At 38.8% G+C, this 279,770-nt stretch overlaps 17 protein-coding genes and 6 long non-coding RNA genes across 43 annotated transcripts; 12 read left to right on the plus strand and 11 right to left on the minus strand.

The window, feature by feature from the left end:
• Positions 1–238: 238 nt before the first annotated feature.
• lmx1al (LIM homeobox transcription factor 1, alpha-like) lies at positions 239–14,889 on the plus strand. Of its 2 annotated transcripts, none has more exons than XM_023957490.2 (9): positions 239–538; positions 1,844–1,932; positions 2,629–2,818; positions 11,774–12,006; positions 12,237–12,400; positions 12,541–12,618; positions 12,723–12,843; positions 12,960–13,115; positions 13,246–14,177. In XM_023957490.2, exons 1-9 carry the CDS (start codon positions 495–497, stop codon positions 13,425–13,427), a joined length of 1,257 nt encoding a protein of 418 aa, XP_023813258.1. In that variant the 5' UTR covers positions 239–494; the 3' UTR covers positions 13,428–14,177. The 2 variants fall into 2 exon arrangements, with proteins under 2 accessions (XP_023813258.1, XP_023813259.1); XM_023957491.2 differs by having other exon boundaries at positions 314–538; positions 13,270–14,889.
• A 2,209-nt stretch (positions 14,890–17,098) lies between these two features.
• atp13a1 (ATPase 13A1) lies at positions 17,099–27,840 on the plus strand. Its single transcript, XM_004071366.3, has 25 exons — positions 17,099–17,779; positions 18,629–18,718; positions 18,910–19,173; positions 19,272–19,427; positions 20,312–20,381; positions 20,470–20,576; positions 20,682–20,811; positions 20,928–20,983; positions 21,117–21,243; positions 21,377–21,514; positions 21,652–21,772; positions 21,907–22,064; positions 22,401–22,576; positions 22,646–22,756; positions 22,850–22,975; positions 23,073–23,181; positions 24,753–24,946; positions 25,295–25,391; positions 25,475–25,659; positions 25,767–25,881; positions 25,987–26,183; positions 26,332–26,474; positions 26,798–26,909; positions 26,999–27,142; positions 27,247–27,840. Exons 1-25 carry the CDS (start codon positions 17,426–17,428, stop codon positions 27,355–27,357), a joined length of 3,591 nt encoding a protein of 1,196 aa, XP_004071414.1. The 5' UTR covers positions 17,099–17,425; the 3' UTR covers positions 27,358–27,840.
• An 864-nt stretch (positions 27,841–28,704) lies between these two features.
• dsn1 (DSN1 component of MIS12 kinetochore complex) lies at positions 28,705–31,686 on the plus strand. The gene is made up of 11 exons (XM_004071365.5): positions 28,705–28,824; positions 29,073–29,109; positions 29,216–29,465; positions 29,579–29,652; positions 30,166–30,238; positions 30,348–30,429; positions 30,543–30,593; positions 30,673–30,744; positions 30,845–30,992; positions 31,070–31,157; positions 31,256–31,686. The coding sequence occupies exons 1-11, from the start codon at positions 28,754–28,756 to the stop codon at positions 31,336–31,338; spliced, it is 1,029 nt and encodes a 342-aa protein (XP_004071413.2). The 5' UTR covers positions 28,705–28,753; the 3' UTR covers positions 31,339–31,686.
• A 1,925-nt stretch (positions 31,687–33,611) lies between these two features.
• Positions 33,612–65,647, plus strand: pbx4 (pre-B-cell leukemia transcription factor 4). 4 transcript variants are annotated; one of them, XM_020705235.3, is made up of 10 exons: positions 33,621–34,358; positions 36,314–36,427; positions 40,426–40,499; positions 55,740–55,984; positions 57,618–57,808; positions 59,145–59,280; positions 59,411–59,567; positions 60,297–60,400; positions 61,328–61,414; positions 62,756–65,647. In XM_020705235.3, the coding sequence occupies exons 1-10, from the start codon at positions 34,174–34,176 to the stop codon at positions 62,843–62,845; spliced, it is 1,383 nt and encodes a 460-aa protein (XP_020560894.1). In that variant the 5' UTR covers positions 33,621–34,173; the 3' UTR covers positions 62,846–65,647. The 4 variants fall into 4 exon arrangements, with proteins under 4 accessions (XP_020560895.1, XP_011476380.1, XP_020560894.1 ...); XM_020705236.3 differs by lacking the exon at positions 36,314–36,427 and having other exon boundaries at positions 33,612–34,358; XM_011478077.4 differs by lacking the exon at positions 60,297–60,400.
• On the minus strand, positions 64,943–70,554 carry lpar2a (lysophosphatidic acid receptor 2a). The gene is made up of 4 exons (XM_004071363.5): positions 70,301–70,554; positions 68,767–69,519; positions 67,619–67,881; positions 64,943–65,857 (listed from the first exon to the last, which is right to left on the minus strand). The coding sequence occupies exons 1-4, from the start codon at positions 70,320–70,322 to the stop codon at positions 65,813–65,815; spliced, it is 1,083 nt and encodes a 360-aa protein (XP_004071411.1). The 5' UTR covers positions 70,323–70,554; the 3' UTR covers positions 64,943–65,812.
• A 2,406-nt stretch (positions 70,555–72,960) lies between these two features.
• brd4 (bromodomain containing 4) lies at positions 72,961–93,995 on the minus strand. 10 transcript variants are annotated; one of them, XM_078951662.1, is made up of 19 exons: positions 88,733–89,465; positions 84,854–85,235; positions 82,965–83,102; positions 82,738–82,873; positions 82,303–82,643; positions 81,804–82,187; positions 81,576–81,704; positions 79,735–79,965; positions 79,430–79,656; positions 78,404–78,726; positions 78,194–78,289; positions 77,725–78,111; positions 76,713–77,453; positions 76,518–76,624; positions 76,286–76,415; positions 76,077–76,201; positions 75,792–75,997; positions 75,404–75,659; positions 72,961–75,242 (listed from the first exon to the last, which is right to left on the minus strand). In XM_078951662.1, the coding sequence occupies exons 1-19, from the start codon at positions 88,828–88,830 to the stop codon at positions 75,174–75,176; spliced, it is 4,506 nt and encodes a 1,501-aa protein (XP_078807788.1). In that variant the 5' UTR covers positions 88,831–89,465; the 3' UTR covers positions 72,961–75,173. The 10 variants fall into 10 exon arrangements, with proteins under 10 accessions (XP_078807788.1, XP_078807787.1, XP_011476374.1 ...); XM_078951661.1 differs by having other exon boundaries at positions 76,071–76,201; XM_011478072.4 differs by having other exon boundaries at positions 76,286–76,418.
• pet100 (PET100 cytochrome c oxidase chaperone) lies at positions 88,323–96,470 on the plus strand. 3 transcript variants are annotated; one of them, XM_020705234.3, is made up of 4 exons: positions 88,323–88,396; positions 95,184–95,270; positions 95,398–95,430; positions 96,070–96,470. In XM_020705234.3, the coding sequence occupies exons 1-4, from the start codon at positions 88,352–88,354 to the stop codon at positions 96,157–96,159; spliced, it is 255 nt and encodes an 84-aa protein (XP_020560893.1). In that variant the 5' UTR covers positions 88,323–88,351; the 3' UTR covers positions 96,160–96,470. The 3 variants fall into 3 exon arrangements, with proteins under 3 accessions (XP_020560893.1, XP_078807802.1, XP_004071409.1); XM_078951676.1 differs by lacking the exon at positions 88,323–88,396 and adding an exon at positions 93,487–93,619; XM_004071361.4 differs by lacking the exon at positions 88,323–88,396 and adding an exon at positions 94,865–95,014.
• A 1,137-nt stretch (positions 96,471–97,607) lies between these two features.
• On the plus strand, positions 97,608–106,646 carry stxbp2 (syntaxin binding protein 2). Its single transcript, XM_004071620.5, has 19 exons — positions 97,608–97,778; positions 99,321–99,370; positions 99,463–99,544; positions 99,690–99,766; positions 99,858–99,933; positions 100,020–100,123; positions 100,410–100,558; positions 100,654–100,738; positions 101,216–101,346; positions 101,467–101,574; positions 102,015–102,072; positions 102,175–102,240; positions 102,363–102,443; positions 103,963–104,104; positions 104,208–104,314; positions 104,418–104,516; positions 104,598–104,683; positions 105,313–105,473; positions 105,571–106,646. Exons 1-19 carry the CDS (start codon positions 97,673–97,675, stop codon positions 105,648–105,650), a joined length of 1,848 nt encoding a protein of 615 aa, XP_004071668.2. The 5' UTR covers positions 97,608–97,672; the 3' UTR covers positions 105,651–106,646.
• A 380-nt stretch (positions 106,647–107,026) lies between these two features.
• On the plus strand, positions 107,027–111,967 carry LOC105354601 (uncharacterized). Of its 2 annotated transcripts, XM_023957488.2 has the most exons (14): positions 107,027–107,282; positions 107,551–107,694; positions 107,790–107,934; positions 108,092–108,246; positions 108,403–108,546; positions 108,684–108,828; positions 108,935–109,101; positions 109,199–109,354; positions 109,521–109,674; positions 109,755–109,894; positions 110,513–110,695; positions 111,040–111,078; positions 111,160–111,384; positions 111,451–111,726. In XM_023957488.2, exons 1-14 carry the CDS (start codon positions 107,247–107,249, stop codon positions 111,598–111,600), a joined length of 1,983 nt encoding a protein of 660 aa, XP_023813256.1. In that variant the 5' UTR covers positions 107,027–107,246; the 3' UTR covers positions 111,601–111,726. The 2 variants fall into 2 exon arrangements, with proteins under 2 accessions (XP_023813256.1, XP_023813255.1); XM_023957487.2 differs by having other exon boundaries at positions 111,160–111,967.
• Positions 111,968–112,250: 283 nt separating this feature from the next.
• Positions 112,251–123,446, minus strand: LOC101164155 (myosin heavy chain, fast skeletal muscle). Its single transcript, XM_078951655.1, has 41 exons — positions 123,350–123,446; positions 123,139–123,184; positions 122,822–123,042; positions 122,538–122,681; positions 122,267–122,423; positions 122,154–122,181; positions 121,959–122,070; positions 121,790–121,882; positions 121,645–121,708; positions 121,461–121,559; positions 121,174–121,277; positions 120,894–121,032; positions 120,296–120,414; positions 120,056–120,205; positions 119,779–119,949; positions 119,326–119,632; positions 119,126–119,202; positions 118,948–119,035; positions 118,697–118,814; positions 118,337–118,460; positions 117,778–117,914; positions 117,426–117,681; positions 117,044–117,286; positions 116,794–116,970; positions 116,562–116,707; positions 116,387–116,477; positions 115,871–116,260; positions 115,657–115,783; positions 115,459–115,577; positions 115,131–115,327; positions 114,864–115,047; positions 114,604–114,769; positions 114,386–114,510; positions 113,982–114,290; positions 113,631–113,834; positions 113,413–113,538; positions 113,143–113,313; positions 112,942–113,046; positions 112,765–112,860; positions 112,545–112,676; positions 112,251–112,367 (listed from the first exon to the last, which is right to left on the minus strand). The coding sequence occupies exons 3-41, from the start codon at positions 123,023–123,025 to the stop codon at positions 112,347–112,349; spliced, it is 5,820 nt and encodes a 1,939-aa protein (XP_078807781.1). The 5' UTR covers positions 123,026–123,042; positions 123,139–123,184; positions 123,350–123,446; the 3' UTR covers positions 112,251–112,346.
• A 2,784-nt stretch (positions 123,447–126,230) lies between these two features.
• Positions 126,231–138,106, minus strand: LOC100125431 (myosin heavy chain, fast skeletal muscle). 2 transcript variants are annotated; one of them, XM_011478068.4, is made up of 41 exons: positions 138,024–138,106; positions 137,821–137,871; positions 137,519–137,744; positions 137,271–137,414; positions 137,026–137,182; positions 136,913–136,940; positions 136,718–136,826; positions 136,540–136,632; positions 136,391–136,454; positions 136,178–136,276; positions 135,988–136,091; positions 135,721–135,859; positions 135,510–135,628; positions 134,627–134,776; positions 134,350–134,520; positions 133,675–133,981; positions 133,335–133,408; positions 133,164–133,251; positions 132,970–133,087; positions 132,764–132,887; positions 132,537–132,673; positions 132,196–132,451; positions 131,838–132,080; positions 131,567–131,743; positions 131,338–131,483; positions 131,163–131,253; positions 130,680–131,069; positions 130,412–130,538; positions 130,218–130,336; positions 129,510–129,706; positions 129,243–129,426; positions 128,983–129,148; positions 128,769–128,893; positions 128,325–128,633; positions 128,034–128,237; positions 127,823–127,948; positions 127,578–127,748; positions 127,359–127,463; positions 127,182–127,277; positions 126,962–127,093; positions 126,231–126,330 (listed from the first exon to the last, which is right to left on the minus strand). In XM_011478068.4, the coding sequence occupies exons 3-41, from the start codon at positions 137,720–137,722 to the stop codon at positions 126,316–126,318; spliced, it is 5,808 nt and encodes a 1,935-aa protein (XP_011476370.1). In that variant the 5' UTR covers positions 137,723–137,744; positions 137,821–137,871; positions 138,024–138,106; the 3' UTR covers positions 126,231–126,315. The 2 variants fall into 2 exon arrangements, with proteins under 2 accessions (XP_011476370.1, XP_078807785.1); XM_078951659.1 differs by having other exon boundaries at positions 137,826–137,871; positions 138,024–138,043.
• Positions 138,107–143,228: 5,122 nt separating this feature from the next.
• Positions 143,229–153,647, minus strand: LOC101163903 (myosin heavy chain, fast skeletal muscle). 2 transcript variants are annotated; one of them, XM_023957481.2, is made up of 41 exons: positions 153,632–153,647; positions 153,326–153,374; positions 153,024–153,247; positions 152,737–152,880; positions 152,481–152,637; positions 152,365–152,392; positions 152,168–152,276; positions 151,990–152,082; positions 151,841–151,904; positions 151,623–151,721; positions 151,443–151,546; positions 151,218–151,356; positions 151,013–151,131; positions 150,783–150,932; positions 150,535–150,705; positions 150,135–150,441; positions 149,614–149,684; positions 149,443–149,530; positions 149,244–149,361; positions 149,052–149,175; positions 148,816–148,952; positions 148,465–148,720; positions 148,102–148,344; positions 147,852–148,028; positions 147,624–147,769; positions 147,313–147,403; positions 146,775–147,164; positions 146,574–146,700; positions 146,376–146,494; positions 146,074–146,270; positions 145,807–145,990; positions 145,547–145,712; positions 145,294–145,418; positions 144,868–145,176; positions 144,577–144,780; positions 144,373–144,498; positions 144,103–144,273; positions 143,900–144,004; positions 143,721–143,816; positions 143,506–143,637; positions 143,229–143,352 (listed from the first exon to the last, which is right to left on the minus strand). In XM_023957481.2, exons 3-41 carry the CDS (start codon positions 153,225–153,227, stop codon positions 143,335–143,337), a joined length of 5,808 nt encoding a protein of 1,935 aa, XP_023813249.1. In that variant the 5' UTR covers positions 153,228–153,247; positions 153,326–153,374; positions 153,632–153,647; the 3' UTR covers positions 143,229–143,334. The 2 variants fall into 2 exon arrangements, with proteins under 2 accessions (XP_023813249.1, XP_078807783.1); XM_078951657.1 differs by having other exon boundaries at positions 148,102–148,340; positions 148,461–148,720.
• An 11,327-nt stretch (positions 153,648–164,974) lies between these two features.
• Positions 164,975–165,644, plus strand: LOC105354541 (uncharacterized). Its single transcript, XR_909137.4, has 2 exons — positions 164,975–165,124; positions 165,506–165,644. It is a non-coding gene; the product is annotated as an uncharacterized LOC105354541 (long non-coding RNA).
• Positions 165,645–166,346: 702 nt separating this feature from the next.
• LOC144994306 (uncharacterized) lies at positions 166,347–168,436 on the minus strand. Its single transcript, XM_078951675.1, has 5 exons — positions 168,289–168,436; positions 167,938–168,193; positions 167,574–167,816; positions 167,324–167,500; positions 166,347–166,515 (listed from the first exon to the last, which is right to left on the minus strand). The coding sequence occupies exons 1-5, from the start codon at positions 168,384–168,386 to the stop codon at positions 166,429–166,431; spliced, it is 861 nt and encodes a 286-aa protein (XP_078807801.1). The 5' UTR covers positions 168,387–168,436; the 3' UTR covers positions 166,347–166,428.
• A 179-nt stretch (positions 168,437–168,615) lies between these two features.
• LOC144994307 (uncharacterized) lies at positions 168,616–169,045 on the minus strand. Its single transcript, XR_013657774.1, has 3 exons — positions 168,931–169,045; positions 168,726–168,843; positions 168,616–168,637 (listed from the first exon to the last, which is right to left on the minus strand). It is a non-coding gene; the product is annotated as an uncharacterized LOC144994307 (long non-coding RNA).
• Positions 169,046–169,844: 799 nt separating this feature from the next.
• On the minus strand, positions 169,845–180,552 carry LOC110015468 (myosin heavy chain, fast skeletal muscle). The gene is made up of 41 exons (XM_023957479.2): positions 180,467–180,552; positions 180,150–180,198; positions 179,848–180,071; positions 179,562–179,705; positions 179,309–179,465; positions 179,192–179,219; positions 178,992–179,103; positions 178,818–178,910; positions 178,669–178,732; positions 178,453–178,551; positions 178,269–178,372; positions 178,033–178,171; positions 177,827–177,945; positions 177,597–177,746; positions 177,349–177,519; positions 176,949–177,255; positions 176,406–176,476; positions 176,236–176,323; positions 176,030–176,147; positions 175,838–175,961; positions 175,602–175,738; positions 175,250–175,505; positions 174,760–175,002; positions 174,487–174,663; positions 174,246–174,391; positions 173,886–173,976; positions 173,386–173,775; positions 173,185–173,311; positions 172,986–173,104; positions 172,684–172,880; positions 172,417–172,600; positions 172,156–172,321; positions 171,903–172,027; positions 171,477–171,785; positions 171,186–171,389; positions 170,982–171,107; positions 170,712–170,882; positions 170,509–170,613; positions 170,332–170,427; positions 170,120–170,251; positions 169,845–169,966 (listed from the first exon to the last, which is right to left on the minus strand). Exons 3-41 carry the CDS (start codon positions 180,049–180,051, stop codon positions 169,949–169,951), a joined length of 5,811 nt encoding a protein of 1,936 aa, XP_023813247.1. The 5' UTR covers positions 180,052–180,071; positions 180,150–180,198; positions 180,467–180,552; the 3' UTR covers positions 169,845–169,948.
• Positions 180,553–184,973: 4,421 nt separating this feature from the next.
• Positions 184,974–185,602, plus strand: LOC105357999 (uncharacterized). Its single transcript, XR_002873678.2, has 2 exons — positions 184,974–185,114; positions 185,465–185,602. It is a non-coding gene; the product is annotated as an uncharacterized LOC105357999 (long non-coding RNA).
• Positions 185,603–185,883: 281 nt separating this feature from the next.
• On the plus strand, positions 185,884–188,738 carry LOC110013941 (uncharacterized). The gene is made up of 2 exons (XR_002289108.3): positions 185,884–186,069; positions 187,106–188,738. It is a non-coding gene; the product is annotated as an uncharacterized LOC110013941 (long non-coding RNA).
• Positions 188,739–190,537: 1,799 nt separating this feature from the next.
• On the minus strand, positions 190,538–201,933 carry LOC101163661 (myosin heavy chain, fast skeletal muscle-like). Its single transcript, XM_023957482.2, has 41 exons — positions 201,897–201,933; positions 201,582–201,630; positions 201,274–201,497; positions 200,988–201,131; positions 200,741–200,897; positions 200,624–200,651; positions 200,424–200,535; positions 200,246–200,338; positions 200,097–200,160; positions 199,880–199,978; positions 199,696–199,799; positions 199,471–199,609; positions 199,266–199,384; positions 199,029–199,178; positions 198,782–198,952; positions 198,382–198,688; positions 197,998–198,065; positions 197,822–197,909; positions 197,616–197,733; positions 197,398–197,521; positions 197,162–197,298; positions 196,812–197,067; positions 195,898–196,140; positions 195,648–195,824; positions 195,414–195,559; positions 194,795–194,885; positions 194,295–194,684; positions 194,095–194,221; positions 193,896–194,014; positions 193,594–193,790; positions 193,327–193,510; positions 193,066–193,231; positions 192,814–192,938; positions 192,388–192,696; positions 192,097–192,300; positions 191,892–192,017; positions 191,622–191,792; positions 191,427–191,531; positions 191,249–191,344; positions 191,022–191,153; positions 190,538–190,659 (listed from the first exon to the last, which is right to left on the minus strand). Exons 3-41 carry the CDS (start codon positions 201,475–201,477, stop codon positions 190,642–190,644), a joined length of 5,808 nt encoding a protein of 1,935 aa, XP_023813250.1. The 5' UTR covers positions 201,478–201,497; positions 201,582–201,630; positions 201,897–201,933; the 3' UTR covers positions 190,538–190,641.
• A 5,454-nt stretch (positions 201,934–207,387) lies between these two features.
• LOC105358485 (uncharacterized) lies at positions 207,388–208,018 on the plus strand. Its single transcript, XR_912120.4, has 2 exons — positions 207,388–207,529; positions 207,878–208,018. It is a non-coding gene; the product is annotated as an uncharacterized LOC105358485 (long non-coding RNA).
• Positions 208,019–231,557: 23,539 nt separating this feature from the next.
• On the minus strand, positions 231,558–242,685 carry LOC101163631 (myosin heavy chain, fast skeletal muscle-like). The gene is made up of 41 exons (XM_023957480.2): positions 242,664–242,685; positions 242,391–242,439; positions 242,088–242,311; positions 241,802–241,945; positions 241,546–241,702; positions 241,429–241,456; positions 241,229–241,340; positions 241,055–241,147; positions 240,906–240,969; positions 240,689–240,787; positions 240,504–240,607; positions 240,269–240,407; positions 240,069–240,187; positions 239,833–239,982; positions 239,585–239,755; positions 239,185–239,491; positions 238,641–238,711; positions 238,470–238,557; positions 238,267–238,384; positions 238,049–238,172; positions 237,813–237,949; positions 237,461–237,716; positions 236,971–237,213; positions 236,696–236,872; positions 236,462–236,607; positions 235,848–235,938; positions 235,348–235,737; positions 235,147–235,273; positions 234,952–235,070; positions 234,650–234,846; positions 234,383–234,566; positions 234,123–234,288; positions 233,843–233,967; positions 233,417–233,725; positions 233,126–233,329; positions 232,922–233,047; positions 232,652–232,822; positions 232,449–232,553; positions 232,270–232,365; positions 232,042–232,173; positions 231,558–231,679 (listed from the first exon to the last, which is right to left on the minus strand). The coding sequence occupies exons 3-41, from the start codon at positions 242,289–242,291 to the stop codon at positions 231,662–231,664; spliced, it is 5,811 nt and encodes a 1,936-aa protein (XP_023813248.1). The 5' UTR covers positions 242,292–242,311; positions 242,391–242,439; positions 242,664–242,685; the 3' UTR covers positions 231,558–231,661.
• A 2,991-nt stretch (positions 242,686–245,676) lies between these two features.
• LOC105358324 (uncharacterized) lies at positions 245,677–269,235 on the plus strand. 3 transcript variants are annotated; one of them, XR_013657775.1, is made up of 3 exons: positions 245,677–245,816; positions 247,573–247,625; positions 247,959–248,098. It is a non-coding gene; the product is annotated as an uncharacterized LOC105358324 (long non-coding RNA). The 3 variants fall into 3 exon arrangements; XR_002873679.2 differs by lacking the exons at positions 245,677–245,816; positions 247,959–248,098 and adding an exon at positions 269,096–269,235 and having other exon boundaries at positions 247,499–247,625; XR_013657776.1 differs by lacking the exons at positions 245,677–245,816; positions 247,573–247,625; positions 247,959–248,098 and adding exons at positions 268,635–268,769; positions 269,096–269,235.
• LOC111947749 (myosin heavy chain, fast skeletal muscle) lies at positions 252,483–263,762 on the minus strand. The gene is made up of 41 exons (XM_023957483.2): positions 263,743–263,762; positions 263,431–263,479; positions 263,122–263,345; positions 262,837–262,980; positions 262,589–262,745; positions 262,472–262,499; positions 262,272–262,383; positions 262,094–262,186; positions 261,945–262,008; positions 261,728–261,826; positions 261,544–261,647; positions 261,319–261,457; positions 261,113–261,231; positions 260,876–261,025; positions 260,628–260,798; positions 260,228–260,534; positions 259,845–259,912; positions 259,668–259,755; positions 259,462–259,579; positions 259,245–259,368; positions 259,009–259,145; positions 258,659–258,914; positions 257,746–257,988; positions 257,496–257,672; positions 257,262–257,407; positions 256,643–256,733; positions 256,037–256,426; positions 255,836–255,962; positions 255,637–255,755; positions 255,336–255,532; positions 255,069–255,252; positions 254,809–254,974; positions 254,556–254,680; positions 254,130–254,438; positions 253,839–254,042; positions 253,635–253,760; positions 253,365–253,535; positions 253,162–253,266; positions 252,985–253,080; positions 252,757–252,888; positions 252,483–252,604 (listed from the first exon to the last, which is right to left on the minus strand). The coding sequence occupies exons 3-41, from the start codon at positions 263,323–263,325 to the stop codon at positions 252,587–252,589; spliced, it is 5,808 nt and encodes a 1,935-aa protein (XP_023813251.1). The 5' UTR covers positions 263,326–263,345; positions 263,431–263,479; positions 263,743–263,762; the 3' UTR covers positions 252,483–252,586.
• Positions 269,236–279,770: the final 10,535 nt, after the last annotated feature.

Genomic DNA, 279,770 nt, shown 5'->3' on the forward strand with positions numbered 1-279,770 from the left:
CCCTCATTATTTACAAAATGGATGCAAGTGATGTAATTTTCAATTTATACTCTTTCCCAGATTGAGGAAGTTTTGTGATTTGATGAGATATTAGGACGGTGATAGGTTTCTTTATTACATGGAGGAAAATCAATATTCACTGTGAGATCGGCTGCGCGCGTCTAAGTCTGTCTTGAACGCAAATGCAGGAAATCCTCCCCACTGGATTTATCAATAAGCTACATTATCGCTCATCTTCTCTCATCATCTTCAGCACCTTCTCCCTCCCTCCATGTCTGTCCATCTCCTCCCTCTGCCCCCTTTTTTGCGCTCAAAACAAGTCGGCGCGCACACACGGCTGTGGCAGAAAAAGAGAGACAATAGAGTGACTTTGGCTCATCATGGTCTTTGGATTTTTACTCTAGACGGCATGCGCGCCGCTCTGTGACGTACAGGTGGACAATCTGTAAACGCGTCTGTTCATTCCTGCGAGCTGAAAGTTTCCGCACGTTTTAATGTTGCCAACTGAGATTTCTGGAGGAGTGTGTTTCACCTCAAGGTAGGACTCCGCAGCTCACGCGCAGGTTGTCAGTGGAAGCAGCCGCGCGCCGCAAACCGCGCGCAAAGGCTTTTCCTTAAAGGATGTTTCTAATCTGGCTCCAGCTGTTGCTTATAGGGAATTGATTTGTGTCGTTTTATAAATGGCAGCAGGTCTTTAAAAGATTTGGGAGAAAAAACGGTGTGAAAATGAGATTGGAGTGACATTTAGTTAGGAAACTTTTTCCCATAAGCATTTTGCTTTGCAGACATTGGTGAAGGATATTTTGGTCCCTGAGAAAAAGACTGACGTGATGCAAGAATCAAACCTTTTAACAGATTGTACGTCAAAAATCTTTACCTTCTTTGAATAAATGTTATTATAAGCATCTTATTGTGCTTTTAAAATAACCTAAAAATCCCAATCCAAGCACATTTAACTTTTTAATGTATAAAAAAGTACTATTTTCTATATTTTTCCTATTTTTGTATTTTCCATTCAAATTCAATGTTCTCATTGTTTATAATTTGCCCATAACAAATTACAATGTCAGTATAACCATGCAGGAAACGTGCCAAATCAGATCATCTGTATTAACATAATAGAAGCTCAATTGATAGATGTGCTAGGATGAGTTAATTTATAGTTATTTTCCATCTCATGCATATAAATATAAATGAAATCAGTTCACAGTTTTAAATTCATGTCATTCATATTAACAATGCGTGAAATGTTCAGCTGTATTACAGCTAACAGATTTAGTGTAGAAAATTAAACAACAATAATGACAAACACATCCCCACACCTGCAGGAGAGTACAAATATTTTTCCTTCATTTGATTGAAACGTTGAAGAATTTATGTTTTATAGTCGTCTTTACAAAATAAAATGCTCGAAATTGGATTAATGCAATTTTAAAATCTATGTAATTCAAATGTCAAATTTGAGAAAATTATTTTCGTTTTTTCTTTAGTTTTTACTTTCAACCCATGTAATAAAATGCTGTATTTTGAAAACGAATTGTGCAATTTCTTTCAATTTAGTGCTAAAATTTAGTTGTTTTGTTGCTAAACTGTGTCTTCCTTTGAAATAATTATACAGTCTTTTCATTTATTTATTTTTTTGCTTTTTGCTTCACATGTTTTAGTTTTAAATATGTCGCCCCCATTAAATTGCGCATTAAAAAACGCACTGGTAGTGTGAGCGCACTGGCCTTCTACATTTTGTCTCACTTGTTCCTTTCTCAGGCCTAAATGCGCAGCAGTGCTTCCTCGGTTTTCATTCATAGGATTTCATTCCACATTTTTACAATGGTTTTTTTTTTAGCGATCACACTGAAGTAATGAGAGAAGGGATGAAAACAGAGGAGAGACAGCAGTCCTGTCTGCAACAGCCTCCATCCTCCACGCCTTTCGGTAAGTATGAGCGCTTACAGCACTCAAACGAGTTTACCTCCTGTTGTTAACACATTTGATCCGGATAGCAAAATATATATATATATATATACATATAAGAACGATAACCGAGCAAATTTACAATTTATTTCATATATTTAAATATTAAACTTGTATTGCAGCATCCATGAAAAAATACATATCAATTCCTGAAAATTTCTATTCCAATAAAATTTTTTCAGCGTGCGTAAGAATAAGAATTCTAGTCAAGAGCTAGAGAAAGCGTTCCAATTTGCAATTCAAAATGTGCTTTTCTTTAGGCTTTTATTGAAACCTTATCTGAATTTAACGCAGAGATCATATGAAGCATTTTTATAGCATACATTTAATCTAATTAACTCTTTCTTTTTATCTTTGCCATTTTTAATATTTTGTGGAAGGGAAAATGACATACTGCTTTACGCAACTGAAGAACTAAAAGTTGTGTCAAATCGGGGTTTTTCATATTTATTTTTATTGTATAAAAGTCATTTGGAACCAGGTGGAATAAATGCATGGCAGAAAACTCCTACATCGTTTTCCCAGCTTTTTACGCGACCTTGAAGCAGGGAATTTTCAGGAGTAAAGGTTCAGGTTCATGCCAAAAACCTCCCATGTAGGCTGACTTTTGTCTGCTCACTTTATCTCCGCGTCCGCGCGCTGCCTTGCTTTCACCAGGTCCAGATTACAGAGGAGGGGGAGAGGTGTGCGCGGGCTGCGAGTCTCCCATCTCGGACCGCTTCTTGCTGCGCGTGAACGAGCGCTCCTGGCACGAGACCTGCGTCAAGTGCGCCGTGTGTCTGAGCACACTCACCGGGACCTGCTACTGCAGAGACCGCCTGCTGTACTGCAAACTGGACTATGAAAAGTAAGAGAAGGAAAGATGGATTTCTGTGATGTGAACATGAAGGAAAAAATCTCACCCTGCAATTGCGCATTGATATTACACTGCAAAACAACAAAACCTCCCACTAAAGAAAAATGATCTCAGAACCTGTTGAACATTTCTAAGTAAACCAATTTTTTGATGATTATTGTGGAGAAAGGTTTTCTTTGTTTCTAAAGAAAGTCTTGCAGCCTCCAGTTTCCAAAAGAAAAAACTACTTTAAAGAGCCAAGACTCTGAAACAAACTATTTATGTTATTTAAATTAAAAAAAAAACTTTCACACTATTTCGCAGTCACACTATTATCTCACTGCGAACATGGTGACATAAAACAAGTCAAATCAAACAGGCATGTCATGAAATGCAAACTCCTTTTTTACAGAGAGGATCAAAATTAGGTTCTCCAACAATGAGGGTAAAAATGAAAGTTTCCTGATATTTGGTGTCTTCACAGTTTATTTTGTTTACCTAATATTTAGAATAAATAACAAATCTGTGTATATGTTTTTTTGAACGCTTAAGACCTTGCAGTCTTTGTTTCACTAATGCAGCGTACACCAGTCAGTGATTCTCTGCAAAGTAAAACAATAACAGAGCAAGCTGTTTCGTGCATCAGAAGAGGCTGTGGGTGTTTGATGATTCAGCTCATCTTTGCGGCCTTTGCATTTGTTTTTCCTTTGGTGCTTCAGTGCACGCTGTGGTCAGCTTGCAGGGGGAGCTTCTCAGATGGACAGCTTGAAGAGCAGCCCGCAGCTTGTTATCAATGTTTTGAACAGTGTCAGACGGCATCCAGCGTCAAGGGCTCCCCCACTGTACCTGACATCTGGATGAGAGATAGAGGGAGAAAAAGGAGCTAAAAGCCCCATTGTGTGATGTTCATCTGGAAAAATGAGTGGGGAAAGCGGAGGCAGAACCGCACTGATGAACGAACAACTGAATACATTTTGAGATTGGAATGAAAAGGGTTATTTGCTCTTCTTGTGCAATGACTGTAATTTCAGATCCAAATCAATAGACAGCAGCTCTTGCACTATGGTGTCGGTTTAGCTTTCTATACATTGCATATGCCGTGTTGCCTTGTTGTGTGAGTTGGTGCCAGACTTGGCACACAGGAATGGCTGTGACCTTCAGCGGATCAGCAACAATGTCTCTTTGTTTTCTCTGCAGTCTGTCCATCAGCGCCCTATACCCCCCCCCCCCCCATCTATAGCAGGTGTGTGCATTGTAACAGATAAGCTGCTCCAAGAATTTGTAAGAATTTTTGAGGAATTCATGCAATCATTAGCACATGCTTATTTCTCTTTTAGGCTTTTTTTTTCCAGGGCTCGTTTACATGTTGGTTCCAACTCTTCCATAAACCAAGAGGGACTACTCACCTGATGTGTGTGATTTAGTCTACAGTGGATTTGAAACAAGAAAATTCTATTTAGATTTAGCAGGAACGTCAACAATATAAACATCTTACAATCTTTTAAACTCACAGAGGTCATCTTTTACTTTTCCATGACTCGTTTGAACAATCACTTAAAGAACAATTTCTTGAGCACTGACACCATGATTTTTATTACATTAAGCCCATTTATAATGTTTTTATTTTGTTTTCTTTTCCTTAAACAGATTTGGTTCAGTGAAAGTGCATTGTTTAAAATATTGGTTGATTTTCAATTCCTTTTGCTTATAAATTGTGTGGATTAACTTATAATTTGGTAAAAATATGAAAGTAAACCAAAAAAATTATAATATGATAGTTCATAATTCCTTTAAACAACTGCTCTTGCATGACAAAAGTCACATTATATTAATCCACAATATGTAAACATTATTAATCGTTTAAAAGAAAAGCATAATTGCATAAAATTCACTGCTTACCTGCAATGGATGGCTAATTAGTTCATATTTTTTATGTTCATACATAAATGTGCGCATATATCTACATATTCATGTATGTTTAGGTGTGTGTAAGAGTACACACGTGTTCAAATAGCTTGTCTCACTCTATGTTGTGAGTTTTTGCCAAGTGACCATGCAGTGATCTCTGTTCAATAATGCAGAGCACAGACAGAGGGAAGAGTGTTAGAGTCTAAAAAATTTGATTTTAAGCCCAGAAGTGGAGCCTCTGCTCTGTGAGAAACAGGTCACCAGGGTAGATATTCACTAAACCGTGGGCTTAATACCTCTCGTTGCAAGGTGGATGGCACACAACATCTAAGTTTACAAATGCTCTTGCCAAAAGGAGAAAGAGGGAGGTCCCACCCCAGAACCACAGTTGTAGACTCATCCTCCACCGTCTGGAGTTAGAAAGAACTTGCCTCTACATCTAAACCCTGTAAGTGCATGTTTCTACGACTAAAGATAGCAAAAATGTAACTTATAAACCTTCTTCACAATGCGCATACACCCCACCAACCATTTCTCTCCCTGTCTCTCGATCGCCCACCTCATTCATCACTGTCTGCTTTGTAATAACATTTCTCCAGACCAAACCTCATTTCCTTCTCGATGAGATTGATAGCAGCGATGACACCAAACAGTTTATCTCCTCGTTTATTCGTTGTTTTCTCTTAATCGCTCCACCACCCGCACCCTGCTTAGTACCTTTGTGTCTCACGAGGGACATGGGTGGAGGTAGGTGGGAGGTTGATTGGAGACGGTGCTAATTGCTGAATTCTCTAGCTGTCCTGCGATGACAGATCTGACACGGGGATGCTTTGAAATGCTATTACAATTATGCAATGACGTGTGTGATTGATCGCAAAGCCTTATGCGTGTCAGAATTTACCTTAACTCATCTACATGACACGTGTTTCTAAATGAGTAACAACGCATAAGTTTTTTGATCATTAAAAAAATTATAGTGTTCATTTTACCTGGTATGTGACAAGAGAAATACTTCAAAATGTTTTTAAGAAAACATTATTGAGAGTTGTAGTGACGATTTATACTAAAGGGTGCTCTTTGACATTTTCAGATAAGAAACTACAGTTTGACCTTCACAGGCTACTATCATTTATTCCTGTTCAACTCCAAGCTCACACGTTCATACACTCCACTAATCATGGCAGCAGCTCTATATATTTGGTATGTTTACGTGGTCGAGATGACCTGCTAACGTTTGGATCAATGACCAGCTGTTGTAGAAATTGGATTTAAGTGGCTCTTGAGGTTGTATGATTGTTGACGCAAGGCAGGATGGATTCATGTGTTCGTGCTGTTTATGCCAAACTTTGACCCTAATATCTGAATGTCACAGCTCAGTCAAAAGTCAGGAGTCATTAGACCAGTCAATGTTTTCCTAGTCATCTATTGTCTATGAACAGGTCAATGCAGCCTCAAGTGCTTTTCTTAGCTGTGTGCTCTTCTGGTTCTTCTTTTGAAGACCCACTCCGATAAAAATGGTGTTTTTGGTGTTTTAGCGTGTTGTTGTGGCATTTTTTACAGACAATTAAGCTTGAATTAAAATTTCTGAGGATTTCTTTATTCAAATTGATGTAAATCAAGCAGACGCAAAAATGATGTTTGAAAAAGAGCTTATTCGTTATATAGAAAATGCACTGGGTGGGCCAAAAGCTCCCTGTTCTTTTCCATTCTGCTGCATCCACATGCAGACAAATAGATCCATGTACGTCTTAATTTTTCTCGTCCGAGTTGGCATCTGGCTCAAAACACTACAGCTGGATAGGTCCGATATTGCTTCCCGTTTTTGTTGCACTGCTAATGTGAGGTTGGGTGTGTGAGGGGCTGTCAGCTAGTGAGAGAGCATAAATAGATAGCTCAGTTATAGGTGACAGGAAAGGTGGGTGGGTGCGCTCTCCGTCAACAGTCCCGTCCACCACTCAGAGCCAAATTTCTAATGAACGACTGCCACTCTGCAGAAACTACGTCCTAGAAAACAACAGTTTTTTTCAATTTTGGCTAAAAATGCCATAATCATGATTAAAAGGCCACTGTAACACTTTTAAAATAGATCAAAAGTTGTGGTGTGGTGTGCTTTCAGAGGTGACTTGTGGTAAACCTGGAATTTAACCAATGCCTATAAATTAGCACAAGAAAAGTAAAGGAATGTAAAATAAGAATACAAGTGACTGCTGTTGCCTCTCTGTCAGCTGGAATCTGGTTATTTTCTTACTTCTGACATCAACAAGGCATTTCCATCCAGAGAAAAGCCATTCCGAGGGCATTTTTTTCCGACTGTTCTCTGTAAACTGCATGATGTTTGCATGGGAAAATCTCAGCTGATCAACAGATCAGTAATCAGACCCGTTCATTTGGCGCCACCAGCAAAGCCACAGTCAAAGTAACCTAAATCACTTTTCCCTCCCATTCTAATGTTCTAACAGGTCCTCTTGACTACATCTACATGACAAAATGTAATGAGATGCTGTCGCCTAATTAACCGAATGGATGCTAGTCTGTGTGCAGACTCAAGAGTCCTTCTTTCAGAAACATTTATTTAATTGGTTTTACTTTTCTAGTTTGTTTTTAATTTGAGTTTTCAATTATTTTCATATTAAACAACAGATAATTGTGAATGAAGCACTTAGAAGTATGTTGGTGTGCCTTAAGATGGCTCTTTTTTGCATGCTGAGATGCCAGAGCTACTGTTTGCTTTTTAATCTCCATTCTGTGGATTTGCATTCAAAATCATACACTGAAGCGTACAATGCAAGCACCATCATACTGAAGAAGCTCACCTAAACTACAACTGCGGCTGCTTTGCTTAAACAGCTGGAAAGAAACTGAGGACACTGACTCAATAGAAAAGCTGAGGAAATCATTGGATCTGATAGTATGAGTCAAAGAGTGTCAGGAAGCAGTCTAAGTCATGAAGAATGGGTTCAGAATGGTGCAAGGGAGGAAAAAGGAGACAGATTTTTAGAAAAAGAACAGTAGGTCTGATTTTTATCTGGGTTTTATCAGTATGTGTTAGTTGGAGGTGGGGTAAAATTGCCACTGTTTTTGCATAATGTGAGATGAGACCCCATCATCTTTCCTCCCCCACAACAATTTTGTAACAGACAGCTAATAAATGTTTCATGGCAGAACAAGCTGCTCGCCTTGGCTTTATTAAATCTGAGATAATAAAAGCAGAGAGGGAGAAGAAGAAAAAAAGAGTCAGAATTGGGGGTCGAACCAGAGACGGAGAGATAGGGAGATCAGCGTAGACTTTTCTCAAACCAGCCGGCTGTATCTCCTGTTTCTGGGGCAACGGGCCCTGCTGTCCCCCGCCACCCCCCTCCCCACCACTTCCCGCTCCACCAAAGTCAGACAGGAAATGAGAAACGGGCAGACAGGATATTGCGTTCTGGTGGCCTGGGGATTAACTGTTTTATCTAGACTAACATACACCCACTCACTCCTGCTCACAAACACACATCTATATCCTGACACATAGCATTCATTCTTGGCACCGTCAGGTGTAAATCATACATTACATGTCGAGAGACACAAATCAAGACCACGAACATCACATAAGCTTATGGTTGCAACTTTGGCCAGTTGAATTATTTCAAGCATCAGCTCTGCTCTCGTGTAGAGCCGATTATTATTACCAGTTTAGCAACTTCCAAATAAAGTTGCAACATAGAACTGTATGTTATTTTGTTGTGGTCATATACAGAAATGTTTTCATGATGTAAGCTAAAATAATTTAGCTACTTCTTTCAATTATGGTAAAAACTTGTTATGCAAAAAGGCAAATGATGTCAAGGTTTAATGTGGAACCCAGATAAGAGCATCTGTCAGGTTTTCACTGATGTTTGCACCTTATCTGTGTCCACTAAGTGTATGTTTGCACTCAAATTAGCTATGGGATGTGGTAATTGTAAATATATACTGTGTCACACTGCGCTTGTGATGGTTTATATACAGACCAACATGTGTGTGCATACAGTACATGGATTATATATACAGATATATTTTATACATGTATGTGTACGTATGCACACGCGTGTGTGTATTTTCTGTATGAGTGAGTGGTGGCAGGGTAGCAAGTATCGTGGGGAATGCTGGGAGATTTTAATAACACAGAAGCAGTGCAGGGAGATTTAATAAAAGGAGATGATGTGATTACTGAACCTTGGCTCTGAGCCATCTTGCTTCACAGAGCAATATCCGCCAAAAGTGTGCACACACATTTAAACATAAGCACAAACACACACACACACATCTGAGAAGCACCAAACAGAATACAACTTAAAATATGAATGATGCTTATCATTTGTTCTCTTTTGCATGCATTTCCTGAATCTTTAGATTCACGTTAATTTTCAAGGAGCATCATTTATCACACGCTGTGGTCATAAATGTGGGGAATTTAAAAACGAGTGTCTCTACCATTTTAGATCACACATTGAGGGCATGAACTGCATTTTAAACTATTTAATGGGTAGCTTTAAGCTTTAAGGTAGTTATGGTCTACATTTTTTTGACAATCTATGGCACAATGTTCCTGAAGGAAGTGAAGCAGTTCGTATAACAACACTGTAATTGCTCTGAGACACATACATATTTATGGAATGATTGTATTCGGGTCCAGACAATGTCAAACTTGTCAAGGCTCAAAGGCAAAACAATGCCACATGACACAGCTTAGAGAGATGGCAATGATTCTATTACTCTGTGTGTCTGGGATTCTAAGGAAAACAAAAAGAAAAGACATAACTGTGGCAATTATATACATTGCAGCATCTCTACTTGCATTTTTTAATTTGATTCCTTAATCGGTGAGCTTGTGTTCTTGCATACTTTCTAACATCACCGAAATCCACTCCTTTAAATTGAACGAGTTGAATTATGTATGGTACATAGTCTTCTGTTGATCTGCATTTGCTTCTTTCTTCTTGTCAGCTGTGAATGAAAGTAGGATTTCCTGTTTATACAAATTAAACAAACAAGAACTTTTTTAAATTCAAGGTATTTTATCACCGACTAATGCACAGATGGTTGGTAATGTCTGCCCATTTCTAATTTTCAATTTTACCAGAAAACAACAAACAGTTGACACATAATAAAAAGACTGATTAAAACAGGTCCACTGCGTTTAATATATTTTTCTTTATCTTTACAGCCAGTATTTTAAATAAACACGTCATAAATACTACCCAATAAATGGGTGCTGGAAACTGCATGGGCAGATCATATCAATTTGAGAGAATAAATAGTCCACTTCAAATAAACGACGGCCATTTATCCTCCACATCCATAGTGATTTTTTGGAAACTGCACCCTGGTCAGGACCATGTGTGAATGATACTTCTATTAGAGGGATTAGACTGATCTACTTACAGACCCCCCTCTGTGGCAGTTGCCCCAAGTTGCCTTCATTTGCCATGTTGAGTAATTCCTACCGTGCTGTGTGCACCCTAATTAGGGATTGTGGGACTTAACCAGTAACATCATCAATCTTATGTCAAGCAGCCCTGACAAGTCAGTTCTGTTGAGTACTGGTAAGAGTCAACGGAAGTATTTAAGGTACTGAAGTAGGTGTACAGAGTTCATCACTGACATCTATAAGATTTACAGGATATCATAAATAACATTTTGGCTTAAACAAACCTTTCAATGCTGCATCACCTCTCTGCAATGCATTGTGGGGTTTCTGCAGGTTTGAAAACACAATGGCCTTTCACAATTTCAAGTATCAAGTTAGCGACACTGTCAATTGGGAAATTCTGTGCACGTTTGGCAGATGGATTGAGTAAGATTAGCTGTAGCAGCTGCGTTTGGGACAGAATCAAAGATTAGGAGCTCTTATGTGCAGACCTGGCTCCTTCTTTACACTCCAGATTTGGGCAGCAACACCTTCCTATCACTCAGTCAGGGAGCGTCAACACTTCGCTTCTCTTTTCCTCCTCCCCCACATTACCTCCCCATTCGTTCTCCCTCCCTTTTCGTAACTTACCAAGGTTTGTGTTTTGTTGTGTAGTTTCCGTATTCATGTACCATTATCAATTTTACACCTACAACCCCAGCTATCGGGGTATTATTTCCTTTGAATTGGATGTTTGATTTAACAGCTATTGCATGTTTGCAGATGTGTGACTTGACATTGTTAGTGATGCCTTGATTAATCACACACATAGATAGTAATACTCTTACGATGCGTGTGAAAATGTCTGTGTGCATGCTTTTGCATGTGCAGGTTTGTATGTGTGTGCAAGCACCTAAGTTTGAGCGAGTGATTTGTGTGCATAAGTGAGAGGAGAGAGATTAACCCCATGCTATCACCAATCCTTGGTTATGAGTTTACAGCGTCTGTCTGGCCATCTCACTGTTTAAACAACAATCTAATTAATCCTGTCTTTATTAGTTTCAGTGAACTGGGGAGGCGGGCTGGGAGGGCATGAGGGAGAATTGGGAATGCTGGCAGAAAATACTAAGGGAGGGGGAGGAAACCAAGTGTAAGAACATGGATTTGAGAGGAATTTAAAGGCAAAGACTTGGGCCAAGTGAATAGAGATAGAGATGAGAAGAAATTGCAAGGTCTAAGAGAAATTGAAGGATTTTTGTATCGCACAGGGAAAAAAATTATGGGACAAAGGGAGAAAAAAATAAAGATGTTAAAACTGTGGAAAGTACATGATAGAGAATTGTTGGCTTTTTTGCATTTTAGGATTTAAAATGCTCTGTTATAATAGGCTAACTACTGCCACCTACTGTTATATAGTGAAAAAAGAACAGAGCTGAAACAACCAGTGCCTCTTAACAATTGTTTACCTTGCTGCTCTGTGCATTGTGTCATGGCTTTTACAGCTTTTAATTAAGAAGCCACATTTGTCTCCAAATTAAATGGAGCCAAGGGTGAATGGTTCTGTGCTTTTACGCCCACCCCATCTGTAGTTAATTCACATTTTCTCTGCTTTTCTTTCCAGTCATTGTTTTTTGTTTCACTATAAACCTTTTTGTTTTTGTGTTTTTCCTACTTGTTTTTTTTCCCAGGCTCTTTGTGAGGAAATGCAGTGCCTGCCTGCAGGTGATCGGCCGATCAGAACTTATAATGCGTGTTCTAGGCCAGGTGTACCACTTGGGGTGCTTCAGCTGCTGCGAGTGTGAGCGCCGGCTGCAGAGAGGTGATGAGTTTGTGCTGAAAGAAGGCCAGCTGCTCTGCCGCATGGATTATGAAAAGGAGAGGGAAATGCTGGCTGCTATTAGCCCAACACCAACTGAATCAGGTGAAAATTCTAACTACAAAAACAGTAACGCAGGTCCAGGTGGTTTTCAGTCTCAGTCATTTTCCTCAGAATCATCAAGCAGCTTCTCTGGAAAATTGTGGTTTTCAATTTAATTTTCGAAGATTGTACTAATTCAAAACATCAGTTCATACATAATAAAAAAATCATTATTTACAAAAAAAAAAACCTGAATCTTATTTAATAGTTTTGTCATCTACTTTCTCACTCAGTGAAAAGTGAAGATGAGGATGGCGGAGGAGGCTCTGGCAGTGGAAAAGGTGGGGATGAAAGCAAGGAGCACAAGCGCTCAAAACGGCCACGCACCATCTTGACCACTCAGCAACGACGAGCTTTCAAGGCCTCCTTTGAAGTGTCAGCCAAGCCTTGTCGGAAAGTGGGTGAATCAACTTTTTATCAGTGAAAGTGACACAAAATATTTTTTTTTACCTTTTTCAAGCAAGCACCATTATTTTTGTTATTGTGTAAAGCTGTAACCAATGCCTGTATAATCAAAGAAAAACCTCTAATCTACAGGTCAGAGAGACACTGGCTGCTGAAACTGGGCTTACAGTCCGTGTTGTGCAGGTGTGGTTCCAAAATCAAAGAGCCAAGGTTTGTCTTAATAGGTTTTTTTTTTTTATCATGAGACATGCTTTCTTTTACCAATCACCTTGCAGAGAAAATCCATCCAAAATCCACTTGGTTTTGTGTCCTAGATGAAAAAGATAGCTCGCAGGCAGCAGCAGCAACAGCAGCAGCAGCAGGAGCAAGAGCAGCTGGGGGGGACCCGAAGAGGACCCAGCAGAGGGGGCCGCCAAAGCAATGATGACAGTGAGGGTGCGGAAAAAGGAATAAAGTTTCAAAAAGGAAAAAGGGAGAAAAAATAAAGCAATGTAGAACAACAAAACACAAGGATATAGTGGAACTGATAATATTGATTTCCACTTTTACAGATGGGTCTAGTACTCATGGCATGGATGGGATACTAGGATATCCATCTCTGCCAAGACAGCAACTACTTTCACTGGATCCCAACATCTATGCTGGAGAGCCATTTCGACATGGGCTCACACCTCCTCAGCTGAGTAGTGAGCAGCTCCACTCCTATGGTGAGGCAGGAATTTAAAGCTTGAAGTTTTCTTTGAATCAGAAATGTATATATAGTCTTCTATTGTCATTATAGTACATTCATATTTATTTCAATTAGTCATATTCTTGTTATTTAATGTTCCATTCCAGATTTCTTTTTTTTTCCTGCTACAGAATCTGAGACGGTCTTCCATGATTTGGATAGCGATGGAAGCCTTGGTCACCTTGGTGACTGTCTCTTAGCAACAGGGGAGGGCGGCCTACTCCCAGGGAGAGTGGGAAACCCCATTGATCGTCTCTACTCCATGCAGAACTCCTACTTTGCCTCTTGACCCTTATAAACTGTAACCCATTCCCCTTCTGGTCCACCGTTTAACTCAGAGATGCAGCTAATCGAATCTGTCAGTCAATCTGCCTGTGGGACCTTTCTCTAATATATGGGCAACATTCAAACACACCTCAGATTTTTTTTAAGTGGTAGTTTACATCATCCTAAATTGGACGTTCATATTGTAAAATATCCCCACTTTCCTTCCTTGGAAAAAAAAATCACATGCTGGAAATTCAGACACTGTAAATGTTTAAGACAACGGACCTCCATTTCTCCAGCTGTATTTAAGTCATATTCTGTGAAACATCTTTCAAGGCACTTTCCAACAGAAAAAGCCTTATCAGTGTAAATCAGAATTACAGATAAGTGAAGCTGTGAGTTAATTCACAAATCATTTAGCACTGATTTAGGAATCCTAGTGGGTCTTATGTGCAGCTAAGATTCTAAATTTTATTGGTAAATTTTACAACTATCTGCGCTTTGTCTGAATTATTTTATTAATGTGTGAATGATTGCAGCATATGCAATACTGCATATGGCTTAGATTACAACTTTGCTCTCAGGTTAGTGTGTATGTTTATGTAACCTGAGCCTAAACTCAGGATTTTGTGCTGGATAGAATGGCAGTTTAATTTTTCCTTGGATTTCAAGAAAAAGATTGCAAAGCATAAAATAACTATTATTTCAAACTACATCCTTAGATTATAATGATGCATGACAGCTATACTGTGGACCAAAAAAAAAAAAAACATTAGCTTTTAGGAAGGTAAATGATGCAACAGGGTAATTTAAAGAGCCTTATGTAGTAACAGGGTGACATAAATCAGGCTCGTTGTAGTTTTCCCTTTTCTTTTCATCCACTCAATTGCAACCAAAATATCTATTATTCTCTAAATTTAGGCTACTGGGTACATGGTGAATTATTCCAAATGTAAATGTGATAAGTGTGTTACAATTTATTGTTGTAATCACTTTCTGCAATGACTTCTTTAAAAAGAAATCATATTAGATGCTGTAGAGTAGATATTTTGTACCATCTGTGATAATCAGCAAATATTTAAACTGTCGCATGATGTTTACGTGCAACACAGTAGATCTGAAGCATCCAAAGTTGGAAAGCAATGGTTCCAGAAAGCATCATTTTAGTCTTATGTGGTGCAGGAAAAATAGGATTATGGTGATACTTGTTTAAATTAAATGCCAGTGATTGGCTACAGCCTGTAATATTTTATGGCATAATATTTGACTGACTCAGTGTTTTTACAGTGATAATATTGTAAATGTAACTTATTTGTGTGGTATTAGATGAGTTCTTATTTTACTTTATGTTCAGTGACAACAAGGTGATGTGCTTTAAATGTAATGTTGCTGTATCTTCAATACAATCTACAGTTTTATTGTTTACATACAGCCGCCTTATTTGTCCCAAACACAATAAATGAATAACACCCATGTGTAAAGAACCAATGAGATGCTTAAAAAAGAATATAATCTATTTCTCCTGAGTTACTCCCTTCAAAAGCTTTAATAATTGAAGCAGAAAATGTCTGTTCTGCTTGGTGGTCACAGGGTTCATTACTCAACATCCTCCCTCTGTCTCTTTCAGTAGTCCTGCTGATTAGAGGTGAACTCTTCTCGTTCCTTTTCTTCCCAGACTCCCTCATTTTTAGTCATCGAATAGGAAGGAGAGATTGCATGGGAGTAATACATTCCAGTTTAATATTTGACTGTGACTCAGACTTGCAGAGGGCAATGGTAGGAGGGACTGACATAAAAACAGAAAACAAAACCAGATCATGACTGCACATGAATAATAGACATCTAATATCAATTAAATGAAAAACGCTTTCCAAAGCGCATTGTTAGTCAAAGTTTTTAATCTAAATCTGAACACTCATTCATGAAAATAGTTAAAGATGACAAAAGCAAAACAATTGGGTTTAAAGTGGAAATCGGCTATTTTAAAACATTGCTTTCAAATGTTTAACCCAATAACAAGTAGGTACATGTTGGGAGATATATTATACCAACTCATCTATGTTGTGGAGCAAACAAAGGTGTTGACATGATGTTCACTGATGGGTCTTATGTTGATGACGATGCTGGATTTGTTTCTATAAGGAGGAGAAGAGAAGATTCATGAAAAAACATCTCTCAAAAATAATAAATAAAGGTTCTTCCCGTTTGTGATCTTGCTAATCATGTCATTTTAAAAAGCAGACCATTCCTATATAGCTCATATAAGATCATGTAACAAATAAACTGTAGTTAATACACCAAAATTGGAAACTGTATATGTTACTACACCATAAACAAGCATTGATATGTTTTAGAGATGTGAACAGACTAGTCAGACAATGTAGTCATCGTCATGACTACATTGACCAGCCTTAAGAAAACCCTGCATGTTCTATTTGTGGTTGTGAAGTCCGTCAGCGACTACTACCACCATAAAGGTATAAATGCCAAAAAAAAAAAAAAAAAACTGCTGCTGCTCAGATATACTCATACTAAAGGCATTTATTTTTGAGAGATCTATAGGTAGACTTTTCTTCTAAATCAGTAAATGTCTTTACTACTGTCATACAGCAGTAATACACAAATGTTAAACATTAACTTTTAAAAAAAATTAAGTTACTTTTTACAGTTACAGACCGGCAGTGTCTATGAGCTTTTCACACCTAAGAAAGTTTGCAGTTGTTATTTAGCATCAGCAGCCAAAAGGAAATTAAATGTGTTGATAATTTTAGTTAATTTTTTTTATTCTTGATTAACAGTAAATCTTTACATTGGTAAAAGTTATACATTGAGCATTTGCATTGCACAACCTGGCAACTTCAAATTCACCAATGTACCCTCACAATAACTCTGTGGCCCATCTTTGCCTCCCCAAGTAAAAATCCTCTCTGTGTATTCTAGTAAGAACTCACCCACTTTGCTGAGGTCCACAGTTTCTGCACAACCCACAAAGCGTGCTACATGTGACGTGCAGGATGTAGGTGTGCTCTGGTTTTCTCTGAGACATTTATCAAATTCCACAAACTCCTTGGAACAGTCCCGCTTGATCTTCTGTATCACTGGGCTTTACACAAGTTGAAAGCAAATATGATTTAACATTAGTTTGAGTTTGCAGAAGTGTCACAGACGTTTAAAACGAAAACAGACTAGTGACTCTTACTGTGATGCTGTACAATGTGCAACTTTCATCTTCAGTTCGTGGCATTTTTGTTGCCATGTGGACGGGTTGGAGGATACACAGGATCCATATGATTCCAGTTCTTTTTGGCAATACTTGGCCGATATATCCATAGCAGCTTGCCTGAAGGGAAACCGGTAATCGCGAATGTCAACAGTAGTAGTGACACAATCTGACTTGCAAATATAAAATATATTAAAAGGTATTTCTTCAGAGAATAACATATTTATTTGCACTTAATCTATCTTATATTTACACAAAACAGATCTATAAATATGTATCTTACATTTTGAAAAATAGCTGGGCAACAGAGGTTACACCAAGAAGGACCCACGTCCAGCAACTACGCTACACACGCCTGTGTCTGATTGGAAGAGCGCACGTGATCAGATTCTTTGATCTTATTGGTTCACGTTCTTCTCTGTCACCGATTTTGGCCACTCCCATTTAGTGACGACACTTATGTTAAAGAACTAGATCCTCGATCACCCAACCTAAGCAGAAAAACATATGCATCACATTGATACAGTATAAATAATTAAGTAGTATTTCATACGTAGGAACGTTATTGTTCATTTTTTGGCGCAAGGAGGTGGAAAAAAAAGAAAAGATGGAGAAAGTATAATTACGTGTCCGTACGTGTTGACGTATGCGGAAGCAACGGTTGGAGAACGGGCGACTCTGTAAACGGAGTCTGAAGGCACTATTGCTTGCTGTTCTGGGTGCAAAATCTATTTTACCGTGTAGGGTAAAACGGCGGTACGGTGGGTGATAGAGGGGGCCAAAGGCGCAAGGAGGGTACAATGAATGACGCGAAGAAGGACGACAGAATGGCCGCAGACGGAATACGAAGACCGGGTGAGCTGCAAATGGCCCCCTCTGTTTACCACAACCAGCATGACAGCGTTACAAGTGACGAGCTGGTGAGCTCAGTGACGCTCTACAGACGGAGACCCAGACTGCTACATGGCACAATTCTACCCTTCCTGGTTCTTCTCTACCCAAGCTGGCTATACGTATGGTTAGGGGTGTATGGAGCCTCTGAATATCCGGAGGCAGGCCTCCTTGCGTTAGCCGCCATCGGGATCGCGCACGTTCTAACGGCACTGTCTGGTTATTGGTCCGTGCATGCGCACTGTTGGCTTACTTGTTCCAAGGTAAACATGGTTAACATACAAAAACTGTATGATATTTCCCAAAAGAGTTGTAACAAGCCTAGTTTATTAGTATTCCATGTTTTTTTTCCTTTTTGCATTAAAGTAAAATGTTGAAGATTTAAGTATTCTGTTAGAGTACTCAAACCAAATGTCTTCTTGCTTCCTTTCTTTGAAAGAAGCAAGAAGACATAAATCTTCTTGCTTCGTCAAAGCATCTTTGACGATTTATGTTCATTGCACTTAAATCTTAGATGTTTATCAATAAATCCATAAAGCTGTCAATACATGGGATCCTGGTACATCACAAAGTTTAAGTCATGGCAGAAACGTACACATATGTTTGTTAGTGCTGGGTATCAAAAACACAAATAAAGCTATACATTTACATTTTCTTTAAAACGTTTAGAGTTATGTAAGTTTTTTTTACATATTTAAAAATTGTAAACTTAGATGAAGGGAAAGTTATGGGATCTCACACTATATCATATCTCAAAAGAGATTTGAATAAATCTCTTTTCAACTAAGTGTAAGCTATAAGAACCTAGTGTTTGTTATTTACAGTTTTTGATTGGAATAGAATTGTTATTTATTCAATTTATTTTATTTTTGTAATTATTGTAAGTTTTCCTAGTTTAGAATATTGTGGAAGGAGGCCATAATGTCCTTTTCTTATGTACAATGACCCATTTACATAAAAAAATGCACCCATCACCCATTCATGTAAACAGACACATTTTGAGGAAAAACATTAACTATTGTATGGTGGATTGGAACATTTAAAACTTCAATAAAAGATTGTATTTTTATAGAATATTTAAAATGGGTATAACTGTGCTTTTGTCATTACAGGAGCCAGATGCTGACAAAGCTACACTGGCAAAGGTTGTTCCCACTCCCAACAATGGTTCTGCGGAACTTGTTGCACTACAGAGAGAGCAGGTTTGGCCGTATATATGTTTACTTTGGAAACATTTCCAAATATATTTGGATTTATAAGAAAGTTGTATGAGATTAACATTTTAAGAACATTGATTTTTATATATTCCTCAAACTTGTGTTTATGTCCATTTGTAATACATTCTTGTTGTTTTTCTTTTTAAATCAACAATCTGTACTTTTCTAACCAACAGGATGAGAATGGAGAAAATCTTTTAGCTTTTGAGTTTCAAAAAATCCGCTACATTTTTGACAGCAAAGAGAAGAAATGCTTCCTACCAATTGCATTTCCCATCTGCAATCCAATGGGTTACTTTCAATCATGGCGTGGGTACCAGGAGGAGGCAGACCTAAGAGCAGCAGAGAAGCAATATGGCACCAATCGAGCAGAGATGGTAGTTCCAGATTTTCTAGAGCTATTTAAGGAGAGGGCAACAGCACCATTTTTTGTTTTCCAGGTATGTGTTCTTGTTTGAATTTTCTTGGCTTTATAGTATATGGTAAGTTTTAAAACTATTTGGATTACATGAACTGTGTTTTATCTACCTTTATTCAGGTGTTCTGCGTTGGGCTTTGGTGTCTGGATGAATACTGGTATTACAGTGTTTTTACACTGTTCATGCTGGTGGCGTTTGAGGCCTCGCTGGTTCAGCAGCAAATGAGGAATATGTCAGAGATCAGACGCATGGGAAACAAACCCTACATGATCCAGGTAGGCTAGATCACATTTCCTACTTATTTTATTAGTTCTTTATTATTTTTGTGGTAAATTGTAAGGGACAATTTGTCAAGGACCTCAAATGCATACAAATTAGTGCAAACATTGCAATGATGATGAGAAGCAAATGTTTTATTTCAACTGCTTCCTGTAGGGGTTGCCTCCTTCTAACTCTATCCTATGCATTTTCCTCACCAACCACCCTCATGTCCTTCTTGACTAAATCCGCAACCTCTCTCTTAAAGCCTCTTTTCTGTTAACTCTAACCTTAGCATCGTTTTACTTCTTTTGGTGACCATTTCAATCTGCGTTTATCTCCAAAACATCCAACATGACGTGTTCATCCCTGATCCTGTTCATCCTCGTCACTCCCAAAGAAAACTTCCACATCTCCAGCCACTGTCTCCAAACCAACAACATGGTTGCTCTCATCACAGTCTTATGCATCTTTCCGTTTGTTTTTGCTGGCACTCTTTTGTCAAACAAAAGTGATCTCTACAAAAGAAATATAAAATGTTGAACGAATATTTTCTATCTAAAAGCTTGAAATGAAATAATGACATGAAGTGAGTCTGATCTGGGTTCAGAGTGCATCCCCAGTTCTCTCTAGGTCAGGAAAAGCAAAAGTATGTCTCAGCCACTCCAGGTCCATCCATCTGTCAGCCATGTTGCTTCAAAGTGACCCATACTCTCCCCTGACAAGTAATCCCAGCAGTCACGAGGAGCCCCACTGCTAACGCCCTTTAGTTTTTGCAATGGTGTAATGCTTGAATTGACACAATAAGGCAGGAATGCTAGGTGATGGTGGTCATATCATATCTTAGTGGTGCATTTCTGTTTTTATTAAGCATGCCATGAAGCTCACATTTCTCTTGCAGGTGTATCGTAACAGGAAGTGGAGACCAATTTCAAGTGATGAATTAGTTCCAGGAGACATTGTCTCAATAGGTACTTGTCCATGTACAGTTTTCATGACCTCTGACACACAAATATCTTCACTTTTGCCATTTTAGTATGCTCTTTCTTATCTTTGTAGGACGATCGCCTCAGGACAATTTGGTACCATGTGATGTGCTGCTGCTTAGAGGTCGTTGTATTGTGGATGAGGCCATGTTGACAGGAGAATCTGTGCCACAAATGAAAGTTAGAAACTAACATAAGTCACATCTGACATTACACTGTATGGTATAGATACAATGTCCCCTTGTTGGCCATTGCAATATTTCATCGACAATATATTTTATGAAGGAGCCCGTGGAAGACTTGGACCCAGAGCGAATTCTGGACCTGCAAGGAGACTCTCGCCTCCATGTCATCTCTGGTGGGACAAAAGTAGTTCAACACAGCCCTCCTTTGAAGACTAGCGCTGGACTGAAACGTGAGGGCCATACGTCTTTTTCTTTTTTAGACATGTTTATTTCCAGACTTTGTTCATGTGCAGCTCATTATTTCACGCCAAGACTAATTCTCCCAAATCCTTTTAATTGTATACAGCTGTAGACAATGGCTGTGTGGCCTATGTGCTACGAACTGGATTTTATACCTCACAGGTAAGAATGTTTTCTAAACATTTAGGATTTTTTCTTATTTGATTATCAAGTATTTAAAATGCTGCTTTTAGTAATAGTAATGAAAGCATATTTGAACAAATTTTCGATGAATGTTTTGAAAATTTGTCCACAGGGTAAATTGTTAAGGACCATTCTATTCGGCGTGAAGAGAGTGACTGCAAACAACCTGGAAACTTTTATCTTTATCCTTTTCCTCCTTGTGTTTGCCATTGCTGCTGCTGGTTACGTGTGGGTAGAAGGTGAGGTGTACAAAATTGATTTATTAAAATGGTCTGCTTTAGTACATTTAATGTAGGAGGAATACTTTGCGTCAAAGAGTTACGAAGTAAGTTCTTAGAATCTTAGAAGGCTGTTTTATGTGAACTCTTTCAGGGACAAAGGACCTCACCAGGAACCGATACAAACTGTTTCTCGAGTGTACACTTATACTCACTTCAGTGGTTCCACCAGAACTTCCTATAGAGCTTTCGTTGGCAGTTAATACATCTCTTATTGCCTTGGCCAAACTTTGTAAGTAGATATATTTCTACAAAGCTCTGTTTCTATCCTGCTCTAATATAAATAATTTTTGTATGAAGATGGCAGCTAATTGTACAGATTTGGTAATGGGATACTTTTTTTTTCATTGTTTTTCCGCCTTTGCTTAGATGTCTTCTGCACAGAACCCTTCAGGATACCATTTGCTGGGAAAGTCGAGATTTGCTGTTTTGACAAAACAGGAACACTGACCAGTGACAGTCTGGTGGTACGAGGTGTAGCAGGCCTCAGGTAAATCCTGCATTGGCTTCTCGCTCTTTCACTATGAATTTGTAAAAAATAAACATGGGATGCTGTTTTATGGTTTAAATTTTGTATTTGTGCAATCTGGACTATATTTGTTGATGTGTGTATATTAATGACAGAGAGGGAAAGGAGGTGATGCCTGTCTCAGATATCCCCGTGGAGACCCATCGGGTTGTGGCCACTTGTCACTCACTGGTTACGTTGGATGATGGACAGCTGGTTGGAGATCCACTTGAAAAGGCCATGCTTACTGCTGCGGACTGGACCCTTACTAAAGGTATATTACAAGCAAACAGAAAATCTATTGATGTTACTTTACGAATCAAATTCCCCAAGTATTTACATGTGCCTAGGCACGACAGATTTATTTGTAAAGACAATTCAAAGTGTATTACATAAAACATTAAATGAGTGATCATTAAAATAAAAAATAGCAGTTATTGTGCTTAATGTAATTATACTTCTGCTATATTACATTAAGCCCAATAATACTTTTGTTATTAGCGCAGCAGTAAAGTACCCGTGCCTTACCTCTTGTGCTATAAATGCTGCATTTTATTTTGAAATGTGCAAAGTTACATTAGCTATTCTGTTAACTCTTGTCTCTAACCAGATGAAAAGGTGTTTCCACGAGGCATCAAAACTCAGGGACTTAAAATCCACCAGCGTTTCCATTTTGCCAGTGCTTTAAAAAGGATGTCTGTCCTGGCCTCGTATGAGAAGCTGGGCTCCACTGAGCTCTGCTATATCTCAACTGTTAAGGGGGCTCCAGAGACACTTAAAGCAATGGTACTGTTTTCAAACACACATTTATGTCTTTTAGCCGATTTTCATAGATGTTAACACATCTGACTGTAGTTTTCAGAATGCCCAGCAAGTTATGATGAAGTTCACAGGGAAATGTCTCGTGAAGGGGCCAGAGTGCTGGCCCTGGGTTACAAAGACATTGGACACCTTAGTCATCAGCAGGTTCATATTTAACTTCTTCAAAGCTGCCAGACATGATATTTTTCTGTGAAAATATGTGCTGGAAGCTGAACTAAATCTTTTTGGATCACGCAGGTCAGGGAGATCAGTCGGGATGCTCTGGAATGCAATCTCCACTTTGCTGGTTTCATGGTTGTTTCTTGTCCTCTTAAGAGTGACAGTAAGGCTGTCATCAAAGAAATCCAAGAAGCGTCTCATCGTGTAAGCTCACAAGTTGAAAATGCAAAATCTTTTAAATATACTCATATACTGCTTAATTATTCTAAAATGTGGGGTTATCTTCATTTTCTACTTTCAGGTCGTTATGATCACAGGAGATAATCCTTTAACCGCCTGCCATGTTGCCAGAGAGCTCCACTTTATCCAGAAAGAGCACACTCTGATCTTGCAGCCAAGCACCAACCATGGTCAGACATTACTTCAGAAAACTGCAATGACTTTAAAAACAAACAAGGCCCTCTCTTAAGACTTAGTTTATATTGTCATTTATCAAAGATTCATGCATCTCTCCAAATTTGCGAGAATCTTCCATCACAACTAGATCTTTGAGAACTAAGGATAAAAGTTTAAAAATGTTAACGTTATGTTAATGTTAAATGTTAATGTTAGTGAGTGGTTTTTCAGCCTTAAAACATCTGTAAGCCTACTTCGCAGATTTAACCTAGAGCGTAACTCCCGTGATAAATGTGGGAAAACTGTAAAGTTTAATCATTTTTTAACAAATGGAGTCCTAATTTATATCTAGCATGTGATAAACTAAATTCTACATTGCTGTTTCTTCTAGTATTTCCAAAATGGTTTGGTGTTTCCAAACAGATGCTCTTAATTACCGTGTAATTAGCACATGTAACCACGTCTGTAAAAGCAGAGCTTTCGTTAGTTTTATACCCCAGAGCTTTTGGAAATATTATTGTTTAATAATGGATAAATTATAATGCAGTGAAATGAGAAAAAATGTAGAACGAGATCTCAAATCCTTCTCAAGTTCATCTGTCTTCAGGAAAAAAGAAATGTGCAAAGATTGAAGTTGATAAAAACAATCGACACCTTCCAGTTTAGGTGGTGTAATGCTCCAAAGAGCTGTGGTTTTCACTTATATACATCGTTGTTAGGGATGTATTAAATTATACGGGCTGAAAGGAAAAAAGTTTTTTTTCATTTTTTGTTAGAATTGCTAAGATTCAAGTATATTTGAATCCACTCTCTCCACAAAAATGGCAGCAAATACTAACCTTCCAGTTTTTCCTCTGCACAAACCACAAGAACTCAAGAACAACGTCCTTCAAACACATGAAGAGGAATGGAAATATTTAGCTTTATTAGAAAGTCCCATTTGATTCAACCAAACACAGTTTGTCAATACAAAGAGCCATATTGAATCCATTAGTGTGAGGCATGCGTGGGTTTTCTCCGGGATCTCCGGCTTCCTCCCACCGTCCAAAAACATGCTACATAGGTTGATTGGCAACTCTAAATTGTCCATAGGTGTGAGTGTGAGAGTGAATGGATGTGTGATTGAGGATATTCTACCCTGCGACAGACTGGCGACCAGTCCAGGGTATCCCTACGCCCAAGTAGCCGGGATAGGCTCCGGCAACCCTGTGACCCCGAAAGGGAATAAACGGTTAAGAAGATGAATGAATGAGTGTGAGGCAGTCTGTGTCATAGCTGACTCCTGGAGTAATTGGGAAAGATAAAATGTTCTGAACATATCCCGAAGTTCACGATTTTAACTGAACTTATTTCTCAACAAATGCTTACATTCTAAAATAAACCAAAGGAACTTTGTAAACTCTAAATTATGTTCTGATTAAATGCATAGTATTGGTTATTCTTATTTAAAGTGATATTTCTTTACTTTGAAAGGTTACCATGAAAACAGTGTACTACCACTAACTCTATGCAAAGTGTTAGGAACTGTTGAAGAGCGCATGGATAAAGACCTGAGTAATGCATCACTTTTATGTATTTTTTGCAGGTGAATGGCAGTGGGAGTCGATCGACGGCACTGTGTGTATACCTCTGCCCCCTCCTTCGGTCTCCTCATTTGTGCATCAGTTTGACTTGTGTGTAACAGGGGAGGGGCTGGTCAGGTTAAGCTGTGACCCCAGGCTTCTCCACAACTTGTTACCACATATACAAGTATTTGCCCGTGTCAGTCCAAAGCAGAAGGTAGGTTCTAGAGATTCAGTTGTATGAAAGAGTTTGATTTGTTTTTTCATCACTAGTTACTTTTCTCAGAGCACATATAATTGGACACCTCTAGCTATAATTTTAACTAGAGTAAAATCTTATTTGTTCATAATGAAATCAGACAAAGTAGATACGGAATGTAAGCTATATATTCTAAAGGTTTAGCCAAGAGGAACATCATTTAATCAGATGGTATTTTGTTTGAGAAGTAATTGGAAAAAACACAGTTGGATGGGTGTTTTGAAGCTGGATATACTTTTGAAAAATGCAACCCCCCTACTTAACTTCAAATCTTTGTGAGGCTAACATTAGTTTGATGTCTTTTAGGAGTTTGTGATCACCAGTCTGAAAGGGATGGGATATGTTACACTTATGTGTGGAGATGGCACAAATGATGTGGGAGCTCTTAAACACGCACACATTGGTAAGACTTGTCGGCTGCTGCAACTGAAAGCATTTAAAGGCTGTGACTGAATTCCAGGGGGGATGGCTTTGTCTTTTCCGCAGGCGTTGCTCTTTTAGCCAATGCCCCAGAACGCATGCCGGAAAGAAAGAAACAGTCCAGAGGCAAAGAGGTCTCTACTTCAGAATCTAGATCTTTACCTGTCATGGGTTCAGGAACCAAACTCAGCTCTAGGGCATCTAAACAAAGAGTGATGGCTCACAGAGAGGAGCAGCTTGCAGCACAAAAGGTAGTACCAGTAATAGTTCTTTTTAAAATTATAAAGCCATAGCAAACAGCATTCTGGTTTCTGTTAAAGTTCTCTCTCTCAGAAAGTTTTTTTTTTTAATTCACCAGGAAAAAATCAACCAAGTCCTACGAGAACTTGAAGAAGATCAAGTACAAGTAGTAAAATTGGGTGATGCCTCCATTGCTGCCCCCTTTACTTCAAAACTTTCCTCCATACAGTGCAGTAAGTCGCACATTTGTCATTTCAGTTTTCAACGTTGTTTGATTTATATATGAAGCCGTTAGCTATTATTGACATTTCTATCTATTCCTTTTCAACTATACCCAGTCTGCCATGTGATAAAGCAAGGCCGATGCACTCTGGTTACAACACTCCAGATGTTCAAGATCCTTGCTCTCAATGCTCTGGTGTTGGCTTACAGTCAGTCTGTTCTCTACCTCGAAGGCGTTAAGTTCAGTGATTTCCAGGCTACTCTTCAAGGTCTGCTCTTGGCGGGATGCTTCCTCTTCATCTCTAGATCAAAGGTGAGACATTACTTTTTAACAGGTCCTCTCTCAAATTGATTTTGTTTTCAGCTTTTTCTCTAAATCTTACATTTATGTCAATCGAAACATTTAGATCTGTGTTGTTGTTGGGAGGAACTTAAAAATCTTCTGTATCTCGTTTATGCAGCCACTCAAAACTCTTTCCCGAGAGCGACCCTTACCAAACATCTTCAATCTGTATACAGTGTTGACTGTGCTGCTGCAGTTTGCCGTTCACTTTTGTAGTCTTGTCTACCTTTACAAAGAGGCACAAAGCAGAAGTCCACCCAGGTAAGCTTAAAGAAGACAGAAAAAGCAACAAAAAAACCCCGATGTCCAACTAGTACTATCAAACCTTTTAATAAGTGGCAGAAAATATTGTCCTTTAATTGTTTACATGAATATATCAAATTATATAAAATGAAAACAGCAACAAATTCTTGAACAATAAACTGGTTCATTTGGATTTTGACGTTTTTGCGGCTTTAATAATGTAAAAAGCATTTGCCGTTTAGTTTGTAAATTACAGTTTACAAGCATAAATAATGTTTTTTTATTTTTATAACCTCATGTGATTTCATTATAACATTTTCTGTCATCTTTCTTTCTTGCAGAGAAGAACAGTTTGTAGATCTGTATAAAGAGTTTGAACCCAGTCTCATTAACAGCACTGTATACATAATGTCAATGGCCATGCAGATGGCCACCTTTGCCATTAACTACAAGGTACTTTTTGCAAAAAACCACTGTTGGATATAATGTGTTCAGTGATTGCAGTATACAGACGAGACTTACAAATCTTTTACATCTGATAGGGTCACCCGTTCATGGAATCTCTCAGTGAAAATCGACCTCTACTGTGGAGTATTGCCTTGTCGGGTTTAGCAATTGTTGCTCTTCTTACTGGTTCATCCCCTGAGTTCAACGAACAATTTGCTCTTGTAGATATTCCAGCTGAGGTGAGATAACATTGTCTAATCATGTGTAACTTTGCTGTAATATTCTTGTCATTGTAAACAATATACGCTAAATTAACTTGCTTTCTTTTTTTCCTTTCCTGCAGTTCAAATTAACTATTGCCCAAGTACTGGTGGTGGACTTTGTTGCAGCTCTCCTTGTAGACCGCATCCTTCAATTCCTGCTGGGCAAAGGAACGCTCAGGCTGCCTTCTTGAACTCAGTGCCAACAGCAAATGCTGCTCTCATCAACCAAACTGTAAAGGGAGAGATAACTTTAGAAGGGGAAAATGATAATGGCTGTTTTTATATACAAGTCAGCTGAGACTGTCATGGCATTTAGTGCTGTTCACTCTGCTTGTCTTTTCCTTCATTCTGCTCTGCTCATCATTAATCCTCTGTGTGTATGTACTTACACTAAATCTCTGTCTGATTTTTCCAAATGTTTCTTTAATAACTTATTTTCTATATTTTGCCATGTTTTGCCCTCTATCTGTTTTTCCCTGTTTCTACAAAAGGCCATGAAGACAGCAGTATTGAATGGGGTGTGAGATTGTGCCAGCCAAGCTATGAAGCAACCGGCACAAAAAAGTGGCATTCTCCAAGAGAATTGCAATAGTGTTTTGGATTTCTTTTTCTCTCCTTAATTTTGTAAAAAGTACAAAAAGATCTATGACAAACTCATAAAGACTTAAACAAAATGTGGTCTTTTGTTGAATGTTTTGTTGCAAGTTCATTTTTAATTTCGTTTTAAGATAAGATTAGGTTTAAATTGAGAGTAATTATGACCCATATAATCTATGTGATGCATGAGGCTTGAAATTGGTTTAAAGAGAGTTGTTAGGCATAATTCAAGTAAAAACAAAGGTTTCAATGTATTGCCAAGACATTAGTTTTACAAAATTTATAATAAAGGAAGATTAAGGATTTAAGCAGATCAACGAAACTACAACATGATATTGAAAATACTTTTCTGTAGATCTGTGAAGGACAACTAAAGTTTTATTGCAAAGCATTTTAATACAATTATTTGAAGTTGCCTACTGAGTACTACACACATAACACATTCAAGATAAACCTGATCATTGAAATGTTTTTTAATTTATTACATTTCACCTTAAAAATCCAAAACTTTGGACTTGGAAAGGGACAGCTCTTAGATTGTTGTATAATTACCCATGGAGATAAAGTTAGAATACAGTTAAGTTGTGTAATTAACTTTTGTTTTTAATCCTATTATGCTACTACAGTTTTAAAAAAACATTTGTATTTAGGATGATTTGTTTAAAAAATTACAGCTAATGTGCAATTTGATGAAGGCTCTTGTTCATTTCTACCCATTTCTTGAGTTTGATTTAGTTGGGAAGTACATGTAGACTTCATCCCAAATGCACTGCTAGGCCTTTATTTTGTCTTGTACTTGTTAAAAAAAATCAATGTATTTTCAACACATATATAAATACTTATATAATTTGAATTTATATGTTGATTTAAAAAATGTATGTAAAAATTGCATTTTTTTTTACACAAAACTTTATACGAACACAATGTGGATGCTTCACTGATCAGACTACATTTCCCGGCGTTCTAAGCAGCATCGAGGGGTTTGGCTTCATGGGCGCGCGCGTTGAGAAACTATTTGAAGTTAAAATGGCGGAAAAGGAAGCCTGTGGCACTCAAGATGGGTCTGTATTCATTTTTTGAAAGATTTCTCCTGCGAACATTTGTGTTAAATATAATAATAACATCAGATAATAGTAGGTAAACATGTTTAACGTAACTGATTTTCTGTTAGCCCGAATATAACCCGAAACATTGACGTGACTAAACACAGATGTGTCTGTGCTCAACTATGCATTTTTATACTTGCACTGTATCTCAAAATCGACACAAGTTACTAATGGTATCTTTATTTTCCAAAAATATGTCACAGTTCTCCAGGTTTTGGAGTAAATTACAGCCCGAAAGAGGTAATATATTTGACATTAAGTAAGCTAGAACAATTTAGGTACTTGGGAGTAGTTCTTTGCCTGACCTAATAAACAATAATCCTTTTATCTTTTTACTGTATACAAGGTCATTAAGCAAACATCAAAAAGATCCTCGGAAAGCTACTGCTCAGCTCCTCCAATCAAATCTCCCCGCGCCGACTCCCCATCACTTACAACGCAAACGACAGATGCCGGAGAGGAACAGTCAGAGAGGAACAAACAAGATGTCCACACAGAAAATGATGGAGAACCATCAGTTCCTAGCCAGAGGAAATCCTGGAGGAGAGCCACCATAAGTCGACGTTCTCTGCCTGCCCCTCCAAACCCACTCCAGGGTGAGATGTTATGATGTTTAGATTTTAAAGTTACCCTGATGTTCTGCAGAAATATTGCATTTCTGAGGAACTTTTTAATCTAAATTAAACCACGCCATTTGATCTTTGTGTAGCTTTGAGCAAAAGCATCAGTACATCCCTGTCCCAAGAAGAGAGGCTTGAGAAACTGTTGGAGGCTGCAGTGAAGGCGAGTGAAGCTTTAACCCTAAAACAAATGGATCAACAACCCAAAAAAACATGAAGAATAAAACTTATTACAGAGGGTTTTTTTAATAGCATGCTTGGTATAAATGGGATTAATGCAGTTTTGAAAATAGTAAATAAATGTAAAGAACTTAACTTTGTGTAAAGAAATGGCAATCGGGTAAGAGTAACAATGACAAGAAATAATCTATTCAGGTTTATCGAGTGAAACACACCAGCAGAGCAGAGTCTCATGCTGTGTCAAAGGCCTAGCTATAAAAACAAGTGAAATTAAATGTTTGAATGCATTTATAAGTTTAAAAATGAGTAAATTATCATTGTCTGACAGAAAATGATAGTTTTATTTGAGGCAACCTTTCTAATGTAAATAAACTTTTAATTTAATTTACAATCATTCTACTGCTGTAATTGAATAAATTGATCATTCAGTGCAATAATGGATGATTAATGCCTGTTTTTGTTAATATTATTATTTTTTTCTTCTTTTTGTTTCCAGTGGGCATTAGACAGAACTCAGAATTCCCTCCAGACAGTACCAAATAGCTCCATTGAAACTTTTCAAAAACAAGGTTAGCCCTTCTTTTTGGCTCATACTTATTGGACTTTTGCATTTCAGAATCCTGGCACCAAAACAATCCATTTAATTCATATCTGCCTTATGTGTTCTGATTTGTATAGTTGAGCACATCCAGAAAGAGTGGAGTGGCTTGGCTAAAAGCGTTTATGATGAATCGCATAGAGTTCCTTCAAGTTCAACAAGGTAAATGATTTATGTGGTTGCGGTTCTGCATTATTATGCCTGTTATGTCTAGGTGTCATGCATGGACTGATGGGTTATTTTACGGTTATGCTTTTATTTGTCTCATTTTCCAGTGAGACTGACGTGAAAAGACTTATAGAAGATGTCCAGAAAGCCACAAACAGGTATCATTTTCTGATGTCTTAGGAGTTATAAAATATACTTTTTCATTTCTTAACCATTTGCTCATGTGTTCTGTTTTAGGCTCAACGAGGAAAATCAGTCTTGGGAGGCATTATTAAGCAAACACCGCAATAAAGCAGAAGAGTTGAATAGGTGAAATGTTCATGCTATGAATGTTATTGTAAGGTTTAAAATCAAACATTGTTTTGAGTGGATATTTTTATCCCCAAATTGTTCTTATTTTTCATTACAGGATGGTGGAGAAGGGGCAAAAAACAGGCATACCACTAGACAGTGCAGCTGTGGCTAAGTCTTCTGTGTATCATGTCATACAAAATAAACCAAACTACTTTGATCTGCTCTGTAGGCAGAGACCTATGCTACATGCTATGGAGATGATTGTATGTTCCAATTAACCTTTGGGTGTATTTGGACACAAAAAAGCTTTTATGTTTACTATTATCATGTTTTTCTTCAGATGGACACTCAGTGTAAGATGGTAAGGGAGCTTCTTTCCATCAAGGAGATGTCTCGCTTATTGCTGAAGGAGACCAGTGGCAGACTGGGTAACAAATCCACCTGCTTTAATCGTTTTTTGTTAACATTTTGGCACTTTGATAATTAGTTTTGATCATTTATTAAAAAATAACTGTTCCTCCACCAGCTGAAGAAGCAGGATTCCAGGCTCTTCCAACAGACATCCTCAAGAATCTCATGTCAGCACCACCGTCGACTGCAAGTACATAACCAGAGAACCTTTTTAACTACCACGTGGGACTCGGATTGGAATCTTGATCTTTGTTCATAATCCTGCTTTTGCAAAATCCAATTTGCGTTTGAAGTTTTATACTTAGGGGGTTCTATTAAATGTAATGCACGGATTTGACCAGCAGGTGGCAGTGACAGATTTTCCACAAATCTGAGTAGCTTGGTGTTGTCTTAAATACATATTTCTTTTAAGCCTTAATTAAGGGGTTTCCCTCCTGTACAAATTGGAAACTGTCTAGACTTGCAGCTATTAACAATAATGTTTCTGAAATGTTATCGTTTAATCTTTTAGATTTTTCTTTATAAAATAAAAAAAATAAAACTAAATGTATCCTCTTGCATCTATGCCCATACCACTTAACCATTGTGAAAATTTAATAGTTTGTTCTTATATTTTGATGGACTTGAAAATAAATTGGATTAAAATGAGAATAGATTTGAATTTTTATAACATCAGATCTCTAATTTCTGAACAGTTCAGAAGAGGCACATCCTTGGTCACATTTACACTTTTGGTGCTGCATCTATTTCACTTTGTAAGTGTCCCCTGACCATTCTGGAGGAGGCCCCTCCCCCCTCAGTGACTCACCCCCATCTCTTTCTTGGCTTGTCCAGTGATGCAGAACGAAGCGTTGACATTGTACCAGTCAGTCAAAGCTTTGTTGCCTTCATTTCTATGTTCGACCTATCCACTCATTAAAGTTCACGCTTAATTTGGGCCCTGTGTGATAACAGCGATAACATCCCACTTTACTTCATTTATGTGTAATAGCTGAGTAAATACAATTTATTCTTGCTTTTTTTTATCACCAGCAAGAAGTCTGGTGGATTCTTTTTAAGGTTGTTTTCAGAGGAGTGACTAGAGAGAAAAGGGATAAGCAAAGAGAAGACAAGTGGGGTTGTGACCGTGAGAGTTGCTAGTAAGTGAGGATGGCGCACAGCAGGAAAGATCGATTCTTATTTAGATGAAAATGAGGCTTGATGCTCGTGGGGTGAGAGGAGGGCAGCTTTGGCATCCAAATGAGTAGCAGTTTCACAGAAAAAGCCTCTAAACGAATTGCTAAAAATATATAAAGATATATATCTTCTTTTTTCAAAGCCTCTCAGTCTTAAAATTCAAGGACAATTGATTATGGAAAGGACAAACTTACAAGTTGTTACTAGATGTTGCTCTGACTAATTAGGCCTACTTAACAACTTTGTTTCAAGATTCATACATAAAATGTGTAAAGATAGTTTAGATTTGTAAACAATTTTCAAATATTTTGTGTTACATAAACATTTTTATACTGCTTAAAGTTGGACCAATAGAGTAAAATGTCTGTGGTTGGATTTTCCCTCAGTAAGCATTTCCAATAACTACCTATGAACCTGAAGTATGACTTGTGCTTTTGCCTACACACATGACACATGAACATTTACTGTTTAGGCTCCCTTTAGTTCATTCACTTCTTCTTGTCACTAACTTTAGATCGATTAGCTACAGATTGTAGCAGATAGATCTTCAGAGAGTCAGCATAAACCCCAGCCCGTTTGATCTGCTCCTTCATGCACACTCATCATCTCTTTTCTGTATAGCAGGGCTGTCTGCTGCTCTCCTCCACATCCATTCAGTCAACCATTCGTCTTAAAACCCTGTCCCTCTGATCTGAGTGATTAACTACAGCAGAACTGTCCAGTTTGCAAAAAACAAGGACACTTGTTTTCAGCCTGCTGTCAACATTTTAGTTCTGCAAAGTGGATGTGTGATTCATGAAGGGGTTTGGGACACAAAGATATTCCAAGCATGAAATGTTCAGCTTTGGTAATGGGATGTGGCAATCCAAAAATGGCCCACTTTGTTATTTAAGCATCTCTTAATTCAGTTCAACTTCAATAAAGCCTATTTGTGTCATAAATAGCTTGTAAACTAATAAGCAGAGGTGGTTTATGGCTATGCATTCACATTTTTTGTATTACACAGACTCAAATTAGCATATTAGAGTTGTACAATGTTTTACAACTGCATAGTACATTCCCTTCTTTTGTACTAAAAAATATGATTAAGGACCATCAGTTCTTCTAAAGGAGAATTTTGCTCACCTTTAAAAGATGTTGTAGCATGTAATAAATTTTATGTACTATGCGTGGCTGCAAATTTTGCACTGGTGAATTTAAAATTAATATATTAAAGCAATTATCCCGTAACCATAGTAGTTGGCTGGTTTACCCACCCACTAGCTTGTGCTGCTGTGAGTTTAATGGTAAACGCCACTCTCGCAGTAGAACATCCCATATGCTCGCGTGACATCAACAACAATGGCAAACCGTTTGGGGTTTTCATAGCGCTCCGGCATTAGGTGCGATCTGAATTTACATAGTTGCGGCCACAAATCGGTCCGTTTAGCTTGAGAACGTGTTTGTTTTCCATGTGTTTGTAATTTCCAGTTTCCCTTTTTTCTCTCTCTCTCTCCCAAAATGTGCGAGGCGCTGTTGGCAAGCTCCCACAGTCCGTGCATGTGTGTCCCTGCTGCTCGTCTGCTGGGCTATTGCTACTAACCTAGCTGCTTTTCAGTCGGTGGATAGCCAACGCTAGCCTGGCCGCGTTCATTGACTTGGGGGGGGGAAAAAAGGAGAAACGCGTGAATGTAAAGCGTATGCGTGCGACCAGTTTTATGAAAACTCTCCTAGCTAAACTAACCGTTCATTTTCGCTGTCGGGTAAGCTAATAGGTGTTGTATGATTTGTCGTGGAAAATACTTTGTTGGCTAGCTAACAGGCTAGCTATTTGTGTGTATTCTTCGACTGAGAAAAACGGCGAGTTTTCTTGAAAGTATGGATGATCAGACCAGGATGTTAACTGGTCTCACCGGACTCGGTGGACTACCGCAACCCGATGTTGGTGACCCAGACTCGGTCAGAAAACAGCAGTCCCTTGGTCAACCGCAACAAGACATTGGGGATATTCTACAGCAAATAATGGCCATCACCGACGAAAGCCTGGACGAAGCACAGGCCAGGTAAGTCAGGCGAAGGGCCATTTTCCACGCATTGTAACTGTCTTTTATTTTTAGCTCAAGTTACTGCACGAAACATCGAATTAAAAGTAAAATCAAGTGTAAATTCACATGATAGTAATAACGTGCACCAGAACTTAAAACGTCTACGTACATTTTGTTCCATAACACCTTAGGGTCCACTTGAATGTTTCAGTTCGTAAATGTAACTATTTTGATTTTACTAATGTATATTCTTGGTTTATCACTGATTTCGTTTCAAAGCTATATGTTGGTCTTATTTGAGCATTAACCAGTTACATGCTAAACAATTTCACTATTTCTTAGGCTGCTTCTATAAAATAGTAAATATTCCTCACTACTAACCCAAGTGACATCAATTTAAATGTTATTTAGAGGCCGTCTAAAATTCTTCTCTCAGCTCTTAAACTTTTCGTGAGGCGTCATTTTGTTTTGAGTCCTTGAACACATCACACCGTGGTTGTTTATCTTTAATCCTTTTATGATCAAAGTTATGCAAAAGTTTTGCTGTTGAAGCTAAGTCAACTTCACAAGTTGGATTCCTAATGATGTTAAAGATCTCAAATTAAAGAGGGACTAACCAGTTGTGTTCACTCCTAGCTCCTCCTGGCAGATGAAATTGGGTCAGTATAAACGTGCAAATGAGTTTTAAATTAAGGTTAGCTTAGGGAGCACTCGGTCCCTTAATTGGAGTGCTATAGTTCCAGTACTGGAATAAAACTGGTTGTGAGTTCTTGTATATTTGTATGTTTTCCTATGGCACATCCCTGCGAGGGATGAACTCTGTATTTGTTTGCCATGTGGCTCCAGGAGTATGAGATCAGTTTCAAATGAAGTGTCAGGATTTCCAACAATAGACAACCGTCCACCAACAATACTGTGGCCACAGTCCGATGTGTCATTAGCTGGTGATTTTCCACCCAACATTTGACCACCTGGTTCTCTTAATTAATTCACTCCTCTTTCACTCCCTCCCTCCCTGGTGTTCATCCTTTTCATTGTGTGTTGGGTGCAATCAATTCTTCTATAATGTGTAAGCGAATGCAGCTGTCCGCAAATCGAGTTTCTATTAATGAGGTGGTGGTGAGGGGGAGGGATGATGCTTCACTGGCAGCCTATGAAGATTGGGATATTACTTTTTTTCACCTCATTAGTACTTTGAAGACTTAATCAGGCTCAGTTTTCAAAATGCAATTAGTTTTGTTTTGAATGTGTCTTGCTGCTAATTTCAATTAATTTAAAAGATTACCTTTTATTTTTGTTTACTTTGATTTATCTGTTTCCTGACCCTTTCTAAAAGGTGGGGTTGTCATGAAAAAAATGAGATTTTTTTTAATCTAAAAAGTCAGTGGTATCCCACTAAGAGATCAAGTTTCTTTTGTTTAGATGTAAATAATGACAAAAGTGTCACCAAATAAGGCCGAAAGGAATGCTCTTTATTGACTTGAAATAAATTCTGGGATACACAGTTTGTGTTGCTTGGTATGTCTAATTTGTAAACAGAAAAGTTGTGATTGAAAACACATTCCTGACAGTTTTCGTGTAAAAAATAAATGCCAGATTAGATGGCAATAAGTGTGCATTTGTTTCTAACTGACTTCTTTTAGCCTCAGGTAAAATTCCGTGAGTACAGAAGCAGTTGCTACAGATATATTTACCTTTAAATGGCATCTGACAGAATTTATATTTGATTGTCTTCGCAGTTATTGTTTACTGGAACATTTGAAACGTATGCATAAATCTTTCATTAGAATTTGAAGATCTAAACATTTGTTTTGAAGTGATCTGCTTCCATGTTTGAAGGGATTCCTGTCACGCAGGCTGACAGTGTGTTGGGATGGGAAGCGGTCAGGGCAGCGCAAGAATTTCGTGTTTTAAGAGTGAGCTTCGTAGGCGCAATGCACGCTCATCCTCTCACCCTGTCGCCGTATGTTCAGATGCTGGCCAGAGGAATCGCCGGCGCATAGGGGTGGATCAGACGACCCCACAGAGGGAGGGAGAGCAGGGGGGGGCATGGCAGGGGGTGGCCTGCCACTCAACTTCCAGCACAGGTCAGTAAAGGACCGCATGCGCACCCCCATCTCCCCCCCTCCTGCTCATTCCCTCCATGCTGAAGGCAGCCCTCCCCCAGTTCAAGTCCAGCAAGGATGGAACTGGTGGATAAACCCACAATTTGTGCTAGACACAATTCATACAACTTTACTACATGCTCAGAGGGGGGTCTGTCATGAGTTATGAATTGTCATTAGTGCATCAGCAATGTTCTAGTGAAGTTCAGTCACCTGAGGTTTTCTGTCAGTAGTCTGTCATGGTGCTTTAAATTTTTGTCTGGATTAATTTTATTGCTTTGTTTGTCTTGTATACTTTCTTTAAATCTTTCAAATTCAAAATTCCCATTCCTTGGGTTTCTGAGCATGACTTTGCAGCTATTGCTTAATCCTAACTCTTCTTCAATTATTTTTATTTTTTAATTTTTTATTGGCACTTTTCTTCTGGTGGACATTCCATAAATTTTAAGTCTTCAAAACTTATTGTCAAAAGGAATGTCTTAAATTGCAATTAAACTACTTTTTAAACAACTTGTGGGGACACAATAACAGGCAGTTGTTGTTTCTGCATTCCCAGTGCTAAGGCATTGTAAAGAGAGCTTTTATTTTTAGAACTGACAGCTATGTCCCCGGGCTAAAGAATAAGAATACCCAAATGAACATGCTTGACAAGCCTCTGGATGTGAGACTTAGGTATGACTCAAGTCTGAGTTTCAAGTCCAAGTCCCTGTCTCAGTGACTTTCTGAATGACTGGTGTCAGCATACTTGGACTGTGAGAAGCAGAGCAGGCCGCAGAGGGCGGTACAACACGCAGCAGGAGTGGTTGTCTTTGGGATTCGAACAAAGCAAAATTCATGTTGTCTGCTGTTCTTTTTATAAGAAGTAACACCACAGCTTGCTTTAGTAGTGTGTTTTTTTCTTTTTTCTTTTTAGTTGTGAAGTGCAGTCCTATTTGCTCCCCAAGAATAAAGAATTTTACTCAGCCTTTAAAATGATTGGAAAAAGACTGCATCGCTTCATTGGAGTATGCTATGGCGTCTTTGTAGCAAAGATGACATTTTTTGTCTTTGTGATACTAACGCCTCTTATTGTTCTGAAAATCAGCTGTCACTTATTTTAGAGTTATACAACAATTATTTCTCATTGCTCCTTGGTTCCTTTTAAGTGTGGCCTTTTGTGTGAACAATACATGTTTTCTAGAGGGCCTATAGTTGTTTATTGCTGTCTAGCAATAAGTTGGTTGGAGGACAGATTTCCAGACTTAATAGTTGGTTAAGACACTTCACAACTTCAAACCGCCTCAAATTGTTAGAGAGCCCCCCCCCCCCCCCCCCCCCCCCAAGATTCTGCAAATCACTAAGTATTATAACGTTTTGCAAATCACTTTCAACTATTTATAGTTTATTATAACAAATTCTGATTGTGTTAAAAACAATTTTAAAACCAAAACATGCAATATAGAATAATCATGAGCTATTTTAAGTCTTGCATGGTTGGTAAGAAAAAATGTCAAATAAGTACTCAAGTTCTAATTTAAGTTGATCTGCTTTTTGTTCTAATTGAACAGTGTAATTATTATTTATTACACAGTTTCCTTAAGATTTTTTTTTTAATTAATTAACACAAATCTTATTCCAGAAGTGCTTATGCAAGTGAGAATCAATCAGTCAAAAACATATGATCATCTCCTTCATTTACTGAACCAATATTGTGTTAAATATACTGATTTTTGTTAAGTAGTCATTGTTTCCTTGGTTGGTTAGTTATATATGCAAATGTCTAGAACCCTTAATAATCCTAAACAGTCGGGCTGCACGATATGAGGAAAACTTGTGATGTGCAATATCAGTGCATAACATATAGCAAAACAACCAAAAACATAATTTCCATTTTACTTCAACAGTTTAAAAATTACATTCCAAATGACTCACATTTACATAAGAGATGAACATCTAACTTAAAAGGGCCCCATCCGATTGGTCTATGATGAAAAGAAGTCCATTCGATTGGTCAAATGCATAAAGGGATTTGTTTGTTTTGTTAAATACTTCAAGCTGCCAAAACCAAGCAAAACTAATAAACAAAAAACATGGCTAACAATGCAAATGCTCATGTTACTCTTATGCTAACATCAAGTCTGCAGTCTTCTCCAACAGAGATGGGCAGCTATCTTTTAATGTTTTTTAGTTGAATATTGACACAGTCATTAGAAGTCAAATAGTTTTCATGACTATCATACTTTGATTGACTGTCCTGTGGTAATGGGCCTCTGTTAGTAAGGCATAAATGCAACCATAAGGAAGCGGTAATGTGCAAAGCTATTTGCCTGCTGTCATGAAACAATAAAATAATAAGATGTTACTGCATCCATTATCTTCTACAAAATATTTGTTGTCGTAAGATGAGATGTTAATGGGTACAAAGATCAAAGATATGCAAAGCCTTGAATCAACCACATTTGTTCATAAAAGCAACTTTAAAGCAACAACGGAACACAAATAGCATTACAAACTCTGCTAAGTACAGTAAAGTACCTCAAATGTCTTAGTTGTGGAGGCTATTTAAGCATTTCTGGCATCTAAAACAGAAACAGTTGGTGAAGTAAGTCTTGCTGTGTTCTGTAGTGAAAATGGAATTCCCTCTATAGCAGTTTTAGTCTTTGTTTTTTGATTACAAATTTTGCTGACTTTAAAATGTGACTCAATGATTCATTGAATCAAAAGCATTGTGGCATTCTGTAGTTTATATAGACAGTTTCTAAACGTGGACACACACCCAATTGTCTCATATGTAGATTATTTTAACTGGATGTATACACCTAAATAGATCATAAGATGTCTTTGTTTACGTGACATGCAAAGATTAAGGGATCAAAATACATACGTAATAATTGCAGCTTTTCTCTTTATTGTGCATACTTTATAGCATCTTGAGTTTGTCAGCAGAAATTAGTTTCTATACAAAGTGACACATTTGTGGTCTTCTGTTCTCAGTCTCCTGTTCACATCTGCAACAGTTATACCCGTTATTCTTAACTGCCATTCTTGTAAATGTGCATCAAGAGTTGTTGTGTAGCCCATATTGAGATGATCTTTTGCATACCTGTAGAGTATCAAGTGTGGCTTTGAATTACTCGTCTTTCTGTCGCCTCAAACTACTTTGATTGTTCTCCATCCACTTCTAGCATTTGTAAATAGTTTTACTGTGGGGGGTGTGAATACTGGGTTGTTGGACTGTTGTACAAAATCATTTTAGACCCTAGAAAAAATTGGAAAAGTTTGCTCTTATTCATACATTTCAAAAAAAATAAGAGAAATCGGATCATGGTGCACATCTGCACTCAAAACCGGGCTCCATGAGCTTCTACTTACCAACTAGATAATATGTTCTGAAATTTTCAGAACATGCTAACTTTACAAGCAAGTTTTGTTTGTGATTTAGGTTGGACTATAACTAAATGACATTTGATCAAATTTAATAACTATTTAAATCTGAGAATTGAAAGAAGGCAGATTTGTTTCTGCTGTTGGTAGTTAATTTGTGTGAAATGGAGCATTTTAGCCAATGGCAGTAAAGCCTGGAAGCGATATAATTGATATTATAATTTGGGTCGTCTTGTATTTTACTTTCAATATAAAAATAGTTCTCTAAGTTATTAATCATGCATAGTATGTTGCCCATAAAGTTCTGTGCTTAGTATTGATGAGCTTTGGCATCATTACCTGTCCTCCAGTGGGAAGTATTCAATCCTCTTGGTGTTATGGTTCAATGTGTTAGTATTTTTTCTGTGGCAAAAAAGAAGCACAGATTCCAAGCATTTTTGAACAAAGATGATCATTTAGGCTGTGCCGCTGCCCTGAAATGCCATGTGGATACAAACGTTCAACTTCTCTACCAAATTCATAACGAAAGGAGGCAAAACAAATGCTTTGAGATGGAGGTCTGTTTATTGATGTTCTTTTTGCTCTCTCCCACTTCTTTACCCTCTTGTCTCTCTTAGGAAGCATGCCCTGAATTGTCACAGAATGAAGCCGGCGCTTTTCAGCGTTCTCTGTGAAATCAAAGAGAAGACTGGTGAGTTTCTCCTTTTATGATGATTTACTCCACTCTGAAAACTGTTACATTGTGTTGAGTTGCTTTTGCTTCATTTTCTTTGGACCAAATTGCTTCTTTAAATTTGTATCCATTAGGCCTGCACAATATACCGCAAATTTATCGTTATCGCAATATCAAGCTGTGCAATATGCATATCGCAAAAGACAGCAAATTTGCAATAAATGGTTACCTTAGATGTGGCCAAACAATCTTATGGCAGCTTGAAGTGTTTAATGGATTGAAAGAATCCCTTTCTGCATTTGACCAATCAGATGGACCCCTTCACGTTGTTAACTAATCGGATGGCGCCCTATTATGTTGTATGTTCGCCTCCTATGTCAACAAGGGTCATTTGTAGTATAATTTTTAAGCTGTTGTAATGGAATGGGAATAATATTTTTGGTTATTTTGCTAATTGTTTATATACTGCAAATTATATTGTTATCGCAATATTAATTACTAATATCGCATATCGCGAGTTTTCTTCATATCGTGCAGCCCTAGTATCCATCTAAATCCTCTCCATAGATTAGATCTATAGGTTTAATTTATTATTGAACCAACTCTTTGTTGTGTTTTGGTTTAAGGTCGCTGTGAATATTCAGTAACTTGTTTTGAGCAAATATTACTCTTAGATTCTTTTAAAGCCTCACACAGATCAGCTCAAAATAAACTGTTCTGAAAAAGTCAGGTGGTAAAGCTCTCTGTTTTTTATTTTGTAGTTTAAGCTACTAAATGAAAAACTGTATTATTCAGCATATTTATTTCTTGTTTTATACTGCCCCATAATTTTTTGGGGAAAAATAACTAACTTGTGTATGGAAAAAATGTGGATATCAGTGATAACTTGCTTTATGAGGACTTGAGAGGAGAAGAAAAACCAACTCCAGCACGGCTAGAAATTAGCATAATTTATTAGACTAAAAGTGAAAATATAAAATAGGCCAAAAAGTTTATGTGTAGTCAGTCGATAGCCGGCAGATATATCTCAAAGGGCTTTATTGCGTTACAGTCAAATTGTTGAGCTATTTCAGGACAGCATATTGTTGTCTGCTTGATGACTATAAGACAGCATTACCACACTAGCCTTTTTAGTGTAGGAATAAATTACTATGCATACCAGTGCAGCGTGCTTACCCCAACACAACAGGAGAAGCTTCTTAGTGACACATCATGAACTTGATAGCACAAAGTATTTTACATAAATTAAGGACTAAACTGATATTAATATTCAGGCAAAAACCTTTCCCATTTAAGCACACTGTACGGATAGTTCTCATGTTGTAGCTTGGCATGGATGGCAGATAGATTGTTATTGTGGCGTAAATGTGTTGGTTTTAAATCATTTTACCTTGTCAGCTTCTCTCCCCTCTGATGTTATGTGCTTTTCTCTCGATCTCATTCTGCATCTTTTAACCGTAAGCTTCTGTTGTTCCAATACAATTTGAAAACGCTGCACTGCTGCCAATTGTGGCCCTCTGTCAATAATGTATTATTGCTCTCCAGTGATTGGAGAAAAGTAAAGGCTAGGCATGAGTGAGTGGGGCAGGGTACCCAGTTTCCCAGGCAACCAGTGGTCTTATTTACCCTAATGCCATTCACTTTGATTTTTACATTTAGACTCCCAGCAAACTAGAGAGGGGATCAGTAAATACGTGTACAGTAAGCTCAGCAGAAAATCTGATAAAGAATAGATTTAGATGATTATTATATTTGATCTTGGAGATATGCAGATATTTGCTTTCAAATGCCGGTCCTTTTATCAAGTACTTTTCCAAACTGCACTGTGTACCTGCTTTAGAATTTCTCTACTACTCTTGCTCCCCATAGACACCATTGTCTGTCTGTGGAATGCAAAATTACTTGTCTTCACTGCAGCATGAGGAAGACCCAGTCAGTGCTTCATCAGTATCTGCACCAATTTTCTACAGTACTTTTTCAATAACAGACATGCATTTTGTGTGGGCACAAAACCTTACACTTTTTCTCTCCCCTTTTTTTTGCATACACACCCACACACACGCCAAACAGAGATAAAAGCAAACTCAGTCTTGGGTCTACTCGTACTGCTTCGGTCTTGTCCTCTCCCCCTCCTCTCTTACTGCTTCCATTCTTGAAAGAGAAGACTTGCTCTGAACTCGGGGCTTTGATATGGTAATGTGATGGTGGTGGAGAAGGGGGTGGGGCATGGGGGAAGGGAGGTGAATTCCTCTGAGTGGTTCAGTTGGTTAGATTGTTTTCATTGTAAAGGAAATGTTCTGTGCGAATGCCAGTTTACCCCCCCCCCCCATGCCATCCTACCAAAACACCTCAATTATACTATTGAGTTTTTGCTTTTGTTAGCTCACATTAAGCATGACTTTGTGTGAGGTTTGATTTTTGCCTTTAGTTTGTTGAAGTTGCAAAAGAAAATCAAAGATAAGAGACCTTGGCTTTACTTCAATGTCTTCTTCCTCTGCTCTCATGCATTTGTTGTAAAAATAGCTTGTGGTGCATTGGGACATCTTATGCCAGATTTTCTCTCAAGCCGCTAGAGTTCATTCTTATACCTTTTCATTTAGTGAGGGCATATTTCTCTTATTGTTCTTTCCTTTTAATATGCCAAGCGTGAATTTGTCACTATATTTTGTCAACATTATTAACAGAAAGCAGTCTTTTTCAAGCTTAACCATTTCCAGCTGATTATTTTTGGTAATGCCCCAAATAGATGCAAAAAAGTTCAAAAGGTAAAACTTTGAACCAGAATTATTATTTTTTATTGCGGAAATGTCACTGTCGTCTGTAAACTCTTAACTTTTCCTATTCATCTCCAACCTAATGACATTCACACAACTATCATTAAAGCAGTTGCCTTGATTTATAACTATTTTATGTATGACTTTTGTCTTGGTTTTTTACAAAAATGTGTCTTTGATAATGCATATAAACACATGAAACTGGACAATTGCCTAAAATCTGTCACACTGAGAACCCCTCAACACTTCATCATAATGTTAAAGCGGACATCTAGGTTTTCTGTGCACATTTTATAGCTTGCAAACCAGGGTTTAATCCAGAAGTAATGGAAAAAATATTTTTAAATTTGTATGAACTACTGGCAAAGATGGCGTTTAAAAAAACAAAACTATAACAATTTTTTTTACATCTGATCATGTTTATCTTAAAGTGTAAAATAGTTTGTGGATGTCTACAAGCGTGGTGATTAGTTAATATTTTTCTTATTTCTTTCTTGAATCTAGGATCTTTTTCTTTTAAGCTTTCCTTCAATGTTTCTCTCTGTTGCACCCAAATAACATTGTGCATGTTCTGTTTTGATATGTGCTCAGGACATCATTAAAAAAAAGTAATTATTGAGAGACTGACTTTAACCATGCACAACTAATTTTTTGGTTAATCCAAGTTGTTGATCTGACAGAAATAAAATGTCCCCAGTTTTATTTTTTCATCACAAGTAGCTTAAAACTGTAAATTAAAACAGAAAAGACAATAACAGCTGGCACGCTGAATCAACTATTCATATCTGATGCTACTGAAACCGGTTGTTTTGGGTGACTACTGTTACAAATACCATTAAGTAGTAATAATAAGAGGGAAATTTGGCAGAAAAAAATTATTTCTCTGTCTGTGTTGCAAAGTAACATAAAAGCAATAGAGGGACTTGGTACTAGTAAACAAGAAGATCCTTACACAAGGCCAGTTTACATAAATAATGACGTGTGTCCTTTTCTATTAGTGCCATCTCTGTAAATCTTCTAAGTGTGTTTGACTTTTCACATTCTTTGAATAGTATTTTTTACAAAACTCAACTGTGGTAGGAATTTTTTGATATGACTTCACATTCATGATATCAGTGAAAACACTTAGCATTTCAAACAGAAAAACTGCAGCTTTTTACTTGGATTTATTGATCAAAACCATAGCTAATCTATCAACATGGGAATGGATTATCTACAATCAGGCAGTGCTAACTAATGAAGGAAGTGGTGAGAGATTTACAGCAGCGACTTTTAAACGTGGACATCAGTAGCTTTTAGTGTAGCTGTAAAGTAATCTGCAGCCATCTATCTTACATTTTATTTAGCGAAAAATTATTGCATTGGATACCATGCTTGTTTTGGTGAAATCTTTTATTGAAATGTTCTTTTCGATGAGACTCAATAAGAGCAGAGCTGGGGAGGCAAACATAAAAACTGAACAAAGAAAAACAGTCATAGGTTAAAACTGGATTTGAGGGAATCTCTATATACATTTATCAGACAAACTATGCCCGATTTGAAGATTTGGCTTTGCTCTGCCCCCTCATATTTTGTTTAGAGTTTAAAAAAAGTTTAGCAGTGTATGTTTACACTAGTTTACCTCTTGTAGTCCCGGACATGTGTACTTCTTGGCCAGTAGCTGATAAAATGTAATATTTGCCTTTTGGCTTTTTACTTTTTTCTGTCCATTTGTCCCAGAATGGTCTTCTTTGAGTATGCCAACCCTGTAGCTTAATCTTTTTATAATTATTTGTCTATTTTTTTCATGTTGTCTGACACCTTGTTTGTTCATTCTCTCAAATGATTTTTAGTGCCTAATCTGAAGTAGTATTTTTAGGGATTGGTGTTGCGTTGGATTTGTCCAATTATTTTATAGTTCATATTAAAATTGAACAAACTTTAAAAACACCATAAATTAATTATCTCTTTTCTTTTAGCTGGTTTTAGAATTTGACAGATTTGTAAGTTTGGTTAGATATGAGCCAAGACGCATCCCATTGTTTCCAGCAGTGCTGTTGTCACTCGGCTGTTGCTGTAAAGTTAACTTGTATGCAAACACAATCTGTGTGGCTGAGTCACCTGTGATTTAGTTTGTTGTGGGGAAAGCTACAGTTTCCTCTCATCACGTCTGTCAACAGCACAAGTACGAGAATGCATTTCACTAATGCTGATTGTTGGCACGTCATTGTATCTTATCAGTGGTTTTACAAGATAGTTTGATGGAAAGTCTTACAAATTACATCAGGTTCCCATTATCTTTATGCTTTCCTGTTATGTATTATTAAGGATGTTTTTTCGTATTATTAATTTTTTTCACTTTTTCAGATATGACTCTGCATTTAACTTGAGAAATAAAATGTAAAAATGTAAAATTTTAAAGTAATTACTCAAATAGTTGTATTTTACTGATTGAAAATGCTTAATATAAAATCCAGACACGACAACTGAGATCAGCAGATTTCCATCTAGTCTGAAATTTTTATTTTTATTTTTTTAATGATGATTGAAGAAATTTATGTGGTACAGACTTTGGCTGAGAAGACTACAAAAAGTCTTTTGAATCACTTGCCTCATTAAAGCAACTTAATTATTATTAGTTTCCAAAGAGCCCAATTTGGAACTGAGCCATAAAATGTTATGAGTAGTTGAGAACCTGAGGGGAAGTATTTCATTATATTTTATGATGGGATCATAAAAATATTTTTAAGCCAAAAGCCATGACAAAATAAAAATGGTTAGTTAAAGAAATGGTGTACAGTAAATGCAATCTCCATTAAGATTATAAATCTTTGTGTGGAATTTTAACATCATAGATTTTTCCCTGTTTAAGTCAAACAACTACTTTTATTACTTTGTATAATGTCATTTACCATGTTATCATACAACATTGTCATTTGGGTTTTTGAAGATTTTCAGTATTTAAGTTTTTTAACGTTAGCTTCTCTCTGCTCCTTTGTAAAAGATGATGGAAGAAAGGGAGGAAAAAAGAGTCATTTGGGCTGGGTGAAAGCGTGATACGGAGAGATTGATGAGGCAGTAAGAGCAGGAGTAATTACTTGGTGTCCATTCCCCAAGTCAGATTGGCAGACGGCTAATATCACACAGACCCCTGGCCCTGACAGAACCCTCACACCACCCCAACCACCCCACCCCAACCTTCGGCGTGGGCTTAATGGTGTGTGGGCCAACTGATTTCCCCATGTGGTATTTTTCCTGAAGGAACTGGACTTCTGTATATTGAAAAGAGATATTTCATTAAGTGCAGTGGCTTTAAAATTAGAATAGCATTTCAGCTCAACTTTGTCATGAGATTGATCAGCACTAGTATTAGTTGTCATCTCACAGTATTTGTTATTTAGTTTTGTTGCACCATATTGAAAGATTTGATTAAATTTAAGTGGAACAAAACAGCCAGTAGCATCTTAAGCTGTATTTTAGCTTTGCCGATTAGTTCAGCTGCTACGGCTGTTAGGATCCAAGAGATGCATAAGCTAATACAATAAGTCTTATATAATGATATAAATAACTATATAAATTATTTAAATAATAGCAACAAAACAGCTTTTTTTACTTTAAATCTCTGTAGCTTTAAAAATTGCAGTAGATTACAGTAGATTGCTAAAAGACTTGAACACTAGAGTTAAATGCTATTGTATGAATATAAATATGTAAAATCTATTTTGAAATTTCTAGAACAGCATTAGTCATTGTACCCACTCATGTTATTTCACACAGACAACAAAAGTAGCTCTCCTGTGGTGTATAATAAGTGAATAATAATACATAGCATAGCAGTATATCAGAATGAGCTGGGTGACCGCAGCATTTTTGTGAAGAGCAACATGGTCCTCAATTTTTGAAAAATAACTTTTCTGTACTCTTTTCACCTCTGCTTCAACCAGTCAAGACAGCACAAAAGTGGAGAAAAATGTTTTTTCAATCTGCGATGATGCATTTTACACAAGAAAGCAGAAGATTACTAAGCTTCTGTGAATGGAATCTTTCTATATTCTTATTATATTTGTTGTTGTTTAACACCTCTATCCATTTTCTTAATCTTTAATATTTATTACAGAAAGAAATTTTAAAGAAACTTTGGCCACTGAACCTAACATTTATAAAGATGCGAATTGTGTTGTGGAAATGTCTTTAGTTGTTAAATGTCATTAGCTGCGGTTACATGGACAAAAGGAATCGGACTCCAGAATAAATGATCAGAAAAAAAATGTCATGTAAGCACACCGTTCAGATTACTTTAACCAGATCAGACTCATTTGGATCCAAATTTCCTTCTGGTCGAGATAGGTTGGTGATGCCAATTATTGATCTGATCATGGTGCATGTAAACAATTTATTCTGATCTTGGGTCACTACTGCCGTGGTTTTATGTCATGCGTAGGCAGTGTGGCGCTTCAGAGAAAGCTTTGGAGTTGTGTATCAGTAGCCGCGGTTACATGGGCAGAATATCTTGATCGGATCAATGGTCGGGTTAAAATTCACCCGTGCACATGGGCACAGAAAACCTTTTTCCGATTAGAATAAACGTTCCCATGGCTCACACTCTCGTTCGGAATGAATCATTTGGGCATGCGCAGTAGTGTAAAAATCACCCGGATGCGGATATAGGTCCCGTTGTAAACAAACCGCTTCCACAGACATTTATGCAGCAGCTCGGTAACATACGAGACGATCTTCCAAACGTGCTTTTATTAATGTCATGAATATTATGAATTGCCTGTTCGCTCATCGTTATATTTAATCTGTGTGGTCAGTGCTTTTTTTGTGGAAGAATTAAGCTGGACGAAAGCTTAGGACAGACTAACACGGGCTAACATCATTAGCCTGATGGATGGACACAAAATCCAGGACCGTGCAAGAAACGCAGCAATCTGCAGCTTTCTAAGGACTGAGCGACATTTATTTCTGCTCTGAAAGTTCACACAGACCGCCCCAAAGCCACTCTGTGAGCTAGCGGCCCGAGCTCTGTTCGAACACGGTTCCTCCTGAGTCCTGCAACCCAGAGCGGCGGGACGGCTCGCAGTCTGAATTCTCCCACACATAACAAAACAACAAAATGCACACGTAAAAAAGCCCCCCCCCCCCCCCCCCCCCCCCCCCCCCCGACACAAAATTATTAATCCAGCTGCTCTGCTCACTCGAGTGCCAGTGGACCGAGTGAGCGTCAGGGGGCACGAAGCGCTCCTCCTCCGAATCTCCCCCGTGAGGGGTGTAAGAGAGGGGAGAGCCAGCGGGGCGAGAGCGGAGCGGCGCTTTTCACGGGGCGTCCGCAGAGCTGGTCGGTCCCGTATGCGCTCCAAAGCTTTCTCTCAGCGAAACACCGTCTATGCGTGACGTAAACCAGAGCAGCAGTGACACACGATCGGAATGACCGTTTACATGCTCCACGATCGGATAAACGATCGGTATAACCCACCTATCTCGATCGGAAAGAAATTCTGATCCGAATGAGTCTGACCGGGGCAGAGTATTCCGAACGGCGCGTTTACATGACGCATTTTCTTTCCGATCAGGCGTTCATTCCGATTACTTTTGCCCATGTAAACGCGGCTATTAATAAAGAGAGCTATTGTTTATATGTGACCTTTGTCTATTCATATATGGAACTGTGTTCAAAAACTTGATCTTAAAGGAAGTTAGCATCTCTTTAATTAAGCACATGCAAATGAGGTCTCAGCTGGATTGCAGTAGCTTGGTGGTGGTGTGGTGGGAGAGTCTCCCAGCCCAGCTCTTAATCCTGACTAATTAAGGATTAATTACAATTGATGGGTGTCTTCCACCCCTTAGCAGTAATGCACATAGCTGTCTCTAACAATATGTTTGTCTATCTCACATCATGTCATAAATGCAAGGGAGAAATAGAAACATCAGGGCTGGTGGTGGGAGGGGTAATTACAACTACCACATAATCAGCCAAATGCATTAGTCAGTAAAGGGGTATGACTTATGCTGTTAACATTTTTTTTGAATATGGGTTAAAGTATTAGAGGGTATAATGTGGACTATTAAACTTTATGTGGGGGGGTTTGCGTGTTTAAAAACTCATGTCTATTTACCGGTAATATTTTTGTATTCTATCAAGAAATAGTGAGTACTTATACCTACTGTAGGCTTCCTGGATTTGTCCTTAATTGATCTGCTACGTTGGAACTGTGCATATGAAGCATGTAACCTCAGTGAGCTTTTACACCATCTGACTGTGTCATAATGCTTGTTCACTTATTATAAATGGGCACTGCTCTTCTGATCTATCGCTTAATTGCCACCTAATTTGCATAACAGTGCAAATTAACGACCTCTCAAATGAGCGTTCATTTTTCACAAAGTCTTTAGGAGCTCCTTAAGAGTCTGCGCTAATGAGCACAGGAGGCAGCTGGGCTGATGAAAGTTGACTTGGGGAAAAGCTTTGCGGTGCTGTAACAAGCCTCCTGCTTAGGTGCTCGTCATCATGTTAACATTTTTTCCTCTCTCTTTCATGCCTTTATTGTTCTGGATGGAAAATATCACGTTACAGATAACCTTAGTTCACTGCTAAGACTCACTCAAATATTACTAATATGATAGTTTAGTATGAGCTGTGGAGAAGGGCCAGTGTTTTGTGTCCTGGTGTTATGGTAGGACTCTGACATTTATAAATAGTTTAGAACAAACTTATCTTAGTCAGACTACCACTACAGGAAATGTATTTACATCCATGAGCCAAAGTATTTCCTCATGTAAACATCAAGCTGGGGTCACTCTGGATGACAGTCATTGTCATAACTCATGTATAACTGGTGGAAGCTTTTTCTTCTTTTCTGTGTCTGCACAACAAGAATAAGTACAGAGATCTTTTCACAGCAATGATTAGATTAATTTGGAATAGTAAAACACAGGAATTAGTAAAGGAATCACAGCTGGCTGTTGCTTAATTTACCCTAGCTTTGCTTTTTAAATGCAATTCAATGAAAAGGCATCCCCAAAAAATCTTTAAATCAGTTTCAGATGGCCCTAAAATATTTTATTAAGAATTTAAACATGAAAATGATCCTTACAGTTGACACAAATTAAAGAGCAGCATTTGCAGCAAAAAAATGATAAAATAACAACAAACATCTTTATATAATTTGAAAATTCCTACTGTTTTCCATCAAAAAGCATAATCTTAAGATAATAAAAATTATATTAATAATTTCATAAAATAAAGGGGGAGCATCTGTGTCCCTGAGCTAGTGAAATTTTAATTTGATCAATACATTGATCCCTTTTCAATACTGCATATGTGTAGGGTACATGGGGTTTTACAAGGTAGGTTTTATATGGTAGGTAGATATTAAATGTGAACACAATGTCAAACAATTATATGACAGTTTTGTGACTATAGTAAATTAATACATGTTCTAAAAGTGTAATCTTCTTACAATGCAGCTACATGTAGGTTGATCTATTTTTGAGGACGGCCTTGCCTTTTTGTCTTTTTTTTTGAGTACATCAAAAGTTGTCTTAGATTTCTTTTACATTTTGTTCAAAGTCATGAATTTCTTGAAATATTTTTTTATATTGCTGTTAGCAACCACCATCTGCCAAGTGCAAATATTCTACCCTTTCTTCCAGTTAATTAACGTCTAATTAATGAATTGTTGAAGTGTTGTTTGCTAAAGGTGTGAATGAGAGAATTCACACTTCTGGTCATAGCAAAAGGCCTTGACAATGAATGCTTACCTCTCAGTGTGTCGTTGGGGGTAGAGTGGGGGGCTGTGTGCAACAGGACTAGGGAAGTGCCCAAGCAGATGCTGATTAGCGTGATCTGCTTTAAGTAGGAATAGACAAACGGATTGAGCTCATTATGTTGACTGGACTCTGAAATGGTGTGGTCATTCTTATCAAAATAAAATAGTCAAGTTTCAAAAGTGACTGTTTTATTTTAGCAAAAAAGTCTACTATTAATGATTTTTAGGGTCAAACTAAGTAAACTATAAAGATGCAACAAAAAGGTCAAGTTACCACACATGCGGTTTGTAATGAAATTCAATAAAATGAACGCAATTCATGATCAGCGTATTCTATATTAAATCAGTCTTTGTGTTTGTGTTTATAGGCTGCCAACAGCTTAACCTGTAATTATTTAATATTTTAGCTCTGAACAATATTTTTCTGATACATAAAAAACCCAACTTTTATTGTTGAGAGACCAGGAAAACGAAGACATACATGGATCTTTTTGTCCACAAATTGAAATGGAGCGGAGCCGGGAGCTTGTGGCCCGCCACCTTTTAGCACTTACGTCACCGCTACAGGCTTTTTCAAATTGCTTTTTTTCTGTCTGCTCCTGATTCACAACTACTTAAATGAAAGCATTCTCAGAATTTTAAACTTAATTTTCTTTATATCATGAGAAAAATGCTACAAAGACATGATAAAAAACACCATTTTTTAAAGTTGGTCTGCAAATCTGCACTTTTGCTTGCATGTTTATAAATTGCCAACACGTTAGATGTGTTTTTTTTAATTGTGGCTCAGAATTTTTTTAATCTGAAATTTAAAAACATCAAACATTTCATTTAGAGTTGCTCTTTGGTAATTGTTTTGCCTATTTTTTCTTTTTTGACTAAAGTTTCGATCTGTGTTTTCAGTAATGTGATCAATTATATTTTCTGTGTTTTTCGGTGGATAATCATATTTTTTCACATATTTTGTGATTTAAAATCAAGTGGAATTTTGCTTGATGTTTGTATTTGCTGTGGCTGTCTTTGATCTCTGGGACTCCTGTAATCTGGATTCTGTTTATTTCTTTGGCCCCTTTCTGTGTCTGTCCCTTTATTTCTTGCACACATATCTTCTCCTGTGACTTCTTTTTTTTTTCTTTTTTCAATTCTCCTTGGTTCTTCTCCTACACTCGCTCTCTCGCTCCTTACCTTTTTTCTCCCCTTTTTTCTCCTCTCTCCTTCGCTCCTTTGCTCTCTCCCAGTGAAAGGCTGAGAATACCCAAGGGAGCTGATGCAATTAAAATGCTAATCCTGTCTGTCTACAGAGAGAGGGAGAGGGGGGGCTGACAGCATGAGGGATTGCGGCTCACATGGAGAACTCGACTGAAATGGAGAACAGGGGGGCACTGGGAGAGATGTGAGGAGGTGGAGGGGTGTGCTGAAAGGGAGAGGGGGGAGGGGATGTGTGTTGGGGAGACGGGAGTGAAAAAGGGGATGCTAGCAAGGAAAAAGACAGACAAGGATAAAGCTTGTGCTCTGAGCTGAGCAATGATATACTGACTGTGTTTAAGCCTCATCTATGCCTATGTGTGGAAGGCATTGCAGTTAATGTACAGCACTACACCACTGGTTGGGTTGTTCACCCTTACCTGCACCACTTAATATATCGCGTGTTGTGCCTGCACAGCACATTTCCACCATGGTTGTACAAAAATGAGAATGATTATGTATGCAGTGGATACAGAGCACGCTGGATAGCCTGAATATTTCATGGTATGCGTTGCTCACTTAGTCTTTCATTGCCACACCACCCAGCAAGGCCTCTAAAGTATGCACAATGGTGATTTCTAAAAGATAGAGATGTCGACTGTGGGGGCTAAAAACAACTTTTTTATTTTAAAGGGAATTAAAGTATCAGTGTTTAAGCTTTATATTGAAAGGTTTTAGCTAATTACGTTCATCACCATGTGTGAAGATTCGATACATGACAAGGAAACACTCTGAAGTAATCATTTCCTTAAGCTGCTCTCAACTCATTTCCAGGTTTTTCTGAATAACGTGGTTTTCTTTTCAGGGCCTTTTTGTCGGATTTTGGCATATGTCTTCAGATCCTTCTGTGTGTCGTATCTGAACTTATTTCAACAGCTGCTATAATATCACTGAGGCACTAGACTGTTCATGAGTTCAATTCTGGGTAATCACAGCTTAATTGGAGTAATTAGGGGAATGTAGGGGCATTAGGCTACAGCTGGGGGCTATAATGAGTCCCAGCAAAGGGGAGGGGCATGAGGTGAGAAGCTTCAAGAGCTACAGTTGCCCTCTATATTGTAGGTCAAGTAAACGAGCAACTTAGATGAAAATATAACTAGGTGAATTAAAATACACAGCTTGTGGTTTAACTTTGAGGTTAGTTAAAGCTGTACTATATAGTGTTTAATAAAAATCGATAAGACAACACTTCTGAAGGTTTTATAAGTTAAGGAGTCATGCTGTGCTGTTGTAAAAGTGACACAATATCTTGTGAAATTCTTAAGAGAAATAGGAGGGAAAGAGATAGGCGAATCAGGGTCATTAGTTCAGGCGGTGGGTCTGCTGCATTCCTGAGCCCTGAGATGGGGGAGCAGCCGAGCAGGAATGTGCCTTCCACAGAGAAGTAACCTAAGCAGAGGGGGGAGGCAAGAAGGAACAAGAAAAATAGAGAAGAAATGAGAGAACTTACTTCATTCTGAAAAGGTCTTGTGGATTTTTTTTTTACATAAATGAGCTTACTCTATAAAGAAGAAAGTACTTTTTTCTTTACCTATTCTACACTAAAGCATTTGTTAACTTTGATAGCTTTGGTGATGCAGGCCTGTTTTCACTGGCTGAACTTGGAAAAGTAGCTTTAGGTGCTAATGGGTAAACATTTATAAAACTAACACCTATATAGATTAACTAATTCTACTCTAAAATTTCCTGTACAAGCAATCAAATCCTTAATTAGGACAACTTTGTTTCTTCGCTTAGATTCCTGGGGGATTAATCTCATTATCCATAATGTTGATGTCTGTCTCGTGCAGGATCATAATGGGTTTCCTTTAGTTCAATTTGACTGTTGCCTTCTTAATTTGGTGTAGAAAGTTCACTGGAGTGTGAGAACAGTGATGTTAAACAATATTTCCATGTATAATTCTAATAGATTCATCAACCCTATTTAATAGGTTCCAAAGGGAAATTAAGGAATTATTGCACTGTGCAGAAAACGTAAGACTGTAGTATTTTATTAACAGACGTATCAAGTACTGTGATAGTTCTAGCTTTCCTAAATGAGACCCACTAAAATACTTCTTCAAATAATAGGGTCATATCTTTTATATTTTTTTATTAAAGTAGTCAAAAGATACTTTACACTGTTGTAAAACCCTTATGGAGGAGTTAGTATTTTCAAAAGTAATTAATAACACCAATTACTAACTCAGTAATAAAATGTAGTAATTGGGGCAAGCACACACTCACATCCCATAAATTACACCTTAGAGACCAAGATACATGTAATTAGTCCATCTGTTGTCAGTATTTGCTGCAGATCTTTTTCCTCTAACAATCTATCCCCAACTCATACTTTTCTTCTTCAATACTTGTGTTTCAGAAACCTAAAGTTGGCATGATAAAGCGAAACTTTGATCACAATACTGATTCACGAGAAAATATTTTTGTCTAATTTGTTTTGGTATTGATTGAAAGAAAAGGGAAAAATGAAAAAAGGAGTAAATAAAAAACATATTTGTCTAAAGTCAGAAGTTTTCCGTATGGGAGTGTTGTTTTTAAGGGTGAGTGTTGGTACGTGTGGGTGTGTGAGTTCATGTGTGAAAGGGAGAGAGATGAGGGCAAAGCTGGAGGCTGACAGAGGTCCTGGTATAATACAGTGGTGGAAAGCAGCGACTGATAACTATACTTATGGCCACTGGGGCTCATAGTGACAGCACATGCACTTCCATTACTGGTCTCATGCCTCATGCCTTTATCTCTGGCAGCCTGCCATGGAGGAGTCACACTGCCCTCTGCTGTTAGTTTGGAGGAACTTTGGCTTTATTGACAATTCAATGAATTTTTGCTGTAAATCACTGTTGTTTTGGGACTGTTGCTGGGCAACACAGACTTTCAACTCCCTTCAAAGATTTTCCATGGGGTTGAGATCTGGAGACTGGCTAGGCCACTTCAGGACCTTGAAATGCTTCTTTCAAAGCCACTCTTATGTTACCTGGGCAGTGTGTTCTGTCTGCAGGTCATTCACTAGTTCCCCCCATGTGGTTCTGAGAGTTTTGCTCCCCGTTTTTGTGATCATTTTGACCCCACAGGGTGAGATCTTGCGGGGAGCCCCAGACAGAGGTGAGATTGTCAGTGGTCGTGTATGTCTTCCATTTAAATGCTTCCACCGTTGATTTCTTCACATCAAGCTGCTTACCTATTGCAGATTCAGTCTTCCCATTCTGCAGGTCAGCAATTTGGTTTCTGGTGTCCTTAGACAGCTCTTTGGTCTTGGCCATAGTGGAGTTTGGAGTGTGACTGTTAGAGGTTGTGGACAGTTCAATTCAATTTTATTTATATAGCCCTGACCTTAGACCCTCCTTTTCGGTAAGGATAAACTCCTAAAAGTTAAAACAGGGGCTTTTTAACAAACTTGGCTTTGTTGATCGATTGAACTGTTGCAAATATTGGACAGGTTTTACTCCAGGGATTGATAATTAACTCTTTGCTTCTGATTTATCTCCTTTATCCAGTGCTGAGTATACGTGGTGTGCAGGAGGAAGATCCCCCAGATCCTCAAATCATGCGCTTGGACAACATGCTACTAGCAGAAGGTGTGTCAGGACCAGAGAAGGGTGGAGGATCAGCTGCGGCGGCAGCAGCAGCGGCTGCAGCAGGGGGCTCACCAACCGACAGCAGCATCGAGCACTCCGACTACCGAGCCAAGCTCGCCCAGATCCGTCAAATCTATCACTCTGAGCTGGAGAAATATGAACAGGTTTGTGCTAAGCAGACCTGAATGCCTGAATGTAATGTTATCCATTTCCTTTGGTATCTGTGCTTGAATAGATATTTTACAGAGGAGGAAGTTTCAGATCATTTTTCTAGCTCATTTAAAGTCAATGCCCCTGTTTTGTGGAATAAACAGTAAAGAAAGCTGAAGGTAAAAAAGCCAAATGTAAAAAGTCAAAGAATGCCCCCATGTGTTTGAAGTCATTTGTTTAAATAAAAGAAAACACTAATCCCTCTAAAGTTTTGCTAGTATTAATCTTCAAATTTTCTCTTGTGTATCCACCAAGAGGTTTATGTCACAAGATGCTAAGAGTTTTTCAGCACCATTTAAGAAAATGTCATTGCAAGGAACTAAATTTTTTCCAGTTAGTATTTAGTCTGAGATAGAGCCGGTTTAGCTCGTGCTGGTTTGCGGCGCCTTCCGTCCGTGCAACCAGGGTTCGACTCCGGGCTGCTCCCTATTCCCTTCTCCACCTCCGTGCCGGTTCCAAGCCCGGTTTGAGAAGGTTGCGTCGGGAAGGGCATCCGGCGTAAAACACTGCCAGGTTTACCATGCGACTTGTTCGCTGTGGCGACCCCTGATGGGAGAAGCCGAAAGAGGAAAAAAAAAATTTAGTCTGAGATAAAAGAATACCAGCAAATGTGGAAAAAAAAAACTATGGTGGGATTTTAAATTCCCTCTCTATATTCACTTTTATTTTATCAGCACACTGTGTCCTGCGTCCTGGTTGGCTTTTAAACTTGTCTTTAAAACTCTTCTGTGCCGTGTCTTCTGTACACGTGCAGCTTGACAGAGTGACATAAATCTTTGATCACGATCAGATATTTGTTTTCATGCTATATTCATTCTATGGGCGGCAGTTTAGCTCAGGCGGTAGAGCAGGTCGTCCAACAACCAAAGGGTTGGCGGAGTGATCCCTGCTCTCCCCAGCCAGCTGTCGCCCCCCGAGTGCGGCCAGTCTGCTGCTCACCGCTCCCCCCAGGGGATGGTTCAAAATGCAGAGAAGAATTTCCCCATTGTGGGATAAAGAAAGTATCAATTATTATTATGATTATTACGATTATTATGATTATTATGATTATTATACTAGACTTATTTTCTATGAAAGTTTTAACTTTGAAAGCTTGAACATAACTGTTAAAATGTTCACGTATGCCTGAGAAAGAGTTTTACAGCCGTAACCTTACTTTGCGGATTTCACCTATTGTCCCCTGCAATATAAATGAGGGAACACTGTATTTATTATGATTTATTTATTTTTGATTCTTAATTTATTTTGGCATTTCATATGTAAAGCAGATGTCATCAATTCATTTAGAAAATAAGATAAATTATCCTGTTGCATGTGTGTTATCACCAAAACAAAAAAGTTGCAATTCTTGTAGAATAAGAAATTGACTGTATTTTGTGTGACCTAATTTAACAATTTTTATGATGAAGATGTTAGTAGTAACTTGCAAAATGCATATACCGATATTTTTGTGTTTTTGTCAGCATGATGAAGCCATCTAACCAGTAGAGTAGCCAGCTGGGGTCGCCTCAGAACAGTGCAGTGGACAGAACCTGTGTCTTCTCTTTTGACTGTAGCCTTGAACTTCTTTCTCTCTCTTTATTCCAGGCCTGCAGCGAGTTCACCAACCATGTAATGAACCTGCTGAGGGAGCAGTCTCGCACACGGCCCATCTCTCCCAAGGAGATTGAGCGCATGGTGGCCATAATCCACCGCAAATTCAGTTCCATTCAGATGCAGCTCAAACAGAGCACCTGTGAAGCCGTCATGATTTTACGCTCACGCTTCCTTGATGCCAGGTCTGTCTGTGTGTGTCTGGCTATATATTTACTGTGAAGACATAAAGCTCTAATGGCACTCTTCCAAATACTAAAAAAACAACATATAATATCCCCTGAAGAACACAAATACCAAATGATTTGAATTCAAAGTTGGAAAAGCCTCATTTAAAACAAAACAAACCAGTGGAAACTATAAGAAACTGTATGAACTACTATGGACGAGAAAGTGGTTTTCTTTATGCTAAAAACTGTATGCATTTATTGCCAAAGTGTAATCTCTGCAGTTCTCAATAGGACTTTTTATCTTCCAATATATACCGGAATATTAGTACATTGACCAAAACAAAGCATAAAGGTATTTAGAGTTTTTGGGACTTTAAAAATCCTGATTTACACTGGACTGTTTGCAGCGTGTCTCCCTTTCGTTGTGTAGTAGTCCGTTTTACAACCATCAATTCATTTACAATGTCGCAGTTGCGTCTCCGGTCCGTCCCCCCCACCTTAGGCTTCGGGAGGAGTGGTTTGTGCTGCCTCTCCCGTGTTGAGCAGTTCGTCCGGCTCTCTTTGCTTGTTACCGTCCTCACATGTTTGTCATAAATGATGTTATGTTTTTGTACTTCCAAAATTAAACATTTGTCATTCATGGCGAAAATGGACAACGGTGTTAACTGATCAATGGACTTTCTATGTTTGTGAAAGCGCAACAAGCGAACAAATACTCCAAAATGAACTTTTAAACTAATATTATTTAATGTATCCCACATCATAAGAAAAATGCTACAAGAACAAGTTAAAAGCACCAAAAACAAATTTCATTGGAGTGGGCCTTTAAAATACTTATTATTACAGGGGTTTGTTTTACTAGTTTACCTGTCTTAACTATTTAACTGTATCGGTGATTTATCATATATAATTAATTTACTTTTAATGTAGCAGCTGGGTGCCTCTGTTGGTTAAATGTAGGACAATGATGGGAAATTAGGGTTTGATACCTAGGGGGTGCAATGAGGTTCATCCAGTGTGGGTCCATGGCAAGACCCTTCTCGCTGCTTGTTCCCCCTGTGCTGGTGCCCACCCCGCATTAAATACAGAGTTGTGTCAGGAAGGACATCCGACATAAAAACCTCTACCAAACCGCTGAGCGGATCAGTGAAAAGCTGATTCGCTGTGGCGGCCCCTGAAGGGATGTGCCGAAATTTACTAAACCCTTTTACTCTTTTATTTTTGTACAAGCTGTATGGATGGCAACACATTTGTTTATAGCTTTGTCTTTTACCCCTCTGTCCAAATTCAGTTTTGCAGCATTATTACATACAGAGCATCTTGTTTCTTATCTCTTTCCTGTGTTTGACAGACGCAAGAGGCGCAACTTCAACAAGCAAGCTACAGAGGTGTTGAACGAATATTTCTACTCCCACTTGTCTAACCCCTACCCTAGTGAAGAAGCAAAGGAAGAACTGGCCAAAAAGTGCGGGATCACAGTGTCTCAGGTGAGTTTGTTGATCAGATACTTCTGATACCCAAAATGCACTTGGTTTTGGTCAATATTTTTAAAGTACTTATATCTCGGTTAGTTAAAAATGGGTTTTTAGATGAACTAAAGTACAAACTGTCTCCCAGGTCTCTAATTGGTTTGGCAATAAGAGAATACGCTATAAGAAGAACATTGGAAAGTTCCAGGAAGAAGCAAATCTGTACGCAGTTAAAACGGCGGTGGACGCTGCCAATGTTTCAGCGCAGGCCAGCCAGGCCAACTCTCCAGCAACGCCCAACTCAGGTAACGCTAGAATGCTGCCCCCATTCAGCATTAAAGGCAGTGTGCATCTCATAACATACAGTTCTTTTTTGCTTTTTTCACCAAACTTGGCTTCTCATTGTCATCTATTCTCTGTCCGTTTTATATTTTTAATTGTTTTTTTTCTGTTTTTCTCTGATAGTCAGCATAGGTGTTCTTGGAGGTGTATCTTTAGTGCATTTTCAAAGGAGAAATATATCCATCTTTAATTACCGTCACAAGGATTTTACATGGTTTTACTGCAGGAGTATTACCGTGAAAGGATTGTTTTGGACCACACAAAGAGCTACGACCTTTTCCTAATGAATTCATTATTTCTGTTCGCAGCCCACAAAGTACTTTTTCCCACTTTCACACACCAATTAACACACTAACACGCAGTAGTGGCAGAGTGGGTTTCACAGCCTCCAAGACATAAAATGTCTACCGTGGCTGCAAATTGAACCACCCACGTTTTTAACAGGCAGACAGCTTTGAAACAAGCTTGTAGACACAAGTCTTTGTAAACAGACCGCTTTGTAAAGCAGCTTTGTGAAGCAGCTCAAATGCGCACATTCTGGGAATCTTTTGTATGCAGAATAAGATGGCTGATGACGGTGACCCTCAGACAGTTTTCAATGAGATATTCCTTTTATTGGGCGCAACCCCCCCCCTACCTTTTAACTCTATTCCACCATGTAGGGCTGATTTCATTATACATAATGCCTGCAGGGTCACCGGGGTCATACAGCATGTCTCACACAGGGGACACCTACCTTGGCCTGCATTCCCTTAATGGTGAGGGTCTCAGCATCGGCCCCTCTCTACAGCCTCAGGTATGCAGTGAGGTCAACCTCCAAGTTGATAGAGTTGACCTCCGTGGTGTTAGTGTAGCCTCCAAGCATTGGCGTTTACTCTCCTGTTGTTTAGCTCCTATTTACTTCTCCTCAGATCCCGTTCCTGCTGTATTGTCGATCCCACCAGCCTCAGACCCCCACAGCACAAACTGACCATTCTATGCTGTCATAGTCTTCTAGATGTTTCTCATGATCAACACCTATTTTGAAGCTACTCAGTCGCATCTATTTACTTCTCTAAAACCCATTCCCTATTCACATATGTGCTGTTTAGACTGGCAAAAAAACAAACTATCAATAAAAAAACAAAACATATTTACAGGCTGCAGATTTGTCATTTTCATCTCATGTAAAATGCTCTCTGATCAGATTTGGGGATCAAGCCAGTTGTTTAATGGTCAGTTTCTTTGCCTCTAGATTGTCTGTCTCTCTCCTCCAGCAGTACCCTTCCCCTTCTGTCAATCCATGTTTTCCTAAATGTATACAAGTAATCCCACATTTAATGTACCCCCCCCCCCCCCCCCCCATCCCAAGAGTGTGCTATAAGTAAAAAATATTCAGGTCCACTTGTACTTGTTTGGTAACAATTTATTTTTGATGTTCTGCAAGAATCCAAACATTTTTTTCAACTAGATTCATTAAAAACTAGAAACATTCTTGTTGCTTTTATTTTTTTTAATTGATGTCAGTTGGAGCATAAATTAAATAGGTAAGCCAAAAACTGAAAACCCCACTTCTATTTAAATGTGTAGATTAGCTGAATGAGTAATACAAGCCTATTCTGGTACATCTAAAGGTCTGTGGTTACTGCAAGTCTGTTGTCCACTTACATTTATAGAGGTGGATACATAAGTTTTCTTTAAACGTGCCAATAAGTTTTGTCCTAAAGCGTCTCATCTGCAACAGGTGGATACCCTGCACCGTGCTACACACCTGACGGGCGGCTATGAGGAGTTGTCGGGCAGTGACTTGTTCACGCCTCATCGCCTGGATGTGAGTTCCAAAGCTCAGTTGGGCTATTCTTGTCTTACAGTTTCTATAAAGTTTATTTATTTATAAATGCAGAGACATTTCTTATATTCTACATTTTTGGCAGACAGCACCAGTAAAGTTTGAAACAAAAATTCCCTGGAAAGGTTTTCCAGTTTGATTTTAGTGTTTGCAGTTGTCGTAAAGGTCGTGTGTATAAAAGGTTATGTAAAGCCTGTGTCGTAATACTGCTGAACTCTTGAACTGATCCATGTCCAATTTATCGATTCTTTTTTTTCTGTGCAAATGAAAGTAATTAGAGAAAGAAAACCAATTATTGGGCTTTTTTTAGTCCCAAAATGTGATATTTTATGATAAAATAAATTTTCTGAAACTTTCATGTTGGTTTTCAAACAAAGTGTACTCTGTTTGCGACCTGTGAGGTGCATTAAAGCTGTACCGTTTCATTAATAGGCTCCTAAACTCCCTCCTTAAAAGCATGGGACTTGTTCAAACTTGTTTACTAACTGAAGGTACACTTCAGAACGCATTAAGCTGCAATGAAGCTTTTGATCCATGGTCTACAGTTCTGTTTGTTTCAGGGAACCAAGCGGTGATTCAGTGTTTATGTTGCTGTAAGTTCAGTTCAACTGTTCTGTTTTTTTGCCAGCACCCTCAAGAAGCAGAGATGCACATTCTGGGGCTCCATGTGACCCAAAACGGATAAATGCTAAAGAGAAATTTGAGTAAAGACTGTGTTTGACCCACTCTGATCATCTTTGAAAGATCTATTTTCTAAGCGTTCCCAGGGGTCTTTTAACAATGATTGACGTTTTTTAGCCCAAATAAAATAAAAAAAGTGTAATTTTTGAAGACAGTTTATGTAGAGCAGCATTTGTTGTGGGCCTGTTGCTGGGAGCTCTCTGTTTACAAGTTCTGCCAGTAGCTTACATCCCCTCACACCCCAATAGGAATAAAAATAGCAAGCAATACTGAACTTATCCAGCCGTACAGTTCTAAACCGCTCGGACGAGGAAAACAAAGACGTACATGGATCTGCTTGTCTGGATTCACCCGCTTGGAGTGGAGCAGGGAGCATGTGGCCTGCCCACCATATTCTCCACGTCACAGATACGATCCTTTTCAACTAGCAGGCATTTTTTGTTTGCTTCTGATTCATAATGAAAAAAGATACTCAGAAACGCAGTTTTAAGCTTATTTTTTAAAATAGATTTCCTCCATCAGAAAAATGCCACAAGAACATGATAAAACCAAGTTTTCATAAAATGGGTCTTTAAGTGGATGTCCTGGCTTTAACTATAAACTCCCTCCTTAGATATTACTTCTCTGTTTCTCTGTTTACAGGCCAACAGCTGGCAGGACACCACCAACCCCTCCTCAGTTACCTCCCCTCCTGATCCCCCCAACAGTGTCCACTCTGACACTTCCAACTGATTTGGTGGCTCCCCCTGCCCTCATTTTAATCCCAATCCAGTCTGCCAAGACATCCACGCTCTGCTCATCTTCTGTTCACCCCCCCCCCCCCCCCCCCCCCCCCCCCCGAGTCAACAAACCACACGAGGCTGGATTCACACTTCAGATGCTTCAGCTGTGCTGGAACAGGACAGCTGCACAGTAACACGAAGGCTCTAGTCTAACGCTTTTTTTTTTTTAAGCCACGATGAAAAGGGGAAAGGAGCTCACGGATACGAAGAAGAAATCCTAACGTCCAGGATTTTTTTTAAACCACTGACCCAGCTGTGTAGATGATCATGATGTCTGTACATTATGTGTATATGCACGTTAACTTTACTCTCACAGCTTGTTCATGTGCTGTCGACCTCTACATTCGACTCTTTGCTTGGGGAAGCTGTGCGATTCCCTGTATGGACTGAAGCCTCGGCGTCTGACAGCCGACCTGTGGATAACCGATCACCAGGGAGCTCTGCTCACCCTGCTTGTACCAAAGTGCTGCCCCCCCATGTTCCTCCGAGATCACCCTCTGCCAACTTAATACAAGACTCTTGCAGCTTCTCGTCCTTTCAGCTTGACGTTTCCCTCTGTTGGGATTTCAAACGGAACGACTGAAATGCACAAAGGTGCATGCAGAAAGCGGCCACATCACCCAACATTAAACTTTTCAGCTTTTTGTAAGAGCGAGCTGACATAAAAAGTGTGTCAAGCACAAATGTTGGCATCCTTAATATAGGTTTTGTACAAAGGTAGTGACGGGGAACACTATTCGAAACCAAGTGGGACAAGTGAGATTGGGGCTGATGAGACGAGGCCATCTTTGACTGGATGTAACTAACGGCCCCTTCTGTTGCTAACCAATAGAGGGTGTTAATAGTTTGCTTGTATACTTTACTTCTTGCTTTCTGTCGACTAGTTTGTTTGATTGTAGGCGATTTTCTAATGCTGTTTCACCAAGAATGCACCAGCCACCACCAAAAAGTAGCTCAACATAGCATCTAAATGAAGAAAGTTTAAGCTTGTGGGGCGCCGATGTGTTACTGGGGCAACACGACATGAGTTTAGAAATGTAACGGTCTTCCATGCATGTAGGACTTTTTAGGTGTGCTATCGTTTTCATTTAACCCTCCGAGTTTTTAAGCTTCATTTTGAACAAAAAGCAAAGGGTATAATTATCAGTCAGACCAAAAAATGAAAACGTGCATCATGTATTGCTATAATGTGTGTGTCTCTGTGTGAGTGTGTCTACAGTGTTCTCGGGATGTCTTAGTCAAAGTCGCTGGTGCCTCTGTGGACTTTCTGAGCATTATTAAGACTGGGGGTCTCCACCGGCCAGCGACGGAGCTGGGGGTTCAACTGAGATTTTCCTCGTCATCTTGGTACATTTTTTAAGTTTGTTCGCCCGAGGCAACACACGACAACCTATTGTTGTACCAAAAACCAAAAATACCAAGTTCAGCGACATAATGCTACTCCTCCTCTCCCGAAAGTTGGTGCACAGCCATCGTTTTAAGTCTGAGGAGAGAATTGTATTTGTATGCGTGTCTCTCTTTGTAGTGTTGTCGTGCCTCAAGTTAGTCATTTTGAGGCGTTTTGTTATGGAGCTTCATCGGGGGGTGGAGTGAACGCTTTCATCACACCCATGTTTATATTGGGAGTATGGACAGATTGCTCTCATCTACTCATTTAATACCTTCTAGTACAATTTTTTTTTCTTTTTTTAGTTATTCGGCCAATCGGGCAAGGGCTTCTTCCTCCACCAAAAGAATAAAAGAGGCAGCACTGGGAAATCTGGTGTTTCTGATGAACCCTTCCAATCATTTTATACATTAACTTATGTGAATAACAAACCATTTTGATAGTAAGGTAAGCCTTATCCAGATAATGTCATTTAAGACTTTATTGAACTATGTTACAGAACAAAACCTGATCTTTAAACATCAGGTGTGATATCCCTCATCTGTTTTGTTACTCATTGCATTTCATATCTTACATTATTGCCACACTAAACTGTCAAGCCCCGCCCCTTTTTCTACCTGTTGTAATGGATGTCACTGTACAGTTTGTGTAATGTTAGTATTTTCTTTTTTCATTTTATAAACATTGTTTGGAGATGCCAGTTTTATTTTGGCCTTTATCTAACAGATTCACAAGAATTGATTTTTGATGTTATTTAGATCTTTGGTTGCAATGAAAGATTTACAAAAACAGGATTTGATGCTGTGGAACCGCACTAGTTCATTCTTTTGTGTGTTCCTCACCTTTACTGGTTTACGGAGCTGTTCTTTTTCAGTTTTTGTGTTTTATGAGGAATCGTCTAATTTCTAAACCTGAAGATCTTTTTGGGAAATGTAAACCGCAGAGCTGTACTTCAACACTGAACAGCGTTTGGATACTTTGAGTAACTTCCACAGCATCAAATGGGGTTGTAAACCTTTACTTTCTTTTTTTCTATTCGTATATTTGTATCGCTCCTCTTTTCCTTGTATTTACCCCTCTACCTCTGTCTTTCCATTTCTCTTGTATATAACCCCACTGTTTTCAGACTTGTGAGTCTGTATGAACTCCTTTTATACCTCAACTTTAGAATTGTTCTAGAAAGAGTAAAACAAAAGGAACAATATAAAAAATTGTAGTGTTCTTATTAGAAAAATTAATAAAAAAAATATTTAGTGTGACCTTTCAGTATTTGATTTCAGACTTTAGGAGTGTTTCACTTTTTTAAGTTTGTCACAAATGCTCTTGTGATAGTCAAATGTAATAAAAAGAGAGATTGCACCATCATGAGGAGTGAACGCTTTTCTCCAGCCCTGAAATCAGCTCCAAACAGGAAATACAAAAAGAATACTCTGCAGTCACTGACAAGTGTTCAGCAAAAAGAAAAAGAAAAAATCTTGAGTGACGTGAGATTTTCCTCATGGCAGGAACTGTCCTTCTGCTCCTGAAGCTTCACAAGGCCTGATCCTGGAACTTCTGATCCCAATTAAGAGGAAACTGCAAACAAATTCAATAAAACATCCCATGAGAAACAGATTTCAGTGTACTACCGGTCCTTTCTGTCAATAGGATGAATAAAGTATTTCCTGACACTTGAATTTCCACTCTGATCATCTTTGATCTATTTTAACCCTTGTGCCGCTATGGGGTCAAGATGACCATTGACGTGTTCTCCCTACCATGCTAAAGGTGGAAAGATTTCATGTAATCCATGGACACCAGTGAAGATCACAAATCATTGAAGAAAAAGGTTCAGTGCACTGTCTAGTGGGTCTAGATGACCCAACTCCCAATGTCAAAGTTCCTAGGATAGCACAAGGGTTACAATGGTCTTTTAATTCCTAATATGGTGTTTAATATTATTATTTTTCTAGGACAGTTTCTGCAGAGCGGCAGTAGTTCATTAGAAATTCAGATCAGAGCTTGGAGTAGGGAACTTGTGCTCAGTGCGGCACAAATACATTTTTTTTCCATCTACTGAGTCACAACAAAATGCTTCTCTTTTGGCTTTTTCCCATCAGGGGCCGCCACAGCGAACAAGTCGCATGGTAAACTTGGCAATGTTTTACGCCGGATGCCCTTCCTGACGCAACCTTCTCAAAGCAACCGGGCTTGGGACTGGCACAGAAGTAGAGAAGGGAACAGGGAGCAGCCCGGATTCGAACCCTGGTGTCACGGACGGAAGGCGCCGCAAACCAGCACGAGCTAAACCGGCTCCTACTGAGTCACAACAAAATAAAAACCTAAAAATGCTCTTTATACATATAACTTCCATAATGAGAAAAATGGCACAAGAAGGTGTTACGAAACACCAAAAACATGATTTTCATCAGAGTGGGTTGTTAAAAACCTAAAGCACAAGTTTTATCATATAGAATAAAGCTCAATTGATCTAAATGGATCCCTGTTAATGAATGGAAAAAGGCCAACTTCTTATTTCATCATTAATCTAAAACAGAGTCAAAAGGACTTTTCATAAAAGCCACTGACAAATTCTCATCTTGAGCTGGGTAAGTATGTTGGTTCCCTTTGGGGTGGATGTGTTTGAGATCACAGTTCTGCCATCCGTCCGTGTGTGTGGTGGGTATTGATGGGACTTTAGCCCCCCTGACATGTCAAACTACATTCTGTACAGCTGACCTCATAATCAAATATTTATTTTTCAAAGTTTCTTCAAATTATTTGGAATTTATTGCAGTCAATGTAACTTTTTTTAAAACTCATTTTCTGCCATTTAAACAAGTTGGACTTCCTCACACATCAGATAAGAATATGTTTTTTGAAAATCCTCTCAATCAATAATCCAGATTATATTCTTACTTTTTAAATGCACAGTCAGTGTAATCCTTATTAATTTTGCTCGTTTATCAGGACAGTAAAGGGTTAAAGGGCTGGGGAGAGTCATAACACTGTCCTTACGTCAGGCAGTGCAGTCGATAAGATGTGACCTCTGACCTGGTTAAAACAAGTCACCTGTGCCTCTAAACGGGGAAACTCAGAATTCCTTCCAGACACCACTGCTGGCAGGAAGCAGAAAGAATGCTGTCCAGTTGGATACTACTGGGAAGAAATTCCAGGGCATGAAAATAGTGAAAAAAATAAATAAATCGTGCCTGCAGATGGAGCCCACAGGGCAAATTACTAGAAACTGATCGGAAATGTTTGCCAAGGGAGTAAAATCCGGACTCGATAACAAGAATAAGGAGTGGGCGACATAAAATGAAGGTTTGAAGTCTGAATAACTGTAAATGGATTTACCTCCTGCAGTGAAGCCTTGATGTCAATGGGGCAATTCTCCTCCCTCTGATCTGCGGTTCTCCCACACAGACAGCACAGGATGGACTTGAACGTCCTCCGCATCTCATCGTCCCGCAGCGAATATATGATGGGATTGACCAGGGAGTTGCACTCCGCTATTGCCAGGCAGTACTTCTCAATGCGGTTGGCGTCGCTTTTTGTGCCCATCACACCGTCCACGAGCAGAACCATGAGCCCAGGAGTCCAGCAGATCACGAAGGCGCCTGCGGCGACATCCAGATGAGAGCAAGAATAATTCGAACAGATTAGGCCCAAAACTTTCTCTGAAATGTGAACGCAACAGAACCATTATACCGGTAATTGCTTCATAGCAAGAATTAAAATCTACAATATCTCATAGCAAGGGTTAAAATCTACAATGTATTTTCTTGTGAAGCGTGAAAACATTTGAAGCCCAGACAGAAACTGGATTGTCTCAGACCTCCATGAAAAAACAAAAGTGACAAAACGGTCCATAAAGTCACAATCTAAACGAGCTTTTATTAAACCTGCCGAAGGACTGAAACTAAAGTCGACAAATTAGTTTGGTTTCATTTTACGGGAAGTGGTCTGAGCCAGAGTCTCACTCTAATCATATTTGCATCTATTTTAAAAGTGTTCCCAGTGGTTTTTCAACTATGATTATGCACTTTTTAGCCAAAATGATAATAATAATAATAAAAACCTGATGGTGTCGGTGCAGGGCAAACCTGCCCTAATTTCCCATCATCCCTTCGTCTACCTTGTTCTGCAGCCCCTCACAACCCCAACCTAACATCAAGGTGCAACAAAAATGGTGAGCAACATCGGAGCTATCCAGCCGTATACTTCCTAGCCAGATTCCAGCTCAGACGAGGAAAACAAAGACGTTCATGGATTTATTTGTCAGCAAGTGAATGCATCACAATGGAGCGGAGCAGGGAGCTTATAACACTGGGATTGTGGCTTCTGCAGAACAACAAAGTTTTTTCAAACGTCATTTTATTGTCTGCTCCTGATTTGAATAAAGAAATACTCTGAAATGCAATTTTAAGTTTAATTTTCTTTATACATGTCCTCCACATGTTTATGGAGTGAGTCTTTAAAAGTCTGAGAAAAAAGGTTCTCACCTAGAACCATGGATATTGTTTTCATCAGGTTGACCACAGTCTGGTTGTGTCGCACCTCAGAGGAATGCTGGGAGATGTAGCTCCAGTGGCGTTTCACATGAATGAAGATATGAGCGTATATGAACACCATAATCAAGAAAGTGAGCAGATTGAGAATCGCCCAGAAGATGAGGAAGCGGCGGTGGTAGAGAGGAGCAACAGACGAGCAGTTGCTAACGTCGCATTCACAGTTCCAGAACAGAGAGGGCACCAGACCCATGAGGATCGCCGCTGCCCAGATGCAGACTATGAGCAGCACCACACGCCGCTTGGTCATGTTGCTGTGCAGCTGCATAGTGAGGATGGTCTGGTGGCGCTCCACAGCCACCGCTAGAAGGTTGGCTACAGAAGCAGTCAGGCTGATGTCGATCAAAGCTCCACGAATATACCACTGCTTCTTGGAGAGCTCCGCGGTCCAGGGACCCGTGTTCAACATCAGATTGGCATAAGCCATGCCGGCAAAAAGGTCTGCTGCGGCCATGTTCCCCAGGAGATAGTAGATGGGGAAGTGGAAACGTTGGTTCTTGAAGATGGCCACCATCACCATCAGGTTGGCCAGGAGTACAATGACGCATACGGTCAAGCCCAGGGCGATGACTGTAATGTCCCGCGGCGTCCAGTTTTCATTGATGGTCTTGTTGACGTTGGCATAAAAGAAGGTGATACTTTCATTGTGGTAGCATTGATTTGACTCACTGCTCTCAGAAGCCATAACTGCAAAAAGAAAAAAAAAATCTTTGAACTCTACAAAAGAGACAGAATGTTTTAAATCATCATTCAATGATCAAAATCTGAAGTGTTCCGTTAAACATGGCAAAGAAACCACCAAAACAAATTAATAACTAAAAAAACATCCACATAGATTATACTCCAAATGAAAAACATACACATGGGAGGCAGGAATCCAACATGAAAGGTCTCCATCCGCTTGGTCAAATGCATAAAGAGCGTCATTTGATTCATTAAATACTTCAAGCTGCCATGATTGTTTCAGCATGTGTGTAAACATTTACGGTATCCCAATGTACGGCCACTGTTGTGATAGATAAGCTGATGTCGCAATGAGAAAAAGCGTGATCTTTTTTCATTACTCAATTTACTTTGAATTAACATGATGCAGAAATCCCACACCACCATGCTCCCACCACCATGTTTATTCACTTATGCTTCCCTTTCTCCTTAGCAACAAAAACAAAATAAATAAAAACAAAAAACTGGTAAGTACAGAGTTGACTATGACTAAATGAGTTGTAAAGAAGCTTAGGAGTAACTTTTAGAGCTTTACTATAACTTTTACACAGATTAAAGCTGAAATTTCAACATTTAACAAGCTCTAATTAATAGTAATTATCACCAGTTCAGGAGTAATTTTTTTTAGAGGAATCCTTTGATGGCAGAAAAAACCCTTCATTACTTTATCTTCCCCGTTAAAATGTGCTCCTCTTTCCAGTGAGCTGCGTGCTTCCAAAAGTTGAAAACAATGAAGATTACTCACCGTTTAATTTAGGCTCCACCATCCAAACATGTCCTCAGCGAAAACAGTCGAATCACGATTCCGTCAAAACGAGACGAAATTGCTTTCAATTTTGACAAACATTGAAGCGGAAGTTTTCATGTCGACATTTTTGAATTACTCTCACTCCGATCAGCTGCACCTGGCCGACAGGTAGCGGTGTAACCTTCGCATGTTGCTTCAAAAATCGGACAAAACAGTAACACGACTTGTCAAGCTGTTTGTGAAACTGCCGTGATCATTGGGGGCGGCGCGTGAAAATGTGAAGAAACAGGTTATACGTCTGTGATTCTTTTGTTTGTATGTAATCAGTCTCATGTTAACGCGGAGTTCTGTTCTTCAGAGCTATTGGTTTTTGATGTTTTACTGCAAAAGAAAATGACTCATCAGGATTCTTTGAGGATTTTTTTAAATTAATGATTTAACTTAAATACAAATTTAAAACTGTAACCTCAATATAACCTGAATATGTTTAATTGTGTTCTTTTCCTTGTGACCACAAGAGGGCGACGTTGAGTTCGTTGAGTTCGTTTGAATCAATGTTTTAGCCGGTCGGGTGTTGCAGTTCAGACTGGTAATCCCTGCTGCCCTCTTGTGGTCACATTGAGAAGACATCATGAATGGACTGGTGATGTTTTCTGTAAAAAAAAAAAAAAACAACAAAAACCTCTAAAGTGAAACAAAGTATTATTGCTTTCAGAATTAATGTTGATCTCACGTTAGTCAAACTTTTGGGCCGTTCGCCAATAACATTAGAACTTTTCCAGAAACTGTCATGGGTGTAACAACAATGGGTATAAAAAAATGTTACAACACTATGTTTGTCTCTTTGTAAACCAGACAAGTTTACAGAAGTGACAATAAGGGACCCTTTTTTTGGTCTTGATGAGTATTAATGACTCTAGAAAAACAAGCTTTTATCTTATGTTATATGATCGAAAAATTAAACAAGTATCTATAAATCCACCGCTTTGGGTTAGCTTATGTTCAAACTACTGTTATGTTAACGCAAGGTTCTGTTCTTCAGGACAATTCTTTTTTGTTTATTAATGTTTTGCTGCAAAAGAAAGTAACCAAAACATATCCTTATTTATTTAAAACAAAAATGTAAAAAGATTGAATGTATGATAACAGGTACTTTTTAGTGACATTTTAGGAGATTTGTTTTGTGTTTGTTTTCTTGATATATTCATAAATTGTAGTTTTTAATGTGACCACAAGAGGGAGATAAGTCTTTATGACTCTAGAAAACTAGTACACGTCTTTTACTTTAAAGGCTGAGGAAGAATGTTAATAAAAAAATGGAAACAAGTTACTATAAATCTACCACTTTGGGATACCATATGTGTAAATTACCATTATTAAATCAGGGTTCTATACTTCAGGACAATTGTTTTTTATTTTCTTTTAACGTTTTGCTGCAAAAGAAAGTAACCAAAGCTTTTAAACAAATGCCTGGAGTAAGACACTCATTTGAAACTGCAACTTTAATATATTTTTTATATGTTTTTGTATTCCTTGAAACGACGGGAGGGCGACACTGAATTGTGATTCTGATGAATCCACATAAGTTCAACTTTTAGCTAGTCAGTGATGCGGTTCAGCCGTTCAGACCAGTAACCACTGCTGCCCTCTTGCGGTCACATTGTGAAAACACAGATTCGTAAAGTTTCCGTCAAACCAGTGTGAAACACAGTAGCATTTCCGGTTATTACTTTCAGAATAAAATCAGAAGAAAAGTTTGCTCGACTTTGACGTCAATTAAACTTACATTAAATTGACCGTAAATTAGAACTTTTGCACAAACTGTAATGGGTGTATTAACAATTAATTCACGAAAATACTATGGCACTATGTGTGCCACGTAGTAAACCAGACAAGTTAATGGTTTTTTTTTTAAAAAAAAGAGACATACCTGTACATGTGATGGTATTGAATACTTTTACACAAAACAAATAATGGCATATCCTTGTTTATTTAAAAAAAAGTCAGAAGAATGAATGCATTGTTAACAGGTACTTTGTACTCTATTTGTTTTCTTAATAATTTCATAAACTGTAGATAAGTCTTCATGACTCAATAAAACAAGTACTTATCTCGTGCTTTAAACGCTGAGGAAGAATATTTGTTTAAAAAAAGCAAACAAGTAACTATGAATCCACCATATAATTGTTAAATTACCAACAACATTATGTATCCTGTGTTAATTATAAAACATCTGTTCGGTTATATTAGCACAAAATAAATTTGAATTGAATCGATCAGAAATAGTAATCACTATTCATTAACAATTTTTAAAGGATGACAGAATATAATTATAACGGGTTGCACTGATTTGACTTTTAAACCACTGTAAAACATAGTAAATTGTTTTACAGATAAAAAAAAAGTATTGTAGCATGGCTGCAATTAAAACCATCTTTGTCCTGACTGGAGTATGACTGCAGTTAAAGGTTATAACCGCTAGAGGGCACACTATTCTACCAATCTCGTTTTTTAGGCTTTAAAACCTAAGGGGAAATAGATTTTTTGTGGTAGAAAAATCTACTACAGTAGGATTTTTTTTGTCTGTTCATAAATGTTTAAATAACAAAGCATAACCTGAGTGATAACAGACATTTAGCACAAAAAAGACAGCACCATTTCTTTCTTTTGACTTTCTAAAAAAAAGAGATGAGTTTATTCAATGATCATATAACAGACTTAATCAACAACCTCAAGGGACCATTCGCAAACCAAACAAACATTGAGGAACATGTTCAAAAAACAAACCCCCTGAAACAACAAATGTAACACAAAATAAAATACCTGAATAAAGCAAACTCCGGGCTGAGATCAGCACATTCTCTGAAGAACCATGGCACGGCAGGACCAACAGTTATGAGAAAAAAAAAGGCTTAAAAGGAATGAAGGTCTTTTTTTTTTTTAAACCGCTTCCATATCAGTCTAATCATAAAATTACATACTCAAACATGGTAGACATCATAAAAGTTATAAAGGTGAATTAGGCAATAAATGAGTCGTTTTGAAGTACTGTTTGTTTCTTTACTTTCTGCATCAACAGAAGGCTTATCTACACTAGGAACATGCCTCCCAGCACCAAATGCTGAGAAAGGATGAACAAAACCAACACAGTCATCCAACTTTACAGTCACGCTGACCAGACTCAAACACTAGTGTGGCAAAGCGGAAACATTTCTAGCTAAAACCTGTTCAGAGAAAAGGGGAAAGTAGTTGTCAGATGTGTACACCCATTGAATTCCAGCTAAAACTAAATTTAAAACCCCCCGAAACTTGACAATGGTTGTATTATAAAATGCTGGATTTTCTTTTTTTAACCACTTTTTTTTCTTTAAACAAACTCTTCTGACAGGCCTTTCCTCCCCCTGCATCCCACCCCCCCAAACTCCTTAAAGGTTTTTGTCTATAACCTCTCAAAGTGGTAAATAAGCCAACAAAAAACTGCAACACAATACAGGCACTGGAGAAACACTAGAATAGACGAGAGCAGAGGACGAGATATGTCCAGATTCCAGCCCATCTCCACTCCGACAATGTCTGAGAATAGAATTAGAATTCACATCCACTATTATCAAACAAGAACAAAGATATAAATTAAGTTTTTTTCAGAGTTTTCTGCTTGAACTTTTGTCATTTTTTTGCTTTTCTATTTTGTACTGTTACAGTGTGCCTCCTGGGAATTTATGGATCCGATGCTAAAACTAATTACGGTAAGATCTCAGTCTGGTCCCAGTAACGTTTGTTTCTTTATATTTAAACCAACCTATTTCAGGTAGCAGTGTGACTCCTTCCAACTTCAGGAACAATTCTTCATTTGAAGCACAGAGTGCGTCACCGATGGTCGGCCTGATTGTTGTAAACAGGACTGGAATTTCTCCACCATGACTTCCATCCCTGTGCCGTGTAGTGAAAGACTCAAACCACCAGCTCTCCCTTTTCTCACCAAACTCTTTCTGATGGATTTTCCAATGACAAAAACAAAGAGAGATGAAAACCAATCCCGTTTTCCAGAACGACTGGAGCAATCACAATGCATATATTTATATTCACATTTCTCCCCAACTGCGTTTTAAAGGAAGGCTTTTCCAAGAATGTCTGGTAATTTGGCATAAATCTCAGTGGTGGAGTGTCGGTGTGACGGCTCAAAGAGCCACGGTGGAAAAGAAGAGACCCAAAATAAACAATTACTGTAGCATTAGAAAATACTTTTTACAGTGGATACTATAAGATGGAAAACCTGTCTGCACTTTTCTATTTCTGTATGCAAATGTTATTGTTTTGTGCAGATCATAGAACATACTTGTCTGTTTAAGAAAAAGGTGTAAGGCAAACTAACTTCTCTGCCGAGAAATATACATGATTTACAGTATGCAAACTGACCTCCCCCTTAAAACTTTTATGTTGACTTAAAACAAGCAAATCCTCAAATAAAAGTCTTTTTCCTTACTTTCAGACATCTGGCAGTGCCAAAAGACATCTGCACAGGCCGTCAGAACATCAGAGCATTTTCCTCTTCATTGGGATGTTTCTTCTCCCACCCATGCACACATAGGAAATCAGGCAATGACTAAGGCAGCTGTGCCAACAGGGGTCCTTCTCTTGCTTTTTGGATTTCAGGCTAGCGGTACTAAATCCGTAAGAAAAGATCCAAAATGACGAGAATCCCTCCACGAGAGTTCATGAGGTCAAAGCGAGTCTGGACCACCAGAGTCCACAGCCCTTTGCGGTGAGTGGTCACCGGATCTGACCAAAAAGGAGCTTCACATCATCCGTCGCTTGAGTTTTTTTCCTAATTTTTTTAGTTTTTGCAGTTGTGTTTCATTTTTTCTGTTCTTCAAAACAGGTTCTCCTCAAAGATGGCCATCAAGTCACTTTGAAAATTCATGTCAATGGTTGCCGCCATCTGAAAAACAAAACAAATCAGTCTCTAATGAGCCCAAAATTTTAAGATGTTAGAGTCTAACCTAACTTTTTGTAACTGTTCATACACTTCTAAAGTTGTGTATGAAAGAAACAACTATTTCATATTTTCCATCTTACTGCAAACTTGACAGAATTTCTCACCGCTTCACGCCTCCTTCTCTCCTGCTCTTTTCGCCGCGCTAGCTCCCTCTGTTGGTCAAGAGAGTTCTGTGAGGAGGGTTGGGGTGGCGTGGGGGGCTGTGTGGATTGCTGGACCACAGTTGGCTGGGTCTCCTGCTGCACCTGCAGCTGCTGTGGTTGATGTAAAGGCGCCTGGACATGCGTCTGCTCCAGACGCCTGCGGGGCTCCTCGTGCACCCTTCTGCTCGGCTCCATCACATCCTCTTCATCTCGACCTCTGAAAAGCATTCAGATCAATTGAGCTGCTTGTTTGTAGCTTGACACAAATGACCAAATCAGAACATTTTATTGTTTGAAATCAGAAAAGATTTCTTGGTGATGCGGTAAACTGGTTTGTGGTTCCTCTTACCGCAGTTTGTCCTGCTCCCTGCGTAGTCTGTCCTTCTCCGCCTGCTCGGCCTGAGCCTTCAGCGCCTTTTCCCGCTCCTCTTTCTCCCGAGCGACTCGGCGGAACTGCTCAAAGCTGTCGCTGGAGGACTTCACCGCTGATGACGTAGTGGACGTTGACTTTTGTGCCAGGCTGGCCCACGAGCCCATATTCTTCAGTTTCACGTCCTGATGACACAGAAACATTACGGAATATATTCAAGAACATCATTAATAATAGTAAAAAAAAACTGTTACCCACCTGTACCTTTTTAGGGGCAGATGATGTCTTGGACTCATGCTTGAATTTGTCTTTGTCCTGAAGGGAGGCCGGGGGTCCACTCGGCTCAGATGTGCGGATGACAGGCCTTGAACTGTCTATGGACTTCACATCTGACCAAAGCAAACAGGTTTTTAATTTCCTCCGTGTTTCTGAATGGTTTTTGACAGACATGCTGAATGAGAGGAACCTCTTACTTTGCTGACTGGGCTTGCTTTCAGGATGTTTGTGGTGCTCTGGTCTCATTGCAGGGTTAAACTGTTCTCTAACCATTGGTGATGGAGGAAGTTTCTCCTCCTTGACTCCACCTTGGCTTCCAGAGGACCTCTGCTGGATATCAAGCGCACGTATTTAGAGTCAACACACAGTGACGGCCTTACTTTCAACCCTCGCCACAACATTTTTGAGCCAGCTTATGGAGGAACTAACCTTTTTGGGCTGCATGTTGTGAGGTGGAGACAGATGAGACACGGGTGGATACTGAGACATCTGCGGAGAATGCATCATGAGAGGGGATGGGTTGTCCCTTATGTGAGCTGTCAAGAAAGAGCAGGGAGTCAGGAACGTCCAAACATTAACGTGTTTGTTTGTACTAACAGGTCAACAGAATATCCTCAAACGGACCTGCGCTGTACGGGTCAGCTTTGATTGGTCGAGGGGAAGGCTGCTGATGCTGAATGATCTGCTGGGTTTTGCTGGGGGGCATGGAGGACTTGTTTTGGGACACTTGGGACAGAACAGAGTGTCCAGAACCCTGCTGGAAGTTGACTTGATGTGGTTGTGACGGCGGTTGTTGCTGCTGCGTGTGTTGTAGGTGGCGGCCTTGGTGTAAAGACATTTGTGGGGGAAGAGCCTGATGTAAGGATGTGGGCGGGGCCTGGGACTGAACGGGGAGCTGTGGGGGAGGCAGCGAAGTCTGAGAGGAGATTGGAGTTTGTCCCGGGCCGGACTGCAAAAGAGACGTCTGCCCTGGCTGCTGTTTCTGCGTCTGTCGAACCTGCGCCTGCAGCGACTGCAAAGTCTGCGGGGCCTGATGAGCCTGCTGCAACTGCTGCAGGTACAACTGCACTTGGTTAATAGGCGTAGTCGACCCGGGTTCTTCGTCGTCCTCCAACAGCAGCTGGGGAGGCTGAGAAGACAGCAAGCCTTGTGGTGTTAGTGTTGGGGGGGACAGGGGTCGTTGATGCATGGGCTGAGAGGGGTGTAAGAGTTGAGCTGGGAGCTGGTGCTGGGGGGGCGGCGCTGACTGGGGCTGGAGCTGCTGCTGTTGTGGTGCTGCAGGCTGCTGCTGGGGGGGCTTGGGATGAAGAGGGGCTGCCTTGTTACTCGGTCGAGAGGGCTGCTGAGGTAAGGAGCTGTGGAGGGCTAGCAGATCCAGAAAACACAAAACATGTTGATCTCATCCAATTCAGAAAGGAAACAGGAATAAAATTATAATAGAAAGGTAAAGTGAAAAAATCTAATGTGTTTATGGGGAACACATACATAAACACATCTGAGATATTGTGACCATGAAATAAAATGTTAGGTGTGCTTTACAAATATAATCTTTGTCCTGCAACAGCAGTAAAAACAAACAAACAACAAAAACAGGGTTAAACCAGTAAAAAACCAACATCTGCACCACTGCTCTTACCTGGGGAGGGAAGGATGGGATGCTGGTTAAGGAAAGGATGTGTCTCAGGGGAAACTGGCTCAGCTGAATGAGGATTTAAATGTGGTGGGGCGGGCGATGAAGAGTTTCCTGTGTTGTTCATCAGCAGGAGGGGCTGGTTGAACTGTGGAAGGGTCTCAAAGTTAGTTTCTAGTAGTTGGGAAGACTCTAGAGGAGCGACGGGTGGGGGCGCCATGAAGCCCTCTGGAGATGGCTGACGTTGCTGCTGCTGCTTCATCTGACTGCTGGGCTGAGGGGGCGGGACTTGAGGCGGGAGCCCAGGCTGAGCAGGGCCCATCTGAGCGTGAGGATGAGGCTTTTTCCCCTCCTTCATAGACGGAGTTTTCTTTTTCTGCTGTTTTATTGTTCCTGTAACAAAGACAATGGAGTTTTGTTTTAAAAAGGACGGTGACAAATCGACAGAGTTAAAGAGGAACGGGAACAGGCTCACCTGTCCCCTCAGCTTCGCTGTCTGAGCTGGAGCCACTACTATCTGAAGAAGAGCCAGCCTTCTTTGAAGTAGCCATGGATTCTACTGCCTTTTCAACTAAAAACAACAACAACATTCTGTTAATGGAATATCTATAACTCCATAATAAATGTCAAATTTTGTTAACTTGTTGATCATAAACAACCATCGTCACTTCAGTTGATGTCTAACCTGTTGTCTTTTTCTTCTTTTTGAGGCACGTAGACACATATCTCTCCAGTTCCCGCAGAGTGGAGGGCTTCAGTGTCTCAAAGTCGATCTCAATCTCATCTGGGTTTGAGTTTTTAAGCGAGGGCTCTCTGGATTGGATAATATGCACTACACGGCCAAGCTTGTCACCAGGGAGCTTGTTGATGTCCAGGCTTAGCTGCCTCTTCTCTTCATAAGTCATGGGTTTGCACTTTTCCCCAGTAACTAAAGACCCAAGTTCCTCCTCTAGGCTAGGAACTGGTTGAAGGCTGGAAGGATGATTGCTTTTCATCACCTCCTTTTTACTGCAGGGACCAAAAAAAAAGTTTTGTAATCACTTTCTAAACAAGGTTACCAATAATTTTTAATAGACGTTCAGAAATAGCTTTTAAAAAACAGAAATAGGTGAAAAGTTCCAGAAGTAGACGTCCAAAAGAAACACAGCTGTATTTCTAAACATGTAACATGCCTTATAGTCTGGTCTTTAAGTCACTTTTGCATTTGTTCCTAGAAATGCGAATACAACCACTTCCCCGTTCTGCTGGAAGTTCTCTTGTTTTAGCAGATGGACTATGTTGAGTTCAACAAATGTTGAGTTCTGTATAAACACGGCGGTCGGGCTAAACGCCGTCTCCTCCCTCCTTGCATGTTTGAAAGCTTGCCTGTGTGTAAACCAGCTCAGAGATGCACAAACACATTCAAGCTCTGCAGGCTTTGACCTTTGAACTCCCTGCTCTCCACCTGGTGGTGTGCAGGTGTCAATGATCTTACTAAAATTCAACGTTTTCAAATGTCTTTTATTGTTTATGGTGGTTGAGCTCTGGTGACTTTTGATTGCCTAAATTAAATAAAGAATAGAAGTTGAATTTTCTTTTAAATTCTAACTGACTAAACAGGTTTTCGCCAGGAAATAATTCTAATTGATATTCTAAAATGGTTTTAAAGTCAGTTCAGTGATTTTTTAAAGCAACACTACGATAGCAATAAGATCAAACGTTTTCAACTCACCTTGGTTTTTTCTTGGAAACAATTTCTTTGTTAATGTTAATCGTCTTTGTTTTCTTTGACAGCTGTGAAACAGGCGGAGGATCCTGGATCTCATCCACAAGACCCAGCATGCTGCTCTTTTTCTTATGCTTTTCTTTTTTCTTCTCTTTCTTCTCCTTTTCTTTTCTCTTTGGTTTGCTGGCTTGTGGTTGCGACAGGGCAGCCAACTGCTCATGGACAGCTTTCAGCTGTTTGGAGAGACGGCAACAAATCTCAGCAAAGTTTCAGAGAAGAACCAGGATCCTGAAACTACTTTGAGCACTTACCTGCTCCTGAAGCTCTGCCAACCTTTGAGCTCTCTCTTCTTCAGGGTCATCTGTAGAAGACTCAGACTCTGAGGAGGAGTCACTTGAGCTGTCTGAAGAAGAGGCAATATGGGCCATAGGGGGTTGAGGTTTTACAGGAGCGGGGTGGTGAAGACTAGGTGGTGGGACTGAAACTACATGTTTGCTCTCAGGCTCATCTGGCATCTTGGCAAAACGCATCTCAAAAACATCCTGGAAAACAACAATCACATCACATTTGATTTAATAAGGTCCCAAAGAGAGAAAAACAAAAAACAAGACACATTTAGAAAATAAAAGCTGATGAAAATTACAAGATACTGTGCTTGAAGCAAAATAACGTTTTAAAATACTACAATTAGACCTTTTTTAAAAATTAGCAATCATTTTCAAACTATCCAAAGACAGATTTTTGTTTTAGATTTTGTTGATTATTCATTTGACTTGAATTGTCACAAATATATTTAAAAAATAATCTATATTCTGACTAAAAGCCTCTACTAATATTGTTTTCTGATTCTAGTTTATTATTTCATAAAGGGATTTGTCTGATTTTGGCCATTTTAATGAGACTACATGGCATGAAATGTTATTTTTGTAAACAAAACTTTGTGAAACCTAAATTCTGGATTTCAAAATTAATTGGACTTTTTCTTAATGGCTTACAAGGCATCTTTGTTAGCATTAAAGCAAATATTTCTGCTGACCTAGAACCAAACCTGTCTCCAGCACAATAGAGGTGAGTAGCAAACTTTAATCCCAATTGTTCTAAAATGCAGAACAATGTCCTTTTCTTCACATAGATATAGTTAAGTAAACGTCTCGATGTTGGACAGCATCTTTTTTTCCCTTTTTCTGATTTCTTCAAATGTGTACATGTTTATTGCCAACTATGTGGGCATTAATGCTTGTATACATTTGTTGCAAAGATTTTAGTTTTTAAGGTGAGCTGTGTGCAATATTTATTTAAGAGAAGTGCCGTTTGAAATGAGCAGCAAGATGGGGATGTGAAAGGAAAAACTTTGCTAAATCTCTGCTGGTGCAAAAAGAGTTCATCAACTTCTGTCTTTTTGTTTTATAGGACAATCAAAAGGAAAAGGGAAGAAGAACCATCCATAAACAGAACAGACCAACATCTCTTCTTTGAGGTTTTAACGGTTAAAGTCACACACTACAGTGGATACATTTTCCGGTTTATCAGTTCACATTTGTGGCAAATCCGTAAGAATATTGTTGATCTCTACCACAAACAGCATGTTCAAGATGATTTGCTGAGTGTTAAGGTGATGGGAGGCCATTACATCGCCACTACCAACTTCTGGATAAAGTTCCTAAAAAGACAAACACTCGAGTTTGGGAGTTTTGTTACACAGTTTGGCTACTACGTTATAGAAGTGAAGGTTTGCGATTCACTGCAGCATCTAATCTCAATTTTTCTCTTTGTTTATATCGTCTCAGACAAACCTCGTTTTTCTTAAATGAGATTGATGCCATCTCCCGTCATCATACAACCAAAAATGTGACTTGGTGTAGCCAGAAGGATAATGCTCGTTTTCCCAGATGTACTGTCATTATTTCAGCACAAGTTCAGCAGCAACAGCTGCTTTGCTGCTCATCCCACGAGTGCTTTCCAACTACAGATCCATCTTCAGGGAAGAACACTGAACATCCTCCAAACCAGTACAGATATCTACTTTTACTGCAATGTATTTCCCTTTTCTACATCATTATCCAGGTCAAACAAATGACAAAATCAAAAATCTATATTTTGTATGGCTCTGTAGATCTTTAACCTCAAAGAAAAACAGATGTATTCGACTTACCTGTAGTTTGCGTGCCATGGCTACTACTTCATGGTCTGGTGGATTGTATTTGTAGCAGTTAGAAAACATTAACCGTACATCAGCTGCAAACTCCTGGGGATCCCGGTATTGCCTGTTCTCCAACTTGGCCTAATTGACAAACAAGGTTATAGATCACTTTGCATTATGCAAAAATACTTTTCCCGACATCTGTTTAACTCCTGAATAGAAATGCTGTTTTGGACACACCTTGATGGTGCTGAGGTCCATTGGATGTTTAATGATGTCATGATAATCATGTAAACCAAGTGCATCCACATCAACAGGTTTGTAGAATGGCCAGGCATAGGCAGCATGCTTCTTGGAAAGCATCTCCCTAACCAGAGCAGCGCAGTAACCAAGCTGATCCTGTGGTCTAGGACTAAGACCTCCACTAGAACTACCCAGTCCTGTCCCCATGCCTATGTGATGCTGAGAGTCTGGAGCATCCTTCTTCATCAGTTTTGTGGGCCTGGTACTTTCCCGCCTTGGTAGCGTCTTCCCGGACTTTGATTCTGCTGGTGAGGATTCATTCAGTTGGTCATTTGCCGTAGGTGTTGTCGTATCTGCTTTCCTTTTTTGGCTCTTTCTTTGCTGGTAAGCAGGAAATTCATCAACAGGAGGGAAACGACCAGAAAAGAAAACAAATCAGTGTTTGATTAATATGTGCTAGCTTCCACAAACAGTTTAGTACATAAATCACACTCACTTTGGTCATAGTTACAGGAGTTTGCAATATTGGAGCAGGCCCCTGGATGGAGGCAGGGGGAAGAGAGGTTTGACCAGCGAGAGGCACAGAAAGTAGGTTAGGAAGCTGGGGAGCACAGTCCAGTTGACTCATTGAGTACGGAGCTCCGAGCTGTGGTGCGTGGCTCGGCAACGTTGAGGGCACATGGGGTGGCAGGGCCTGCAATAAAGGCTGGGGAGGTAGTGAAGGCGGGCCCTGCAGTGGTCCTCGAGACTGCGGAGGTGTAGGCAGACTCGACAGACCACGTGTTTGAGGGGTTGTAGATGGAGAGTCGATGATGCCCCCTGGTTTCAAGTTTAGACCTTAATGTTACAACAGTAGAATGTAATTTGGACATCTCCCAGAGACATTTGAAGAAAAAATATCTGAAATAGCAAAAGTTGGCACGCTGCTTACCACCGTCTCTCCGGCCCCGTCCACGTCCTTTTCCTGTCATGACAACGATTTCTATTTCTTCTTGAGGCATTTCGGAAACTTTCTGCAGGAACACCTTCTCCAGAGCCTCAGCCATTAAAACTATGTCATCTCCAGGCTGCAAGAGGAGACCATATTTTTTTACCGAAATGCGCTCATCTAGAACTAACATTTTATAGCAACTGCTTCTTTAGTGTGTGACCCCTTACCTTGTTGTATATATAGCAGTTGGTAAACATTGTGTTAAAGTCTTGGATACATTCTTGAGCATTCCAGTAGTAACTGTTCTCGAGTCGTTTCTTGATAGTTCCCAAGTCCATAGGAGTATGGATTATTGTATAATAGTCCTGAAACATCAAAGGCAAACGTAGACCTTATAGAAAGTGAATCTATATGACAAAATGGTTTTTATTCATTTTAAACATTAACTGGGTTAAAAAAAACTAATCCTGGACTTTTGCATTTAAAATAAAATAAGGAATTAAGACTTTTCTTCTTAAGCGTGCAAATATTGAAGAATTCTTAAAATTTCACAGTAAAAAATATGATCCAATGTTATAAATCAATGACTACTAAGCAGTGAGCCAATAATCTGGACTACCAATTTTTGTGTCCACCATGTGATTAATCTCATTTTTTACAGTTGGTCCTTGTTGTTTAAGAAAACTGTCAATGTTTATACTGGTATAACAACTTTTTAAACAAACACTAAGATTAATTTTTCACTGTTTATCGATTACATAATGTTTAGTAAAACATTATGCTCCATTAAAGCAAAACAACACAACACTGCATTGCTGTGATATTAACATTAATACTAAACCTACAACTTAGGTCATATGGCTTGCCACTTCATAGTAAATGATTCCTATAAAATCAACAATGATCTAGACTAGTGAGTTGTCCACAACCTTTTTCAACCTTTTGCACTGGTTTAATGTCAGGCGAACTTTTCTTGGACCAGCCTGTATGAGGCTGAAGCGGATGTCCAGTTGGTTTATATTTCAGCCTCCAGTTTCTCTTAACTTTAGAAGGTGAAGTTTGTCTTCATCTGTCAAATTTCTGCAACTGGTTTAAACTGCATTTGTAAACTAGATTTTGTGTAAAAATCATTATATTGTGATATAGATTTTCCCATAACCCATAACTGTCAGAGCAATAAAAAAAAAAACAAGAAAGAAATAGACGCCAACTTCAGCCACGTCCGACTTTAAAAGTGAGACGGAAAAATGCGGAGAGAAAAAAGGGTCACTAAAACTAGTCTTTTCTAAATATAATGAACAAATGTAAATCCACGGTTTGCACAACTTTATTAGCAGCATCCTCGTGACATTATACATCCGGTTGCTGAATATCATGCATAGAGGGCTTGGTGCGTAGGACCAACTTTGTTAATAAATCCATATTTAGAGTAAAGGCTCCTGGTTATTGTCTGTTAAATACAGCTTTTTTTCTTCGACGTCAAAGGCTCTTCTTCTGTTTCCTCACTGTCTCTTTTCTGTGAAAATAAACTTTCCAAAAATGTGCGTTTTTTTGTTAACTTTACTCCCTTGGGGGTTTCAATTTAGTGGTCGGTAGCCAATGTATTACCGGCACGTGACCGAGCGACTTGACATGCGTCAAGAATGAGTCACATTTGGAGGGGAGAATCCATTGTTTTTTTTAAATAAAACTCCTATCAGATTCAGATTATAAATTAAACAGAAAAATTGTAGGCGGTGTTTTGCTCTCTGCAGCCCGGTATCAACTGACCCATAGGCCGGTACTGGTCCATTACCCCAGAGTTGGGGACCACTGATCTAGACTATTGTAAATTGATTTTATGTCCATCAGGGTGTCTGGAAAATCTATCAAATGTTGAGTTTTGCCTTTCATGTGACATTTATAAGATAACTACTGATTTGTGAAACTCTCTTTTGGATGACCAAATAAAGTAGTTTCAAGTACCCCGTGGGCAGTTTGAGAGGTGAGGCTTTCAGTGCAAAAGCTCCAGATTCAATGACCACAATTGATAGATTTTAACTAAATAATAGTTAAAAGTTTAACAATGTAAACATGATCATGTTTTTAATGCAGTTCACATACTGACAGTACTTACAGGCAAGTTGAGTTTAATTGCATCCACTGGTGCTTGAAAAGGCCAGGAAAAATGGTGTTTCCACAGAGCTTTCACCACCACTTTAAGGAGGTACTGCAGCTGATTAGTCTGGCGCTTTGGCCTGTTGGGGTTGATGCACTCTGGAGGTGGGGGGTTGCCTCCCTGCTGGGCCTGCCCCTGACCGCTGCCCGACATCTGTGCTGTTTCCAGGCCGTCCCCCATTCTGAAAGGTAGGGGTGTGGGTTCGGGCCCTGGAGAAGAAGCTGGAGCTGGAGCAGAAGCAGGGGCAGTGGTGTTGGCAGGACACCAGTTTAGTCTTGGCCCCGACACAGACTCCACTGACAGAGCACCACTGATCCCATTGCACTCCTCACTGGACTCTCTGGACAGAGGAAACAGTGGCCCATCAATCACATGACATTAAACACATCACAGACTAACTCCAGGACATGATAGCAAAGTCACTAAATTCTTCTGTTCAAATACCAGCTTTATCTGACATGCTTTCCAATGAAATGTGTTTCTGTAAAAGAAAACAAAAATTCAGAACAACCCTAGTGTGAAGTGATTTAGAATCGCAGGATTAAACCACGATAAGATTACATCATGTGGAAAAGTGGTACAATGTTTAACTTAGGAACATTTGAATTCAATCCTTTAGTTATGATGGTTTTAGATCTTATACATTTTTTTACTAAGTCAGAAAACAAAGCTAATTCCTAAACGATAAAATATCTTGCCTGAAGTCAATTGGACACATTTAGTGTCTAAGTATTTTTAACACAGCTTTGAGGTACAGGTCTATACATATTTTACATTTGTTTTCAGGCATGTAGATGGACAAACTCAGGAAAATAAATGGCAAAAAAGGGCATGAACTCTCATGTCTTTGATGCTTAAGAAAGACGCAAAGACATGGAAAAAAATCCCTAATAAAGTTGATCAACAAACCAATGCAGAAAACAAGTTAGTCTTGTATCACCGATACAGGAAAGCAAACAATAAGCATGCATCTGTGACTAATCAGAATGCTGATGAGTCACGTTTCACCTCATGATCAATCCCTCAAAGTCTAGAAAGCTACGAAATCTATTGCATGAATAGGGAAAAAATGTAGAAAAAGAAAGCATTAGTCCAATTCAAATACTTTTGGGTGAAAGCAAAACATACCCAATAGGATCGTTCTTATGTAATGAGTCGGTGTCCTGTCAGGCCAAATTTTTTTTGATATATTCTGGTGTGCTTTCTAAGGGGGGCCTGAAGTGCAAATCATAAATCAATCACTAGACGTAAAAATATTCAAAAGTTCACAACGGCAATTAAAAAACAAATACAAAAAAAAAGCATTACATTTTATAAAACAAAATGAAATTCCAGAAAATAAAACCTAAAATATAAAAACATTTAAAAAAACAAAAGTAATTTCCAGAAAACAAAATGAAATGTTTAAAAAAAAAAAAACACAACGAGAAACGGGAAACTGTACAATGGGACATTTCTGATTGGATGATGATCTGTAGTATTGCTTCATGTCAAATACCTTTGGTTTGAAATGATGTTTTAATGTCATCATCCAATCAGCGATGTCCCGTATGTCGTTTTTTAAAATTTCATTTAGATTTCTGTAAATTACTTTTGCCTTCCGAAATGTATTGTTCTTTTTTACTGAAAACTGGAAAAGGTATGTACTATGGGACATCACTGATTAGATGACGACATTAGTCCATCATTTCATCTGAAAGGTTATTTGGCATGAAGTGATATCATCATCCAGTCAGCTATGTCCTATAGTACCTTTTCCGGTATCTCATTGAGGTACCGGAAAAGGTAAGTTTTCTGGGAAGTCAGTGTTTTTTGGCTAATACACTGGCAGTGCACATTGAATACTAGTGGGATTTGACTGAGACTGAACTGTAGCAGTCGCATTAAGTGCGGAAAACCCCATGTGGAAATGAATCGGCTGTTCAGGAGCCCAACTTTGTTCTTTAACAAGAACAAAAGAAATCAACTTGCTTACTTTTCTGCACAGCTTTTTTCCTTGCCTTGCTCAGCCACTAGTTTACGCCAGTTTACTTTTCTAACGCAAGTGGAATGCATCTGACTCATATCTGCAATCTGCTGTTTGCAGCCCCAATTCAGTGGCCAACTGCACCACAGTTTGGGGTAAACAGCTTTTTACCTAAGACCATGGTTTAAAGCATTTAAACAACAAAAACAATAAAAACTATTTACAGGTGTCTAAGTTGCAACCAAAGGGTTTATGTCTAAAAATATGCAGTCACAAACATAAGAGGTCAAACTATTTGAAGAAAAGACTAAATATTTTTTTCACATGTCAAACAGCAGTGGTTTGAAATCGTTTCTGTAGTTCTTTTTTTTCTTACAACTTAATGATCAAAATAGGCTTTTCTTTCTTTGCTTTTTGATTTCCATCTTCCAGATTTTAAAACAAAGGCAAAAAACACTATGTTGAAGCTACTGGATAAAACACATTTTTTTCACACTAGCTAAATTTGTTTTGTTTTCTCTTTAATAAAAACATTGAATGAAAAAAAGTCCATGAGAGCCTTTTAAAACACATAAATAAAAAAGAAAAAAACGAAACTGTGCTTTCTCCATTTGCACTGCTTGCTGTTTATATATTTACTACTGAGGCCTGTAGAGTATGACAAAGTTTTGTTATAGATGGGATAACCCTCATCAGGATGACCAAAAACTTTGAAGGAGTTGAGCTTAGCATGAAATGCTCAACTCAAAGGTTTTAACAAATTGATCATATTTCAGACAAACATTTGAGTTTTTTAACTTTAGCGTAATATTTGGCAAAGATTAGTGCTACCAATTGTAGTTTTGTAATTGTCAACCTTGGTGTTGCAGAGTGTCAAACTTTGATTTAAACAGTTCTGCTCCATGTCAAGTCAACTTTCAGGTTAGCTTTATAGCTGTAGAAAAAAGCTCCAAGGAAATTAGGCAGATAAGGTAGTTTGTAGATGACCTGAGGGCATAAAAGTTGCCTTGTGTCAAATAATCCCAACAATTATTTGTCCATAGAATGTTCCTTTTAAATCCTCAAATAATAAAATTCTAGTTTTGCAAGAGTGACAAAAATCAAAAGTAACCACCTAAAAGGAAGGCCAATTGTGCGTATAACCTAGTATCAAGAAAAACCAAACAAATAAATGAAATGGGGTCATAACTCAGATCTTTGTTTTCATGTTTCACATAGTTTTTTTTTAAATACACAAAAAACAAAAAGTGATTTCTAAATGTTTGTTTCCGTAACTCAGTTTAAACTTGCAAACAGAGTTTCTCTTGTACTGAAATATAAACTTGACACAAGAAAGCATGTGAGCTCAAAAGCTGACTCAAATAGACGAACCATGAGTCAGGCATATACAGGAAAAAAACAATCACATCCGCTCCTAACAGTTCCAACCAGTTAGAGTAAACCCAACCCTCCCAACAGACATTTCTAAGGCTGCCACACGCACAGTACCAATGTTTTTTTGGAACCCTCCCACCAACATCAGTTCTTCCCAGAAGGTAAGTCTGTGGCTTCAGGCTTCAAATATGGAATTTTACTATTCCCACGCTAACAGAACTTTTATCCAATACAACATAATATACAGAATTATTCTTAAAGTACTGAAGAAGTACAATAAACTGAGATGAACCAAGTTAAAACACAACATTGTGCTAACCACATGATGGTCTCAAGAATCATGACCGCAGGCTGTCCTAAACTTTTTTTTCTCATGGATTATTGAATAAGGGCTCACATTAACTTTACACGTTTTATAGAATAGGTAAGATTATAGAAGATTCTTTTTTTTTTAATTAAATGTATGCAGGTGAGGCTGCTTCACTTCGCAGTATTACCTTTTCACAGAGACTGAATGGGCAATTTTCTCCAGAAGGGCATCCAGTTTTTGAAAATCCAACAAATCGTTCGACTTGGCGTGCATCTTGTAATCCATTCAAGAACTCCAATAAATCAGAAACCAACCACAGGGGACGAAAGCTCAGAAAAGTGAAAGAAAAATCACACAGAAGTTTCTGTTTCCTCCAAAACACCCAAGATTTTTCCACAAGCTTCAGTGTTTGCGCTAAAATCCCACGGAAACTGGTGTGTAATCCATGAAAGACAAAGTAGAGTTTGAGCGTCGCCGTTTCATGAAAGAAAAAACTCCCTAAAAATGGGGTGTCCAGACAGGGAGGAAAGGCTGTCGGACCTACAGCAGGCAGGCTGTTAGCTGTGTGAACCGGTCTTCTCTCTACCCCATCCCCCTCTCAGCAGTACAACAGCCCAGTTGCCACAGGCTCTTCGTTCCATTGTGCTTCCTCTTCAGGGCCTCTCCAGACAAAGTGGACACAAGGCGCAAGCAAGAGGTAGAAGAAAAAACGAGATCAAATTGAAAGTAGGGAGTAGATTCCGATATGGTCCTAGAGAAGAACTTTATTTTTCTAGCTCATAGTCTGGCTCTTACTCTAGCGCAGGCAAACCAGCATGCAGTTACTCAACAGTAAAATATGGCTCTGCCGCTTCCTCATTCAGCAAGCCTCTGCCCACACACCCCTCCCTCCCTCCTCCAGGGCTTGCTCACTACTCCCTCCTCTCCTTTCCCATCCAAGCTTGAGTTTCTTGCTCTTTATGGCTCTATGTTACACCTACAATACCACACCCCCTTTCTGAGTCCATTTCATTATGCTCCACCCCCACACTCTCCTCTTTTAAAGTTATCCTCCCATCGGTTTCAGGAAAACTCTCTCTCACTCACCTTATTATGTATGGTGGCTTAAACCCTCCAAAATGAGAACATTTCAATGGTATCAATTAAATAATTTTTCACAAACTAATTTTGAAGCTTGAAGAAACAAAACAAAAACTCAAAAAACTGCATCACATATTGATTAAAACAATTTATTGAAGAAATTATTGAACAGATGTAAATATTTACAATGATAGCAATAAGCAAGAAAAAAGAGCTAACAGGTAAAAACATAAAACAGAGAAAAAAAGGTTAATATTTAACTCGCAAATTGTATATTTAATAAATTTTGACTAAAGGTTTTGTTCAATTTAATTCATTTGAACAAGATTTATCTTTATTCATTTCCACAAAGTGAATCTCCACTAATTAAATCAACTATATTTTAATCAACTTTTGTATACTCTTTTTACCATTGGAAACAAAAATAGATTAGATATTAGAATTTCAAATATTATCAAGGACGTCCTAATTTCTTTGTGTAAGAGTGCAAAACTGAACTACCAAACCATGTAAAGGCATCACTTTGCTTTCCATAAAGAAATGAACTGAATAAAGTTCAGTTGACCATTTAGTCCTCCTCTATTTTACACAACATTAGTTTACATTTATATTTTTTGTTTATTGCTAATCACTTTACAATGTTAATTTTTCCATGTTGGGAAAAAGTTCTGCTAAAGTTCTGCTGAAGCAACTTAGTCTGAAGTTAGGGGACGATGAGAACCTTATTAAAGTGTAAAATACGTGTGCATGTACATAGATTGACTAGATTTTGTGGGTACAAAGCTGAAAGTGACTGTACAGAGAGAACAGCAGGATTAAAATAAGGCATTAGTCCACCCTAAAGACATTAAATGAATGAAATGTAAAGCAAAGAATGAGCACAAGGAATGTGGTGCTCTTTGAGCAAATAAAACAGGCTACAAGTCTTAAAGATGCTCTATCATTTACTATGCATAAAGTGTTAGCTGTTTTCTATGGTACGAGCGCTAAAGCTTTGGCCTTTGCAGCGCAAACCCAACAACTGATCAGCCTATTTCTGGACTGATGATAGCCGACAATGCCCTTGCAAGAGGGATCGACGATGGCATACAGACAGTGGTGATGGCTGTCAATGTCAGCTGCCCCAGAGTGCAGCAGCCTGGATGTGGAGAGGAAAAGAAGCGCCAAAGAGATGTGAACAAAGAAATGTCCGACATAAAAATTTTTACTTCAGTAAAAAGGGAAAAGAACTGGATTAATATAGATGTTTAACAACAGCTTCTATTTTAGTCTAAAAAAAGCTGCTTATGCAAAATGTCTCAATTTTCTTTGCCTTAGGTTCTCCAAAGCACTCACATGAGTGAATAAGATGTGCTCTAAGATTTTATGTTCTAAGTATTGTTTAGGCCTGTTGTTTAACTTGATATGTCACCAAAAACTATTTCTGAAGTCTAGCAGAACAACTTATTTTTGCTTGGTAGAGCCAATAATGCTTGTACAGAGGTAAAATATGTTATTTTCATCTGTGATGCTCTCTTGAGAAAAACATCCACAGAAAGTAATGTAAACTTTATGGGGGTCCTGGCTTTCTAATAAGAAAAGCTTGAAAAAAAAACAAAAACTAAACAGTGGCCTGCAATGACACCAGGCGTTGTTGCTGAATGTTGCAGCACCAAAATGTTTGTGAATTTTGTCATGCGTACTTGCTCAGATGTCTTAAGAAACTATTTAAACCATTTTATAGGTAGACAGAGTTAACAGTTAGCTTTTTGGCATCAATTTGCATTTTGGTTCACTTTACAATTACTGGTACAAAGCCCATTGAGATGATAGTTGCTGTGAATGTGGGCTATACAAATAAAACTGAATTGAATTAAGCTTTTGACTGATAGCTTTTTAAAAATGAAATTATTGTCTTTAAATTATGTTTGATAAGCATTACATTTATAAGATATTTCATATGGTGTATTATGTCTTTGCATTGCATTTTTTCTCTGTTTTTTTTATCGTTTTCCTTTTATCATATGTATGCTTGTATATGTAAGCACACTTTATGGTATAATGCTGAGATTCACTTTTATATTGTATCATTTATGGTTTCTTACCATTTGGACTGTACATCTCATGTATTTGTTCTTAATAATAAAGTGATAATGTTAATGAATAATAATAAGCAATACTGAAAAATGTACTAGGAGGATTCTGTTTAAAATTTACAGTTGTATATAAAACATTTCTCTACAACACTAATCTGCCACGATTCTCAATGAAAAATCCTATTCTGAAAAGAAGTAAAGCATTACTACAAAGAAATGATTTAGTTGTTAAGACTAAACTCTGATACCTAATTCAAGCCTTAATAAAAAGTAACATGTCTTGGAAGACAACACATAACATCATAAAAAATTTAAAAAAAAAGTCACCAATAAGCCTTATAATCGAAAAGCTAACTAAGATCAAATTGATATAAAAAAAAGAACAAGCATCATTGTGTACATTTTTTTAATTACATAAAATGCCATAAAATGTCAATTTCTGCCATCCTACAAAGTAGATGACATTTTAAAATATAAATATAGAAGCTATGCCTGTTAAGAAGAAAAATGTTTATATTATATGTTTATATTATTTCCATAATATTATATATAATGCACAGAATAAAAGATGAAAACTATGTAGTAGTTTATTTTGTTTGTCTGAGGTGACCTAATGTTATCAGATGAATCACAGTGCATTTGTGAAAGCTACTGTGGGCAGCACATGTAACAACACCACCATGTGTGACAGAGGAAACTATTTTTAAATGTTGCATTACTTTTTTATGTTTAAGACAAGTTGTATTTTTTTAAGACAGCAGGCAAAGCAATTTAAAGTGCAACCAATTGCCTTGTTGAAAAGGGACCACTCAAAACCAGGCCAAAGATGTTGTTACCATAGCAACAAACCCAGAAAATTAAAAAAAGGGACACTGCCATTCTAGAATCTTAAAGAATGAGTCTTTTTTTTTTTTAAAATTAAGGTGCATTGGTTCAAAATATAATTGTATTTTGTGTAGTTGCTTAGATCTAGCGAAGTCTTGTGCACATATATCAGTTTTGGTTTGATGTTTTACCCACCGTATGGTTATCCCACACTATTTGAATGTATACATATGATCATGCATGAATATTTTGTCATATAAACACAATCAAAGCTATGAAAAAACACCAAACTGCATACATTTGCAGTTTTAAGAGTTTTATTTAGGAATTTGCTATAAAACAATGCAGGACATATCTTTTCTGTGGTGTGTTCTAAGTAAATCACAAACAGGCAGATGAATTTAGAAGCACCATTTGTCTTCATGAAACACTTTGTATGACTGCATTAGTCGGACTTTCACTACATTCATGCTTAAAGCTTAAAGAAACAATGGCTGAAGTCTGTCAACAGGGAAAACAGAGAGCCTGGGACAGTTGTGAGCCTTGGCAAAAAAATATCTGACAATGCTGGATGTCAATGCTTTGTAGAAGTGAAACTGTCTCATTCTTGAAGCAAACAGAACATACTCAAAACTATTTTACTTGAAAATACGGCATTCTTTTTGCTGGGGGAGAAAACGCTGAACTGATGACTGCGGGCTATCGACCATCTTCTAGGAGGCAAGACCCTAATATTAGGCCACCTGGTAGTCTGCTGCCTTGGTTTAGCACAGTAGACGTGCAGTGGTTAGCGAAACAGAAATGTAACAAAAACATATTCTGAAACGCCGTAACGTAAAAAGGCCGAGCCACACTGATATAATCAGACATTCAGACATATACTCTTAGTTAAACACTAAACTGACTGCATTCTTACCGACACAGGCTCAGTCTGAGTGTGTGTACGCCATCATCCCCGTGACGGCGTCACCGTCTCTCACAACAACACCAGACCAGCAAACAAGGAAAATGCGCTCAATGTGTGGCCATTTTATCATTTGATGGCTAATATATTCCTGAAATAGTCATTTCGGCAGATGAGACAACCAATCAAGGTCGACCAAATACTCACTGTATGTGACGTTATTGTGTTTTTGATAGACAACTGCAAACTAGCTGTAGCTAGCAAGCTAGTTATCCAGATAGGCCGCCGCACTACTAGAGAACGGTCTCCGTGGGCATCGGGCATTTGTACTACCGTCGATGTTTTTACGTTAGTGATACTTTGTCATCGGCACTACATTATCTTGGTGTACCCAGGCAACACAACTGGCAGAATAATGCTGGAAACAACGGCGTTTACCTGAGTTTATTAGACTGCCAGGGCGCGCGGGATCTTTCTCTCCGACGATCCTGAACACCTCTTGATGTCACGATGACGTCAAGCGCAAATTCTGACTTCAGTACACCAGCTGCGTCTCAAATGACTACAAATTCTAGGTAGATCTTTTGGGCTTTAAAAAATAATATCCTTCCCATATGAAAAAAGAGATGAAAAGTAATTGCAGCTTTCTTAAAATTTATTTTTCTCTTTCTTTTCTTATTTGAAATATACCATTTGTAAGAAACAAATGACTCAAAACCTCTTTTCGTGTTCATGTTTTGATTAACATTGGGTATAAAAGTAAATGTGATATATTTTTTCCATCGACTTCTTGTTGCAATCAATTTTAGGTGTCCTTGTAATAATATAGCCATTATTGTATTTGTAAGTGTATAAATGAAATCTAAAACTCTGTTTGGTGTAAACATGCTTGTAAAACTATTAGAATTTGTTCTTTGCACTTTTAAAAAAAATAATCTAAAAATAATTTAACCGTTGATTTGTTTTATTATTTGTGAATTTGTTTGATTACATGAGGTATTATATTGTTCAATTTTTGTGGGCGTTGCATCATTTATTTTTTGTTTGTTTACTTTGTGTTGCGTATAGAAAACACATAAAAAGATAAATGTTCCGACTTAAATCTAAACCAGTTTGTTTGCCATATGTAACTTCAGGGGGGAAAAAAACAAATACACGAAAATATAACGTTATACGGTCATCGTCTATGCTAACAGACCGATTGCTTATATTACACATGTATATACAGAATTATATAGATATAGATGCATTTACATATATGCTGCTACAAAGCCCCCTCAGTGGATAGCGGCGGAATTTCAGGGTCGTAAAGTAAAAAAGAAAAAGAAAAAAATGACATGTTGCCTTAAAAAAATCAGAATAAAATTGGATCAAAACGATAAGCAATAAAGGACAAAATACGCAAATTTCTAACTAAAAAGCTGTTTCATGGATATCCTCATTTGCGCATGTGTCAGGACTTGTAAATGATTGGATACCCAGAAACCCGGAAGTAGTCTGAAGGTCTTTGGTTATGTCAGGGTAACATTTACTGCTGCTGCGAATCAGTTTTCAAAAGATGGGTGTTAAAATTGAGGTTTTCCGAGTAAGTATTAATTAAAACACAGATGTAATTGTTTGTGTTTTTAGGAAGCCTAAATGTGTAAAATGGCAACATTCGTTTTTGAAATCCATTTAGCCAGTTTCAGAAATTTTACCTTTCGCGTTTTGTTTTCAGCTAATATCATGATGATCTGTTGTTGTTGTTTGAGCAGATGATGCTGTATTTGTCTTTTCCTGTGGCCATGTTTTGGATCTCAAATCAAGCAGAGTACTTTGAGGAGTACATAGTAAAGAGAAAAGTAAGTCTGTTTTATTTAGCTATAAAAATTTAGGAATATATTCTCGTTGAATGAATTCTCGTTTTTTGTCTTTATTAATAATTCTTAATTGTCCTCTTTTACTGAATGTTTTTTTTATTGTATCCAGAGAGAAATCTTCCCCCCTGGTGAGGAGTTAAAGGTATGTGTAAAATAAAGAGCATAGATACCGTTTTTTCCCCTCTGTTTATATTTTTCTCATTAAGGCAAGAAAGCGTGATCATATAGATTATTTTTTACACATAAACTATTAACAGTCCTTGCATAGATGCCAAAGCTTTTGCAGCACACACAAAGTGAAATGAAAGTTAAATAAAGTTGAAAACATTTTTTTAATAAAACAATGAAAAGTTGGACTTTAACATTAAAAAAAGCAACGTTTTAAACATTGACTTTAATGGAAGTCTGAGCTCATTGCAGCAACAAAACAGAAATAAGCTTCATTCGGTTTAGTTCTAAGTGTTGTTCTCCCAGTTGATTGCTTCTGCAGATCTTAGAGCCTTGTTTATTTTGTGGAGAGTGTCTAGTTCCTACTCAATTTATTGTTTTATAAACTTTAAAATCAACTATCTGTTTATCTGGTAGCCAGATAAACATTTGTGAGGAGTCATGCTGTCAATATTGCTTCAAATGATCATACTTTGAAATATTATTTTTAAGTGTTCTTAGCTTATCGAGTAAGAGGTAGCATCTTAACAGGTAGCATCTAAAGTGCATTATGTTTGAAAACAGATTAATATCACATTGGATGATCGAAATGTTTTTGTTTTTTTTATTTCAGAGGAAAGAGCTGGAAGACTTCAAGGAGCGAATGCGTGTCAGAAAGGAGCAGCGAATGTTAAAGACTTTTGCTGTGGACTCTGAGAATTGATGATTGCGAAAATTGTAAAAATACAGGGATTTCTCATAACAATAAGGTTACAGGGCAATAATAAGGCATGGTCAAAACGGGAAAATCAACACAGACATCCATGTTCTAAAGAAGTTCTGGACATTTTCATACTTCACCCAATATTAAGGATGTATTTCAATTATATATATTTTTTGCAAGATTTCTTTTAAGTGACTAATATTTTGTTTCTTTAAGATTAACTGATATAGTTTGCTGTCATGAAAAAATTAGCTGCTTGTGATGTAACAATGTCTTGTTTTTTAATGGGAGTAAAGTAAAACACAGCAATATTGTTGGATTCTTATTTTATTTTTATTAGTTTCAATAACTAAATATTTGTTACTCAAGTAACCTACCTGGTACTATTGACATGTTTGTTGTCAAAATAGGAAAAAAAGTTTTATGCCAGCTTGGGGTAGTATTATTCTATTATACATACAGAGGCTAATATAGATTAATTCATTGCTGCAATGCTACCCAAAGGTCAAAACATATAATCTTCAGAGACACTTCAAAGTATCTTAAGAAGTTAAAACCATTATCAAATAATTTATTTTTCTAAAGTCATTCATATTTCACAATTTCAATGCATTATTGAATTAATTTATTTATGGAAAATTAAAAATGCAGCTGGATGGCTTAGTTGGCTGCGTGTAGGACTGGTGCGTGGGAAACAAGGGTTCATGTCCCTGGAGGGACTATGAGCTTCATCCAGTGTGGGTCCTTGGGCAAGACCCTTCTCTCTACTGCCTAACTATGTAGCCACTAGGGGGCCCAAGTCTGGGTGATTCGCTGTTGTGAAGGGATCTGCTAAAAGGTGAACAAGTGTGGTAATTGTATAAAAAAATGTTTTTTGCAGCAAAGCCCTGAATTTGGCAGAAACCAAACAGTGTATAGGAGAAGCACCAAACTACTAATGGTTAAATGCTGCAAAAATGAATTGTTTTGTAGCCTTGTGATAACGAGTTGAATCAAAAACTGCTTATTCTTGTCAAACTTTGGGCCATCAGTTTGACAAAGTATGGCTACAATGGTATGTATGTTGAAAGAATGATTCTAAACAAATGATGAAAAGAGTGAATGAACAATTATTTAGGAATATGAGGCTTCACAAAAGCCCAAGGTTTTGAGTTGAATACACTTTTTTAAAATTTTTATTTACAGAATATAACACCAGAGATTCTGTTTTTTTATTAAACAATGATAAAGACATGTAGGCTATCAGAAGTGGCCATTTAAATGGTTACTAATTTCTCAGTAAAGGGTCACCTGCCTCCCCCTTCCTTCCCCTCTTTTAAGAGTTTTTTTAAACAAATGCTAATTTTTTGCAGATTTGATTTTTACTAAATAATTTCCTTTTGTATGATAAGAATTTTTTTTACATTTATTTATTTATTTTTTAAAATTTGCTTGCATGTTTACAGACTAGGATCATTAGGCATGGAGTTAAGGAATAGTTTGGGTGATTGCCCAGATCTGACGTTAGGGGGCGATGTTGCACTTTCAAAAACTGCGCTTTAAACATAAGGAAGTGACTGACTTCTACCAGTCTCCTGCCAAGATGGCACCGAGTGGGCTGAAAGCGGTAGTCGGAGAAAGTAAGTATCAAATTCCTTAAAATATAAACATTTTCCAAATACTTAAACAGTTGAAATGGTGGATGGTTTGGTTGGATTTCAGTTGTTGTAATGATAGGAACTGACGAATAAGACACACCCGTGTTTTCTTATTATGATTGATACACTGAGTTTTTCTTCCTGTTTCACCCAACATCAACGTAACTAATAAAGAAGAGTTTTTACTCATTAAACTACGAATAAATACATATCTCAGACATGTTTATTTTCAGATACTAGTGGCTAGGAGAAAGTTGTCGACCGGTTTATTGTCATTTTCTAAATTGAAAGCATTAAAAACTGCGACAAAAATGGTCATGGTCTGGCAAGTTGGGAGCTAACAGTAACAGTTGCTAACTCAGTGTCTGATGATGTAAAAAGGAAGTTTAGCAACTTTGTTCGAGATGCAACCATCCAACACATGTAAAAGGTCTGACCAAAGATCATGTTAAAGTTTCTGTCATTTTAATTTCAAACATTTTAACGTGTACGTAATACGGTCATAGTTTTATGAGAAATTACGTAATGGCTGCCTGAAAACATTTGCATGACATTATAATACAACACACCCCACTGAAAGAAATGCTGTGTGTGTAAAAATATCAACGTTTAAATACATTTCTTTTGAAAATATTTGACTAGTTGAAGATAATAATAAAGAGGGTGATATAGTATTGAGGCCATACATCTGAAAAATAGACATGGAATCCTCAGATATTTACTAAAAACAAATGTTTTCTTTTAGTTTTGGATTTGCTATTTCATACGAAAATTTACAATCCAAGCAGATCGTTTATTTATTTATTTTTTAATTATTTATTTTTAACATCAAATTGCGAATAAAAAATGTGTTTCTCTCTTGCTGCTGATTGCAAAACTAGGTCAAAATATACCAAAAATTGAGACTGTCCAATGAATTTTGTTGAATTAATAAAACCTAATTAATTCATATAGAATTAAAATTTCAAAAACACAGACATAATTATTAATTTTTTCAAATAGAAAAATATAAAACTATTCCACAGCAGCACTACAGGACATTTTACTGCTTTTAAAATAGTCGTGTCATGAATTTCTTGTGTTAAAAGAACATCTTTTTGCTCATTTGCCAAGATCAAGTAATTCTGTTAAATTTTGAATATTCAAGTGATTGTAGTAGTAAAGGAAATAGTCTAAAGCACATTGTTGATCAACAGGCTTATCATCACATTTTTATGTCTGAAACATTATTCCGTTCCTTCTTGTAAAATATTAAAAACCAGCAGGTAAGGCAAACCATGCAGGTGATTTACTATTTGATATTCCCTTTTATTGTTTTTTTTCTTAAGCTTGAATAAAAACACAAGTCATGCATATTTTTCCAGAAATGAAATATCTGGCTTTTGTTTTTTTTTGTTTACAGTGCTCAGGATTTTTTTAAACTGAAGTCAGTGCAAAAATGCCACAACGTTTACTTTGCCTTGTGCAGCTAGATTGCTCATATAGTTTTAATAACGTACAATTTTTCTTCTGCGCCTTTTTCAGAAATCCTTAATGGAGTCATCAAGAGTGTAAAGAAGGACGGAGAATGGAAGGTAAAACTGCTCAAATAGAAAAATCTTCCTGTTTTGTCTTTCCTTTTCACTTTCAATGTGATCACGTCTTTTGTTTACTCCGTCTTGTTTAGGTTTTAATTGTGGATCACATGAGCATGAGGATTCTGTCCTCTTGTTGCAAGATGTCTGATATTCTCGCCGAGGGAGTGACGAGTAAGTCCACAGATAATCTGATTTCATTAAATGTAGACCATAATACCACTTATTTTTGGAAGATTTATATTTGTTGAAATTTTATTTTAGAAAAAAGTTGAATGTTTGGGGAGAAAATGTCTCATCTGCCGTTTTCATTTTCTAGTTGTGGAGGACATTAATAAGTGCAGGGAGCCAATCTCAAGTTTGGAAGCCATTTATTTGATATCACCAATGGAGAAGGTTAAATGTTTCTGATTTTCTTTTACAAGAGTTGATGACATATTTTTCTCTCATTTGCAATCCCCTGAATAAACAAATATTTATTTTACAGTCAGTTAAAGCTCTCATCAATGACTTCAAGGACACAGTCTTTACTTACAAAGCAGCCCACATCTTCTTTACCGATGGTAAGAAATGAAAGCTTTTATAAATTAACAAAGACAAAAACATTTGGAATAAAACAAACATTTTTCTTGCTGTCTGTTTTTTTAAGCTTGTTCAGATAGTCTCTTTGCTGAGATTGGAAGATCCAGAGTGGCCAAAGTTATCAAGACACTGAAAGAAATCAATGTTGCATTCCTGCCGTATGAGTCTCAGGTAAACCATTAGCTCTTAAATGCCTAATTATTGTACTTTTAGTTGCAGTATTTTTATTCCCAAAGTTTCTGTCTGCTGTAACTAATGAAAACCTTTTGTGTTCCAATGTTGTTTAATGCTCAAATGTAAGGGGGAAATAAAGTAGCAGGTTTTAAAATGAAAGTTGAAAATGAAACGGCAGACTTTTGGTTGTTATTGCTGGACTGCAGGCATTTCTTTTTATTTAACCTTTTGTTTGTGTTAGTATCTTTGAACATTTGACCTCAATTGTTATAACTTCCTGTAGGTATTTTCTTTGGACAGTCCCTCTTCTTTTAAATCATTCTACGGCTCCAGACCATGTGAAAGCAAAGACAGAATGATAGAAAATATGGCGGAACAGATTGCAACTCTGTGTGACACACTCAAAGAGTTTCCTGCAGTCCGATACCGCAAGTACAGAAGCTTAACTTGAAAGTTGTTTTGAATTTTTTTGTTTTTTGCAACTTAATGTACTTAGTTATTCAGGATGTTTTAATTCTTTGTCTTAGGGGACCTGAAGAAAATGCTAAACTTGCTGAGGAGGTCAGCAGGCGCCTAACTGCTCACAAAGCTGACAACCCGAGCATGGGAGAGGTAAGGAAATTTGAAGAACACCCGACAACCATGTCTCCCTTGCTCTGCTGTGTCACTGTTTCTAAAACAAACTTCCTCTTTATTAGATTACACTTCTATTTAGATTCTGCACTTCTTTATTTTCATAAATTGTTAATTATTCTATGGGTTCTGGGTTTAATTTCTTAATTTTTTCTCTTGACCTTTCCCTTTCACCTTCATCTTTTCTGTCTTTCTTAGCTGACATTTCCTTGCTATCAAGATATCTTAACAGGCAGGTATACCTATTTCTATTTCTATTTTTTCCCAACACATGACAAAAGCATGAGGCATTTTTACATACTTTCATGTATCCAAAACTCTGTCTTAAAAGTTTTAAGGTAGAGCCTTGACATGACAAGGCATCATCTGAGTGTAAATCCTTCTTTATGAGAACAAACAACAAAATAAATCTGAGATGATGATCATTTATTTATTTCTTTGTTTTGTTATACAAAGGGTGCAGATAAAGCACGATCCCAGCTGCTTATCGTTGATCGCGGGTTTGATCCCATCTCACCTGTTCTACATGAGTTGACCTTCCAAGCGATGGCTTACGACTTGCTGGATATCAAACAGGACATTTACACGTAAGTTAGCTTTGCCTTCCTTTGTTTTGTTTTTTTTTTACTTCTGTACCTTGCAATACCTCTGTACTGTCAGTGATGCATTGATGCCCCAAAATGATGGATTTCTGTCTTTATGTTAAGCTACCAGACAACCGGTGTTGGGAATTCAAAACAAAGAGAAGTGCTACTGGATGAAGATGATGAGCTCTGGGTTCAGCTCAGGCATCAACACATTGCAGATGTCACAAAGTAAGTCTCTCGCAGCTACATCTACATCTACATTATTTAGTTCATTAGGGGCATTCATTTGATTGTTTTGATTTATTACAAGACACTTATTTTGTGGTTTATTCTTAAAAGTGTATAAATTGATTGAAAAATTTAAGCTTGCAGTGTATTAAGAGAAAGTCAAATTATTTTATCTTTAAAACCTTTTATGTTCGCTTAGTTATGACATTTGTTTGGAAGGAAACAATTGTAGATATGTAAAAAAGGATCTCACCAACTTTGTATACATTATGTTGTATAGATAGATAAATGTGTTTTATTTTTATTTTTCTAGTACAAATATGTTTACATAAAAATGCTTTATTAAATACTTAAAATATTATTAGATTGCAGTTTATTCTAGAGTCTGGTCATTTAAACAGCCTGCAGTTGATGACTGGATCTTTTCTTTTTGCTTTCAGAAAAGTGACCGAGCTTCTCCGCAGCTTTTGTGAGAGCAAAAGGATGTGCACAGACAATGTAAGAACTATGTAGTGTCACTTTTCTGAAATATCAGATATTTCTTTTGGCAGCTCAAAACTAATATGATTGGTTAAAAAAAATCTGAATTACGGTTTTCAGGCCAACATTAAAGACCTTGCTCAAATGCTCAAGAAAATGCCGCAGTACCAGAAGGAACTGACCATGGTAAGAATATAGTTCCCTTCTTCTGTTTTTAATCATTGCTGTGAAACCTTTTTAAATGTTTTTTTATGTAAATAATGTTAAATCAAGAAAACCTTATCCAATGTGGTTATTATTTGTTACAGTACTCTACTCATTTGCACCTTGCTGAAGCTTGTATGAAGACGTTCAAGGCAACTCTTGACAAAATCTGTGAGGTGGAGCAGGTTGGTATTGAATTACTCATGGAAACTGATTATCTACGTCCATTTTTGAACATTTTTCCTAAAGGAATTTTGAATTAAAAGTATTTCCAGCATAGAAACAAAAGAATAATAAACAAACATAAAGGATATTTTACATTACTATACCATTTTTTTTTTAAATTTTCATTCCTAATATTCTATATTGTGAATATTTTAAATTGTGTAAACGCAATTAAAAAATTAGAATAGTGGAAAGTCAATTCTAATTTTGTAATGTGTACATCTGCACTATTTACATAACACAACACCATTGTCTCCAGACATAAATAGAAAAAAATGTTCATCATGCACTGAGTGCAAAGAACCGGTATGTATTAACAGTGTCTTTGTCCCAGAAGAGCAGCTTATGCGTTCCTCTGTGAGGCAGAATAGCTTAAATCCAACCACTCTGTAACTTTTATTTGACATCTTCATTTAAAGCTCATGTAAGCTATACTAAAATGTTCCTAGTGCTGTCTGATGATATTTCATAATGATAATAAATCATAACCCGAATGTTGCATAACAGGCTTGGTTACAGAAATCATTTATTTGTTTATAGAAGTGCTAAAGAGGTTGTTATGTCATTATTTTGACCTTACAGGCATGCCATAGACATGTACAACATGGAAGTATTTAATTCATCCATCAGCAAAAGCTCAGGGTAGAGCTGCAGTGCAGAGTACTGCCAAATCCCATTGTGTTGTGTGCATAGTGCCAGACAGGTCACCAGAGGTGATCTATTCTACTGGGTTCAGTTCAGTGCTGGATGACTGAGAAGCACATGCAAAATGATGAGCTTGGCATGCATGCGGCATTATGAGATGCATGTGTTAATGGGACCTTTTTGTATGAGTGAATCACTCAACTGCACTAATGGTTTATCAGCATGCCTGAAAGCTACCTCTTTAATCCAGCAGGCATGCCTTGGCTCCGATCAGGATTGCGTGATGGTTCCCTTTGCTGCCGTTTGTTTCACTGTTTAACCATTTTGGCAGCACCTACCCAGTTATATGTAAACAATGTGAATCATGATGTCTTGCTGCTTATAAAGTGGTCCTGGCTGACCAGAACAATGCTTTGTTTAAGTTAGTGGTTGTTAGGAATGTTATCTAGGTTTAAATGCAGCATCTTTGCAAGTTTAGGGTGGCCTAGGTAAAACATTACTAATGAGTTAAAGTTTTACCTTGTAGGTTTCATTTCAACTATGTTTGTTTTATAGGATCAAAAGAACAAAACAAAACATAAAACTAAGTATTATTTGATGGTTGACTGAAAAGGTTTGTCTAAAATACAGGAGACTTGCTGTGTTTTAAAAGAACGAGTTAAATTATGGATGTTACAATTCTTTTAGTAGTTTTTGTCCTGGAGTAGAAAAAAAAGTAATCTGTGAACAAGTCTTTATGCTTGTCACCTGCTCTGGTAGTAACCTGTCAGCTGACTTGAGCTCAGGATTACTATATTTATTCCAGATAGTTACTCACTAGTGTGCCTTCCACAGGACCTTGCGATGGGAACTAATGCAGATGGGGAGCCTATAAAAGATCCCATGAAGAGCATTGTTCCGGTTCTCCTCAACAATGACATTGGGCCCTTTGAAAAGATCCGCATCATTCTGCTCTTCATTTTCCACAAGAAGAAAGGTGGGGCTGCGTTACAGATATATGACAGTCACAGAGTAAACGGCAATGCATTAGGCATTGTTACAGCCTTTATCAGTGTTTACATTTGAGTTTATCCACAAAGGCATTGGGGAGGAGAACCTTACCAAGCTGATAGAGCATGCAAACATAAAGAACCACAGCACCATCATCACCAACCTCCAGAACCTGGGCTGCAACATTATAGCTGGGGTAAGTTTATTTGAGGATAACTTTATGCACTAATAAAGATTTACTACCCCTGTTCTAATTCAAGTCCCTTTCTGTTTTTTACCTGCATAATGTTTGTGGTTAGGGCCGCAATACTGGAAACACACTACCAGTACGCAAAGAGCGGACAGAGAGTACATACCAGCTTTCAAGATGGACTCCCATTATCAAGGACATCATGGAGGTATTATTGGATATAAGGGGTTTATGATTTGTGGTTAAGCTGATCAGTTTTGTTTTCATTCTAAAAGAAATGTTTTCACAGGATGCCATAGAGGACAAGCTGGACACAAAGCAGTGGCCATTCTTTGGAGATCGTGCACAAATCAACACTACTCAGACCACAGTCAAGTAGGTTCTGGAAATGAACTATTAAAATGTTTTTAAAAACAGCTTTTATGTGAGTTTAAATCAATAATTTATCTGGAATCTTTTTTGTTAATAAAAAAGACAAAGCACATAAATAACCTCCAGTAGATGGCTAAAAAAACAAATGAAAGGGCCCAAACAAATGGTACAAAATTTTCCCATTAAAGCTTTCATTGCTTCAGCTGTGTTGGAAATTTCAAAGGTCATTTTAAGTCACATTTACTTAGAGTTCAGCTCTGTACTTTCAAGGGAATCTCTATCCTGGTGGTGGGGCTTCCACAAACTAAAAACCTCATTTTGCTCATAATCTGCTTAATACTCGATGTCTGCCAACTTCCTTTTAAGCAAAGAGCAAAGTTAAAAACGTGTATTCATTAAGGATAAAGCTATGATTCAAGAGACATGTAAATCCAGACAAAAGTGGAATAATGTTAAATTCAACCTGTGGATTATTCAAAAAAATATTAACATAACAGAAATTGTGCAACATGTCGCTAATGACTGCAGTGGAAACAATTACTAAAAAGCGCAGCTGCTTATGGAATGGATTCAATATCAAACACCATCTGGAGCACCTCTAATCCTTCTTTTACCCTCCTGACTCTCTGCAGTAGTGCTCGTTTTGGACATTGGCACAAAAACAAGTCTCCGACGGAGTATCGCTCTGGCCCTCGACTCATTATCTTTGTGATTGGGGGAGTGTCCCACTCTGAGATGCGCTCTGCTTATGAAGTCACTCGTTCCACTGATGGGAAATGGGAAGTGCTCATTGGTAAGCAATTGCTGTACCGAGAGGTACAGTAGAAGTTCTACCCCTTTCAGTCAATATGAAAATGTATATAAAAAAAGTTTCCATTTCTCTTTGACAGGGTCATCTCACATTTTGACACCAAACGGCTTCCTCAACGACTTAAAGAGTCTGGACCAGGATTCCGAGTCTACTTCTTAGACGGGAAGACCACACAATAAGGGGCTGTGTTCTTTGATTGAACGCTGATATTCTATTTGAAATTTATGTGCTCCAAAGTAAATTATGAAGTTATGAACTTTTAAATATAACCATGGAAGGAAGTTAATTTGATATTATTTTAGGTTCTTTTTATTGTTTGATCTAAATTGGTTTCTGTATTCTCCTGATAGAAATTGTGTACAAATATTTAAGTTAACAGTAGTACGCTAATTACTGAACCACTATCCACATTCCTATTTCTTTACAATGGAGTAGAACTTTAAGGTTTTACTTTACAACATCTAACAACCTTTCAAAAACTAAAAGAATCTATGCTTTATTGTCTGCATAATGGCAAAAAAAAAAAAAACGGACACTGAATCAGATTATTTTGTTAAATGTATATTTTGCTGCATTAAGGTTATTTAATAAGAGTTATGAGGTGAAAATATGGCACGTGTTGATTTGATGTTTAATGCATAGAAAAATAGACCCAACAGCAGCTGAGTTGTACCAACAGGTAATTTTTTTATGCAATTATGGATTATTCTAAAAATGTTTGGACAAAATTAAGAGCTGAAGTGAGGAGCAGTCAAGAACTATTGTAAGACTTTAGAACTTTACAAATCTCAAGGAGACATTTGTTAAGATTTCTCTAAAACCTTACTAGAGTCTGTCTAAAGTCATTTTTTTAGGATTGTACCCTTATGTTTAGAATAACTAGTTTGGTATCAGGTATTATAAAAATAAAGTAGTGGGATCACAATGAAGAGTTGCAATCATCAGAAGTTTGTTTAAAGTCTTTTCTTTGGGTACCTTTTGTGCACTTTCTGAAAATGTCATACCTGCTGTGGTTAAAAGTAATTGAAAAGTTGAAATGAACTGCTGGAGGCTAGCTTCTCATGTATGTTAATATATTGGTGGGAGTTTCTGTATTGGGTGCTTTGTTTCCTCTCTTGTAAATGATGAATAAAAATGTACTTGTTTCAAACCAGATTTTGGACTGTTGTTTTGTTTAATGTCCTTTTTAAAAGACACAGTGTCATAGACATACATTACATAGAACTGACAACTGTTTCTTTAGTCTTTTCTCACCCTCCTACATGTTTTTTGGCTGGACTTTTCCTAGCTTGGAAATGAAACCGGCTGAAGTAAAAATACCCAAAAAGCATTTTCCAATTCTGGCACACACTGCATTCATCTCAATGATCATTTTGGACCTTTAGATAATATGTGGAGTGTTGTGCCTAAAGCAAAAACATGCCATATAGCAGTTAAAGAGATCATGGCTCTGATGCTGAGGATTATGTTTTTATCTGACGTGACAGATGGTATTAAGACCAAAGCACTATCTTGGATCTTAACAGCAGCAGGGTAATACTCTGGCTCTGATCTCTGTTTAAAATCATCTACAGTGTCATTTCAACAGACATTTTCAGTAACATCAGTTGGAGTCATTTCCTTTTCCAGCACACGGAAACTTTCAAAAGGAATTCCTAAATCACAAGTTATTTTTATGTAAACCTTTTGCTGCTGTCTTCAGTTTGGGATTTTTTTTGGTGGCAAATACACATTTTTGTCCCCTTATTTTTAAAGATGGCATCTGGTGGAAAGGACAACCCTATTCTAAATGTAAGATTTCTATAACATTCCGTTTACTGATGTGTAATTTATCAAACGCTTGTTTTCAATTGAAATATAATTTGAGGATTTTGTTGAAATTTATAGGTTTGAAAATAAAGTCATAGGGATAAAATTTGTTTATAGGAAATAACACTGGAACTGGAACTATGTTTAAATCTACATATATTTGAACTTCTGGTATAAAAGCTTTTGTGGCTACGTGTGCAGAGAATGGATTACCTAAATAACTGAACTCTCCCTCCTTTTCTACTCTCAGGAACGTGACTGTAGTAAACATAAATGTCCTGCACAGGAGAATTCTTCTGGACAGAGCACCTCAGAGAGAAGTAAAGAGCATCTGCTGGTACCAGCCAGTCAGTTGCTGATGCCACCACAGCGCATACGCTCCAACTCTTTAAGGGTCTGTTTAGTCCATCTATATTACACTGATGTTTTTAAATATTGCGAATTCCTGCTTATCCCCATTTATTTCCTTAAAATTCTATTTAAAATAAGGAGGAATCCCCAGAGGAACAACATAAATTTATGAATCTAATTACTCATGGCCAACGTGGACGCATGGAGGACCAGTGCTGCATCTTGGATCCTAGCAGAAGTACTCCATGTTCACCCCTGCATGCAGATGGGCAGCAGGTTGAAAGTAGATATTTTTCTGTTTTAATTTTCTAAATAAATGTCAGTATTCATATATATATTTTTTTACTTTTTATTTTATTTTATGGTACATCTGCAGACAAATTCAAAATCAGTTAAACTGCACTTTAACTTTGAAAGATGTGTGTCTTCTGTACTTTTAGATCCTGAGACCTTTTTTGACCTTTTGGCCCACACTCAGAGTCACCGGCTTGATGACCAGCGTGTGTCTCTTCCATCATTACCAGGATTACAGAAGGAAAGTAACACTTCTAATGGAGACTCGAACTACTTGTGTTATATGGTCTCGAAAGTTCAGGTTTGTATGATTCTTTAAATGTGGTTTCAACAAAAAACAAACTAAAAAACAACTTATTGAATTGTATACTTCTAACACTCCTTATTATGAATAAACTTGTATTTTAATGCTTGTTCTGTGGAAAACTGTGCTAAGAAAAATGTTGCTCCAAAATAGGATTCCAGATTGAATGATCAAAGGTGTTCCCTGCCAGAGATTCAGAAATCTACTTCAAGTCTAAAGCCTTCTTGTTCAACCTCCTACATTCCGAGCTCAGACAAGCAACACCTGAATGATAAAGATAAAGCACCTGCAAAACAGGTTTGACTTCTCTACCTTACACGTTGAACAAATATCATCCACCTTGTTAGAGTAAGTTTAGGTTTCTCCTTTTTTGTGCCTGTGGACCATTGGCACACACAGCCCTTTTAAATGTGTTTTATTTTTGTCCTGCTTAGGCCTTGTCTGAAGCTGACCTTGAGGATTTTTTCAGTTTAGTGAGTCACTCGCAAGGCGGTCGATTGGATGAACAGCGATGTGTGTTAAATGTTAGCCCCCAAACCACCACAAAACACCAACTTGGTCAGAGCAAAGTCCCCCAAGGTTGGAAGCATGTAAACATGTTTGGCATTTTGTGTGTGATTTTAGTGCTCATATTAATCTGATTGATCTGTTTTATGATAATGAAACCTACCATATATACCCCCAGACAGTGAGCAGTTCTTTAGCCTGCTGTCCAATGTTCAAAGCAGACGGCTTGATGACCAGCGGATATCTCTTCCTTCATTACCTGGGATACAGAATGGTGGCAGCACATCACTAACTTCTGCTGAAACAGATGCAAATTACTTGTGTTACCTTGTTTCAAAAGTCCAGGTTAGCTCCCCTCGTAGAATGGCGGATCCACACTTTGAAATTGTGTTCATTTTCCTTTACACAGCTAACATTAGGACAACCACTTTTCTTCTCACAGGGCGGAAGAATGGATGAACAGAGATGTTCTGCACCTCAAATTCTCAAGAATCTGGGTACTCCCTCTCCTCAATGCAAAGATGTTACCTCAGAAACAACTGTCAAGCCTCTTCAGAGACAGAGGTCTGGCTCCTTTAAAAGTGACTGTTATTGGCAGGTCAGTTGTTCTGTTTAACAGTTTATTTTTTATTATTATTAGTATGTTCTCAATTCCACAATTCTTTTTTTAGGTCAATAAAAAAATAATTACATTCATTTTATGGCGCTATCAGTATTATGTCATATCTGAATAATTGTTTCCTCTTTTTGTATTACTCATGTAGGACTTATGCCCAGTTGAACAGGAACAGTTGTTAAAAATGCTTAAACATGCTCAGAGTGGACGCATGGAGGAACAACGGTGTTCTTTACAACCCAGCCAAAGCAACCCTGTCTCACCAACATATAATGGAAACGCTTTAAATTATGTATCAATAGGTCAGAAACCACCTGATGTGCCAAATATGCGTTTGTTGTTTCCTATAGTGTTAGAAATAATCCTTAATTTTCTTCAACAGATGAACAAACGGATGCATTCAGGAAGACGGCTTCTTCTAGAAAACCAGATGATCAACACATTGATCATTCTGCCCCAGCACACAAAAGTGAAAAGTCTAAAACAAAAGATAAAGTTAGAAACTCAAAGACTGACATCCTTGTAAGTAAGATTTTATATGTGATAAAGATAAGCAAACATTATATGCATGTTTTCAGTTAGTTCTGAATAAATCTTTGTAAATTGTGTGACTTTCCTTTTTATTGCATTTACATGAAGGGTTTATGTAAGAAAGGTGGAAGTATTTCTTTGATTATTTTCTTGCAAGCCGCTAAATAAAGAACTGTTGAATGCCATTTAATTATAAATTAGGTTTCTTCAGAATTTAAGCCATAATTACTCTGACAATACAAATATTTTATAAGATGATGCAAAATTCAGCTAGTTCATGTGTATCACTCAGAAGAGAGAGGTACACACACTGACCACTTAACCTAACCCACTTTATTTACACATAAAAAAATATTTACTGTTAAAAAAAATATAATAATATGTTATATATTTTCAGATTGAATACCTGTATTTGAACAAGTGAAGCAATATCTATAACAAATCTTGGTGTATATCATGCATTATCTGTATTTTGCCAAAAAGAGAATCCTCTTGACACTGTTTTTGGTGCATAGTAAAAAGCCTTGTGTTATTTAATTAATAGATTACTATTTTAAGAAATAATTTTTTCTACAAATAAAATACACTGAATAATTTGTTCTTTTGTAGGTCTCTCCACCACAAATTACTGTGGATAAAGGTACACCGGACACATCCAGAAAGTACTGTCCCAGGAGTACCTCTGAGACCCAGTGGCCTCATCTAGACTCCAGCTCTGCTTTGGCTCTCCCCAAATCTGCATCATTTACCCCAGAAACAGAATTTCAACAGGATCCTCCTTCATCAGCACAGGTACACTTAATTTGGCAATTCCATTTATTTTTAAAAGAAGGGTTTTACTAGAAAAACAACAACTGAGCAACAGCACAAATCTTTGTGATCACTAATGCTCAATAGCAGAAAAAAATCATTAAAGTTCCAACATATAAATTTCCAATTTGATGATGTTGTTAAACTGGGCATTTTAGACTTCTGTTATGCAGGTTGTATTAGAAATTCATGTGTGTGGTTGTATACAAGGTTCCAGAATTCTTTGTTTTCCTTAATTGAATTTAATATTTAACCTAGCAACAGATTAAAAACTCATGATAAATGTTTCAGCGCATCCCTATTTCTTTTTTTATCTTTTTGTACAGCTGACCTTAAAGGTGTCCATGAGCATCACCCCACCACCAGTAAGCTTTTCAACAGAAGATTCATTGTTTGCAGTTTTTAAGTTTCTTTAACTCTTACTTGAATATTCTTGTCTTTTGAAGGGTCCGAATTATAACTATCAGATTCCAGAAGTTTTTCTCACTCTTGGTTCCCCAGGAGAAAGTGTAAATATACCTTTGAGTCCAGTATTTGGCAGACCCCTGTCCCTAGACTTAAATCTCACTCCAAAAAAGGATGGTAAATCCAAGCACTGCTCTCCAAGCCGTGCAAGTCCCAGGAAAGCCCGTTCACGGCCATCATCTCCCTACCGTGAAGCACCTACCAAAGTAAATCTTGTCACCTCATGCCCAAATATACAGGAACAACTTTTAACCAGCGTTATCATTCCAAAGGAGGACACTTCACTGACTGAGAAGCTACCTACAGTCCAGCTGCAAAAAGGAAAGGCTCAAGGGAGACAACAAGCTGCAGCCACTCTGGGAAAGGAAAAGGCTGAGCAAAAAAAGGGAAAGGGAGGTGGAAAGAAAGATAAGAAAAAATAGCTGCAATTGACAATTGTGAAAGTGTGCATTATAAACAGAGGCAAGCTAACCTAAGTAAAACATGAAAGTTATTGTATTGGTGTAAAAAAATACTTAATTTTTTACGAGTTAAAATGACCTAACAGTAGTTTAGTTCAATTATTTTAATTACATAGAATTTAGAACGTGTTTTAGTTTGTTGCTTAAAATGTAGACTGGGGGAAGAACTTACTTTCTGTTTTCTGAAAATTCCAGATCAAACTGATGTTTTGTGTTTATCTGTTTTACTGTTGTCATCATGTGTAAGTAAGCCCAGTGCTCTTGTGACTCGTGTTAAGGTAGGATAATGAAGATGTATAATAATAAAAGCAAAATACCAAACAGAAAAGGTCTTAATTTCGTTTGAATGTTTGATTTAAATTTGTAACCAGCCTCCCCACGCTGCAGCCTCAAATGAAAGAGCATTAATACATGTTACAACTTGAATTACAGCAATGATATGACTGATTATTTATCTTTGTCTTATATTAACTCTCATACAGTTTTATGAGATGAGGTGATTTGTGATAGACTGACAAGCACTCAAAGAATATACAGCATCTTGCCTGAAGACATCTTCAGCTATTATTGACTCTGACCACAATAAAGAAGTAAATGAACAATACACGGAATTTGTTTCAAGTATAGTTCATTTATTTATAAGCTAAAGATGAACAGAGGGGGTTCATATTATATGAATCTGTCTCTGTCCCAGGGGATCTTGACTGTTACTCAGCTGAGTCTGTACCCTGAAAGAAGAAGACATTTTGTTGGGTAAGAGGTTGTGAGAGAAACCTGTTGTTCGCAATATAATTTTGGGAATTCTTTGTAACACAATTCTTTTTGTTTACATTTGAACTGTAATAAATTACACATGTGCTTATCATTAATTAGATATATGAAAATATCACAGAGTGAAAAGTTACCTTTCCAATATCACGACTTTTGGCTCTCAGCTTGTTGACTTGGGTCTCTGCGATGTCGGCACGTTCCTGAGCTTCCTCAAGTTCATGCTGGACTTTTCTAAGTCTGGCCATATGGGTGTTGGCCTGCTCCTCCTATAAAATGAAAAGAGTGAAATAATGTGGTTGTTAAACTAGTTACATTTTTATTTTCCTAACCAAATCCTAATAGAATGTTACTTACAGCCTCTTCAGCCTGTCTCTTATAGGCCTTTACTTTGAGCTGTAACTTATCCACCAGATCCTGGAGTCTGCTTACATTTTTCTTGTCCTCCTCAGTCTACACAGATTAAAAAGTTTTGACTTAAAATTAAATCTATTCAAAATTAAGACGGAAATCTGTAAAAAGAGTTTGAATTGCCTGGTATGTGAGCTCCTTCACTCTTCTTTCATATTTGCGAACGCCTTTAACCGCATCAGCTCCACGTCTTTGCTCAGTTTCAACTTCAGCCTCTAATTCACGCACCTATAATAGGATGTTAAAGAGCAGAGTTAGTACACTACAGACAGAACAAACCCACACAATATAAATATTGCAAAATTAGGGACACTATGTATCTACCCTGGACTCCAGTTTCTGGAGCTGCTTCTTTCCACCCTTCATAGCCAGGTTCTCAGCTTCATCCAGACGGTGCTGCAGGTCCTTCACTGTGACCTCCAGGTTCTTCTTCATCCTCTCCAGATGAGAGCTGGTGTCCTGCTCCTTCTTTAGCTCCTCAGCCATCATGGCAGCCTGAAAGGGATAACAGGTGTCTGATTTAATTTAAACTGAAAAGAAATCAGTGGTAAACACGAGCATCCAATGTTTGAAATGTACCAAGAATAAACTTACATCAGTAATGGCCTTCTTGGCTTTCTCCTCTGCATTTCTTGCTTCTTGAACAGCATCATCCACTTCACCCTGAACCTGAACAAAGTCAGCCTCCAGCTTCTTCTTGGTGTTCAGAAGACTGGTGTTCTGAAAATAAATGTAATTATTGCCTGATTGCCTGTGAACGTTTCTCAAATCTTGAGTTGTGCACAGTTTTTCAGTTTTTGTTAAATATCAACCTGGGAGTGAAGCAATGCAACACGTTCACTGGCATCCACCAGCTCCTGTTCAGCCACTTTACGTCCTCTCTCTGTCTGTTCCAGAGCGGCTCTCAACTCCTCAATCTCAGCCAACATCAGACCATTCCTACGCTCCACCATGGCAACCTGTTCTTTCATGTCTTCTTGTCCTCTCAGAGCGTCATCAAGGTGCAGTTGGGCATCCTGACAACAACAATAAGAGCATGCGTGACGCTGATAAAACTTTCTAGAAGTTCTTTTAGAAGTCTGCTACTTTGAAACAATTTTTTTTTCATAAAGTTGTGTAAAGATGTTCATAAGTTAGTAGCTTTAATTGAAGATAAATCTCACCTTGAGTTGTCCCTGAACATTCCTGAGTTGTTTCTGGGCCTCAGCAGCCTGCCTGTTGGCATGGCTGAGCTGAATCTCCATCTCATTCAGGTCTCCCTCCATCTTCTTCTTGACTCTCAGGGCATCATTTCTGCTCCTGACCTCAGCATCAAGAGTGCTCTGCATGGATTCAATCACCCTCTGGCTGTTCCTCTTGATCTGTTCCATCTCCTCGTCCTTCTCTGCCAGCTTCCTGTCAATCTCACCTTTGACCTGGTTGAGCTCAAGCTGTACTCTAAGAATCTTGGATTCCTCATGTTCTAGAGTGCCCTGAAGGAAAAGGCCAAAGTTAATTAACAAGACAACTGTGAAAAAAATTGTGAAGTGTAAACTTAATACACAATATCTTGTTTACAAAATTTTACCTCTGCCTCCTCAAGAGCTGTCTGAAGTTCAATCTTTTCATTTTCAACAGTCTTTTTGGCTTTCTCCAACTCATGGATGCTTTTTCCATTCTCACCAATCTGTTCAGTCAAGTCTGAGATCTCCTCTGTCATGTTAATTCAAGAAAAGTTAGCAAAATTTGTATCTTTCCAATTGGTTATAAATAATTCTTTGTTATCAATATAGATTGTTGACATACGCTGCAGGTTCTTGTTCTCCCTCTTCATGGTCTCCAGCTGATCCAGGGCCTCCTCGTAGGAGTTCTTCATCTTGAACAGTTCTGTGCTGAGAGAGCGAGCCTCTTTTTGAGCTCCTTCAAGCTCTGCCTGGCTCTCCTCATACTTCTGCTTCCATTCTGCCAGGACCTAGAGGTTAACCATTGGTTGCAGGTTTGTTACTAAAGTAAGTGTATCTTCCCAACATGTTTTACTTTTTTTAACTGTCAGATGAACATGGTACCTTGTCAAAGTTTCTCTGTTTCTTGTCCAGGTTTGCAGCAAGAGCATTAGCTCTCTCCACATCAATCATGAGGTCCTCCACTTCACCCTGCAGCCTCTGCTTGGTCTTCTCCAGAGAGGCACACTTGGAGTTCACAGCCTCAATGGACTCCTCAGCCTCCTGCAGGCGCTGGGCAAGCTTTTTCCTGCAGCAAATGGATGGAGTGAATGTTTTAAAAGAAGTGAGAGACAGAATAGTTTGATGAAATGATGAACTGCTTTGACTAACTTGGACTCCTCCAGTTCCTCAGTGCGCTGGATGGCATCAGTTTCATATTTGGTTCTCCACTGAGCCACCTCACTGTTGGCCTTGGACATTCCTCTCTGCAGCTCAGCCTTGGCCTCCTGCTCCTCCTCAAACTGCTCTCTGAGCAGATCACAGTCATGACGGGCTGACTGGACAGCATGAGCCAGAGCGTTCTTGGCCTGGAGAAATCACAGAACTCTTCAGTGACTTGATTGTTTTAAAATGATTTATTAAAATTTATTTAGGGGGCCCAGAATTTTTACAGCCTCCAAGAAGCTTGAGATTAATAGAATGCATAAGGTTTTCATGCCTTCACTTCCTCCTCCACATGTCTCTTCAGCTCCTCAATCTGCTGAGTGAAGGCCTGTTTGCCTCTGGTCAGCTGAGAAACTAGAGCTTCTTTTTCCTCAAGCTGGCGAGCAAATTCACCTGATAATAACAAGCAAAAACAGTTTACTTAATTTTAATTGTAATCTTAAAAAATACCTTTTTGTTTCAAGTTACTCACCATTTTCCGTTTGAAGTCTTGCCTTTTGTACATTGATGTCATTCAGTTGGCGAACATTTTCATCATTTTTGGCCTTGAGCTCACTCAGCTGGTCCTCAAGAGTTCTGCACATCTTCTCCAGGTTACCCTTAAAAGAAATAGACAAAAATAAAAGCAAACGTTATAAGGTTATATTTATCAGAGTTCTCAAAAGAAAATCAATGACAATTCTCACTTTTGATTTAGCAACTGCCTCCATGTTGCTGCTGAGATCATCAATCTCCATCTTGTACTCGCTCTTCTCCTTCTCCAGCTTCTGCTTGACACGCTGCAGGTTGTCGATCTGTTCTCCCAGCTCTGCAACGCTGTCGGCCTGCTTCTTGCGGAGAGCTGCTGCAGTAGCTTCATGCTGCAGTGTGGACTCCTCAAGATCTCTCCTCAGCTTCTGGAACTCAGCTTCCCGCTTCTTGTTCATCTCAATCTGAGCAGCTGTTGCCCCTCCAGCTTCTTCAAGCCTCTCACTGATCTCCTCAAGCTCCCTGGAGAGATCAGCTCTCTGCTTCTCTACTTTGGCCCGGGCAGCTCTCTCAGCCTCAATTTCCTCTTCCAGCTCCTCAATACGAGCCTAAATTAAATTTTTTAAAGTTTTGTATTATAAGTAGAGTATTATATACAATACTCTTAATATATATAAGTAGTGTATTACAACAACCCACAATAATCTAGCCAATAATGGCTGCAAAAATTGTACCTGGAGTTCCTTGATCTTTTTCTGAAGCTGAGCACCAAGGGATTGTTCATCTTCAATCTTGCTGAGGAGCTGACTGATTTCAAAGTCCTTTCTGGATTTCAAAAAGGAATGTCCCCGTTTACTTTAAAACCACAAAAAACCCTTTAATTTTGCATCAAAACACATTTTTTCTTACTTCTTGATCTTCTCATCAGACTGCTGCTTGTCATTTTCCAGATCCATTATGGATTCCTGGGCTAGTTTCAGATCTCCTTCCAGCTTCCTCTTGGCTCTCTCAAGATCCATGCGGATCTTCTTCTCTTGCTCCAATGAACCTTCAAGCTGTCAGATAAAAATATTTCATTGTTAAATAACTTCTTCAGATCATCTATTTCAGTCAAATTTGTCAAAACATTAATTTTTCTTACATCATCCACTTGCTGTTCCAGCTTGGTCTTGGCTTTGGTCAGAGTGTTGACTTTGTCTTCCTCTGCCTGGAGATCATCCAGTGTTTGTTGATGGGCCTCTTGGAGGGCTTTCTTCTCCTTGGTCAGCTTTGCAATGGACTCATCTTGAGAAGCCATTTCCTCAGTCAGGTTTTTCACCTTAGAGTACCATAAAAGGTCAAATTTTATAATTTGAATTTATATAAAATGTGTACAATAGTTTGACATTAACCTTGTTTTCAGTGGCATGTTTCTCCTTCTCCACTTTAGCCAGGGTGAGCTCCAAGTCATCAATGTCCTTCTTCAGTTCAGAACATTCATCCTCCAGCTTCCTCTTCTTAGCAGTCAGCTCAGCATTGATTTCCTCTTCATCCTCCAGTCTCTCAGTGGTCTCTTTGAGTTTGGCCTCCAGCTGGATTTTACTCTTAATGAGTCCCTCACACCTTTCCTCAGCATCGGAGAGATTCTCTGTTTCCTGTAGTTTAGACACATTTCTACATTTCTGACATCTAATATCAAACATATTTTGTCACATTATTTTTATTCCTAAATATTGATATAAGACATTATTTTATGAGCTTTGTTCATGATATGTCTTCATATTTTTTACTTACAGCAGCTACTTGAAGCTGCAGGTCATTCTTTTCCTGCAGCAGAGAAACCATTTTCTCCTCCAGTTCCTTCTTCTTGGCCAAAGCAGCAGCCAGGTCTGTTTTCATCTTCTCATAGTTTCCTTTCATCTCCTGCAGCTCCTTTTCAGTCTCAGCGCTCTTCAGAAGAGGCTTGATCTTGAAGTAGAGTTTAAGCCATGGCCAGTTCTTTACATTCATGAATGAACGGACGTTGTACTGGATGGTGAAGATTGCATCTCTAAAGAGCAACACAGATAAGTTGACATTATGCTTCCTGAACAGCCTTTTAATTTGAACAGTGATTCCTGTGTAAGCTAATATGTGGGAGTCTTACCTCCTTTCCATCATCTTAACAAACTCTTTCCGCATAAGGAACCCTCTGCAGAGAGCCTGAGTCATGGTCACCAGCTCAGCCAGCTTCTCATCTCTCATCTCCTCAAGTGTACCCAGCAGACCAGCTTTGAAGAACACCTGTGTTGAAATATTGACATGATAGGTTACACCTCGTCCAAAAGCCAATTCATTCATTCATTCATTCATTCATTCATTCATTCATTCATTCATTCATTCATTCATTCATTCATTCATTCATTCATTCATTCATTCATTCATTCATTCATTAAGCCATTTTGTCCCTTTCGGGGTCACAGGGCTGCTGGAGCCTATCCCAGTCACTTGTGGCCTGGATAGGCCCAAGCACACTCACATTCACACCTAGGGACAATTCAGAGTAATCTGCTAACCTATGAAGCACGTTTTTGAATGGAGGAGAAAACCCAAACATGGACAGGAAGAACATGCAATCTCCACACAGGGTCCCACATTGGTGTTCTGTTTCAGGTTCCCCAGCTGGGACTTGAGCCAATTTACATAACTATTTTATAGAAACCTACCTTAGTGTGTCCAAACTTGTACTGACTGTGGTCAACATCAATGGAACCAAGCAGCTTCTCTGAAGCTTTCTTGTTGTCGATGAACTGTCCCTCAGGGATGACACTGGCATTCAATACTTTGTATCTGTAAGATAAAAGTAGATTTATCCACATTTTCCTTTCTAATTAATATTATTTAGCAAAGTTATATATTTATATATATATACACACACACACACATATATATATATATATATATATATATATATATATATATATATATATATATATATATATATATATTTATATATATACACACACACATATATATATATATATATATTTTTTTTTTAAATTACATCCAGTAAATCTGCCATTTACCTCTGCTTGAAGTCACCATAGAGGATTCTGCTGGGGAAACCCTTTCTGCAGATTCTGATGCCCTCCAGCACACCATTACACCTCAGCTGGTGGATGACCAAGAAGTTCTCCATAAGACCTAATCATTCAGAATGGATGAAGTTTTAAAATACAAGGAATTGTAAAAGAAAGGGTAGCCCCTTTTTATTGTTTCTGGGAATTTTTCAAATCATATATTGACTTTGACGTAGTTATAAGGTACCACAACAGACCTGGGGTTTTAGATTCATTTGGAATCAAGCAGCGGACAAAATGTGGATGAGTGCTTCTCAAATTGGTCATCAGCTTGCCAAGATTTTCCTGATGAATGAAGCACATAATTTTTTTCAGTGCCAGTTGTAAAAAAATAAAATCTACAGATCTTAAATATGTCTTAATAAATAAACTTACCCTGAAAAGTGCTGACACAGTTTGGAAGGAACCACCCTTCTTCTTTCCACCACCCTTTTTGGCACCACCAGAGGCTTCTAATTTTGTTTTGTTTTTGATATATATAACACAATTAGTCATACTACACATGAATTTTAATGATGTGCATTTATCTAGATATAAACAAACTATCATTTAACAGCTTTTTGTTAAAGTCTTACCTTCAGCTCCTGCATGGGCTGCATAGAGGTAGCACAGCAGTTTGTTTGAAGACTTCTGGTAGAGCTGCACCACTGAGTCGTTCAGTGGGTCCTTGTTTTTGTCCAGCCAGCCAGTTATGTTGTAATCCACTGTTCCAGCATAATGAACCAGGGCAAAGTGAGCTTCAGCTTTTCCTTTTGCAGGTTTAGGCTTCTCAAAGGCCTTGGTCTTGCCAAGATGCTGATCATGCAGTTTGTTCTTAAATGAGGTGTCTGTAGCCTTGGGGAACATGCACTCCTCTTCAAGGATGGAGAAGATGCCCATTGGCTTGGAAAAAGTATAATTTGGCATTAAAATAGCAGACCAAGATGAAAAAACTTTTTTTTCCTAATCATAAAAAGTAATTACACAAGGATAAATAGGTAGAACGTTACTAATCTCACAACGGGAACATTTCTGAACAGAATGTATACCTTCTCAATAAGCTCAATGCAGGCAGCCAAGTCCATGCCAAAGTCAATGAACTCCCATTCAATGCCTTCTTTCTTGTACTCCTCTTGCTCCAGGACAAACATGTGGTGATTGAAAAACTGTTGCAGTTTCTCATTGGTGAAGTTGATGCAGAGCTGCTCCAAGCTGTTGTACTGCAGGTTAAAAAAAAGGATTATTTGGTTGAAAACAAAACAGGTTTAACTCCTTAAAATATAGGAAAATGACTGATAGCCTAATTTGTTACCCACTGCAACTCACATCAAAGATTTCAAATCCAGCAATGTCCAGCACTCCAATGAAGAACTGTCTTGGCTGCTTTGTGTCCAACATCTCATTGATGCGGATGACCATCCACAAGAACATTTTCTCATAGACAGACTTGCACAGAGCACTGACAGCATTGTTAACCTAAAAAAAAGTTTAGCACTTTAATGAAATTATTTCAAATCAATATTTCTTTTAAGTAAACAATCCCCATAAACTGTTTGAGTGAGTCACCTGTGGGACAGTCTGACCTTTGGTGACCATCTCATTTCCAACCTTGACTCTTGGGTAGCACAGAGCTTTCAGCATGTCAGCTGAGTTTAGGCCCATCAGGTAGGCGATTTTATCAGCCACTGATGGAAAAAACAATTCTGGATTTAACAAAGCATTTTCCTCTGTGTTGAGTAAAACTGTACTGGATGTACTGGATGGTCAGAGGAGCTCCTTCTCCAACAGGCTAAGGCAGCTTCGCTGGCACACAAACCGCTTCAGGAGATCTTTCATACCTCACTCCATTGGACTCTATAACTTGTCATCCATGGGCACTAGATAAAGTCATTTATGGTCTGTCTGTTTTTCTCTCCTGATGTGGCACGCAATGCAAATGTTCTAATTCACTGATGTTCCTTTCCGATTGATTGTTCTGGTTCTCTGTTGTCGTCTATTGAGTGTATGTTTGTATCTTGAGCCTATAATGCCGACGCTGCAACAACTGAATTTCCCAAGCTGGGATCAATAAAGTATCTTTATCTTATCTTATCTTATCTTATAAAATGTAAAACAAACTGAGACTAAGTCATTATTGATCTATCATTATTAACAGTTAATTTACCCTCTGTGCCGTCAGGTTCTGCCTGCTCCTCTCGCTGCTTCTGCTTAAACTTCATGTTACCATGATGCATCACAGCACCAGTTAGCTTGTAGATGCCCATTTTTTCCTCAGCACTGAATCCCAATATGTCAATGGCAGTCTGCAAACATACAGAGACAATTGTTTTAAAAAATCCCATAACATAAATTGATATGTACAGACCTAAAAATTAAAATAGTTCAATTATTAATGATTACAATTTTGCAAATTATAATTTACAAGTATTAAGTATTTCTTTTACATCAGTTGCAATGAACTCCTCAACGTCATTGATGCTCTTGACAGTGATTTCACCCTGGCTGATCATTGGATAATCATACGGGTTGGTGGTGATAAGAAGAGCCTCTAAAGGGGAAAAAATGGAATATCAGAAATGGGAACATTCTCTTTTGCATGTACATTTTTGGTAACAGATTTGCTCTAGAAGGAAAAGTAGTTTTCTCTTTATGTACCTTGAAAATAACACAAGTAAAGAGGATTTTTTTTACCTATTCCATCCTAAGTGTAATTATTTGTCTTGTATCATACCAAGGAGCTCAGGTTTGTGGCCCGTCATCAGCTGGTAAAAGATATGGTAGCTCCTCTCAGCAGACAACTGGAAGGTGACACGAGACTTCTCCAGCAGATCTGAAATTTATTGCATGTTGTTAATGTTAGTCCTGCACCGATGCAGGCCAAGGAGTTACAATTATAGAAATGCTGTCTAACTTACATGTTTCAATATCAGCTGAAGCAAGTTTACCAGTAGAACCAAAGTGGATTCTGATAAATTTACCCTGAAAATTTTCAAGACAATGTCAGACAAATTCTAAGTAATAAGAACATTAACAATATTTGAGGACTTTTTTTAAACTCACAAAGCGAGAAGAGTTATCATTCCTCACAGTCTTGGCATTACCATAGGCCTCCAGCAGAGGGTTGGCTGCAATGATTTGATCTTCCAGTGAACCCTGCAGAAAGAACAAACTAATGTGTTTTAACTAAACAACAACCTACTATTGTGAGAAGTTTTGCATTCTTCTGTACCTGCATTTTTCCTGAGCTTCCCTCAGACTTCTTTCCTCCAGCCACTGCAATTGTTGCAAAGTACTGGATGACACGCTTGGTGTTGACAGTCTTTCCTGCACCAGATTCTCCACTGAGAATGTAAGACACAGCCTTTATGTGGCACATTAATCCTAAAATTTCATAGGGACTCTTGGCATGTTGCCTTATACTCACGTGATAAGGATAGACTGATTCTCACGATCTGAAATGCAAGCATGCGCACAGTGAACCACACCTGTGGAGTTTTATTTGTGTGTGCTGCTTTCTCTGTTGTGCAACTATCTTACCAGTGAGCATGAACTGATAGGCATTGTCAGAGATGGAAAAGATATGAGGGGGAGCCTCAATTCTCTTCTTGCCTCTGTAGGCATTGACAACCTGAGCATCGTACACCGGAAGCCACTTGTATGGGTTCACGACAACACAAAACAGCCCAGAGTAAGTCTGTAAAGACAGTAGAGTTATTGCTAAACCAAATAGTAAACTTTTGAAACGTTACGTTACACCAATATAAAATAAAACATTTTTTCTCTGTGCTTGTCTAAGTCATTTACATACATAGATCATCCATGATGCAAAACGTTCTTTGAGGTTGTACAGCACAGCGGGTTCATTAAGGTGGGTCATCATGGCCATGTCCTCAATTTTATCAAACTTGGGAGGGTTCATTGGATGGATGTCCTCCTCTTTCACAGTTAAAGTCTAAACAAGAGTTAGAATAAATAAGAACATTTTTAACCAGTGTTTCACATGATTTATGGTTTACTTAAATGACATAGAGTTGATTACATTTTACTTGGTAAGTGAAATGTAAGAGTAAACAAAAGCCTTAGTTTACCAACCTTTCCTGTTACTGTCTCAACAGTGGCTTTGCCACCCTCCCTTTTGATAAGTTTTCCCTTCAGATACATCTCCTCTGGCTCTGCCACAAAGTAGGCCGTTTTGGCATCAAAAGGAGCTGCCTGAGCCTCAATCCTCTCCTTCTCTGGTTTCCGGAGGTAGATGGCCGCAGGGCCATAGGCCTCCATCTCTGCGTCAGTGCTCATGGTAGCACTTGAGATGTCTAAAAATGAGGGGTGACAATCATTGATTTATTTATTTTTTGTTCACTTGCTCAAAACAAGAAACATGGTAAAGAATTTGGAAAAAAAATGTCTACCTGTTTGGCTCTCAGCAGATTATCTTACGGTGTTATGTTGTTTCCACTATTAAATTGTAAAGCACAAGCATCTTAATACAATACAATGACTTAAAACAAATCTAAATGCATCCCATTTGTTTATAGATTTCCTTTGGGAACAATTATATTCCAAATAGCATTTGAACAACAGAAATTTGCAAAATAAGGCTTAATACATTTTTGCACTCACCTGAGTTGGAAGCCCACCAGTTATTCCCAGAGCATTAAGTGCTCTCTTTTATAGAGGGAGGACTGACTGTGTGGTAGGTGTGCCCTGCTCAATTTGGTAATGTATTCTAGTCATGTTGTCTCTAATCCTGTGACATTGATATTTACAGTGCTTATATTGCCTACTAAGCATGTTTGTGGCAGTGTATATATATTTAAATTTATCTGTGAATCCTTTTTGTTCCAAAGGAATAGTTACAAAGTATAAGGCTTATGACAATGTTTGAAAATGACTTAAAACCAAAAACCTTGACTTTCACACAATCAGTAAGGATTTTTCTTACAGATATGCTCATGTACTCAGATACTTTATTCCTTTTGTGAACAGTTAAAGGAGGAGCAAAGGTTTATAAAAAATAAGACTTGTTAAGGATTTTTTTTCTCTTATTTGTCATTGGCATACATTTGAAGTACACGCATGTACTTCAACTCTGAAGGTCAAGGAGTTCAGGGTCTTGGACATGCTGTTTAGGACCAAATATATTAACTAAGAAACACATTCTACTTTCATCCAAGCTTTATCATTAACATTCATGACTGTCATGATTCAATAAAAAGGCTAACTTTGTCATCCTTCTGTAATTCATGTGGAAAAAGATCAATGGACTGAAGCATTGTTCAGACTGTGGTTTTGGAGGAGCGTGTAAATGTCACTGGTGTACTGTTGCAGGCCTGGCACACACAACTCAGCTGTCTAAAACTGAGGCTGAGCACCATTCCATAAAAGCTCAGGAAGGATTGTATATCATCTTGGAATCGGCTGGAAGAACAGTTGCCATCTAGTTTGGGATCAGACCAAAAATAAGTTCTGTACCAATGTTAAAGGTTTCAGAAACGCATTTCTCAAGAAAATGACTGTCTTCAAGATATGCTTCTTTAAAAGAAGATTTAATTACAAAAAAATCCAATCAGTATTACTTTGCACCTGTTGTAAATTAGGAAAGGATGTTTTGATAAAGCTTTAACTTATGTTTTTATCTTTACATAAGTTAGATCTAACTTTAATTAGACACAATATGTTAAAACATTTGTTTTTACTTCTCAGGTCCAGGCTTTTGTTTGAAGTGGTTTTGTATTCTATTTTAGAAGGGGAAAAATGTTTCCACATTGTCCTGTGCCCACATTTGCACAAAAGGTCACTGGAGGTTAAGGTAAGGATAACCCTTGTGCTATCCAAGGCACTTCAACATTGGGAGTGAGGTCATTTAGACCCCATAAGACAGTGCGCTGAACATTTTTCTTTAATTATTTCCCTGGTTTCCATGGATTACATGAAATCCTCTCCACCTTAATCCATTATTGTCATGGAAGGGATAACACGTCAATAGTCATCTTGGCACCATTGGATAGCACAAGGGCTAAGGTCACACAAGCATGACTTTATTTTTTAAATTAGCCCTTTGCATTAGTAAAGTTACCTTTTTTGTGACAACCTGCCTAATAGTGAATGGTTATAATTTGCAACCCTTACAATAGCTTACTTACTTTTTTAAACTTTTATTAAAGGAAAAAAGTATTAAACTGATAAAACACAGAAAAAACACAATTACAGAATTCTTGCAAAAAAGTTGAATGAACAAGAGGTAACAAGTGTGTTCCATATTAGGCTCACTTAACTGGGCTCCCCCCCCCCCCCCCCCCCAAAAAAAACAAAACAAAACACTGTTAACTTTCCTAGCTTGTTAACTTGCAGACTATTTGTTTTTAATTCACTTGACACATATCACATGTGAGATTTTTAAAAAAAATGTAGATAACAAAAATAGGACGGTATTTTCCTAAGTGCCTTTGCAAGTGACCTTGCTGCTATTTAACAAGTCTGTTGGTAATTAGACTGTTGAATGGAACAAGAAGATGTTTTTAGAAGGCCAAGATGTGCTTGGATGCTAACAGATGGTCATGAGACCTGCTCCTTACATGGCTCTAAGGCTGTAGTTTTTTATAGCTCACAAAGCCATCAAAGTGAAGAAAACATGACAAACACGTCTTGTGCGAAAGAGACTCAGATGTTTTTAAGAGTGTTAGGTTTCCTTCAGGACACACAGGAACAAATGGTGGTTTAGTTTGCTGTAGAGATGTTAAGAGGCTCATTTAAATAAAATCATTGATTATTTTTATTTTAACTTAGCAAATTAAACCGTTACTCCCTTTCATCAAACACTCAAAATATAGACAGTTGTGTTGAAAGGACAATGGTTGAATTGTTACACGATTAAGGCAGTTTCTCTCTCTAAACCTCGGAAACCTCTTTGCTGGAGTCTTTCCTAAAGAACCCTGATAAGTAAACTGTCAGGCTCTGTGTCAAAGTGAAGCAACTTGTTATTACTACAATCTACACAGGGGGCTTCCATTTTGTTATGCTCAATTAATTTCCTTTTTTTTTTAAATGTGTCTGTTTCACTAATTGGTTTGATCCATTATTATGTGTGACATTTTCTTTGTGGTTGCAAAGACTTTAATAAGCTCCAGTTGTTAAATTCCTTTTTTTTTTAAATATCCAAAGTGTGGTTCTGATGCATAATTGAGTCAGTTGAGTCAGTTAAAGGTCAGGCTAAAAAATTTTTCTTGACAGTGTACGGTCAACTAAATTAAGTTAATTCTTTGAATTTAATAGATTATTCTATTAATTTAACTCAATCAGTTTTTAAAGCATTCTTTATGTTTGTGGTATGAATATGATAAGTCTGATATAAGTGTATTTTAGTTTTATTTTTGAGTCCTTTTTTACATGTCCACTAAAAACAAAGTTTATTTACTTTATTTACTTATTTTTAAGTCAATGTAAAGTGTTGTGTGTATCTGTGTGTCTAAAATGTTAACAAATAAAAAAGAAGAGTCCAAAGTTTCATTTAAAATATTTATTGTGTACAAATAACAGATGTTTCATATTTTATTAACACTGTTGAATAGCCCATCAGATGTTTTCTTTTACTCTGCATCCATCTAAAGAGAAAAGAAGACAAAAAACATTAATAAAAAATGGTTTTGCTTTACTGAATGGCACTTTTTCAGGAAACCGGCTGCTTTAGCTGGACTTCATTCCTTCCTGTGGATATGGCTGGCTTTCAAATAAACCGATCAACACAATGTTTACTAATGGACTCTCTTGGCAATGGGAAGAACTGGCCATAAATTTAGATGGGATGAGATTCTCATAACTTTTACTGGCACTCACATTGCTGAACTCTCTGGGCACTTAGCTAGCTCAGAGCCAACAAGTAGCCACAAGAGAGTGGCTGAATTCCTGCAATGGTTATTGGCTTATGTGAATCCAATTGTAATTCCATAACACTAACTGTCTCACTATTTCAGGGATCAGCATCACGCCTGCAATACCCAACACAATGCAAAGTAGCTTGTCAATTGTTGTAATTCACTGAGATGAATTCGGAGGCTGAAAGTGACATTAATTTGAAAAGACTTTTTTTTTAAATTAAAGGTGTGATGAATATAAAAAGCCCAATTATGTCACATCCTCCACATAAGCAGAATTATTTAACAGGTTGATTTTATTAGGACTTGGTATTGATACTAATACCTGTCCATACTGGACTGTCTGCATTTGCAAAATTACCTTTCCAACTTCGCGACTCTTGGCTCTCAGCTTGTTGACCTGAGACTCAGCAATGTCAGCACGCTCCTGAGCTTCTTCCAGTTCATGCTGGACCTTTCTGAATCTGGACATGTGGGTGTTGGCCTGCTCCTCCTAGAGGGGAGAGTTCTAAATGTTAATCTTGAGACAAACATTTATTTGATTAACAAATGAAACATGTCGTAAACAATAATTCACTCACAGCTTCCTCAGCCTGTCTTTTGTAAACCTTGACTTTAAGCTGAAGCTTGTCCACCAGATCCTGAAGCCTGTTCATGTTTTTCTTGTCCTCCTCAGTCTACACATGGGTAAAGATTTCACAAACCACAATCACAATACCAACAATAGCAACATATTATTAAACGTTGACACACTGTACCTGGTATGTGAGCTCCTTCATTCTTCTCTCATATTTACGGACTCCTTTAATGGCTTCAGCTCCACGTTTCTGCTCAGCTTCAACCTCTGCCTCAAGTTCATGAACCTACAATCCAATTGTATAAAGGAAAATTGTAAAACGAAGCATACTTAGAATGGATATGTTTTGTTTTTTTAAATCATATAAAAGTATTTATCATTAGAGCTGTAAAGAAAATACCCTAATCTCCAGTTTCTGGAGCTGCTTCTTTCCACCCTTCATAGCCAGGTTCTCAGCTTCATCCAGACGATGCTGCAGGTCCTTCACTGTGACCTCCAGGTTCTTCTTCATCCTCTCCACATGAGCGCTGGTGTCCTGCTCCTTCTTTAGCTCCTCAGCCATCATGGCAGCCTGAAAAGAATCAAAGGTCTTGAAAGATGCAAAACACTAACACAAAATATTTAATTTTTTAGAGGTTAATTTACATCAGTAATGGCCTTCTTGGCTTTCTCCTCTGCATTTCTTGCTTCTTGAATAGCTTCTTCTACCTCACCCTGTACCTGGACAAGGTCAGCCTCCAACTTTTTCTTGGTGTTCAGAAGACTGGTGTTCTAAAAAGATGCATGGGTATTTTTTAAAATTTTATGTGTTTTAATACGTATTTTATTTAGTTTTTATAAGTTGTTAAATATCAACCTGGGAATGAAGCAGAGCAACACGTTCACTGATATCGACCAGCTCCTGTTCAGCCACTTTACGTCCTCTCTCTGTCTGTTCCAGAGCGGCTCTCAGCTCCTCAATCTCAGCCAACATCAGACCATTCCTACGCTCCACCATGGCAACCTGTTCCTTCATGTCTTCTTGTGCTCTCAGAGCATCATCAAGGTGCAGCTGGGCATCCTGAAAACAACAATGAAGGTTAGAGAGACACAACTCCTTTTCTATTCTATGAACACTTGAATGCACTTAAAGTGTCTTCAAACTCACCTTGAGTTGTCCCTGAACATTCCTGAGTTGTTTCTGGGCCTCAGCAGCCTGCCTGTTGGCATGGCTGAGCTGAATCTCCATCTCATTCAGGTCTCCCTCCATCTTCTTCTTGACTCTCAGGGCATCATTTCTGCTCCTGACCTCAGCATCAAGAGTGCTCTGCATGGATTCAATCACCCTCTGACTGTTCCTCTTGATCTGTTCCATCTCCTCGTCTTTCTCTGCCAGCTTCCTGTCGATCTCACCTTTGACCTGGTTGAGCTCAAGCTGAACTCTGAGAATCTTGGATTCCTCATGTTCTAGAGTGCCCTTAATATGTAAAATTATAAATTAGAAAATGAATGAAGATGAGTTAAATAGACATGAGCCTGTATCATTTCACGCAGCTACAAAACTGCTTGAAGGGACATAAAATGACAATTACTTAAACAAAACAGGAATTACCTCAGCTTCCTCCAGGGCTGTTTGGATTTCTGCTTTTTCTGTCTCCACAGACTTTTTGGCTTTCTCCAGCTCATGGATACTCTTTCCTGTCTCACCAAGCTGTTCAGTCAGGTCTGAGATTTCCTCTAAGATACATTGGAAATGAAGTTTCTTTAGTTTGCTAAATTAAAATCTGTGTCCAAAAAAATGGTGTAAAGAAGGTATAGGAGCATACGTTGCAGGTTCTTGTTCTCCCTCTTCATGGTCTCCAGCTGATCCAGGGCCTCCTCGTAGGAGTTCTTCATCTTGAACAGTTCTGTGCTGAGAGAGCGAGCCTCTTTTTGAGCTCCTTCAAGCTCTGCCTGGCTCTCCTCATACTTCTGCTTCCATTCTGCCAGGACCTAGAGGTTATACATTGGTTGCAGGTTTGTTATTAAAGTAAGTGTATCTTCCTAACATGTTTTACTTTTTTCAACTGTCAGATGAACATGGTACCTTGTCAAAGTTTCTCTGTTTCTTGTCCAGGTTTGCAGCAAGAGAATTAGCTCTCTCCACATCAATCATGAGGTCCTCCACTTCACCCTGCAGCCTCTGCTTGGTCTTCTCCAGAGAGGCACACTTGGAGTTCACAGCCTCAATGGACTCCTCAGCCTCCTGCAGGCGCTGGGCAAGCTTTTTCCTGCAGCAAATGGATGGTGTGAGTGTTTTAAAAGAAGTGAGAGACAGAATAGTTTGATGAAATGATGAACTGCATTGACTAACTTGGACTCCTCCAGTTCCTCAGTGCGCTGGATGGCATCAGTTTCATATTTGGTTCTCCACTGAGCCACCTCACTGTTGGCCTTGGACATTCCTCTCTGCAGCTCAGCCTTGGCCTCCTGCTCCTCCTCAAACTGCTCTCTGAGCAGATCACAGTCATGGCGGGCTGACTGGACAGCATGAGCCAGAGCGTTCTTGGCCTAAAAATTAAATTTCAGTGTAAGGAATAAAATATGTGTACTGCATAATAATACCACACTCATGCATACAGACAGCTAAAGGAAGTTAATCCATAATTTTAAAGGAGAGCAGCAGGTAACTTTTTTATGTAACATAGTGAGTAATTGTCAAGTTCCTCAAAAGTTAAATTGAAAGAATTTTTTTCCATTTCCATCTAATAATGTTGCTCCTATGGCTATATTTATGAGCTGATGTTTTAGTTATGCCTTATCTAAATGGTGTCTAGAATAGATGGTATATTTTATATTGGTTGCCCATGTCAAATTAAGGTGCAAATATTGACTTATGTAAAAATAAACTTCATTCGAATATTTACACTGGTTTTAAAAGTTAGAAAAACATTTAGATTATTTTTGTCATTGTATACAGTATCACAAATTGTCACTCATAAAAACAAAATGATTTCACATTATCTCTCAAATGTGTTTTAAGGATTTTGACAATCATGAAAACCTTTTTGAAGGTCCTTACCTTTACTTCCTCCTCAATGTGTCTCTTAAGCTCCTCAATTTGCTGAGTGAAGGCCTGTTTTCCTCTGGTCAGCTGGGAGACGAGAGCTTCTTTTTCTTCCAACTGACGTGTGATCTCACCTGGAAAAATTACACGTTTTTACATTGAAAATGTTTGCACAAAGTGATGTCATAATTTGATGTAAGGTCACACACCATTTTCGGTTTGAAGTCTTGCCTTAAGTGCATTAGCGTCATTTAGTTGGCGAACATTTTCATCATTTTTGGCTTTGAGTTCACTCAGTTGGTCTTCAAGGGTTCTGCACATTTTCTCCAAGTTACCCTATAACCATGACATGACAAACTAGAAAAATTTAATCATCATCATCTTGGCATGTATATGTCATAGTGCTTCTCTTGTTCACACATTTAAAGGTCTGGATACTGCAAACATCTCCTTTCAACACTACTAGAGTTATCTTACCTTCATTTTAGCAACAGCCTCCATGTTGCTGCAGAGATCATCAATCTCCATCTTGTACTCGCTCTTCTCCTTCTCCAGCTTCTGCTTGACACGCTGCAGGTTGTCGATCTGTTCTCCCAGCTCTGCAACGCTGTCGGCCTGCTTCTTGCGGAGAGCTGCTGCAGTAGCTTCATGCTGCAGTGTGGACTCTTCAAGATCTCTCCTCAGCTTCTGGAACTCAGCTTCCCGCTTCTTGTTCATCTCAATCTGAGCAGATGTTGCCCCTCCAGCTTCTTCAAGCCTCTCACTGATCTCCTCAAGCTCCCTGGAGAGATCAGCTCTCTGCTTCTCTACTTTGGCCCGAGCAGCTCTCTCAGCCTCAATCTCCTCTTCCAGCTCCTCAATACGAGCCTAAAATAAAATTTTAAAAGTTTTGTATTATAAGTAGATGTGTATTACAATGAGCCACAATAATCTAGCCAATAATGGCTGCAAAAATCAAACCTGGAGTTCCTTGATCTTTTTCTGAAGCTGAGCACCAAGGGATTGTTCATCTTCAATCTTGCTGAGGAGCTGACTGATTTCAAAGTCCTTTCTGGATTTCAAAAAGGAATGTCCCCTTTTACTTTAAAACCACACAAAATCCTTTAATTTTGCATTAAAACACATTTTTTCTTACTTCTTGATCTTCTCATCAGACTGCTGCTTGTCATTTTCCAGATCCATTATGGATTCCTGGGCTAGTTTCAGATCTCCTTCCAGCTTCCTCTTGGCTCTCTCAAGATCCATGCGGAGCTTCTTCTCTTGTTCCAATGAACCTTCAAGCTACCGGATAAAGATATTTCATTGTTATACTTTTTTTACACATTGTCCTTTGGGAAAATTCAAAAATGTGTTTTTTTTCTTACATCATCCACTTGCTGTTCCAGCTTGGTCTTGGCTTTGGTCAGAGTGTTGACTTTGTCTTCCTCTGCCTGGAGATCATCCAGTGTTTGTTGATGGGCCTCTTGGAGGGCTTTCTTCTCCTTGGTCAGCTTTGCAATGGACTCATCTTGAGAAGCCATTTCCTCAGTCAGGTTTTTCACCTTTGTTTACCATAAAAGGTTAAAATTTATATTTTTAATATATATATAAAATTACAAAACATTTGTTTGTGCTGTATACTAGTTCAATATTAACCTTGTTTTCAGTGGCATGTTTCTCTTTCTCCACTTTAGCCAGGGTGAGCTCCAAGTCATCAATGTCCTTCTTCAGTTCAGAACATTCATCCTCCAGCTTCCTCTTCTTAGCAGTCAGCTCAGCATTGATTTCCTCTTCATCCTCCAGTCTCTCAGTGGTCTCTTTGAGTTTGGCCTCCAGCTGGATTTTACTCTTAATGAGTCCCTCACACCTTTCCTCGGCATCTGAGAGATTTTCAACTTCCTATGGTTACAACAGGTGAAGTGTATGCAAACCACACCATTAGAAAGCAGTAATATTTCATTTTCAATTGTCAACTATGTTTAAAATATTGTGTACACAACTACTTCTAACTTACAGCAGACACTTGAAGCTGCAGGTCATTCTTCTCCTGCAGCAGAGAAACCATTTTCTCCTCCAGTTCCTTCTTCTTGGCCAAAGCAGCAGCCAGGTCTGTTTTCATCTTCTCATAGTTTTCTTTCATCTCCTGCAGCTCCTTCTCAGTCTCAGCGCTCTTCAGAAGAGGTTTGATCTTGAAGTAGAGTTTGAGCCATGGCCAGTTCTTCACATTCATGAAGGAACGGATGTTGTACTGAATGGAGTAGATGGCCTCTCTGCACAAATTAAATTTCCATATCAAAGATATTGATATGACTAAGACATATAAGAGATTTAAATGAAATACTTTTTAATTCTAACCTCCTCTTCATCATCTTAACAAACTCCTTCCTCATAACATATGCTCTGCAGAGAGCCTGAGTCATGGTCACCAGTGAAGCCAGTTTCTCATCTCTCATCTCCTCCAACTGGCCCAGTAGACCAGCTTTGAAGAACACCTGTGTCATCACACAAGTAAAAGTGATAATTAGGTTATACTAATGCAACTGGATCCCTAAAATCTTTCTTTAAAATCTGTTGAAATATACCTTAGTGTGTCCAAACTTGTACTGAGTGTGGTCAACATCAATGGAGCCAAGCAGCTTCTCTGAAGCTTTCTTGTTGTCGATGAACTGTCCCTCAGGGATGACACTGGCATTCAATACTTTATACCTGAAAAGCAGACATCAGGGTTTTAGTTAAAAAAAAAAAACTGTCTTTTTTTGATCATTTAATAAAATGAGACGTTACTGACCTCTGCTTGAAGTCACCATAGAGGATTCTGCTGGGGAAACCCTTTCTGCAGATTCTGATGCCCTCCAGCACACCATTACACCTCAGCTGGTGGATGACCAAGTGGTTCTCCATAAGACCTATAAGATGAAAAGTTTTTAAATGGACCTTCTTCTCCTTTGTTGAATGCAAACACTAAATACACAGCCAGTTTACCCGGAGTCTTTGTTTCGTTGGGAATCAGACAACGCACAAAATGAGGATGAGTGCTTTTCAGGTTAGTCATCAGCTTGGCCAAGTTTTCCTACAGGGACGCAAAGTTTTGTGACTTAAGTTTTTAAAATAGATTTCAGAATTAAAAACAACAAGAACACAAAGCATTCATACCCTGAAAAGAGCAGACACAGTCTGGAAGGAACCACCCTTCTTCTTACCGCCCTTCTTAGCACCTCCAGAGGCTTCTAATTTCAAAGGAGATTGAAATTGAAAGATTTTAACTTTTCATTTTGTAAACGAAGCGTTCTAAAGTAACCACAGAATTTTTTTTCATTCACACATTTGAGGTCTAATTACAAAATCACTTCATTCTTAATTGACACCTTTTTTTTAAAAACTTAGAGAGTATTATATCGATGCTGTAGACCAGAAAAAATTAAACCAGTGCTTTGGGTTAAAAAAAACGCCTGTCACCTGTTCATTATTTTAAAAAATATGTTGCTTCTTTCACCTTCAGTTGAAGAATGGGCTGCATACAGATGGGTTAACAGTTTGTTTGAAGACTTCTGGTAGAGCTGCACCACTGAGTCGTTCAGTGGGTCCTTGTTTTTGTCCAGCCAGCCAGTGATGTTGTAATCCACTGTTCCAGCATAGTGAACCAAGGCGAAGTGAGCTTCAGCTTTTCCTTTTGCAGGTTTAGGCTTCTCAAAGCCTTTGCTCTTGCCAAGATGCTGATCATGCAGCTTGTTTTTGAAAGTTGTATCAGAAGCCTTGGGGAACATGCACTCCTCTTCAAGAATGGAGAAGATGCCTAATGGCTAAAAAGGACATGTTATAAGAGGTTAAACAAATTTAAATATATATAAAAATCTTTCTGGATTCATTAAGTCAAATTAGTTTTCTCAATTAGGATAAATCTAATAATAAAACAGTAAAGCCCACAACAGTCGTTGAAATTTTTCATGGTCTGCATTGAAGTGAATCTCAAAATTTTTTAATACTGTTTCATGTTTATCAGTTTACGGTGTAAGATTGCACTGAATTTTTGTGCAACATTGAGTTCTCATAAATTATCTTTAGGATTTTCAAATTTAAAAGTTATACATCTGTCTTCATGTATTCAAAGAAACATACATACAGTACATATTTTCTGGAGTTTTTTACAATTCTGCAATAGAGCAGATACCTTCTCAATAAGCTCAATGCAGGCAGCCAAGTCCATGCCAAAGTCAATGAACTCCCATTCTATGCCTTCTTTCTTGTACTCCTCTTGCTCCAGGACAAACATGTGGTGGTTGAAAAACTGTTGCAGTTTCTCATTGGTGAAGTTGATGCAGAGCTGCTCCAAGCTGTTGTACTGCAGGTAAAAAAAAAGGAATATTTGGTTGAAAACAAAACAGATTTAACTCCATAAAATATAGGAAAATGACTGATAGCCTAATTTGTTACCCACTTCAACTCACATCAAAGATTTCAAATCCAGCAATGTCCAGCACTCCAATGAAGAACTGTCTTGGCTGCTTTGTGTCCAACATCTCATTGATGCGGAGGACCATCCACAAGAACATTTTCTCATAGACAGACTTGCACAGAGCCATGACAGAGTTATGGACCTGCAAGAAGTTTCAGGGATGAGTGTGTGAAAAAGAGTTAATGTGTCAATGAAAGGGAGAGTGGTTTTGCTGGCGGCAGTTTAGCTAAGGCGGTGGAGCAGGTTGTCCAACGACCAAAGGGTTGGCAGATTAATCCCCGCTCTCCCCAGCCAGCTGTCGCCCCCCAGGAATCTCCCACAAATGTCATTGGTCCACGCAGACCAGTGACAACAGATCCTGGCTACATAAAAGAACCCTCATTGCCCTGCACAAAGGGGCGTCTTTTGTAACACAATTTAGTGATTAACCTGCTCATCCTCTTTGTTGTGAGCCTTGATCAAGGCACTTGAGGCTTTTATCTGTAGTTTTTGTAACTGATGTTATTGAGTGTAAACTGACCATCAACTCCTTTGTCTTACACCTCAAAGTTTATTCAAGCTGCACCTTAACACTGCCCCTCTGCTTCGGGACATTTTTTATCTTGTCATGTTCACTTCTGGAGCATAAGTTTACCGTGTTCATTCATTCATTCATTCATTCATTCATTCATTCATTCATTCATTCATTCATTCATTCATTCATTCACCCCTTTTGGGGTCACGGGGCTGCCGGAGCCTTTCCAGGCCACTTGGGGGCTAAGGTTTGGGACACCCTGGACAGGTCGCCAGACTGTCGCAGGGCCACAATCACACACCCATGCACACTCACATTCACACCTTACTGTGTTCATATAAATATAATATGGTTTATTTACCTGTGGGACGGTCTGACCTTTGGTGACCATCTCATTTCCGACTTTGACTCTTGGGTAGCAAACAGCTTTAAGCATGTCAGCTGAGTTTAGGCCCATCAGGTAGGCGATTTTATCAGCCACTGATAGAAAGAGAGACATTAAATACAAAACTTAAATATATCATATGTTAAAAAAAAAAGTATAGTTAGCAAAGAAAGATTTAAACTTTTACCCTCAGTGCCGTCAGGTTCTGCCTGCTCCTCTCGCTGCTTCTGCTTAAATTTCATGTTACCATGATGCATCACAGCACCAGTCAGCTTGTAGATGTTTATCTTCTCATCACCAGTAAATCCCAAAATGTCAATGGCAGTCTGCACAAAAGCAAGCTCTATTTTATGTCTCTTGTGTATAAGTGCCAAAAAAGTCTTGTACATCCGTTGCAGTTTATGTAAGCATTTAAGTTCTATATTTTTAGATAAAATAGGAAGTAATGAATTACATCAGTTGCAATGAACTCCTCCACATCATTTATGCTCTTGACAGTGATTTCACCCATGCTGATCATGGGATAATCATATGGATTTGTGGTTATTAGAAGAGCCTCTGAAAGAATAACACCAGATAAATGAAAAGGAAAAATCATATTTTACTTTTCTGATGGTTTTTTTCTACTTTTTTCTGCAACCTACCCAGGAGCTCAGGTTTGTGGCCCGTCATCAGCTGGTAGAAGATATGGTAGCTCCTCTCAGCAGACAACTGGAAGGTGACACGAGATTTCTCCAGCAGATCTGCAATCAACCAGTTAAAAGAAAGTATTTCTGAAATACAATTTAATTACAGAAGTACATGTTAAAGACCAATAGAGACTGTTTTTCATGCCACTTGTTTGGCTGTTAACTTACAAGTTTCAATATCAGCTGAAGCCAATTTTCCACTGGAACCAAAGTGAATCCTGATGAATTTACCCTGAACAACATAATGATAAACATTATTGCATGTAAGAAGAAAGTGACTTCTATTCTCAAACTATTAGATTGATTCCAACACTTACAAAACGGGAGGAGTTGTCATTCCTCACAGTCTTGGCATTACCATAGGCCTCCAGCAGAGGGTTGGCAGCAACAATCTGGTCCTCAAGCGAGCCCTGCAAGGATACAATATCTTTTTACATTACGTGCGTATTCAATCACATTTTTTATAGGAATCTTAGACCAATTCAGTGACTTTACCTGCATTTTTCCGGAGCTTTGCTCCTTCTTTCCACCAAGAGCAGCAATTGTTGCAAAGTACTGGATGACACGCTTGGTGTTGACAGTCTTCCCTGCACCAGATTCTCCACTGGGGTACACATTTCACATTTTCTACTTAGCTTCATTATCATAACATTTTGATAGATATACCAATCGTGTTTGGATTATACTCACGTAATCAGGATAGACTGGTTCTCACGATCTAAAATATGAAGACCCAAGGTTCACATGAGTTTTGATGCAATGATGTTTATTTTCCAATAGTAGCTCTTAGGCTCTAGCCTTACCTGTGAGCATGAACTGATAGGCATTGTCAGAAATGGAGAAGATGTGCGGTGGAGCTTCAATCCTCTTTTTGCCTCTGTATGCTGCTACAACTACAGAGTCATATACAGGAAGCCACTTGTAGGGATTCACGACCACGCAAAACAACCCAGAGTAAGTCTGTTAAGGTAATTAGAAACAAGTAAATTACTAAATTTTGTTATTTTGTGCATAGTTTAAGAGTAACACAAGTTAATGAGAAACTGACGTAAATCATCCATGATGCAAAACGGTCTTTGAGGTTGTACAACACACAAGGCTCATTGAGGTGGGTCATCATGGCCATGTCTTCAATTTTATCAAACTTGGGAGGGTTCCTGGGGTGGATATCATCCTCTTTCACAGTGACTGTCTAAAAACAGAATAACACTTGTGATAGTAAAAAAGTGAACTTTTATTTGTTAAAGTTAAAATCAAAAGAAAAACCAAATATATAAAAGATGCATTTCTTCCTACCTTTCCTCCATCTGTCTCGACTGTAGCTTTGCCAGCTTCTTTTTTGACAAGTTTACATTTAACATAAAGCTCATCAGGATCAACCACAAAGTAGGCTGTTTTGGCATCAAATGGGGTGTTTTGGGCCTCAATCCTCTCCCTCTCTGGCTTCCGGAGGAATATGGACGCTGGGCCATACTGCTCCATCTCTGCGTCTGTACTCATGATGGCACTGTTGTGTGGGAGTCTGTAAGTAAAAATTGAAAAATTTAGTTAAAATTTACTTATTGCTTCATTGTATTTGTTCATGGAAAACTTTTTACCTTACAGAATTGTATATTAAAGAGTTGTCTTCTGGAAAAACACCCTAGATGCTGCAAATGACACAAACATATTTTAATTTGAAAATAATATTTTACAAATGTAAATTCTTCTTTTTTTTATTCAGTGAAGAAATGTCAATACATTTGACCTCAAATTTTCAAATTGCAAATCAAAAATGTGACGTATAACAGCATGCTCCTACCTGAGTCAGATGTCTGTCGGTCAAAGCAGGGTGTGGAGCTGCTGCAGCTTTTATATTCTCAGATGTGCTTACTGAGCAAAAGTAGACTGCTTAGTTTGGTCAAGTGCAGAATGCTTGACCAAATTGAACAAATGCTTGACCATCTGTTTGACAAGAATGCCACCATACCATATGTAGAAACAGGCATGGTTCTTTTTGGACCCGTGTCATGTTCTCTAGGGGTCAAAAGGTCAAATAAAATAAAATATCAGTGAGTTACTTATAGGGAACCAGTTGTTCTAATTGTGACAAATATAAATTACCCTGTTGCAACATGTATCATGATATAATTCATTTAATACGGCTCTTCATAAATAAAATTATACATTTAAAAACATACTTGGTAGATTGTTTTATGCTGCTAAATTGTGTTCCTAAATTGTAAGCCAAAAAGTAGCCTTTGGAATCAAAAAAGCATATCCTTTATATTCTATTGTGAGCAGAGATTGTTTGTTTCCTTATGAATAATTCTTAAGGACTGTTACATTTGAGCTGACCCCTTGATAGTCACAGGGCCCCGGTTTGGCAGAATGAACTACTGTGGCAACATAACCCCAAATGTGTCCACGCACAAGGTCTTGAGAGGTTAACAGCCTCACATGAATGGAAACCACGTAATTTCAAGTATTAATAAGACTACACGAAGAGATTTAGTATCTTGGCATAGGGACAAACGTTTAAATTTGCATACTTATGATAAACGCATTTACTAGAATTTAGCATCACAGCCAATATGGAGTCTTCATTTTGGAGAAGATTCAGATTGTAGCTGGTGTCACATGGCAGAGTAAACATGCCTCAGAGCTCTTATAGTAATTCCAGACCCGTCTTCTCCTTGATAACGGGAAAGCCATGAGACAGCCTGAAAGGGGGTTGAAAACTTCATGAAAACTACACTCATGAAAAGTGGCCGGTTTTCAGAGGTAAAATTTGTTATTTAAAATAGCCAAAATGTGACTTGTTTAAAAAGAAATCGGTTTAAACAGTCACTTTCTGTGATAAAAATATGCAAAAGACAACTTGTGTTCATCATAAATCTACTTTTTTCTCTGAATAAAACCCCTTCTTCCTTTTTTTCTTGCTGCAAATGATATACAAATGAAAACTTGGACAATGTTATGTTTACATTTACTCTTTTAACTCTCCATTAATCTAGTTAAAATCATAAAAAAGAAAAATGATTAGTGACGTGTTAAATATCATGTTATGCCACCTGTCCCTAATTTTAATTTTCAAACGCTTTAATGCTAAAAACAGACCTCTCTCTAGTTGCCTTCTTTAGCTGGCTTCCCAAGAGCCTATTGGAGCTTTCCACTTGATAAAGACGCTGCAACAAGCAAAGAGGTAGTCCTGCTGACTGATCTAAAAAATGTTGGTTCCCTGGCTATCCTTAAAAGTTCTCTCTATAAAAAGAAATGTGTTTTACAGGGCAAAAATGACTGTCCTTCTAAAGTCTTACTCACTGCCAGCACTGCTAATAAGGTCGTTCTTTCAAACTCCCACATAAACTTAAATTTTAATTTCAATTTCTTTAAATCTTAATCCTTTTATTTCCAAACAACATATAAACACACAAACATCCAGAGAATTTGCTTGTTAATTGAAGGAAGAAACAATCTGTTGTCTTTTGTCTGCAAAATCCAAGCTTCTACATGTGAAAACAGAAGAATACAAGTCTTACTCTCCAGGTTCCTTTTCAAAATTTAACCACGCTGCAAGGTTATGACAGATTAAGCACATCTAGCAGTAATTCAAACACACACAGGCTCAGTCATTCTGTTTCCTTATAAACTCCTTCTCAGGCCAACATGCTGCTCCACAAAAGAAAAAGACAAATGGAATGCAGCGAATCTTTTAATCTAAAACAGCTACTTATATGTATTTACATGATCTGGCTCAAAAACCTTTCTATACCATGCAGTGTCACAACAAACATTTGTTTTGCTCTGTATTTTTAGATTTACTTGGAACACAGAAAAACTCATTTTACCGAAAAAAGAATCGTTGATTAGGGCTGTAAAAGTAATTTACACTTTGCCTCAGCTGCAGGTCATTCATCTCCTACAGCTGCGGTTACATCGACAACAGTTATCGGAATAACAATTGATCAGAATAAAAATGGACAGAAGTAATCTTAATAAAATGCGTCATGTAAACACGCTATTCGGAACACTCTTTCCCGATCAGACTCATTTGGATCAAAATTTCTTTCCGATCGAGATGGGTGGGTTATTCCGATTGCTGGTCCAATCTTTGTGCATATAAACAGTTTATTCCAATCGTGGGTTACTACTGCGCTGGCTTTGCGTCATGCAAAGACGGTGTGGCGCTCCAGAGAAGGCTTTGGAGCGCGAACAGGACCGGTCGACTGCTCCACCCGAGCAAAGAATGTCTCTGTGCAGAGCAGCCGGACTCCTTGCTTCGTGTTTGCGGGCAGGGGAGGGTGCTTTGTTACGGCATGCGCTCCAAGGAGGCTTCGGGCCCCAGTCTGTCCAGCTGCTCTGCGTGAGGGAGCTGCCGAACTCAGGAGAACAATGTCTCTCGGGGAGGACCGTGTCTCCAAGCAGAGGAGCAGTTTAAAGACGGTGAGCTAACAGAGAGGGTTTTGAATGGAGAAATGCTTCACAGTCCTAAGAAACCGTGTAAACATTCATGTGAATTCATGCTTCCAATTATGTCCAGACAAAATAAAGCCTGATGTTATTCCCACAAATTTACTAAAACTAATCTTTTGACCAATGATTTCATCAAGAAAATTTAAAAATTGATGTGCGTTCGTTGTGGTTTCAAGACATTTAACAGGGAAGACTCATTGTGCGCTGAGATGCTGTCACTTTAAATTTTTTTTTTTAACTTGTTCTGTCCTACAGCTGATCAAACAGATTAGAGCTGAAGGCTATTTGCGTGGGCAAGAATGTAAGGGGGGGGTGGTGGAAGAGAGTAAAGGGAAGAGAGGTGAGAAAGTGGGGGATACAATTACTGTTTTGAATAAGTTATTGTTTTAAGTTGTAACAATTATACCAGATCTGCTGGAAAGACAAATATTACATCAAAGGTGAAATTCTGATACGAAGATGAGTGGAAAATGTCTGTCCATCTGTGGGTTAGGAGAAGGGATGAAGCAGACAGGGAGCAGTGTGGCAGTGTGCACGTGCACATGGTGGTGGAGATACATGCATGCTGCCGAACTGAACCGTGTGTTCATAAGGGGAACCAGATCCTCGCAAGCCCGACCAGCCAGACCAGGAGAGGGAAGGAGCGCCCTCGGCCCCCAGGCCACAGGACACCGAGGGCGAGGCCTGGGCCCCGAGAACCCATGAGCCGCCCACCACCCGACCGGCGCCCCGTATCCGCAAGCCAGCCCCGGCACCCGACCAGAGCAACCCAGAGATCGCCGCGTACCCACAGCCCCCCCCCATAACCCTACCCTCTACAACCCTCCTCACCCGAGATGCTGTCACTTTAACCCAATGCATCATGGGAGATGTGGTGCAAAACTGCGGTCAGACTGATGACGTAAGATTAAGCCTCCAAGAATGATTGGTGGAGACAGTTAAAGGGACGGGGCTTTTCCAAAAACGTCTGAAGCTGCGGCTAAATCGCGGTACCGTCATTCTTATCAAGGTGTCTTTAATAGAATCAAATAAACACAAAGAAAGACGTCTTTAACGATCTTACATTTTCCTAACCCCTCAGTGTTTTATCAGGGCCTGTTTGGATGAACAAAGAGCTGATATCCTGAAGATAGTTAATGTTTTTAGATCAGTGAAAGAGGTTAATTTCCTGTGGCACACCTGACCATGGGGCTGCACGGTGGCACAGTGGTTAGTGCTCTTGTCTCACTGCGAGAAGGCCCCTGGTTCAAGTCCCAGAACTTCAATCATGTTCTCCCTGTGCATGCATGGGTTTTCTCAGGGGACTCCGGCTTCCTCCCACCATCCAAATACTTGCTTCATAGGTTAATAGGTCACTCCAAATTGTCCATAGGTGTGCATGGGTGTGTGATATGTGTGACTCTGCAACAGACTGACTACCTGTCCTGGGTGTCCCCTGCCTTCGCCCATAAGTGGCCGGGATAGGCTCCGGCAGCCCTCGTGACCTCGAAAGGTATAAATGGAAGATGAATGAATGAATGATTGAACACCTGACCATCTCCCACAGCATACTAGTGTGACGCGGCACATTGGTTGAAAAACACTGTTTTAGATAGTGTTGTGGATCTCCAAATGATTTATTCCGACTGACATTGTGGCATATGTAAAAGTTTGTTATAATCGGATAAGGTTTTGCTGGGCCCATGTACACAGTTTGATTTTAATCCGATCAAAGATATTTTACACTTGTAATCGCAATTGTTAGAAGGACCCAGTTCGAATTCCATTTGGGTCAATTGCATGTTCTGCCCAAGCATGTCAGGGGTTTCTATGGCCACAGAAGCTTCCTCTCACAGTCCAAAAACATCTTTCATAGGTTAGATAGTGACTCTTAATTGTTCCTTTGGTCATTTGTCTCTGTGGGGACAAGTGATAGACTGGCAGTTCTATATGTACCCTACCTCTGGATCAAAGTAGCTTGAGTAGGCTGCAAAGACCCCTGACCAAGACAAAACTGGTTTAAAAAATGAATGGACTAAAAAACAGGTGAAAGATAAAATAAAATAAAAAGACTGTGCAAAGACTGATTGAATAGCTTTTGAGCAGAATCATTTAGGCGATACTCCCTCCACCCACAGACCAAAAAACAACAACAAAAAACAACCTATTTTATTATTATCAGGGGTTCTTTTTAAGTTCTTCAGGTACCAGACTGGAAAGAAACAATTAATTTCACTCATATTTAACTAAACTTCAGTAAACTGTTGAGATACAGCCGAGATATTATAACAGGTAAAATATAGTCCTCTTATTCTGATCCATATGAATTATAAAGTATTACAAAATGCTAGCCATTTTCCCGCAATGTTAAATTTTGACAAATTGACAGCCAGGGTTTACTTTGAATGCACCAGTAAGCCTGCTACAACTCCTTTGCACCTGTTTGTGTGTGTCTTAGAATGCCCTCTCAGCTATTTTATTTTGTGGCTTGGCTGTCTTTTGACAACTCACAACAATGAACTAAATATTTGGAAACCAATTAAGAAGTAAATAATGAAAAGAAGAACTTAGATTATGATCAAATGCAAACTTTATTCACATTTTATGGAAAATCTGTTCAACAGCTGTTTCATGTTTCAGAAATACTGTTATAATGTTCCCTCTGGATCTTCTTGACCTTATTCTGCACTTTCAGACTGTAAAGAAAAATCACAAAAATTACCAGTCACACATGAAGTTGAATTAGATGTTAATGCTAAAAGGTTAAACAACAAAGAATGTGCAGATTATAAACAGGTGAAAAATCAATGTTTTGGAGGGTTTGTATTGCATAATGCATTATCATTTACCTTTCCAGTATCACGACTCTTGACTCTCAGCTTGTTAACCTGGGACTCTGCAATGTCAGCACGTTCTTGAGCTTCCTCCAGTTCATGCTGGACTTTTCTGAGCTTTGACATATGTGTGTTGGCCTGCTCCTCCTGTGTAAAATTACATTAAAATAAGTTTTTTTTTCATGTCTGTCACTGCAAAATTGTCATTCTTTTAAAACTATTTTACTCACAGCTTCCTCAGCCTGTCTTTTGTAAGCCTTGACTTTGAGCTGCAGCTTGTCAACCAGATCCTGAAGCCTGGCCACATTCTTCTTGTCCTCCTCAGTCTGGGTAAATAAATAAAAATAAAACAGATACTTACACACAAAATCTTTTTTTTTAGTTGTTAGAAGTGAAATTAGGTATGTACCTGATAAGTGAGCTCCTTCACTCTCCTCTCATATTTGCGAACTCCTTTGATTGCATCAGCTCCACGTCTCTGCTCAGATTCAACTTCACTCTCCAGCTCACGCACCTGTGTAAAGATAATTAAAAAAATGTTTTGCTTTTATTTAGGGTACAATCCTTTCTACAGTTTATTTAACACAAATGCAAAGCATATTAATCTCATACCCTAGACTCCAGTTTCTGGAGCTGCTTCTTTCCACCCTTCATAGCCAGGTTCTCAGCTTCATCCAGACGGTGCTGCAGGTCCTTCACTGTGACCTCTAGGTTCTTCTTCATCCTCTCCAGATGAGCGCTGGTGTCCTGCTCCTTCTTTAGCTCCTCAGACATCATGGCAGCCTGAATTAAATGTCATTTTAAATTATAGATTGAAGGGAGCATAAACAAGACCTGTGCAAATCTATATCAATGTATTATGAGAAACAATGAAGAACCTACATCAGTAATGGCCTTCTTGGCTTTCTCTTCTGCATTTCTTGCTTCTTGAATAGCATCATCCACTTCACCCTGAACCTGGACAAGATCAGACTCCAACTTCTTCTTGGTATTCAGAAGACTGGTGTTCTGAAAAGAGGAATTGATAACAGAGTTTAGTGATTCTCTAGTTGTAGCCAGCTTTTAACTGTTTCGTTAAATATCAACCTGGGAGTGAAGCAGTCCGACACGTTCACTGGCATCCACCAGCTCCTGTTCAGCCACTTTACGTCCTCTCTCTGTCTGTTCCAGAGCGGCTCTCAGCTCCTCAATCTCAGCCAACATCAGACCATTCCTGCGCTCCACCATGGCAACCTGTTCCTTCATGTCCTCCTGTGCTCTCAGAGCATCATCAAGGTGCAGCTGGGCATCCTGAAAACATCAATAAAGGTTAGAGAGACACAACTCCTTTTCTATACTATGAACACTTGAATGCACTTAAAGTGTCTTCAAACTCACCTTGAGTTGTCCCTGAACATTCCTGAGTTGTTTCTGGGCCTCAGCAGCCTGCCTGTTGGCATGGCTGAGCTGAATCTCCATCTCATTCAGGTCTCCCTCCATCTTCTTCTTGACTCTCAGGGCATCATTTCTGCTCCTGACCTCAGCATCAAGAGTACTCTGCATGGAGTCAATCACTCTCTGGCTGTTCCTCTTGATCTGTTCCAACTCCTCGTCCTTCTCTGCCAGCTTCCTGTCGATCTCACCTTTGACCTGGTTGAGCTCAAGCTGAACTCTGAGAATCTTTGATTCCTCATGTTCTAGAGTGCCCTTAATAATTTCAAACAGACATCAAAATAAGTCATTTCCAATAATCATATCAGGCAGTTAACCAAAATGTGTGCTGGCATTTTAGTGGTTGTCAGTACTCAGATGAAGACGTTTTACCTCAGCTTCCTCCAAAGCTGTCTGAATTTCACTCTTTTCAGTCTCCACAGACTTTTTGGCTTTCTCCAGCTCATGGATGCTCTTTCCAGTCTCACCAATCTGTTCCGTCAGGTCTGAGATCTCCTCTACAAAGAAAAAGGTGAATAAAGCAGAAAGTTCATCTATTTTTAGAGCTTCAGATGAAGTCCACTTTTTGTTAAAAGTTCCCTTGTAGCCACATCTCCATGTATGGGTTTTTTAGGGGACTACATACGCTGCAGGTTCTTGTTCTCCCTCTTCATGGTCTCCAGCTGATCCAGGGCCTCCTCGTAGGAGTTCTTCATCTTGAACAGTTCTGTGCTGAGAGAGCGAGCCTCTTTTTGAGCTCCTTCAAGCTCTGCCTGGCTCTCCTCATACTTCTGCTTCCATTCTGCCAGGACCTACAGGTTATCCATTGGTTGCAGGTTTGTTACTAAAGTAAGTGTATCTTCCCAACATGTTTTACTTTTTTTAACTGTCAGATGAACATGGTACCTTGTCAAAGTTTCTCTGTTTCTTGTCCAGGTTTGCAGCAAGAGCATTAGCTCTCTCCACATCAATCATGAGGTCCTCCACTTCACCCTGCAGCCTCTGCTTGGTCTTCTCCAGAGAGGCACACTTGGAGTTCACAGCCTCAATGGACTCCTCAGCCTCCTGCAGGCGCTGGGCAAGCTTTTTCCTGCAGCAAATGGTTGGTGTTTATGTTTTCAAAGAAGTGAGAGACAGAATAGTTTGATGAAATGATGAACTGCTTTGACTAACTTGGACTCCTCCAGTTCCTCAGTGCGCTGGATGGCATCAGTTTCATATTTGGTTCTCCACTGAGCCACCTCACTGTTGGCCTTGGACATTCCTCTCTGCAGCTCAGCCTTGGCCTCCTGCTCCTCCTCAAACTGCTCTCTGAGCAGATCACAGTCATGACGGGCTGACTGAACACCATGAGCCAGAGCGTTCTTGGCCTGACAGAATCAGAGAAATTATTTCTAAGTAGTTGACCAGCCAGTCTCACCATTCTGTAAAATACCACAACTAAGAATATAATCAGTAGTCAAAGGTTCCCGTGCCTTCACTTCCTCCTCCACAAGTCTCTTCAGCTCCTCAATCTGCTGAGTGAAGGCCTGTTTGCCTCTGGTCAGCTGAGAAACTAGAGCTTCTTTCTCTTCGAGCTGGCGAGCAAATTCACCTAGGAATTTAAAATTAAAAGAGGTTAGGTTAATTGAAATTCTCCAAAAAGGGACTTTTTTCTGTTACAAGTGACTGACCATTCTCGGTCTGAAGTCTTGCCCTCTGTGCATTCAGGTCATTCAGTTGCCGAATGTTTTCATCATTTTTGGCCTTGAGCTCACTCAGCTGATCCTCCAGAGTTCTGCACATTTTCTCCAAGTTGCTCTTGAAAAATTACATGTTTAATTTAGAAATTATATGTTGAGAAAGCACATTTAAAAGAATGAACAAAGAAAAACCTTTGATTTAGCAACACCCTCCATGTTGCTGCTGAGATCATCAATCTCCATCTTGTACTCGCTCTTCTCCTTCTCCAGCTTCTGCTTGACACGCTGCAGGTTGTCGATCTGTTCTCCCAGCTCTGCAACGCTGTCGGCCTGCTTCTTGCGGAGAGCTGCTGCAGTAGCTTCATGCTGCAGCGTGGACTCTTCAAGATCTCTCCTCAGCTTCTGGAACTCAGCTTCCCGCTTCTTGTTCATCTCAATCTGAGCAGCTGTTGCCCCTCCAGCTTCTTCAAGCCTCTCACTGATCTCCTCAAGCTCCCTGGAGAGATCAGCTCTCTGCTTCTCTACTTTGGCCCGAGCAGCTCTCTCAGCCTCAATCTCCTCTTCCAGCTCCTCAATACGAGCCTAAAATTAAAGTCCACATAAATATGTTCAAGGTGTCTTTCAAAACAACAATTAAAACTTTGAGAACAAAAGTATTCATATTTTTCACAAGTAGAAAGTCTGTTATAATGACCCACATAAAAGCCAAGATTGGCTGCAGAAACCGTACCTGGAGTTCCTTGATCTTCTTCTGAAGCTGAGCACCAAGGGATTGTTCGTCCTCAATCTTGCTAAGAAGCTGACTGATTTCAAAGTCCTTCCTGTTCACAATGAAATTAAAAATGGACTTTATTGACAGTCTTGAAGTATTTCCTAATGTGTTTGTTTAAAATGCAATGCATGAAAGTAACATTGTAGTTTTATGAAGAATGTCTCTTTATATTTTCTTCAAAAGATATATGGACAAACTTTTACAAACTTTTCAGAGCGGATAAAAACTGTTTTTAGGTTTTTCTAAGTAATTAAAATGTATTATCATACTTCTTGATCTTTTCATCAGACTGCTGCTTGTCATTTTCCAGATCCATTATGGATTCCTGGGCTAGTTTCAGATCTCCTTCCAGCTTCCTCTTGGCTCTCTCAAGATCCATGCGGAGCTTCTTCTCTTGTTCCAATGAACCTTCAAGCTACCGGATAAAGATATTTCATTGTTATATGTTTTATACACATTGTCCTTTGGGAAAATTCAAAATGTGTTTTTTTTCTTACATCATCCACTTGCTGTTCCAGCTTGGTCTTGGCTTTGGTCAGAGTGTTGACTTTGTCTTCCTCTGCCTGGAGATCATCCAGTGTTTGTTGATGGGCCTCTTGGAGGGCTTTCTTCTCCTTGGTCAGCTTTGCAATGGACTCATCTTGAGAAGCCATTTCCTCAGTCAGGTTTTTCACCTTAGAATACCATAAAAGGTCAAATTTTATAATTTGAATTTATATAAAATGTGTACATTAGTTTGACATTAACCTTGTTTTCAGTGGCATGTTTCTCCTTCTCCACTTTAGCCAGGGTGAGCTCCAAGTCATCAATGTCCTTCTTCAGTTCAGAACATTCATCCTCCAGCTTCCTCTTCTTAGCAGTCAGCTCAGCATTGATTTCCTCTTCATCCTCCAGTCTTTCAGTGGTTTCTTTGAGTTTGGCCTCCAGCTGGATTTTACTCTTAATGAGTCCCTCACACCTTTCCTCAGCATCGGAGAGATTCTCAACTTCCTATGGTTACAGACAGGTGAAGTGCATGTTACTACAACAACATTAAAAAGCATTAATGGTTCTTTTGGATTTGTTATGTTTATGTTTAGCATCCTGCACACACAACTACTTCTAACTTACTGCAGCCACTTGAAGCTGCAGGTCATTTTTCTCCTGCAGCAGAGAAACCATTTTCTCCTCCAGTTCCTTCTTCTTGGCCAAAGCAGCAGCCAGGTCTGTTTGCATCTTCTCATAGTTTCCTTTCATCTCCTGCAGCTCCTTCTCAGTCTCAGCGCTTTGCAGAAGAGGCTTGATCTTGAAGTAGAGTTTGAGCCATGGCCAGTTCTTCACATTCATGAATGAACGGACGTTGTACTGGATGGTGTAGATAGACTCTCTGTTTGCACAAATACACAGTGTACATTATAATACAAACATTTTCCGCTGTAAACTTGCCATTAAATATATTTTAAAAATTCTAATTTTTTTTACCTCCTCTCCATCATCTTAACAAACTCCTTCCTCATAACGTATCCTCTGCAGAGAGCCTGAGTCATGGTCACCAGTGAAGCCAGTTTCTCATCTCTCATCTCCTCAAGTGTACCCAGCAGACCAGCTTTGAAGAACACCTGAGATTGACATCGGACAATAAATTCAGTAAGTATGCACATGAATTACTTATTGTATTTGCAAAGTTAGCTTGTTAACAACATTTCTTTAAATGATACCTTAGTGTGTCCAAACTTGTACTGACTGTGGTCAACATCAATGGAGCCAAGCAGCTTCTCTGAAGCTTTCTTGTTGTCAATGAACTGTCCCTCAGGGATGACACTGGCATTCAAAACTTTGTATCTGATGGACAACAGTAGATTTGTTTATTCATTTACACTGATTCCCTTTTACATAAATCCAGGTTTTACCTCTGCTTGAAGTCACCGTAGAGGATTCTGCCAGGAAAACCTTTTGTGCAGATTCTGATGCCCTCCAGCACACCATTACACCTCAGCTGGTGGATGACCAAGAAGTTCTCCATAAGACCTGAAAAAAAATTAAGTTCACAATATATGTACTGAAATTTTAAAAGAATTAGGTCAAACATTAGCACTGTAGGGTTCTAACCTGGGGTCTTTGATTCATTTGGAATCAGGCAACGCACAAAGTGGGGATGAGTGCTCCTCAAGTTTGTCATCAGTTTGGCCAAGTTCTCCTGTGGGTCCATATTATGACATAAGAGGTCTTTTTTTCACCACTGCTATATTGTTTCAAATAAAAATATTTCGGAAGACTTACCCTGAAAAGAGCAGACACAGTCTGGAAGGAGCCACCCTTCTTCTTACCACCCTTCTTGGCACCACCAGCGTCTGTTAAAAAAAACAAAGATCTGAATGAAAAATGGCAGAACTGTTTGTGTTTAATCTTGTCTCGCATGAATGTGTTAAGGTAATCAGAGATGAGCAGGCTGAATACCCACACTTTTTGGGTGACAACATTACCCAAGTCATATAAAAATAATTGCTAATTTGGAAGGAAACGGTGCAAACTTGACATGATAATTGTATCACATTTTTTTATTTCCTCATTATGTGATTAATTAAGTATGAAATGAATGAATTCGTTTAAACTTATACGTCCTCTCTGAACTTCAGTACCTCTCAAAAATGAACATAGACAACATAAATCACATGTTCATACAATATTTTGTGAAAAATAAAAATAAAGGTTATTTCTCAGTATTAAGACAAAAGTATTTACATAAAGCGCTTACAAATCATTTTGTAAGTCAGTTTTTATCTGGTGACTTCCATTCTTACCTTCAGCTGATGCATGGGCTGCATAGAGGTAGCACAGCAGTTTGTTTGAAGACTTCTGGTAGAGCTGCACCACTGAGTCGTTCAGTGGGTCCTTGTTTTTGTCCAGCCAGCCAGTGATGTTGTAATCCACTGTTCCAGCATAATGAACCAGCGAGAAGTGAGCTTCAGCTTTTCCCTTTGCAGGTTTAGGCTTCTCAAATGCCTTGTTCTTGCCAAGATGTTGATCATGCAGCTTGTTCTTGAAAGTTGTATCAGAAGCCTTGGGGAACATGCACTCCTCTTCAAGGATGGAGAAGATGCCCATTGGCTTGGAAAAAGTAATAGTTCATGTTAAAATAGCTGAACACCTCCCCCTCAACTTTGTTGATCTAAAAACACAAGTAATTAAATGGTTCATCACCTTCTCAATAAGCTCAATGCAGGCAGCCAAGTCCATGCCAAAGTCAATGAACTCCCATTCAATGCCTTCTTTCTTGTACTCCTCTTGCTCCAGGACAAACATGGTGTGGTTGAAAAACTGTTGCAGTTTCTCATTGGTGTAGTTGATGCAGAGCTGCTCCAAGCTGTTGAACTGTAAGTAAATGTAGGGGAACATTTCAATCAGCTTGAATTCCTTCATTTTCTATAATCTTCTCAGCTGCAACTCACATCAAAGATCTCAAATCCAGCAATGTCCAGCACTCCAATGAAGAACTGTCTTGGCTGCTTTGTGTCCAACATCTCGTTGATGCGGATGACCATCCACAAGAACATTTTCTCATAGACAGACTTGCACAGAGCACTGACAGAATTGTTGACCTGGAAAATAAAGAGTTTATTTGAACATTCAATATGAGCTGTATTTAATGTCAATGGCCACGTTATATTCTCAAATTTACCTGTGGGACGGTCTGACCTTTGGTGACCATCTCATTTCCAACCTTGACTCTTGGGTAGCACAGAGCTTTCAGCATGTCAGCTGAGTTTAGGCCCATCAGGTAGGCAATTTTATCAGCCACTGAAGAAAAGAGAAATAAATGTGCTAATGTATGAAATTTTATTTTATCTCTGACATTATGAGAACTGTGGTAAATTGGCAGTTACCCTCAGTGCCGTCAGGTTCTGCCTGCTCCTCTCGCTGCTTCTGCTTAAACTTCATGTTACCATGATGCATCACAGCACCAGTCAGCTTGTAGATGCCTAACTTTTCCTCAGCAGTAAAGCCCAAAATATCAATGGCCAACTGCATTGCACATCACAAGTACAAATTAATCTTTCTGGTCTTTTTCAAAATATAATTTATGAACAAGTATAAAGTATTTGTTTTACATCAGTTGCAATGAACTCCTCAACGTCATTGATGCTCTTGACAGTGATTTCACCCATGCTGATCATTGGGAAGTCATATGGGTTGGTGGTGATGAGAAGAGCCTCTAAAAGAGAAAAATCAATGTTTATGCGGTTGATAAATGTTGAGTTTCTATATATACAAGTTTTATAATATCATACCCAGGAGCTCAGGTTTGTGGCCCGTCATCAGCTGGTAGAAGATATGGTAGCTCCTCTCAGCAGACAACTGGAAGGTGACACGAGATTTCTCCAGCAGATCTGCAATCAACCAGTTAAAAAAAAAGTCAGTATTTCTGAAATACAAATTAGCTACAGAAGTACATGTTAAAGACCAATAGAGACTGTTTTTCATGCCACTTGTTTCTCTGTTAACTTACAAGTTTCAATATCAGCTGAAGCCAGTTTTCCACTGGAACCAAAGTGAATCCTGATGAATTTACCCTGAACAGCATAATGATAAACATTATTGCATGTAAGAAGAAAGTGACTCATATTTTCAAACCATTAGATTAATTCAAACACTTACAAAACGGGAGGAGTTGTCATTCCTCACAGTCTTGGCATTACCATAGGCCTCCAGCAGAGGGTTGGCAGCAACAATCTGGTCCTCAAGCGAGCCCTGCAAGGATACAGGATACTTTTACATTACATGCCTATGCAATCACATTTTTTAAAGCAAACATAGACTAATTCGGTGACTTCACCTGCATTTTTCCAGGGGTTTGCTCCTTCTTTCCACCAAGAGCAGCAATTGTTGCAAAGTACTGGATGACACGCTTGGTGTTGACAGTCTTCCCTGCACCAGATTCTCCACTGGGGTACACATTTCACATTTTATGCCTTTACGGTAAGTTTCCTTAAGTTGACAAATATTTTGTATTTAAATATGTCTAATACTCACGTAATCAGGACAGACTGATTCTCACGATCTAAACAAGCAAACACACAATGGTCACATAAGTTTTCCCATATTATGACAAACACAAACTTGTTATTATGTTTGTTGTTCAGTTTCACCTGTGAGCATAAATTGATAGGCATTGTCAGAGATGGAAAAGATATGGGGCGGAGCCTCAATCCTCTTCTTTCCTCTGTATCCTGACACACATTGAGCATCATACACAGGAAGCCACTTGTATGGATTCACGACCACGCAGAACAACCCAGAATAGGTCTATAAGAGAAAACAAAACATTATTTTGTTTTTTTTCTAAAATGGAAAATTGCAATTGCAATTGTAAATTAAAGTAAAACCAAATAAACTAAAACTCACATAGATCATCCATGATGCATAACGCTCTTTGAGGTTAAACAGCACAGAGGGCTCATTAAGGTGGGTCATCATGGCCATGTCCTCCATCTTATCAAACTTTGGAGGGTTTCTGGGATGGATATCATCCTCTTTCACAGTGACAGTCTGTAGAATAATAGTTTAAGTTGTATATTCAAAAGATTTCACATAATATCACATCATGAAAGCCCTTTCATATTAAAGAAGTGATAAACTAAGTTGACCCACATTGTGCATTTAATATTAATCTCTGTTTTTCTTTTTCTTACCTTCCCTCCTTCAGTCTCCACAGTGGCTTTTCCACCCTCCCTTTTGATTAGTTTACATTTGACATACATCTCATCTGCATCAACAACGAAAAAAGCCGTTTTGGCATCAAATGGTGCCGTCTGGGCCTCAATCCTCTCCCTTTCTGGCTTCCGGAGGTAGATGGCCGCCGGGCCATACTGCTCCATTTCAGCATCCGTACTCATGATGGCACTTTTAGTGGGGCCTACAGATTAGGAAAAAATATTCTTTGAGAGCTTCTTCAAAGCAGGAAAAAAACAACATTCTGTCTGATATAGTGTACCTCAGCAGATGGAAACCCTTGGTATGATGAGTATCAGTATATCAAAATGCTGCAAAAAAAAAAAAAAAGAATGAAGAAGTTCAGTTTTGTATTTTTTGCCTAAATTTTATATGATCCCTTAAATTATAAATTGCAAAATAAACACATTTCAAAACCAACATTTTTACCTCTTAATGCTAACATTTATATAACATGATCAAAAAATTTATAATTTTAGTTTGAACACAATTATTTTTTTAAATGAACAACCAGATGATGTCATACCATATAGAATTACGGAAAAATTGGAGAGTTTATTGCACTGACCTGTCTGAAATGCCTTTCAATTAGAGCACATGCCCCATGACTGCCGTTCTTATATGCTGCATCTCTGCTTTATCAGCAAAAGCCCCCTACTAGATTTGGTCATGCAAGCTTGACACCTTGCTGCTTGATATCAAAGGAGTCAAAAATAAACAAATATTTCTGCTTCATGTTTCATATAATATAATACACTTAAGTGCTTGTTTATTTTAAGAATGTTTAATAAACATCATAATAATAATGTCACAGCTTTTTACGTTTTCTTTTCAAATTATTGCATTTCAGTTTTTGAATAATTTACCAGTTTAAAAAAAGTCATAAATCTCCCATGATTTTGATTAATATTAGTAGAAAAAGTTGTACACTTTTAATTTTTTTCTTTAATATAAAAATGCATAATTATTATTATTGATTTATGTTCCTTTTTTTAGATTCACATTACCTTACTTTTTTGCAGTATCTTTCTTATGTGAATCCTGTTAGGAAAAAAATGTTTAAAGATTCTTTATTTTATGTCCTATTGATTTTAATACAACAGGGAAAATTAAAGATCTACATTCAAAAAAAGATTGGGATACCAGTGGTGTTTAGTTACTGGACATTAAAGGCCATGGCATCTGAAATAATATTCCAGTTGATGGTCTTTCCATTTGCACTGGATAAGTGTTGTATATCTCTGTGGAATGAAATTCATGCAGAATTGGCAGCTGACATAATTTCACACCAACCAAAAGTAGCAAAATAAAGACAAAGTAATAAACTGTGTCTAATTGTTATTTTTCAAAATGCGGACAGTAATACAATTTCTAAGAATTAGGCAACCTGGAAACATGTCCAGGATTGTCTATGGCTGCCAAGTTTAGTGTGGGCTTGGCTTATAATTCTCTTTCTGGCAGGTAACGATGATGGCGTTACTGTGCTCTGAAATAAATCCAGCTTTGGCAGGGAGCACTGAGTCCTGTTTGTCATAGAAAGAACTGTTTATTTATAGGACAGATTTAGAAATGTTGTTAACACCACAGCCTAACTTTACAGAGGCTTGCAATATGAATTTGACATTTAAAATATTATTTGTCTTTAGTTTGTCTTCCAAATACAATCAGTTTTATGTATTTTTTCTCAGAAATCCAGAATTTGTGCTACTCTTAATTGAAGTCTAAGGAGAAATGAATAGGACACTCAAATAACGACCAAAAGGGCAAAATAACAGAACCGTTCAATTACTTTTGAACTGTCTTGCAAATATTGCTCCAAAAAGTTTTTTGCTTTAAAAAATGCACCACAATTAAAAGTTTTTTACGATCATTATGGCTTTTTGGGTTTTTTATTGTCTTCATCCGTTTTGGGGTTCTACTTCAATTTTAAAACCAAATGGCTACCCTTTAATCAATGATATTTTGGTTGTATGTCAGTGGTGTAAAATCTTTAGGTCTGTTTTTTATTATACAGTATGTATTTATATATATTCCCTACTAGCTTTTAATTGACCAGTAATGTGAGAGTGTTAGTAACTCTAATAGAATGCTTTACTGTTTGAGGGTGTAGTTTGTCCGTCGCTGCAGGAAAAGACTCTGACTCACTGCTAATTACAAGATGATAAATACTGGACAGCCTGTGTGACTATCGATGGTGTTTCACTTTAGATAATCCTTTTTTTGCATTTATGTTTTGTTTTTAAACCCCTTCTAAGTGTGGTTGGGTGGTGATTTTATAGTGATTTTTTACTTGTACCTGTGCTTTTTTATGTTTTCTTTTCAACATTTTGTTCAAAAACATTTATTAGCTAACTCAATTGCTGCAAAACCATCTCTGGGAACTTATAGATAAAAATCACCTTACTGTTCGTTTAGATCTTTTGGAGGAAAATCTTTCCGGTCAAGCAGTTATGATGCAAAAGCTAGCAACGCCTTCCATACCGGTCATAGGTGGTCACTTATTTGATTTTCACACTTTAGCTTCTTAAAGTTTCTGGGTTGTGTTATAAATAAAAGATTAATCTTGACTTTTGTGCACTTTGACCTCCAATGGGTCAAAGGGTCGAGGGCTTTCTTGCTTTCTCTTCATTGACGCCACAGGGCTGAAATGTTGCTTAGTTTAGTATTTCACAGCCCTGGTTCACTGGCCATCTGAACTTTTTTTTTTTTAACCAGCTTTTTACAAAGTTCTCCAGAAACCAGATAATGTACATACATACATGAATACAGTAAAAACATTTTAAAAAACATCACGATTGTTTAAAAATAAATAATAAACAAGAGCGATACCCTCTGAGGGTCACAAAGTAACTTCTTTATGTTTGCATTTATGTGGGTAAACCCACAAATACCACCTTAATTCTCCAGATTTAACAAAACTTAATGTTTTTAAGTTACATTTTTAGCTTATGAATGAAAAAACACAGGAAACTAGGATTGGTGAAATGCCGTCGGTTTTCTACTTGGAATGATAACATAATGAAAAAAAAAAGTATTTTTAATTCTAAAATTAATTATAGCCACAGCAGAGCTGTGACGGTGTCGAATTTTTGATCACCGCGGCGATGAACCACCAGGGGGCGCGGTGTCGCAGTTAACCACAGCCCCCCCCAAAACACAAAATCCCCCGGCGGCCACATCGGAAATAAATACAATTACAACGTACTATTCTTTGTTAACAAATAACAGTAACAACTAACAACTACATATCTAACTTGTGAACTAACTATAGGTGTTGTAGATTGACTGTGTGTGTGAGCGCGGAGCGCCTTGTGTAGGTGTAGGAGAAAGGTGTGCACACGTGTGTTGGGGGTGTGTGTTGATTCTTATGCAGCGGACCGCTCTGGAGCTGCACGCAAGTTTCACCTGTGCTGTCTGATACAGACATCTTCTCAGAATATTATGTATTTCCCAGTATTAAGCGGACTGCAGACACTTTCACCTTTCCGGTAGCCATGAAGCCTGACACCCATGAAGAACAAGGGGCAGGAGGCTCCGCCTTTGTTTATACAGACACGTAACGTTACGCTGCAAAAAATAGTTCCCAAACAAAACATGTAGTGCTATTCATGGAAATCTAACTGCGCGCGTTCATGTTTGGTGTTACGAGTGAAGGAGAACAGTAATACCCCCCCCCCCCCCCCAACACAAAATCCTACAGTGGGCGGCCGTGTCGCGCACTTACGAACGCACGAAGCTTGTAATGGAAATGAATACAATGGAAATTAAATTATTAAATTAATATGGAAATTATTAGAAAACAGTAAATTTGTCGTATTTCCTTGCGAGATGGAAACTTCTGTAGTAGAATGAGGATGTGTGCTTCTGAAAGCGCGCCTGTTTGTGTAACTGTAAAGGGAGCCGCGTGTCACGTGCAGCGCAGAGGTAGAGAGCGCGCGCCTACGAGAGAGAGTGACAGGCGCGGTGGGAGAAAAGGAGAGAAAAGTCTGAAATAAAGAAGGAAAGTCTGAACACAGGACTAGCAGAAAAAGGAAATTATCAGCAAAGATGAATGCGTTTAATGTGTTTATTATAGTTCCAATCACGCACCATATGCAAAACGTAAAAAAAAAAATGTGCGTAAAAAAAGTGCTGTGATGCGGTGATGAGGTCATCCCCGCCGCGTTGATGCGGTGATGCGGTTATGGTCACAGCCCTAGCCACGAGCGGCATTTTTTGGCCCGCCGTACTACCCACTCCGCCACCCCTAAAAGTATGGTAATCAGCGTCGTCAACCAACTTTGAATAACACGTCTGGCTCTAAAGCAGTGACTACCATTGACTACAAAACATTGCATTATGGGAAACGGTGTCCCGATGGTTTCTGTAGTTGAGTGACCAATTAAAATCGTTTCAGATATCTATTGATTAAAAAAAGGCTACCGGTACATACATTCAAATAATTATAAAAGATGTAATAACACAGGGGGAGAGGCATATTAAAACTAAATTGAATATAAAGGACAACTTCCTGTTCTCCTTCAGGCTCGCTACAGCTCAGCGTTCACCTTCATCTCTCACCAGCCCCCCCCTCCCCGCCTGGTCTCCCCAACGATCCAGGTGGGGCGCTGGTTCATCTCAAACTCGCCTATCGTTGCATTTTCCACACGTATTTTTTAGTGTGTCTAAGACTAAAACTTGTTGTTGCTCACACGTATTTAATGTTAAAACCCTGTTAGCTGTCACGCATGTAGGTGTGTGGCATTTATTCTCCGCAGCGACCCATCTCCGGCGTGAGCGGTGGGCTGCAGTCACAGCCGCGCACTAGAACCGTTTGGTTGGGGTTAATACATCACTGTGCGTAACTGTAACCATAGCCTCAACCTTCTTCCGCATCCGAGCAACCCAGAAACAAGTTCAGCACTGACTGGATGTATTTAGAAAATTACATATGAATAATATATACGTTCTAAAAAGGAAAGTAGGAAAGTCTTAAATGCGGTCCGGGTAGGGGGCTGTCAGGTTTCCCTAAATGTTCCCCTGCTTTCAAGCCCGGTCATTGTCACGCCCCCAGGAGTCATATACCCAACTGTGATTGGTTGGTTCGTCAGGACCGCGCACAACACTGTAGAAGTTTCATTCATTCAAACAGGAGGGACGCATTAACATTAAACTTTCATAATAAGTCGGGGGCCGCAAAATATCATCTTGGGGGCCGCAAATAGCCCCCAAATATAATAGTCATTATTACACGTTCATTCACAGAGGCCAATGGATCTCAAAGTAAATGAATGCATTTCACTTAAAAAAAAACGGTTTATTCAATTTTACACAGACTGAATATTTTACATCTGACACTGAAGCAATCCCGATAATAAACTCTAGAGGGGCTACGGACAAAAAGGAAACACCTGCCATAATAATGCAAATTTGCAAACCTGAATTTTGTGGCAACACCTGCCTCCTTCCTGACCTTTTTATGGGGCGCCATCAGTGACCAGACTAACATCACATGACCAGTTCACTCCAACATCGTCTGGTGCAGTAACAAGAGAGCTGATTATGTCATCAGCTGTTGTGTCCATCGACTCAAAAAACTCCGCTGTAACGCTTCTTTAAAACCTCTAAAAAATATCCACAGTTTTGCAATATCTGTATATGCGCTTTCATCAATAGCGACCAAAAATGCAATAAATGACTGGATTCCTTCATTTGGCGCCCAAGTCTCCTCCGAGATGTTGAATCTGCAGTCGTAATCCATGACAGACTCATGTTGGCAAAGGTCATCTGCTTTTTTGGGCGCAAGACTTCTGCAGCCTTCAGCATTTTACAATCAGTTCACCATCCGAAATTAGTTTGGATGTTTGCTTCAACTTGTTTGCAATAAGGTGTCTATCACTGCTCTATCACTGCTCCATCAGCAATGTCACGGCTGCAGTAAATGCAGACGGTTGTTTATCAATCTTCTCTTTTCTTAACTCCCCTTGCAAATGGTGAAACTTTTCTTCATGGTCAGTCTCATAGTGGTGCTGATGTTATATTTGTTGAGCACTGCGACCCGTTGATAACATACCAAGTATGCCGATTTTGCATTCAGCTGTGTGAACAAATAAAACTTTGTCCATTTTTCCTTGAAGCTCTAACCTCCACTTCAACCTTTTTTTCTTTTTGGCAAGCTATGTAGCAGTGGTGAGGCTCACGCGGAACCAAACTGCATCTTACCCAGACACAGAGCGGTTAGGTTTCGCTTTTGACATGTGCAGAGATATGCTGTTTCACCTGTTTTGCTTTTCCTTTGCTCCCCCATAGTGGTGGAATTGCGCATTTCGGTTATTTCTTTAAAAAATCATCTCGCCACAGGAATGGACCAGAAACATCCTTATTGTAGCAGGACAATGCTGCAAAGCTGCAGGCAATCCCCCTAATTACCTGGGAGCAGGATAAAAATGGTTTGGCCCAGCACTTGATCACTTGTGTGTGTGTGATGCTCAAACCCCACCCATTTCCTGGTGGCTAACCCTCTGTGCTTCTTGCTGGGAAAAGAGCTCTAGCATCCGCCCCAGTGAGTTTAAGGCGTGAGTTTCTCCTTGCTGCTCAGGGACAGCAGAAGCACAGTGCTGCTTTTGTTTGGCTTTCCTGATTTTTAATCACACAGCAGTTACACTTTGCTTCAGCCAGTGGCTGCTAGCTCTAGGCCTCGGTGCTCCAGCTCCTGCCAGTAGGCTTCAGGCAGCACTCCGAACCCAGACATTCAACTTCTTGGCCTCTGCTGCAGCCAACAGAGCGGTGTCAACCCTTCTTTGCTCCATTGAACTTAAGACCTGCTAAGAGTTGTCACGCCCTTCCCAAGGATCTGTGCTGTGCTGTGTTGTTTTTTTTCCTTTATTCACCTGTTGGCTTTATGGTGTTATTCTGTTTTTACCAGTTTTTTTTATTTTTAGTGTGTTGGTGTGAGGGTAGGCATTGTTTGTGTTTTTGTTTTTCTTTTTAAACAATATTGCTGACCCTTGTTTATCATATATATATTTTTTCCCTTCTTTCCTTAGGACCGAGTGCAGAGACAGAGCATCGGGCGACAACAGTGGGGGCTCAATTGGGGCGTGTTTGGATTTAGTTTATATGTATATATATTTTTCCACGTGTGTATGCCGCAGAGTGGGGTGTTTTTCTGTCTTATTTTGGTTACAGTCTCCTCCACGTGGGTCGGACCAGCGCTCGAAGGGTTTCCTCCCATTTCTCCCTCCCCAGTGAGATTGAGTTCCTTGTTTTTAATACATTTTACTGTAAATAAAATTAAATTTAACTGGTACCACGTCTTGGCCTCATTTTAAACAATAATCTGCATGCCTGTGTTGCAGCGCTTTGGGTTCCCTGGACCCTGTTTTTTTTCTTAATCTGCCACAACCACTTGCCACAAGGTGGCATCGTTGGTTGGATCTCTTAAAGTGTCTGGCCAAAACGTGTGTTCAAAGTTGTTATTTTAGATTTATTTGTATTGTTCGTGTATTTATATTTTATTCTTTTACTTAAGCCAAACAAAGCAGCAGTGGGCTTATTTTAAGGGTTGCCCAGTCATTTTTAGTGTTTTACTTTGAAGGTCTCTGGTTGCTGTTTCACACTGTGTTTGTATGATGGAGGAACAGCTTTAACAATTAAGGGATTTGGTGGCCCAATTAACTGCTGAAAATGAGAGGTTGCGGCAGGAGCCAGATGTAGTTTTGCCTGGTCCTAGCAATAGTAGTAGTGGAGCGGTTGATATGTTTCCAGAGACAGGAAATGCCTCATGTTTAGGGGGAGAACAGGCATAGGCCTAGCGTAATGGCTCAAAAAAGTGCAGGCTTGTATGAGGGCTTGACACTTTAACTTATCTGGCCAAGCATTTTTATTTATTTGATTACCTAGAATGAGAAGCACGTGAGGAGATAAAGTTCCGCCTGTGAGCAAGAGGATCCTGCTAGAATTATAGCTGTCTTGCAGGAACTCTATGGATTCACAGAGTCATATGTGGCTTTACAGGAAGCTTTCTCCTCACAACGGTAACAGGAGGGTGCAGGAATTTTCCTTGAAATTTCCTTTTCCTAATGAGCCTGATGGCTTCTGTTAAGGCACGCGCACCTAATGAATTTCATAATGAAGAGGTTTTGTTGAGTGACCAATTTATCGAACATGTTTTGGATGGTAACTTGCGTTGGGAACTGAAGCAGTTCGCTCGGAGACAGCCCACTACTACAATGCTGGAGGTCAGGGGGGAGGCAATCAGGTGGGAGCGCAAGGGGCTGCCAGGTGACGGACGAAACCGAAGTCATTCTGTCCCCTCAGCGCTGGGTATCCAAAATGGTGTCAGGAGTACCCAGATGGTGCCAGACCAGCCCCAGGAGTCCGCATTAAGTGACATTATGGGGATGTTGAAACTGCAACAACAGCAGATCAGTCAGCTCGCCCAAAACCTCTCACTCTTGCAGAACTCCAATAACACCCGTCCTTCAACCTCTAGTCGGGTAAGATGCAGACGGTGTCAACAGCTTGGTCACTATGCACAGGACTGTGATGGTGTCCGGGTGGTCAAGTCAGTCCAGAAGCTTGATAGCCCGACCCAATCTGGTCCCTCAGCGGAAAAGTAGTGCCCAACGAGTTGCAGAGCCAAAACCCATGCTCTGTGGCTTCAGGTGACCATGTAGAGGTGCCAAAACTAATCTCGTCCTGCCCCTACCTGAATGTAACCATGGGGGGTAGTTGTGTGCCCTGTTTAGTGGATACTGGTTCTATGGTGTCCACCATCACTGAAGGTTTTTTCCAGGAACATTTTGGTTCTTGGGGGCTTGAAAGGCTCCAATCTTGCAATTAGTTGCAGTTACGAGCTGCCAATGCACTCTCAATCCCCTATATTGCCTATTTAAAGCTGGAGGTTAAGCTCTGTGGCAAGTCCATGCCACAATGTGGGGTATTGGTAGTGAAGGACCTCCCTGGGGATGGTGGTTCCCAAGCTCCAGGCATTCTTGGGATTAATATAATTCGTCGGTGCTACAGTGGCATTGCAGCAGTGTCACCAGGAGGACGAACCGGGCCCTCCAAAAACCTTTACGGTCAGGGTGCGTGGCCGGAGGGCTCATTGGATTCCTGGTGGGGCAATGAAATATATAAATCTCAGTAGTGTGCAGTACCCACCATGTTACTCGAACCTCTGGACTCTGCCCTGCCTGCTGGCCCTATTGGTGTCCTCTTCATGGTTCCCCGGACCCTGTACCCGGGGTGGCGTTGTTGCTTTTTTTTTTGATCTGCTACGACCACTTGCCACATTATAATTTGTACTCTTCATGACTGGGCCGGGTTGAACCATCTGTCGGGGCGGATGCGGGCCGCATGTTTGACACCCCTGACTTAAGCTATTGGCATGTGTGGAAAATTTCGGGGAAATTGCTTGAAAAAAACGTTAATTTTCCCATTTCAGTCAGACAACTCATGCAGTAAAATAATATTTGACATCTTTTATTTTTCCTGTCACATACTTTCTTTTGCTTTCAAAAACTTTGTTTGGATTTCACATTCTCTTAAGTTAGCATTTCACATTCCTTTAACTTTGCATTTCACATTCCTTTAACTTTGGATTTCACATTCCTTTAACTTTGCATTTCACATTCCTTTAACTTTGGATTTCACATTCCTTTAACTTTGCATTTCACATTCCTTTAACTTTGCATTTCACATTCCTTTAACTTTGCATTTCACATTCGTCTAGTCAGGATTTCACATTCCTTTAGTTTGGCATAAGATTCTGTACAATTCCATGAGACAAATTTCCATAAACTTTTGGGTAATAATTACCCTAACGGAGCTCGCAGGTGGAAGCCGGGGAGGAGGGTGGGGCGATAAACACAGCGCTTCAGTAAAGAAGGATGAACACCTGGACTTAAATAGGATGCTGAACAGGTGAGTTGATTAACAATGCTGGAGGTCAATTAAAAAAAATAATCGTTTTCCAATAACTCGAAAATCACCAATTCTAAGATTTCGTCTCAAAAGTTCTGTTTATTTTGCTCTACTTTCGCTACTTCAGGTTTGTTTTTAGCATTGATCCAAGTCGGTGTCCATTCCAAGCCTTCACAGTCTATTCCTGAAATCAAGGCCACCCTGGAAGGATTAAATGTCGCAATTCCACAGGTAGGTGGACCCTGGGTTGACTTATTAAACTATCATTTTATACTGTCCTGCCCAATCGTCCATTTGAGAAAATTGTTGACTTTGGTGGCGGTGACATCCCCAAACCACTTTAGGCTTCATTTGTACCATTCAGAATTCTGTGGGTGATGTCATATACCATCAGTCCAGTGTGCTCACTGAGAGTGTCACTGTCTTTATTTCTGGCACCAAAAAAAATAAGATAAATTAAAGAATTATGATATGGTTTTACAGTCTTTATATTACATCTTATTTTGACAAAGACTACTGAATATAGGACAGGGGCCATCATACCACTGTAAATTTTTGTTCATAACTCATGCCAGACCCTGGCGATATGTCCAGGGTGTCCCCTTCATTCAGCCTGCAAGTGGCCGGGATAGGCTCCGGCAGCCCAGTGACCCCAAAAGGGACAAACGGATTAGAAGATGAATGAATGAATGAACTCATGCCACAGATGCTTAATATAGGACAGGGGCCATCATACAAATGCAATTTTTATGTTCATAACTCATGCCACAGATGCTTATCTCGGTGAACCCATATTCTGTTCTTCCTTTATTTCAGAATGCTGACCTGTAACTCAGGATGAGAATTTTATTGACAAACAAGCACAATGTAATTGATGACATTGTTGCGATGGCACATTAACTATTGATATTACTCTTAAATGTAGAATATATTTACAATCTTGTTAATATTGGACAGAGGGTTAAGGTATATAAGATATTCTTGAAATATTTTTAAGATTTACATAATTTTATAACTGGAATTTAAAAGTTGACATAAAACACACCTTTGAATTAAACATATTGTTTTAAGTGATATGGTAAACAGCAAATACTTGTACAGCGCTTTTCTACCTTCCTCGAAGGTCAAAAGCGCTTTACAGTCACAGTCCCATTCACCCATTCACACACACGTTCACACACTGGTGCCAACCTTCCACCAGAGGCAAGTTATATGTATACAGTACAGACACACCTCCCCATTCATTTGAATGAGAAGGTGTGTCCAAACGTTTGGTCTGTACTGTATATGTCATTAGCCATATGAAAATGAGCTTTTATGACTCCCCAACATCACTTAACAATGTACATTTGGTGTACCTCAAGTACAAAAACGTTTGGATACACGATCAAAATGGTCTATGTTAAAATATGCTTATTTGGCAACCCCCTAAACTGAATACTTGTTGACTTCAAACCTAAGATATAGAGAAAAAAATGAAAGTGCAGCTCTTCAAAAGGAGAGATGAAAGAGAACAGTGTATTAAAAAAAAGATCTAAAAATCACACACTTTTAATGTTTTTTTTAAAACTTTGTTTTGCAACAGCATTTGTGAAAATTATTCTTTATGTTTATTTATAGGCTATATATATAGAAAGAGAGTGAAAAAGCAGTGGAAAGTAGAGTGCTTCAAATATGTCTGTAATGTTGTTTACTAGAAGAATTGGCTGGCATTTACAGAAACAGGACACCAGTCCTCCTAAACTCTGTCTACAAATTAGGAATGAGCAGTGCTGTGTGTGTGTGTGTGTGTGTGTGTGCGTGTTGGTGTGTGCGTGTGTGTGTGTGTGTGTGTGGGGGGGGGGGGGGGGGTCATGTTTTGCAGCTGCCTGTCTAATTTATTTGATGACCATCTACATTTTCAGATAGGGACAGAGTAGACTGCATAACCAAAATAGGACAGTGTCAGCAAGTGTTGTTTCATGTTTCAGGGGTATAAAATGATGACAGATGATCTTCCACAGCATTTGCAAGGGTCTGTGAGCCCTCGTAGTTGGCCCATTTCTTCAGTAATGTGTTGACCTCGTTTTAAACACGACTTTATATCTTCTTGTATTCCATGGCAGATGCAGTCCTGTAACAACTTCATGAATTTGAGGTCTTTAGTGCCTGAAAAGTAAGTGTTTAAAGACTTTATGTGACCCTAAATTGTTTTTTTTTTTGGTGCAGTTTGTCCTGTAGTAAAATTGTTGCCTGCTGACAGCTCTGAAATGTTTTTCACCTTGGGAGATGTAATGTGGCATGCTTAGTTAATTGTGACACAGCGTGACACAAAAACCTCTTTAAAATATCTGCCTCATCTGTTGTAACTCTAACAGTTTATTTGAATGTTAAATAAAAAATTGCAGGCTACACTTTAAAAAAAACATTAATTAACAAAAGTCTTTACTGTTGGCTTGCACATTATTCCAACCTAAAATAAGTATCTTGCCAAAATATGCTGTTTGGGAAATTGTTAACAATATATTCTGAAAATACTTTTGTCTTTTGTTCACAGGAAACTATCCCAGGGTATTTTCTCCACAGTTTTTAAATTTTTGGGAACTGGTCTAATGGATAGAAAAACGTGTGGAAAACATCTGATACATTCCTGATTTATATTTCCTATTTTACTGATTAAAACTTGTTAAGGTAAATGTCTCTGTGTATTGTTTTGATTAAAATCACATATGTCTGAGATAAACTGTTGATTTTTGTGATGCTACATTAAATATAAGTGTCTGATTAAAGCAGATACAACCAGCAGCATGAGAAGTAAAATTGTAAACATTTTCATGCAGACATTTTTATATTACCGTAAATGATTTCAGATGCAAGGTGTGGCTGAAAAGAGAACAATACTTACATAAATACAGTGTAATATACATGTTGACTACATTTAATAGGTTCATACTGTAGAGAAGCACACCAATTGTTTAATAAATGAAAATGGTCCAAGATATGAGGTGTGAAACAGTTTCAGCCAAAAAGGTTTTGCCGAAGTTGATAATTTTTGTCCAGAGGGGACCTTGTCCTGAAGCTGGAAGTCATGTGTTTTTTTTAGTAAAGAATATAACCTTAACCAAAGTTCTATTTTCTTTTTTTTTTTTAGAAAGAAAAGAATTTAAAATTCACGAACAAACCAACAACATGAGGCAGAAAGAATTTTTAGTCAGCTGTTTATTAAAAGACAATATTTGAGGACAAATCAAAAGTTGTTTCATATTTTTTGACCTCTGCCAAAGTGTTCCAAACAGATGATGTCTCTCACTTAAAAAGAATTAACCTAATTATTAAGTAACTATGTAAAATCTCAAAGTTTAATAAATTAAATTACATTTTACATAATTGTGATGTACAAGTGAGCCATGATATAAAACCTTTGTTAATAACAACAAATTACCTTTCCAGTGTCGCAGCTCTTGACCCTCAGCTTGTTGACTAAGCAAGGTCAGCCTGGTCCTGAGCTTCTTCCAGCTCATGCTGGATCTTTCTGAGCCTGGACATGTGGGTGTTGGCCTGCTCTGCCTGTGTAGTTTAAACAAACAAAATATTAACCTTAATATTATGTCTCATTCTACAACTTAAGTTTGTGCCTGTATCAATCCTTCAAATGGGTTAAAACAGTATTTAACTTACAGCCTCCTCAGCCTGTCTCTTATAACCCTTGACTTTAAGCTGCAGCTCGTCCACCAGAGCATGAATGCATAAATATAAGAGTTACATCAACATTTATCTTTCCCTATAAATTTATACAGATGATATCTTCATAAATATTTGAATAACATAAAACAATGTTTGGACGAAAACTAGTCAATACACTTATTACCATATAACGTATTATACTTCTTCCACTTTCGGCTTCTCCCATCAGGGGTCGCCACAGCGAACGAGTCGCATGGTAAATTTTGGCAATGTTTTTACGCCGGATGCCCTTCCTGACGCAACCTTCTCAAGCCGGGCTTGGAACCGGCAGAGGTAGAGAAGGGAACAGGGAGGAGCCTGGAGTCGAACCCGGGTTTCACGGACGGAAGGTGCCGCCAACCAGCACGAGCTAAACTGGCTCATATATAACGTATTATACTAAATTCTACAAACTATAGTAATTTTTTAAATTTTTCATCAGACTGCTGCTTGTCATTTTCCAGATCCATTATGGATTCCTGGGCTAGTTTCAGATCTTCTAGCTTCCTCTTGGCTCTCTCAAGATCCATGCGGAGCTTCTTCTTTTGCTCCAATGAACCTTCAAGCTGTCAGATACAAATATTTCATTCTTATACAATTTCCACAACGTTGTCATTTGGGGAAAATTTAAAAAAAGTGTTTTTTTTCTTACATCATCCACTTGCTGCTCCAGCTTGGTCTTGGCTTTGGTCAGAGTGTTGACTTTGTCTTCCTCTGCTTGGAGATCATCCAGTGTTTGTTGATGGGCCTCTTGGAGGGCTTTCTTCTCCTTGGTCAGCTTTGCAATGGACTCATCTTGAGAAGCCATTTCCTCAGTCAGGTTTTTCACCTTAGAGTACCATAAAAGGTCAAATTTTATAATTTGAATTTATATAAAATTGGTACATTAGTTTGACATTAACCTTGTTTTCAGTGGCATGTTTCTCCTTCTCCACTTTAGCCAGGGTGAGCTCCAAGTCATCAATGTCCTTCTTCAGTTCAGAACATTCATCCTCCAGCTTCCTCTTCTTAGCAGTCAGCTCAGCATTGATTTCCTCTTCATCCTCCAGTCTCACAGTGGTCTCTTTGAGTTTGGCCTCCAGCTGGATTTTACTCTTAATGAGTCCCTCACACCTTTCCTCAGCATCGGAGAGATTCTTAACTTCCTAGGGCTACAGACAAGTGAAGTGCATGTTTCTATAACAACAGTAAAAAGCATTAATGGTTCTTTTGGATTTCTTTAACTATGTTTAGAATCCTGCAAACACACAACTACTTCTAACTCACAGCAGACACTTGAAGGTACAGATTATTCTTCTCTTGAAGCAGAGAAACCATTTTCTCCTCCAGTTCCTTCTTCTTGGCCAAAGCAGCAGCCAGATCTGTTTTCATCTTCTCATAGTTTCCTTTCATCTCCTGCAGCTCCTTCTCAGTCTCAGCGCTTTGCAGAAGAGGCTTGATCTTGAAGTAGAGTTTGAGCCATGGCCAGTTCTTCACATTCATGAATGAACGGATGTTGTATTGGATGGTGAGGATAGATTCTCTGTTTGCACAAATACACTTTGTACGTTATAATACAAATGTTTTCTGTTATAGACTTGTCATTACATATAAAAACATTATCCTCAAATGATTTACCTTCTCTCCGTCATCTTAACATACTCCTTCCTCATAACGTATCCTCTGCAGAGAGCCTGAGTCATGGACACCAGTGAAGACAGTTTCTCATCTCTCATCTCCTCAAGTGTACCCAGCAGACCAGCTTTGAAATTGACATCGGACAATAAATTTAGTAAATCTGCAAATGAATTGCTCGTTTTATTTCCAAAATTAGCTTGTTAATAACATTTCTTTAAATGATACCTGAGTGTATCCAAACTTGTACTGACTGTGGTCAACATCAATGGAGCCAAGCAGCTTCTCTGAAGCTTTCTTGTTGTCCATGAACTGTCCCTCAGGGATGACAGCAGCATTCAATACTTTGTATCTAAACAATAAAATACATTTTTTTTCTTTTTTGTTTATACTGTTCAGTCATTTACACTGATTCCCTTTTACAAAAATCCAGGTTTTACCTCTACTTGAAGTCACCATAGAGGATTCTGCCAGGAAAACCCTTTGTGCAGATTCTGATGCCCTCCAGCACACCATTACACCTCAGCTGGTGGAGGACCAAGAAGTTCTCCATAAGACCTGAAAAAAAGAATGGATTGAGTTCACAATAAATGTAATGAAATCACAAAATAATTATGTCAAACATTAGCACTGTAGCTTTTTAACCTTGAGTCTTTGATTCGTTTGGAATCAGGCAACGCACAAAGTGGGGATGAGTGCTCTTCAAGTTTGTCATCAGTTTGGCCAAGTTCTCCTGTGGGTCCATATTAAGACATAACAGGTCTTTTTTTTCACCAATACCCTTCCTTCCAAGAAATACAAGTGGAATAGGCTGCAAAGACCCATGACCAGCAAAAAACAAGATTAAAAAATGAACAGACTGAAAAACCCAGTGAAAGATAAAAAGTGTTAAAAGCAACAGTGCAAAGACTGATTGTAACAATTTTCACTTGAATAGCTTTGGAGCAGTATCATTTAGGGTAATCCCCCCCCCCCCCTACACACACACACACACACACACACACACACACACATTTCACTCACATTTAAAAACAGTCAAGTAACCTGTTAAAATACAGCCGACATATTTTAAGAAATAAAATAAGTCCTCTTATTCGGATCCATGCGAATTTTAAAATATTACAAACTGCTTGCAATTTTCCAGGATTGTAAAATTTTGACAAATGACAGGTCTATGTCTATCTATTAGAGTGTCGGCAAACTTGACAGCCAAGTTTACTCCGAATGCTCCAGTAAAGCTGCTGCCTGAACTCCTTTCCACCTGTTTGTGTGTGTCTTAGTTTGCACTGTCAGCTATTTTAGTTGGTGGCTTAGCAGGGATTTGACAATTCACAACAATTAATTAAAATGGCTGCTGTCAGCTTGTTATTATAAAAAAAGATTCCAAAGTCTTCTAACTTGAACTTCAGTGGTATTGTTTTTGTGTAGATCAAAAATACATAAAAAATTTAGTTTTTTTATGTTTATCCTGAGGTTTTGAACTAATGGTGAAAATGGAAAAACTGAACTAAATATTTGGAAACCAATTAAGAAGTAAATAATGAAAAGAAGAACTTAGATTATGATAAAATGCAAACTTTATTCACATTTTATGGAAAATCTGTTCAACAGCTGTTTCATGTTTCAGAAATACTGTTACAATGTTCCATCTGGATCTTCTCCCTTATTCTGCACTTTCAGACTGTGAAGAAAAATCACAAAAATTACCAGTCACACATGAAGTTGAATTAGATGTTAATGCTAAAAGGTTAAACAACAAAGAATGTGCAGATTATATACAGGTGAAAAATCAATGTTTTGGAGGGTTTGTATTGCATAATGCATTATCATTTACCTTTCCAGCATCACGACTCTTGACTCTCAGCTTGTTAACCTGGGACTCTGCAATGTCAGCACGTTCTTGAGCTTCCTCCAGTTCATGCTGGACTTTTCTGAGCTTTGACATATGTGTGTTGGCCTGCTCCTCCTGTGTAAAATTACATTAAAATAATTTTTTTTATGTCTGTCACTGCAAAATTGTCATTCTTTAAAAACTATTTTACTTACAGCTTCCTCAGCCTGTCTTTTGTAAGCCTTGACTTTGAGCTGCAGCTTGTCAACCAGATCCTGAAGCCTGGCCACATTCTTCTTGTCCTCCTCAGTCTGGGTAAATAAATAAAAATAAAACAGATACTTACACACAAAATCCTTTTTTAGTTGTTAGAGGTAAAATTATGTATGTACCTGATAAGTGAGCTCCTTCACTCTCCTCTCATATTTGCGAACTCCTTTGATTGCATCAGCTCCACGTCTCTGCTCAGATTCAACTTCACTCTCCAGCTCACGCACCTGTGTAAAAATAATGAAACAAATGTTTTGCTTTTATTTAGGGTACAATCCTTTTTACAGTTTACTTAACACAAATGCAAAGCATATTAATCTCATACCCTCGACTCCAGTTTCTGGAGCTGCTTCTTTCCACCCTTCATAGCCAGGTTCTCAGCTTCATCCAGACGGTGCTGCAGGTCCTTCACTGTGACCTCCAGGTTCTTCTTCATCCTCTCCAGATGAGAGCTGGTGTCCTGCTCCTTCTTTAGCTCCTCAGACATCATGGCAGCCTGAATTAAATGTCATTTTAAATTATAGATTGAAGGGAGCATAAACAAGACCTGTGCAAATCTATATCAATGTATTATGAGAAACAATGAAGAACCTACATCAGTAATGGCCTTCTTGGCTTTCTCCTCTGCATTTCTTGCTTCTTGAATAGCATCATCCACTTCACCCTGAACCTGGACAAGATCAGACTCCAACTTCTTCTTGGTGTTCAGAAGACTGGTGTTCTGAAAAGAGGAATTGATAACAGAGTTTAGTGATTCTCTAGTTGATGACAGCTTTTAACTGTTTCGTGAAATATCAACCTGGGAGTGAAGCAGTCCGACACGTTCACTGGCATCGACCAGCTCCTGTTCAGCCACTTTACGTCCTCTCTCTGTCTGTTCCAGAGCGGCTCTCAGCTCCTCAATCTCAGCCAACATCAGACCATTCCTGCGCTCCACCATGGCAACCTGTTCCTTCATGTCTTCTTGTGCTCTCAGAGCATCATCAAGGTGCAGTTGGGCATCCTGAAAACAACAATAAAGGTTAGAGAGACACAACTCCTTTTCTATTTTATGAACATTTGAATGCACTTAAAGTGTCTTCAAACTCACCTTGAGTTGTCCCTGAACATTCCTGAGTTGTTTCTGGGCCTCAGCAGCCTGCCTGTTGGCATGGCTGAGCTGAATCTCCATCTCATTCAGGTCTCCCTCCATCTTCTTCTTGACTCTCAGGGCATCATTTCTGCTCCTGACCTCAGCATCAAGAGTACTCTGCATGGAGTCAATCACTCTCTGGCTGTTCCTCTTGATCTGTTCCAACTCCTCGTCCTTCTCTGCCAGCTTCCTGTCGATCTCACCTTTGACCTGGTTGAGCTCAAGCTGAACTCTGAGAATCTTTGATTCCTCATGTTCTAGAGTGCCCTTAATAATTTCAAACAGACATCAAAATAAGTCATTTCCAATAATCATATCAGGCAGTTAACCAAAATGTGTGCTGGCATTTTAGTGGTTGTCAGTACTCAGATGAAGACGTTTTACCTCAGCTTCCTCCAAAGCTGTCTGAATTTCACTCTTTTCAGTCTCCACAGTCTTTTTGGCTTTCTCCAGCTCATGGATGCTCTTTCCAGTCTCACCAATCTGTTCCGTCAGGTCTGAGATCTCCTCTACAAAGAAAAAGGTGAATAAAGCAGAAAGTTCATCTATTTTTAGAGCTTCAGATGAAGTCCACTTTATGTTAAAAGTTCCCTTGTAGCCACATCTCCATGTATGGGTTTTTTAGGGGACTACATACGCTGCAGGTTCTTGTTCTCCCTCTTCATGGTCTCCAGCTGATCCAGGGCCTCCTCGTAGGAGTTCTTCATCTTGAACAGTTCTGTGCTGAGAGAGCGAGCCTCTTTTTGAGCTCCTTCAAGCTCTGCCTGGCTCTCCTCATACTTCTGCTTCCATTCTGCCAGGACCTACAGGTTATCCATTGGTTGCAGGTTTGTTACTAAAGTAAGTGTATCTTCCTAACATGTTTTATTTTTTTTTAACTGTCAGATGAACATGGTACCTTGTCAAAGTTTCTCTGTTTCTTGTCCAGGTTTGCAGCAAGAGAATTAGCTCTCTCCACATCAATCATGAGGTCCTCCACTTCACCCTGCAGCCTCTGCTTGGTCTTCTCCAGAGAGGCACACTTGGAGTTCACAGCCTCAATGGACTCCTCAGCCTCCTGCAGGCGCTGGGCAAGCTTTTTCCTGCAGCAAATGGATGGTGTGAATGTTTTAAAAGAAGCGAGAGACAGAATAGTTTGATGAAATGATGAACTGCTTTGACTAACTTGGACTCCTCCAGTTCCTCAGTGCGCTGGATGGCATCAGTTTCATATTTGGTTCTCCACTGAGCCACCTCACTGTTGGCCTTGGACATTCCTCTCTGCAGCTCAGCCTTGGCCTCCTGCTCCTCCTCAAACTGCTCTCTGAGCAGATCACAGTCATGGCGGGCTGATTGAACACCATGAGCCAGAGCGTTCTTGGCCTGACAGAATCAAAGACATTAGATCCAAGTAGTGGTCTCACCAGTCACACCATTCTGTAAAACACCATAACTAAGAATATAAACAGTAGTTGAAGATTCCCATGCCTTCACTTCCTCCTCCACAAGTCTTTTAAGCTCCTCAATCTGCTGAGTGAAGGCCTGTTTGCCTCTGGTCAGCTGAGAAACTAGAGCTTCTTTTTCTTCAAGCTGGCGAGCAAATTCACCTAGAAATTTAAAAGTAAAAGAGGTTAGGTTAATTGAAATTCTCCAAAAAGGGACTTTTTTTCTGTTACAAGTGACTGACCATTCTCTGTCTGAAGTCTTGCCCTCTGTGCATTCAGGTCATTCAGTTGCCGAACGTTTTCATCATTTTTGGCCTTGAGCTCACTCAGCTGGTCCTCAAGAGTTCTGCACATTTTCTCCAAGTTGCCCTTAAAAAATGACATGTTTAATTTAGAAATTATATGTTGACAAAGAACATTTAAAAGACTGAACAAAGAAAAACCTTTGATTTAGCAACACCCTCCATGTTGCTGCTGAGATCATCAATCTCCATCTTGTACTCGCTCTTCTCCTTCTCCAGCTTCTGCTTGACACGCTGCAGGTTGTCGATCTGTTCTCCCAGCTCTGCAACGCTGTCGGCCTGCTTCTTGCGGAGAGCTGCTGCAGTAGCTTCATGCTGCAGAGTGGACTCTTCAAGATCTCTCCTCAGCTTCTGGAACTCAGCTTCCCGCTTCTTGTTCATCTCAATCTGAGCAGCTGTTGCCCCTCCAGCTTCTTCAAGCCTCTCACTGATCTCCTCAAGCTCTCTGGAGAGATCAGCTCTCTGCTTCTCTACTTTGGCCCGAGCAGCTCTCTCAGCCTCAATCTCCTCTTCCAGCTCCTCAATACGAGCCTAAAATAAAAGTCCACACGAATATTTTCAAGGTGTCTTTCAAAATACCTTTTGACAATTTCAAAGATAAAAGCACACATAGAGATATATATTTATATTTATAAAATTACCTGAAGTTCCTTAATCTTCTTTTGAAGCTGAGCACCAAGGGATTGTTCATCCTCAATCTTGCTAAGAAGCTGACTGATTTCAAAGTCCTTCCTGTTTACAAAGTGATTAAAAAGTAGAAATACATATTTAAAATCTAAATACACAGCAGATTTAATCAAACAATGTTTCTTAGAAACAAATTGTGTTTGGTTATATCAAAAATCAGGTATATCAACAATTTTGTATGTCCCTATAAGATTATTCAAATTAATTTTTATAAATATTAAAAGAACAAATAACAATGTTTGGACGGACAAAAGTCACACTTATACACCTATTACCATGTAACCTATGATACTCAATTCTACAAACTATCATACTTCTTGATCTTTTCATCAGACTGCTGCTTGTCATTTTCCAGATCCATTATGGATTCCTGGGCTAGTTTCAGATCTCCTTCCAGCTTCCTCTTGGCTCTCTCAAGATCCATGCGGAGCTTCTTCTCTTGCTCCAATGAACCTTCAAGCTGTCAGATAAAAATATTTCATTGTTAAATAACTTCTTCAGATCATCTATTTCTGTCTAATTTGAAAAAAACAGAAGTGGTTTTTTTTTTCTTACATCATCCACTTGCTGTTCCAGCTTGGTCTTGGATTTGGTCAGAGTGTTGACTTTGTCTTCCTCTGCCTGGAGATCATCCAGTGTTTGTTGATGGGCCTCTTGGAGGGCTTTCTTCTCCTTGGTCAGCTTTGCAATGGACTCATCTTGAGAAGCCATTTCCTCAGTCAGGTTTTTCACCTTTGTTTACCATAAAAGGTTAAAATTTATATTTTTAATATATATATAAAATTACAAAATATTTGTTTTTTCTCTATACATTAGTTTGACATTAACCTTGTTTTCAGTGGCATGTTTCTCCTTCTCCACTTTAGCCAGGGTGAGCTCCAAGTCATCAATGTCCTTCTTCAGTTCAGAACATTCATCCTCCAGCTTCCTCTTCTTAGCAGTCAGCTCAGCATTGATTTCCTCTTCATCCTCCAGTCTCTCAGTGGTCTCTTTGAGTTTGGCCTCCAGCTGGATTTTACTCTTAATGAGTCCCTCACACCTTTCCTCAGCATCGGAGAGATTCTCAGTTTCCTGTAGTTTAAACAAATTCAACAGCTAACAGTCTGCAATTTATTGTGGTCGTTAAAAACAAAATATGGTTTAATGCAATTTTAGTTGTTACCAATGTCCTCCTAAATGGACACAATAGAAAAATGAAAGCATTTTTATTTATTTATGTAAATGTTTTACTTATAATTTCATCTACACTTTCAACAGATTAATGACATTAATGTTTTAGCTAATTTTCCTTTCATGTCTGCAGCTACTTCTAACTTACAGCAGCTACTTGAAGCTGCAGATCATTCTTTTCCTGCATCAGAGAAACCATTTTCTCCTCCAGTTCCTTCTTCTTGGCCAAAGCAGCAGCCAGGTCTGTTTTCATCTTCTCATAGTTTCCTTTCATCTCCTGCAGCTCCTTCTCAGTCTCAGCGCTTTGCAGAAGAGGCTTGATCTTGAAGTAGAGTTTGAGCCATGGCCAGTTCTTCACATTCATGAATGAACGGACGTTGTACTGGATGGTGTAGATAGACTCTCTGTTTGCACAAATACACAGTGTACATTATAATACAAACATTTTCCGCTGTAAACTTGCCATTAAATACGTTTGAAAAAAATCTCAATTAGTTTACCTCCTCTCCATCATCTTAACAAACTCCTTCCTCATAACGTATCCTCTGCAGAGAGCCTGAGTCATGGTCACCAGTGAAGCCAGTTTCTCATCTCTCATCTCCTCAAGTGTACCCAGCAGACCAGCTTTGAAGAACACCTGAGATTGACATCGGACAATAAATTCAGTAAGTGTGCACATGAATTACTCATTGTAATTGCAATATTAGCTTGTTAACAACATTTCTTTAAATGATACCTTAGTGTGTCCAAACTTGTACTGACTGTGGTCAACATCAATGGAGCCAAGCAGCTTCTCTGAAGCTTTCTTGTTGTCAATGAACTGTCCCTCAGGGATGACACTGGCATTCAAAACTTTGTATCTGCAGGACAAAGGTAGATTTGTTTAGTCATTTACACTGATTCCCTTTTACATAAATCCAGGTTTTACCTCTGCTTGAAGTCACCATAGAGGATTCTGCCAGGAAAACCCTTTGTGCAGATTCTGATGCCCTCCAGCACACCATTACACCTCAGCTGGTGGATGACCAAGAAGTTCTCCATCAGACCTGAAAAAAAAGAATGCATTAAGTTCACAATAAATTTACTGAAATCTCAAAATAATTAGGTCAAACATTAGCACTGTAGGGTTCTAACCTGGAGTCTTTGATTCATTTGGAATCAGGCAACGCACAAAGTGGGGATGAGTGCTCCTCAAGTTTGTCATCAGTTTGGCCAAGTTCTCCTGCGGGTCCATATTAGGACATAAGAGGTCTTTTTTTCCCCACTGCTATATTGTTTCAAATAAAATATTTCGGAAGACTTACCCTGAAAAGAGCAGACACAGTCTGGAAAGAGCCACCCTTCTTCTTACCACCCTTCTTGGCACCACCAGCGTCTGTTAAAAAAAACAAAGATCTGAATGAAAAATGGCAGAACTGTGTTTGTGTTTAATCTTGTCTTGCATGAATGTGTTAAGGTAATCAGAGAAGAGCAGGCTGAATACCCACACTTTTTGGGTGACAACATTACGCAAGTCATTTAAAAATAATTGCTAATTTGGGAGGAAATGAAACAAACTTGACTTGATAATTGTATCACATTTTCTTTTTTTCCTCATAGTGTGATATATTAAGCATGAAATTAATGAATTAGTTTTTAACTTATATGGCCCCTCTGAACTTCAATACCTTTCAAACATTAACATAGACAACATAAATCACATGTTCATACAATATTTTGTGAAAAATAAAAATAAAACTTATATCTCAGTTTTAAGACAAAAGTATTTACATAAAGCAATTACGCATTATTTTGATCACTATTCCTCGAACATTTGCAAGTTTTTATGTGGTGACTTCCATTCTTACCTTCAGCTCCTGCATGGGCTGCATAGAGGTAGCACAGCAGTTTGTTTGAAGACTTCTGGTAGAGCTGCACCACTGAGTCGTTCAGTGGGTCCTTGTTTTTGTCCAGCCAGCCAGTGATGTTGTAATCCACTGTTCCAGCATAGTGAACCATGGCAAAGTGAGCTTCAGCTTTTCCCTTTCCAGGTTTAGGCTTCTCAAAAGCCTTGTTCTTGCCGAGATGCTGGTCATACAGCTTGTTCTTAAAAGTTGTATCAGAAGCCTTGGGGAACATGCACTCCTCTTCAAGGATGGAGAAGATGCCCATTGGCTTGGAAGAAGTAATATTTCATGTTAAAATAGCTGAACACCTCCCCTTCAACTTTGTTGATCTAAAAACACAAGTAATTATATGGTTCATCACCTTCTCAATAAGCTCAATGCAGGCAGCCAAGTCCATGCCAAAGTCAATGAACTCCCATTCAATGCCTTCTTTCTTGTACTCCTCTTGCTCCAGGACAAACATAGTGTGGTTGAAAAACTGTTGCAGTTTCTCATTGGTGTAGTTGATGCAGAGCTGCTCCAAGCTGTTGTACTGTAAGTAAATGTAGGGGAACATTTCAATCAGCTTGAATTCTTGCATTTTTTAAAATCTTCTCAGCTGCAACTCACATCAAAGATCTCAAATCCAGCAATGTCCAGCACACCAATGAAGAACTGTCTTGGCTGCTTTGTGTCCAACATCTCGTTGATGCGGATGACCATCCACAAGAACATTTTCTCATAGACAGACTTGCACAGAGCACTGACAGAATTGTTGACCTGGAAAATAAAGAGTTTATTTGAACATTCAATATGAGCTGTATTTAATGTCAATGGCCACGTTATATTCTCAATTTTACCTGTGGGACAGTCTGACCTTTGGTGACCATCTCATTTCCAACCTTGACTCTTGGGTAGCACAGAGCTTTCAGCATGTCAGCTGAGTTTAGGCCCATCAGGTAGGCAATTTTATCAGGCACTGAAGAAAAGAGAAATAAATGCGTTAACAAATAAAAAAAACATTTTATCTTTGACACTATGAGAACTGTGGTAATTTGGCAGTTACCCTCAGTGCCGTCAGGTTCTGCCTGCTCCTCTCGCTGCTTCTGCTTAAACTTCATGTTACCATGATGCATCACAGCACCAGTCAGCTTGTAGATGCCTAACTTTTCCTCACCGTTAAAGCCCAAAATATCAATGGCAGTCTGCATTGCAGATCACAAGTACAAATTAATGTATCTTGTCTTCTCTCTCGATTTTTCAAAATATAATTTAAGAAAAAGTATAAAGTATTTGTTTTACATCAGTTGCAATGAACTCTTCAACATCATTGATGCTCTTGACAGTGATTTCACCCATGCTGATCAATGGGAAGTCATAGGGGTTGGTGGTGATAAGAAGAGCCTCTAAAAGAGAAAAATCAATGTTTACGGGTTTATAAGATAAATGTTGAGTTTCCATATATTCAAATTTTATAATCTCATACCGAGGAGCTCAGGTTTGTGGCCCGTCATCAGCTGGTAGAAGATATGGTAGCTCCTCTCAGCAGACAACTGGTAAGTGACACGAGACTTCTCCAACAGATCTGCAATCAACCAGTTAAAAGAAAGTTAGTATTTCTGAAATACAATTTAGCTACAGAAGTACATGTTAAAGACCAATAGAGGCTGTTTTCATGCCACTTGTTTGGCTCTTAACTTACAAGTTTCAATATCAGCTGAAGCCAGTTTTCCACTGGAACCAAAGTGAATCCTGATGAATTTACCCTGAACAACATAATGATAAACATTATTGCATGTAAGAAGAAAGTGACTCATATTCTCAAACCATTAGATTGATTCAAACACTTACAAAACGGGAGGAGTTGTCATTCCTCACAGTCTTGGCATTACCATAGGCCTCCAGCAGAGGGTTGGCAGCAACAATCTGGTCCTCAAGCGAGCCCTGCAAGGAAACAGTATATTTTTACATTACATGCATATGCAATCACATTACAGCAATCTCAGACCAATTCAGTGACTTTACCTGAATTTTTCCAGAGCTTTGCTGCTCCTTCTTTCCACCAAGAGCAGCAATTGTTGCAAAGTACTGGATGACACGCTTGGTGTTGACAGTCTTTCCTGCACCAGATTCTCCACTGGGGTACACATTTCACATTTTATGCCTTTAGGGTAAGTTTCCTCAAGTTGAAAAATATTTTGTATTCAAATTTGTCTAATACTCACGTAATCAGGATAGACTGGTTCTCACGATCTAAACAAGCAAACATCCAAGGGTTACATAAGTTTCCCCATAACATAACAAACATAAACTTGTTATTATGTTTGAAAATTCAGGGTTACCTGTGAGCATAAATTGATAGGCATTGTCAGAGATGGAAAAGATATGGGGCGGAGCCTCAATCCTCTTCTTTCCTCTGTATCCTGACACACATTGAGCATCATACACAGGAAGCCACTTGTATGGATTCACGACCACGCAGAACAACCCAGAATAGGTCTATAAGAGAAAAAAAACATTGTTTTGTTTTTTCTAAAATGGAAAATTGCAATTGCAACTGAAAATTAAAGTAAAACCAAATAAACTAAAACTCACATAGATCATCCATGATGCATAACGCTCTTTGAGGTTAAACAGCACAGAGGGCTCATTAAGGTGGGTCATCATGGCCATGTCCTCCATCTTATCAAACTTTGGAGGGTTTCTGGGATGGATATCATCCTCTTTCACAGTGACAGTCTGTAGAATAATAGTTTAAGTTGTATTTTCAAAAGATTTCACATAATATCACATCATGAAAGCCCTTTCATATTAAAGAAGTGATAAACTAAGTTGAGCCACATTATAAAGTTAATATGATCTCCTTTTTTCTTTTTCTTACCTTCCCTCCTTCAGTCTCCACAGTGGCTTTGCCACCCTCCCTTTTGATTAGTTTACACTTGAGATACATCTCATCTGGATCAACAACGAAAAAAGCCGTTTTGGCATCAAATGGTGACGTCTGGGCCTCAATCCTCTCCCTTTCTGGCTTCCGGAGGTAGATGGCCGCCGGGCCATACTGCTCCATTTCAGCATCCGTACTCATGATGGCACTTTTAGTGGGGCCTACAGATTAGGAAAAAATATTCTTTGAGATCTTTTTCACAGCAGGAAAAAAACAAAGATCCGTCTGATATAGTGTACCTCAGCAGATGGAAACCCTTGGTATGATGAGTATCAGGATATCAAAATGCTGCAAAACAAGTAAGAAAAAGTTCATTTTTAAATTTTTGAAGTTTTTTCCTAAATTTTTCAGCATATAACATGATTACTTAAATTGTAAATTGCAAAATAAACACCTTTCAAAACCAAAATTGTTACCTCTCAATGCTAACATTTATACAATATGATTAAAAAATTACAAGTTTTAGTTTGAAAACAATTCTTTTTTTAAAAAAAACAACCAGATGATGTCATATCGTATAGAATTACAGAAAAATTGGAGAGTTTATTGCACTGACCTGTCTGAATTGCCTTTCAATTAGAGCACATGCCCCATGACTGCCGTTCTTATATACTGCATCTCTGCTTTATCAGCAAAAGCCCCCCACTAGATTTGGTCATGCAAGCTTGACACCTTGCTGCTTGATATCAAAGGAGTCAAAAATAAACAAATATTTCTGCTTCATGTTTCATGTTTCATGATATAATAAATACACATAAGTGCATATTTATTTCAAGAATATTTAATTAACAATACAATAACACTGTCACAGCTTTTTACAGATGTATTAAAATGATTGGATTTCAGTTTTTGAATAATTTAGAAGTTAAAAAAAAATCAGAAATCTCCCATGATTTTGATCAATCGTATAAAAAAAGTTTAAAATTATATATTTATTTGTTTAATAAAAAAGACATTATTGTTGTTAAGTCTCACCTTTTTTGTTTTAGATTAAAAATACCCCTCCATTGTTAAGTACCTTTATGATGTGAATCCTTTTTGGGAAAAAATGTTTAAAGATTCTTTTTCTATGTCCTCCTAATTTTAATACAACAGGAAAAAAATAAAGTTTTAGATTCAGAGAAGGATTGGGAGACCAGTGGTGTTTAGTTACTGGACATAAAAGGTCATGACATCTATAATAATATTCCAGTTGGTCTTTCCATTTGCACTGGATAAGTATTGCATGTCCATGTGTAATGAGATTAATGCAGAATTGGCAGCTGACAGTTCACACCCAGCAAAAAATGACAAAATAATTTGTGACAGTTAAAGACAAAGTAATAAACTGTGTCTAATTGTTTTTTTCTCATTTCTAGTGAGCAGGTAACCTGGGAAAAAGTCAAGAATTGTCTATGGTTGCCAAGTTCAGTGTGGACTGGTCTTATAATTCTCTTTCTGGCAGGTAACGATGATGGTGTTACTGTGCTAGAAATAAATCCACCTTTAGAAGAGAGCGCTGAGTCATGTTTGTCATCGAGAGAACTGTTTATTTATAGAACAGATTTAGAAATTTTGTTAACCCATTGCCTAACTTTACTGAGGCTTGTAATATGAGTTTTAAATATAAAAAAATATTTCTTATCTTTAAGAATAGAATACTTTATCTTTGTTTTTCTCAGAAATCCAGAATTTGTTGTAATCTTAATCTAGGTCTAAGTAGAAATGTTAGCACAGACTGTAACACTTAAATTACGACCAAAAGGACAACATGATAGAACCATTTTATTACTGCGAAACTGTCTTGCAAATATTGCTTTAAAAGGCTTTTTGTTTTAGAAAAAAATGCACCACAAGTAAAAAACATTTTTGATCGTGATGTTTTTATTCTCATGAGTTTTGGGGTTGAAGCACAAATCAAAACCAAACGGCTGACCTTAAATCAATGATACTTTGGTCGAATGTCAGTTGTGTAAAATATTTACGTCCTGCTTTTTATTAAATGTTTTTGTTGTGGTTAGCTAGGGAGGGTAAACGCAGGAGCAGGAAGACTCTAACACATCCAGACGTTTTCAAAGATTCAATCAAATGCCAAGCATAAGCGACAGCATACAAGATGCTCCAACACCAAACACAGAATGAACAGTCCTTCAAATAAGGAAGCTAGATCAGATAAGTGGAGGCAGCTGTGACCAATTCGGGAGAGGCCACAGCCAACCAGCAAAGAAACAGGACCTAGCAGCAACACTAGGGGGCAACCCATCACATGACCCCTCTAACAAAATCTGGCTCCTAGACATGTGAGGTTGGTCAGAGTGGTCCCGGCGGTAGCGTTCGATGCAGCTTCCCCTTTTTCAGCGGCACATCGGGCGAAGAGAGACACACTCTGTCTCTCACCCTGTATTCAGGAGCAGCTGACTGATGACGGTATGACACAGCAGTGAATCTCTCCTGATTTTGTAGAAGCTGGTGTCGATATCTGCTCCATGTATGCCAACAATGGCTCACAAATGCAGCGGGACCAGAGGTAGAAGGTGATTGTTCCTGATGGGGAAAAAGGGGTGCCTGATAACTGCAGGCTGCTTGAACAGGGGAATATCACGAAGAATTTTGGAGGGTGTAATGTGAATATACAGCCCAGGGCAGAGAAGACCAAGTTCTTGCATAATTCTCTCCAAAAGGTGGCAACAAAATGCAGTCCTCGATCCAAAGTTATGTTTTGTGGAAGGCCATGTTAACAAAACACATGCTTAGTGACTGAAACAGCCAACTGTTTGGCTGATGCAAAGGCACAGCATCAACCAGTTTGGAAAACCTATCTACAATGGATAGGATAACAGTGTTACCTTCTGAGATGGGTAACCCAGTTAAGAGTTCTATCAGAGAATTCCACCGAAGAGAAGGTCCGAAGAGAAGAGGTAGAGGTTGTAGGTATCCAGCGGGTGGCTTTCTGGATACCTTCACACTTGGACACACAGGGCACGAGGACAAAAAAGCCCTAACGTCAGAGGACATGATGGGCTACCAAAACGTTTGAGCCACTATCAACGCAGTCCTCACCACTCCAGGATGGCAAGCTAACAGAGAAGAGTGACCCCACTTGAAAACTGCAGGACAAAGAGAGGGAGGAACAAACAGGCAGTCAGAAGGACATCCTACAAGAATGGTAGTCACATCAGGAACAGAAGCTTTGACCATGCAATGCAAGGCCCATCAAGAAGCTCCCAGCACAAGATAAGGAGGAACAATGGTGGCAGCTGCAGTAGAATCAGATTCGTCCTCTCACTGAAACTGGTGTGAAAGAGCGCCCGGCTTGAAATCTTTACTGCCCGGCCAGTAGGAGAGGGAGAAATTGAACCTGTCGAAAAACAGGGCCCATCTGGCCTGGTGTGGGTTAAGGCTTTTGGCTGTTTGAATGTATTCCAGCTTTTAATGATTATTCCAAATCATAAATGCTTAGTTAGCCCCCTCCAACCAGTGACGCCACTCCTCCAAGGCTAATTTTACTGCCAACAGCTTTCTGTTTCCTATGTTGTAGTTTCTCTCAGCAGGAGTGATCTTGCAGGATGAACTTTATTGTCAGACGCTCTCTGACACAAAACTGCCCCCACTCCAGACTCAGACGCATCCACCTCCACAGTGAAATGTTTGGAGAAAATGTCTTTCCAGATCGGTAAACGCCTTATTTGCTCCCTCATCCCAGACAAAACGTACCTTAGCCAAGGTGAGTCTGTAAAAAGCCTTGCATGAAATGCCTGTGGAAATTTGCAAACCCCAGGATGCGCTTTAACTGTTAACATCCAGAAGGGACAGGCCAAGCGAGAACGGCTTTAACCTTGACCATTTGCATAGTCCCAGGGGTAATCACATGGGCAAGAAACTTGGTCTGAGTGGCAAATGTTTTAAAAGATGTATGAATGAACTCATGCCACATATGCTTAATATAGGACAGGGGCCTATATTATCTGTGTACTCTTTATTCTGTTCATCCTCCATTTCAGAATGCTGAAATATAACTCAGGATGAGAATTTTATTGACAAACAAGCACAATGTAAATGAATACATTGTTGTGATGGTACATTAAATATAGACATTACTCTTAAATGTAGAATATATTTACACTCTTGTTAATATTGGACAGAGGGATAAGGTATATAAGGTATTCTTGAAACATTTTTAAGATTTAAAACACATCTTTCAATAAAACAATGCTTTCTGTGAAATGGTAAATGGTAGACAGCAAATAATTGTAAATTGTATAGGGCTTTTCTACCTTTCTTGAAGGCTGAAAGCGCTTTACAGTCACAGTCCCATTCACCCATTCACACACGTTCACACACTGATTGTGGCTCTGCTGCTGCCGAACACTGCCGCCAACCTTCCACCAGAGGCAAGTTATATATATGTCATTAACCATATGAAAATAATATTTTATGACTCCCCAACATCTCCTAATGATGTATATTTGGTGTAAGTACAAAAACTTTTGGATACATGATCAAAATAGTCTACATTAAAATATGCATATTTGGCTACCCTCCAAACTGAATACTTGTTGACTCCAAAGCTAAGATATAGAGTAAAATATGAAAGTGCAGCTCTTTAAAATAATAGGTGAAATAGTAAAGTCTGTCAAAAAAAGAGCTAAAAATCATAGATTTTTAATTGTTTTCTTTAAAAATTAGTTTTGCAACAACATTTGTAATTTTTATATTTTGTAAACTAATATACTTTATATAAATATGTAAACTATATGTATATATACATATATATATGGATATAGAAAGAGAGAGAAAAAGTAGTGGAAAGTAGTCCTTCAAATATGTCTGTAATGTTGTTTACTAGAAGAATTGGCTTGCATTTACAGAAACAAGACACCAGTCCTCTTAACCTTCTGAGCAGGAATAAGCAGTGCTGTGGGGGAGATATCATGTTATGCAGCTGCCTGTTGAATTTATTTGATGACCATCTACATTTTTCAGACTGGGGCAGGGTAGACTCCATAATCAAAAATAGGACAGTATCAGCAAGTGTTTTTTTTGTATCAGGAATATAAAATGATGACGGATGATCTTCCACAGCATATGAAAGGGGTCTGTGAGCCCTCGTAGTTGGCTCATTTTTGTTGACTCAGTTTTTAACACAACTCTACATCTTTTTTTACTTCATAGCAGATGCAGTCCTGTAACAACTTCATGAATTTGAGGTCTTTAGTGCCTGAAAAGTAAGTGTTTGAAGACTTTAAGTGACCCTACATTGTTTTGTTGTTTTTTGGTGCAGTTTGTCTTGTAGTAAAATTGTTGCCTGCTGACAGCTCTGAAATGATTTTCACCTTGGGAGATGGAATGTGGCGTGCTCAGTTAACTGTGACACAGCATGACACACAAACTTGTTTAAAATATTTGCCTCACCTGTAGTAACTTTAACTGTTTACATAGATGTTAAATGAAAAACTGCCTGCTAATCTCTTTTAAAAAACATTATGACAACTTAAATTAAGGATCTTGGTCAAATCTGCAGTTTGGAAAATTGTAAACAATATATTTTAATGACATTTTCATCTTTTTTCCTCAGAAACTATCCCAGGGTATTTCTCCAAAGTTTTAGAATTTTTTGGGAACTGGTCTAATGGAAGGAAAAACGTGTGGAAAACATCTGTCACATTCCTGATTCTTATTTGCTATTATACTGAATAAAACTTGTTGAGGAAAACATCTCTGTCTTTTTTTTAATTACATATTTCTGGGTTCAAATGTTGATTTTTGTGATGCAACATTAAATATACATGTCTGGTAAAGCAGTCACTAAACCAGTATGATAAGTAAAATTGCAAAGATTTTCATGCAGACATTACTTTATTAAATTATTTAAGATGCAATGTGTGACTAAAATACATACATAAATGCAGCGTATTATAATCTACATGTTGACTAAATTTAATAAGTTTTAATGTTTATAGGCACACCAGTTATCTCTTCTTCTTCCTCTTTCAGCTTCTCCCATCAGGGGTCGCCACAGCGAACAAGTCGCATGGTAAACTTGGCAAAGTTTTATGCCGGATGCCCTTCCTGACGCAACCTTCTCAAACCGGGCTTGGAACCAGCACAGGGGTAGAGAAGGGAACAGGGAGCAGGCCGGAGTCGAACCCTAGTTTCACGGACGGAAGGTGCCGCAAACCAGTACGAGCTAAACCGGCTCCTGGCACACCAGTTATCTAATAATTGATAATAGTCAACTATCAGGCAGCAACATGTCCGGATGGGGCGGTAAAAATTTCTTAAGGGATTATTAAAGACTCCATCCATCCATCCATCCATCCATTCATCCATCCATCCATCCATCCAAGATATTAGGTGTGAAATTGTTTCAGCCAAATAATTTGTGCAGGAGTCGATTTTTGTCAAGGGGGAGCTGGAAGCTAGCTGGAAGTCGGGTTTTTTAATGAAAAAACATAATCTTGACTAAAGTTCTATTTTTTTTTAAGAAACAGAATGTTTAAAATTCATAAAAAAAACAACAAAATGATTCAAAAATAACTTTTAGTTACCTGTTTATTAGAAAGACAATGTTTGAGGACAAATCAATAGTTGGTTCATATTTTATGACCAGTGGTGGTTCTGGATGAAATGACGCCCTGGGCGAGCCACACCAGTTGCTCCCCTGGGTGCTCCCCAATCACGACACAGAAATGAACAATTGCTTATTATGGTTACTTTATTGTTCAAATATTTACAAATGAAAATGATCAAAAGTGCAACTAGGTGCTTGTAAATTCCTACAACTTGTAGGACTTTTCTGTTCTAAAAGTAACAATAACTCTTTTAAGGATAACATCACGCATGTTTAATTGAGGTTAAAAAAGAAGTCATTATAAGATTAAAAAAACACAATATACAACTAGTCCAACTTAAAGCTTGAAGCCCATTGAGAAAACTTTAGTTGGAATATTGGGTTATATAAATAAAATTGAATTGACTTGAAGATTCACAATCCACTTAAATCCTTAAACAATCCACACAACTGGGCCAGTAAGGGTATTACACATCTTAAACATAATTTTTATTTCAGTGGTCTAATCCCATTTTCCTATTTTATCCAGGAATACAACAATTTAGTAGACCTTTTCTTTTTTTTCTGTGTTGTGTATTTTCTTTTTGTATCAGAGTGGGACTTTGTTTTTTTTATCTTTGTGTTTGTTTATCTGTTAACTTTCAGGTGTGATGCTGGAAAAGGTGTGGCTCCCACTGGACCCAAACTGATGGAAGCAGCCTTTAAAAGCACCATGTGGACCTCCAGCCTGTGAGAAGGGAGCTTTGCTGCAACCTGTCTCCCCTGCAAGGTGGTGCTCTTCCTCACATGTTTTGTAGTTTGTGTTGCACTGTGTAATTGTTGTAGTTTTGTGTTCAGGCCCACTCTGAGTAATCTTTTGTTTGTAGTTATGTTTAAGAGAAGCTATGGGGGGAACTGTCATTTTCTTTCACGTATGTTTTATTCTGTTTATGTTAGTCTTGGGAGGTTAGTGTTTTGTCAGTGATTTTCCTTCTTTTTTTTACAGGTTAGGTTTCATATTTCAGTTAGGTGGGGTTTTGTTTGTGATTTTGGCCTTGGTTTATCCTGAGGCCTTTTTCCTTCACCTTTTAGTTATTGTTCTTCAGTATTTATTATTGATTATGCTCCTCTAGGTCCCTCTAGATATAAAAAGTGGCATAATAACACCCCTTAAACACTTTCAAGAAGAAATTACCCAAACTCTATCTACCTTCTTGGGCTGCTTCATCTCATTATCACCCTCACTGGAGATCTATTAGGAGACCTTTTAGAACTATCACTATTGAAAGTTGAACAGTCTAAGAATATAATTATTCTTGTTGTAGCAATAACCATTGCAAAAAAATAAATAAATAAAAATAAATAAATAAAAAACTATCTTTATGAACTGGAAATCAAAAAAACACCACAAACTTGTCTATATTTAAAAACTTGTTTCTTGAATACATTTGTTTAGCCAATTTATTACCTTCTTCCACTGGTATGACTGAACTACAATCTGTCATTTAGGAACGGCTTGTCTCTTAACTTTGTGCTTGTAAGGATTGTATGCGCGCCACCGCCCCTGCACTGTCCTTTGGTGCGGGCCGTGCCCTCCTGTCCTTTTTTATTCCTATGCCGGTTCCAGGTGGGCAGTGAGGGGGGGGGGACTGTCTCAGCCTCTCTGGTATTGGGTGTGTTGACCTTGCTCTCCCGTTTCTCCCCCGACTCTCTCTACTGTACCCCATTCATGTCATCTGATTAGGGTCTGAATATGGCATCTGATGGTTGGGGGTAACTACTCGATATTTTTTGTAATAATGACAAGATGATTTTTAATTCTATTGTTGGTTTTATGCTTGACTTTTCTATTATCCTATACTTTCCTTTCTATCTATATGAATCTCTATTAATGTATCCCTCGATTTGTATAGCTATCAGAATGCATGATTGTCGGTTCAAGATTGTGTGTATATAATCGAATGGAATTCTCTCTCTTGTTGTCTTATTCTCACATGCACATGCATACACACCCACACACACAGAAACTTTTCCTCTTTTCCCCCTTTTTTCTTGCGTTTGTGATGGTTGTTATCTTTGTTTATCAGATCTGTTTGTCCAGTGTATTTTCTTTTGTTGTTGTTGTCTCACTTAAATAAAAATTTGGGGGGAAATGAACAAATAGTTTCTAATAAAAAATATTTTGGAATACATACTCAGAAGACAGCAGACACAGTCTGGAAGTCCAAAAACATAGGTTAGATAGTGACTCTGAATTGTTCCTTTGGTTAGTTCAATAAAGTTCATAGTGTCTGTATTATTACTGGCTTTTTAGTTTTTTTCTATTAGTAGACACAGTTGTGTTTTTTTCACATACCTGACATGTTTTGACTGATGTCTTCCGTCTTTATCAGAGTCGTCATCAGATGGTAGTGATTTGACGTATATAAAAGCAGATGATTGTGACCGATGCGGAGTCACCTGTCAAACTTTGACAGGTGAATCCGCCCCTTGATGTCCGTTTTCTACTGGAGGATGTTACTCCATGTTTGAGAGATCAGGAAGGCCCCCTCATCCCGGTTCATGGTGTTTGGGCTCGCTTTTGGATCTCCACCGCCTCCATGATCCATCTGTGTGGAGGACTTTGGGCTTTTCCCAGTCCACAATATGGTTTTCTTGTTTGCAGTGGTCCGTTATGACTGATTTCATGTTTTCTTGAGCTGCCTGTTGTCGTCTTGCTCTTGTTAGTCTTTTCTTTGTTTCCTTTTTGCACTCTTTTTGATGTTCAGTTTTTCTTGTGATGAAGGTGCGTTCTGTTTCTCCGATGTATGTTGTGTTGCAGGTGTGACATGGTATTTCGTAGATGACGTTGCATTCATTGTTTTGTTCAATCTTGTCTTTTGGCTGTACCAGTAGTAGCCTGAGTTTTTTATAATATTTGACAAGGGTGCTGATATAATGTTTTTTCATGGCCCTTTGGATGCATTCTGTTACTCCTCTGATGTATGGTAGTCTGACCATTCCTTTATTTTCTGTCTTCTTTGTCTATTTTTTCTTCTCTGTTTCCTTGTATTTCCTCTGTGTGGTCAAATAAGGTTCTTACAACAGATATCTTGTGAGTGGTAGGGTGTTCTGATATCCATGATAAATATTGGTCAGTATGAGTTGGTTTCCTGCATACTTTGATTTTTATATCCCTATTTCCTGTGTGAGTGATGTTTATATCCAAGAAATTGATGGAGTTGTCCTTTTCCTCTTCATGTGTGAATTGGATCTGTCCCGTGTCGTCCATGGTGTTAAAGTTGTCTGTGATCTGCTGTGTGTGTCCATTTTTGATATTTCCAGAACGTTATCAACGTAGCGTTTCCATTGGTTTGGCTGGCAGTGCTCAAGTGCAGATGTTAGTGCGTTCTTCTCCAGATATTCCATGAAGAAGCTGGACATTGTGGCTGACCCACTGTCAGCCATAATGGTCATACACACACACACACTCAGACAAAAAAAACGTATTATCAGTGGTTATTTTTAGCTTCCTCATGTACCAGACTGGATAAAATTTATTAATTTCACTCATATTTAAAAAATGTCAAGTAATCTGTTAAAATACAGCCGTCATGTTTTGAGAAGTAAAATAAAGTCCACTTATTCGGATCCATGCGAATTTTAAAATATTAGAAACTGCTTGCCATTTTCCAGCATTTTTAAATTTTGACAAATGACAGGTCTGTGTCTATCTATTAGAGTGTCGGCAAACTTGACAGCCAAGTTTACTCCGAATGCTCCAGTAAAGCTGCTGCCTGAACTCCTTTCCACCTGTTTGTGTGTGTCTTAGTTTGCACTGTCAGCTATTTTAGTTGGTGGCTTGGCAGTGGTTTGACAATTCACAACAATTAATTAAAATAGCTGTTGTCATTTTGTTATTATTAAAAAAGATTCCAAAGTCTTCTAATTTAAGCTTTACTGGTATTGTAAGTGTTTGTGTAGATCGTAAATACATAGAAATTTTAGGTTTTGTATGTTTATCCTGAGGTTTTGAACTAGTGATGAAAATGAAAAAAAAAACAGAATTAAATGTTTTAAGACTAATTAGTGAGTAAATAATGAAAAGAAGAACTTAGATTACGATAAAATGCAAACTTTATTCACATTTTATAAAAAATCTTTTTAACAGCTGTTTCATATTTCAGAAATACTGTTAAAATGTTAAATCTGAATCTTCTCCCTTATTCTGCACTTTCAGACTGTAAAGAAAAATCACAAAAATTACCAGTCACACATGAAGTTGATTTAGATTTTAACCCTTGTGCTATCTTAGATGACCCCACCCTTGCATTGACGTGTTCTCCCTACCATGACAAAGGTGGATAAAGGTGGAAAAATTTCATGTAATCCAAGGACACCGGTGAGGTTCACAAATCATTGAAGAAAAAAGGTTCAGTGCACTGTCTAGTGGGTCTAAATGACCCAACTCCCAATGTTAAAGTGCCTAGGATAGCACAAGGATTAATACTAAAAGATTAAACAATAAAGAATGTGTAGATTATAAACAGGTGAAAAATCAATGTTTTGGAGGGTTTGTATTGCATAATGCATTATCATTTACCTTTCCAGTATCACGACTCTTGACTCTCAGCTTGTTAACCTGGGACTCTGCAATGTCAGCACGTTCTTGAGCTTCCTCAAATTCATTCTGGACTTTTCTGAGCTTTGACATATGTGTGTTGGCCATCTCCTCCTGTGTAAAATTACATTAAAATAAGTTTTTATGTTTGTTTTTCTTTTCTTGTCTGTCACTGCAAAATTGTCATTCTTTAAAAACAATTTACTCACAGCTTCCTCAGCCTGTCTTTTGTAAGCCTTGACTTTGAGCTGCAGCTTGTCAACCAGATCCTGAAGCCTGGCCACATTCTTCTTGTCCTCCTCAGTCTGGGTAAATAAATAAAAATAAAACAGATACTTACACACAAAATCTTTTTTTTAGTTGTTAGAAGTGAAATTAGGTATGTACCTGATAAGTGAGCTCCTTCACTCTCCTCTCATATTTGCGAACTCCTTTGATTGCATCAACTCCACGTCTCTGCTCAGATTCAACTTCACTCTCCAGCTCACGCACCTGTATAAAGACAAATAAAACAATGATTTGCTTTTATTTAGGGTACAATCCTTTCTACAGACACAAATGCAAAGCATATTAATCTCATACCCTCGACTCCAGTTTCTGGAGCTGCTTCTTTCCACCCTTCATAGCCAGGTTCTCAGCTTCATCCAGACGGTGCTGCAGGTCCTTCACTGTGACCTCCAGGTTCTTCTTCATCCTCTCCAGATGAGAGCTGGTGTCCTGCTCCTTCTTTAGCTCCTCAGCCATCATGGCAGCCTGAATTAAATGTAATTTTAAATTATAGATTGAAGGGAGCATAAACAAGACCTGTGCAAATCTATATCAATGTATTATGAGAAACAATGAAGAACCTACATCAGTAATGGCCTTCTTGGCTTTCTCTTCTGCATTTCTTGCTTCTTGAATAGCATCATCCACTTCACCCTGAACCTGGACAAGATCAGACTCCAACTTCTTCTTGGTGTTCAGAAGACTGGTGTTCTGAAAAAAGGAATTGATAACAGAGTTTAGTGATTCTCTAGTTGTGGACAGCTTTTAACGTGTTTCGTTAAATATCAACCTGGGAGTGAAGCAGTCCGACACGTTCACTGGCATCGACCAGCTCCTGTTCAGCCACTTTACGTCCTCTCTCTGTCTGTTCCAGAGCGGCTCTCAGCTCCTCAATCTCAGCCAACATCAGACCATTCCTGCGCTCCACCATGGCAACCTGTTCCTTCATGTCCTCCTGTGCTCTCAGAGCATCATCAAGGTGCAGTTGGGCATCCTGAAAACATCAATAAAGGTTAGAGAGACACAACTCATTTTCTATCCTATGAACGCTTCAATGAACTTAAAGTGTCTTCAAACTCACCTTGAGTTGTCCCTGAACATTCCTGAGTTGTTTCTGGGCCTCAGCAGCCTGCCTGTTGGCATGGCTGAGCTGAATCTCCATCTCATTCAGGTCTCCCTCCATCTTCTTCTTGACTCTCAGGGCATCATTTCTGCTCCTGACCTCAGCCTCAAGAGTGCTCTGCATGGATTCAATCACCCTCTGACTGTTCCTCTTGATCTGTTCCAACTCCTCGTCCTTCTCTGCCAGCTTCCTGTCAATCTCACCTTTGACCTGGTTGAGCTCAAGCTGTACTCTGAGAATCTTTGATTCCTCATGTTCTAGAGTGCCCTTAATAATTTCAAACAGACATCAAAATAAGTCATTTCCAATAATCATATCAGGCAGTTAACCAAAATGTGTGCTGTCATGTCAGTAGTAGTAAATTCTCAGATGAAGACGTTTTACCTCAGCTTCCTCCAAAGCTGTCTGAATTTCACTCTTTTCAGTCTCCACAGACTTTTTGGCTTTCTCCAGCTCATGGATGCTCTTTCCAGTCTCACCAATCTGTTCCGTCAGGTCTGAGATCTCCTCTACAAAGAAAAAGGTGAATAAAGCAGAAAGTTCATCTATTTTTAGAGCTTCAGATGAAGTCCACTTTATGTTAAAAGTTCTATAGCAGCCACATCTCCATGTATGGGTTATCTAGGGACAACATACGTTGCAGGTTCTTGTTCTCCCTCTTCATGGTCTCCAGCTGATCCAGGGCCTCCTCGTAGGAGTTCTTCATCTTGAACAGTTCTGTGCTGAGAGAGCGAGCCTCTTTTTGAGCTCCTTCAAGCTCTGCCTGGCTCTCCTCATACTTCTGCTTCCATTCTGCCAGGACCTAGAGGTTATCCATTGGTTGCAGATTTGTTACTAAAGTAAGTGTATCTTCCTAACATGTTTTATTTTTTTTTAACTGTCAGATGAACATGGTACCTTGTCAAAGTTTCTCTGTTTCTTGTCCAGGTTTGCAGCAAGAGAATTAGCTCTCTCCACATCAATCATGAGGTCCTCCACTTCACCCTGCAGCCTCTGCTTGGTCTTCTCCAGAGAGGCACACTTGGAGTTCACAGCCTCAATGGACTCCTCAGCCTCCTGCAGGCGCTGGGCAAGCTTTTTCCTGCAGCAAATGGATGGAGTGAATGTTTTAAAAGAAGCGAGAGACAGAATAGTTTGATGAAATGATGAACTGCTTTGACTAACTTGGACTCCTCCAGTTCCTCAGTGCGCTGGATGGCATCAGTTTCATATTTGGTTCTCCACTGAGCCACCTCACTGTTGGCCTTGGACATTCCTCTCTGCAGCTCAGCCTTGGCCTCCTGCTCCTCCTCAAACTGCTCTCTGAGCAGATCACAGTCATGGCGGGCTGACTGAACACCATGAGCCAGAGCGTTCTTGGCCTGACAGAATCAAAAAAATTAAATCTAAGTAGTGGTCTCACCAGTCACACCATTCTGTAAAACACCACAACTAAGAATAAAAACAGTAGTTAAAGGTTCCCATGCCTTCACTTCCTCCTCCACATGTCTTTTCAGCTCCTCAATCTGCTGAGTGAAGGCCTGTTTGCCTCTGGTCAGCTGAGAAACTAGAGCTTCTTTCTCTTCAAGCTGGCGAGAAAATTCACCTAAAAATTTAAAAGTAAAAGAGGTTAGGTTAATTGAAATTCTCCAAAAAGGGCCTTTTTTTCTGTTACAAGTGACTGACCATTCTCTGTCTGAAGTCTTGCCCTCTGTGCATTCAGGTCATTCAGTTGCCGAACGTTTTCATCATTTTTGGCCTTGAGCTCACTCAGCTGATCCTCCAGAGTTCTGCACATTTTCTCCAAGTTGCCCTTAAAAAATGACATGTTTAATTTAGAAATTATATGTTGACAAAGAACATTTAAAAGACTGAACAAAGAAAACCTTTGATTTAGCAACACCCTCCATGTTGCTGCTGAGATCATCAATCTCCATCTTGTACTCGCTCTTCTCCTTCTCCAGCTTCTGCTTGACACGCTGCAGGTTGTCGATCTGTTCTCCCAGCTCTGCAACGCTGTCGGCCTGCTTCTTGCGGAGAGCTGCTGCAGTAGCTTCATGCTGCAGCGTGGACTCTTCAAGATCTCTCCTCAGCTTCTGGAACTCAGCTTCCCGCTTCTTGTTCATCTCAATCTGAGCAGATGTTGCCCCTCCAGCTTCTTCAAGCCTCTCACTGATCTCCTCAAGCTCCCTGGAGAGATCAGCTCTCTGCTTCTCTACTTTGGCCCGAGCAGCTCTCTCAGCCTCAATCTCCTCTTCCAGCTCCTCAATACGAGCCTAAAATCAAAGTCCACACAAATATTTTCAAGGTATCTTTCAAAAGAACTTTTGACAATTTCAAAGTCAAAAGTACACATAGAGATATATATTTATATTTATAAAATTACCTGAAGTTCCTTAATCTTTTTCTGAAGCTGAGCACCAAGGGATTGTTCATCCTCAATTTTGCTAAGAAGCTGACTGATTTCAAAGTCCTTCCTGTTTACAAAATGATTAAAAGTAGAAATATTTTTAAAATCTATATACACAGCAGATTTAATTGAAAAAAAAATTCAAAGGAACAAATTGTGTTTGGTCATATCAAAAATGAGGTTTACCAAGATTTTTGTCTTTCACTATAAAATGATTCAAATTAATTTTTATAAATACTGAAAGAACATCAACCAATGTTTGGACAGAAATGAATATGGTTTTAAATACCATTTAACATATCATACTCAATACTACAATCAAAATATGATTTTGTGGATCACTGTACACTCATTAAAATGCATGTATGTTTCTTGATTAGCAGGTTTCATCAAATTATTTTTCTTCGAAAAAAGTTTTTTTAAATTGTGTTTAGTTATATCAGAGTCAGGTATATCAAGATTTTTTTTTTCCCCTATACAAATATTACATGGGTTTTATAAAAATTGACATAACAAAAAAACAAAGTTTGGACAGAAATTAGTCAATACTGTTAAAATACTATTTAATATATTACTCTCAAATTTAAAATCATACTTCTTGATCTTCTCATCAGACTGCTGCTTGTCATTTTCCAGATCCATTATGGATTCCTGGGCTAGTTTCAGATCTCCTTCCAGCTTCCTCTTGGCTCTCTCAAGATCCATGCGGAGCTTCTTCTCTTGCTCCAATGAACCTTCAAGCTGTCAGATAAAAATATTCTATTGTTAAATAACTTCTTCAGATCATCTATTTCTGTCTAATTTGACAGAAGTTTTTTTCTTTTCTTACATCATCCACTTGCTGTTCCAGCTTGGTCTTGGATTTGGTCAGAGTGTTGACTTTGTCTTCCTCTGCCTGGAGATCATCCAGTGTCTGTTGATGGGCCTCTTGGAGGGCTTTCTTCTCCTTGGTCAGCTTTGCAATGGACTCATCTTGAGAAGCCATTTCCTCAGTCAGGTTTTTCACCTTAGAGTACCATAAAAGGTCAAATTTTATAATTTGAAATTATATAAAATGTGTACATTAGTTTGACATTAACCTTGTTTTCAGTGGCATGTTTCTCCTTCTCCACTTTAGCCAGGGTGAGCTCCAAGTCATCAATGTCCTTCTTCAGTTCAGAACATTCATCCTCCAGCTTCCTCTTCTTAGCAGTCAGCTCAGCATTGATTTCCTCTTCATCCTCCAGTCTCTCAGTGGTCTCTTTGAGTTTGGCCTCCAGCTGGATTTTGCTTTTAATGAGTCCTTCACACCTTTCTTCAGCATCGGAGAGGTTATCTGTTTCCTGTAGTTTAAAAAAATGCATCAGCTAATGGTCTGCAACTTATTGTGGTCGTTAAAAACAAAAAATGGTTTAATGCAATTTTAGTTTTTATCAATGTCCTCCTAAATGGATACAAAGAAAAACATGAAAACATTTCTTTTTAGTCATTAATCAGCTCCATGGTACTGAAAAATATCACAAAATGATTGACTAAAAAAAACAAGTCACTACCAGTCACAATCACACATTAGTAAGACAAAATCCTACAGTGTCACTCAGTTCAAAGTGTTGTGTGGGTAAAAAATATGTATATTAATTGACATACATCAAATAAAATATTTCATAGATGCACAAAGGCCAAGGTGTGTTTTGAAATCCAAGTTATATGTGTGTTGAACTAGATCTGCTGTTCAGGCCTTAGCAAGGAAACTCTTTTTGACCTAATCCAGAGTAAATGTAAGACTATAAAGGGTTTGCTGAAACTGCATATTTTACATCGTCTCTGTCTGCACATTTTTACCTAATTCCCATTTTACTTTATTTGAATCACCTAAAAACTACAGCTGGTCAATTGTTTATTTATCCCAGCCACGTTGAGCTATTATACTTTCTTTATCTACCCTATTAACAGATTAATGACATCAATGTTTTAGGTAGTTTTTATTTCATGTTTGCAGCTACTTCTAACTTACAGAAGCCACTTGAAGCTGCAGATCATTCTTTTCCTGCATCAGAGAAACCATTTTCTCCTCCAGTTCCTTCTTCTTGGCCAAAGCAGCAGCCAGGTCTGTTTTCATCTTCTCATAGTTTCCTTTCATCTCCTGCAGCTCCTTCTCAGTCTCAGCGCTTTGCAGAAGAGGCTTGATCTTGAAGTAGAGTTTGAGCCATGGCCAGTTCTTCACATTCATGAATGAACGGACGTTGTACTGGATGGTGAAGACAGATTCTCTGTTTGCACAAAACACAGTGTACATTTTAATACAAATGTTTTCTGTTATAGATTTGTCATTACATATAAAAAAAGGATCCTCAAATAATTTACCTTCTCTCCGTCATCTTAACATACTCCTTCCTCATAACGTATCCTCTGCAGAGAGCCTGAGTCATGGACACCAGTGAAGACAGTTTCTCATCTCTCATCTCCTCAAGTGTACCCAGCAGACCAGCTTTGAAGAACACCTGAGATTGACATCGGACAATAAATTCACTAAGTCTGCACATGAATTACTTATTGTATTTGCAATGTTAGCTTGTTAACAACATTTCTTTAAATGATACCTTAGTGTGTCCAAACTTGTACTGTTCGTGGTCTACATCAATGGAGCCAAGCAGCTTCTCTGAAGCTTTCTTGTTGTCCATGAACTGTCCCTCAGGGATGACAGCAGCATTCAATACTTTGTATCTAAACAAATAAAATAACATTATTTTTTTTTTTGTTTTGATTATATTGTTAAGTCATTTACACTGATTCCCTTTTACATAAATCCAGGTTTTACCTCTGCTTGAAGTCACCGTAGAGGATTCTGCCAGGAAAACCCTTTGTGCAGATTCTGATGCCCTCCAGCACACCATTACACCTCAGCTGGTGGATGACCAAGAAGTTCTCCATAAGACCTGAAAAAAACAAATGCATTAAGTTCACAATAAATTTACTGAAATCTTAAAAGAATTAGGTCAAATATTAGCACTGTAGGTTTTTAACCTTGAGTCTTTGATTCGTTTGGAATCAGGCAACGCACAAAGTGGGGATGAGTGCTCTTCAAGTTTGTCATCAGTTTGGCCAAGTTCTCCTGTGGGTCCATATTAAGACATAAGAGGTCTTTTTTGTCCACCAACGCTTTAGATTGTTTTTAACAAAAAATATTTCGGAAGACTTACCCTGAAAAGAGCAGACACAGTCTGGAAGGAGCCACCCTTCTTCTTACCACCCTTCTTGGCAGCAGCTTCTGCTCAAAAAAACAAAGATCTGATTGAACAATGATAATTGTATCACAATTTCTTTTTTTTCTTCCTAGAGTGACATATTAAGCATGAAATGAATGATTTAGTTTAAACTTATACGGCCTCTCTGAACTTCAGTACCTCTCAAAAATTAACATAGACAACATAAATCACATATTCATACAATATTTTGTGAAAAAGAACAAAAAAGCTTATATCTCAGTATTAAGACAAAAGTATCAACATAAAGCACTTACACATCATTTTGATCACTATTCCTCGAACATTTGCAAGTTTTTATGGGGTGACTTCCATTCTTACCTTCAGCTCCTGCTTGGGCTGCATAGAGGTAGCACAGCAGTTTGTTTGAAGACTTCTGGTAGAGCTGCACCACTGAGTCGTTCAGTGGGTCCTTGTTCTTGTCCAGCCAGCCAGTGATGTTGTAATCCACTGTTCCAGCATAGTGAACCATGGCAAAGTGAGCTTCAGCTTTTCCCTTTCCAGGTTTAGGCTTCTCAAAGGCCTTGTTCTTGCCAAGATGCTGATCGTACAGTTTGCCCTTGAAAGTTGTATCAGAAGCCTTGGGGAACATGCACTCCTCTTCAAGGATGGAGAAGATGCCCATTGGCTTAGAAAAAGTAATAGTTCATGTTAAAATAGCTGAACACCTCCCCCGCAACTTTGTTGATCTAAAAACACAAGTAATTAAATGGTTCATCACCTTCTCAATAAGCTCAATGCAGGCAGCCAAGTCCATGCCAAAGTCAATGAACACCCATTCAATGCCTTCTTTCTTGTACTCCTCTTGCTCCAGGACAAACATAGTGTGGTTGAAAAACTGTTGCAGTTTCTCATTGGTGTAGTTGATGCAGAGCTGCTCCAAGCTGTTGTACTGTAAGTAAATGTAGGGGAACATTTCAATCAGCTTGAATTCTTGCATTTTTAAAATCTTCTCAGCTGCAACTCACATCAAAGATCTCAAATCCAGCAATGTCCAGCACTCCAATGAAGTACTGTCTTGACTGCTTTGTGTCCAACATCTCGTTGATGCGGATGACCATCCACAAGAACATTTTCTCATAGACAGACTTGCACAGAGCACTGACAGAATTGTTGACCTAGACAAGAAAAAGTTTAGTATCATTTGCATATTCAGTATGTGCTCTGTTTATTGTCCATGGCCATGTTTTAATTTTCATATGTACCTGTGGGACGGTCTGACCTTTGGTGACCATCTCATTTCCAACCTTGACTCTTGGGTAGCACAGAGCTTTCAGCATGTCAGCTGAGTTTAGGCCCATCAGGTAGGCGATTTTATCAGGCACTAATGAAAAGAGAAATAAATGTGTTAATGATCAAAAAAACATTTTATCTTTGACACTATGAGAACTGTGGTAAATTGGCAGTTACCCTCAGTGCCGTCAGGTTCTGCCTGCTCCTCTCGCTGCTTCTGCTTAAACTTCATGTTACCATGATGCATCACAGCACCAGTCAGCTTGTAGATGCCTAACTTTTCCTCACCGTTAAAGCCCAAAATATCAATGGCCAACTGCATTGCACATCACAAGTACAAATTAATCTCTCTGGTCTTTTTCAAAATATAATTTAAGAACAAGTATAAAGTATTTGTTTTACATCAGTTGCAATGAACTCCTCAACGTCATTGATGCTCTTTACTGTGATTTCACCCATGCTGATCAATGGGAAGTCATAGGGGTTGGTGGTGATAAGAAGAGCCTCTAAAAGAGAAAAATCAATGTTTATGGGTTTATAAGATAAATGTTGAGTTTCCATACATTCGAGTTTTACAATATCATACCCAGGAGCTCAGGTTTGTGGCCCGTCATCAGCTGGTAGAAGATATGGTAGCTCCTCTCAGCAGACAACTGGTAAGTGACACGAGACTTCTCCAACAGATCTGCAATCAACCAGTTAAAAGAAAGTTAGTATTTCTGAAATAGAAATTAACTACAGAAGCACATGTTAAAGACCAATAGAGGCTGTTTTTCATGCCACTTGTTTGGCTCTTAACTTACAAGTTTCAATATCAGCTGAAGCCAGTTTTCCACTGGAACCAAAGTGAATCCTGATGAATTTACCCTGAACAACATAATGATAAACATTATTGCATGTAAGAAGAAAGTGACTCATATTCTCAAACCATTAGAATGATTCCAACACTTACAAAACGGGAGGAGTTGTCATTCCTCACAGTCTTGGCATTACCATAGGACTCCAGCAGAGGGTTGGCAGCAACAATCTGATCCTCAAGCGAGCCCTGCAAGGACACAGTATATTTTTACATTACATGCATATGCAATCACATTTTGTAAAACAATCTGAGACCAATTCAGTGACTTTACCTGAATTTTTCCAGCGCTTTGCTGCTCCTTCTTTCCACCAAGAGCAGCAATTGTTGCAAAGTACTGGATGACACGCTTGGTGTTGACAGTCTTCCCTGCACCAGATTCTCCACTGGGATACACATTTCACATTTTATGCCTTTACGGTAAGTTTCCTTAAGTTGACAAATCTTTTGTATTTAAATATGTCTAATACTCACGTAATCAGGATAGACTGGTTCTCACGATCTAAACAAGCAAACATCCAAGGGTTACATAAGTTTCCCCATAACATAACAAACATAAACTTGTTATTATGTTTGAAAATTCAGCATCACCTGTATGCATAAATTGATAGGCATTGTCAGAGATGGAAAAGATATGGGGCGGAGCCTCAATCCTCTTCTTTCCTCTGTATCCTGACACACATTGAGCATCATACACAGGAAGCCACTTGTATGGATTCACGACCACGCAGAACAACCCAGAATAGGTCTATAAGAGAAAACAATTTTCTTTTTCTGATATGGAACAAAAGCAATCGCAATTATAAAATAAAGTAGAACCAAATAAACTAAAACTCACATAGATCATCCATGATGCAAAACGCTCTTTGAGGTTAAACAGCACAGAGGGCTCATTAAGGTGGGTCATCATGGCCATGTCCTCCATCTTATCAAACTTTGGAGGGTTTCTGGGATAGATATCATCCTCTTTCACAGTGACAGTCTGTAGAATAATAGTTTAAGTTATTTATTTATTTTTTTTGAAAAGATGTCACATCATAAAACTCCTTTAATAACAAAAAAGTGCTAAACTAAGTTGAGCCACATTATAAAGTTAATATGATCTCCTTTTTTCTTTTTCTTACCTTCCCTCCTTCAGTCTCCACAGTGGCTTTGCCACCCTCTCTTTTGATGAGTTTACCCTTGAGATACATCTCATCTGCATCAACAACGAAAAAGGCCGTTTTGGCATCAAATGGTGCTGTTTGGGCCTCAATCCTCTCCCTTTCTGGTTTCCGGAGGTAGATGGCCGCCGGGCCATACTGCTCCATTTCAGCATCCGTACTCATGATGGCACTTTTAGTGGGGCCTAAAGATTAGGAAAAAATATTCTTTGAGAGCTTTTTCACAACTCAAAGCAGAAAAAAAAAACATTTTGTCTGATATAGTGTACCTCAGCAGATGGAAATCCTTGGTTTGATGAGTCCCGGTATATCAAAATGCTGCAAAAAAAAGTAAGAAAAAGTTCAGTTTTAAATTTTTGAAGTGGTATTTTTGCCTGAAGTTCTCAGCATATGACATGATTACTTAAATAATAAACTGCAAAATAAAAAAAAATTCATAACCAAAACATTGACCTATTAATGCCAATATTTATACAATGTGATTAAAATAAATTATTTTGAATACAAATTTTTTTTGTAATTAACAACTAGATCATTCATACCATATAGAAGCACAGAAAATCTGGAGAGTTTATTGCACTGACCTGTCTGAAATGCCTTTCAATTAGAGCACAAGCCCCATGACTGCCGTTCTTATATACTGCATCTCTGCTTTATCAGCAAAAGCCCCCCACTAGATTTGGTCATGCAAGCTTGACACCTTGCTGCTTGATATCAAAGGAGTCAAAAATAAACAAATATTTCGGTTTCATGTTTCATCAGATAATATAATACACCTAAGTGCATATTTATTTTAAGAATATTTAATTAACATTATAACAATATTTTCACAGCTTTTTACAGAGTTACTCAAATGATTAGATTTCAATTTTTGAACAATTTGGAAATTTAAAAAATAATACATCTCCCATGATGTTGATAAATCTTAGTATGAAAAAGTTTAACATGATTTATTTATCTGTTTAATATAAATAGTCATTATTATTATTGTTGATAATTGTCACCATTTTTTTTTTCGATTCACATTATCCCCCTTTGTGAAGTACCTTTATTTTGTGAATCGTGTTGGGGAAAAATGTTTATGTATCTTTTTCAATGTCCTATCACTTTTAATACAACAGTAAAAACTAAAGTGTCAGATTCAAAGAAGATTTGGTATACCCGTGGTTTATAGTTACTGGACATAAAGGTCATGACATCTAAAATAATATTCCAGTTGATGGTCTTGTATGTGTTGTATGTGTTACATGTCTCTGTGGAATGAGGTTAATGCAGAATTGGCAGCTGACAGTTTTACACCCAGCAAAAAAAATGACAAAATAATTTGTGACAGTGAAAAACAAAGTAATAAACTGTGTCTAATTGTTATTTTTTCAAATGCTGACAGGATAACAATTTCTAGTGAGCAGGCAACCTGGGAAAAGGTCAAGAATTGTCTGTGACTGCCAAGTTTAGCGTGGACTATAATTCAGGTAACGATGATGGTGTTCCTGTGCTTGAAATACATCCACCTTTAGCAGAGAGAGCTGAGTCATGTTTGTCATAGAGAGAACTGCTTATTTATAGGACATATTTAGAAATGTTGTTAACCCATTACCTAACTTTACAGAGGCTGGCAATATGAATTTGAATTTTAAAATATAGATTAGAAATCCTTTTTCTTTCTATTTGTTTGAAATCCTGAATTTTCAGTGCTCTTAATCTAGGTCTAAGTAGAAATGTCAGCACAGAATATAACAATAAAATAATGACCAAAAGGGCAAAATGACAAAACTACTCCATTACCTTGGAACTGTTTAGCAAATACTGCTTTAAAAGGCTTTTTGTTTTAGAGAAAAAATGCACCATAAGTAAAAAAATGTTTTTGCATAATTTATTTGTTTTTTTTATTTTTTTCATCAGTTTCGGGGATGAAAGACCGGGTGGATCTTCAAGTTTTTCTGAAGTTCCAATTTGACAGCCGTGGGGTTGATGATCCAGGTGATTGAGAATGGACGAAAAAAAAAAAAAGAATGGACCACTATGACAGGGATGCAGCTTCCTTGTTCCCCCTTTCAGCGGCACATCGGAGGAAGAGAGCCACACTCGTCTCTCACCTTGTATTCAGGAACAGCTGACCTATGATGGTTTGCCACTGAATCTCTCCTGGTTTTCCAGAAGCAGTGTAGATATCTGCTCCACGTACGCCAACAATGCCTCACAAATGCAGCGGGACCAGAGGTACAAGGTGATTGTTCCTGGTGGGAAAAAAAGGAGTGGCTGATCACCATAGCTCCTTGAAAAAGGGAATATCCTGAAGAATTTTGGAGGGTGTTATGTGAATTCTCAGCCCAGGGCTGCTGAAAAGACCAAGTGCTTGCAGAATTCTCTCGAACAGGTGGCATGTGCACACATAGGGCATGAGAGCCCAAAAGCCCTAATGTCCGAGGACATGATGGGCCACCAAAACCTTTGAGCCACTAGGAGCGCAGTCCTCGGCACTACAGGATGGCAAGCTAACAGAGAAGAGTGACCCCACTTGAAAAGTGCAGGACAAAGAGAGGGAGGAACAAACAGGCAGTCAGAAGGACATCCTACAAGAATGGTAGTCACATCAGGAACAGAAGCTTTGACCTTGCGTTCCAAGGCCCATCAAGAAGCTCCCAGCACAAGATGAGGAGTAACAATGGTGACAGCTGCAGTAGAATCTTTAGATTCCTTCTCTCACTGAAATTGTCATGAAAAGCGGCCGGCTTGAAATTTTTACTGCCCGGCCAGTAGGAGAGGGAGAAATTGAACCTGTGGAAAAACAGGGCCCATCTTGCCTGGCGTGGGTTAAGTCTATTGGCTGTTTGAAAGTATTCCAGCTTTTAATGATTATTCCAAATCATAAATGCTTAGTTAGCCCCCTCCAACCAGTGACGCCACTCCTCCAAGGCTAATTTTACTGCCAACAGCTTTCTGTTTCCTATGTTGTAGTTTCTCTCAGCAGGAGTGATCTTGCAGGATGAACTTTATTGTCAGACGCTCTCTGACACAAAACTGCCCCCACTCCAGACTCAGACGCATCCACCTCCACAATGAACTGTTTGGAGAAGTCAGGCCGAGTCAGGATAGGAGCTGCAGAGAAACGTCTTTTCAGCTCAGTAAACGCCTTATTTGCTCCCTCATCCCAGACAAAATGTACCTTAGCCAAGGTGAGTCTGTGAAAGGGTGCAACCATGCCATTGAAGCCTCGCATGAAATGCCTGTCGAAATTTGCAAACCCCAGGATGCGCTTTAACTGCTAACATCCAGAAGGAACAGGCCACACAAGAACGGCTTTAACCTTAACCATTTGCATAGTCCCAGGGGGAATCACGTGGACAAGAAACTTGGTCTGAGTGGCGTGGAACTTGCATTTTTTGGGTAGTACAGCTGGTCTTGAGAAGGCTGTGTAAAATGGCTCTTATGTGCTGCACGTGGGTGTCGAGATCTGGGTAGAATATCAAAATGTCATCAAGGTACAAAAACACAAATTTTCTTTCATACATCATATAAGGAAGGTCATTGATTAGACTCTGAAACATTGCAGCAGCATTTGTGAGACCAAAAGGCCAGAAACCAGATACTCGAAATGACCACTTGGATGTTAAATGTGGTCTTCCAGTCATACCCCTCCAGTATGTGAACCAGATGGTATACACTCCGCAGGTCCATTTTGGTGAAGATCAGGGTCCCTAGGGAGGAGATAAGTGTTCTGGACAGTGATGTTATTCAACCCCCCTGTAATCAATACAAGGCAGTAGACCCCTATCCTGCTTGCCCACGAAGAAGCTTGCCCTGCTTGCCCCTGCGGAGAGGAAGAGAAATAGATTATTCCAGCCAGTAGACTCTCCTGCAGGTACTCCTCCATGGCCTCCCATTCAGGAAGAGAAAAAGGGTAGATTTGACCTTTAGGTGGTTAAGTCCCTGGTAGGAGATCTATAGCACAGTCATAGGGGTGGTGAGGGGGCAGAAACTTAGCTCAAAGCTTACTGAATACCGCACTCAGATCATGATACGCAGAGGGGACATTGTTGAGGTCCAGTGGTTCAGGAGGAGGTTGTCTATTAACAGTGGAACATTCAGCCGCAGCAACCAGACAATTCATCATACAAAAAAAACTCCAGGACAATACACGTCCGGAAACCCAGTCAATGTAAGGAGGATGTTTACACAACCAAGGAAAACCTAATATTACAAGTGGTTTCATAGATTCCATTATATAAAACCATATGAGTTGATTGTGGTTACCTGACACAGTCACATTCATATTTACAATGTGTGCAGAAAACCAGTGTGTGACTGAACCGTTAAAAGCATGAATTAGCAAAATTGTAGTTAAAGGCTCAACAGAAATGGAGAGTTTGTTCACCACGTCTTGTGAAATCAGGTTGTCATCAGAACCAGAATCAATCAGGGTATCAAAGTCCAGAAGGTTTCAAGGATTTAATCAAAATGCCAAACAAAGCAACAGCATAGAAGACGCTTCAACACCAAACACAAAATAAGCAACCCTTAAAAAACAAAGTTAGACAAGATAATTGCAGGCAAATGGGACCATTTTGGGAGAGACCACAGCTAAACCTGCAAAAACAGAACTTTAAAACGTCTCCAAGGGGCAACCCATAACAGCATTTGTATACATTTCCTACTAGCTTCTTATTGACCAATGAAGTGAGACTTTAGTAACTCTAATAGTATGCTTTACTGTTTCATGGTGTAGTTTGTCTGTTGCAGCAGGGAAAGACTCTGACGTCGGTGCACTTTGACCTCCATTGGGGCAAAGAAACTCAGTGCTATTGGTTAGTCAATGTAATTTCCTTTCTTATTAGTTTTCAGTTTATTTAGCTCTACTTTTGTTAGTTCTAGTTTGTTTTTGGCCTTGATCCCGGTCGGTGTCCATACCAAGCATCCACAGTCTATTCCTGATATCAAGGCCACCCCGGAAGGACCAAAAATCGCAGTTCCCCAGGACCCGTGGGTTTACTCATTAAAACTATAATTTTACCCTGTCCTGTCCATTTTCTGAAGGTACTTGAGTTTGGCGGCGGTGACATGCCGAAACCACTTTAGGCTTCATTTTCACCACATAGAATTCTGTGGGTGATGTCAGATGCTTTCGGTTCAGTGTGCTGACTGAGAGTGTCAATGTGTTTTTTTCTGGCACCAAAAAAATCAGATAAACTGGTTTTACAGTTTTTACAGTACATCTAATCCTGACAAAGACTACTAAATGAAGGACAGGGGCCATCGCGCAACTGTAACTTTATGTTTATAACTCATGCTTATCTCTGTGAAACCTATCATCTGTTCTTCCTCCATTTCAGAATGGTGAAACATAACTCAGAATGACAATTTTTTGACAAACAAGAACAATGTAATTCATGACATTGTTGTGATGGAACATTAAATACAGACATTACTCTTAAATGTAGAATATATTTACAGTCTTGATACTATTGGAGAGAGGGCTATGGTTTGGAAAATCATGTTGAAATATTTACAAGATTTACATAATTTTATAATTGGAATTCAAAAGTTGACATAAAACACACCTTTGAATAAAACCTATTATTATCAGTGATTTGGTAAATGGTAAACAGCAAATACTTGTATAGGGCCTTTCTACTTTCCTCGAAGGCCCAAAGTGCTTTGTTTTCTTCAAAAATTTGTTTTGCAAAAACATTTGTAAAACATTTTGTTATGTTTTTATGTAGGCTATATGTTTATGTGTATATGTATACTTATACTTATATATAGAAAGAGAGAGAAAAAGCAGTGGAAAGTAGAGTGCCTCAAATATGTCTGTAATGTTGTTTACTAGAAGAATTAGCTTGCATTTACAGAAACAAGACACCAGTCCTCTTAACCTTTTGAGCAGGAATGAGCAGTGCTGTGGGGGAGATATCATGTTTTGCAGCTGCCTGTTGAATTTATTTGATGACCATCTACATTTTTCAGACTGGGGGAGGGAAGACTCCATAATCAAAAATAGGACAGTATCAGCAAGTGTTGCTTTATGTGTCAGGAATATAAAATGATGACGGATGATCTTCCACAGCATTTGAAAGGGGTCTGTGAGCCCTCGTAGTTGGCTCATTTTTTAAGGACTATGTTGACTCAGTTTTTAATACGACTCTACATCTTCTTTTACTCCATGGCAGATGCAGTCCTGTAACAACTTCATGAATTTGAGGTCTTTAGTGCCTGAAAAGTAAGTGTTTGAAGACTTTAATTGACCCTACATTGTTGTGACGTTTTTTGGTGCAGTTTGTCTTGTAGTAAAATTGTTGCCTGCTGACAGCTCTGAAATGATTTTCACCTTGGGAGATGTAATGTGGCGTGCTCAGTTAACTGTGACACAGCATGACACACAAACGTATTTAAAACATCTGCCTCATCTGTTGTCATTTTAACAATTAATATTGATGTTAAATGAAAAATTGCATGGTACTCTTTTAAAAAACATTATGACAACTTAAATTAAGGATCTTGGACAGATATGCAGTTTGGAAAATTGTAAACAATATATTTTAATGACATTTTCATATTTTTTCCTCAGAAACTATTCCAGGGTTTTTCTCCAAAGTTTTAGAAGTTTTTTGGGAACTGGTCTAATGGAAGGAAAAACGTGTGGAAAACATCTGTCACATTCCTTATTTTTATTAGCTATTTTACTGAATAAAACTTGTTGAGGAAAACATCTCTGTGTTTTTTTTTATTAGATATTTCTGAGTTCAAATGTTGATTTTTGTGATGCAACATTAAATATACATATCTGGTTAACCCTTGTGCTATCTTAGATGACCCCACCCTTGCACTGACGTGTTCTCCCTACCATGACAAAGGTGGATAAAGGTGGAAAGATTTCATGTAATCCATGGACACCAGTGAGGTTCACAAATCATTGAAGAAAAAAGATTCACCGCACTGTCTAGTGGGTCTAAATGACCCAACTCCCAATGTTAAAGTGCCTACGATAGCACAAGGGTTAATACTAAAAGGTTAAACAATAAAGAATGTGCAGATTATAAACAGGTGAAAAATCAATGTTTTGGAGGCTTTGTATTGCATAATGCATTATCATTTACCTTTCCAGTATCACGACTCTTGACTCTCAGCTTGTTAATGGGACTCTGCAATGTCAGCACGTTCTTGAGATATATATATATATATATATTAAAATTATTCCATCCATCCATCCATGCATCCATCCATCCATCCATCCATCCATCCAAGATATTAGGTGAGTAATAGTTTCAGCCAAAAAAGTTCTGCAAAAGTCAATTTTTGTCAAGGGGGGACCGTGTCCTGGAGCTGGAAGTCGTGTTTTTTAATGAAGGAACATAATTTTGACTAAAGTTATATTTTTTTAAGAAAGAGAATGTTTAAAAATCATGAACAAACCAACATGACAAAGAAATAATTTTTAGTTCGCTCTCACCCTACTGGGCGATCCACACCAGTTGCGCCCCTCGATGCTCCCCAATTACGACACTGAAATGTACAATTGCTTATTATGGTTACTTTATTGTTCAAATATTTAAAAATTAAAATGCTCAAAAGTAAAACTAGATGCTTGTAAATTATTACAGCTTGTAGGACTGCTATATTCTAAAAGTAACAATAACTCTTTCAAGGATAACATCACGCATGTTTACTTGAGGTTTAAAATTCCCTCATTATAAAATTAAAAAAAATTATATACAACTAGTCCAACTTAAAGTTTGAAGCCCATTGAGACAATTTTTGTTGTAAAATTGGGTTATATAAAATAAAATTGAATTAAACTTGGTCTGCTTCTCTTAGTAGAAATATGGACTGTCATGCATTTTATGAAATTATGTACACACTGTGACTGACTATGAAAATATATACCATATCAACTAATTTACAATGATGTGCAAACTCGATGTTTCTTGCTGTTGTGGAGAAGATGCAAATGGCCCTTCAGTACAAATGTTTGGCTCTGTATCCTACTCTAAAACAGGTTCTGAAGTGGTATCCGTCTCCTTCTAAATGACTGAGGTAGATGGCTGTGGGACATCATTATCAACTTGGACCACAGCAGGTGCTTCCAAATGTTTTATCTAATATGACTGGCAAAATAGAACATTCTTACAAAATATTTAGACAAATATACCAAGGTACAAGGTATTGAAACTGTACATTTTTAATGCAATTTTGACAAGCTGAGAAACCACCACAAAGTATTTCTAATAATACAAAGAATAAGAGACAAAGTACTGAATATATGTAAGGACAAATATCTAAATAAAGTGTCAGCAGGTCATCATGTCGTATTATGCTTTTTCAATAAAGGTATGAGTGAAGGAATTAATAAAAATTGGTTGGATATGAGTGAATATAAAATTGAGATCTAAGTATTCATCACTAACTGGTTGAATTTCTGGTTCAGATTCATAATCTTTTCTTTTTTTTTCTACCATCTAGTCAATCTGATATCTGACTTCTATGGCAATCTCTCACCCAATGAACTCTCTGTCCACATATCTAACATCCATCATCATCCTGCTCTGACCCTCTGTTGCCACTTCCTATAAACCTTCCTCTAAAATGTCCCCTTCCTCGGCCACGCCCCTAGGCCACATCCACAAATTCTTCCTCTGTTCATGTTCTGTTCAAAACATACATCATGCTTTCATCCTGCCAAAATGTATCTGCACATTGAGTCTTACATTTATTTTTATTCACCATCGCTTTTCTTCCTTGAACAGCAAAATTCATAAATATGGTGCTTCTTTATCCAGTCTGCAATCTCTGGTCTTATAGTTTGCAGTAAGGCTTGTTTCAGCTGCTGTCTATAGGGACCATCCAATGAGTTATAGTGCTAGAGGAGACACGCCCGCTTGGGAAGCCTGGCCAACGGTGGCGCACGCGACGCTGTCTCAGTGAGGTCGGCAGCGCCCACATGACAATGCTTTCAAAAGCCTTCGGTGGCATATAAGTAGCTTTTATATCATTTATATATATATATATATATATATATATATATATATATATATATATATATATATATATATATATATATATATATATATATATATATATATATACTGTATATAAATAATTTTTTGTTGTTAAATAAGAGAAACATTCAGCCTTAAAATATCAAACTTTAATGAAAAATGTATAGTAGCAGGACTTCTTACAAATAAAAAAAATATCACAAAGAATTAAAAAAAAAATTCTAAACATTTGTAGATCTCTTTGACATGTAATTTAAATTATTTAGAAAAGCCCAACAAGAAGTCAACAATAATATTAATAATAAATTATAATAATAAATCAATGGTAAATCAATCATAATAAATAATAACCACAAATCAATAATAAGTCAATAATAATAAATAACAACAATAAATAAATATTAATAATAATAATGCATCAATAATAATTCAATTAAATAATAGTAATAAATCAATAATACGTCAACAATAAGTCCAAAAGTTACTAATAGATTTACCCTAAAAAAAAACAAAGAAAAACAATAGATTTACTCTACTAAATCATGTGAGTGATCAATTTGGTGTAACACAGTTGGTATGGTGCCGGGTTTCAAGCAAACAGTCTGGCCAGTCTTATCAAAACTCTGGCTATGTTTTGAACAAAGCCAGAGTGTTTTTCAAGTTGGTAACCACAGTCATCCATCTGGGTTAGCTCTTGTGATGGCTAAGGCCCACTTTTTCCTTAAGTCTGAATCCATTGGAAAGCTGCAAGAAAAGTTCAGTCACTGAGTCAGAAATGTATAAATCTATATTTCTATAGTGGCCTAGTCTTGGTATATTGTATATAGTCTTAAAAAAATAAAATTTACATTAATATCGACAGCAAATAATACGTACATCATGCAGCATGTTGATAATAGCCCTGCAGCATCATGCATGTCAACATGTATACTATTAATGAAACCCCTGCAGCATTAAAAGAAAAAAAATAAAGTATATGGCCTTTGAAATGTTATGCCTTCCTCCTTAGTGGACTCATTTCTTTGATTTTGGTAGTTGAAACCCGCACAATGAATTGGCAATTTGCAAAAATGTGTTCACATGCATGCACTGCAGCAGTGACTTGACCTCACCAAGATGGCGGTACTCTCCTCCCATGGGGAATCACGTGATGTCTTCTCTAGCGATATAAATCATTGGGACCATCATCATTATCATCATCTCTGAGTCCACTATTAGCTTTGAACACTTTTTTAAATCTTACTCTAATATCATACACTGACTTTCCATCTTTTTGCTTTATTTTCCCCATTTTTCCATCAGCAGTTCTTTACAATTGGAAAGGCTTCTATAAGTCTTTGTCCTAAAAGTGTAAGCCTTTGGATCAACTCAAGACTATTATGCAGAAGAGGTATGGGAGGATCGTCATCATCCTATGGTTCCATTTTCCCTTTACTTTTACCCAGTCTGCTTTTATAGCAGTCAATCCACGCTTGTTGACATTCAATGCCATTCAGATGGTAAGCTCTCTGAACTTCCATCATTTGTTCATGAAAATCCTCTGGATTTTCTCGGTGAGGGATAACTCCCTCCACTGCATTCCTAACATCCTCTACTGTCCAGATCCTAAACACAAGATGTGTAGGTCTCTGGCCATCTTCTCCAGCTCTAGGATTGGGCACTTCAGTCATTGGATATGTCTCTTTCAATCCAACCCCAATAGTTTTGCTCCATTCAGGTTTTGTCCTTTTCCTCTTAAATGTATTTTTTTTTCTTTTTCTGATTTGTTTAATTCAGTCAATGGTGGGTAATGACCCGTCAACAGAGAAGCAGTTGGATCCTGATAAGGAGGTGGTGAGAAATCGTCTGGATTCTGTTACCCCATTCTCTTAACTTGTTCATCCTCAGGCTGCAGTTCTGCTGCAGGCTTCTGCAGGAGTCTGGGTTTTGTCACAACTGACTCATCATCTTCTCTCTTTGCCACCAGACATGCTTCTCATGTTTAACTTTTCTAAATGGCATTCTTTCTTTTTGTTGCTTCATTTAACCACAGCTTTGCACAAGTTAATTCTTCTCTATTTTTGTTTATTTTTTATTGAATTTTTAATTTGTAACCGTTGAACTAATTAAAATTGTAGTTTTTATCCCATTTTCTCAACAATTTACTTGAACCTGGATAAGCCCTTTCCATGTACTTTGGATCCCCTGTTAATTCTAGGTTTGTATCCAAATTCCCCATTTTGTATTTATTTATTTTAGTCACAGAGTGATCAGAACCAACAGAGAATGCCTCTCTGGACCGAATTTCACTCTCCGTGCAACAAGATTCTAGGACAGGCCGATTGTTTTTTTGCAACTTTTAAGTTTCTTTAAGAATTCTAGGCCTTTTTGGGACTCTAACCCTTAGCTGTCTCAACCATTCAACTATTAAAATGTTCAGACAATTATTATCCTTTAAGTTTCATTTTCATTCAGCAATATTGCATTCAACCCTGCATTTTCTTCTGGAAATGCAGCTCCTTCTAGTTAGTATTATGTTTACATGTCCCATCTTATTTTGTTTCCTGCTCTTTTTGTTACAGTGGGTTTATAATTGTTAGTCTTTCATTGTTTGTTATTTCTCTCATTTATACTCATATAGTCTTTAACAGATATATAACAGGGAAAGGCCGATCCCAGCCCCAGGTGTAGATGGACAGCCCATCCGGCGCCGCTGCCCCCCCCCCCCCGAGCAGGGCCCCCCGCCAACCCCCCCAGCACAGGCAAAGGGACCACCCCCCCAAGCCAAGCCAGACCACCACCCCACCCCCCCACCACGCACCCCCACACCCAAGCCCAGAGGACAACGCAGCACCCCAGCCCGCCCCACCCAGGCGCCGGACCCGACCCCCCGACCAACAGAGCCCCCACCACCCCCCGCCAGGCACCGGAGGCCCCGACCCCCACCCCGGCCCACGGCAGAAGGGCAAGGAGCAACGACGACCAGGCCCCCCCACCCCCTAAGTCATGGAGTTAGCTATGGGAGACCAGAGAGACCGAATTCTTTCAAAGTTACTTGAACCTTGGGCTGACATTTTTTCCAAGCTGATATGATCAAGCAGCAGATTTCTGTGTTGACTTATATTTATATTTTTCTTGCTTTTCCAATTTATTAAAATAGTTTTTTTAGCAATGCAAAGAGTTATGAAAATGATAGAGCCTAATCCTCCTTCTACATCGATGGCACTCATGTCACCAAGCACACAAAGTGACGGTGAAGCTGTGATTGAAACCTTAAGCCAGACTGATAGATCGGGACATACCTGCTGCCAGAGAGCCTGGACAGGCGTGCAGAACCATAGTGCATTCATGTAATTGTCAGGCAGATTACCGTCACAGTGCTGACAAATGTCTGAGTTGCTGAGACCCATCTTGAACATCCTCTGTCCAGTGTAGTAAATTCTGTGTAGAGTTTTGAAATGGATTAGCTGCAGATTTGGACTTTTTGTCAGTTTAAAGGTGTTTAGACAAAGTTCTGACCAAAAGCTTTCATCTGTGCTGATGCTCAAATCCGCATCCCATTTTGTTGTCGGAAGTGAAATATTGTTATCTAAATTACATAAAAGTTTGTATATTTTGGAGAGAGTTTTATTCATTGAGAAATTGATCAGAGTGGTAACTACATCTGGTAGCTTTAAATCGTTGTCTCTGTATTTAAACTTTTTAGTAATAATTGATTTAAGTTGCTGAAATTCCAAGAAGTTATTTATTCCATGTTTGTCTTGAAGTTCCTGGGGAGTTATGAATCTTCTATCAATAATTATGTGCTCTAGTTGTTTTATGCCCCCTGCTTGCCAAGCTGGGAGGTGGATAATTTTTTTGTTTATGAGGATGTCTGGGTTGTTCCAGATGGGTGTCATTTTGCAGGGTTGAATTGATGATTTTGATATTTTGAAAAATTCCCACCAGGCTGTTAAAGTGGCATTTATATTAATACTTTTGAAACAATCCTGTTTTTTAACTGTTTGGCTAATAAATGGAAGATCTGATAAGTTGATCTTTCCACATAACGCCTGTTCCAAGTCTAACCATGAGTTGGTTTCTGGATTATTTTTTAACCATTTTAAGATGTATTGTAATCTATTTGCAAGAAAGTAATTGTGGAAGTTAGGTAATTCTAATCCTCCACAGCTTTTTGCAGATTTTAAAGTTTTTAGACTAATTCTTGCAGGTTTATTGTTCCATAAAAAGCTTGATATGGATGAGTCTAATGTTTTGAACCATTTTAATGGCGGTTGTGTGGGAATCATTGAGAAGAGATAATTAACTTTGGGTACGATTTTCATTTTTACTGTGGCTACCTTGCCCATAAGGGACGGAGGCAGGTTGGTCCAGCGTGTTAGATCGTCCTGTATGTTTTTCAGTAATGGGGTGTAGTTTAGCTGCACCAGTTCTGATAGTTTGGGGGAAAAATTGATACCTAGATATTTGATATTTCCTGATTTAAATGGTATTGTGAGTCTTTGCTCCGCATTATTGTTCAGTGGTAATAAAACAGACTTATTCCAATTAATGGAATAGTCTGATATAGAGGAGAATTCATTAATGATTGTTGCCGTTTCATTTACAGAATGTAAATTACTTAAAAACAGTAATATGTAATCGGCATAGAGACTAATTTTATGATGGCTGTGTTTGGTTTTAATTCCTTTAATGCTCTCATTCTGTCTTATTGCTGCAGCTAGAGGCTCAATAAATATAGCAAAAAGAGAAGGAGAGAGTGGGCAACCCTGTCTGGTTCCTCTTCCAAGAAAAAACCTGTTGGAAGTCTGTTTATTAGTTCTAACTGATGCATTGGGGTTGTGGTATAATATTTTGATCCAATTGATGAATGATTCTCCAAACCCAAACTTATGGAGGGCAGCAATAAGGAACTTCCAATTTACTCTATCAAAGGCTTTTTCAGCATCCAGTGATAGTATAGTCATTTCCTGTTTTTTGAAGGTGACAAAGTCTATTATGTTAACGAGTCTGCGGACATTGTCATCCGAGTGTCTGCCTTTGATGAATCCAGTTTGATCAAAGTCAATTATGTGAGGAGTGACTTTTTCTATTCTCTGTGCTAGTGCTTTGCAGATAATTTTTACATCAGTCATTGGATATGTCTCTTTCAATCCAACCCCAATAGTTTTGCTCCATTCAAGTTTTGTCCTTTTCCTCTTAAATGTATTTTTTTTTTCTTTTTCTGATTTGTTTAATTCAGTCAATGGTGGGTAATGACCCGTCAACAGAGAAGCAGTTGGATCCTGATAAGGAGGTGGTGAGAAATCGTCTGGATTCTGCTACCCCATTCTCTTAACTTGTTCATCCTCAGGCTGCAGTTCTGCTGCAGGCTTCTGCAGGAGTCTGGGTTTTGTCACAACTGACTCATCATCTTCTCTCTTTGCCACCAGACATGCTTCTCATGTTTAACTTTTCTAAATGGCATTCTTTCTTTTTGTTGCTTCATTTAACCACAGCTTTGCACAAGTTAATTCTTCACTATTTTTGTTTATTTTTTATTGAATTTTTAATTTGTAACCGTTGAACTAATTAAAATTGTAGTTTTTATCCCATTTTCTCAACAATTTACTAGAACCTGGATAAGCCCTTTCCATGTACTTTGGATCCCCTGTTAATTCTAGGTTTGTATCCAAATTCCCCATTTTGTATTTATTTATTTTAGTCACAGAGTGATCAGAACCAACAGAGAATGCCTCTCTGGACCGAATTTCACTCTCCGTGCAACAAGATTCTAGGACAGGCCGATTGTTTTTTTGCAACTTTTAAGTTTCTTTAAGAATTCTAGGCCTTTTTGGGACTCTAACCCTTAGCTGTCTCAACCATTCAACTATTAAAATGTTCAGACAATTATTATCCTTTAAGTTTCATTTTCATTCAGCAATATTGCATTCAACCCTGCATTTTCTTCTGGAAATGCAGCTCCTTCTAGTTAGTATTATGTTTACATGTCCCATCTTATTTTGTTTCCTGCTCTTTTTGTTACAGTGGGTTTATAATTGTTAGTCTTTCATTGTTTGTTATTTCTCTCATTTATACTCATATAGTCTTTAACAGATATATAACAGGGAAAGGCCGATCCCAGCACGTGATGCTGTAGTATCGCGAGAGCCGACGAGAGGAGTGTGGTGAGTTTACTTGGCGGCGCGTAAGTTGTGAACAAACATTTTTGATTTATTTAATTACACCGCCATATTTAAATAATCCAGAAAGTTTAAAAAATAAAAATCTGAAAAAGTTTGTCAAGCATTTGCCAGCCTGGATGACCTGGAGGACCTGGAGGATCTGGAGAATTACATCGACGAGTGTTTCAATACCTGCCTCATGAAGAAATCCAACACCGCCACTCCGTCCACCAAACGCAACCGTCCCGAAGACTCCCCGGGGGCTGCCTCCTCCCCAGGCAGCAACATGAGTGATATCCTGGATTCAATTGATAAAAGGCTCTCCAGCCTTGATTGCCGTTTAAATCTGCTGGAGATCCTCCATAAGGAATTCCAAGGTCTGCGAGAGTCTCTGGAGTTCAGCCAACAGCAGGTACAGGAGCTCGCAGCGGAGAACCAGGCCCTCAGAGAGACCGTGAAGATCTTGGGCCACGACACCGCCCGTCTCTCTGAGGAAAACCGATCCATCAAGGAAACCCTCCTGGATCTTCAGGCGAGGAGCATGAGGGACAATCTAGTGTTCGCAGGGATTCCAGAAGAGGCAGGGGAAGTCCCGGAGAACATTGTTAAGTCCTTTATAGAGGTCCACCTGAAACTCCCCAAGGAAGAAGTCCAGAAGATCTCCTTCCACAGGGTTCACCGGCTCGGAGGAAAAAGGCCGGACAATCAGCGTCCCCGTCCTATTGTTGCTAAATTTGAACATTATAAACAAAAGATGCAGGTAAAAAGCAGAGGGCGCGAGCTGAAAGACACACAATACAGCGTGAATGATCAGTTTCCAGGCGAGATCCTCCGCCGTCGGAAAATCCTCTTCCCGCTGAGGAGGAAGCACCTGTCTGCTGGAGCACGCGCGGTGGTTGCTGTTGATAAACTTTTTGTGAATGGCAAGCTGTTCCGGGACCCCGAGGTAACACCCTGGCTGTGCTGAAGGCTTTCAGAGGCGCACTGACATCTGCGCTGCCCAGAAGAAACCCGCAAACTTATTTAACTAGGAAATAATCGGATCATCAATAATCCACACCTCTCAGGAAAAGTGTTTTTTCTTTCTCTCACATTCATGTTTCTGTTGTTGTTTCGTTGTTTTTGTTTTTTGTTCTTTCTCTTTCCCTCTCTCTTTTCTCTTGTCCCCCCCCCTTCCCATGTCCTCATATGTGAATCAGGTAAAGTCAACGCAACCATGGTGAGTATTTATTTATGCACGGAACGGGCGCGCGCGCATACTAGCGCGCATAAGAGCATGCACACGCGATCCCGCACACACACGTTGATAAACTGCAAAAACCTCACTTAGGCTCACACAGGACGCACATAACATGCAGCTCATAGCCAAGACACGTTCACCCACAACGCATAGCGCTTGTCAGTGTAGCAGGCACGCACAGCGGGCACGCGCACACGGACGGGCACACGCACTATTTAGCCTTGCACTCTCCCGGTTAGAACAGCTATGAGCAGTCTTAACATCGTTAGCTGGAATGTGCGTGGACTTGGTTCTGGGCCAAAGAGATTGAAAGTGTTAAATAACCTGAATGATCTTAAAGCAGATATAGCTCTGCTGCAGGAGACCCATTTATCTTTATCAGCTGGTCATCTCCTGTGCTGTTCCCAGTATCCAGCTATGTATTCTGCCAGTTTCAACTCCAAACAAAGAGGGGTTGCAGTTTTGATTAATAAAAATGTTACATTTACTCATAAGGATACAGTTACTGACCCAGAAGGCAGATTTGTAATCATTAATATATCCATTCAGAATAAAGACTTTTGCATCGCCAGCATCTATGGCCCGAATGTTGACGACTCTTCCTTCTTTCACAGATTCTTCACCTCACTCTCAGTTCACTCTGACTCCACAATCATTATAGGAGGAGACGTCAACCTTGTTTTGGACCCTGAACTTGACAGACTCAGCACAGCAGCAAACCAGCGTACATGGCAGTCTGCAAGTATTCTAAAGCAGTACATGAATGATCTGGGTCTCTGCGACGCTTGGCGCTCATGTCATCCAAGCACTAAGGGGTTCACCTTTTTTTCTCCAGTTCACCATTCACAATCTCGTTTAGATTATTTATTAGTCAGTAACTCCCTTTTGAAAGAAATTAAAAGTTCCAACATTCATCCAATTATTATCAGTGACCATGCACCAGTTTCTGTTACTATTTCAAGGGAAGTACCCAGACCCTCGGGTTCAACCTGGAGGTTTAATACGTCTCTGTTAAAAGACCAGGAATTTATTGAATTCTTTAAAAAAGAGTGGGCAACCTTCTTAGAATTCAACGATACTTCTGAAATATCACCAAGTATTCTTTGGGAAGCAGCAAAAGCAGTCATGAGAGGGAAAATCATCTCTTATTCAACGCATAAAAAACGCAAGGAGAAAGCAGATTTATTAGAATTAGGAAATAAAATAAAAACTCTGGAGACTGCTTATGCTGCTTCTGCACAGGAACACATACTGGGCGACCTGAAAAATTTAAAACTGCAGTTAAATGACATCATCAATAAACAAACACAATTCCAGATACAAAGGCTTCGACTGGAAAGATATGAAAACTCAAATAAATCTGGCAAATTTCTAGCTAATCAGCTTAAAATTAATAAAGAAAAATCAACAATCACTTCGATTATGGACCAAACAGGGAATGTCACCCATGACCCGGTAAAAATTAATAATGCGTTTAAAGACTTTTATCAAAACTTATACACTCCACAGATCAATCCATCAGAACAAAGCATCAACTCATTTCTCAACAATATAAACCTGCCCAAGTTAAACGAAGATCAAATCACAAATTTAGACTCTCCGCTCTCGTTGTCTGAGCTTCATGAAGCTCTGTTACTTATGCCTAATGGTAAAGCACCAGGGCCTGACGGCTTTCCTGCAGAGTTTTATAAGGACTTCTGGGAACAACTGGCACCAACGTTTTATAAAACGGTAAAATTTATCAATGAAAGCCAATCTCTACCACCTAACATGAACTCTGCCAACATTATCCTTCTTCTAAAACCAGACAAAGACCCCACGAGTCCTTCAAGCTATCGCCCCATTTCTTTAATTAATGCAGATGTAAAAATTATCTGCAAAGCACTAGCACAGAGAATAGAAAAAGTCACTCCTCACATAATTGACTTTGATCAAACTGGATTCATCAAAGGCAGACACTCGGATGACAATGTCCGCAGACTCGTTAACATAATAGACTTTGCCACCATCAAAAACCAGGAAATGACTATACTATCACTGGATGCTGAAAAAGCCTTTGATAGAGTAAATTGGAAGTGCCTCATTGCTGCCCTCCATAAGTTTGGGTTTGGAGAATCATTCATCAATTGGATCAAAATATTATATCACAACCCCAATGCATCAGTTAGAACTAATAAACAGACTTCCAACAGGTTTTTTCTTGGAAGAGGAACTAGACAGGGTTGCCCACTCTCCCCCTCTCTTTTTGCAATATTTATCGAGCCTCTAGCTGCAGCAATAAGACAGAATGAGAGTATTAAAGGAATTAAAACCAAACACAGCCATCATAAAATTAGTCTCTATGCAGATGACATATTACTGTTTTTAAGTAATATACATTCTGTAAATGAAACGGCAACAATCATTAATGAATTCTCTTCTATATCAGACTATTCCATTAATTGGAATAAATCTGTTTTATTACCACTGAACAGTAATGCGGAGCAAGGACTCACAATACCAGTTAAATCAGGCAATATAAAATATCTAGGTATTTATTTTTCCCCCAAAATATCAGAACTGGTGCTGCTAAACTACACCCCATTACCTGGACCAACCTGCCTTTGTCCCTTATGGGCAAGGTAGCCACGGTTAAAATGAAAATCTTACCCAAAGTTAATTATCTCTTCTCAATGATTCCCACACAACCGCCATTAAAATGGTTCAAAACATTAGACTCATCCATATCAAGCTTTCTATGGAACAATAAACCTGCAAGAATTAGTCTAAAAACTTTAAAATCTGCAAAAAGCTGTGGAGGATTAGAATTACCTAACTTCCACAATTACTTTCTTGCAAATAGATTACAATACATCTTAAAATGGTTAAAAAATAATCCAGAAACCAACTCATGGTTAGACTTGGAACAGGCGTTATGTGGAAAGATCAACCTGTCAGATCTTCCATTTATTAGTCAAATAGTTAAAAAACAGGATTGTTTCAAAAGTATTAATATAAATGCCACTTTAACAGCCTGGTGGGAATTTCTCAAAATATCAAAATCATCAATTCAACCGTGCAAAATGACACCCATCTGGAACAACCCAGACATCCTCATAAACAAAAAAATTATCCACTTCCCAGCTTGGCAAGCAGGGGGCATAAAACAACTAGAGCACATAATTATTGATAGAAGATTCATAACTCCCCAGGAACTTCAAGACAAACATGGAATATATAACTTCTTGGAATATCAGCAACTTAAATCAATTATTACTAAAAAGTTTAAATACAGAGACAACGATTTAAAGCTACCAGATGTAGTTACCACTCTGATCAATTTCTCAATGAATAAAACACTCTCCAAAATATACAAACTTTTATGTAATTTAGATAACAATATTTCACTTCCGACAACAAAATGGGATGCGGATTTGAGCATCAGCACAGATGAAAGTTTTTGGTCAGAACTTTGTCTAAACACCTTTAAAATGACAAAAAATCCAAATCTGCAGCTAATCCATTTCAAAACTCTTCACAGAATTTACTACACTGGACAGAGGATGTTCAAGATGGGTCTCAGTAACTCAGACATTTGTCAGCACTGTGACAGTAATCTACCCGACAATTACATGCATGCACTATGGTTCTGCACGCCTGTCCAGGCTCTCTGGCAGCAGGTATGTGCCGATCTATCAGTCTGGCTTAAGGTTTCAATCACAGCTTCACCGTCACTTTGTGTGCTTGGTGACATGAGTGCCATCGATGTAGAAGGAGGATTAGGCTCTATCATTTTCATAACTCTTTGCATTGCTAAAAAAACTATTTTAATAAATTGGAAAAGCAAACAAAATATAAATATAAGTCAACACAGAAATCTGCTGCTTGATCATATCAGCTTGGAAAAAATGTCAGCCCAAAGTTCAAGTAACTTTGAAAGAATTCGGTCTCTCTGGTCTCCCATAGCTAACTCCGTGACTTAGGGGGTGGGGGGGGCATGGTCGTCGCTGCTCCTTGCCCTTCTGCCGTGGGCCGGGGTGGGGGTCGGGGCCTCCGGTGCCTGGCCGGGGGTGGTGGGGGCTCCGTTGGTCGGGGGGTCGGGTCCGGCGCCTGGGTGGGGCGGCCTGGGGCGCTGCGTGGTCCTCTGGGCTTGGGTGTGGGGGTGCGTGGTGGGGGGGGTGGGGTGGTGGTCTGGCTTGGCTTGGGGGGGTGGTCCCTTTGCCTGTGCTGGGGGGGTTGGCGGGGGGCGCTGCTCGGGGGGGGGGGCCCAGCGGCGCTGGATGGGCTTCCCGTCTACACCTGGGGCTGGGATCGGCCCTTCCCTGGCTCTGGGGCGGGACGGGACAACCCTCTTGGGGCCCCCGGTCGCTCTGGGTGTCATCCGCTTCGGCTGCGGGGTCTGGGGGTGGGGTGGGGTGGGGGTCTTGTCGGCCCTGTCCTGTGGGGGGGCATTCTGGGGGAGGGGGGGGGCCACTATTGGTACGGGGCAGGGGGGGTTGACGGGTCGGGGTCTCCGCTGAGGCCATCGGCGGTTTCCCCGGCCGGTTGGCTGCCTCGGTCCCGTCGAGGCCTGACCAGAGCTCTTCTAGGGCCGGCGTTTGGGGGTGGGGGCCTGGGCTTGCTCCGGGGGGGGCCGGCGCTTTCTGGCTCCCCTCTCTCTGTGTGGGGGTGGTGGTGCTGGGCCTGGGGTGTCTGCGCCTCTGGGGGTGGGGCCCCGGGGCTGGGTGGGCCTGGCCCCCTTGCTGGGGGGGGGGGCGGGGGACGGCTGTTTGACCACCGGGGGACAGTCTATCATCTGTCCCCAACTTACCCCCTTCCTCATATAACCTCATAATAGGGTGAGGGGGTGGGGGGCTTAGCCTGCGATGAGCCTTGGGGGGGGGGGTTTACTAGGCAGTGACCCCCCTCCTGTGGTTGCCGTATGGAGTGGGCCCCCCCTCTTTCGGTTTTATTTGCACCTTAGACATGTAGGGCCCTTGGTAGGGGGGGTGCTTGGACATCACTGCCAGCAAGCAGCGGATGTCCTCCTAGCACCCTACCCGCCAATTTTAACCGCACCTTAGACATTTAGGGCCCCTTGGTGGGGAGGGTGAGGGGACGTCACTGTGAGTAATCAGGAGACGTCCCCTTAGTGCCCTACCCGCCAATTTTAACCGCACCCCCCTTAGTACACACACCCCTCCCCCCTCAATATATACATCCCAACATAAACACACACACATGCACACACACACTCTCTCAAACACACATACACATTTTGCAAGGAAGGTGGGACCTAGGACCATCTGTCCCCTGCCTCTTCCCTGGTGGGGGGTACGGGCCCCTTTGCAAACGGCGGCTGTGTCCCCGGGGTGCTGGCTTCCTGGGCCCGGCGGTGCTCTCTCCGCGCGGTGGGGGGGTTCACATTACATCTGAGCCGGGGGTGTTCGTGTCCCTGGGGGGTGGGTTCTGGTCCTTGCTCCTGAGTGCTGGGCCCCGCCAAATTTCCAACTGTGGCCGAGCCTGGTCGGGCCATATTTACAACACCCCTTGTGGGCCCTCTTTTTTCCCCGGGGTTCCCCCCTCCTGGGCGGGGGCGGCGGGCCCCTGCCTCGCTCCTCCCTGGACCAACCGTTGGCCGGGCGGATGGCTACCTGGAGTGCGGAGTGGGTCTCCCTTGGGGGGTCCTGGCCCGTACCTGGGGTTGGGGCGGGGGGATGCCCGGAACTCCTGGGTGGTGGTGGGGTGCTCGTCTGGGGCTGTGGGCGTCCTTCTCCGGTGGGGCCCTGCGTTGGGTTCTCCCGGCGCGGCGGGGGGGCTGCTCTCCTGGTTGGGCTGGGGCGGCGCCCTCTTTCCCTCCGTGCCTCCCTGCTCTCTGGCTCTGGGGGCCTTGCGGCGGCCCTGCTGGCCCTGGCCTGGGTGGCGGGCTTGGTCGCCCGGGCGGCGGTTGTTCCCTGCCGGTTCCCGTGTGGTGTTGGGGGGAATCCGGCTGCCGCTGCTGGTGCGGTGGGGGTCTTGGGGTGGGGATGGCTGGGCACTCTCCCTCCTTCTTTTCACGTTCCACCATCCATTTTAGAAGAATATAAACACTCACCTGAGCACAGGTGTCAGCTCAACAGACTGAATGACTGAAATATTTCACACTAGTTGGTTTTAAGGCATAAGTATGCGTGTGAACACTATCTGTTTTGTGTACATGTCGACAGGTGGACATTTTTGCAACTAACAGGTGTGTTTATAACATTTGAGTGTGTGTGTGGACAGGCTCCGCCCTTTTTTTGTTTTGTTTTTTTTTTACATTTGAACCTTACCATAATGATTAACAACCAGTAAACTTGTTGCTTTATGCTGCTTCATGGTCTTATCCCCCTTCCCCTCCTATTATCACCCCCTACCCCCCCTCTCTCTAACGTCCCTCTTTCTTCTTCCCCTCTTTCCTTTTCCGTCCGGTCCAACACCAAAGATTTTCAGACATGTTTGAAATTAATAAAGTTTGGCCTCAATTACAAAAGGGGTTTATTCAGACATACCTTTGGTTTGTCTGAAGATTAATAACCCCTCTTGTTAAAGTAAAATATGTCCAACCCAAGAGGCCCTCAGCTCTCATCTGACTGCCTAGCTGTTGGACAGGACAAGTTAAAAAAAAAAAAAAAAAAAAAAAAAAAAAAAAAAAGAAAGGCCGATCCCAGCCCCAGGTGTAGATGGACAGCCCATCCGGCGCCGCTGCCCCCCCCCCCCCCGAGCAGGGCCCCCCGCCAACCCCCCCAGCACAGGCAAAGGGACCACCCCCCCAAGCCAAGCCAGACCACCACCCCACCCCCCCACCACGCACCCCCACACCCAAGCCCAGAGGACAACGCAGCACCCCAGCCCGCCCCACCCAGGCGCCGGACCCGACCCCCCGACCAACAGAGCCCCCACCACCCCCCGCCAGGCACCGGAGGCCCCGACCCCCACCCCGGCCCACGGCAGAAGGGCAAGGAGCAACGACGACCAGGCCCCCCCACCCCCTAAGTCATGGAGTTAGCTATGGGAGACCAGAGAGACCGAATTCTTTCAAAGTTACTTGAACCTTGGGCTGACATTTTTTCCAAGCTGATATGATCAAGCAGCAGATTTCTGTGTTGACTTATATTTATATTTTTCTTGCTTTTCCAATTTATTAAAATAGTTTTTTTAGCAATGCAAAGAGTTATGAAAATGATAGAGCCTAATCCTCCTTCTACATCGATGGCACTCATGTCACCAAGCACACAAAGTGACGGTGAAGCTGTGATTGAAACCTTAAGCCAGACTGATAGATCGGCACATACCTGCTGCCAGAGAGCCTGGACAGGCGTGCAGAACCATAGTGCATTCATGTAATTGTCAGGCAGATTACCGTCACAGTGCTGACAAATGTCTGAGTTGCTGAGACCCATCTTGAACATCCTCTGTCCAGTGTAGTAAATTCTGTGTAGAGTTTTGAAATGGATTAGCTGCAGATTTGGACTTTTTGTCAGTTTAAAGGTGTTTAGACAAAGTTCTGACCAAAAGCTTTCATCTGTGCTGATGCTCAAATCCGCATCCCATTTTGTTGTCGGAAGTGAAATATTATTATCTAAATTACATAAAAGTTTGTATATTTTGGAGAGAGTTTTATTCATTGAGAAATTGATCAGAGTGGTAACTACATCTGGTAGCTTTAAATCGTTGTCTCTGTATTTAAACTTTTTAGTAATAATTGATTTAAGTTGCTGAAATTCCAAGAAGTTATTTATTCCATGTTTGTCTTGAAGTTCCTGGGGAGTTATGAATCTTCTATCAATAATTATGTGCTCTAGTTGTTTTATGCCCCCTGCTTGCCAAGCTGGGAGGTGGATAATTTTTTTGTTTATGAGGATGTCTGGGTTGTTCCAGATGGGTGTCATTTTGCAGGGTTGAATTGATGATTTTGATATTTTGAAAAATTCCCACCAGGCTGTTAAAGTGGCATTTATATTAATACTTTTGAAACAATCCTGTTTTTTAACTGTTTGGCTAATAAATGGAAGATCTGATAAGTTGATCTTTCCACATAACGCCTGTTCCAAGTCTAACCATGAGTTGGTTTCTGGATTATTTTTTAACCATTTTAAGATGTATTGTAATCTATTTGCAAGAAAGTAATTGTGGAAGTTAGGTAATTCTAATCCTCCACAGCTTTTTGCAGATTTTAAAGTTTTTAGACTAATTCTTGCAGGTTTATTGTTCCATAAAAAGCTTGATATGGATGAGTCTAATGTTTTGAACCATTTTAATGGCGGTTGTGTGGGAATCATTGAGAAGAGATAATTAACTTTGGGTACGATTTTCATTTTTACTGTGGCTACCTTGCCCATAAGGGACGGAGGCAGGTTGGTCCAGCGTGTTAGATCGTCCTGTATGTTTTTCAGTAATGGGGTGTAGTTTAGCTGCACCAGTTCTGATAGTTTGGGGGAAAAATTGATACCTAGATATTTGATATTTCCTGATTTAAATGGTATTGTGAGTCTTTGCTCCGCATTATTGTTCAGTGGTAATAAAACAGACTTATTCCAATTAATGGAATAGTCTGATATAGAGGAGAATTCATTAATGATTGTTGCCGTTTCATTTACAGAATGTAAATTACTTAAAAACAGTAATATGTAATCGGCATAGAGACTAATTTTATGATGGCTGTGTTTGGTTTTAATTCCTTTAATGCTCTCATTCTGTCTTATTGCTGCAGCTAGAGGCTCAATAAATATAGCAAAAAGAGAAGGAGAGAGTGGGCAACCCTGTCTGGTTCCTCTTCCAAGAAAAAACCTGTTGGAAGTCTGTTTATTAGTTCTAACTGATGCATTGGGGTTGTGGTATAATATTTTGATCCAATTGATGAATGATTCTCCAAACCCAAACTTATGGAGGGCAGCAATAAGGAACTTCCAATTTACTCTATCAAAGGCTTTTTCAGCATCCAGTGATAGTATAGTCATTTCCTGTTTTTTGAAGGTGACAAAGTCTATTATGTTAACGAGTCTGCGGACATTGTCATCCGAGTGTCTGCCTTTGATGAATCCAGTTTGATCAAAGTCAATTATGTGAGGAGTGACTTTTTCTATTCTCTGTGCTAGTGCTTTGCAGATAATTTTTACATCAGTCATTGGATATGTCTCTTTCAATCCAACCCCAATAGTTTTGCTCCATTCAAGTTTTGTCCTTTTCCTCTTAAATGTATTTTTTTTTTCTTTTTCTGATTTGTTTAATTCAGTCAATGGTGGGTAATGACCCGTCAACAGAGAAGCAGTTGGATCCTGATAAGGAGGTGGTGAGAAATCGTCTGGATTCTGCTACCCCATTCTCTTAACTTGTTCATCCTCAGGCTGCAGTTCTGCTGCAGGCTTCTGCAGGAGTCTGGGTTTTGTCACAACTGACTCATCATCTTCTCTCTTTGCCACCAGACATGCTTCTCATGTTTAACTTTTCTAAATGGCATTCTTTCTTTTTGTTGCTTCATTTAACCACAGCTTTGCACAAGTTAATTCTTCACTATTTTTGTTTATTTTTTATTGAATTTTTAATTTGTAACCGTTGAACTAATTAAAATTGTAGTTTTTATCCCATTTTCTCAACAATTTACTAGAACCTGGATAAGCCCTTTCCATGTACTTTGGATCCCCTGTTAATTCTAGGTTTGTATCCAAATTCCCCATTTTGTATTTATTTATTTTAGTCACAGAGTGATCAGAACCAACAGAGAATGCCTCTCTGGACCGAATTTCACTCTCCGTGCAACAAGATTCTAGGACAGGCCGATTGTTTTTTTGCAACTTTTAAGTTTCTTTAAGAATTCTAGGCCTTTTTGGGACTCTAACCCTTAGCTGTCTCAACCATTCAACTATTAAAATGTTCAGACAATTATTATCCTTTAAGTTTCATTTTCATTCAGCAATATTGCATTCAACCCTGCATTTTCTTCTGGAAATGCAGCTCCTTCTAGTTAGTATTATGTTTACATGTCCCATCTTATTTTGTTTCCTGCTCTTTTTGTTACAGTGGGTTTATAATTGTTAGTCTTTCATTGTTTGTTATTTCTCTCATTTATACTCATATAGTCTTTAACAGATATGTGTTCACTTTTACACTCATACACTTACATGCACACACATCTACACACAAATACATATTCATTTTCATAACTTACAGACATACATTACCTTTTATAACAATTAATTTATTTTAACAATTAACTTGTTATAATTCAAGGAAGAGAAGAGTCAGTATCCTCATGAATAAAATAATTAATTTTGTGGTCAATAAAACAATCACATACCCGGAGGGATGCTTTGTATATCTATAAATATATAAATATATCTATCAACAATAACACAGTAACAATTGGTAATATTTATGGGTCCAATATAGATGATCCACTGTTTTTCAGAATTTTTTTCAGACATTTTAGATATTTTCACCTGTCCAATCAACAAAAAGAATAGTACTGTAATTTCCGGATTATAAACCGCTACTTTTGTCACATGCTTTCAACCCTGCGGCTTATTCAATGATGCGTCTAATTTGTGAATTTTTTCTAACGGCCCCTAAGGGCGCACGAGCAGAAAAGGTAAGCGTGAGACAGGGGGAGTGCGGTATATGTGTTGGGGAAGATGCAAGTTTATTGTGTAATCCCACTTAATGAACATTTAGCAATAACAGAGCTGAGCTGTACGTCAATTTAGATGACAGTCTGTACTGGACAGTCAATTATGGCCTCATCCCACAATCCCTTGCTGCCATTAGACCCAACGTGCACGTGACCGCAACTACAATATGAAGCAGCTTCCAAGTTAAAAGCAATCGTTAAAAGCAGTGTGAAAAAATCCACCATCACCAACGGGTTTGGAAAAGCCGGTCTGCTGTGTGACGGAAAGGACAGCACAAGCTCAGGAGTGAATTTGCCTCAGGAAGAGCGTGACACTGGAAAGGAAAGACTGAGAGAGTGTGTGGCGAAGAATGTCTGACGATTCCAATCCGACACTGAGGAGGAAGACTTCCATAGTTTCAGTGCACAGGAGGAAGATAAGGAAAGCTGTTAGTGAGTCACAAGTTACCGCTGCTCTCATGTTTTTTTAACCAGCCCTGTTACTACCATATTACTGCCGTGTCACAGGCACTTTTGGAAAGAAAAGCTCAGGTTTATTATTATAACTTTGAAAACTCTTTCTGTGTACCATCTTTCTTTGTAAAATTCCGCCGCAGGCGGATCTTCTTGGTTGTTCACTTCCCCGTTTGGAAGAAAGAATAGGGTTAAAAAAGAATAGGGTTAAAAAAGAATGGGTTAATAAAGAATCATTCATCGTTCTTCTGAGGGAAACCTTCTTTTAGTACAGTTCTCTTTCACTCTGTATAACAAACATAAACGCACACCCCCCACACACTTTCACTGCTCTTGCTCTCACTCCCTCTTGCGCTGCACGCACGCTCTCCCCTCCTTCCACTGCAGCGCTCCCTTCCTTCTTACAGACGCGCGCGGTTTTAGCACATACTCATCCTCAATCTACGACACATGTTCCAACGTGGGCACATGCAGCTTATAGACAGTAGACATGTAGAAAATGGTTTATCATTTAAAAATGTAATGGGTGCGGCTTGTAATCAGGTGCGCTCTATAGCCCGGAAATTAAGGTACAAGTATTTGGGAATCCACAATTACAGTAAAACAGTTCATGGAGGAATTCGGCCTTGCAGATTGTTGGCGATCACAAAATCTCAAAACCAGAGAGTTCACATTTTACTCATCAGTCCATTGTACTTATTCTTGCATTGATCTCTTTTTAACCAGTAACTCTATTATATCAGAGTTCTCTGATTCAAAAATCCATTCAATCATAGTTAGTGACCACGCTCCCCTTACGTTTCAGTGGAATCTGTTACATAGGTACAAAAAATCACAGCATCAGATGGCGATTCAATACATAGCTCCTTCAAGATCCTGAATTTAATAATTATTTTGAGAAAGAATGGGGATCCTTCCTAGAAATTAATGACATGCCAGACTTGTCATCCAAAGTGTTATGGGAAACAGGTAAGGCAGTTCAACAAGGAAAAATCATATTATACTCTCTTTATAAGATAAAGAAACTTTATCTTATTTTATAAGATCTTCTTCAACCTTTTTGAATAATAATTTTTTTTTTTTTTTGAAAAGAATGGGGATCCTTCCTAGAAATTAATGACATGCCAGACTTGTCATCCAAAGTGTTATGGGAAACAGGTAAGGCAGTTCAACAAGGAAAAATCATATTATATTCTCTTTATAAGATAAAGATAATTTATCTTATTTCATAAGATCTTCTTCAACCTTTTTGAATAATTATTATTTTCAAATCCATTAGGGCAGCTACCAATTAATTTTCATTAATTTGTTCTTTAGTGAGTTGAGGATGCTCAATGCTATTAAAAAGTGAGTGAGAAGCCATGGACTCACTTAATTGATATGTAATTATCATCTGCTTACACGCTATTATCACCATAATATGATTGTCTCATTTTTTCTTTCAGTAAGAAAACAATGACCTGAAAAGTTCTGATTATACAAGAATATGATGTTCCTGTTGTTCCTGATTAAATAACCCACATTAATGTTTGCAACCTTCAGCTTTCAATAAAAAGAGGCTCCATGCACTAGGAAGGCAGAACTCCTCTGTGACAATTCGCGCTGTCACACACTGATTCTCCTTCTATAGAAGTCTAGCAAAAGTTCTGATCTCCTGCGTGGTTCTTCTCTTTATAAAGGAAAAATTCATAACCCTAACACACTACATGGGCATGCAAGGCGGGAGTCAAACCTGCATTCTTAGGACCATGGGTCGACAGCCCTACCGCTACACCACGGCCACCCCCAGCAGTCAAACTGGCTTTGTTAAAGGAAGACAATCCTCTAGTAACGCAAACAGATTATCTAATTTAATACATTTTTGCAGCAAGAAGACACCATTTTAGCTACCTTAGATGCAGACAAGGCCTTTGATAAAGTCAATTGGACCTTTCTCTTCAATGCTATGAAAAAATTCTGTTTTGGGGAGCCATTCATTAACTGTATCAAGACTCTCTACAACGCCACTTGAGCCACAATAACCACCGATGGTATTACATCCCAGAGCTTTACGTTGCATAGAGGAACTAGACAAGGTTGCCCACTCTCTCCTTCTTAATTTATTTCTTTTTACTGATCCATTAGCAGCAGCTATTTGACAGAACCTCAACATAACAGGAATCCAGACATCTCAAGCCCACCATAAAATTAGTTTATATGCTGATGATATTTTACCCTGAGGCCTTATTGCTTCAACTTTTAGTTATTGTTTGATGCTATTTATTAATTTGTAAATACATTGGTTATTTTATGGAGACAATCTTTTGGTGTTTTTGTTTAAAAAAAAAATTTCTTCTATCTGATGCTCCTCTAGGTCCCCATGGATATAAAAAGGGGCATAACAACACAAATTAAACAATTTCGGGAAGAAATTACCCAAACTTTATCTACCTTCTTGGGCTCCCTCATCTCATTATCACCCACACTGGAGACCTATGAGGATACCTTTCAGAGCTATCACTATTGAAACTTGACCAGTCTAAAACTATGTTTATTCTTGTTGTAGCAATAAAAAATGGTAAAAAAAAAAAATACAATAAAAAACTATCTCTATGAGCTGGAAATCACAGAACACCATAAACTTGTCTATGTGGAAAAACCTGTGTCTTGAATACATTTCTTTAGCCAATTTATTACCTTCTTCCACTGATATGACTGAACTACAATCTGTTTGGTCGGCTCTCACTGAGTTCCTAAAAGAACATTGGACATTAAACATTCCTAAATGAACATAAGACTAATTAGTAAGTAAATAATGAAAAGAAAAACTTAGATTATGATGAAATGCAAACTTTATTCACATCTTATAGAAAATCTCTTTAACAGTTGTTTCATGTTTCAGAAATACTGTTAAAATGTTAAATCTGGATCTTCTCCCTTATTCTGCACTTTCAGACTGTAAAGAAAAATCACAAAAATTACCAGTCACACATGAAGTTGATTTAGATTTTAACCCTTGTGCTATCTTAGATGACCCCACCCTTGCATTGACGTGTTCTCCCTACCATGACAAAGGTGGATAAAGGTGGAAAAATTTCATGTAATCCAAGGACACCGGTGAGGTTCACAAATCATTGAAGAAAAAAGGTTCACCGCACTGTCTAGTGGGTCTAAATGACCCAACTCCCAATGTTAAAGTGCCTAGGATAGCACAAGGATTAATACTAAAAGATTAAACAATAAAGAATGTGTAGATTATAAACAGGTGAAAAATCAATGTTTTGGAGGGTTTGTATTGCATAATGCATTATCATTTACCTTTCCAGCATCACGACTCTTGACTCTCAGCTTGTTAACCTGGGACTCTGCAATGTCAGCACGTTCTTGAGCTTCCTCAAATTCATTCTGGACTTTTCTGAGCTTTGACATATGTGTGTTGGCCATCTCCTCCTGTGTAAAATTACATTCAAATAAGTTTTTATGCTTGTTTTACTTTTCTTGTCTGTCACTGCAAAATTGTCATTCTTTAAAAACTATTTTACTTACAGCTTCCTCAGCCTGTCTTTTGTAAGCCTTGACTTTGAGCTGCAGCTTGTCAACCAGATCCTGAAGCCTGGCCACGTTCTTCTTGTCTTCCTCAGTCTGGGTAAATAAATAAAAATAAAACAGATACTTACACACAAAATCCTTTTTTTTAGTTGTTAGATGTAAAATTAGGTATGTACCTGATAAGTGAGCTCCTTCACTCTCCTCTCATATTTGCGAACTCCTTTGATTGCATCAGCTCCACGTCTCTGCTCAGATTCAACTTCACTCTCCAGCTCACGCACCTGTGTAAAAATAATGAAACAAATGTTTTGCTTTTATTTAGGGTACAATCTTTTCCATTGTTTATTTAACAAAAACACAAATCATTTTAATCTCATACCCTAGACTCCAGTTTCTGGAGCTGCTTCTTTCCACCCTTCATAGCCAGGTTCTCAGCTTCATCCAGACGATGCTGCAGGTCCTTCACTGTGACCTCCAGGTTCTTCTTCATCCTCTCCAGATGAGAGCTGGTGTCCTGCTCCTTCTTTAGCTCCTCAGCCATCATGGCAGCCTGAATTAAATGTAATTTTAAATTATAGATTGAAGGGAGCATAAACAAGACCTGTGCAAATCTATATCAAAGTATTATGAGAAACAATGAAGAACCTACATCAGTAATGGCCTTCTTAGCTTTCTCTTCTGCATTTCTTGCTTCTTGAATAGCGTCATCCACTTCACCCTGAACCTGGACAAGATCAGACTCCAACTTCTTCTTGGTGTTCAGAAGACTGGTGTTCTGAAAAGAGGAATTGATAACAGAGTTTAGTGATTCTCTAGTTGTGGACAGCTTTTAACTGTTTCGTGAAATATCAACCTGGGAGTGAAGCAGTCCGACACGTTCACTGGCATCCACCAGCTCCTGTTCAGCCACTTTACGTCCTCTCTCTGTCTGTTCCAGAGCGGCTCTCAGCTCCTCAATCTCAGCCAACATCAGACCATTCCTGCGCTCCACCATGGCAACCTGTTCCTTCATGTCCTCTTGTCCTCTCAAAGCATCATCAAGGTGCAGTTGGGCATCCTGAAAACAACAATAAAGGTTAGAGAGACACAACTCACTTTCTATTTTATGAACATTTGAATGCACTTAAAGTGTCTTCAAACTCACCTTGAGTTGTCCCTGAACATTCCTGAGTTGTTTCTGGGCCTCAGCAGCCTGCCTGTTGGCATGGCTGAGCTGAATCTCCATCTCATTCAGGTCTCCCTCCATCTTCTTCTTGACTCTCAGGGCATCATTTCTGCTCCTGACCTCAGCATCAAGAGTGCTCTGCATGGATTCAATCACTCTCTGACTGTTCCTCTTGATCTGTTCCAACTCCTCGTCCTTCTCTGCCAGCTTCCTGTCAATCTCACCTTTGACCTGGTTGAGCTCAAGCTGTACTCTGAGAATCTTGGCCTCCTCATGCTCCAGAGTGCCCTTAATAATTTCAAACAAACATCAAAAAAGTCATTTACAATAATAAAATAAGGCAGTTAACCAAAATGTGTGCCGACATTTCAGTGGTTGTCAGTACTCAGCATGAAGAAGTTTTACCTCAGCTTCCTCCAAAGCTGTCTGAATTTCACTCTTTTCAGTCTCCACCGACTTTTTGGCTTTCTCCAGCTCATGGATGCTCTTTCCAGTCTCACCAATCTGCTCCGTCAGGTCTGAGATCTCCTCTACAATGAATAAAGTTTATAAAGCCAATAGTTAAACCATTTATTTTTATAGTATAAAATTCTCTATCATTTTAGATGAAGTCTAAATTGTCTTAAATGTGCATATATCGGCACTTTCCATTTATGAGTAGTTATATCACTTCTGAAAAACATACGTTGCAGGTTTTTGTTCTCCCTCTTCATGGTCTCCAGCTGATCCAGGGCCTCCTCGTAGGAGTTCTTCATCTTGAACAGTTCTGTGCTGAGAGAGCGAGCCTCTTTTTGAGCTCCTTCAAGCTCTGCCTGGCTCTCCTCATACTTCTGCTTCCATTCTGCCAGGACCTACAGGTTATCCATTGGTTGCAGGTTTGTTACTAAAGTAAGTGTATCTTCCCAACATGTTTTACTTTTTTTAACTGTCAGATGAACATGGTACCTTGTCAAAGTTTCTCTGTTTCTTGTCCAGGTTTGCAGCAAGAGAATTAGCTCTCTCCACATCAATCATGAGGTCCTCCACTTCACCCTGCAGCCTCTGCTTGGTCTTCTCCAGAGAGGCACACTTGGAGTTCACAGCCTCAATGGACTCCTCAGCCTCCTGCAGGCGCTGGGCAAGCTTTTTCCTGCAGCAAATGGATGGAGTGAATGTTTTAAAAGAAGTAAGAAACAGAAAAGTTTGATAAAATGATGAACTGCATTGACTAACTTGGACTCCTCCAGTTCCTCAGTGCGCTGGATGGCATCAGTTTCATATTTGGTTCTCCACTGAGCCACCTCACTGTTGGCCTTGGACATTCCTCTCTGCAGCTCAGCCTTGGCCTCCTGCTCCTCCTCAAACTGCTCTCTGAGCAGATCACAGTCATGGCGGGCTGATTGAACACCATGAGCCAGAGCGTTCTTGGCCTGACAGAATAAAAAAAAATAGATCTAAGTAGTGGTCTCACCAGTCACTCAATTCTGTAAAACACCACAACTAAGAATATAAACAGTAGTTAAAGGTTCCCATGCCTTCACTTCCTCCTCCACAAGTCTTTTCAGCTCCTCAATCTGCTGAGTGAAGGCCTGTTTGCCTCTGGTCAGCTGAGAAACTAGAGCTTCTTTCTCTTCAAGCTGGCGAGAAAATTCACCTAGAAATTTAAAAGTAAAAGAATATTAATTGAAATATTCCAAAAAGGGACTTTTTTTCTGTGTCAAGTGACTGACCATTTTCGGTCTGAAGTCTTGCCCTCTGTGCATTCAGGTCATTCAGTTGCCGAACGTTTTCATCATTTTTGGCCTTGAGCTCACTCAGCTGATCCTCCAGAGTTCTGCACATTTTCTCCAAGTTGCCCTTAAAAAATTACATGTTTAAATTTAGACATTATATGTTGACAAAGAACATTTAAAAGACTGAACAAACAAAACCTTTGATTTAGCAACACCCTCCATGTTGCTGCTGAGATCATCAATCTCCATCTTGTACTCGCTCTTCTCCTTCTCCAGCTTCTGTTTGACACGCTGCAGGTTGTCGATCTGTTCTCCCAGCTCTGCAACGCTGTCGGCCTGCTTCTTGCGGAGAGCTGCTGCAGTAGCTTCATGCTGCAGCGTGGACTCTTCAAGATCTCTCCTCAGCTTCTGGAACTCAGCTTCCCGCTTCTTGTTCATCTCAATCTGAGCAGCTGTTGCCCCTCCAGCTTCTTCAAGCCTCTCACTGATCTCCTCAAGCTCTCTTGAGAGATCAGCTCTCTGCTTCTCTACTTTGGCCCGAGCAGCTCTCTCAGCCTCAATCTCCTCTTCCAGCTCCTCAATACGAGCCTAAAATTAAAGTCCAGACAAATATTTTCAAGGTGTCTTTCGAAACAACTTTTGACAATTTCAAAGATAAAAGTACACATAGAGATGTATATTTATATTTATAAAATTACCTGGAGTTCCTTAATCTTCTTCTGAAGCTGAGCACCAAGGGATTGTTCATCCTCAATCTTGCTAAGAAGCTGACTGATTTCAAAGTCCTTCCTGTTTACAAAGTGATTAAAAAGTAGAAATACATTTTTAAAATGTATATAAGCAGCAGATTTAATCAAAATTGTTTCTTAGAAACAAATTGTGTTTGGTTATATCAAAAATCAGGTAAATCAAGATTTTGTCTGTCCCTATAAAATTATTCAAATTAATTTTTATAAATATTGAAAAAACATCAACCAATGTTTGGACAGAAATTAATATGGTTTTAAATACCGTTTAACAAATCATACTCAATTTTACAATCAAACTAAGATTTTGTTGATCAATGTACACTCATTATGTATGTTTCTTCATTAGCAGATTTCCTCATATGTTTGTTAGAACAAAGTTTTTTTTAAATTGTGTTTGGCTGTATCAAAGTCAGTTAAATCAAGATTTTTGTTTTTCCCTTTACAATTTTTAGATTGATTTTATAAACAGTGACATAACAAAAAAACAAAGTTTGGATAGAAATTAGTCAATACGGTTAAAATACCATTTAACCTATAATACTCAATTCTACAAACTATCATACTTCTTGATCTTCTCATCAGACTGCTGCTTGTCATTTTCCAGATCCATTATGGATTCCTGGGCTAGTTTCAGATCTCCTTCCAGCTTCCTCTTGGCTCTCTCAAGATCCATGCGGAGCTTCTTCTCTTGTTCCAATGAACCTTCAAGCTGTCAGATAAAAATATTTCATTGTTAAATAACATCTTCAAATCATCTATTTCAGACAAATTTTACAAATCAAGTGATTTTTTCTTACATCATCCACTTGCTGTTCCAGCTTGGTCTTGGCTTTGGTCAGAGTGTTGACTTTGTCTTCCTCTGCCTGGAGATCATCCAGTGTTTGTTGATGGGCCTCTTGGAGGGCTTTCTTCTCCTTGGTCAGCTTTGCAATGGACTCATCTTGAGAAGCCATTTCCTCAGTCAGGTTTTTCACCTTTGTTTACCATAAAAAGTTAAAATTTATATTTTTAATATATATATATAAAATTACAAAACATTTGTTTGTGCTGAATATACTAGTTCAATATTAACCTTGTTTTCAGTGGCATGTTTCTCCTTCTCCACTTTAGCCAGGGTGAGCTCCAAGTCATCAATGTCCTTCTTCAGTTCAGAACATTCATCCTCCAGCTTCCTCTTCTTAGCAGTCAGCTCAGCATTGATTTCCTCTTCATCCTCCAGTCTCTCAGTGGTCTCTTTGAGTTTGGCCTCCAGCTGGATTTTGCTTTTAATGAGTCCCTCACACCTTTCCTCAGCATCTGAGAGATTCTCAGTTTCCTGTAGTTTTAACAAATTCAACAGCTAACGGTCTGCAACTTATTGTTGTCATTAAAAACAAAAAATGGTTTAGTGCTATTTTGGTTGTAATCAATGTCCTCCAAAATGGACACAATAGAAAAATGAAAGCATTTTTATTTATTAATGTAAATGTTTTACTTATAATTTCATCTACCCTTTCAACAGATTAATGACAGAAATGTTTTAGGTAATTTTCCTTTCATGTTTGCAGCTACTTCTAACTTACAGAAGCCACTTGAAGCTGCAGGTCATTCTTCTCCTGCATCAGAGAAACCATTTTCTCCTCCAGTTCCTTCTTCTTGGCCAGAGCAGCAGCCAGGTCTGTTTTCATCTTCTCATAGTTTCCTTTCATCTCCTGCAGCTCCTTCTCAGTCTCAGCGCTTTGCAGAAGAGGCTTGATCTTGAAGTAGAGTTTGAGCCATGGCCAGTTCTTCACATTCATGAATGAACGGACGTTGTACTGGATGGTGTAGATAGACTCTCTGTTTGCACAAATACACAGTGTACATTATAATACAAACATTTTCCGCTGTAAACTTGCCATTAAATACGTTTGAAAAAAATCTCAATTAGTTTACCTCCTCTCCATCATCTTAACAAACTCCTTCCTCATAACGTATCCTCTGCAGAGAGCCTGAGTCATGGTCACCAGTGAAGCCAGTTTCTCATCTCTCATCTCCTCAAGTGTACCCAGCAGACCAGCTTTGAAGAAAACCTGAGATTGACATCGAACAATAAATTTACTAAGTCTGCACATGAATTACTCGTTTCATTTGCAAAATTATCCTGTTAATAACATTTCTTTAAATGATACCTTAGTGTGTCCGAACTTGTACTGACTGTGGTCAACATCAATGGAGCCAAGCAGCTTCTCTGAAGCTTTCTTGTTGTCGATGAACTGTCCCTCAGGGATGACACTGGCATTCAAAACTTTGTATCTAAAAAAATAAAATAACATTATTTTTTTTTTTGTTTTGATTATTTTGTTAAGTCATTTACACTGATTCCCTTTTACATAAATCCAGGTTTTACCTCTGCTTGAAGTCACCATAGAGGATTCTGCCAGGAAAACCCTTTGTGCAGATTCTGATGCCCTCCAGCACACCATTACACCTCAGCTGGTGGATGACCAAGAAGTTCTCCATAAGACCTGAAAAAAAATGGATTAAGTTCACAATAAATATAATGAAATCTCAAAATAATTATGTCAAACATTAGCACTGTGGCTTTATAACCTGGAGTCTTTGATTCATTTGGAATCAGGCAACGCACAAAGTGGGGATGAGTGCTCTTCAAGTTTGTCATCAGTTTGGCCAAGTTCTCCTGCGGGTCCATATTAGGACATAAGAGGTCTTTTTTTCACCACTGCTATATTGTTTCAAATAAAAATATTTCGGAAGACTTACCCTGAAAAGAGCAGACACAGTCTGGAAGGAGCCACCCTTCTTCTTGCCACCCTTCTTGGCACCACCAGCATCTGTTAAAAAAACAAAGATCTGAATGAAAAATGGCAGAACTGTGTTTGTGTTTAATCTTGTCTCGCATGAATGTGTTAAGGTAATCAGTGATGAGCAGTATTAAATACCCACACTTTTTGGGTGACAACATTACGCAAGTCATTTAAAAATAATTGCTAATTTGGGAGGAAATGATACAAACTTGACTTGATAATTGTATCACATTTTCTTCGTTTCCTCCTATTATGATATATTAAGCATGAAATGAAGGAATTAATTTTTAATTTTATACAGCCACTCTGAACTTCAGTACCTCTCAAAAATGAACATAGACAACATAAATCACATGTTCATACAATATTTTGTGAAAAAGAACAAAAAAGCTTATATCTCAGTTTTAAGACGAAAGTATTTTCATAAAGCAATTACACATCATTTTGATCACTATTCCTCGAACATTTGCAAGTTTTTATGTGGTGACTTCCATTCTTACCTTCAGCTCCTGCATGGGCTGCATAGAGGTAGCACAGCAGTTTGTTTGAAGACTTCTGGTAGAGCTGCACCACTGAGTCATTCAGTGGGTCCTTGTTCTTGTCCAGCCAGCCAGTGATGTTGTAATCCACTGTTCCAGCATAGTGAACCATGGCAAAGTGAGCTTCAGCTTTTCCCTTTCCAGGTTTAGGCTTCTCAAAGGCCTTGTTTTTGCCAAGATGCTGGTCATACAGCTTGTTCTTGAAAGTTGTATCAGAAGCCTTGGGGAACATGCACTCCTCTTCAAGGATGGAGAAGATGCCCATTGGCTTGGAAGAAGTAATATTTCATGTTAAAATAGCTGAACACCTCCCCATCATTTCTGTTGACCTAAAAATACAAGTAATTAAATGGTTCATCACCTTCTCAATAAGCTCAATGCAGGCAGCCAAGTCCATGCCAAAGTCAATAAACTCCCATTCAATGCCTTCTTTCTTGTACTCCTCTTGCTCCAGGACAAACATAGTGTGGTTGAAAAACTGTTGCAGTTTCTCATTGGTGTAGTTGATGCAGAGCTGCTCCAAGCTGTTGTACTGTAAGTAAATGTAGGGGAACATTTCAATCAGCTTGATTTCCTGCATTTTTTTAAATCTTCTCAGCTGCAACTCACATCAAAGATCTCAAATCCAGCAATGTCCAGCACTCCAATGAAGAACTGTCTTGGCTGCTTTGTGTCCAACATCTCATTGATGCGGATGACCATCCACAAGAACATTTTCTCATAGACAGACTTGCACAGAGCACTGACAGAATTGTTGACCTAGACAAGAAAAAGTTTAGTATCATTTGCATATTCAGTATGAGCTCTGTTTATTGTCAATGGCCACGTTATATTCTCAATTTTACCTGTGGGACGGTCTGACCTTTGGTGACCATCTCATTTCCAACCTTGACTCTTGGGTAGCACAGAGCTTTCAGCATGTCAGCTGAGTTTAGGCCCATCAGGTAGGCAATTTTATCAGCCACTGAAGAAAAGAGGAATAAATGTGTTAATGAAAAAACATTTTTTTTTATCTCTGACATTACTTTGGTAATTTGGCAGTTACCCTCTGTGCCGTCAGGTTCTGCCTGCTCCTCTCGCTGCTTCTGCTTAAACTTCATGTTACCATGATGCATCACAGCACCAGTCAGCCTGTAGATGCCTAACTTTTCCTCACCGTTAAAGCCCAAAATATCAATGGCAGTCTAGATTGCACATCACAAGTACAGATTAATGTATCTGATCTTCTCTCTCGATTTTCAAAATATAATTTAAGAAAAAGTATAAAGTATTTGTTTTACATCAGTTGCAATGAACTCCTCAACGTCATTGATGCTCTTGACAGTGATTTCACCCATGCTGATCAATGGGAAGTCATAGGGGTTGGTGGTGATGAGAAGAGCCTCTAAAAGAGAAAAAATACATTTTTATGGGCTTGTAAGATAAATGTTGAGTTTCCATATATTCAAGTTTTATAATATCATACCCAGGAGCTCAGGTTTGTGGCCCGTCATCAGCTGGTAGAAGATATGGTAGCTCCTCTCAGCAGACAACTGGTAAGTGACACGAGACTTCTCCAACAGATCTGCAATCAACCAGTTAAAAGAAAGTTAGTATTTCTGAATTACAATTTAGCTACAGAAGTACATGTTAAAGACCAATAGAGGCTGTTTTTCATGCCACTTGTTTCTCTGTTAACTTACAAGTTTCAATATCAGCGGAAGCCAGTTTTCCACTGGAACCAAAGTGAATCCTGATGAATTTACCCTGAACAGCATAATGATAAACATTATTGCATGTAAGAGGAAAGTGACTCATATTCTCAAGCCATTAGATTGATTCAAACACTTACAAAACGGGAGGAGTTGTCATTCCTCACAGTCTTGGCGTTACCATAGGCCTCCAGCAGAGGGTTGGCAGCAACAATCTGATCCTCAAGCGAGCCCTGCAAGGATACAGGATATTTTTACATTACATGCATATGCAATCACATTACAGCAATCTCAGACCAATTCAATGACTTTACCTGAATTTTTCCAGAGCTTTGCTGCTCCTTCTTTCCACCAAGAGCAGCAATTGTTGCAAAGTACTGGATGACACGCTTGGTGTTGACAGTCTTCCCTGCACCAGATTCTCCACTGGGGTACACATTTCACATTTTATGCCTTTAGGGTAAGTTTCCTTAAGTTGACAAATCTTTTGTATTTAAATATGTCTAATACTCACGTAATCAGGATAGACTGGTTCTCACGATCTAAACAAGCAAACATCCAAGGGTTACATAAGTTTCCCCATAACATAACCAACATAAACTTGTTATTATGTTTGAAAATTCAGGGTCACCTGTGAGCATAAATTGATAGGCATTGTCAGAGATGGAAAAGATATGGGGCGGAGCCTCAATCCTCTTCTTTCCTCTGTATCCTGACACACATTGAGCATCATACACAGGAAGCCACTTGTATGGATTCACGACCACGCAGAACAACCCAGAATAGGTCTATAAGAGAAAACAAAACATTATTTTGTTTTTTTTCTAAAATGGAAAATTGCAATTGCAATTATAAAATAAAGTAAAACCAGATAAACTAAAACTCACATAGATCATCCATGATGCATAACGCTCTTTGAGGTTAAACAGCACAGAGGGCTCATTAAGGTGGGTCATCATGGCCATGTCCTCCATCTTATCAAACTTTGGAGGGTTTCTGGGATGGATATCATCCTCTTTCACAGTGACAGTCTGTAGAATAATAGTTTAAGTTGTATATTCAAAAGATGTCACATCATATCACATCATAAAAGCCCTTTCATATTAAAGAAGTGATAAACTAAGTTGACCCACATTATAAAGTTAATATGATCTCCTTTTTTCTTTTTCTTACCTTCCCTCCTTCAGTCTCCACAGTGGCTTTGCCACCCTCCCTTTTGATTAGTTTACACTTGAGATACATCTCATCTGCATCAACAACGAAAAAGGCCGTTTTGGCATCAAATGGTGACGTCTGGGCCTCAATCCTCTCCCTTTCTGGCTTCCGGAGGTAGATGGCCGCCGGGCCATACTGCTCCATTTCAGCATCCGTACTCATGATGGCACTTTTAGTGGGGCCTACAGTTTATAAAAATAATATTCTTTGAGAGCTTCTTCACAGCAGGAAAAAAACAAAGATCCGTCTGATATAGTGTACCTCAGCAGATGGAAACCCTTGGTATGATGAGTACCAGTATATCAAAATGCTGCAAAAACAATTTTCCGCATATTACATGATTACTTAAATTGTAAATTGCAAAATAAGCACATTTCCAAGCAAAACTTTTTTTTACCTATAATGCTAACATTTATACAATATGATTGATAATAACACATTTTATCTTAAAAAAAAAACTTTTTTTGTAATTAACAACTAGATCATTCATACCATACAGAAGCACGGAAAAATTGGAGAGTTTATTGCACTGACCTGTCTGAATTGCCTTTCAATTAAAGCACATGCCCCATGACTGCCGTTCTTATATACTGCATCTCTGCTTCATCAGCAAAAGCCCCCACTAGATTTGGTCATGCAAGCTTGACACCTTGCTGCTTGATATCAAAGGAGTCAAAAATAAACAAATATTTCTGCTTTATGTTTCATGTTTCATGATATAATAAATACACATAAGTGCATATTTATTTCAAGAATATTTAATTAGCAATACAATAACAATGTCACTGCTTTTTACAGATGTATTAAAATGATTGGAGTTCAGTTTTTGAATAATTTAGAAGTTAAAAAAAATCAGAAATCTCCCATGATTTTGATCAATCTTAGTATGAAAAAAGTTTAACATGATTTATTTATTTGTTTAATAAAAAAGACATTATTGTTGTTAAGTGTCACCTTTTTTGTTTTAGATTAAAAATACCCCTTCATTGTTAAGTACCTTTATGATGTGAATCCATTTGGGAAAAAATGTTTAAAGATTCTTTTTCTATGTCCTCCTAATTTTAATACAACAGTAAAAAAATAAAGTTTTAGATTCAGAGAAGGATTGGGAGACCAGTGGTGTTTAGTTACTGCACATAAAAGGTAATGACATCTATAATAATATTCCAGTTGGTCTTTCCATTTGCATTGGATAAGTATTGCATGTCCATGTGTAATGAGATTAATGCAGAATTGGCAGCTGACAGTTCACACCCAGCAAAAAATGACAAAATAATTTGTGACAGTTAAAGACAAAGTAATAAACTGTGTCTAATTTTTTTTTTTTTTTTTCATTTCTAGTGAGCAGGTAACCTGGGAAAATGTCAAAAATTGTCTATGGTTGCCAAGTTTAGTGTGGACTGGTCTTATAATTCTCTATTTGGCAGGTAACGATGATGGTTTTAGTGTGCTCGAAATAAATCCACCTTTAGCAGAGAGCGCTGAGTCATGTTTGTCGTTGAGAGAACTGCTTATTTATAGGACAGATTTAGAAATGTTGTTAACCCATTGCCTAACTTTACTGAGGCTTGTAATATGAGTTTTAAATTTAAAACATTCTTTTTTATCTTTAAGAATAGAATGCTTTTTCTTTGTATTTCTCAGAAATCCAGAATTTGTTGTAATCTTAATCTAGGTCTAAGTAGAAATGTTAGCACAGACTGTAACACTTAAATTACGACCAAAAGGACAACATGACAGAACCATTTTATTAGTGTGAAACTGTCTTGCAAATATTGCTTTAAAAGGCTTTTTGTTTTAGAAAAAAATGCACCACAAGTAAAAAACATTTTTGATCGTGATGTTTTTATTTTCATGAGATTTGGGGTTGAAGCACAAATCAAAACCAAACGGCTGACCTTAAATCAATGATACTTTGGTCGAATGTCAGTTGTGTAAAATATTTACGTCCTGCTTTTTATTAAAGGTTTTTGTTGTGGTTAGCTAGGGAGGATAAACCCAGGAATAGGAAGACTCTGACACATCCAGATGTTTTCAAAGATTCAATCAAATGCCAAGCATAGGCGACAGCATACAATATGCTCCATAACCAAACACAGAATGAACAGTCCTTCAAATAAGGAAGCTAGATTAGATAAGTGCAGGCAGCTGTGACCAATTCGGGAGAGGCCACAGCCAACCAGCAAAGAAACAGGACCTAACAGCAACACTAGGGGGCAACCCATCACATGACCCCTCTAACAAAATCTGGCTCCTAGACATGTGAGGTTGGTCAGAGTGGTCCCGGCGGTAGCGTTCGATGCAGCTTCCCCTTTTTCAGCGGCACATCGGGCGAAGAGAGAGACACTCTGTCTTTCACCCTGTATTCAGGAGCAGCTGACTGATGACGGTATGACACTGCAGTGAATCTCTCCTGATTTTGTAGAAGCTGGTGTCGATATCTGCTCCATGTATGCCAACAATGGCTCACAAATGCAGCGGGACCAGAGGTAGAAGGTGATTGTTCCTGGTGGGGAAAAAGGGGTGCCTGATAACTGTAGGCTGCTTGAACAGGGGAATATCACGAAGAATTTTGGAGGGTGTAATGTGAATACACAGCCCAGGGCAGCTGAGAAGACCAAGTGCTTGCAGAATTCTCTCCAAAAGGTGGCAACAAAATGCAGTCCTCGATCCAAAGTTATGTTTTGTGGAAGGCAATGTTAACAAAACACATGTTTAGTGACTTAAACAGCCAACTCCTTGGCTGATGCAAAGGCACAGCATCAACCAGTTTGGAAAACCTATCTACAATGGATAGGATAACAGTGTTACCTTCTGAGATGGGTAACCCAGTAAAGAGTTCCATCAGAGAATTCCACCGAAGAGAAGGTCCGAAGAGAAGAGGTAGAGGTTGTTGGTATCCAGCGGGTGGCTTTCTGGATACAAATACACTTGGACACACAGGGCACGAGGACAAAAAAGCCCTAACGTCAGAGGACATGATGGGCTACCAAAACGTTTGAGCCACTATCAACGCAGTCCTCGGCACTCCAGGCTGGCAAGCTAACAGAGAAGAGTGACCCCACTTGAAAAGTGCAGCAAAGAGAGGGAGGAACAAACAGGCAGTCAGAAGGACATCCTACAAGAATGGTAGTTACATCAGGAAAAGAAGCTTTGACCATGCAATCCAAGGCCCATCAAGAAGCTCCCAGCACAAGATAAGGAAAAACAATGGTGGCAGCTGCAGTAGAATCAGATTCGTCCTCTCACTGAAACTGGTGTGAAAGAGCGCCCGGCTTGAAATCTTTACTGCCCGGCCAGTAGGAGAGGGAGAAATTGAACCTGTCGAAAAACAGGGCCCATCTGGCCTGGTGTGGGTTAAGGCTTTTGGCTGTTTGAATGTATTCCAGCTTTTAAGGATTATTCCAAATCAGAAATGGTTATTCAGCCCCCTCCAACCAGTGACGCCACTACTCCAAGGCTAATTTTACTGCCAGCAGCCCTCAGTCACCTTTGTTGTGGATTTCCTCAGCAGGAGTGATCTTGCAGGATGAACTTTATTTTCAGACGCTCTCTGACACAAAACTGCCCCCACTCCAGACTCAGACGCATCCACCTCCACAATGAACTGTTTGGAGAAAACGTCTTTTCAGCTCAGTAAACGCCTTATTTGCTCCCTCATCCCAGACAAAACGTACCTTAGCCAAGGTGAGTCTCTAAAAGCCTTGCATGAAATGCCTGTCGAAATTTGCAAACCCCAGGATGCGCTTTAACTGTTAACATCCAGAAGGGACAGGCCATGCGAGAACGGCTTTAACCTTGACCATTTGCATAGTCCCAGGGGTAATCACGTGGACAAGAAACTTGGTCTGAGTGGTGTGGAACTTGCATTTTTTTTGGGTGGTACAGCTGGTTCTTGAGAAGGCTGTGTAAAATGCCTCTGATATGCTGCACGTGGGTGTCGAGATCTGGGTAGAATATCAAAATGTCATCAAGGTACACAAACACAAATTTGTTTATCATATCCTTGAGTACTTCATTGATAAGACTCTGAAACATTGCAGCAGCATTTGGGAGTCCAGTGACCCCGAAAGGTACAAACGCATTAAAAGATGAATGAACTCATGCCACAGATGCTTAATATAGGACAGGGGCCATCATTCAAATGCAAATTTATGATAATAACTAATGCCACAGATGCTTATCTCTTTGTACTCTTTATTCTGTTCTTCCTTTATTTCAGAATGCTGAAATCAAAGTCAACTTTATTGTCGATTCTTCACATGTGCATCACATACAATGAATCGAAATTCCGTTTCTTACTCTCTCATGTCTGTTCAAGAGAAGAAAAAAATATATATATATAACCCAGGATGAGAATTTTATTGACAAGAAAGCACAATGTAATCGATGACATTGTTGTGATGGCACATTAAATATAGATATTACTTTTAAATGTAGAATATATTTAGACTCTTGTTAATATTGGACAGAGGGATAAGGTATATAAGGTATTGTTGAGATATTTTTAAGATTTAAATAATTTTATAACTGGAATTTAAAAGTTGACATGAAACACACCTTTAAATAAAACAATGTTTTCAGTAAAATGGTAAATGGTAAACAGCAAATAATTGTATATTGTATAGGGCTTTTCTACCTTTCTCGAAGGCCGAAAGCGCTTTACAGTCACAGTCCCATTCACCCATTCACACACGTTCACACACTGATTGTGGCTCTGCTGCTGCCGAACACTGGCACCAACCTTCCACCAGAGGCAAGTTATATATATGTCATTAACCATATGAAAATTAGCTTTTATGACTCCCCAACATCTTTTCACGAGGTATATTTGGTGTAAGTACAAAAACTTTTGGATACATGATTAAAATAGTCTATGTTAAAATATGCACATTTGGCTACCCTCCAAACTGAATACTTGTTGACTTCAAAGCTAAGATATATAGAGTAAAAAATGAAAGTAAACTCTTTAAAATAATAGGTGAAATAGTAAAGTCTGTCAAAAAAAGAGCTAAAAATCATACATTCTCAATTGTTTTCTTTAAAAATTAGTTTTGCAACAACATTTGTAATTTTTTTTCGTTATGTTTATATGTAATGTGATGTTGTTTACTAGAAGAATTGACTGGCATTTACAGAAACAGGACACCAGTCCTCTTAACCTTCTGAGCAGAAATGAGCAGTGCTGTGGGGGAGATATCATGTTATGCAGCTGCCTGTTAAATTTATTGGATGACCATCTACATTTTTCAGACTGGGGCAGGGTAGACTCCATAATCAAAAGTAGGACAGTGTCAGCAAGTGTTGCTTTATGTATCAGGGATATAAAATGATGACGGATGATCTCCCACAGCATTTGAAAGGGGTCTGTGAGCCCTCGTAGTTGGCTCATTTTTGTTGACTCAGTTTTTAACACAACTCTACATCTTTTTTTACTCCATAGCAGATGCAGTCCTGTAACAACTTCATGAATTTGAGGTCCTTAGTGCCTGAAAAGTAAGTGTTTGAAGACTTTAAGTGACCTTACATTGTTTTGTTGTTTTTTGGTGCCGTTTGTCTTGTAGTAAAATTGTTGCCTGCTGACAGCTCTGAAATGTTTTTCACCTTGGGAGATGTAATGTGGCGTGCTCAGTTAACTGTGACACAGCATGACACACAAACTTGTTTAAAATATTTGCCTCACGTGTAGTAACTTTAAGAGTTTACATAGATGTTAAATGAAAAACTGCCGTGGCTGCCTGACAACTTGAATTAAGGATCTTGGTCAAATATGCAGTTTGGGAAATTGTAAACAAAATATTTCATGACATTTTCATCTTTTTTCCTCAGAAACTATCCTAGGGTATTTCTCCAAAGTTTTAGAATTTTTTGGTAACTGGTCTAATGGAAGGAAAAACGTGTGGAAAACATCTGTCACATTCCTGATTCTTATTTGTTATTTCACTGATTAAAACTTGTTGAGGAAAACATCTCTGTGTCTTTTTCTTTTTTTAATTACATAATTCTGGGTTCAAAAGTTGATTTTTGTGATGCTACCTGTTTATTAGAAAGACAATGTTTGAGGACAAATCAATAGATGGTTCATATTTTATGACCAGTGGTGGTTCTGGATGAAATGACGCCCTGGGCGAGCCACACCAGTTGCGCCCCTCGGTGCTCCCCAATCACGACACTGAAATGTACAATTGCTTATTATGGTTACTTTATTGTTCAAATATTTAACAAATTAAAATGATCAAAAGTGCAAGTAGATGCTTGTAAATTCTTACAGCTTGTAGGACTGTTCTATTCTAAAAGTAACAATAACTCTTTCAAGGATTACATCACGCATGTTTACTTGAGATTTAAAATGAACTCATTATAAAATTAAAAAAAACTATATTGAGACAACTATTGTTGTAATATTGGGTTATATAAATAAACTTGAATTGTATTGTAAATTCACAATCCACTTAAATCCTGAAACAATCCACACAACTGGGCCAGTAAGGGTATTACATATCTTAAACATATTTTTAATTCCAGTGGTCTAATCCCATTTTCCTATTTTATCCAGGAATACAACATCAGGAACAGTGAATTTTTTAGAATATTTACTACTTAAATCTTCAATTGAAGCTAAAAATTTCTGCAATTAAAATGAATCTAGGTTCTTCTGCCTGCAGTAACAGATTAAAAAAAAACATCAACAAAGAAACTTCTCTCTAAAATATACAAAATAATCGTGCTCTCAGATGACTTTTCATCACTTCCTAAAATATAGTGGGGAAATGATCTTTTAATTTCTCATAATACTGAGTACTGGGCTCAAATATATAAAAATATCTATATAATGACAAAAAACACTAATTTACAACTAATACATTACAAAACCCTCCATAGAATTTCCTACACAAGATGAAAAATGCCAAAAAAAGGGATTTGAATCAGAGATTTGTCCAGTATCCGGTATATTCACTCTACTTGGGACAGCCAATTGAGAGGGGCGTGCGTCCTGAGTTTAGGGGCGTGTTTTGTGTGGAACGTACTGAGTTTGAGGGGCGCGTGCCTTGAGGGGCGAATGCCTTGAGGGGCGTGCGTCCTGAGTTTGAGGGGCACGCTCTAAGTTTGTGTGGCGCATCTTGTGTTGTACGTCCTGAGTTTATGTGGCGTGTCTTGATTTTGTGTGGCATGCTCTGTGAGAGCAACCGCTTTCTGTAGATGCTCGTTCTAGGATAAATGCTTCTTTGGGAAAGAAGTTTAATTTTAATCTTGGGTAAGTGGGTGTGACGGCTGTGGCCGTGTTTAGTAGACTTTTTCTTTTTTTTCTGTCTTGTTCAGGCCCGCTCTGAGTAATCTTTTGTTTGTAGTTATGTTTAAGTGAAGCTATGGTGGGAACTGTCCTTTTCTTTCACGTATGTTTTATTCTGTTTATGTTAGTCTAGGGAGGTTAATGTTTTGTCAGTGATTTTCCTTCTTTTTTTTACAGGTTAGGTTTCATATTTCAGTTAGGTGGGGTTTTGTTTGTGATTTTGGCCTTGGTTTACCCTGAGGCCTTTTTCCTAGAACTATCACTATTGAAACTTGAACAGTCTAAGAATATATTTATTCTTGTTGTAGCAATAACCATTGCAAAATTTTTTTTTAAAATAAATAAATAAAACTATATTTATGAATTGGAAATCAAAAAACACCACAAACTTGTCCATATGTAAAAACTTGTTTCTTGAATACATTTGTTTAGCCAATTTATTACCTTCTTCCACTGGTATGACTGAACTACAATCTTTCATTTAGGAACGGCTTGTCTCTTAACTTTGTGCTTGTAAGGATTGTATGCTACCACTTGATTTACATTTTTCATTCCTATGCCGGTTCCAGGTGAGCAGTGGGGGGGGGGGGGGGGGGGGACTGTCTCAGCCTCTCTGGTATTGGGTGTGTTGACCTTGCTCTCCCGTTTCTCCCCCGACTCTCTCTACTGTACCCCATTCATGTCATCTGAAAAGGGTCTGAATAGGGCATCTGATGGTTGGGGGTAACTACTCGATATTTTTTGTAATAATGACAAGATGATTTTTGTTTCTATTGTTGGTTTTGTGCTTGACTTTTCTATTATCCTAAACTTTCCTTTCTATCTATATGAATCTCTATTAATGTATCCCTAGATTTGTATAGCTATCAGAATGCATGATTGTCGGTTCAAGATTGTGTGTATATAATCGAATGGAATTCTCTCTCTTGTTGTCTTATTCTCACATGCACATGCATACACACCCACACACACAGAAACTTTTCCTCTTTTCCCCCTTTTTTCTTGCGTTTGTGATGGTTGTTATCTTTGTTTATCAGATCTGTTTGTCCAGTGTATTTTTTGTTGTTGTTGTTGTCTCACTTAAATAAAAATTTGGGGGGAAATGAACAAATAGTTTCTAATAAAAAATATTTTGGAAAGCATACTCAGAAGACAACAGACACAGTCTGGAAGTCCAAAAACATAGGTTAGATAGTGACTCTGAATTGTTCCTTTGGTTAGTTCAATAAAGTTCATAGTGTCTGTATTATTACTGGCTTTTTCGTTTTTTTCTATTATTAGACACAGTTGTGTTTTTTTTACATACCTGACATGTTTTGACTGATGTCTTCCGTCTTTATCAGAGTCGTCATCAGATGGTAGAGATGTGACGTATATTAAAGCAGATGATTGTGACCGATGCGGAGTCACCTGTCAAACTTTGACAGGTGAATCCGCCCCTTGATGTCCGTTTTCTACTGGAGGATGTTACTCCATGTTTGAGAGAGCAGGAAGGCCCCCTCATCCCGGTTCGTGGTGTGTGGGCTCGCTTTTGGATCTCCACCGCCTCCATGATCCATCTGTGGAATCTGTTGTATCAGTGTGGAGGACTTTGGCCTTTTCCCAGTCCATGATGTGGTTTATTGTTTGCAGTGGTCCGTTATGACTGATTTCATGTTTTCTTGAGCTGCCTGATGTCGTCTTGCTCTTGTTAGTCTTTTCTTTGTTTCCTTTTTGCACTCTTTTTGATGTTCATTTTTTTTGTGATGAAGGTGCGTTCTGTTTCTCCGATGTATGTTGTGTGGCAGGTGTGACATGGTATTTCGTGGATGACGTTTCATTCATTGTTTTGTTCAATCGTCTTTTGGCTGTACCAGTAGTAGCCTGAGTATTTTATACGATTTGACAGGGGTGCTGATGTCATGTTTTTTCATGGCCCTTTGGATGCATTCTGTTACTCCTCTGATGTATGGTAGTCTGACCATTCCTTTATTTTCTGTCTTCTTTGTCTATTTTTTCTTCTCTGTTTCCTTGTATTTCCTCTGTGTGGTCAAATAAGGTTCTTACTACAGATATCTTGTGAGTGGTAGGGTGTTCTGATATCCATGATAAATATTGGTCGGTATGAGTTGGTTTCCTGCATACTTTGATTTTTTATGTCCCTATTTCCTGTGTGAGTGATGTTTATATCCAAGAAATTGATGGAGTTGTCCTTTTCCTCTTCATGTGTGAATTGGATCTGTCCCGTGTCGTCCATGGTGTTAAAGTTGTCTGTGATCTGCTGTGTGTGTCCATTTTTGATTTTTCCAGAACGTTATCAACGTAGCGTTTCCATTGGTTTGGCTGGCAGTGCTAAAGTGCAGATGTTAGTGCGTTCTTCTCCAGATATTCCATGAAGAAGCTGGACATTGTGGCTGACCCACTGTCAGCCATAATGGTCATACACACACACACACTCAGACAAAAAAAACGTATTATCAGTGGTTATTTTTAGCTTCCTCAGGTACCAGACTGAATAAAATGTATTAATTTCACTCATATTTAAAAAATGTCAAGTAATCTGTTAAAATACAGCCGACATATTTTGAGAAATAAAATAAAGTCCTCTTATTCGGATCCAAACGAATTTTAAAATATTACAAACTGCATGCAATTTTCCAGGATTGTAAAATTTTGACAAATGACAGGTCTGTGTCTATCTATTAGAGTGTCGGCAAACTTAACAGCCAAGTTTACTCCGAATGCTCCAGTAAAGCTGCTGCCTGAACTCCTTTCCTGTTTGTGTGTGTCTTTGTTTGCACTGTCAGCTATTTTAGTTGGTGGCTTGGCAGTGGTTTGACAATTCACAACAATTAATTGAAATAGCTGCTGTCAGCTTGTTATTATTAAAAAAGATTCCAAAGTCTTCTAATTTAAGATTTACAAGTATTGTAAGTGTTTGTGTAGATCGTAAATACATAGAAATTTTAGGTTTTGTATGTTTATCCTGAGGTTTTGAACTAGTGATGAAAATGGAAAAAAACAAAACAGAATTAAATTTTTAAGACTAATTAGTAAATAAATAATGAAAAGAAGAACTTAGATTATGATAAAATGCAAACTTTATTCACATTTTATAGAAAAACTTTTTAACAGCTGTTTCATATTTCAGAAATACTGTTAAAATGTTAAATCTGAATCTTCTCCCTTATTCTGCACTTTCAGACTGTAAAGAAAAATCACAAAAAATACCAGTCACACATGAAGTTGATTAGATCTTAATGCTAAATGGTTAAATAATAAAGAATGTGCAAATTATAAACAGGTGAAAAATCAATGTTTTGGAGGGTTTGTATTGCATGATGCATTATCATTTACCTTTCCAGTATCACGACTCTTGACTCTCAGCTTGTTAACCTGGGACTCTGCAATGTCAGCACGTTCTTGAGCTTCCTCAAATTCATTCTGGACTTTTCTGAGCTTTGACATATGTGTGTTGGCCATCTCCTCCTGTGTAAAATTACATTCAAATAAGTTTTTATGCTTGTTTTACTTTTCTTGTCTGTCACTGCAAAATTGTCATTCTTTAAAAACTATTTTACTCACAGCTTCCTCAGCCTGTCTTTTGTAAGCTTTGACTTTGAGCTGCAGCTTGTCAACCAGATCCTGAAGCCTGGCCACATTCTTCTTGTCCTCCTCAGTCTGGGTAAATAAATTAAAATAAAACAGATACTTACACACAAAATCCTTTTTTAGTTGTTAGATGTAAAATTAGATATGTACCTGATAAGTGAGCTCCTTCACTCTCCTCTCATATTTGCGAACTCCTTTGATTGCATCAACTCCACGTCTCTGCTCAGATTCTACTTCACTCTCCAGCTCACGCACCTGTATAAAGATAAATAAAACAATGATTTGCTTTTATTTAGGGTACAATCCTTTTTACAGTTTATTTAACACAAATGCAAAGCATATTAATCTCATACCCTAGACTCCAGTTTCTGGAGCTGCTTCTTTCCACCCTTCATAGCCAGGTTCTCAGCTTCATCCAGACGGTGCTGCAGGTCCTTCACTGTGACCTCCAGGTTCTTCTTCATCCTCTCCAGATGAGAGCTGGTGTCCTGCTCCTTCTTTAGCTCCTCAGCCATCATGGCAGCCTGAATTAAATGTAATTTTAAATTATAGATTGAAGGGAGCATAAACAAGACCTGTGCAAATCTATATCAATGTATTATGAGAAACAATGAAGAACCTACATCAGTAATGGCCTTCTTGGCTTTCTCCTCTGCATTTCTTGCTCCTTGAATAGCATCATCCACTTCACCCTGAACCTGGACAAGATCAGACTCCAACTTCTTCTTGGTGTTCAGAAGACTGGTGTTCTGAAAAGAGGAATTGATAACAGAGTTTAGTGATTCTCTAGTGGTGGACAGCTTTTAACTGTTTTGTTAAATATAAACCTGAGAGTGAAGCAGTCCGACACGTTCACTGGCATCGACCAGCTCCTGTTCAGCCACTTTACGTCCTCTCTCTGTCTGTTCCAGAGCGGCTCTCAGCTCCTCAATCTCAGCCAACATCAGACCATTCCTGCGCTCCACCATGGCAACCTGTTCCTTCATGTCTTCTTGTGCTCTCAGAGCATCATCAAGGTGCAGCTGGGCATCCTGAAAACAACAATAAAGGTTAGAGAGACACAACTCCTTTTCTATTCTATGAACATTTGAATGCACTTAAAGTGTCTTCAAACTCACCTTGAGTTGTCCCTGAACATTCCTGAGTTGTTTCTGGGCCTCAGCAGCCTGCCTGTTGGCATGGCTGAGCTGAATCTCCATCTCATTCAGGTCTCCCTCCATCTTCTTCTTGACTCTCAGGGCATCATTTCTGCTCCTGACCTCAGCCTCAAGAGTACTCTGCATGGATTCAATCACTCTCTGACTGTTCCTCTTGATCTGTTCCAACTCCTCGTCCTTCTCTGCCAGCTTCCTGTCAATCTCACCTTTGACCTGGTTGAGCTCAAGCTGTACTCTGAGAATCTTGGATTCCTCATGTTCTAAAGTTCCCTTAATAATTTCAAACAGACATCAAAATAAGTCATTTACAGTAATAAAATAAGGCAGTTAACCAAAATGTGTGCTGTCATGTCAGTAGTAGTAAATTCTCAGATGAAGACGTTTTACCTCAGCTTCCTCCAAAGCTGTCTGAATTTCACTCTTTTCAGTCTCCACAGTCTTTTTGGCTTTCTCCAGCTCATGGATGCTCTTTCCAGTCTCACCAATCTGTTCCGTCAGGTCTGAGATCTCCTCTACAAAGAAAAAGGTGAATAAAGCAGAAAGTTCATCTATTTTTAGAGCTTCAGATGAAGTCCACTTTATGTTAAAAGTTCCCTTGTAGCCACATCTCCATGTATGGGTTCTTTAGGGGACTACATACGCTGCAGGTTCTTGTTCTCCCTCTTCATGGTCTCCAGCTGATCCAGGGCCTCCTCGTAGGAGTTCTTCATCTTGAACAGTTCTGTGCTGAGAGAGCGAGCCTCTTTTTGAGCTCCTTCAAGCTCTGCCTGGCTCTCCTCATACTTCTGCTTCCATTCTGCCAGGACCTACAGGTTATCCATTGGTTGCAGGTTTGTTACTAAAGTAAGTGTATCTTCCTAACATGTTTTACTTTTTTTAACTGTCAGATGAACATGGTACCTTGTCAAAGTTTCTCTGTTTCTTGTCCAGGTTTGCAGCAAGAGAATTAGCTCTCTCCACATCAATCATGAGGTCCTCCACTTCACCCTGCAGCCTCTGCTTGGTCTTCTCCAGAGAGGCACACTTGGAGTTCACAGCCTCAATGGACTCCTCAGCCTCCTGCAGGCGCTGGGCAAGCTTTTTCCTGCAGCAAATGGATGGAGTGAATGTTTTAAAAGAAGCGAGAGACAGAATAGTTTGATGAAATGATGAACTGCTTTGACTAACTTGGACTCCTCCAGTTCCTCAGTGCGCTGGATGGCATCAGTTTCATATTTGGTTCTCCACTGAGCCACCTCACTGTTGGCCTTGGACATTCCTCTCTGCAGCTCAGCCTTGGCCTCCTGCTCCTCCTCAAACTGCTCTCTGAGCAGATCACAGTCATGGCGGGCTGACTGAACACCATGAGCCAGAGCGTTCTTGGCCTGACAGAATAAAAAAAATAGATCTAAGTAGTGGTCTCACCAGTCACTCAATTCTGTAAAACACCACAACTAAGAATAAAAACAGTAGTTAAAGGTTCCCATGCCTTCACTTCCTCCTCCACAAGTCTTTTCAGCTCCTCAATCTGCTGAGTGAAGGCCTGTTTGCCTCTGGTCAGCTGAGAAACTAGAGCTTCTTTCTCTTCAAGCTGGCGAGAAAATTCACCTAGAAATTTAAAAGTAAAAGAAGTTAGGTTAATTGAAATTCTCCAAAAAGGGACTTTTTTTCTGTTACAAGTGACTGACCATTCTCGGTCTGAAGTCTTGCCCTCTGTGCATTCAGGTCATTCAGTTGCCGAATGTTTTCATCATTTTTGGCCTTGAGCTCACTCAGCTGATCCTCCAGAGTTCTGCACATTTTCTCCAAGTTGCCCTTAAAAAATGACATGTTTAATTTAGAAATTATATGTTGACAAAGAACATTTAAAAGACTGAACAAAGAAAAACCTTTGATTTAGCAACACCCTCCATGTTGCTGCTGAGATCATCAATCTCCATCTTGTACTCGCTCTTTTCCTTCTCCAGCTTCTGCTTGACACGCTGCAGGTTGTCGATCTGTTCTCCCAGCTCTGCAACGCTGTCGGCCTGCTTCTTGCGGAGAGCTGCTGCAGTAGCTTCATGCTGCAGCGTGGACTCTTCAAGATCTCTCCTCAGCTTCTGGAACTCAGCTTCCCGCTTCTTGTTCATCTCAATCTGAGCAGCTGTTGCCCCTCCAGCTTCTTCAAGCCTCTCACTGATCTCCTCAAGCTCTCTGGAGAGATCAGCTCTCTGCTTCTCTACTTTAGCCCGAGCAGCTCTCTCAGCCTCAATCTCCTCTTCCAGCTCCTCAATACGAGCCTAAAATTAAAGTCCAGACAAATATTTTCAAGGTGTCTTTCAAAACAACTTTTGACAATTTCAAAGTCAAAAGAACACACACACATATACACATATACATATATATATATATATATATATATATATATATATATATATATATATATATATATATATATATATATATATATATATATATACACAAACAGTGTACATGTATATATATATATTTTTTACCTGGAGTTCCTTGATCTTCTTCTGAAGCTGAGCACCAAGGGATTGTTCATCCTCAATCTTGCTAAGAAGCTGACTGATTTCAAAGTCCTTCCTGTTTACAAAATGATTAAAAGTAGAAATATATTTTTTAAATCTATATACACAGCAGATTTAATTGAAAAAAATTCAAAGGAACAAATTGTGTTTGGTTATATAAAAAATCAGGTTTACCAAGATTTTTGTCTTTCACTATAAAATGATTCAAATTAATTTTTATAAATACTGAAAGAACATCAACCAATGTTTGGACAGAAATTAATATGGTTTTAAATACAATTTAACACATCATACTCAATACTACAATCAAAATATGATTTTGTGGATCACTGTACACTCATTAAAATGCATGTATGTTTCTTGATTAGCAGGTTTCATCAAATTATTTTTCTTCGAAAAAAGTTTTTTTAAATTGTGTTTAGTTATATCAGAGTCAGGTATATCAAGATTTTTGTTTTTCCCTATACAAATATTACATGGGTTTTATAAAAATTGACATAACAAAAAAACAAAGTTTGGACAGACATTAGTCAATACTGTTAAAAAACTATTTAATATATTACTCTCAAATTTAAAATCATACTTCTTGATCTTCTCATCAGACTGCTGCTTGTCATTTTCCAGATCCATTATGGATTCCTGGGCTAGTTTCAGATCTCCTTCCAGCTTCCTCTTGGCTCTCTCAAGATCCATGCGGAGCTTCTTCTCTTGCTCCAATGAACCTTCAAGCTGTCAGATAAAAATATTTCATTGTTAAATAACTTCTTCAGATCATCTATTTCTGTCTAATTTGACAGAAGTTTTTTTCTTTTCTTACATCATCCACTTGCTGTTCCAGCTTGGTCTTGGATTTGGTCAGAGTGTTGACTTTGTCTTCCTCTGCCTGGAGATCATCCAGTGTCTGTTGATGGGCCTCTTGGAGGGCTTTCTTCTCCTTGGTCAGCTTTGCAATGGACTCATCTTGAGAAGCCATTTCCTCAGTCAGGTTTTTCACCTTAGAGTACCATAAAAGGTTACAATTTATATTTTTAATATATATAAAATGTGTACAATAGTTTGACATTAACCTTGTTTTCAGTGGCATGTTTCTCCTTCTCCACTTTAGCCAGGGTGAGCTCCAAGTCATCAATGTCCTTCTTCAGTTCAGAACATTCATCCTCCAGCTTCCTCTTCTTAGCAGTCAGCTCAGCATTGATTTCCTCTTCATCCTCCAGTCTCTCAGTGGTCTCTTTGAGTTTGGCCTCCAGCTGGATTTTACTCTTAATGAGTCCCTCGCACCTTTCCTCAGCATCAGAGAGGTTATCTGTTTCCTGTAGTTTAAACAAATGCATCAGCTAATGGTCTGCAACTTTTGTGGTCGTTACAAACAAAAAACGGTTTAATGCAATTTTAGTTGTTATCAATGTCCTCCTAAATGGATACAAAGAAAAACATGAAAACATTTCTTTTTAGTCATTAATCAGCTCCATGGTACTTAAAAATATCACAAAATGATTGACTAAAAAGAACAAGTCACTACCAGTCACAATCACACATTAGTAAGACAAAATCCTACAGTGTCACTCAGTTCAAAGTGTTGTGTGGGTAAAAAATAAGTATCTTAATTGACATACATCAAATAAAATATTTCATAGATGCACAAAGGCCAAGGTGTGTTTTGAAATCCAAGTTATATGTGTGTTGAACTAGATCTGCTGTTCAGGCCTTAGCAAGGAAACTCTTTTTGACCTAATCCAGAGTAAACGTAAGACTATAAAGGGTTTGCAGAAACTGCATATTTTACATCGTCTCTGTCTGCACATTTTTACCTAATTCCCATTTTACTTTATTTGAATCACCTAAAAACTACAGCTGGTCAATTGTTTATTTATCCCAGCCACTTTGAGCTATTATACTTTCTTTATCTACCCTATTAACAGATTAATGACATCAATGTTTTAGGTAGTTTTTATTTCATGTTTGCAGCAACTTCTAACTTACAGAAGCCACTTGAAGCTGCAGATCATTCTTTTCCTGCATCAGAGAAACCATTTTCTCCTCCAGTTCCTTCTTCTTGGCCAAAGCAGCAGCCAGGTCTGTTTTCATCTTCTCATAGTTTCCTTTCATCTCCTGCAGCTCCTTCTCAGTCTCAGCGCTTTGCAGAAGAGGCTTGATCTTGAAGTAGAGTTTGAGCCATGGCCAGTTCTTCACATTCATGAATGAACGGACGTTGTACTGGATGGTGAAGACAGATTCTCTGTTTGCACAAAACACAGTGTACATTTTAACACAAATGTTTTCTGTTATATATTTGTCATTACATATAAAAAAAGGATCCTCAAATAATTTACCTTCTCTCCGTCATCTTAACATACTCCTTCCTCATAACGTATCCTCTGCAGAGAGCCTGAGTCATGGACACCAGTGAAGACAGTTTCTCATCTCTCATCTCCTCAAGTGTACCCAGCAGACCAGCTTTGAAGAACACCTGAGATTGACATCGGACAATAAATTCACTAAGTGTGCACATGAATTACTTATTGTATTTGCAAAGTTAGCTTGTTAACAACATTTCTTTAAATGATACCTTAGTGTGTCCAAACTTGTACTGTTCGTGGTCTACATCAATGGAGCCAAGCAGCTTCTCTGAAGCTTTCTTGTTGTCCATGAACTGTCCCTCAGGGATGACAGCAGCATTCAATACTTTGTATCTAAACAAATAAAATAACATTTTTTTTTTTTTGTTTTGATTATTTTTTTAAGTCATTTACACTGATTCACTTTTACATAAATCCAGGTTTTACCTCTGCTTGAAGTCACCGTAGAGGATTCTGCCAGGAAAACCCTTTGTGCAGATTCTGATGCCCTCCAGCACACCATTACACCTCAGCTGGTGGATGACCAAGAAGTTCTCCATAAGACCTGAAAAACAAGAATGCATTAAGTTCACAATAAATGTTCTGAAATCTTAAAAGAATTAGGTCAAACATTAGCACTGTAGCTTTTTAACCTTGAGTCTTTGATTCGTTTGGAATCAGGCAACGCACAAAGTGGGGATGAGTGCTCTTCAAGTTTGTCATCAGTTTGGCCAAGTTCTCCTGTGGGTCCATATTAAGACATAAGAGGTCTTTTTTTTCCACCAACGCTTTAGATTGTTTTTAACAAAATATTTTTTGGGAAGACTTACCCTGAAAAGAGCAGACACAGTCTGGAAGGAGCCACCCTTCTTCTTACCACCCTTCTTGGCAGCAGCTTCTGCTCAAAAAAAAAAAGATCTGATTGAACAATGATAATTGTATCACAATTCCTTTTTTTTCTTCCTAGAGTTATATATTAAGCATGAAATGAAAGATTTAGTTTAAACTTATACGTCCTCTCTGAACTTCAGTATCTCTCAAAAATTAACATAGGCAACATAAATCACATGTTCATAAAATATTTTGTGAAAAAGAACAAAAAAGCTTATATCTCTGTTTTGAGACAAAAGTATTTACATAAAGCAATAGTGATCATTTTGATCACTATTCTTCAAAAATCTGCAAGTTTTTATGGGGTGACTTCCATTCTTACCTTCAGCTCCTGCTTGGGCTGCATAGAGGTAGCACAGCAGTTTGTTTGAAGACTTCTGGTAGAGCTGCACCACTGAGTCGTTCAGTGGGTCCTTGTTCTTGTCCAGCCAGCCAGTGATGTTGTAATCCACTGTTCCAGCATAGTGAACCATGGCAAAGTGAGCTTCAGCTTTTCCCTTTCCAGGTTTAGGCTTCTCAAAGGCCTTGTTCTTGCCAAGATGCTGATCGTACAGTTTGCCCTTGAAAGTTGTATCAGAAGCCTTGGGGAACATGCACTCCTCTTCAAGGATGGAGAAGATGCCCATTGGCTTAGAAAAAGTAATAGTTCATGTTAAAATAGCTGAACACCTCCCCCTCAACTTTGTTGATCTAAAAACACAAGCAATTAAATGGTTCATCACCTTCTCAATAAGCTCAATGCAGGCAGCCAAGTCCATGCCAAAGTCAATGAACACCCATTCAATGCCTTCTTTCTTGTACTCCTCTTGCTCCAGGACAAACATAGTGTGGTTGAAAAACTGTTGCAGTTTCTCATTGGTGTAGTTGATGCAGAGCTGCTCCAAGCTGTTGTACTGTAAGTAAATGTAGGGGAACATTTCAATCAGCTTGAATTCTTGCATTTTTTTAAATCTTCTCAGCTGCAACTCACATCAAAGATCTCAAATCCAGCAATGTCCAGCACACCAATGAAGTACTGTCTTGACTGCTTTGTGTCCAACATCTCGTTGATGCGGATGACCATCCACAAGAACATTTTCTCATAGACAGACTTGCACAGAGCACTGACAGAATTGTTGACCTGGAAAATAAAGAGTGTAGTATCATTTGCATATTCAGTATGTGCTCTGTTTATTGTCCATGGCCATGTTTTAATTTTCATATTTACCTGCGGGACGGTCTGACCTTTGGTGACCATCTCATTTCCAACCTTGACTCTTGGGTAGCACAGAGCTTTCAGCATGTCAGCTGAGTTTAGGCCCATCAGGTAGGCAATTTTATCAGGCACTAATGAAAAGAGAAATAAATGTGTTAATGAATAAAAAACACATTTTATCTTTGACACTATGAGAACTGTGGTAATTTGGCAGTTACCCTCAGTGCCGTCAGGTTCTGCCTGCTCCTCTCGCTGCTTCTGCTTAAACTTCATGTTACCATGATGCATCACAGCACCAGTCAGCTTGTAGATGCCTAACTTTTCCTCAGCATTAAAGCCCAAAATATCAATGGCCAACTGCATTGCACATCACAAGTACAAATTAATATCTCTTACCTTTTTCAAAATATAATTTAAGAACAAGTATAAAATATTTGTTTTACATCAGTTGCAATGAACTCCTCAACGTCATTGATGCTCTTGACAGTGATTTCACCCATGCTGATCAATGGGAAGTCATAGGGGTTGGTGGTGATAAGAAGAGCCTCTAAAAGAGAAAAATCAGTGTTTATGGGTTTACAAGATAATTGTTGAGTTTCCATATATTCGAGTTTTACAATATCATACCCAGGAGCTCAGGTTTGTGGCCCGTCATCAGCTGGTAGAAGATATGGTAGCTCCTCTCAGCAGACAACTGGTAAGTGACACGAGACTTCTCCAACAGATCTGCAATCAACCAGTTAAAAGAAAGTTAGTATTTCTGAAATACAATTTAGCTACAGAAGTACATGTTAAAGACCAATAGAGGCTGTTTTTCATGCCACTTGTTTGGCTGTTAACTTACAAGTTTCAATATCAGCTGAAGCCAGTTTTCCACTGGAACCAAAGTGAATCCTGATGAATTTACCCTGAACAACATAATGATAAACATTATTGCATGTAAGAAGAAAGTGACTCATATTCTCAAACCATTAGAATGATTCCAACACTTACAAAACGGGAGGAGTTGTCATTCCTCACAGTCTTGGCATTACCATAGGACTCCAGCAGAGGGTTGGCAGCAACAATCTGATCCTCAAGCGAGCCCTGCAAGGACACAGTATATTTTTACATTACATGCATATGCAATCACATTTTGTAAAACAATCTGAGACCAATTCAGTGACTTTACCTGAATTTTTCCAGCGCTTTGCTGCTCCTTCTTTCCACCAAGAGCAGCAATTGTTGCAAAGTACTGGATGACACGCTTGGTGTTGACAGTCTTCCCTGCACCAGATTCTCCACTGGGATACACATTTCACATTTTATGCCTTTGGAGTAAGTTTCCTCAAGTTGACAAATATTTTGTATTTAAATATGTCTAATACTCACGTAATCAGGATAGACTGGTTCTCACGATCTAAACAAGCAAACATCCAAGGGTTACATAAGTTTCCCCATAACATAACAAACATAAACTTGTTATTATGTTTGAAAATTCAGCATCACCTGTGTGCATAAATTGATAGGCATTGTCAGAGATGGAAAAGATATGGGGCGGAGCCTCAATCCTCTTCTTTCCTCTGTATCCTGACACACATTGAGCATCATACACAGGAAGCCACTTGTATGGATTCACGACCACGCAGAACAACCCAGAATAGGTCTATAAGAGAAAACACATTTTGTTTTTCTGAAATGGAACAAAAGCAATCGCAATTATAAAATAAAGTAAAACAAAATAAGCTAAAACTCACATAGATCATCCATGATGCAAAACGCTCTTTGAGGTTAAACAGCACAGAGGGCTCATTAAGGTGGGTCATCATGGCCATGTCCTCCATCTTATCAAACTTTGGAGGGTTTCTGGGATAGATATCATCCTCTTTCACAGTGACAGTCTGTAGAATAATAGTTTAATTTTTTTTTTTTTTTTTTTGAAAAGATGTCACATCATAAAACTCCTTTAATAACAAAAAAGTGCTAAACTAAGTTGAGCCACATTATAAAGTTAATATGATCTCCTTTTTTCTTTTTCTTACCTTCCCTCCTTCAGTCTCCACAGTGGCTTTGCCACCCTCCCTTTTGATGAGTTTACCCTTGAGATACATCTCATCTGCATCAACAACGAAAAAGGCCGTTTTGGCATCAAATGGTGCTGTTTGGGCCTCAATCCTCTCCCTTTCTGGTTTCCGGAGGTAGATGGCCGCCGGGCCATACTGCTCCATTTCAGCATCCGTACTCATGATGGCACTTTTAGTGGGGCCTACAGATTAGGAAAAATATTCTTTGAGAGCTATTTCACAATTCAAAGCAGGAAAAAAAACAAAATTCTGTCTGATATAGTGTACCTCAGCAGATGGAAATCCTTGGTTTGATGAGTCCCGGTATATCAAAATGCTGCAAAAAAAAGTAAGAAAAAGTTCAGTTTTAAATTTTTAAGTTGTATTTTTGCCTAAAGTTCTCAGCATATGACATGATTACTTAAATAATAAACTGCAAAATAAACACAATTTACAACCAAAACATTTACCTATAAATGCCAATATTTACACAAAATGATAAAAAAAATTATTTTGAAAACAAGTTTTTTTTGTAATTAACAACTAGATCATTCATACCATATAGAAGCACTGAAAATCTGGAGAGTTTATTGCACTGACCTGTCTGAAATGCCTTTCAATTAGAGCACAAGCCCCATGACTGCCGTTCTTATATACTGCATCTCTGCTTTATCAGCAAAAGCCCCCCACTAGATTTGGTCATGCAAGCTTGACACCTTGCTGCTTGATATCAAAGGAGTCAAAAATAAACAAATATTTTGGTTTCATGTTTCATCAGATAATATAATACACCTAAGTGCATATTTATTTTAAGAATATTTAATTAACATTATAATAATATTTTCAAAGCTTTTTACAGATTTACTCAAATTATTAGATTTCAGTTTTTGAATAATTTAGAAGTTAAAAAAAATAATACATCTCCCATGATTTTAATCAATCTTAGTATAAAAAAGTTTATCATGATTTATTTATTTGTTTATTATAAAAATCCATTATTATTATTGTTGATAAGTGTCACATTTTATTTTCCGATTCACATTATCCCCCTTTGTGAAGTACCTTTATCTTGTGAATCGTGTTGGGGAAAAATGTTTATGTATCTTTTTCAATGTCCTATCACTTTTAATACAACAGTAAAAACTAAAGTGTCAGATTCAAAGAAGATTTGGTATACCCGTGGTTTATAGTTACTGGACATAAAGGTCATGACATCGAAAATAATATTCCAGTTGATGGTCTTGTATGTGTTGTATGTGTTACATGTCTCTGTGGAATGAGGTTAATGCAGAATTGGCAGCTGACAGTTTTACACCCAGCAAAAAAATGACAAAATAATTTGTGACAGTGAAAAACAAAGTAATAAACTGTGTCTAATTGTTATTTTTTCAAAATACTGACAGGATAACAATTTCTAATGAGCAGTCAACCTGGGAAAAGGTCATAAATTGTCTATGACTGCCAAGTTTAGCGTGGACTATAATTCAGGTAACGATGATGGTGTTCCTGTGCTTGAAATACATCCACCTTTAGCAGAGAGAGCTGAGTCATGTTTGTCATAGAGAGAACTGCTTATTTATAGGACATAATTAGAAATGTTGTTAACCCATTACCTAACTTTACAGAGGCTGGCAATGTGAATTTGAATTTTAAAATATAAATCAGAAATATTTTTTCTTTCTATTTGTTAGAAATCCTGAATTTTCAGTGCTCTTAATCTAGGTCTAAGTAGAAATGTCAGCACAGAATATAACAATTAAAAATGACCAAAAGGGCAAAATGACAGAACTACTCCATTACCTTGGAACTGTCTTCCAAACACTGCTTTAAAATGCTTTTTTTTAATAGAAAAAAATGCACCATAAGTAAAAAAAAAATTTGCACAATTTTTGTTTTTTTTATTTTCTTCATCAGTTTGGGGGTTGAAGCACAAATCAAAACCAAATGCCTGCCCTTACATCAATGATACTTTGGTTGAATGTCAGTTGTGTAAAATGTTCAGTTCCTGCTTTTTATTAAGGGTATTTGTTGTGGTTAGTCAGGGAGGATAAACCCAGGAGCAGGAAGACTATAACACATTCAGAAGGTTTCAAAGATTTATTCAAAATGCCAAACATAAGCGACAGCATAAAAGATGCTCCATAACCAAACACAGAATGAACAGTCCTTAAAATAAGGAAGCTAGACTGGATATTGCAGGCAGCTGTGACCAATTCGTGAGAGGCCACAGCCAACCAGCAAAAGAATAGGCCCTAACAGCATCACTAGGGGGCAACCTATAACATGACCCCTTTCACAAAGTCTGGCTCCTAGACATACGAGGGTGGTCAGAGTGGTCCGGGTGGAATCAATTGATCAGGTCCTGGGCCGGAAAATGACTCTCTGGAACCCATTGACGATTTGCAGGGCCATAACCCTCCCAATCAACAAGGTCCTGGACACTCCGACCAACCCTCCTAGAGGCAAAAAGGCGGCTAACAAAATAAGCTGACCCGCATCCACAAAACAGGGCACTGGAGAAGACCTTGCAGTGGGGCTAAGGGGACCATCTTTCTCAGTTTACAGACATGAAAGACCGGGTGGATCTACAAGCTTTTCTGAAGTTCCAATTTGACAGCCATGGGGTTAATGATCCGAGTGATTGAGAGTGGACCAAAAAAAAAAAAAAAAGAATGGACCACTATAACAGGGATGCAGCTTCCTTGTTCCCCCTTTCGGCGGCACATCGGAGGAAGAGAGCCACACTCGTCTCTTACCTTGTATTCAGGAACAGTTGACCTATGATGCCACTGAATCTCTCCTGGTTTTCCAGAGCTGGCGTCGATATCTGCTCCACGTACACCAACAATGCCTCACAAATGCAGCAGGACCAGAGGTAGAAGCTGATTGTTCCTGGTGGGGAAAAAGGAGTGGCTGATAACCGTAGGCTGCTTGAAAGGGGGAATATCCTGAAGAATTTTGGAGGGTGTTATGTGAATTTCAGCCCAGGACTGCTGAAAAGACAAAGTGCTTGCAGAATTCTCTCGAAAAGGTGGCAAAAAACTGCGATCCTTGATCCAAAGTGATATTTCACGGAAGGCCATGTGAACAAAACACATGCTTAGTGATAAAACAGCCAACTCCTTGGATGACTCCTTGGCATTTTACGCAAATGCACAGCATGAACCAGTTTGGAGAACCTGTCTATGATCGTTTGGATAACAGTGTTACCTTCTGAGTTGGGTAACCCAGTATTAAAGTCCATTGTAATATGGGACCGAGGTTTGTAGGGCACAGGTTATAGGAAACCAGTGGGTGGCTTTCTGGATACCTTGACACTTGGACACACAGGGCATGAGGGCACAAAAGCCCTAATGTACGAGGACATGATGGGCCACCAAAACCTCTGAGCCACTAGGAGCGCAGTCCTCAGCACTAGAGGATGGCAAGCTAACAGAGAAGAGTGACCCCACTTGAAAAGTGCAGGACAAAGAGAGGGAGGAACAAACAGGCAGTCAGAAGGACATCCTACAAGAATGGTAGTCACATCAGGAACAGAAGCTTTGACCTTGCGTTCCAAGGCCCATCAAGAAGCTCCCAGCACAAGATGAGGAGTAACAATGGTGGCAGCTGCAGTAAAATCTTTAGATTCCCTCTCTCACTGAAACTCCGGGCTTGAAAATTTTACTGCCCGGCCAGTAGAAGAGGGAGAAATTGAACCTGTCGAAAAACAGGGGCCATCTGGCCTGGCTTGGGTTAAGTCTTTTGGCTGTTTGAATGTATTCCAGCTTTTAATGATTTTTCCAAATCAGAAATACCTAGTTAGCCCCTTCCAACCAGTGACGCCACTCCTCCAAGGCTAATTTTACTGCCAGCAGCTTTCTGTTCCCTATGTTGTAGTTTCTCTCAGCAGGAGTGATCTTGCAGGATGAACTTTATTGACAGACGCTCTCTGAGACAAAACTGCCCCCACTCCAGACTCAGACGCATCCACCTCCACAATGAGCTGTTTGGAGAAGTCAGGCCGAGTCAGGATAGGAGCTGCAGAAAAACGTCTTTTCAGCTCAGTAAACGCCTTATTTGCTCCCTCATCCCAGACAAAACATACCTTAGCCAAGGTGAGTCTGTGAAGGGGTGCAACCATGCCATTGAAGCCTCGCATGAAATGCCTGTCGAAATTTGCAAACCCCAGGATGCGCTTTAACTGTTAACATCCAGAAGTGACAGGCAACGCAAGAACGGCTTTAACCTTAACCATTTGCATTGTCCCAGGGGTAATCACGTGGACAAGAAACTTGGTCTGAGTGGCGTGGAACTTGCATTTTTTGGGTAGTACAGCTGGTTCTCGAGAAGGCTGTGTAAAATGGCTCTGATGTGCTGCACGTGGGTGTCGAGATCTGGGTAGAATATCAAAATGTCATCAAGGTACAAAACCACAAATTTGTTTATCATATCGTTAAGGAAGGTCATTGATAAGACTTTGAAACATCGCAGCAGCAGTTGTGATTGAAAAAGGCCAGAAACCAGATACTCGAAATGAACACTGACCACAAGATTTACATAATTTTACAATTGGAAATTAAAAGTCGACATAAAACACACCTTTTATAAAAAACACATTATTATAAGTGATTTGGTAAATGGTAAACAGCAAATACTTGTATAGAGCCTTTTTACTTTCTTCAAAGGCCCAAAGCGCTTTACAGTTACAGTCCAATTCACCCATTCACACACACGTTCACACACTGATTGTAGCTCTGCTGCTGCCGAACACTGGTGCCAACCTTCCACCAGAGGCAAGTTATATATATATATATATATATATGTATATATATATATATATATATATATATGTCATTAGCCATTTGGAAAATGAGCTTTTATGACTCCCCAACATCTCTTAATGATGTATATTTGGTGTAAGTACAAAAACTTTTGGATACATGATTAAAATAGTCTACATTAAAATATGCATATTTGGCTACCCTCCAAACTGAATACTTGTTGACTTCAAAGCTAAGATATAGAGTAAAAAATGAAAGTGCAGCTCTTTAAAATAATAGATGAAAGGAGTCTGTCAAAAAAATGAGCTTAAAATCATACATTCTCAATTGTTTTCTTCAAAAACATTTAAAAATTTTCTTTTACATTAATAAATAGGCTATATGAATATATATATATATTATATATATATTGAGAGATAGAGAAAAAGCATAGGAAAGTAGAGTCCTTCAAATATGTCTGTAATGTTGTTTACTAGAAGAATTAGCTTGCATTTACAGAAACAGGACACCAGTCCTCTTAACCTTTTGAGCAGGAATAAGCAGTGCTGTGGGGGAGATATCATGTTTTGCAGCTGCCTGTTGAATTTATTTGATGACCATCTACATTTTTCAGACTGGGGCAGGGTATACTCCATAATCAAAAGTAGGACAGTGTCAGCCAGTGTTGCTTTATGTATCAGGGATATAAAATGATGACGGATGATCTTCCACAGCATTTGAAAGGGGTCTGTGAGCCCTCGTAGTTGGGCTAATTTCTCCAGTAATGTGTTGCCCCAGTTTTTAACACAGCTCTACTTCTTTTACTCCATGGCAGATGCAGTCCTGTTACAACTTCATGAATTTGAGGTCCTTAGTGCCTGAAAAGTAAGTGTTTGAAGACTTTAAGTGACCTTACATTGTTTTGTTGTTTTTTTGGTGCCGTTTGTCTTGTAGTAAAATTGTTGCCTGCTGATAGCTCTGAAATGTTTTTCACCTTGGGAGATGTAAAGTGGCGTGTTCAGTTAACTGTGACACAGCATGACACACAAACTTAATTAAAATATTTGCCTCACCTGTATTAACTTTAACAGTTTACTTAGATGTTAAATGAAAAACTGCCTGCTAATCTCTTTTAAAAATCTTGGTCAAATATGCAGTTTGGAAAATTGTAAACAATATATTTTAAGGATACTTTTATCTCTTGTTCTTAGGAAACTATCCCAGGGTATTTCTCCAAAGTTTTAGAATTTTTGGGAACTGGTCTAATGGAAAGAAAAACGTGTGGAAAACATCTGTCACATTCCTGATTTTTATTTGTTATTTCACTGAATAAAACTTGTTGAGGAAAACATCTCTGTGTTTTTTTTATTAGATATTTCTGAGTTCAAATGTTGATTTTCGGGATGCAACATTAAATATACATGTCTGGTAAAGCAGTTACACCACCAGTATGATAAGTAAAATTGCAAACATTTTCATGCAGTCATTTTTTATAAGAAATTAGTTTAGATGTAATCTGTGGCTAAAATACTTACATAAATGCAGCGTATTATAATCTACATGTTGACTAAATTTAATACGTTTTTCTCTATATACTTTTTCTGTTTATAAGCACACCAGGTATCTAATAAATGAGAATGGCCAACTGTCAGGCAGCAACATATCCGGATGGGGATTGAAATTTCTTAAGGGGCTATTAAAGACTCCATCCATGTCAACGTATTTGTAAACGTATTTTATCTTTTGTTCCATCCATCCATCTATCCATTCATCCATCCATCCATCCATCCATCCATCCATCCATCCAAGATATTAGGTGTGAAATTGTTTCAACCAAAAAAGTTGTGCAGAAGTCAATTTTTGTCAAGGGGGGACCTTGTCCTGGAGCTGGAAGTTGTGTTTTTTTATGAAAAAACATAATCTTGACTAAAGATCTATTTTTTTAAGAAAGAGAATGTTTAAAAATCATGAACAAAAAAAATGACACAGAAATAATTGTTTGTTAGCTACCTGTCTATTAAAAAGTCAATGTTTGAGGACAAATCAATAGTTGGTTCATATTTTATGACCAGTGGCGGTTCTGGCACAAATGACTCCCTGGGTGAGCCACACCAGTAGCGCCCCTCGGTGCTCCCCAATTACGACACTGAAATGTATAGCGTGCTTAAATTATTTTTTAAGAGACACTGGTTTGTTTGTTTTTTATAAAAGGTACCGACATGTTTCGTTTCGGTGGAATACCTTCCGCCTTCGTTAGGGTGGGAAAAGGAAAAGTGCGAAAAGGAAACAAATAAAATAGTAACAAGAGCAAGACGACAACCGGCAGTACAAGAAAACATGAAATCAGCCATAACGGACCACTGCAAACAAGAAAACCACATCATGGACTGGGAAAAGGCCAAAGTCCTCCACACTGATACAACAGATTCCACAGATGGATCATGGAGGCGGTGGAGATCCAAAAGCGAGCCCACACTTCCATAAACCGGGATGAGGGGGCCTTCCTGCTCTTCCACACCTGGAGCAACATCCTCCAGCAAAAACGGACATCAAGGGGCGGAGTCACTTGTCAAAGTTTGACAGGTGACTCCGCCTCGGTCACAATCATCTGTTTTTAAAGACGTCACACACCACCAGATGATAACGACCCTGACGAAGGCGGAATGTATTCCACTGAAACATGTCGGTACGTTTTATAAAAAACAAACAAACCAGTGTCTGATAAAAAATAATTTAAGTACGCAGTATAATTTATAGACACAATGAACCTTTTTGAATCACTGAAATGTAAAATTGCTTATTATGGTTTCTTTATTGTTCAAACATTTAACAAATTAAAATGATCAAAAGTGCAACTAGATGCTTCTAAATTCTTACAGCTTGTAGGACTGTTCTATTCTAAAAGTAAGAATAACTCTTTCAAGGATAACATCATACATGTTTGCTTGAGGTTTAAAATGACCTCGTTATGAGATTTAAAAAAATGATATACAACTAGTCCAACTTAAAGTTTGAAGCCCATTGAAACAACTATTGTCGTAATATTGGGTTATATAAATAAAATTTACTCAGACGCATCCACCTCCACAATGAACTGTTTGGAGAAGTCAGGCCGAGTCAGGATAGGAGCTGCAGAAAAACGTCAATTCACCTCAGTAAACGCCTTATTTGCTCCCTCAACCCAGACAAAACATACCTTAGCCAAGGTGAGTCTGTGAAAGGGTGCAACCATGCCATTGAAGCCTCGCATGAAATGCCTGTCGAAATTTGCAAACCCCAGGATGCGCTTTAACTGTTAACATCCAGAAGGGACAGGCCACGCAAGAACGGCTTTAACCTTAACCATTTGCATTGTCCCAGGGGTAATCACGTGGACAAGAAACTTGGTCTGAGTGGCGTGGAACTTGCATTTTTTGGGTAGTACAGCTGGTCTTGAGAAGGCTGTGTAAAATGGCTCTGATGTGCTGCACGTGGGTGTCGAGATCTGGGTAGAATATCAAAATGTCATCAAGGTACAAAAACACAAATTTGTTTATCATACATCATATAAGGAAGGTCATTGATTAGACTCTGAAACATTGCAGCAGCACTTGTGAGACCAAAAGGCCAGAAACCAGATACTCGAAATGACCACTGGGATGTTAAATGTGGTCTTCCAGTCATACCCCTCCTGTATGTGAACCAGATGGTATACACTCCGCAGGTCCAGTTTGGTGAAGATCAGGGTCCCTAGGGAGGGGATAAGTTTTCTGGACAGTGATGTTATTCAACCCCCCTGTAATCAATACAAGGCAGTGGACCCCTATTCTGCTTGCTTACGAAGAAGCTTGCCCTGCTTGCCCCTGCCGGAGAGGAAGAGAAATAGATTATTCCAGCCAGTAGACTCTCCTGTAGGTACTCCTCCATGGCCTCCCATTCGGGAAGAGAAAAAGGGTAGATTTGACCTGTAGGTGGTTAAGTCCCTGGTAGGAGATCTATAGCACAGTCATAGGAGCGGTGAATGGGCAGAGACTTAGCTCGAAGCTTACTGAATACCGCACTCAGATCATGATACGCAGAGGGGACATTGTTGAGGTCCAGAGGTTCAGGAGGAGGTTGTCTATTAACAGTGGAACGCTCAGCCGCCTCAACCAAACAATTCATCATACAAAAAAAACTCCAGGACAATACACGTCCGGAAACCCAGTCAATGTAAGGAGGATGTTAACATAACCAAGGAAAACCTAATATTACCTGTGGTTTCAAAGATTCCACTATGTAAAACCATATGAGTTGATTGTGGTTACCTGACACAGTCACATTCATATTTACAATGTGTGCAGAAAACCAGTGTGTGACTGAACCGTTAAATGCATGAATTAGCAAAATTGTAGTTAAAGGCTCAACAGAGAGTTTGTTCACCACGTCTTGTGAAATCAGGTTGTCATCAGAACCAGAATCAATCAGGGTATCAAAGTCCAGAAGGTTTCAAGGATTTAATCAAAATGCCAAACAAAGCAACAGCATAGAAGACGCTTCAACACCAAACACAGAATATGCAACCCTTAAAAAACGAAGTTAGACAAGATAATTGCAGGCAAATGGGACCATTTTGGGAGAGACCACAGCTAAACCTGCAAAAACAGAACTTTAAAACATCTCCAAGGGGCAACCCATAACAGCATTTGTATACATTTCCTACTAGCTTCTTATTGACCAGTGATGTGAGACTTTAGTAACTCTAATAGTATGCTTTACTGTTTCATGGTGTAGTTTGTCTGTTGCAGCAGGAAAAGACTCTGACATCAGTGCACTTTGATCTCCATTGGGGCAAAGAAACTCAGTGCTATTGGTTAGTCAATGTAATTTCCTTTCTTATTACTTTTCAGTTTATTTAGCTCTACTTTTATTAGTTCTGGTTTGTTTTTGGCCTTGATCCCGGTCGGTGTCATACCAAGCATCCACAGTCTATTCCTGATATCAAGGGCAAGGACCCAGGACCCGTGGGTTGACTCATTAAAACTATAATTTTACCCTGTCCTGTCCATTTTCTGAAGGTATTTGAGTTTGGTGGCGGTGACATGCCGAAACCACTTTAGGCTTCATTTTCACCACATAGAATTCTGTGGGTATCGTCAGATGCTATCAGTTCAGTGTGCTGCCTGAGAGTGTCACTGTGTTTATTTCTGGCACCAAAAAAGTCAGATAAACTGGTTTTACAGTTTTTACAGTACATCTAATCCTGACAAAGACTACTAAATGAAGGACAGGGGCCATCGCGCAACTGTAATTTTATGTTTATAACTCATGCTTATCTCTTTGAAACCTATAATCTGTTCTTCCTCCATTTCAGAATGGTGAAACATAACTCGGGATGAGAATTTTGTTGACCAACAAGCACAATGTAATTGATGACATTGTTGTGGTGGCACATTAAATATAGATATTACTCTTAAATATAGAGTATATTTACAGTCTTGTTACTATTGGAGAGAGGGTTAAGGTTTTGAAGGTCATGTTGAAATGTTTACAAGATTTACATAATTTTATAATTGGAATTCAAAAGTTGACATAAAACACACCTTTGAATAAAACCTATTATTATAAGTGATTTGGTAAATGGTAAATAGCAAATACTTGTATAGGGCCTTTCTACTTCCCGCGAAGGCCCAAAGTGCTTCACTGATTGCTGCTCTGCTGCTGCCGAACACTGGCGCCAGCCATCCACCAGAGGCAAATTATATATATATATGTCATTAGTCATATAGAAAATGGGCTTTTATGACTCCCCAACATCTCTTAATGAGGTATATTTGGTGTAAGTACAAAAACTTTTGGATACATGATTAAAATAGCCTATGTTAAAATATGCATATTTGGCTACCCTCCAAGCTGAATACTTGTTGACTTCAAAGCTAAGATATAGAGTAAAATATGAAAGTGCAGCTCTTAAAAATAATAGGTGAAAGAGTGAAGTCTGTCAAAAAAAGAGCTAAAAATCCTGGATTCTCAATTGTTTTCTTTAAAAATTTGTTTTGGAACAACATTTGTAAAGCATTTCTTTATGTTTTTATACAGGCTATAAGTATATGAATATATATACATATATATATATAGAAAGAGAAAAAAAAGCAGTGGAAAGTAGAGTGCCTCAAATATGTCTGTAATGTTGTTTACTAGAAGAATTAGCTTGCATTTACAGAAACAAGACACCAGTCCTCTTAACCTTTTGAGCAGGAATGAGCAGTGCTGTGGGGGAGATATCATGTTTTGCAGCTGCCTGTTGAATTTATTTGATGACCATCTACATTTTTCAGACTTGGGGAGGGTATACTTCATAATCAAAAGAAGAACAGTATCAACCAGTGTTGCTTTATGTATCAGGGATATAAAATGATGACGGATGATCTTCCACAGCATTTGAAAGGGGTCTGTGAGCCCTCGTAGTTGGCTCATTTTTTAAGGACTGTGTTGACTCAGTTTTTAACACATCTTTACATCCTCTTTTACTCCATAGCAGATGCAGTCCTATAACAACGTCATGAGTTAGAGGTCTTTAGTGCCTGAAAAGTAAGTGTTTGAAGACTTTAAGTGACCCTACATTGTTTTGTTGTTTTTTGGTGCAGTTTGTCTTGTAGTAAAATTGTTGCCTGCTGACAGCTCCAAAATGTTTTTCACCTTGGGGGATGTAATGTGGCGTGCTCAGTTAACTGTGACACAGCATAACACACAAACATATTTAAAATATCTGCCTCATTTGTTGTAACTTTAACAGTTAATATAAATGAAATGAAAAATTAAATGAAAAATTGCATGCCACTCTTTTAAAAAAACATTTATGACAACTTAAATTAAGGATCTTGGTCAAATATGCAGTTTGGAAAATTGTTAACAATATATCCTATCTCTTGTTCTCAAGAAACTATCCCAGGGTATTTCTCCAAAGTTTTAGAATTTTTTTGGGAACTGGTCTAATGGAAAACATCTGTCACATTCCTGATTTTTATTTGCTATTTTACTGAATAAAAGTTATTGAGGAAAACATCTCTGTGTTTTTGTTTTTATTAGATACTTCTGAGTTCAAATGTTGATTTTTGTGATGCAACATTAAATATACATGTCTGGTAAAGCAGTTACACCACCAGTATGATAAGTAAAATTGCAAACATTTTCATGCAGACATTTTTACATTAAATTATTTTAGATGCAATGTCTGGCTGAAGTACTTACATAAATGCAACGTATTATAATCTAAATGTTGACTAAATTTAATACGTTTTTCTGTTTATAAGCACACCAAGATGAGAATGTTTAAAATTCATGAACAAACCAACATGACACAGAAATAATTTTTAGTTAGCAACCTGTTTTTTAAAAAGACAATTTTTGAGGACAAATCAATAGTTGGTTCATATTTTATGACGAGTGGTGGTTCTGGATGAAATGACGCCCTGGGTGAGCCACACCAGTTGCGCCCCTCGCTGCTCCCCAAATACGACACTGAAATGTACAATTGCTTATTATGGTTACTTTATTGTTCAAATATTCAACAAATAAAAATGATCAAAAGTGCAACTAGATGCTTGTAAATTCTTAAAGCTTGTAGGAATGTTCTATAACTCTTTCAAGTATAACATCACGCATGTTTGCTTGAGGTTTAAAATGACCTCATTATAAGATTAAAAAAAATTACATCCAACTAGTCCAATTTAAAGCTTGAAGCCCATTGAGACAACTATTGTTGTAATATTGGGTTAGATAAATAAAATTGAATTAAAATTGGTCTGCTTCTCTTAGTAGCAAACCAAAAATGTGCCTTAATGCAGGCAAAGTCATCAATCAAATCCTCATGTTAGTTTCTCAGCAATGGTGTGGTTTATACATAACACTACTAAACCAGATAGCTGATATTGAGCCATAAATGATCTTAGGAATATTTTGCTAAGCTTAAGCTTTTTTATTCTTACAACTAGTTCTTTCTACGTTTTCATGCAGTGGTTATGATCCGAGCTATTGTCATGTGAGATGATCAAAGAACTGGCATGCCACCAGTCATTAAATCCAGGGTTTGTTAAACTAATTTTTTATTTTGGTAAAAAGGTTTGAAGCAAAAATCACAAGAGCCGAACATATTTTTCCGAGTACACCAACCATGTTATTTTCAGCACTTCTCCACTAACCAAAGTTTATTTAAAGTACTGGTGATAGCAGCTTCTTCCATCATTGTCATTCCTGGGAAAAACAAATGTGGATAGCTCCTCAATTGGTTCTCTGCAAACCAGATGTGTTCGATTCCTGCCAGTGATGGATAAGGGCCAGTTAGCTGGGTCAGTGGACAGTTCTTCATCCACTGAAGCTGCTGGATGGAGATGTTTTTGTGTTTGTAATCCTAAAAAAGGCACATATTTTGTGAATAAATAAGTGTTTACGTAATTTGTTGAGGCAATATGGACTGTCATACATTTTATGAAATTATGTACACACTTTGACTGACTATGAAAATATATACCATATCACCTTGTAATTTACAATAATGTGCAAACCTGATGTTTCTTGCCATTGTGGAGAAGATGCAAATGGCCCTTCAGCGTCTGTGCGAATGTTTGGCTCTGCATCCTACTCTAAAACAAGTTCTGAAGTGGTCTTCGTCTCCTTCTGAATGACTGAGGTAGATGGCTGTGGGACATCTTTATCAGCATGGACCACAGCAGGTGCTTCCAAATATTTTATCTAATATGACTGGCAAAATAGAACATTCTTACAAAATATTTAGACAAATATACCAAGGTACAAGGGATTGAAACTGTATATTTTTAATGCAATTCCTGACAACAAGCTGAGGAACCACCACAATGTATTTCTAATAATACTAAGAATAAGATACAAAGTACTAAATATATGTAAGGACAAATATCTAAACAACGTGACAACAGGTCATCATATCGTATTATGCTTTTTCAATAATGGCATGAGTGAAGGAATTAATTAAAATTGGTTGGATATGAGTGAATATAAAATTGAGATCTAAATATTCATCACTAACTGGTTGAATTTCTTGTTCAGATTCATAATCTTTTCTTTTTTTTCTACCATCTAGTCAGTCTGATTTCTGCCTTCCATCACAATCTCACACCCAATGATCTCTCAGTCTACATATCCAACATCCATCATCATCTTGCTCTGACCCTCTGTCGCCACTTCCTCTAAACCAGGGGTGTCAACCATGGGGCCCGCGGGCCGTATCCGGCCCGCCAGGTGCTTTAGTCTGGCATAGACATGAAGAGTAAAAATTAAAAGTATGTTTAAAAAAGAAAGCACGTTTTTAGTCCATTCCTGTGGCGAATTATGAGTTTTTAAAGAAGTAATCGAAATGTGCAATTCCGCCACTAGGGGGAGCAAAGGAAAAGCAGAACAGGAGAAACAGCATATCTCTGCATGTGACAAAAGCAAAGCCTAACAGCTCTGCGTCTGGGTAGGCAATAGTTTGGTTCCCTGTGAGCCTCACCAATGTTACGTTGCTATAAGAATGATCAGTAGTGACACCCTAATGACCAAAATGTTGGCAAAAAAAAAAAAAGGTTGAAGTGAAGTCCTGAGCTTTCTGGGAAAAATTTACAGTTTTATTTGTTCACAGAGCTGAATTCAAAACCTGCATGCTTGGTATGTCATCAAAAGGTCACAGTGCTCAGAGAATATAACTTTCAGCACCACAATGAGACTCACCTTATAGAAAAGATACACCATTTGCAGTTAAGAAAAAATAAGATTTATCAACTCTTAGCTGGACTGATAAATAACTGTCTGCATTTACTGAAGCTGTGATGTCAGAGATGGAGCAGTGACACCTTGTTACCTTATTGCAAACAAGTTGGTGCAAACATCCTAACCATTTTTAGATGGTAAACTTGTTAAAAGATGCTGAAGGCTACAGAAAGGTTTTATCCCAAAAAGCAGTCGACCTTTGCTAGCAAAAGTCTGTCAAGGATCACGATTACAGATCCAACATCTCTGAGGAGACTTGGGCGCCAAATGAAGGAATCCAGTCATTTATTGCATTTTCAGTTGCTATTGATGAAAGCACAGACATCACAGATATATACAGCTGTGCATATTTATTAGAGGTGTTAAAGAGACCATCACAGCGAAGTTTCTGGAGTTGTTGGACACAACAACAGCTGATGACATAGTCAGCTCTCTAGTTACTGTGCTGGACGATGTTGGAGTAAACTGGTCACGAGATGTCAGTTTGGTCACTGATGGCGCCCCATTAAAGGTCAGGATGTAGACAGGTGTTCCCACTGTGTTTTGCACACTTGAATGACAGTAAATGTGTTGCTGCACAGGATTTGAATCCTGACATTGATGGCCTGGTGAAGTTTAAGGAGAGAAAGGGAGGTTAATTCCAAACTCCTGTGTTCACAAATGTTTGCAAGTTTAATTTAGTGTAATTTTTTAATGGTTTGGACATTTACATTTTAGGCAGGTGTTTCAGTTGTTTCCCGTAGCCCCTTTTGAGTTTATTATCGGGTTTGCTTCAGTGTCAGATGTGAAATCTGTATAAAATTAAATAGACCTTTTTTTCTAAATGGCATTCTTTCTTTTTGTTGCTTCATTTAACCACAGCTTTGCACAAGTTAATTCTTCAATATTTTTGGTCATTTTTTTTTTTTTATTTGTAACCGTTGAACTAATTCAGTACATGACTGTACTCCAAGATTCCCTTAAAACTGTAGTTTTTATCCCATTTTCTCAACAATTTAGTTGAACCTGGATGAGCTCTCTCCATGGATTTTGGATCCCCTGTTAATTCTAGTTTTCTGTCCGAATTCCCCATTATGTATTTATTTATTTTAGTCACAGAGTGTGATCAGAACCAACAGAGAATGCCTCTCTAGACCGAATTTCACTCTCTGTGCAACAAGATTCTAGGACAGACTGATTGTCTGATCCGGTCACACGTTGTAGGGTCCTCCCAGCAGTAATCTAAAGCCTAATAAGATGAAGCTAGTTCTATTTTAACTGATCAGCAGCCTTGTGTTAACACCGCAAGGTTTCCAGCTGCCTGCTGCTTCGAACAAGTTCACTCCATTTACACATTGTGAAAGAAATTTTTTTATTATTATCATTGTTTAAATGTATTTGGTTAAATGTATGTTTAAATGTTAACTTAGATTGGCCTTTTTACCTTTTTAGAAAACAGTTCTGTGTTTGTTAATCTGTTTCTCCTCCCCAGCTAGGATGAGGGGGTTTTACGACACACTGTCCTTAGCTAATAAGGAATACTGTTTGAACTGAGAATCCTCCCAAATAGTTCACTATACGACACCCCCTAATTTACATTTTTCTTTGTTTGGAAATTGTAACCTCCTACTTGAATTCTTAATAAAAGGAGCACTGGGAGAAGCAGACAATTTGAGAAGAGAAGGGTGGTGGACTTTTTCTGTCACACTTGCTTTCCTCTTGTTGTGGTTGGTTATTTCTAATTGTGTTTTTCTTTACTGCCCAGATGTATTTATCTGACACACATGCACTTTCATTCACACACACAAAAACATTTTTTTTGACACTTTTAAGTTTCTTTAAGAATTCTAGGCCTTTTCGGGACTCTAACCCTTATAGGCTAGAGGACTCAGCGATCTGAGCAACCTGGCAACCTTCAGTTTTCAATAAAAAGAGGCTCCATGCACTAGGAAGGCAGAACTCCTCTGTGACAATTCGCGCTGTCACACACTGATTCTCCTTCTAAAGAAGTCTAGCAAAAGTTCTCATCTCCTGTGTGGTTCTTCTCTTTGTAAAGGAAAAATTCATAACCCTAACACACTACATGGGCATGCAAGGCAGGAGTCAAACCTGCATTCTTAGGATCATGGGTCGACAGCCCTAACGCTATACCACGGCCACCCCCAT

Source organism: Oryzias latipes, chromosome 8, assembly GCF_053564925.1.
Source record: "Oryzias latipes strain Hd-rR chromosome 8, Olatipes_Hd-rR_3.1".
NCBI classification, from domain to species: domain Eukaryota; kingdom Metazoa; phylum Chordata; class Actinopteri; order Beloniformes; family Adrianichthyidae; genus Oryzias; species Oryzias latipes.

What these genes read in the sequence shown, in the direction of transcription:
- lmx1al (XM_023957490.2), top strand. Translation starts at nt 495, where the DNA reads ATGTTGCCAACTGAGATTTCTGGAGGAGTGTGTTTCACCTCAAG. An exon ending in TCCATCCTCCACGCCTTTCG is followed by an intron (nt 1,933 to 2,628) that starts GTAAGTATGAGC and finishes TGCTTTCACCAG; the next exon opens with GTCCAGATTACAGAGGAGGG. An exon ending in TGAGCAGCTCCACTCCTATG is followed by an intron (nt 13,116 to 13,245) that starts GTGAGGCAGGAA and finishes GTTCCATTCCAG; the next exon opens with ATTTCTTTTTTTTTCCTGCT.
- atp13a1 (XM_004071366.3), top strand. Translation starts at nt 17,426, where the DNA reads ATGAATGACGCGAAGAAGGACGACAGAATGGCCGCAGACGGAATACGA. An exon ending in GACTAGCGCTGGACTGAAAC is followed by an intron (nt 20,812 to 20,927) that starts GTGAGGGCCATA and finishes AATTGTATACAG; the next exon opens with CTGTAGACAATGGCTGTGTG. An exon ending in AGCAGCTTGCAGCACAAAAG is followed by an intron (nt 25,660 to 25,766) that starts GTAGTACCAGTA and finishes TTAATTCACCAG; the next exon opens with GAAAAAATCAACCAAGTCCT.
- dsn1 (XM_004071365.5), top strand. Translation starts at nt 28,754, where the DNA reads ATGGGCGCGCGCGTTGAGAAACTATTTGAAGTTAAAATGGCGGAAAAG. An exon ending in TGAAACTTTTCAAAAACAAG is followed by an intron (nt 30,239 to 30,347) that starts GTTAGCCCTTCT and finishes TGATTTGTATAG; the next exon opens with TTGAGCACATCCAGAAAGAG. An exon ending in GTCCAGAAAGCCACAAACAG is followed by an intron (nt 30,594 to 30,672) that starts GTATCATTTTCT and finishes GTTCTGTTTTAG; the next exon opens with GCTCAACGAGGAAAATCAGT.
- pbx4 (XM_020705235.3), top strand. Translation starts at nt 34,174, where the DNA reads ATGGATGATCAGACCAGGATGTTAACTGGTCTCACCGGACTCGGTGGA. An exon ending in CCACTCAACTTCCAGCACAG is followed by an intron (nt 36,428 to 40,425) that starts GTCAGTAAAGGA and finishes TGTCTCTCTTAG; the next exon opens with GAAGCATGCCCTGAATTGTC. An exon ending in GCCCCTCTCTACAGCCTCAG is followed by an intron (nt 60,401 to 61,327) that starts GTATGCAGTGAG and finishes CATCTGCAACAG; the next exon opens with GTGGATACCCTGCACCGTGC.
- lpar2a (XM_004071363.5), bottom strand. Translation starts at nt 70,322, where the DNA reads ATGGTGGAGCCTAAATTAAACG. An exon ending in GGTGGAGCCTAAATTAAACG is followed by an intron (nt 69,520 to 70,300) that starts GTGAGTAATCTT and finishes TTCTTTTTGCAG; the next exon opens with TTATGGCTTCTGAGAGCAGT. An exon ending in AACAATATCCATGGTTCTAG is followed by an intron (nt 67,882 to 68,766) that starts GTGAGAACCTTT and finishes ATGTCGCCGCAG; the next exon opens with GCGCCTTCGTGATCTGCTGG.
- pet100 (XM_020705234.3), top strand. Translation starts at nt 88,352, where the DNA reads ATGTTTTTTTGGAACCCTCCCACCAACATCAGTTCTTCCCAGAAG. An exon ending in ACATCAGTTCTTCCCAGAAG is followed by an intron (nt 88,397 to 95,183) that starts GTAAGTCTGTGG and finishes TTGTTTGAGCAG; the next exon opens with ATGATGCTGTATTTGTCTTT. An exon ending in CCCCTGGTGAGGAGTTAAAG is followed by an intron (nt 95,431 to 96,069) that starts GTATGTGTAAAA and finishes TTTTTATTTCAG; the next exon opens with AGGAAAGAGCTGGAAGACTT.
- brd4 (XM_011478070.4), bottom strand. Translation starts at nt 88,830, where the DNA reads ATGGATTACAAGATGCACGCCAAGTCGAACGATTTGTTGGATTTTCAA. An exon ending in CATTCAGTCTCTGTGAAAAG is followed by an intron (nt 85,236 to 88,732) that starts GTAATACTGCGA and finishes TCCTCTGTCCAG; the next exon opens with AGAGTCCAGTGAGGAGTGCA. An exon ending in TGGCAGAGCTTCAGGAGCAG is followed by an intron (nt 79,657 to 79,734) that starts GTAAGTGCTCAA and finishes CTCTCCAAACAG; the next exon opens with CTGAAAGCTGTCCATGAGCA.
- stxbp2 (XM_004071620.5), top strand. Translation starts at nt 97,673, where the DNA reads ATGTTGCACTTTCAAAAACTGCGCTTTAAACATAAGGAAGTGACTGAC. An exon ending in GAAAGCGGTAGTCGGAGAAA is followed by an intron (nt 97,779 to 99,320) that starts GTAAGTATCAAA and finishes CGCCTTTTTCAG; the next exon opens with AAATCCTTAATGGAGTCATC. An exon ending in CCACATCTTCTTTACCGATG is followed by an intron (nt 99,934 to 100,019) that starts GTAAGAAATGAA and finishes TGTTTTTTTAAG; the next exon opens with CTTGTTCAGATAGTCTCTTT.
- LOC105354601 (XM_023957487.2), top strand. Translation starts at nt 107,247, where the DNA reads ATGGCATCTGGTGGAAAGGACAACCCTATTCTAAAT. An exon ending in AGATGGGCAGCAGGTTGAAA is followed by an intron (nt 107,935 to 108,091) that starts GTAGATATTTTT and finishes CTGTACTTTTAG; the next exon opens with ATCCTGAGACCTTTTTTGAC. An exon ending in ACCTTGTTTCAAAAGTCCAG is followed by an intron (nt 109,102 to 109,198) that starts GTTAGCTCCCCT and finishes TTCTTCTCACAG; the next exon opens with GGCGGAAGAATGGATGAACA.
- LOC101164155 (XM_078951655.1), bottom strand. Translation starts at nt 123,025, where the DNA reads ATGAGCACTGACGCAGAGATGGAGGCCTATGGCCCTGCGGCCATCTAC. An exon ending in CTGGATTTGAAATCTTTGAT is followed by an intron (nt 119,950 to 120,055) that starts GTGAGTTGCAGT and finishes TTTAACCTGCAG; the next exon opens with TACAACAGCTTGGAGCAGCT. An exon ending in CTGTGTCAGCACTTTTCAGG is followed by an intron (nt 119,036 to 119,125) that starts GTAAGTTTATTT and finishes TTCATTCATCAG; the next exon opens with GAAAATCTTGGCAAGCTGAT.
- LOC100125431 (XM_011478068.4), bottom strand. Translation starts at nt 137,722, where the DNA reads ATGAGTACAGACGCAGAGATGGAGCAGTATGGCCCAGCGTCCATATTC. An exon ending in CTATCAGTTCATGCTCACAG is followed by an intron (nt 136,941 to 137,025) that starts GTAAGGCTAGAG and finishes TTCATATTTTAG; the next exon opens with ATCGTGAGAACCAGTCTATC. An exon ending in AACCAGTCTATCCTGATTAC is followed by an intron (nt 136,827 to 136,912) that starts GTGAGTATAATC and finishes TGTGTACCCCAG; the next exon opens with TGGAGAATCTGGTGCAGGGA.
- LOC101163903 (XM_023957481.2), bottom strand. Translation starts at nt 153,227, where the DNA reads ATGAGTACGGATGCTGAAATGGAGCAGTATGGCCCGGCGGCCATCTAC. An exon ending in GTTAAGATGATGGAGAGGAG is followed by an intron (nt 148,721 to 148,815) that starts GTAAAAAAAATT and finishes TTGTGCAAACAG; the next exon opens with AGAGTCTATCTACACCATCC. An exon ending in TGAAGGAGCTCACTTATCAG is followed by an intron (nt 143,817 to 143,899) that starts GTACATACCTAA and finishes TTATTTACCCAG; the next exon opens with ACTGAGGAGGACAAGAAGAA.
- LOC144994306 (XM_078951675.1), bottom strand. Translation starts at nt 168,386, where the DNA reads ATGAGAGATGAGAAACTGTCTTCACTGGTGTCCATGACTCAGGCTCTC. An exon ending in GTTAAGATGACGGAGAGAAG is followed by an intron (nt 168,194 to 168,288) that starts GTAAATCATTTG and finishes TTGTGCAAACAG; the next exon opens with AGAATCTATCCTCACCATCC. An exon ending in TGTACCTTCAAGTGTCTGCT is followed by an intron (nt 167,817 to 167,937) that starts GTGAGTTAGAAG and finishes CTGTAGCCCTAG; the next exon opens with GAAGTTAAGAATCTCTCCGA.
- LOC110015468 (XM_023957479.2), bottom strand. Translation starts at nt 180,051, where the DNA reads ATGAGTACGGATGCTGAAATGGAGCAGTATGGCCCGGCGGCCATCTAC. An exon ending in TATGGTGACTTCAAGCAGAG is followed by an intron (nt 175,962 to 176,029) that starts GTAAAACCTGGA and finishes TTTGTCCTGCAG; the next exon opens with ATACAAAGTTTTGAATGCCA. An exon ending in ACAAGTTTGGACACACTAAG is followed by an intron (nt 175,739 to 175,837) that starts GTATCATTTAAA and finishes TGTCAATCTCAG; the next exon opens with GTGTTCTTCAAAGCTGGTCT.
- LOC101163661 (XM_023957482.2), bottom strand. Translation starts at nt 201,477, where the DNA reads ATGAGTACGGATGCTGAAATGGAGCAGTATGGCCCGGCGGCCATCTAC. An exon ending in AACATGCCACTGAAAACAAG is followed by an intron (nt 195,825 to 195,897) that starts GTTAATGTCAAA and finishes TGGTACTCTAAG; the next exon opens with GTGAAAAACCTGACTGAGGA. An exon ending in CCAAGAAGGCCATTACTGAT is followed by an intron (nt 191,793 to 191,891) that starts GTAGGTTCTTCA and finishes CATTTAATTCAG; the next exon opens with GCTGCCATGATGGCTGAGGA.
- LOC101163631 (XM_023957480.2), bottom strand. Translation starts at nt 242,291, where the DNA reads ATGAGTACGGATGCTGAAATGGAGCAGTATGGCCCGGCGGCCATCTAC. An exon ending in AGAACCTGACGGCACAGAGG is followed by an intron (nt 240,188 to 240,268) that starts GTAACTGCCAAA and finishes TCTTTTCTTCAG; the next exon opens with TGGCTGATAAAATTGCCTAC. An exon ending in AAATGAATCAAAGACTCCAG is followed by an intron (nt 238,385 to 238,469) that starts GTTATAAAGCCA and finishes ATTTTTTTTCAG; the next exon opens with GTCTTATGGAGAACTTCTTG.
- LOC111947749 (XM_023957483.2), bottom strand. Translation starts at nt 263,325, where the DNA reads ATGAGTACGGATGCTGAAATGGAGCAGTATGGCCCGGCGGCCATCTAC. An exon ending in TTCAGCTGATATTGAAACTT is followed by an intron (nt 261,827 to 261,944) that starts GTAAGTTAACAG and finishes GGTTGATTGCAG; the next exon opens with ATCTGTTGGAGAAGTCTCGT. An exon ending in AAGACTTCAGACCGAGAATG is followed by an intron (nt 255,756 to 255,835) that starts GTCAGTCACTTG and finishes TTAAATTTCTAG; the next exon opens with GTGAATTTTCTCGCCAGCTT.